General features: G+C 49.6%; 7 protein-coding genes and 1 pseudogene across 8 annotated transcripts; 3 read left to right on the top strand and 5 right to left on the bottom strand.

The window, feature by feature from the left end:
• Positions 1–28: 28 nt before the first annotated feature.
• On the bottom strand, positions 29–16,233 carry LOC113407714 (actin filament-associated protein 1-like 2). The gene is made up of 7 exons (XM_029912744.1): positions 16,111–16,233; positions 7,470–7,553; positions 5,318–5,446; positions 4,392–4,484; positions 3,489–3,565; positions 1,048–1,147; positions 29–555 (listed from the first exon to the last, which is right to left on the bottom strand). Exons 1-7 carry the CDS (start codon positions 16,124–16,126, stop codon positions 29–31), a joined length of 1,026 nt encoding a protein of 341 aa, XP_029768604.1. The 5' UTR covers positions 16,127–16,233.
• Positions 16,234–19,841: 3,608 nt separating this feature from the next.
• Positions 19,842–52,706, bottom strand: DMTN (dematin actin binding protein). The gene is made up of 17 exons (XM_024217701.3): positions 52,018–52,706; positions 32,116–32,179; positions 31,287–31,343; positions 29,322–29,396; positions 28,690–28,845; positions 28,410–28,454; positions 27,275–27,383; positions 26,778–26,834; positions 26,507–26,659; positions 26,029–26,138; positions 25,662–25,767; positions 25,222–25,286; positions 24,427–24,475; positions 23,092–23,099; positions 22,437–22,496; positions 22,074–22,154; positions 19,842–20,548 (listed from the first exon to the last, which is right to left on the bottom strand). Exons 3-17 carry the CDS (start codon positions 31,302–31,304, stop codon positions 20,435–20,437), a joined length of 1,206 nt encoding a protein of 401 aa, XP_024073469.1. The 5' UTR covers positions 31,305–31,343; positions 32,116–32,179; positions 52,018–52,706; the 3' UTR covers positions 19,842–20,434.
• A 15,613-nt stretch (positions 52,707–68,319) lies between these two features.
• On the bottom strand, positions 68,320–84,907 carry FGF17 (fibroblast growth factor 17). Its single transcript, XM_024217709.1, has 5 exons — positions 84,873–84,907; positions 84,689–84,725; positions 76,077–76,254; positions 70,469–70,575; positions 68,320–68,616 (listed from the first exon to the last, which is right to left on the bottom strand). Exons 1-5 carry the CDS (start codon positions 84,905–84,907, stop codon positions 68,320–68,322), a joined length of 654 nt encoding a protein of 217 aa, XP_024073477.1.
• A 19,043-nt stretch (positions 84,908–103,950) lies between these two features.
• NPM2 (nucleophosmin/nucleoplasmin 2) lies at positions 103,951–110,716 on the bottom strand. Its single transcript, XM_024217712.1, is given in 9 exon segments — positions 103,951–103,995; positions 104,640–104,676; positions 105,184–105,212; positions 106,182–106,315; positions 106,947–107,040; positions 107,836–107,955; positions 108,918–109,003; positions 110,477–110,581; positions 110,614–110,716. Coding segments are annotated over 9 exon segments (753 nt in total).
• Positions 110,717–115,036: 4,320 nt separating this feature from the next.
• Positions 115,037–120,161, top strand: PBDC1 (polysaccharide biosynthesis domain containing 1). The gene is made up of 6 exons (XM_024217717.2): positions 115,037–115,115; positions 116,049–116,114; positions 117,306–117,365; positions 118,594–118,734; positions 119,409–119,520; positions 119,881–120,161. The coding sequence occupies exons 1-6, from the start codon at positions 115,083–115,085 to the stop codon at positions 120,000–120,002; spliced, it is 534 nt and encodes a 177-aa protein (XP_024073485.1). The 5' UTR covers positions 115,037–115,082; the 3' UTR covers positions 120,003–120,161.
• Positions 120,162–120,867: 706 nt separating this feature from the next.
• XPO7 (exportin 7) lies at positions 120,868–210,496 on the bottom strand. Of its 2 annotated transcripts, none has more exons than XM_024217716.1 (28): positions 210,459–210,496; positions 163,537–163,683; positions 161,336–161,429; positions 158,197–158,363; positions 155,440–155,505; positions 151,708–151,812; positions 149,148–149,313; positions 148,143–148,216; positions 145,921–146,040; positions 144,577–144,723; positions 142,915–143,087; positions 142,081–142,274; positions 141,207–141,312; positions 139,622–139,757; positions 138,103–138,176; positions 136,920–137,000; positions 135,904–135,967; positions 134,469–134,577; positions 133,878–133,984; positions 133,299–133,387; positions 132,221–132,328; positions 130,821–130,903; positions 129,914–130,128; positions 127,954–128,092; positions 126,079–126,239; positions 124,048–124,146; positions 123,569–123,696; positions 120,868–122,446 (listed from the first exon to the last, which is right to left on the bottom strand). In XM_024217716.1, exons 1-28 carry the CDS (start codon positions 210,474–210,476, stop codon positions 122,353–122,355), a joined length of 3,264 nt encoding a protein of 1,087 aa, XP_024073484.1. In that variant the 5' UTR covers positions 210,477–210,496; the 3' UTR covers positions 120,868–122,352. The 2 variants fall into 2 exon arrangements, with proteins under 2 accessions (XP_024073484.1, XP_024073483.1); XM_024217715.1 differs by having other exon boundaries at positions 155,413–155,505.
• Positions 210,497–215,812: 5,316 nt separating this feature from the next.
• On the top strand, positions 215,813–219,483 carry LOC112119144 (annotated as a pseudogene).
• A 12,341-nt stretch (positions 219,484–231,824) lies between these two features.
• DOK2 (docking protein 2) lies at positions 231,825–247,471 on the top strand. Its single transcript, XM_024217710.3, has 5 exons — positions 231,825–231,887; positions 236,904–237,200; positions 237,707–237,803; positions 244,878–245,059; positions 246,175–247,471. Exons 1-5 carry the CDS (start codon positions 231,825–231,827, stop codon positions 247,117–247,119), a joined length of 1,584 nt encoding a protein of 527 aa, XP_024073478.1. The 3' UTR covers positions 247,120–247,471.
• Positions 247,472–253,729: the final 6,258 nt, after the last annotated feature.

Consider the following 253,729-nt stretch of genomic DNA (forward strand, 5'->3'; position numbering starts at 1 on the left):
GGGGTGCAGGGTCTGCAGGTCTGTGGGTTTAGGGGGTCAGGGTTGGGGGGATGGGGGTGCAGGGTCTGCAGGTTATGGGGCTGGCAGGTTCAGGGCACTGAATGCACTTCAGTTCACCTACCATTTTACCATGCAGCTCTTCCCTGCACCCACCTACACGTCCCTGCACTCTTCGCCCATCGGGCGCCTGTTGCCAAGGCCCTCCCCCCACCCTCCCGGCACTGTCCTGCACACATCCCAGCCCATGCGGCCTCCACAGCAGGGGCAAGGCCGTGCCCAGGGAAGCCGTCTCCACCTGCGAGTGCTCCCGCCCCTCTCCATCCCACCCAATGCTCACCAGCAGGGCGTGTTCCCGGACGATGAAGAGCTGCTTGGCCCACTGCCCGAGCCAGCGTTTCCTCCAGAGGAAGCCGCAGAGTTGGGCCTCGGGGCGAGCAGGAGCTTCGGCGGTGCCGGCGGCGGGTGGCCACTGGATGTAGTGCGCACGGTCCTTCACGCAGTCCTCGTCCTCGCCGTACGACTCGTAGTGGCTGCTGTCTGTGTCCCCGCCGCCCGCTGCCCAGAGCAGAAGGGTGGCACTGAGCAAGCGCCTGGCGAGAGTGGAGCTGCCTGTCGGCAAGGGGCTGCCCCAACAGTGCCAGGGGCCTCTGAGCTTGGAATGGGAAGCGCACCACGCTGCAGGAGCTGGGAGCCATGCAGGGAGCAGAGCGGGGCTTGGAGACCTTACAGTCCATGCCCATGCGGCCTAGATGGAAGAGGCAGCACAGCATGCAAGAGGCGTGCCACAAGAATGGAGGGTGCCACAAAAGGGAAGCAGCCGGAGGCATGCAAAGTGCGGCAGGGGTGCCCTGTGCAGATGTGCAGCAGGCATGGCACAGATGTTGGAGGAGGGGCCCCATGTGCATACATTGCAGCTGATGGGCCCTGGGCGACAGGCATGGCACAGACACATGAGGGGCAGCTTGTGTACACACGCTGCAGCTGATATGTCCTGCCAGCTGCTCCCACCTCGTTTTGGAGAGGAAGGGGTGTAATGGGGCTGGTTACCTGGGCTCATATGTCCCTTGGGGTTGATGGGCTCTGCCTCCTCGTAGGAGTCCTCAGCTGGCAGGCTAGGGAGGTGGGGCAGGATGCCCAACGGGTTTGTCTAGAAAGAGCAGGGAGAATTCAGCACGACAGAGCCAGGGGAGGCAGTATCAGGGCACGGGGTGTCAGTGGGACTCTGCCTGCCAGTCCCCTGGGGGCTCAGGAGAGGTCTCAGGAGCTGTGCCCTCCCTTTGCATACTGAAGGGCAGGCTCAAGATACCCCCTTTCCTGGGCAGTTGCTCAATCTCCACCTCGGGAGCTCCCTCTCTCCCTGTTCCAGGCTGATGTGGGCTTGGAGCAAGCACGGATCCCCCCAGCATGCAATCGCCCTGCTCCTTGGCAGCACGTCTGCCGACTTGGAGTCCTGCATCTGGACAGGACTGAGATGAAAGAGCCTTTGATGCCCGTGGCTCGGATTTCTGCTTCCTTCACAACTTAACTGCCCCTAAAGTGGCCTCTACGGTTAATCGGCCCCTGCTGCCTTCATGCTGTTTAGCTACCAAATTAACTGCTTCTGAAATCTGTCAGCGGCATCTCGTGCTCTGGCATAGGACGCCGCTCTTGTTCCTGCCAATCGCATCCCGGGGGGTGGTCCTCTCCCCCCTGCCACGGCTCCTGTTACCTCATCTGGAGCCCACATTTGCCTGCTTCCATCCACATCCGGAAGAGCAGTAGAACTCCGCTGGAGTTGCATGTCTGCTCAGAGCACGGGGAAATGCCATCTTGTCAACCAATCCCCCCGCCATGCAAGCAAGACAACATCCTGCTGCTTGCAACAGAGGTTGCACCACTCTATGGGAATGTACCATGTCTCTGCTACATGCAACGCATCTTCAGCTGCATGCAGCGGACAGCTTCCCCTGCTGCATCCAATGAAATGTGCCTCTCTTCATGCAAAGCAGTGCATCCCGGGCAGCATGTGATGGAACACGCCCCTGCTGCATGCCATGCAATGTACCATTCTCCACAAGAATTACACTTTGGCTTTGTTGCATGCAATGCAACACCTGCTGTTGGATGTAATGCAACGCATTCTCTTGCACATGCAACAGACGGTGCTGCACTTCATGTAATATGTGTCCCTCCCCTGCAATGCAGCACACCCGCTTCTGCTACTTCATACCACGTGTCTCTTGCTCTCTGCAGTACAACAGATCCAATACTGCAAGCACTGCAACACATCCCCATATGCAAGAAAATGTGCCCCCGAGGTCCTGCCACTGGACACCTGAGCAGGTGGGAGTGGCAGGGAGGGAGGGAGTGGAGCCCTCTGCACATCCCAGTCTGGAAACTCCCAGTTTGTGCTGCAGACGCTCCTGTTCCTTTCCGGTTTCCCAATGATCTCATGGCCAAACCATCTGCTCTTGTTTGTGGAGGGGCCTGACAGCCCAGCAGCCGGGAAGCCCGGCTCCCTCTGCCACAGGCTGGGAGCCAAGGCGGGCCCTTCCCTAGGCCTCAGGCCGGGGCTGTGGGATAGGGAGGCCTCACTATGACCCCTGTATCCTGAGCTGCCCAAGGGATGGCAAGGGGTAGCTGGGAGCAAAGGGCCAAGAGAGAAAAAAAGACAGACCCCTGCCCCATCTCCTTCATGCAGGCCCCTTCCCCTACCCTTGGACACAGCCCCCTGAGCCCTTTCCAACCTCAGCCCCTGACGCTGCCTCTAATTCCCCTCCTTCAGCCCGTTTCCCCCACACTCGGCCAGTCACCCCAATCCCCAGCCACTGCTCCACGTTCAGCCCCTAGAGACCCTGGGCTGGATTCTGAGCTCAGCTACACAGTCAGCCTGGAGTCCAAGAGGAGCAGGATCCGGTCACTCTCATCTGTATCAAGAGGGTGCAATCGCAATCCTCGCCCCTGCTTGTAGCCAGCACTGATGCAGTTATAGGGACAAATGGGGGGGTCACATGTGCCTCCCCACAGCCCCTGTTTCTGCCCGTTTGGATTCTCCACTAGGGCTGGGGACTCTGCTCAGCCCCGGGGAGGCTCAGAGGAATGACACACACAAGCATCCCAGGCCCTGCTGGACATGCAGAGCTGGCAGGCTGCATGGGAACATTCCTCCCCACGCTCCCTGCTCCGCTCTTTCTGCGCTGAGCGGGCAGCAGGGCCATAGCCCAGGGACGTGCAGTGTTGCTTGGAATATGTGCCGGGTCTCCCTCTCCCACGTCCTATCACAGCAACAGCCAGGGGCTGGGATGCTCCCGTGCCTGGGGCTGGCCTCCTAGGAGTGGGCACAGCAGGGCAGCCCCAGTGTGACAGGCTCTCCCGCTGCCCCACGCACTTAGCAGGTGCTGGGACCCTGCAAAGCGCTCACCCGCTGACTCCACCCTGGGCATCAGAGGTAACGGAGATCTCTGTCTCCCTCTCGTGTTGCTTCCTGACCTGGAGTGATTCAGACTTACCCCGCCTGAGGAGCACTGGCCATTGGCAGCGGGCAAGTCACACTCTCCCCTTCCCATCGGGTCTGGAGACGAGATTGCTGCTGAGAAAGGTAACGATTAAAATCATTTCAACTAGCCACTGGCGCCAGCTGCAGCCAGGAGCCCCCGGGTGCTGGAGCTGCTCTGCTCCAAACCTTCCAGGCCCAAGAGTGGGCCGAAGATCCTCGAGAGAGCATGCGAGACCCGGTGTCTGGAGCTAGAGAAGCCGGATCCAGCTCCGTGGGAGCCGATGCAAGCTGGATCCGGCCCCAAAGCATTTGGGATCGTTCAGTCTGCATCACTAATAGAGCCCAATTTGCAAACGTGGATTCCCTGAGCTGGGCACCCAAATCCCTCAGCCTGGCAGCTGAGTGGGCCTGGCCAGTAGCTGGGTACCCACAATGGCAGCTTGGGCCCACACTCAGTGCAGTTGCCGCCGTGGGGCACAGAGCTCCAGGCTCTCTGTAGCAATGGGTAGCACTGAGACTCCCCTCAGAGGGGGTGAGCGTCCTCGCAGGCTGGGGCACCGGGCTACAGTGTTAGCACCTTCGAAGCCAAAGCGGAGAGTCCCGGCCACCATCCCATAGGCCGATGTTTCAAACATGCCCAGTACCTCTGGGTGCCAAGTTTTGGGTACCTGCATGTGTCTCAAATGAGGGCAACTGAAATCACTGGCCACTTTTGCATATTTGGCAGAAAATCTGAACCCGTTACTGGCCTTGACTCACCCGGCCTGATTCTGATCTCACACGTAGGGTGCTCATGCCTGCACTGCAGCTGTGTCACCGGCAAGAGGAGCTGGCCCGACAGATATAATTAGGAACCCCCCGCCCCTCCGTGCGACTCCTCTCGCGTCCCCCACATGGTACCGACTCCACTGCTCACCTTGGCGTGGGCTCAGGTCAGCCGGCGTTTGGAAAGCGCTGCTCCCAGAGGAGGGCGAGATGCAGCGCATGATCATGTACTCTGCGTCCTCTGCTGTGGGGAAAGAGGCGGATCAGGATTACAGGAGGTGACGGGACTAATGCCACAAACAAGTGGTGGATAAAAGCTCTGAGATCAGGCTGCTGCCATGGGGTCGGGTGACTCGGCGGGCAGGTGCTGGGGGATTCCAGACAATCCCGAATGAACCTTAAATTCTAGGGACTTGGACGGGGATCGGTCTGGAGACTGAGTCCAGCCATGGCTTGTTCATATTCACTATGCACCATTCTCCTTTGCCGAAAGCCGCTCCAGTCTGGGAGCTGGAGTGAACAGTTTGCAGACGCCCCATCATTGGCTGATATAAAACGACTGGGCAAACCCATAGGAATAACAGGGATGCTGGAAGAAGATCGGGGTCAGGCATAGCTAAGAAAAAGGGCTAAATGGAACCAGCTCTGGGCAGGCCCAAGGGGACAATCTCATTGGTAAGCAAAGTTACAGAGAGTGACAAACTGGATAACCAAAGATCCAGAGAGCTGGACTATGGTGAGCACCAAAGAAGCCATTTGACTGGCTGGCCCAGTTTCCAGGGATCATGGAGAGCCTGTGGTAGGGTGACCAGACAGCAAGTGTGAAAAATCAGGACAGGGTGTGAGGGGTAATAGGAGCCCATATTTAAAAAAGCCCCAAATATTGGGACTGTCCCTATAAAATCGGGACATCTGGTCACCCTAGCCTGTGGAAATGGACAGGGCTGCAGGAACAAATCTGATCTGCTACAGAAAGGTTCCCTCTTGTGGAGTTATTAGGATACAGCCGCCCCCATGGGTCATTAGCACATCATCACCTGTCTCTGGATACCTATGCCCCAGCAGCAGGATACATACATGGAGGGCTCTGGAACCTGGAAAGTAGCTCAGCGATGGATTTCTTCTTGGCCTGAGCAATGTAGCTGAGGTTCTCCCGGTCCAGGATCAGCAGGAAGGACTCTAGGTCCAAAAGGAGCTTGTCTAGATCTGCAGGCAACACAGAAGGAACAGGGCAGTTACTAGGGGAACCCCATTCTGTCACATCGCCCCCCACTGGGGGATCCCAAGAGAGCAGGGTGCTGAGTCAGCCGACCCCCGGGAATGCCTTAGAGCCACCCAGCCGAGCGCATGGAGCTCTGGGTGTCCGGGACAGGTCAACGCACGATGGGCGAGGCCCAGGGCCGGAGTTTCCGAGACTGGGGCAAGAGTCTTTCAACCTCAACAAGGAGCAGAGAAAATATCCCTTTGCCCTCCCCTGCTCTCTATATCCGGGCTGGCCCAGAACCGGCTCCTTGCGCCCACGGGCCATCTGGGGACGAACAGACTCATTGCTCCCATCTCCTGCACCTGACCCCAGCTCGCAGCACAATCCTGCCATTCAGAGGAGGACACAAGAGGTACCCAGAGCTGCTAGGGAAGGGGGGAGGGTGACCGAAGGGGGCGACAAGGAGAGAATAAGCAGCAGTGGGAGACTGAAGGCCCTTTATGTCCGCACTAAAAGAGCAGGCTTGTTTGGGGGACTGGGCTTCCAGGTTCTTTGAGAGGAGAGATGAATATGGGGTTTGACTGGCAGAAGGGTGAGTTTAACTCAGTGTTTCCTGCCAGAGAGCGATTGACCCAGAGGCTCCCCAGTGCGTCGGGGAGGGGGGTGGCAGCGCTGGGGATGGAACCGAAGCGCCCCCTCGGGGAAGGCTGGCCAGGGCACATCAAAGATGCAGAGGCGGCTGGAAAGTTCTCCGGTGACATCTCTCCTTTCAGTCCACTACCCTGTTCTCCCTCGCCGGGCTAGCGATGCTGAGGAATGTCTCGGCATTGTCTCCCGGGCTGCTGCCTGAACTAGGCCTCTTCACCCCTCCCTCGCCTGTGACCCCCTCTGTCAGACAGCGGGGCAATTGTGCCCCCAACCAGCGCACAGAAGCCGCCGTGCCTTCACTGACATCCCACGCACCGAAAGGGGGGGAGGGAAAGGGAAGGAGGGGGCGATAATGTTGCACCAAACAGCACAGCTGATGAAGGCTGGTGTGTTCCCAGTGCAATGCAGAGCATTTGCCCGCCGCCCCCTCGCATGGCTTGGAAAGAGGAATAAAAGCCCCCAATCAGCCCAGAACAAAGGCAAAGCCCAGGGAGAGCCTGCCTGTCCTGAGCCACAGCTAAGTGCTGTGGGGCCAGCCAGCAGCATCCTGGGTCACAGGCCTGGATTCACTTCCCAACTCTGGCTCCTTCTCTGTCAGCCTCTGGGGATAATGATAATTGGTATTTCCAAGGCACCTGGCACCACAAGAGGGATTCTGAATGGATCATTACCCCCCTCCCGCTATGCTACGAGGGGGAAACTGAGGCACGGAGCATGGCAGTGACTTGCTCAGTGCTGGGCAGCAAGTAAGTGACAGTTGGAAATGCAGCCTATGCTCCCTGCCCTAGCCACTTGACAACACCCCCAAACTGAGCACAGAATGAACCTAGGAGTCCTGCCTCCCAGGCTCATGACCTCCAGACCATCTGTCCTCTCCAGAGGCCCTCCTTCCTCCCTCTACGGGCTTATCCCAAAATGTTCACACTTGGGGCCTTACAGATTGACACCGAAAGAAGCAGCCTGGTTTGCAGAGGGACTGAGCACCTGCAGCTACCACTGACGTCCGCAGAATTCATGAGCACTCAGCACTCCTGAAAATCTAGAACTTCGGGGATTCCGATCAAACAGAACCTAGACGCAAACCACCCCTTGCGTTGGGTTTGCTAATCCCTGCCTGGCTTTGCCCTGTGTCCAGAAGCAATCCCTTGTTCCAGACAGCCTGGCACTGGGATGGCAGACCCAGAAAGGAGCTGTGGGTTTGACCCAAACCCTTGGAATCTGCCCTTTGCCCGGTGATGGCTCCGTGGATTCCTACACCTCGGCAAAGCCATGTTCGAATCCCAGCTCGGGTCACAAGCACAGCGAGTTGGGCGAGCCTGGTCCCCAGCAGGGGTTCGGCATTCTCACCACAGCCATTTAAGAGATGCAAAGCGTTACCTGGGCCATAAACGGTGGAAGGGGCCCTCCAGATTCTAGCCCCAAACAGGAGCTGTGTCTGCTCTATGTCCCAGCAGCAGTTTCCTGCATTCAAGAAACATACGGTGGAGGAGGGGCTTCTTCCCCCTTCCCCAGTCAGTTTACAACCCCACCCCCACCATCCCCATCAGTTTTCCCAGGAATGACACCGAGCAGAGGGCACAGCATGGGTAGACATGCAGGAGACACCCAGGTCACAGCTTGCCCACCGCCTGAACTCTGCTGCAGAGGCCTGAAATCGCCAGCGGAACCCCAGAGCCTGGCCCTGCTCCACTTCTCGACCAGCCAAATTTCCTCCCAGGGTGGAGACCTGGACGGTGCTGCCAGCTTTCCTCACGCTCCCTTCCAGCCCCCAGCAGCTCCCCCGTCCTCATAGAGAGGGGGTAACACAGACTCCCCCCCTTCTGCTTCCCCACTGCCAGGCTGCTCCTCACCCGCCCTGCCAGGCTGCTCTTCCCTCCTCTCCGCCATGCATCTGGAAATGTTTTGCGTCTCCCTTCTCGGCACCACTCCGGACGGCTCCAGGCTCCACTCCCCGCTCCCAGCTGTGATAAAATGTTGCAGGCCCGCTGACGAAACCCACTGATTCTTGGCCTGGGGCCCGGGCGGCCTTTTCCTCGTCCCCCCAGCACCGATGTTCCCTCATTGGTTCCCCCGAACGCAAAGCTGCAATTTGCTGCCTGGAACAGTTACGATGTTGGGAATGCTCCACCGAGCCCATTCTGCCCAGCCATGGCAAGCCTGCCCTAAAGGCCCCACCCCAGGCCCCCTCAACCTCCCATCCTGACCCTACCCAAAGAGGGCATCCTCCACCCCCCAGGGAACCTCCCTGCCCCCCCGGGGGGGGGGGTGGGACAGTGCTGAGACCAGGCCCATTTTGACTTCATTCCTTGGAACCCCCTCACGGCGGTGACGAGCCACAAGGGAGCCCATGGGCCCTGCTCCCCATGGCAGAGATGGTGCCCGCTCTCTCTGGACACCTCACCACCGTAGGGAACTGCCACGTCATAGGGCCTGTTGGGAGGGCAGTGCAGGCAGAGCTGTTCTAACCTCAGCTCGGTGTCCCCAGGCCCGGGGGAGCGGGGGCAGGGTTTAAGATGGCTCCCCATGGCACTTCCCTGATGAGTCTCTGGACAGATCACGGTCAACAGCTCCCCCAGATTCTCCACCCCCCCAGCTGGCATTCTCACAACCATGAGAGGGGCCCCACCCCCTGGGGGAGCAACAAGACCCTGACAGGTCCCTGGGGGGAGGGAGGGAGGGCAGAGAGGCTCCACAAGGCTCCTGGTATGTGAGTATGCAGGGGGCAGCTCCATCCCTCTTCCCCAGATCCTTACGCAGATAGTCATTTATCTGATTAATGAGGAAACATATGTCCCAGGCACACAGCACAGCATCCCCAGCACATCATCCCCCCAGGGCACACCGTCCGCGCCCCCCCAGGTACACTACACCCCTGGACACACAGCACAGTGCCCCCAGACACACCATGCCCTCCCCGGGCACACAGCCCAATGCACCCCTTTCTGCACACACAAGTTCCCAAACACACGCACCTGTTCTCTCAGTGCATCTCCCAAAACACACAACCCAAGCCCTCCTCCCAGCACACACACACACAGCTCAAACACATCTCACTCCTACTCCTCAGCACCTCCGCCACACCAAAGCATGCAGCCCAGCCTTCCCCCAACAGCACCACGTTGCCCAGCCCAATGGGCCCACGTCCCCCTCTCCCGATCACAGTGCAGCTGGCAGGGGCTGCAATCCCAGCCCACCTGCGAGGGAAGGCCTGGAACCACCCACCCTGGGGAAGATGCTCAGCCCCTCAGTTTGCCCCTTGCTCCTCTACACGTTTGAACACACAGACAGGCTCCTAATGGCTCTATGTGCCCGGTCCTGGGAGGTCACGCCGTGGGAGCCGGTCACAAGGGCCAGTGAGGGGAGAGATTGCATCGCATTCCTCCTTTGCCCTGGCCTGGCACAATGGGAGGTGGGGGAGGAAGTTTCTCATCAGCTGCAAGTCTATCTGATATAAGCAGCCTGCCCCGCTGCCTGGGACCGGGCTACAGATGAAGCGCCACCCTTACCCTCCAGCTGGGGAGGGTCAGGTCGGCGGCTTCTCAAGTCATATTGACAGACCCATGTTGTTTTCCGATGACACTCCCCTTTCACCTCCGTTCTAGCATGCCAGCACCTTTCCATCCATGGACACGTGGCTCTCTCCTCCGTCCTCCTCACCTACTCGGCTAGGGAATCACTCACATCTCTTAGCCCCCAGTCTGGCCAGCCTCTCCTGCTACCACCCGCCCTGGTAGGAGAGCGCCGACTCACACCCAAGATCTCGCTCTTAGGCAACATTGCCTTTCACAACAATGGACGGAATCTACCGGGGCTCACAGTTCATCCAAGCAGGAAACAGGGAAGGGTTGTTCCCCATGGGCCGTTCTTCGGCCAGTCCCAATGGGGCTCCCACCACTTCCTTTGGGGACTATTCTACAGCCTTGCAGGGTACGGCTGCACTGCAGCTGGAGGTGTGATTCCCAGCGTGGGCAGACATACACGGCAGTAGCTGTGAGCTAGTGCACTACAAACAGCAGTGCGGCCATGGCAGCACGGGCAGTGGGATCGGCTAGACACCCTAATACCTACCTACAATCTTGAGTGGGACTGGACTCAGGCGGCTAGCTCGTGCCCCTGCAGCTGCACTGCTTCTTTTAGTGTGCTGGCTCAATCAACGCTAGCACATGCCCGGGTACGTGAGCTAGAAAATGACGACTCCGGCGGCAGTGTGGATGTACCCAGAGATCTCGCTCTTAGGCAACATCTCCTGCTCTTTCCTTTGCCCTTTTCCAATTTCCCTCAGCTTTAACATTCTCCAGCAGCAGATCGGGTTGCAGTGTTGGATGGGGAGTGGCCACTGTCCCCAAACATTTCCATGGGGGCAGCTAAACAAACATGAATGTGCCCAGCACTGATGCACTCACACATCGGCTAGCAGCTGGAGCTATATTGGTTAGGATCTAATGCATAATCCAGCCAGTGGGCACGCCAGACCCGGTGGTTTGAGAAGGGGGCCGTGATCAGTGAACACAGTGTGCACCATCAGACCCATGGCAAGCCATGTGGTCAGTAAGTGGCGCGAGGAAACGTCCTGGCTTCTTCACAGGATGGTCAAGCAGAGGAGAGGGCTGGGAAAGGGGCCCAAACTCCGTGTGTTGCAAGGATGTTGGAAAGACTGATACGGAGCTGCCAAGTGCGCAGAAGCGAGACAGCCCCCGCTCCTCTCCCACCTCCCCAGTCCTGGCTCATAAAACAGAAGGGTTTACTGTGCTTTATTCCCACACCCCGCACCCTGTAGTTCTGAAGGCTGCAGACCTGCTGTCTCACGTTCCCACGGGGCAAGAAAAGCCGAGGTCATATTTCATCATGGGATTCCAGTTTCAGATTCGGCCACGCCGGTCAAGAACACAGAACTGTGTCTGTCCCTCCCCCCATTCCCCCTTCCCACCACCCTGCTTCCTAATTCACAGATTGGACCACAAATCCGTTTGAGCTGGAATCCTTCCTTGCTGCTGAACCGGCCCCTCCATCCAGGATGATAGTCTCACCTCCCTGCCCTGCCCATCTAGCTCAGTATCCCCACCCCCCTGCTACTCCTGATCAGACCAGTTGGTCCAGCCTGGTCCCCACAGCTCTCTGCTGCGCTGGGTCAGACCAATAGGCCCACCAAGCCCCAGTCTCTACAGATCAGACCAATGGGCCCATCTAGTCCCACGACCTGCCTGTTGCAGAGGCCAATAGCTGATGATTCAGAAGAAGGTGTAATCCTCCCCACACACGGACCAGAGTCATGTCGTGCGACTCCTCGGGAAGGCCTGGCTGCATCCAGGGGAGAGAGCAAATGTTGAAGCGCCTTGTAAATGGCTGGGGATGCAGCAGAGCGGTAGATGGCCCAGGTCCTTGGAGCAGCATCAGGGCGGTTTGAGGGGGAGCAAGCACCTGGCTGAGGTGAGCCTGGTTCTCAGCACTGCAAGGAATCCTGTGCTGGCAGAGGTGGGGATTTCAGCTCCCTGCCCATCCTTCGCACAAACCCACTGGGTGGAGAACGACCAATGAGCGGCTCAGAGACTGGGTGAAGGGAAGAGGAGAGCGAAGCGGCTGGCGACATGGCAAGGGAGGGTGGGTGGGTGGATGTGGGAAACAGAACAGAGGAAGAGAGAGAGGTGGGCAGTCAGCCAGCACAGGGGCTGCTGGGCTCCCCCAGGGGGTGGCGGCTGAGTGATGCATGATTCCTCTTCTCCGGCCCACTCTCTATGCAGCTTGGGCTCACTTCTCTTTGTATACCATCCTCTCCTTTGGCACCACCCCCTTGCATTCCCAGAGCCCCAGCATCCTACCTGGGCCCCATCTGCAGCTCAAGGGAGCAAAACGCTCTGACATTGCTCAGCAATCCTGCAGCCTGGGTCAGTATGGGGTTCAACAGGAGCTTGGCCTCATCCATCCTGTCCCCAGCTGCTGCTCCCGTGCCTTCCTCCCAGCCTGCCTGACCCCTGGATCCTCCCCAGGCTTGGGCCTCTGCACCATCAGTGCATGCACCTGCCACAGGGGGTGCTGCAGAGCCATGCAGGGCCCTGGGACAAAGAGAGAGATGCTCAGAGGAGAGGGAGGGATTTGGGACAGGGGAGCAAGGGCAGGCAGGGAGCATGTGCAAACTGTCACTGCCTGCAGGAGAGAAAACATCTGGGAGGGAGATGGGTTTAGCAAAGCAGGAGGGGATCCAAACATCTGAACTTCCCTAGAAACAGGGCAAGGCGGGGGGGTGGGGAGAGGGTAATGACTAATTCCCTGCACCTTGTCCAGGGGCAGCAGGGCAGGGGGGCACTGGGAAGCGGGGGGGGGGGGGGGGGGGATTGTTTTCTGGAAATCAAGAAGGGAGAACTCGGGCGAGGGAGACATCCCTGTGCACAGCACAAGCAGAGCCAGCATGCTCCTCCAGCGCAGATCCAGGAAGCCCCGGGAAGGGAATCCAGCCCACCTCTGCCAGGCCAGGCAGGGGGCCCTGTGCACTGAGCACTCCCTGCTGCTCCCCTCTGGTCTCCCCCTCTCCTCATTTCCCTCTTTCCTCCCCGCACCCCAGCAGAGTCTGAATTCCTCTGTGATGACATCCCCTCCACTCCCAGCACCGCTCCTCTTCCCCCCCCACCCCTGCCCAGGGGCCACATCTCCCCTCAACTCTCGCCTTGTACCTGCTCGTGCCTTATCCCCCAGCTCCCCAGAACCCCGCACCCAGTCCACTGGCACCCACAGCTACAAGCAAGAAGCCCAGCTCTGACAGGACCTGCCCTGCCATTAACTCTCCTCCCCCCAGCCCCCCACACGTCAATGATGGTCTGTCACAAGCTCATTCAGGGGCTCACCTGGCACCCAGAGAGCAACGCGCTTCAGGAACACATGACATGAGGGCTGGGGGAGGAAGCCACCCAACGTGCAAGGGATGAGTCAGAGCATTTAGCGCCCACGGGCCTGTGGGAAGCAGCGCTCCTCCTCTGTAATGTCAACAACGGGAGAGCTCTGTGCACGCGCGCACTGCATTTCATGTGGGTTTAGTCCGATGGACTTGTGTGTGTGTGCACGAGATCATGTGCACCCCGTGCTTTGTCGCACATGTATGCGTGCACAAAGGTGTGTGCGCGCCCATGTGAGCTCACTCGCTTTGTCACACGTGCATGCAGGTTTGTGTGCTTGCGTGTGCACAGGTGGCTGTCTAAATGACAGGGTGTGCACGTGGCTGTGTCTACATGCCTATGAGCGTGTGTGCCTGCAGATGTGTGCTCACGCTTGTGTGTCAGCGTGCCTGTGCTTGTATGAGCGTCGTTCCCTGGCGCTGAAAGCCTGGCTGCTGCAATCCAAGGGGTCTCCGACTCGCCCCTGACAACGCGCCATCCACAAACATCCCAGGCCAAGTAAATGCTACAGAGATTGAAAACAGCTGCCTCGGTTTCCATGGAGAGAATGAGCAGTTGAAGGTAAACGCATCTGCCCCCATTCCCGTCTCCTCCCGCAATAGCTGCTGCTTGCAGCAACGTGCCCTGTCCGGGTCCCCATGCCCCGATCCCATGTCTAGCAGGCCCCTTACTGGGAACCGTAGGAGCAACTTTCACAGCGGCCCAAAGAACAGGAACTGCCGTGGAGCTGGGGAAGTCTAGACAGTGCAGGGAAAGGCACATGGAAAATCCAGCTCCTCCACCAACCCATTCCTAACACCTCGTTCCCCTGCTGCTGTCAGCGATGGCTGGGCCACTGTCCATTCAGAGGCTCTAGGTGATGTGCCCTGAAGGCGTGCGCCCGTGTTCGGGGGAGGTGGGTGCTGAGCTCCCCAGGGAAAGGGGTCATGCCATAGACCCCGGTGTGCTGCCTGAGGCTTCCATCACCCAGCTCCAGAGTGCCCATGGGACCAGCCCCAAGCGCCTCCTCTTTAAAGTAGTGCAAAAGCCAGAGTCACCGAACTCAGCCAGGTGTTGGCGGAGGGATACAGTCTTCCAGCAATGCTAGCAGGAGAAGGAACGAAGCCCACTCATTTATGCAAAGGCTTCACTGTCATCTTGTCGTCGTCCCTACTCCCCGCCCTGGACACACACACACACAGGTCTGTTCATCTGTGTGTCACCATCTCAGATTGGGAATTCCCTGGAGCAGACGCTGGTTTTATATAGCACATTTGTGCAGCACCTAGCACATTGGGGCCTGATCCTTGACTGAGACCTCTATTATTATTTACATGACAGTACCACCCGGAGCCCTCAAGTGAAATCAAGGCCCCACTCTGCTAAGCACATAGTAAGAGACAGCCCCTGCTTTAAAGAGCTCACAATCCAAGACGGACAATGGGTGGGAGGGGAAACAGAGGCACAGAGAGAGGAAGCGACTTGCCCAAGGTCATCCAGCAGATTACTGGCAGAGTCAGAGATAGAATCCAGGAGTCCTGGCTCCCAGTCTGACGCCCCATCCGCTCGACCGCACTGCCAAATAATAATAGCCTGAGTTTCAGAGGGAGACAAAACTTGGATAAGCGGGATGGGACAGGGGCTGGCTTTCAGGTGAGCCCCAAGGGCACATATAAAATCAGGATGCTAAACACTTGCTAAAAGTGTGCCCTGTTGCAAGGAAACACACAAACACCCTGCACGCTACAGATCTCAGCGTCCCAGGCACCAGCGCAGGTCTGTTGTCACCAACAGATTGGCCAGCTCCCTATGCAGGGCTCTCTTTTAGCCAGATCCCACCATGGGCACAGGGGTATATCGAGCCCCTTGGGACCGAGCCACCACGGTCATGGCAACCTTTGGACAGCCCAGAGATGTCGGAATGCAGCAATCCCCCATCTGCAGTGCATTCCCAGCAACAGCAGCGGGGTGGAGAAAAGGTGAAGGAAGACTGGGATGTGTCTGAGATGCCAATGTTTTAAGGCCATTCAGCAGCTAGCGCTTGATCTCGATACCTTTCCCCCAGGTCACCTTTAGGGACTGGGAAAGCTGCCAGGAATTCAGATGCAAGGCTCAGAGCTGGGTGCACAAAGCAGACAGAACCACCCCCATCAGGGGCCTCTGTCAGTCCTTTAAAGGGAGATCAACTGGGATCGGGATGTGACTCCCACCTCCCCCCGGATAAAGTCTCCTCCTGCACTATCACCCCCTATGAAGCAGAAGCCAGGGATGGGGAAACAACCACTTCTGCAGAGATCTCATCTCAGCCCCGACATCCCATTCTGACACCCAGCGCTGCTGTGGGGAGCTCAGGACCTGGATGTGAGACCGTGAGGCCCTCTGTATCCCATGCCAGAATGACCCCATTCCCAGGGAAGTCGCTTCCCTCCAATCCCAGGTTCTCCTAATTTGATCTCTGCTTCCTGAGCCATCTCAGCGGCTCAGGGCCTGGACTCCAGATTTCTGAGCTGTGGTGGCCAACTGCAAGATGACTCATACCACGAAGGGATAAGGGAGGAGGATTGCAGAGAAGACATGGCAGTTCTGGAATTCCCTCTCTGGGCAGCGTGTTCCCAAGCGGCAGAGAGAAGGGCTCTTCCAGGCATGGGTCACAGCCCTCACCCCTGGAGATCCCCGACCTCCCAACCAAATACCCCAGAGCAGAGAACTGCCTAAGAGTGCTATCGAATGAGCCCACTCTGCAAGAGAGAGGCGGCACCGATGGCACGTTGGCACCGCTACATGTATGTCAACGCCTTGCTCCCGGGCAACACGCGACGCACGCTCAACCACCTGGAAAAGGAACCCGCCAGCCGCTGTCTAACCACACCGGCGGCGGCAGGCACATGCCAGCCATGAGGCTGGCGCAATTTGTCGAGCGAGGGGCGCTGACAGCCATTGAACCAAACCCTGGATATGATGGGAACCGCTTCAAGCCAGGGAGTGTGGCAGCCCCCACCCCAGCACCCCTCGTTCCAGCACCTATGGGTGCCAGAGAGCACAGGCAGAGGTGCTGAGTTCAACTCTCACCCACTGGCACCCGCCCACCCCGGTTACCGCCAGCCCCGCTCCGCGGAGGGGTTCCCAGCCCCGGGGGCTGGCAAGGGGAGCGCTACCTTTCTGCTTCTCCATGGCGCCGGCTGCAGGGGGGGCGCTGGGGCAGGCTCCGGCGTGGGCCGCTCACATAGCGCCGGGCGCCCTCTCCTCCGCGGGCGCCGGAGCCGGTGAAGCCGGGCGCACAGGAGCGGCGCAGCCCCGGCCCCAGCGCAGCCCATGCCGGGAGGGGAGGGGGCCGAGCCCGGGATTCCAGGAGGAAGGGCCGGGGCCAGCCGCCGACTCCCCGGAGCAGCACCGCCACCTGCAGGGCGCAACGTCCGGCTGCAGGCGCGGGCTCAGGTTTGGGTCCGAGCTCGTAGAAAACATCAGCACTCAAGACCCGGGTCCTAGGAGCCGCTTGGCGGGTAGGTCCCACTGTGACTCGTGTGCCAGCCCTGTTATTCTGCAGTGTGGACGCAGCTCACGCCCCACTCCTGAGTCAGAAGGGCTGTGGCATGCAGAATGGGTTAGCGTGGGCCTAGGGTGACCAGATGTCCCAATTTTATAGAGGGTCTTTTTCTTATATAGGCTCCTATTACCCCCCCACCCCCTGTCCCGATTTTTCACATTTGCTGTCTGGTCACCCTACATGGGCCTGGGAAAACCAGGTCCAAAAGGAATGGGAGGTAGGACTCCTGGGTTCTTTTTCTGGCTCTGCCGTTGATTTGCTCTGTGATCTTGGGCAAGTCACTTCCCTGGGCTGTGCCTGTGACATGGAAATGGTGGTACTCACAGGGACCCCCGCTGGGTTTCACAGCTTGAGCAGGACCATCTACACGGCTGCTTTTAACCCCATAGTCACATAGTGCGTGAGCCCCACCAGCTTGAGTCAGTTCAGTTGACCCCGGGCTCTGAGAGTGTCTGCCACGGGTTTTGTGCAGTGCAGACGTACCCTGCATGTGTGGGGGGGGGGGGACAGACGACAGGTTCTGAGACTTAACTCGCTAACGGCTGGAAAGTGCATCCAGATGGGAAACACTGAGAAGGGCAAGGGATCAATATTAATAACTGGACACTTCTGGTGCGTGACTGCGTCTACACTGCAGCTGGGAGCCAGCTTTCCAACCCAGGTAGGCTAGTGGGGCTTGAGCTAGCATGCTAAAAATAGCAGTGTGGATTTTATGGCTTGGACTGCAGTTCTGGCTCTCAAGCCTAGGGGGTCAGTGGCCTAAGAGGGAGTGTTTCCTAGTGCTTAGAGCAGTAGATTAGGAATCAGGGACTCCTGGGTTTTTACTCCTAGCTCTTGGAGCTAAATAAAGTTTAGTGGCCAGAACAGAAAAAATGAGCAGCCCAGACTCCTGGGTGCAATTCCTGACTCTGACGCACTGCATTATCTTGGGCAAGTCCCTCCTCTTCGGACCTCGCTTTCCCAACCTGTAACATTGAATTACAAATATCCCCTCCTGCGAGGGTGAGGCTGAATTTCTTAAGGCCTGTGAACCGCTTTGCAGTCCTTGTCTGGAAGGTGCAAAATGCTATTTAACACCACTCTAAAGCGAATAGGAATAAAAATCAGCAGAGGTGGGTGTTGAATAAAGCCATTTCACCTTTAATTATAAACAAAAAATCACTCTCACGTGGAATCTCCGACATCAGCAAAAAATAAACAGAGAAAGGGGAATCACTGTATTCAAATCAGAAAAAAATCCATATTTATATATATATATTTATAGATATGTCATATAAGTAGCAGTGAAAGGCAAGTATGGGCCAGGGATTTCCCAATAAATTACATTCTTTACATCCCGACAGAGTGTAGTGGTGGGGCAGTGGTTGAAAAGGGAAAGCGCAGGGGGGTGGGTCTCAGGCCAGCGCTACGGAGCAGATGTGGTGCACAGTAGAAAAAGGACCCAGGAGGGGGACTGAAAGGAGCAACAGACCAGGAAATCGTTTGGCTAATGGGGGGCCAGTTCCCCTATTCGACCGCTGGTTATTTTGACTTTTAAAAATACCCCCAAAGCAAAGGAAATTGTTAGCTCCTTGGGTTTGTTCCTGGAGGCATGTAAGGTGCTATTAGCCCAGATGGGATGGCGATCAGACCACTAGACTGTCCTGCATGTGCCCCACATAGGGAGCTTCCACAGACGTCCATGTGCAGGATCGGGCTGCCAGGCCAATATCCTGCCAACAGCTGACATTTCAGAGAAAAGCGTGGCTCACCTCTCTACAATGCTCCTGCTCCGCTGGGTAAGGGTCTGCCCGAGACAGGCCAGCTGATCCAAACATAGGCTCATTGGATCCCCTTTGATCAATACCCTATCTGGAAGGGGGAGTCTCCCGGCTGTTTACTCTTTGCTTGGTTGAGAGATCTCAGAGGTGGCTCTGAGGTGGGGACCGCAGCTGGGCTGGAAGCCGAGCTTGCCCTCTGGCAAACAAGAAGCATAGCGTGGAACAACCCCCCAGGATACTGGTAAGTTTCCTGCCCTTTCCAGGACACACTGCTCCTTGCAGGCGGCTCTGAAGCGTACGGGGAACGGGGCTTGGGCGGGGTTGTGTGCAGGATGCAGAGCAATCTTGGGTGATTATTTCCAAACTCCAGGGCCTGGCAATGAGGCCGGGGTCCACAAGGGATCGGCACCACATCAGTCTCTGCTAGTCACTGCACAGGGCCTGGCTTCCTAGCTACTGAGGCAGCTGCACAGAGCCCCCTGCCTTGGCATCCTCTCTGCTCCTTCACCTAGCATTGACACAGGCATCCCCACACCCGCACCAGCTCTAAAATATTGTCACTGCCTGATGAAGTTCCATCCTTGGGCATAGCGAGAGCTGGCTTGTCTGAGCCCTGGTTGGTTACCCACTGCGTCTGGGAAGCCAGAGTCGGACCTCACCTGGCGTGTCAGCAGGGGACAGCCTGCAGTTTGTGGCAGTGTACTGATGGTGTGGTTTCCACAGCAGAGGGTTATTGCACCCCACGGGGTACACGGGGAGAGGGACATCGTAGCCGGGAGGCCTGAGGAGGACAGAGTGAGATGGCTGCCAGAGATCGCATGCCAGGCTGGAGAGAACGTGATGGGCTGCCTCTAGGCTCCCCTCCAGCCTCAAGCCCTGAGTCTCTCACTGCTCAGGCAAACTCCTCTGCCAAACCTGGGGAAAGGCCTTGGGCTTAGCGGGGCGGCCGCTGGGCTTTGACTGAGGCTTCACAAAGGGGCAGGAGCAAAATCATCAACTACTAAGGCCTGAAACAATCGAGCTAAGAGCATCCCTCCCCCAGAGGCAGCTGCAAGGGGTGGGGAGTGGGGGCTGTAGCCTTAATGGGGAGCTCTGTGGTTTGAGAGCCTGGGCCATTGGGTTGAGAACTTGGGAGGTGCTCGGTCATGTCCACCTAGGGATTGAATTTAGGGGGAGGGATGGTGGGAGTGGGGAGAGGAGGGGGAGGCCAGGAGCGAGCGAGAGTGAGACAGAGATGACCTCAGAAGGGTTGGTTCTGATTCTCCAGTTCTCTCCAGCGAGAGGTTCTTGTGCCCCCTCCCAGCTCCACCGAAGGGCATTTGATTACGAGGACGGGACCCCGCCTGCAGGTGGGTCCATGGGGAGTGGCTGCTAATGAAGATCATGGCTCTTTGGAGCCTACTCTAGGCAAATGGCAACCCCATTGGTGACCGGCCACTCAGAAACGCAGCCATGGCGACACCCGGCAGCCCCCGTGGCCCACGTCGGAGTTACAGCTATTCAGATATATACATGTGCCCTACCCAGTGTTGACAGGGCGGGAAGCTGGCCCTGAGAGGAGCAGTAAGGCTGGGAGCAGGGTCCTGAAGTGGGGGAGCCAGTCAGGGCCCAGCAGCAAGGTAGAAGCAGCCCTGACTTCCCTTACACCTAAACCAACATGTGTCCAGCAACCAAACAGTACGGTGTGTCCCTGTTCTGTCCAGCCAGGGCCCCTGCCAGAGTCCCCTCCAGTAGCTATGGCTCCCATCCTGGCTGAACCAGCCGCGACCCCAACAGGCAAAGAGGGACACTGATGCCCTGCCCCCGAGAAGCCCCTACACATCACCCAGCCCAGGGACCTTGGCTGACTAGGGTCTGCTTGCTCCTCCCTCCACTTGTTCAACTCTCCCTCCCCTGGCTCCATTAAAAGAGGTTTGACCCAGACTGAGCAGCCCACCAGCGTTGCCAGCGGTCCCCCCGAGCGTGTGAGGGGGAAGGTTTGGGCAGGGAGAGGCTCTCCGATATCCCCTAGGGAGAGGCAAAACTGGGAATGAGGGATCAACGTGCCTGAGGGGCTTCGGGGAAGGGAGGCAGGTGTTAAAACTGGCTCAGTAGCCCTAAAGCAGCTGTGATGCGAGATTGTGTTTGACACTAACTGAGATCACGGCTAGGGTTGGCTCAGGCCGGGCACGCGGCTCAGAACAGGAAAGCTTTCTTCTTCAGCTCGTTCCGCTTCCACAGGGCCAGCTTGCTGAACTCCTCCAGGGACATCTCGAAGACACGGTGGAAATCCTCTGGGGACAGGTGCCGCTGGAGGGAGAGAAACAGTGGGTGTTATTCACCAGTCACTCTGTGTGTGTGTGTGTGTGTGTGTGCGCATGTGCCAGATCAGAGTGTGTGTGTGTCTGTGTGTGTGTGCACCAGATCAGTGTGTGTGTGCACACAAAATCTGTGTGTGTGTATGTGCACCAGATCAGAGTGTGTGTGTGTCTGTGCATGTGTATGTGTGTGTGCCAGATCAGTGTGTGTGTATGATTGTGTGCACCAGATCAGTGTGTGTGTGCACACAAAATCTGTGTGTGTGTGTGCACCAGATCAGTGCCTGTGGGTAAATGCCAGATCAGTGTGTATGCAGGTGTATGAGGTCAGTTTGTGTGTATATGTCTCTGTGCCAGATCAGTGTGCACGTGTGAGCACACGTGTGCGTGTACCACTGCGTTTTTTTGGGGGGGGTTCAATTTTCCATTTTGAAAAAACTTTTCATTTCAAATATTGTTTATTTTATATTATTTTAAAAAATCAAAATCAGAATGAAACCATTTTATTGAAACAAAACATTTTGATCAACGCAAAACAAACAAACAAAAAACTGGAATTTCATTTCTCAAGAAATTTCTAATGTTTTGTTTTCGTTGTGTTTTGGTATAGAATTTTTTTTCTGAAATGGTGGAATTTCCCCCAAGATGGAAAATCGGTTTCCCATCCAGTCCTAATACAAACCCTCACACTAGACATGTCTACACACAGAAGTTGCATCAGTTTAACATAAATCAGTTTAAAAATGATTTAGTTAAACCAATGCAACCCCCAGTGTAGACTCTCTTATATTGCCTTTAAACTGGTTACAGCAGTTTAGCTTGCCCCACGTGGGCTTGTACAGCCCGTGCTGCCACAGATTCACTGCTGTTGGTACCCACCGTAGCTAGATCAAAGCTAGCTCAGGGATCTCTATCCCTGCTGCAGTCACGCCTCTGATTGCAGCGCAGACAGGCCCAGAGTCGCCTCGGTTTAACATCATGCCTTCAGCTAACCCACTGCCACATGGTGTGGAGAACAGGCCTGAATGCCAGAGCTTCCCTCTGGGCCCCAGCAGACACTGACCACTCCCTGCTGGCTGAGTCCCTGACCTCACACTGCATGTGCCCACTGTAGGTGAGGGCCATGGAGTCTGCTGTGCCTGGGCCCCTGTGGCAGGTGCCCAACCCATGTAGCCATGGGGCGAGAGCCTGGCTCCCTCCTTTTCTAATCGAATTAACTTCCACCTTTAGCATTGGTATAAGAGAACAAAATACCCAGGGCTGTGCAGGAGAAGGGCAGCAGGGGAGGGCAGCTCGGGGATGGGGTGGCAGCAGGCGGTGCTCCAAGTCCAGGGGCCATAAAACATTAACTCTCTCTTCCCTCTCCCCTTCTCCTTTATGTCTTTCTCCAGCTGTTTTACCCTGAACCACCCCCCACTCTGCCCCGGGATCTGTCAGCAGTTGTTTCCTTGGCCCCCTCCCTCCCCTGGGCCCAGACACTGCAGGGCCCAGTGAGATGCCCCATCCCCCATCCGTACCTCTAGCCTTGTTCTGTCCACTCCCAGAGGCAGTTTCACACGACCCCTGATCATCACCATCAGCACCTCATAGGGGTAAATCTGAGAGCCAGGGACAACACAGTTAAACAGCAGGGTTCATTAAAATGCCTGTCCCTGTCCCCATCGCATCCCATCCCCACCGCACACCCCCAGCTCAGCCTGCAATGGGGCATGTTCCACCACCCACAGAAAGCCTGCAGTAGGGCACGCCCGCTAGTCCACACCCCCCAGCCAGCCAGCCAGCAGCATGTAACAAGACGAATGTGTGAGCATCCCAGCCCATGGCTGGGACATGCTGCATCCTGGCCCCAGGCCTGCAGAGCCCCCAGCCACGGCTCTTACCTTCTGCTCCAGCATGCTGGGCAGGGAGTTCCCTCTGTCCATCCTCCCCCGCTGGCCATTCTGCAGACAGCAAAACCCCCAGTCAGTCTTGGGTGGGCATACAGGGCTTCCCACGCAGGAATCCCCACCACCTCCCACAAAGTAACTGAACAAACAGCAGGGTGATGGGCTTCAGCCTAGGCACTGGAGAGAATGGCACTCTGCCCCCACTCACGCTCCTAAACCCCCACATCTCCGCTGTCTCTCTCTTCCCCACCTGGAGCTCCTAAACCCCTATGTCTCTACTGTCTCTGCCCCCACCCAAGCTCCTAAATCCCTGTCTCTCTTTTCCCACACCTCTTTCCCACAATCCCTCCCCATCCTGCCTCTTTGGGTTTCTCTGTCTCCTCAGCCTGCCCTTCTCTCCTTCTCTGGTGCTACCACTCCACTCCCTTCCCTGCTGCCCTGCTCCAGTCCCTGTCCTTCCCAGTGGTCCTGTCTGAGTCTCGGCACCAGTCCTGCACCACTAAGCTCTATCTCTCTGGCAGCTGGCGCCAGCCATGCGAGGTTGGGAGAGGCTGAGCATGCAATGGAAGGAAGGGGCACTTCCCCCGCCTCCCCCAAGATACATCACCGCTCCCAGTGTCTCCCCTCCAGCGGCAGGGCGACCGCTTACCTGCAGGCCTGCAAAACACAAAGAAAAGGGGCTCAGAGAACCCCAGCTCCAGCTGTCTCTCTAGGATCCCGCCCCCCGACTCTCCAGCTGTGGGTGCAGGGGCTGCATGTCCCAACTCATTTAGAACAAGGGGCCGGATCCTCATCCGGTGGAAATCGGCAGGAGGTCAATGGAAGTATTGTGGGTTTTACACCAGCTGGGAATCTGGCCCACAGATGCAATGGAGCTTACGCCAGCCGAGGATTTTGTCTGCTTTCTCTGGCTACACGGAGCGGAGAGGTCTCAATTTCACCCTTCGTGGGCTGCACAAAGCTTTGGAATTCCCAATATCAAAAGATAATGGACAACGGCCACTCAGGGCCTGGCTGCAAAGCCCTCGCTGACATGGCTGAGCATTGACGCCCATTGGCGTGAGTAACGGCCCACCCCAGCAGCGCGGGGGTCACGTCTGGTCTGCAGCGCACCCTGCATGAAGCTAGCACGGGACAGGCAGGGGAGTGAAGCCCCCCAAACAGGCACAGCATGGCAGCGGCTGGGCAGGCTTCCCCCACACCCTGCCCAGCTCCTGCGTCGTGCCCCAATGTCTAGAGGTGAGGGGGGAAGGTGTACCCACCAGCCAGCCAGCCCTTGGCCTCTCTGCTGGGGCAGCCATGTGGACACTGCAGCTAGGAAGTGGACTGAGACCCAGCAGCTCACTAAGGGCCTCCCGACAGCTGTCAGATACTGGCTCCTGCACGCTACCATCCCGGGCCTAATTTAAACTGGTGCCCTGGAGGGGCAGGACTCTATCTCCAGCCCTCCCCGATGCCGTGAGGCCACCCAGACCAAATCCATCTGTCCCTCCCAAGGATAATCAGTGGGGGCAGCTATGGTCAGCATCCTGTGGGGCTGGGCGAGAGATGAAGAGAGGGCACTGGGCACAGAGCTCATCAGCAGTGGGATGGGGGCAGGGATGAGCTGGAATCCCTTAGCTGGTGTAAACCCGTGTGTCTCCGTCGATGCCGGGGTGATTCACACCAGCTGGGGGTCTGGCCCATGGGGCGTGTTACACAGTGCCCCCATCAGGCCGACAGGCCCAGCTAAGCTGAGCAAGAGTTTGATGCTGATGACTCTGAATGGCCTCTCTGGGTTGAGTGACCAGACCAGACCAAAAACAACAAGGAAGTGAGGTTTTTACCCACGAAAGCTTATGCCCAAATAAATCTGTTAGTCTTTAAGGTGCCACCAGACTCCTTGTTGTTTTTGTAGATACAGACTAACACGGCTACCCCCTGATACTTCAAACCAGACCAGACACACATCTCCCCTGCACCTTGTGCCGTGTGCTCCTCTTACCTGGGCTCCCCTTCTCGCTGCTGGCTGGGCTGAACTCTGCTGACTGCAGCTGCAAAAGGAAATCAGACAGCATCAGCCACCAGGGCAGCAATGCCTCTGAGAGGGGCAGGGAGCTTGGATAGAAACTGCCTGCTGGCCTGATGCAAGAAGCAGCTGGAAGCTGGTGAGAAGGACCAGACTGACAGCCCCAAGAACAAGGGGCCTTCTGTACCCACAGAGCAGCTGCATCCCAGGGGGCAACCCAGCAAGATTCTTCCTGCACTGCCCTCCACCTTGCCCTAGAGGACACCTCCAGGGAGAAGAGTGGAGTCTGAGTGGTTTTGGTGCCAAGGAGATCTGTCCCACTGGGGCTGGACTGAGACCCAACAAACTCATTTCACACAAGACTCCGAACAGCCACAAAGTGGTAATGACTCTCAAACATTGCGGACACGGGCCAGATTTGAATCAGTGGCCCAAAGGCATAAGGCCCTGGGTCCCCTCACCAGCAGGGCTGTGAGCCAGCTGCTCTCACTGGCTGATTTGCTTTGGCTCTCAATTCTGGGTAACCCCTCTTCCTGACTGTCCCAGCCCGTGACATTACCCCCAAGGGTACACAGCCCAGCCCGGTGCATTATCAGCAGCCACGGCTAGGCTCGGGCACCGTCAGCTGGATCCCAGCCCAGGTGGAGCGGTTCAGTTTGGCACCATTTGGACCTGAACACCATCTGAACGGATAAGAACAATATGTGGAAAACACCAAACTCCCAAGGACACAACAGGCAAGGGCAGGGTGAAGTGGGGAACTGCACTTACCCTGGTGAGGGTACTTGTCCCATAGGCAGGAAGGGTGGAGGATCTGGAATTCCCCAGGTGCAGAGCTGAAAAAGAGCAAGAGCCAGCGTCACCTCTGGGCTGAGTGTTCCTGCAGAAATCCTCGTACAAAGCAGGGCAGGGGATGGTCCGGGGGAGCGCCCCGTGACTCCTGCCCCGGCCTCTCCCAGCAGGGGGTGCTGCATGGAGCAGGCCAGGAGAGCTGGCTGGGGGGAGTTCTGGGCTACTCCAGTCCCAGCCACTAACAATAAATAAAACCAACACCTGGAACGATACCAAAACAATGTCACTTGTCAGGGTATCGACTTAAAATGGATGCTGCTCCCGTGGATGCCAGGAAAGGCCTGGGGGGAGGGTCTCAGCATCAGAGAGGGGGAAGAGGAGAGGAGGGCATGTCTGGGTCACTGCCTGGCCCCACGCACAGGTGTGGAAGGGCGTCCGGTCTGGGAGCGAGCGGGTTTTCCTCCGGATGGGGAGAGATTTCTCCATCTCCTCCTTCAGGATCAGCTTCCCGAGGTTTGAGGTGACCTAAGGAGAAGTAGCCCTCAGGGTCAGGTAGGACTCAGTGCTGGGACACAGCCCCCCTCCAGCGCCAGCATGCTCCAGAGCCCAGCCCCCGTCCCCCAGCCCCAGTATCCACCAGGGCACAGAACCCTCTCCAGCCCCAGCATCCTCCAGGGAGCAGCCCCCATCGAATCCCAGCATCCTCCAAGCTGGAGCCCCCTCCAGTCCCAGCCTGGTCCAGGACTCAGCCCTCCTGGAGCCCCCGCACCTCCAAGGTCATCCTACCTTACTCAGCTCCTGTTTCTGTCGTTCACGCACGTTAGTCATTTCCTCCGTGAGATCCTCTTCTTCTTCCATGCCTTTCTTGGAGGCCATCCGCTGCCTCCACTCCTTCTCTGGGGACCCAAAGAGGGCGTCAGGGTACAGGGCAAGAGCAAGACGCCAAATCAAGGGGGCAGAGAGATAGAGGGCGGCTGGATCCTTTCCTCGCTGGGGAAATTCAGGGAGGCAGAATGCATCACCCCAGCACCAGGGCTAGCAAAACGTGCCAGGGGATCTTTCATGACCACAAGCGGTCAGGGCCCTGGCTGTATGTCCCATCTGCCCAGCCCCCTCAGTCACCATAATGGGGTGTTGATGCTGACTCAGAGCAACACTTCAGCTTTCCTTGGTGGTTTCCCATCCCAGTACTGACCCCGCTCAGCTTGGCGGGGGGCTGATAGGAGTCGCCCAGCTGCAGGTAAAACACTCTGCCACCACTTACCTACGACTGCCAGGGAGGGAGGGCAGGGCCAATAATCTGTCTCGATCTTGGCTGGCTGGTTGGGGTCCGGGGCCTGGGCTGCTGGGAACTTGGAGCACTCAATGATCTGGTCTTCTATCATGTGCTTGCTCTGTGGGGCTCCCGTCGAGGGCTCTGTAATAGACAGAGGGACAGAAAATTGAGGTCTGGCTTTCCCGTCTCCTTGCGCCCGCTCCCCCAAATATCCCAACCCAGCACCCAAAGGCCGGGGTGGGGAAGCAGCCGCGCTCACCTCTCTGCTTGTAGATTGGCGGCTTCTTGTATATGTTCGGCTCCATGGTGTTGGTCTCTGGAGGAGGGGACGGGAACAGGAGGGTGAGAAATGCCACCACCACCACTGCCACTGGCACAGCTGAGCTTCCGTCTCACTCCTAGAGGAGGTGGGGACCCACAGGTGGGGGAGGCTCGCCCTCCTGCTGTCCCTGCTCTATGGGTATACGGAACAGCGCTCACCCTGCTCCATGCTGGTGGGGTCCAGGAGGAAGGACAAGTGGGTCCCATTCCCACAGTTGGGTTCAGGTGCTGGCTCCAAGCTCACCTGACTCAGGCTGGTGGAGGGGGGAAGGCACCCGAGTAGGAGCAGGGAGGGTGGGGGTGCAGGGAGCAGGGTCTGGTCTTGGGTCTCTGGTTAGGGTTTCAGTGTGGTGTGTGGCCCTGAAGTTGGGGTCCTGCTCCCCTCACACCCATGCGGGGAGCCCTGGAGAGCCCCAGGCAGGGTGTGGGCCGTACCAGGTCGGTGGAAGTGGTGCACTCCGCTCCGGGCTGTGCTGCTGGTCCGGCGACTAGCTGCCTGGGAGGCACTTCCTAGGGACTTGTTTTCCATCCAGTCCCGGATGACCTGTGAACAGAGCCAGTGTCAGAGCAGCTGCTGCCCTGGGACAGACAGACCAGCACACCATGCAGCCTGTCTCTGACAGTGGCACATGCTGCCTGCTCAGACAGAGACCTAACTGCCAAGCCCAGACTGCATCTAAAAGTTCAGTCCCACCCCTTGGGAGGGAAAACTCTCCCAGATCTCTCAGGAAAGGCTGACAGTGCTTGGAATGGTGAGACATGGCGAAGCTGGCCCCAAGGCATACTGGAAGTCCAGCTGTCCATCTCCCTCATCTTTCACAGGGCTCGTTAGTTTAATCCAGCCTCTAAAACTCTCTTGTTCAATCAGGGTCCAAGTGCAACCTAAGCCCCTGGATTCTGACTCCGCTGAGCTCCTGGGCTAGCTGATCTCACCTCAGCCAGTAGTGTGGATGCTCAAGACACAGCCACGGCGTGTGGACAGTGGAGGAGCCATTTGATGAGCCAGTGGGGAAGTAGCCTTTGGAAAAGATGGATCCACTCATCCATTGATCTGCCAGCCAGGCAGCATCAGGCACCAATCCTGACACCTGTCCCAGTAATGCCTTCCCCCTGCAGAGGCTCTCCCAGGGTATGTCTACACCAGCCACTAAGCCCAGGTTTGAGCCCAAGCCCCCTTCCGTCCGCACACAAATCTGTCTGCACTCCTAAGACCCTACTAGGGGGGTGGATCCCAGCCCGAGTCCAGTCCAAGCCCTGTCATTGAGCAGTGTGGACGCAGCTCAAGCAGCAGACCCAAGTCAGAAGGTCTGCACAGTGCAGTATGGACGTGTTAGCATGGCTGGGGTTGGTCACATAGCCTCAGGTTTCAATGCAGTGTAGACCCCCCAGAGTCCGCCCCCCACCCTCAGTCTTCCTAGTGCTCGTGATAGGAGCGAGAGCACAATGGTTAAAATACAGGGTACATTGTGGTGGAGGCTGGTTGGACCTCAAGCTCTGTGGGTTTCTGTTGCCTGTGAGCAAGAGACGCCTGTGGAGAACTAAGCAGGAGGCAAGGTGTGGCAGTACTCACTTCTGGAGAAGGAGGAGGAGAGATGGATTTGGGGGACAGGGACCGCTGTGGGAGGAAGCAGAGAGAGACAGATGCCATTTACTTGACCCATCCTGCAATGACTGGGATACGCAGTAAAGATTTCTGGTACATCCCTGTCCTGCAGTCCAGCGAGGTGCAAGCATCTCCCCTTAGCCGGATGGGAGCTGCCCGCAGAGCTTACATTGGCTCAGCCATTGATGGGGTTTTGGCAGAGAGGGAACGAACACAGAGGACCATGCCCCACCCAAGACACCCTCACCTCTCGGCTCCTCGGCAATTCCACGTGCTCCATGAGGGAGTAGGTGAAATGGGGCTCATAGATCATTAAGTCAGGGCGCTCGATGTCCAGGATCGCCTTGTCCTTGGGAATGGCCGCCAGGTCCTTGTAGCCCAGAACCTCATTGTCCATTCTGGCCTGTGAAGGAGGAAAAGCTCCTTCTCAACCAGAAAAGCCTCAAGCAGGTGTCTGAGCTTCTCCCAGTGCAGGGCAGAGCCCACGACTCTTTCCCGCATGGAGCTGAGGCCTCCCAGCCCATCTGGGAATTTGGAAGGGATTATTCTCATTTTAGAGAGGGAGAAACACAGGCCCAGAAAAGGGGAAGGGACTTGCCCAAGGTCACACAGCAGGTCAGAGCCTGGATTAGAATCCAGGACACCTGACTCCCATTCTCTTACTTTAAGCACTAGCCCAGACACCTCCCCAGAGTGAGGAAGAGAACCCAGAAGTCCTGAGTTCTCTTGCTCTAAACACTAAACCGTACACCTCTCCCAGAGCCAGGAACAGGACCCAGGAGTCCTGACTCCCATTACCTTGCTCTGATTGCTGCCCACACAGAGCTTGGGTGCTTTAGAGACCCTCCAAAAGGGAGATGTGACATGAACAGCACTCACCACAATACTGGAGGGTGATCCTGGGACGCTGGACCCGCGGGAGGAACAGACGCTCCCAGGGGAGGTCAAAGATTGCTGGAAAGGAGGGAGAGACCTCTGTGAGTTTCTTTCTCCGCTGCTGGCTTCGTCAATGCAGCCGACAGGGCAAGGCACGAGAAAACCCAGCTAAGCTCCCCCTGAGAGGCACACAGAGAGGCAGCAATGCCAAGGGAAGCAGTCATCTGATGAGCCTCACTCCCTTGCAGGTGGGAATTACAGTACCAAACCCAACAGCCCCTCCCTGCCTAGCTGGATATTATATGGGTGTGCCGTTTGGATATGTCAGTTTAGCACCATTTGGCTAGATATGGCTTTGGAGGGGGAAGACCATGATGCTGAGAATAGTGTCTGTGCGGGCGCACCTGCACCCGGATTTTGTGTGTATGTGTGTGTGTGTGCATGTGCAAGTGTGCTTGTGTACCTGTGTGTGTGTGTGTGTTCCCACCGCTGCACCTGTATGAAGGGCTGGAGATCAGTGGAACTGACTCCCAGAGAGGAGGGCCTTGATCCTCAGAGCAAGACCTAGGAAATCCAGAAGGACATCAGCCCTCTGATATCCCCATTCCTTGGCATTCTCTTGCCTACACATGCTCTCAGATTTGACTGAGGATATGGGGGGGGCTGTTAACCTCTGGAACTCACTGCCACCAGATACTGTCAAGGCCAAGAGCACAACAGCATTCAAAAAGGCTTGGAGCTGTATATGAGTCACAAGAACACCCACGGCTACATTAGACAGGAGAAAATAGGGGGGATACAAACACCCTCCTGCTTCAGGGCACAAACCAACCTCTAATTGTTGAGAGTCAGGGGGAATCTTCCCTTGTAGGGAGGTTATTCCATAATTGCCCCCTGGGGTGTCTTTCCCCTTCCTCTGAAGCAGCTGGTGCTGGCCACTGTCAGAGGCAGATACTGCGCTAAATGGAGCACAGGTTTGGATCCAATCTGGCAGTCCCTGTGTTCCTAAGACTCATGGGGTGTGTGGGGAAGGTTGGGATTCAGGGAACAATTCATCTTTAATGTGGAGAATGGCTACGAACTGCAGCTCCTCCGAAAACACAAATCACGGTCAACTAGAAATTAAAACTCAGCTGGTCCAGGTCAGGAGCTGCCGCGCAAGTTGAGGGAAATCTGCAGCTCCTGCCCCATACAGCACAGCTAAGTCTCCAACTCCCGCAGCCCAAATGGGGGTCATGTTGTTGGGGCAGGGGGCAGTGCTGTGCCCAAGTGGGCACTGCCAGCAGCTTCAGCAGATGTGTCCATGAGAGCTGCAGTAAGCACTAGGTGGTGCTGTCTGCCCAAACTCCAGTTAGCAAGGGGCGGAGCCCCTAGGACAGAGCACGGAGATGGGTGAAGAATAGACCCTGCTCCTTTGCTCTCCGGTAACATCAACTGCATGCCCCAGCTCCTCAGAAGCATCCAGTGATTGCAATTAACAGCATGCAATTGTGTGGCCCTTGCAGTGCTGAGTGCAGAAGGGCCCAGCACGGCCTTTGCCAGCTCACCCCTTGTTCTGCTCAGAAACTGACACCTGCCCCTTACTCGGCAGGGGATGCTCCCAGGTTCTCTCCTGCCACTGCACCCCCTCAGAGCAGGTATAGTGCTGGCTCCCTTGCCCTCTGCCAGTGCATCTGGGCATTCCCTGCAGCAGCAGGAGGGGCCCTTAATCTCTCTGCAGAGATTGCCAACTATGGGGCCTGCTGGTGCCAGCGGCTCTGTGCTGTGGACACCTGTCTGCTAGTGAGCAAACTGAGACCCACCAGTTAGTGGCACGAGGCCCCCAAACAGAGATGGGCCCCCTGGAGGCGAAAGCCTCCTGCATTCCAATACAGGGCCATCCAGCACACCGACCTCCCCACGCCTTGACCAGGGTGTCCGGGGTGGTTGCAAAGCGGGGGCCTGAAGAGTCTAACCCAGCTCATTTACCTTCTGTAACCTTTCCATTCCGTCACCTGCGGGAAGGGCTGGGTCATGCACAGAGTCCTGCAGGGGGGTGAAGGAGGAAGGTTCGTTAGCAGCAATCAGCCTGGGCAAAGGCATCCTGCTGCTAGGGTCCCAAAGGACGAGCTGCCTGCCCCCCCCCCCGGGTCCTGGCAACAGCTCGGGGGGGCCGCCCAGCCTGACGCCCCTCTGCCTAGTTGTGGCACAAAGCTGATGCCAGGGCTTGGCCTAGCAGATCTGTTTGAGTGAAGCTGCCGCTTAGACCTTTGCTCCCGTCTCAAGTCGGGACAGGAGTCTGCAATGATCCCCAAGGGCTGGTCCATCCGGCACACTGCCATAGTGGGTCGGAGATGGAGGAATAAAGGAGGGAGAGCCCGGAGGCTCTGAGAGATTCAGATCAAACCCATCAGGGACGGGGAGGGGGGCCTCTGTATGCAGCCACTGAGCAATGTCCGGTTCTCAGCTCCTTGGATCTGCAGCCCCCCCCGGCTCCCCTGGGCTTCTCGTCTCGCCCCATTACTGGGCCGAGCTGGCCGCCTTCAGGCGTCTGATGCTAATGCAAAGTGAGGTGCACACGGCAGGGCTCTGAAATATTCATCGGCAGGCTCAGCAGGGGGCTGCCCGGTGGAGAGGGGAAAAGCTGGGAAGGGGAATGGGGTGGGGGGATGAGGCTTGTGGAGACGGAACCAGGGCGGTTCTGATCTGGGCCCCACTGTCTCCTGAGCCTGAGGGCTTGGGAGAGCTGGATATACAACTCTGGATTTGGCCCATCTCTCCTGGCGGGCGGGGAGATGCTGACGAGGGGTTTACGTACCAGTGATTCTGTGTTTCCACATCCCTTTGGGCTCCTAGGCTGGGCTGTGGGTCAGATGCTCCCTCTGCAATGGGGGATAGAGATGGGAAGAGGTGAGATCCTTCCACACACCAGACACGGCATGCTGATCCCCCCTTCACACCCACCCACACACCGCCTCTCCCACGGTCCGGTCTCAGCAGCCAGGGCAGCTTGGACGCAGACACCTGGGGAGATGGACATGAACCACAGGTCAGATGAGGGGAAACTGAAACCTCTGCCACCCTCAGACCCCTGCTTCCCCCACCAGCTGAGCAGCACCCTCCCTGCATGGGGTTCCCTTGGGAGCTAGTGTAGCTTCTTAAATGGCCAGAGCAGGTGCTATTAAGCAGGGACAAGCTTCCCCTTCCCTAACACAGTGCAGCGCTCCCCACCCAGGGAGCAAGAGACCTGAACTGGGGAGCTAGCCAGCGTCCTGCGTGGCCCAGGGTGGGAACCCCTTCCTGCAGGAATTTCGCCCGAGTCTCCCACATGGCATGGCGGAGTGGCACACTGTTCCCAGATGTAGACAGTTCCATTTTTGAAACACGTATTGTTTGCTTGCGCCCAGCTTACAAGCGATCTAGATTGCCCCGTATCAGTGACCCATCCTCTTCATTATTTACCACTCTCCCAATCTTTGTGTCATATGCAAACTTTAACAGGGATGATTTTAGGTTTTCTTCCAGGCCATGGATAAAGATGTTAAATAGTGTAGGGCCAAGAACAGATCGATCCCTGCAGGACCCCACTGGAAACAAACCTGCTCAATAATGAGTCCCCATTTACAGTTACATTTTGTTAGTTAGCCCCAGTTTTGAGCTAATACGCGCAGCCTGCCCAGAACCAAGGGTCTGGGGAGATGGCATGGCTTGGAGCACATGCAGCCTGCTCAGAGCCCAGGACACCGAGCGATGGCTCTACCGCTTCAGGGCGTGGGCAGGGAGGACCTGGCAGTGCCGGTGAGCCTGCAGTGATCTCAGCAGTTGGGCTCCCAGCCAGGCAGGACCCTCCACTGCTGAGTCTTTCCATGCACTGAGCGGTGGGATCATTGCACTTGTTTTGAGCCATTGTTCTCGGGACAATGGGAAGTGACAGAGAGTGCATTTGGACGCCTCCCAAGCTCTCAGCAATGACACAGACATGCTCACTCTCCCTACCCGGCCCTGCCCAGCTCTCCCCACCTCCGACTATAAAGTCCGGTCAACAAGGGCTTTCCAGGAAGTCCCTGGGGCAGCGGACAGACAGCTGGGGAGCAGATCAGCCCATTCCGCAGCCGTGGGGCAGCCTGCGCTTCTGGAGGGCGGAGCCCTTCGGGGCAGTGTTTAATTTGTGCCAGAGCTTGCCAGGGCTGAGCCCCGGCACCTCTGGGCCTGGCAGTTCATCGCCCCGGCACCTCCGGGCCTGGCAGTTCAGAGCCCTGGCACCTCCGGGCCTGGCAGTTCATCGCCCCGGCACCTCTGGGCCTAGCAGTTCATTGCCCCGGCACCTCCGGGCCTGGCAGTTCATCGCCCCGGCACCTCTGGGCTTGGCAGTTCAGAGCCCTGGCACCTCTGGGCCTTGCTACGTCAGTTATGAAAGTAAAAAAATTGCTTGAGCCCTGGCACCTCTTTCATTACAAATTAATCACTGCTGCAGGGGGTACATGCAGGGATGGATCACTGACCCCACCCCTGCAAAAGGGGGTCCCTTCCTGCTGCCCCTCCTTTGGGAAATCCTCTCTGCTCTCTGTGAGTCAGTCCCTTCTCTCTCTGGACAAGCCCCCATCACACCGAGCACCTGGGCGAGGGAGATGGGGTGAGGCAGGTGTTAGGCTCTACTGTGCCACCCTGGTGCCTACTGATGTCTCCAGTCCTCAGTCTCTGGTAGTGCCCCCTAGCATGACTGCTTGGTGGGGCTCTGATACCCCCAGCCTCTGGATTCTGCTCCCCTTACACCATCACCCCCATCAGGGGCTACTGCCAACCCCTCAATACCGCCAGGTTAATAGCCAGGCAGAGATGGGCAAAACCAGGGCTGTTCAGGAGGGTGCAAAGCCTCATCCATCAGGTTTGGATCTTGCACAACCAAAGGTGCAGTTCTGACGTGGGTCCCATTTTACCTGAGCCGTGGAGTTTAGGAGTGGGTCAGACTACCAGCTCTGGCTCTGATCCATCTCTGAGTGCTGGTGCACCCTCCCCACCATTTGGGCACCTCTCACACGGGGAGGCAGTACATGACAGAGCTATGTGGCAGCCCCGCTCCCAGCCACAACCTTATCAGCTCCGCAAGTGGCATCTCCAAGTACCAGACCTCTGCAGCCCCACTCTCCCCGAGCTGCTCTCTGTCCTGAGAGCTGAAACCCAAGCCTCGCCCTCCAGATGCACTTGCCAGCCGGAGACAACTCTGATCAATATCCCTCCCCCCCGCCAACCCACTGCCTGGAAAACACATCCTTGCAGTCGCGGCCTGGTCTCACTGGGCCGGGCGAGCGGGGAACAGAGTAATCCAACTCCGGAGCAGTCTCTAGTCTCTCTGTGTTGCAGGCTGTGGCGGGGGGTGATTTGCCCAGTTATTACACACACCTCCAACTCCCCCGCTCCTCGCCCCCCAGGGTGCAAGAGGCTGCCAGTCTGTCAGTGCTCACAGCAGGGGAGAAGGGGCATGTGCCACCTCTAAGGGAGAGACTCGATATGCTCCATCTTTCCTGGGTTCCATCTGCTTTGGCCTTCAGAGCAGCCACCAGCCGCGGAGGCTCCGGGAGGGAGGGATCAGTGGGCCCTGCTAGGGACCAAAGTGAGGAGCCTTTATCCAGCACCGTCCTCCTCCAAACTCTGGGAACCAGCATCCAAACCAAGCTCAATTCTACGGCTGTCAGAGGACACATGAAAACAGTCCTGTGGCCTAAGCAAAGGGACCAGGATCCCCCGGGGGCCTTTGACACAGGCTTGTGGGGTGACCCGGAGCAGGTCAACCTTTTCGGCAGTAGCCCCGGAAGCTGTTTGGTGAAACCCTGAGGCACCCAATATCAGTGGCCTCTTTCCTTCCATGCCTCGATTTCCCCACGATACCACGGACCTAGCGCAGGGGCTTGTGAGGATTCATTCTGGTTACACGGAGCTCTGGACACCTGGGCCCAGATTATCCAAAATTGCGCAGGGCCCGATGCTGAGAGGTCATGAGAATGAAGCGCTTTCCATGCTCTGAGCCAATCAGCACAAGCATAGGCCTTGCCTCAGTTTCCCTGACAACAGGTCAGGGGACCTTCGCCTTTCCCTCACGCCGGGTGTTTATAACAGGCGTGGAGCAGTCCAAGACATTCCAAGACCCCTCAGGGGCCGGTCCTCCTCCCAGCCATGGCTTGGGACGGACTGGCGTTTGTCTGACAGTCTGGACGGGACTCCCCCAGCAATGCCACCTGAAGCATGCCGCCCAGGAGGCCTGTTCACCTGCCATCCCCAGCCACTGATGCTGTAGCTAAGCCCTGTAGCTAAGTCCTGCCCTCCAGCCAGGGGGACAATGGGTTTGTTGTTCAGAGGCCTCGGCCTCCCTCAGCCCAGCGGAGTCGAACAGGCTCCGCTCCGTCTGGCTTTTCCTCAGCAGGAGTTTGTCTCCCCCCCGCCCTGCCTTGGGCAGGGGGTCCTGTGCCGGGGCCCAGCTCCGAGGCCTGTTATCGCAGGCGATTGTTGACCTGGCGCTGACAATCAGAGCAGAGTTAATTAAACCTTTTGTCCCAGCCAGCACGCTGGGTTGAGAAGGCCCCGGTGGGAAGCAAGGGCAGCAGTCTGGCTGCACTTAGCGTATGGCCCCGGAGCGCTAACAAGCAGCCGCGCAGTTCTGGGAAGGAAAAGAACCCAGCACAGAAAGGGCTGGGGCGGGGTGGGGCTGGGGGAGGGATTGTATTCCCCTCTTTTCCTTTTTTTTACAGGTTTCTTGCTTTTCTCTGAAATTCTCCTTTAGGGCAGGAGTGGGGAGAGAGCAAACAATCCTCATACTCCGAAAGGGGAGTGTCTACACTGTCTTGCACTGAGTCCATCTCTTGTGTTTCCATAGCAGCTTTCACCCTGATGGGACTCTGAGACGCGGCCACCTCTGGGGTGGGGTGGGGTGGGCTGGAGGGGTGACATGCAGCTCACTGCACAGCAGTGCTATCTGGGACCAAGGTGCATTATACCCCTATATAATGAGAATCTTGAAAACCTGCACAGGAGCTCATTGTTCCAGGAGAGGCCCACATGCAACAAGTTCATGGAACTCTTCGGGTTTTTACCATGGAATACTGAAAAGCTGAAGTGGCTCTGCTGGGCTTTTAGCCTTTGATTCTGAGGAGCCCTGGGGTTTCAAACCTGAGGCTTATAATACTAAGCCATTGCCTCTAGAAATGGAAGAGGGGAGGGACTAAGGTCCCCCCAAAGGCTGCATCCTCCAGTCCCAGGAAATCAACCTAGTGTGATATTTCACCCTGATCTCTCTTCCAGGAGACACAGTCACCCTCAGGGCTCATCAATCTCACTGGGAATCTCTCCGCCTCTGGGCCAGAAACGCACTCCAAATAACTTTGGTTTGGTGCTGTGTTGCCAGAATCCAGGCCAGCAGAGGCCGAAATGCAGCTCTGGCTCTCCTCTGGCCAGGCAGCCACACCCAGAGCCCATTCCAGGTGGGCACAGAAATCCAGCCCCACTTCTTCTCCCCTTCCCAGGGGCTGCACCCAGACCCTCTCTGTGTCTGGGATTCCCGTCTATAAAATGGGGATGGATGTTTCCCAGGGATGGGGCTGTGAGCCTTAATTCATGAGAGCCTGCAAAGTGCATCGAAATCCTCAATGGACGGCGCCAGGAAGGGCAAAGGACTATTTCGTCTGCCTGTAAAAGCCTCTTTCTCTCTGTGCAGCAGCCCTACACAGCAGGGAGTAAGAGGGACGCTAGATAACGATGTATTGTAGGGACCAGGCTGGCTGAGTAGCTGACTAGCACAGGATACATGAGCTCAGACTTTCCACAGGCACCACTGCAGGCAAAGCCAGGGGTGGAGTCCCTGACTCCCTGGGAATGGCTTCAGCAGAGGCCCTGCTCCTCCTGACACTGGGATTTGGTGTTAGCAGATAAGGAGAGCCCTTGGAAATCGCAGGCTGCCCGCCGTAAATGGGATTAGGGCTCAGGTGGAAGCTGACGCCCGTCGCAAGGGGACACACCATGCACTGGAATCCCAGGAACCACAAATGTCCTGGCCAGATCCTTGTTGAGTGTCAATCTCACGGATTTCCCAGTCCGTTGTACCACTCCCTTGGATGAGCCCAAGTTCTCCTGGTGCCTGGCAGCAAGTAGTATATTTGGAAATCCACAGGACGGGAGCAGGTGACGTAAGCACATTTCACACCCTGTTTAGCTAAACCATACCCAACCTAACTATCAGCTTGGTCCTACGTAGCGTATGAAGCAGATTCACATCAAGCCACATTCACTGGGGATGATCCACGTGAAGCCACGTCCCATGTATTCAACGGGAATGATCTCCATGTGAAGTCACCTCCCATGTACCCACTGGGGACAATCCATACGAAGCAGCTCCCTATGTGTTCAATGAGAATAGTCCACTTGAAGCCACGTCCCACATATGCACTAAGGATAATCCACGTGAAACCACGTCTCATGTTTTTACTGGGGATGACCCACAGGAAACTATGTCCTGCGTATCCACTGGGGATGATCCGCGTAAAGCCACATCCCATGTATTCAATAAGAACAAACCATGTGAAGCCATGTCCCATGTAGCCACTCGGGACAATCCACATGAGACCATGTCCTGCATATCCACTTGGGACAATCCACATAAAGCCCCATCCTGCGTATTCACTGGTAAAGATCTACATGAAGCCACATCCCAGGTATCCACTGCGGAGAATCCCTGGGAAGCCACATATCAACTGAAGATGATCCACATTAAGCCATGTCCCACGCACACACTGGGGTGATCCGTGCAAGTCAGTGGTACGTCACACACTTCAGTGTAACACCGCATCTAATTCCATGTGAGGTGCAGAATGCTCTGCCCAGTGCTCCTCCATGGATCTTCCGAGTGCAGGGCACTGCCTTTGGAGTAACATGTCCCAGGTGGTCCGTGTCTGGCACAAAAATTGGGGATGAGTCACTATTCCAGTGTGTGATGACAGGTATTCTTATGGGCCAGGGAGCGTAGCAGGAGGGAAATCAGGGTGAGGAAGGGAGGCCAGGGAAGGAGGAGCAAGTCTTGGGCAGTTATATGGAGCCCAGGGAAGCATCAGCATGCTGGGAGCAGTGAGCGATGCTGGGGAGCATCGGAGGAGGCTGCATGCAGGCTGGGATCACCTCACCCCCACTCACTGCTCGGACAGGCAACGATCTGTGCTGGGTCATGGGAGTCACATCTGGCTGAGTTGGAACGTTTTGACAAAGCCGTCAAAAGCAGCTGATTGGCCCTCACCGACAGGCAGACCCGTGGGTATTTTTAGATGATAATCACATTATCCAAAATAATCACTGAGAACATTGCTCTCCATCCCCGGCTGCCCCCCATGTGCCTGCAGCTGCCAGCTCCCATCGGGCCCATTCCCTATGCCCTTGCCCAGGGGTTCACTCCCTCCCTGGGTCCCCTGGGACCCTTAACTAGGTCCTGGCTGGAAGCAGCCAACAGCCGCTTCCCATCGAGGGAAAGGTGAACTCCTTCGGAGACATGGCAACTGCTTAGGAACATTTCAGACTCTCCCTTGTGCAATAACAGCATCTGGGCCGCACGCCTTTCAAACCACCCACTTGCTGGCCTGCCAGCAACAGATCAATACAAGGCGCGACTGGGCTCTGCATGCACCCTGAGTCATCCGCCAATTCACTGTGCCCATGCCCCAAATGGACATGTATATACGGCCAGACAGATGGAGAGAGGAAGAACAGGACTACAGACATACAGAAGGGGAGATGCACCAAGGAAAGGACATGCAGCTAGATTAGAGACAGACGAAAAGAGAGAATGAACCAGAGGGATACCTGGAGAGAAGGATGTGCATGGTGATGATTAGACAGACAGGAGAGTCTGACACACTGTAGATGAAGAGAAGGAGGCAGGCAGACAGAAACGAGAGGCCCAGAGGAGAAGGCAGGCAGAGCTGTAGCTGTCCCGAGAATCTGTCCCTTTCACCTACTGCCTTCAGCTCCCGTGGCCTAGACCCCACCCTTTCAGGGCACTTCACCAGAACATGCTTATCTGGAGCAGACAGCAGTGCCAACGCCCAAATCAGCAGCCTTTCTCTCCATAGCAACCACCAATCTCCCTGGGCCAGTGATCCCAGCCACTTGGGCTCTCCTTGGCAGGCAGTCTGAGTACACACGTGCTGGCTGCTTGCGGGTGCCATCAGAGATAAGGCTGGATCCTACCCATGTTTGGGATTCTCACACAGGCCAGCTGTGAGCCACCAGGGGCTGAGATCCAGGTCTCTCTGCACCAGGGAGCAAACTGATTCCATCCATCCCCCAGCACCATAGGGACTGGGCACTGAGACTGGTTGCTGAAAAGGAACAGCTGAAAGCCAAGCAAAGCTGGGTAGAGCAGCACAGGGCTGTGAGCGTTGGGGCTGGCTGGCCCATGCACAGCTCTGAGTTATGGTGCTGATGGGTTTGACCAAGTGCCAGCCAAATCTGCGGGAGGTGGGAGTGTGAATTGAAAGCTAAGGCAATGCCCAGTTCTCTCCAGAGCCCATGTCTGCGTGAAGCCATCCGGAAAGCTGGTGAGCCAGCACGGGCTGCCGTGCCAGCATTACCCAGCCCTGTGGCTTCTTGCCTCCAAGGTACACAACCCCGTTGCCCGCTCTCCCAGCAGTGGGCTGAGATCAGCACTGGGCAGGACCCAGAGCGCTTGGCTAATGCTGAGCCCAGGCAAGACGGCGGTGATGCTGGTGGGAAGGGGGAAGCACCTGGAAGAACATGCCTTCTCCTCAAGCAACCCCCATTACTGAGCCTTCAATTCTCAGATTCAGCCAATCTGCAGCCTTGGGACCCCTTTGGGCTCCTCGGTGCTGTTGGTGCCCATTACCCTTCACAGCTGACCAGAGGCTTATGCCCTGTCCTCTGAGACAGAGACGATTGGTGACCTCCAGACTTTATTCTATGTAAGTATGAAGCCACATGCCCTGAGAAAACTACAGCAGCCTGTCTGCTTAGCCACATGGCCCAGGAGTGCCAGAAGCTGCACCAGCTGCCTAGCAAACATAGAGCCCAGCCCAAGAGCTCTCCCCTGACATTCAAAGCCTGCCACTGGCTACCTGAGAGATGCCTCTTCCTCCATGACCACAGCCTCCCACGAAGAGTAACACCCAGCTCTTTTCAGCAGGAGATCGCCAAGCACTCCCCACTCTGAAAGGTGTTTACCTTCACACACCCCTGGGAGGCAGGGTAGCACTAATATCCCCATTGTACAGGTGGGGAACTGAGGCACAGAAAGACTAAGCAATTTGTCCAAGGTCACGCAGGAAATCTGTGGCAGAGCAGGGAATTAAACCTATACCCCGCCCAAGTCCTAGACTAGTAACCAAACCACTGGAACATCCTTCCACAGCAGCCCCAGTCCACTGGAGCTGTGACACTCAACCAGTGGGGGAGACTCACGTGCAGGAAACAGAACCTTGACAGGTGCTGGATCCAGACTATGGAACTCACTGCCACAAGATACGAGAGCCCCCGGCTTTACCATGCTCAGAAATAAATGCAAAACTCTGTTAGCCTGCTTTTACTCAGATTGTGGGCTCTTTGGGGGCAGGGAGCATCTTTTTCCTCTGTGTTTGTGCAGCACCTAAAACAATTGGGATCCTGGATACAAATAATAATAATAACCAATCATCATCATCATCATCATAATTAATAATAGTAATAATAATCAAATAATAAAAATCCCTGAACGTTAGTTTTCCTTCAATAAGCTCTTCTCACTCACGCAGTCAACCCAGAATGCAAAAGGTGATAGAGAGCTAGATCACTGTGTTTGGCCACTTTAACCTACTGACGCTTAGAAAGGTTTTGGGGAGGTTGGGGAAAGTGCACCAGATTCCCAGCTCCTCTAGCAGAGCAGGGTGGTGCCCAGGCAGGGGCTGGCAAGTAGGATGTCCCAGGCTCTCCCCAGCCTGCGGGACAGACACAGAAGAGGATTAGAGAACAGAGCAGCGTTGAGCACTGCCAGCACAGTAACCTTTTAGAGCACAATGTTGGAGGGGGGGGAGGAGTGTTGGGGACAGGAGGTTCTCAGTGCACAAAGCTGGGCTGACATGGGTGATTTAGGAGGCCGGCTCCCCCCACTCCAGGAAATCCGGGGTTTGACTTTTCACAGCAGCCAAGCATGTTAGTTTGCAGCAGCCTGTGGGCAAGGGGCCAGGGCAGGAGCAGCCCCTCCTGCTCCTCCAGAGAGCTACGGCCTGAGAGAGATGGGGGAGGGGGGGCATAATGCATGGCTCATGCACTTCTCTTCCTTCCTTCTCCCACTCTCACCTTCTCGCTCTCTTCTCCTCCCTTCCTCATCCCCCCGTTCGCTCTCCCTCCCTCCCAGCATTTCATCCCCCCTTTCCCCCTCGCCCTTCCTCAGCACGACTCTTCCTCTATTTCTTTCTCTCCATCTCTCATTGTTTCTCTCCCCTGGCATTTCCCCCTCCCTCGCTCTGCGGCGTCATGTGAGGGTTGCTATGGAAAAGACTCACAGCCATAAATAAGCGAGGGATATGCTAGGTCACAAGTTCCTGAAACAGACGGGGAGTTGGGCCCGCGAGCCAAGAATGCATGTGGCCGCATGGGGAAGGGGGCTGGGGAAACACACCCAGCTCTGCTGGACGCCTCTTCGCGCTACCACTAGGACAGCAGAGAGAAGGGTGGGCAGGGCACCGGTGCCCCACCCAGCCCAGGGGAACATCCTGGACAGTGGCTTAGGACCTGCAGTTCTGCACCCCCTGACTCCTCGCGGATAGCCACCCCCCTCCTGCTAAAACACCAACAACCCCCCTCCCCAACAACCCTCAACCCATCCCAGTGCCTCCACCTGCTGCACAGGGATGCTGGGGGCCAGCCCTGTCGACCCCAAGGGCAATTGCTTCCTTCTCCATCCTGCTCTCTCCCTAGGACAAAGAAGAGACAGGGGCTTCCGAATAAAGTTTCTGCTATCTCAGCGTCTGGGCTGACCTGCCCTCCAGTCGCCATCCTTCAACAGGAGCTCCATCCACAGCCCAGACTCCCTGCCTCCTCCACTCCACCCCAGGGGGATCTAGAGCCAATATCCTGGAGAGCGGGAGGGAAATCTGATAATATCCACTGTGAGCCAGCGTCTGCAAGCTGGCTTCTATAGAGCCTTCCACCCAAGGAGCTCAAAGCCCTGCCCATGTCAGCGAATTAAGCCTCGTGTTCCCGCGGGAGGAGGTAAAGGAAGGAAACTGAGGCACAGAGTGAGCCAGTGGCAGAGCATCCAAGGGTCCAATTATCCCATCAGCCATTTGCATGCAACTCCTGCTGAAGACAGTAGGGCCGGAGCCCGTACAATTTACAGCATGATCAGAACCCAGGAGTCCTGACACACATTGAAATCCAGGCCTCTCCTTTGCCCAATAGGCCACACTCCCACCCTGTCCCCATCTGCCCTCCTCTCTCAAACAGGTACCTGGCCATTCAATAAATACATGGGAGTGCTCCACACAATGTGTCATCTCCACCCCATAGGTTCATCCTAATTCAAGTCTACCAAGGCACCTGCATGGCCCTCATCCAAGTACTTTCCCTCCCAGTACCTGAGATCCCACAAACACTAACAGGTTTATCCTCACAACCTGCCTATTTTACAGATGGGAAACTGAGGCACAGCGCGACTAACTGACTTGGCCCCAGATCACACAGGGAGTCTGTAACAGAACCAGGACCTGAACCCAGGTCTCTTGAACGTCAGTCTAGTGCCTTAATCACAAAGCATCCTGTTTCCTCCTGGCAAGAGAAGAACCTGGGCCGGATTTCTGTGCCCATATGGAACAGGCTCTGGGTGTGGTCCCACAGAGGAAGAGAACTGAAAGTGGACACTAGTGGGAGTAAAGGAACTCAAGTTTTTTCCTTCGCTCTGCAGTAGCCAGTCCCCACTCCATTCTCAGGCTAGGGGCCTCTCTCTTCTCTCCTGGTGTGTTACTCTCCTGGAGGGAGTTTGCACGTGCTGTTCACATCTTCCCTGACAAAAATGGGAGCCTTAAGTCACCTGGGTGGCTGCAGGTGCCACGGAGGAAGCTGCAGTAGAGACAGGGCACAGGAATTTTTCCCACCTTGTCTTCAGCTGAGCCAGTCTACACTACAGCTCCCACTCTAGTCCCTCAGCTTCCCGCTGAAAGGCTGTTTTGTGTGCACAGACCCACCCCAGCCCCCAACCAACACCAGCCGAGTCCATTAGAGACGCAGCCCCAGCAATGAAATCTTAATGCCGTGAGTGAGCGGTGATAATGGCACGTCAATTACCATCCCTGAGGCAGTCGGCTCTCAATTGCAGCAGGGGTAGCGGATGTACACAGGCTCTCTGCCTCAACAGCCATTTGTACAGCACCATCCATTACACCAGCCAGCCAGCTTCCGCTAGGAGAGGTCAGCCCGGCCTCATTAGGCCCTTTAGAATGAAAGACCTGGCTGTCAGAACACGGCTCCCCCAGCTCCAGGCTGCATGAGCACATGTCCTCCTAGGTACCTGTGTCTTTGGTTTCTGCACCTGCCCCCCTTGCCCCCCCATGCCCATGCATCCCAGGCAAGCAACTAGCCCCCAGAGGGAAAGAGCAGCTGCAGGCCCGGGACAGTTAAGCAAAGAGCAGCCGGCACCCCTGGAGCACCAAGGAACGGCTGCATAGGGCAGAGCGTGCTGGACCGTCACACACCTGGCTGCTGTCTGTTGGGTGAGGTTGGGCAAAGCTACATGGGAAGTCTCTGTCCAGCTGGAGGAGCAGCAGCTGCCATTCCATGCCCAGGACTGGGTGCCCCATGCAGGGACTTGGCACAGGGTCACCACAGAATGGCCCAGGTGCCCAGGCAGTGGTTTGGATGCCCTGTTTGATGGTTTGGGCTTGGCCTCCCTGTTCAGTGACAGCTTGAGTGGCTGGGCCACATGCATGACTTGGGTGACCTAGGGTCTAGCTTAGGTGCCCACCTTCCTGACAGTGATTTGGATGCCCTGTGGGACTGTGTGGACTTGGGTATCCCATTAAGAGGCTCCTGGGATCTATATGGCAGCTTGATCCAGGGTGCCTGGTGCAACTGCTTTGCTAGAAGAAGAGCAGCGAGGTGGCAGTAGCACCCGGGGAGACGTGGAAACAAGATCCACAACTCTGGCCGGGTTTATCGGCATCTATCTCCTCCTTTGTCCAGCTTCTCTTCCCTGGTCCCTCCCGAATGTGTTGGAATAACGCTTGGGGGAGGCTGGCAATGCTAACCCGGTGCTATTGACAATCTATTCCTTCCACGCTGTTTAGCATCACCCGGCAGAGGTGCCAGCTGGAAAAAGGATGACTCATTAACATTAAAATATGGGCTGCACAGGCAGAAAACTTGGCAGCTGGTGGGATATTTTTTCCCCTAGCAGAGTGGGTCAGAGGGGAGGCCTCTCGCTCACTGCGGGGCGAGCAGTGGAATGGAGCAGGGGAGAGCGGAGGCAGACAGCTCCCTTCAAGCTCGCTCAGCAAAGCCCTCAGTCATCAAACAGGCTCTGGCCCGCAACCTCCCGGGCAGAGGGAGTGGCTCCAGTCAACATGCCCACACCCCACAGGCTTCTTGGTACTAAATTAAGTTTGTGTCAATTGCTGCTCCCAGGTCAGGCTCTGCAGGATAAGAGCCTGTGTTTATTGCTCACTCTGGCTGCCTCCTTGTCTCTTCCCCTCTTTGCTAAAGCAGCAGAGAGGAGGAGAAGAGAGAGACGGGATGGGCGGGGGTGAAGGCTAGGGTGCATTGTGCTTTCTCAGCAGTTGACGCTTGTGTAACTGAGATCATGGGTGGCACTGTTCCGTGATCAGCCACCAGGCTAGAAGGGTGAGACCTGGGCTCTATTCCCAGCTCTCCCACTCACCTGGGGCAAATCAGTCCCCCCTTCTCTGTGCCTCAGTTTCTCCAATGGGGAACTTGATATTGCCCTTTCTTTGCACTGCACTGTGTTATCTGACCTCCATTGGCAATGCACTTTGAGATCTACAGCTGACTGGAGCTGAGCAGGGGGGATGGGAGGGGCCATTTTCACCATCAGTGTTCAGGAGACCTGAGACTCAGGTGAATATTTGTGACACTGCTATAATCCCCTGGTTTCTGAGCTCTAGCAGGAACTAGCAGCCATTGCTCCTGAAGCCAAGGAAGTGTTGTACTAGTTTGCAGCGGCTATGGGTGGCTCTTGCCCAGAAGAACCAGGGCCAGGTTTCTCAGGCAGCGCAGGAGGGGGATCTTTGCATTTAAACAGTGCCTTTCACCCCAGGATTTCAAAGTGCTGTGGCATGCACTGAGCATCGCTGTTGCATCTGAGGTTCCCTGTATGGGGAGATTAGCTCTCACCGATCCAGTGCTGTCATTCTCACCAGGGATGGGAAACAGAGCGTGTCAGCTGGACGCAGTGGGCCAAATTCTGCTCCACTCTGCTGTGACCCTGCTGACTCCAGTGCCATCGCTCTGCTGTGCCTGAGTGCACAGCTTGCCAATGGCCACCCGGCCTTGCAAGGGGAGATGATGCCCTTTTAGCAGCCCCTGGGTGCTGGAGAGACTGCGGCTGTGATGCAGCAGGGCGAGGAAAAGGCTCATGTGACGTATAATCTGGGATTAGAATGGGATTAGCCAGCTCATCCTGTATGCGAGGGGGGTGGGAGACCTCCCATGACAGCATCTCTTAGGGGCAGAAGGAAACAGACTAAGGGATGATGTAAAGGGGATGGGAGGGGACTTGATCAAGGCTGCACCCAGAGAGGCATAGACACGGGTGTGGGGGCGAATGCATCAGCGTGCATGTGTCCAGAACGGCCGTGACTGCAACCTGGCAGGGAGCAGCCAAACCCCAGCAGCCTCAGACTCCAGGACCCCCTTCACTTCCTGACAGCCTGTTCCCTGTGTCATCGCCCTCCCTGCGGGCAACTCCCTCCCTGGGCAATCCTGCAGGGAGCCCTCATGCCCTATGGGATCCCATCCTCCATGGGGGACCCTGACAGCCCATAAGGATGGTACACTCTGCGCATGTCCTCACTGGGGCCCTGCCCCATTCCCAGCTACACTCAGGGGACATCCCCAATCCAATTCCCAGCTCAGGAAAAGTGATCTCAAACCCCCTACACCTCCTGCCCTGCTTTCTGCCAGCGTCCCAGAGACCTGAGGGCACTGCAGGCATCCTCGTCCCCAGCTCAGCCAGGGATAACTGGGCCGTGACTCCCTGGCCACCCGCCTGCACACACCTCCTGGAGAGGCAGCCCCTTTGCAGGCTGCAGACTCAAAGAAGCTTAGAGCTCTCTCCACATCCCCAGCCATAGCAACGGCCCTGCCTGCTGCTGTGGAGACGCAAAGCCACGGCTGGAAACAGGCAGCCGCTCTAAAGGCACTCGTCCTGCTGGGCACACTGTGGAGGTGGATGGGGTGGAAGGAGACAGGCCAGCTGTTCTTTGAGGGGCTTCAAAGCAAACCTGGCTCCCTCTGCCCCTAGCTTCACAACCTATTGGCAAAGCTGCCCTATCAGCTGACCCCAACCTACCTTAGATTCAGGCAGTGCTTGGCTCCTTACCACAGGGCACCCTCAGGAGACACCCTGGGGCTGTGGAAAATGGGGCGGGGAATCATTCTTCAGGAGGGCGAGTTTCCTTGGCAGGCCCCTTCCTGCTCCGAGCAAAGAAGCAAACTACAAAGGAGAGCTCTGTCCCCTGGATCCTGTGTTATCCTTACAAAGCGTTTATACAGAGCTGGAAGCACACATGGGTAGCCAAGATCAGGTCTATGTCATCCTGGCTGGGCACTCTCAGCACGGCACTAAGCCAGGGGGTCTCTCTGGGATATCATGGTGAACACTAAATAGAATGATAGAATCATGGAACTGAAAGGGACCTCGAGAGGTCATCTAGTCCAGTCCCCTACACTCATGGCAGGACTAAGTATTATCTAGACCATTCCTGACAGGTGTTTGTCCAACCTGCTCTTAAAAATCCCCAATGATGGAGATTCAACAACATCCCTAGGCAATTTATTCCAGTGCTTAACCACCCTAACAGGAAGTTTTTCCTAATGTCCAACCTAAACCACCCTTGCTGCAATTTAAGCCCATTGCTTCTTGTCCTATTCTCAGAGGTTAAGAAAAACAATTTTTCTCCCTCCTTCTTGTAACAACCTTTTATATGCTTGAAAACTGCTATCATGTCCCCCTTCAGTCTTCTCTTCTCCAGACTAAACAAATCCAATTTTTAAAATCTTCCCTCAAAGGTAATGTTTTTTAGATCTTTAATCATTTTTGTTGCTCTTCATTGGACTTTCTCCAATTTGTCCACATCTTTCCTGAAGTGTGGTGCCCAGAACTGGACACACTACTTTTTGCAACAGCTACACTGTTGACTCATATTTAGCTTATGATCCACTATGACCCACAGATCCCTTTCTGCAGTACTCCTTCCTAGGCAGTCATAGCTAGATAGATGTACATGCACACACACACATACACACGAGGCCCTGCTCCCCTCTCCCTTCAGCTGGGGTGGGATACAGCTGCCCCCGCCCTCCCCGGGCCAGACAGGGTTAGCGGAGTTCAACACCCACCACAGCAAAGCACAGTTGAGCCTTGGCTCTCTCCTAGGCCAGTGGCTGTTTCTGAACTCAGCTGATCCTGCCCACACCCAGCGGGATGGTTTGATTTCTGCCCTGGCTGAGTGGGGCGGGAGGGTGTGGTGTTTGACACCCATCAACTGTCAAACCAGGCAGGCGTTCCCCTTAGAGACAAGTCAGAGCAAACCATGTGCAAGTCCCTTCGCCAGGAGGGAGTCATGGAGTCCCCTGCATTTCCCCAGGCCTCTCTCACTCTGTGTCAGCTTGGCAGCCGTAGCCAGTTCCACCTTCTCAGCTTCTATTGCTCTGGGTACAAATGGCTTCTCAAGCCAGCTCTGTGCATTAACAGCATGTGCTTCACCGAGAGCCCAAAGCCGGTCTCAGTAGCTGAGGATGTAGAAGGAGCATAGGGAGGCCGGGGGGACAAAAGAACTGAGCCTTCCTACCAGCTGAGAATGTCCAGCTCAACACACCCAGCTTGCGAGGAGCAACAGAAACAAACCCTCATTAAAGCCCCTAATAACAAAGATACTGATTCCTAACTGCACCATTGTAGGACGGTTCCATTGACCTCTTTCTGCACTGAATTGTCTGACATAGGGTCGGTCCTGCTCATACAGCACATCTGTTGGCTCTGATGGCAGCCCCCACGTGCTTCGGCCCCCAGACTCTGAGCTCCATGCGGCAGAGACTCAGGTTGTGCGCAGAGAGGGCCGAGCACACCGGTGGCACACAAAATAATGGCTGGAATTGCGATACAAGGGTGGGCGCTGGTCAATGAGCAGCTGTGGAGACTGGGGAGCTTGGATCCTCAGGAGAGAAATGGGGCTGTGGTTGCTGTGGGCCAAGTGTCGGCAGCACCAGGCTTTACACACGAGAGCAGCGAAAGGAGGCGAGACATAGACTGAGCAGAGAGGCCAAGCTCCTTGCAGACTTGAGTCCTGTCCACTCCAGCCTGATAAGCCCCTACATTCTCCTCCCAGAGCCTGGACATCAAGTGCCTCTGGAAACCTGCGCTACATATTGGCACACCCTGGGGAAATCACAGAGGGAAGGGCTCTTTCCTTGCTGTCCCAACAACCCAGCTGGGCGACAGTGCCCAGGCTCTGGGCGTGGCTAGACGCAGTACTTCCAACATTCCCTCTCAGTTTCCTGCCAATGGGACTGTACCAAACCCCTGGATCGGAGCCCCCAGCAGGAATGTGGAGGACTCTGAAACCCCAGCCCAGACCTGGGTCAGAAGTTTGCTAAAAGCCTTGATCATGAGTCAAAACAAAGCTCTGGAGCCAAGAGACTTTGCAGTGTCCAGATGAATCATAGAATCATAGAATATCAGGGTTGGAAGAGACCTCAGGAGGTCATCTAGTCCAACCCCCTGCTCAAAGCAGGACCAATCCCCATGAGGTTGTGGCTGGAGCTCAGATCTCTCAACCAGGGGACATGCATTTCTCTCTGCTGTCCCTAACCCGCCTGTCATGGGAGAATCTAAGAGCCATTCCGACAATGCTTGAAACCCTAAGGCAAGCGCATGAGTGGGCTGGCCCCGTGGCTGCTCTATAGCTCTGTCTTTCGATCCTGATGAGAATCACCTCATCTAGGCAGCGATCCCAGTACCCCTTTCCTCACTGTGCAAGCAGGTAGTTTCCCCACTCTTCTAGCCTAGGAGGCGCTGGCATCTGCCTGTGTGTCCCGGCCTCAGCTGCCATAGGATGGGTGATGGGAGGGGCAGATGGGCCTATGAGACCTTGATCCCATCCCATCCCCTCCAAAATCTGCAACACAATGTCCTCATGTCCCCAGTATATGGGCTGCAATCTCCCATGCCTCTCACCCCTGCCCCGGAGGGATCCCTCTCTAGTATGAGAGGCGAGTTCAGTCTCAGTGGCCCGTTAAGCTGTGACTGTTTGCTCCCTCTGACTGCCCATAAGGGTGGAGGCAAATTAAGGCTAACTGCAGTGGGGATTTGGGGGATATAGATGCTTGTCCTGCTAGAAACTGAACTAAGACCCTGTAAACTCACTGCCCATGGGGGCTATCAGATGGGAATGGCTTCTGGTCACGGCTGATCTGGGCTGCTTTCAAACCAGTGCCCTTGGGAGCAAATGTCTACTTTTCTTCGGAGATGTTTCCCTCTTGACCCCATACTATAGATCCTAGACCTGCCCGTTGCCTAGGTCCTCCTCCACAGCCATTCCCTGCTTTCAATCTAGCACGACGCCGGCCTTGGCTCTTCCCATCTACCTCATTCACTCTCTGTACAGAGAAGTTCTCGCTGAGTTGCAAACAGTGCAAACCCTTGTCTCATTCCTGTTTTGGCCTGGGAATCAGCTGGTCCCAGGTGAGGCTTCTGAACTCCCTTATGATATAAGGGCCTATGGGAGCATCCCCAGAAGCCCAAATCTGCATGGAATTTGCAACTGTAGGGAGCCGGTTGCTAAGAGAAAGTCTGCGGCTGTGCAGCTGTGGAGGCAGCCTGCCTGCCTGCCTTGTAGCTTTCCTGTTAGTCACAAAAATGTGTCTCTGTAGGAAATGGACATTAAAGGCCTGGATCTGCTGCATTTCTGTGCCCACCTGGAATGGGCTCAGGATGCAGCCCTGAGAGGAGGAGAAGAACTGGACTGGATTTCTGAGCCCATGGGGAATGGGCTCATGAGAGCTGGGGAACTCATTTGTCAAACACAGGCCCCCAGAACATCCAAATTCCTCAGGGCGGCGAGTTATATGGGCCCGTGCTGCCCATGCTACAGGAATATTCAGGACCCGGGGGCCCGGCTCCACCAATGTTTGGGGCTGGGTTTCTCCCCTGGCCCCGCCTGCTGCCCCCACGTGCCTCTCCCGGAGCATCTCCCACCCCCGCCTGCCGCCCCCAGGCGATTTAAAAGGGCCCGGGTGCCCCCGGCCGCCACTGCCACCACTGGCAATGTAGTGGGGCTAAGGCAGCTTCCTGCCTGCCCTCGCTCCGCACCACTCCCGGAAGCAGCCGACACATCCCTGTGGCCCTGGGGGGGATGTGTATGTCCGTGCACTGCCCCCGCCCTGAGCGCCAACTCCGCAGCTCCCATTGGCTGGGAACTGTGGCTAATGGGAGCTACGGGGGCGGTGCCTATGGGAAGCGGTGCACGGAGACCCCCTGACCTCCCCCACCTAGGAGCCGCTGCCAGAGGGGTGTGCGGGTTGCTTTCGGGAGCCACCCGAGGTAAGCACCGCACCCCTCACCCTCTCCCGCACCCCAACCCCTTGCCCCAGCCCAGAGCCCGCACCCCAACTTCTTCACAGAGCCGCACCCCCGCACACCCTCCTGCACCCCAATCCCCTGTACCAGCCCAGAGCCCCCTCCCGTACCCAAACTCCCGCACCCAAACTCCCTCCCAGAGCCTTAGGCAGGTGTGGGTGGGGCGGGGTTTGACCCGTTCTGGGCACCACCAAAAATTATACAAACCTGCTGCCCCTGTCACCTGGATGCTTGGTTCGGAACCTCAGAGCACAACTGCTCATTGTATGTCCTAAGGTCCAACCGCAGGGCCAAAGCTGAGGTGCTAATTCCTTGTTTAGTTGCCTATACATGAAAATTTGGCCCTGAGCATTAAAACACTAAACCCAAAACATTTTAAGCAGCCTCTCAAACCTGTAATAGGCCAACACAGCCCAGCAAGACCCTCTTAGCAGAGCCCAGCCAGATGGCTCTTATTAACCAGTGCCCGGCTGGCACCAGAATCCTGGTTCCTACTACCAGCACCAGCTCCTGCCAACCAAGTGCCAGCTTAGAATGCCTTAACTCCACACTAGCGGCACAATACCCCTGCCGCCCCACATCACCAGCAGCACCCCAGGGGCAGCACATGCCAAGGCTGTCTGTGGGGCCTGCATTTTGGAAGCCACTTATGAAAAATACACATTTGGTCGTAGCCGGCGGTGATGCTTCTGGCAGTGGAGGGTGAGCATCCTCACTTAGCAAGCCTGTCCCCTTTCCAGGTGCCTGGGAGGAGGAAGAGGCTGGACAGAAGAAAAGGAAGAGCAAAGAACAAACAGCCAGGGAGGGAAGGGAGGGAGAAAGCAAAGCAAGAAGAGGATGAGGAAGGGAAGGCAGGAGGAGGTAGAGTTGATGCTATTAACAACATACCAGCTGAACTCCAGTCCCTGCCGGTTCTGCACACTCGCTTGCTGCAGGTTGGGTTAGTCCTGGGCACTGGCACCAGAGTGGAACAGCATCTGCCTGGAATGTGCCCTCCCGCCCCTCACGCCTGCTGAGCCATGGCAGGGTCAAGTACGAGCTCAATGAGATCGCACGGCAGACCTCTCGACTCACCCAGCTGGGGCTATGGAAGCCTCTTCCAGGAATCCTGCATGGTTTCCCAGCCCGAAAAACAAGCCGAGAACGATAACAACAACAAGCCCCAGGAGCCCAGATAACTGCTCCCCTGCCCTCTCTCGCTGCAAAACGCCTCTCCTTCCCCTCCTTCTGCCTCTTGCTTGGAAGTAGCACAGCAAATCCTCAGCCGGCTGCCCTTGCTGGGTTCAGCTGCTGTGCTGTTGGCGTGTATCTGACAGCATGACAGTCCTCTGTGTGTGTGTGTGTGTGTGTGTGTATCTCCCAGCCCCAGAGGCAGTGCCTGCAAAGGATCCAGTGGTGATAGCAATGTGGATTTAGAAAGCCAGTCAGAGCATGTGTGTGTGTGTGTGTGTGTGTGTGTGTGTGTGTGTGTGTGCAGCTCCCCACCTCTGCTGCTGGCTCAGTCCATTTCTGAACAAGAGGAGAATTAACCAGCATCATGACGAAGCAGTATTTGTGAGAGGTGGCGGCTCTCCATCTTGCTCTCTCTCCCTCCCGCTGTTAAATTTTGTTGTTGCAAAATAAAATGAAATAAATCAATACATGTCACCATGCTCTGTGCCGGTGCCAAAAATAACGTGGCAGAATGGAAGGGAGAGGAGTGGGTGGGGGAGCAATGGGTAGAATTTCCCCCCAGAAAATCCAGGCGATGCAATGTAAAGGAACCAGGCTGACAAACAGGATGTCATCCTGCAGAAATGGCTTTGCTCCAACTGGCTATAGCTCATGGATAGTATATGTCTAGACCCACCTTTCCTCCCACATCACCCCACCTTGCCAACTGTTGGAGTGCAGCTGCCTCTGGGGTGGAACGTGGCAGCTGTCTGGGATGCAGCACTATAACGCTTTAGGATGATAATCATTTGAGACCAAGTTTCCGGCTTCGGACTTGGATCAGAACTCCCGCAAAATTCCAGGGGGGCGGGCGAGTCACAGCCCTCTCTAAGGAAGCAGAATGCAGAGCCCATGGTGGAATTTGGCATGGACACTGTGGCTGACACCCCATCTCATGGAAAATATGCTGCAGAAACTGTAATGGCCATAAACGAGCTGGGCTTTGGTATCACAGCTGATCCAAGAGGGAGCACCTCCAGCACCCCTTTGCACAAGGCTGGGGAACCCATTCACTGATGACCCTGAGGGAAGAGCATTCTCTACTGAATCATCAGCACCAACTTTGGCAGCGGCTTAGGTTTTCCTGGGAGGTCTCCCATCCATGTCCCATCCAAATCCACTGTGCTTAGCACAGTGATCTGGGTTCATCTCTGGCTTGAGATGCCAGAATGCAGGTTTCCTACGGATGCAGGACAGGGGCCTGCTATTTCAGATCACATGCAAAGGGGCGGGGATCCTGCAGGTAGGCCCTGATGGGGTGGAAACATGAATGGCCTCATTTTCAGAAGCGCTCATAGCTCCCATCCATTGCAGGTGGCGTTTATGGGTGGTCGTAGACTATGAAAACCAGGCCCTCAGCTCTCCAGAATACCCCTCGTGGCTTCACAGAGCCAGGAAACAGGGGCTGCTACGCCTAGCAAGGGGACCTGTCCTCTGACCTTCCTGAGCCTGTGACATCCCAACCTGGGCATTTTTGGCAGTGCCATGTTCCCAAATAAATCCAAGGGCTCCCCCTTCAGGAGTTCATTTGCAACAACTGCTTAATCATCATGGGTTGCAAGTGCACTGGAGAAACACAGCTGGGGGAGAGAGCACAGAGCAGTAGCCTCTCTCCCCACACAGCTAGAACAGCACAGCACAGAACTGGTGGGGGCAGGGAGGGAAGTGGCTCAGAGACTAAATAGCCACTGACAATTCTGCAGCTGGGGGTGGGCCCAGGTGTTCCTGATCTGACTCTAAGAAAACCAGCTGTCAGGGAGCAGGCCACCTCCAGAGAGCGCCATGTGAAATGGAGAGTATGGGAGATGGATCAGGGAGGGTACAGGCCTCTCTCTGTCTCCAGCAGCGTCCCAGCCCTCCACAGACACTCTGGATGTGCAGGGAAGCAGGTATAGCAAGAGGGGGCCAATTATGACGATACCACCACTTGGCATTTCTCTGACACCTTTTATCCAGAGCCTCTGCAAAGGGGAGAAATTATCAGCACCCCTGTTGAGGCACAGCTTTTCCCAGCTCTACCGTATGGGCATAGAACCCAGCCTGCCCAGAGACAGGGATAACACTGCTGTCCTGACACACACCTTGCTGCTCTAACCACAGACCCCATCCCCAGCCACAGCCAGGAGTAGAAGCCAGGCGCCCCATACAAGATCAATAGTCGTCTGTTGCATGGCCAATGTACTCATGCAAACCCCGTTTCCCATGCGTTAAGAATGGTGCAAAGTCCACTAATGTCTAACGCCTCAGAATATGATGGTCAATAAGAGGAGCTAATGAAATCAGCCCAGAACTCAGAGGCGGGAAACTTCAACCCAGCCCCTCCTGTTCCATTGATTAACAAACCAGACTCCCTGCAGGGGCTCTTAATCCATCGGGCCAGGATTGAGGCCAGGAACGGCCCTGTTTCAGAGCTGGCCTCCCCCGGGGTGTAGTTCTAGGGTTCCTTACCGTTCCTGGTGATGGGCAGTGCGATCTCACATGCAGTCCCCTCTGTGGGTGCAGGGTGCTGAATGCTCAGACTCTCCTTCTCTCAGAGAGCCCTGGGGGTTGCCAAGGAGGAGCCACAGGGCCTCAGAGGACTAAGCGATGAAACAAATGCAGCTTCGTCTACCAGCAGAAATCTTCCGGGTGATGTATCTGTTCAAACAGCCTCATCTCCACACCCGTCACCTGGGCTGGGCGGTCGGAGCTTCATGGGGCCCCCAGGGAACGGGTGTGGGTGCTGTGCAGTCGCCGAAACGGGGTGGAAGTCACCCAAGCCCTTCTGGGGACAGATGGATTCTTAGCAGTGGATTCACAGCCGAGGTCTGGGGCTGGGGGGCGTTATTAAATAGATATATACAGTAGAAGGACAGGCAGACACACTGTCGCCTGCCCTGACATACATTGTCACTCAGACCCACGCACACACAGTCCCAGCACCACATTTAGCCCATCAATGACACACCGTCAGTCTCACCTTCCCCTGTGACTGTGCCCCCCCTTATAACTGGATTAACCGACTCTGCATGTGTTCCCTACCACCTCCGGCGATGGGGGACCCCCCTCCCAGCTCAGCACAACGGAGCCCTCTGTATCCCTATGCTTGGGACCTCTGCCACCCACACCCAACTCTGGCCTCCCCTGTGCAAGCAGGAGCAGCCAGCCAGAAACGCAGCCTTCTTCACTTGACAACCGCAGTGGCCGTGGGCGTTGGATGGAGAGCGGGGGATGGCAACGGGAGAGGCAGAGGAGAGGGACAGCAGCAAATTGGACCTACCTTCAAGGGAGCCTGTCCCTAGCTTCAGGCAGGTTCGCCCTTCCATGGGGAGCCATCCCTGCTCTGAGCATCTCCTCCCCTCCACCGCACGTTGCTACGGCGACCGCCTCTCTCAGCAACCCAGGGCTTGAGTGAGCAGCAGCAGCAGAGCTGGAGATGAGGGATAATTTGCAGCAGCAGCTCCTTATTCCTCCCTCAGACTCCCCGGTTGGTTGGCATGCGAGTGGCCGTGGAAGGGCCAGGGAGAGAATTCAGTGAGGGCTCCTGGGTTCTTTGGAAGGGGGCAAGTTATTCCCTGTCCCTAGGAGCGGCTGGGAAATGAGACCTTTCCCCCTCCACGCTCCCTGCCCCACAGCCCCTTGCACCTGTCAGAGCTGCAAATCTAGCCTAGGGGCTCCCTGGATTGGCCTAAAAGGAGTCTCCCCAGCAGCACCTTCCGCACCACGCCCTGTAATCGGGATGAGCCCAACTCGGCACCAGGCCACGCGGTGTTGCCATGGGGATGATTGTGATAGGATGTGCTTCAGGGCCTACTTTGTACAGAAGTGTCCTATGTACACCCAGAGACAGAAAGACACAGGGAGGCCCAGGTACACCCATTCTCTCTCTCTCACCTATCCACTCACACAATTTCTCCATTGTGGGTGTCTGTCTATCTGCCATACTGCCGACACCCACCCTGCCATGCAGATATGACACACTCACAGGATGATTTGCCGGAGTTTTCCTCCCTGCCCCACCCCCAATTATTCACTGTGGCACAGGCCTTGGGTGTGTCTCTCTCACACCATCTACACAGGAGTGACGCTTAGGCACACACGCATGCGTACACACCGTGGCGTCGGTAGCAGTGGTGCTGCCTGGTCAGTATTTCATCTCCCTTTCTTTTCCCCCTTCCCCCAGTTGTGGCAAGAGCCTGTGTTGGGGGCCGGAGGGGACACAGCAGAACGAATGCTGGGTAAGTGTGGAACAAGCTTTTGAGACTGTTCCTGGCAAACTCAGCATGCCTTGCCAGCCCCATGCTACCTTCTGTGTGGTGGCATTCAGTGATCGCTCAGGGCTTAAGGTGCTTGCTGGCGCTTTGCTATTCTCTGTGTCCAGGGTTCCCAGTGCCCCCACTGTAGCGGGATGGTCACCCACTCCTGCCTTAAAAGGCTTAAAACAGCCCAGGGAGAGGGCTGTGGAAGGGAAGGAAAAGCAGGGCTGATTGGAGAAAGCAACCTCAGCTGGGGGCCATGCCCCAATCAGGCCAAGGCTGGCTTAATGAGGGCCCCGCTGGCCCTTATAAGAGGGCTGGGGCCAGAGACAGACTCTCTCTGGCTTTGAGAGGGAGAGACCTGGCTGCAGGGAGCTGAGAGAAGGTACCTGGAGTGGAGTGGAGTGGAGCGGAGCGGAGCAGGGCTGGGGGAAGGCCAAGGGAGCTGGGGAGCTCCAGCCTGGAAACCCCCCAGGCTGCGGCCTAGTGGAAGGCCAATTAGGTACTGGGGTTGCAGGGGGCAGCCCACGGGTAGGCAGAGGCAGCAGGTCCTAAACCCCCTTGCCTATGATGAGTGGCTTATACAGCAGTCTGCCCCAGTGAGCGGGGGCTAGATGGTGATTGGCATTAGCCCACGACTGAGGCAAGGTGGGAATAGAGGGTTGGGGTTCCCCTGGGTGGGGAGACCCTGAGACTGTGGGGGTATTGCCATGGGGCAGCACCCCAAAGACAAGGGTCCTGGGAGGGACACAGGGGCCAGTGGGAAGTGGGACACTGGCCTGCAGAGGGTGCTCTGGAGCTGGAAAAAGAGCTAATTCCCAAGACACCAGCAGGAGGTGCTGCAGGGGTGAGTCCTGCCCCGTTATACCCACCCAGACTCTCTGCGTGGGATGCTCAGCCTTTAAAGGCACAGTGCCCAATACCACAAGCGCATGGCCTGTGCTGGTTTCATACCCGAGTCCCCATCGGACTCTCAATGCCTAGCCCCTGTGCTGGTCTCACTCCCTGTGCCCACCAGCAGCTCCCTCTCCCTGTGCTGGTTTCACTGCCCCCTGCCCTGAATTTTGTTTTAATTGTCAATGCAAACATCTGTTTGGGTTCCCTGCAGCGTGTTTGCTGCCTTGTCATTGTACCATTAGGTTAGTTAGTGCATGGGAAACAAAAAGCAACAGTGACTGGAAACCCTAGGACCCCTCTGTGTCCACTGTCCAAACACTAAGCCTGGAATTCCCTGTCCCTGCCAAGGGCCCTGAGCTGGACAGACTGACACAGATGTTCTGGGAAGTTCCTGATCTGAGCACAAAGGGAAAAATCCCAGACACCTTCCCCTGACAACCAGCCAAACACATGATGGAATTAATCGCCTTTTCGACTCCAACCCAGGGAGATTGCAAAACGCTGGTGCCCCCTGTTGCCTGAGATGGGTGGGCCATGCAGTCCACCCTGCTGGTTGCTGCTGCAGTGGCCTGATGTAAGGGTGAGGTACTCCAGGTGCCTACGGGGGTGCAAACACGCGGCAGGCAATTGCCATGCAGTGTACAGGGGCAATTCACAGGGATGAATGGACCCATCAGAACCCCACAGAGGCTCCCAGGGAAGCCTGGGGTTTCTTGTCTGTATGATAGTTTCTGTCCAGCTCCCAGAACACATCTGATCTATGGTTCTTTGCATTCATCTTTGATCATTTTAAAGGTCTCTCCAAATCGGGTACAGTCCTAGGGCTTGCAGTGAGTGGGGGAGCCGGGGGCAGAGTCGGAAATGGGACCCAGGAGTCCTGCCAGCATCACTGGACTCTCAGGCCTGATCCTCCATTGCCCTGCACCTTGTGCAGTTGTTTACACCTGTGCAAAGCGAGCGTGAAACGCCGCCATTCGGATTTAGTAACGTGTCGCACTCACAGGGTGCTCGTTCTGCACAGGAGTAAGGTGTCTTTCAGCTCCCGGCATCAAGTTACCAATATGCATTAAAGAGCATTACAGCAGCACTTACGTCCTCCACCAGATTTCCTGGGTCTGTGGGACCTCGGTTAGGCAGCATGATGCCCCTGGGACTCCATCATGGACGAGCACCTACCTTCTTTGCTCTAGGATCTTCTCCCTGCCCAGGGAACCCTGGCAAATGGCTCAGCTTACCCTGGCTGCCCTGCCCGCTGGGAAACTCAGGCAGTGGGACTCTTTCCTGGGCCAGGGTGGAAGCAAGCTCGTACCTCCCTCTTCTCCGTCACAAACCTGTTTAGTTTGGATAGAGCCGGGCACTGCCGAGCCAGCCTAAACATTAACGTAGTTATTAGTGCGCAGGGAAGGCACTGAGAGGGCAAAAATGGGAGAAAGCAGCTGAGGCACAGAGCGCTGGTATAGTTACCCCAATGCAAATGTCCCTAGTGCAGACAGGCTCTCAGGTACGTGAGGCAGAGAAGGACTCAGAAGCCCAGAGTGATAACAGGATCCCAGCATATCACAGTCCCAGTGAAGCAGTGTTAATTGCACCAAATAATCATAGTGACAATTGGCCATGGGCCAAGGTACAACAATGAAGACACACATTCCAAGCTCCCAAAGTTCAGGGGTGCTTGGAACTAGCTTTTCCTATCCCCCACATTCATGCTCAGAGGCAAAGGGCTGGACAGGATAAACCCAGTTCCCAGAGAGTCGGGAGGACCCAGCCTGAGCCTCTCCGTCTCCCCACCCCTTGTCCTTCTCTCTAATCGAATCACTCACAGAACATCATCATTCCACTCTCAGGGGCAGGGCGCACAGCCCTGTCTGGAACCAGTCCCAGCTGGCATTTCATTGGGAGCAGAGTGGCGTTGCCGCTTGGATCCTTCTGGAAGCCAGTGTCTCTGTTGTGTCCAAAACTATTTCCATTCCTGCTCCACCTTTAGCATTAGCTCCCCACCCCTGGTGCTGCTGATGCCTCTGACGCAGAGTCTATGGTAGATAGCGACAGAAGCAGAGGAGACTGTACAATGTGCAGCCTTTACACCAGTGCAAACCAAATACAAAACATGCTGCTCGGGTGGTACTTTTCACTCCCTCCTCACGCACTTTTCACTGGTGGAAATGACCGCACAAGGTGCGGTGCAGTGGGGAATTGGGCCCTGGGAATCCAGCTTCCCTGGGACTGACTAAGCCAAACTGCCCTGATCTAATTGAACACCTCTTCTCTGCCCCACCAAATTCAGCTACTGAACAGACCAAAGTGCCCTGAAACTGGGACTCTCCAAGGTTCCTGGGACCAGTGCCTGAAGCTAGATTTCTCCTTGCTGGAATTGCCTTTCCTCTGACGCTGCAATTGCTTGGAGCAAGCGGGGCAAAACAAGAGGCAGGTTATGCTTTGCAAACTCTCATCAATCAGCCCTGGTTTTTGCGAACCCTGAACTGGGGCAGGTTCAGATCTGGGGTCCATTTGTTCCAGCCCCCTCTCCACCCCCAATGCTCGGGGTGGGTGGCCTCAAGGGAGACGCTCCCGGGGTTCGGGCTCATCTCTAATTTGCCTCGCCGGCATCTGCTCTTTCATTCCGACCGCGCCGGCCTCCCCGACTCGCATTCCCAGACTCCCTGCCCCACTAACTTTATTAATTGCATGAGAGGTGCCATTATTACTTCCCCTTCCAGCAAGTTAATCTCACCAGCATTGAGACCCTTCCATCCCCAGCTGGGTCCCAATGCACCTCCCACTCCACACACCCCTCCCTGCACACACACACACACACACACATACACACAAGATCTTTCATGCTACCAGCCAGAGTCGGCGAGGAACTAAGCGGCCCGATGAGAAAAGCCTTGGGAAAGACGTATTGCTTTTAACATGGGGGCCATCATGCTTTGCAGGATGCAGCCGGGGTGGGATATCCTTGACTGCACTTTTTGCACAGAAAGACATTCCAGTCCCCTCCCCTCCAGCCCCCGCCCCTCCCCTCTCCAAGTCTCACCTCAAAAAACAAGAAAGAAACAGTGTGAGTTTTTTCTTCCCCAGCCATAATTAAAAAGGACTCACCCTTCAGACTCCATTCTATACGGGGAGGTCAAGAAGAATGAGAAGGGAGGGGGGGGAATAAAATAAAAGGGGGGAAGGGGATGGAAAGAAGGAAAAAAAATTAAAGCAGAGATTACACAAAGGGAACTCCCCCACCTTTGAAGCTCTGGCTAAATAGAGGTGTGTGTGTGGGGAGGGGAGGGAATGGGGAGGCAAAACCAGCCCTTTTAAAGCCTTCTGAGTTTAAAGAATGTCTCGAATTCCTGTGGAAACAAGAACCAAACTCTATGAGGCCGAAGAGAAAAAAAAAACACAGCCCCTAAAACAGCCCCTGTGCTAATTCTCTGACTGTCACACCTGGGAGCGGGCTCCTGGCCTTATTGTTAGCCAGTAATTACTGGGTGTTGCATTTCCCTCCTGCTTTAAAGCTTCATTTAACTCAAACTGTTATAATTTTCCCTTTTTCCACCCTCTCTCCCTCCCCCGCACCCTACCTCAGCGGCATCCCTGCCGCATTATATTTGTGTAGCTTTGTAAACGGCTCTTTTTAGACCCAGTTAAAGGATTAAGATTCTTCATCCCCGTCCGCCCCGTCATTGTGAGAAGGAAAAGCAATTACAGGGAGCGGTCGGACGGCGTGGGTCGGGTGGTGGTGGAAGAGGCAATGTGGCTGCAGCGGTGGATTTGGGGTGTCCATGGAACTCACTGCAAGCAACCTCAAGGACCAGGCCCCTTAAGGGTCTGATGGCTGCCATTGACTTCAAAGGGAATCCTGGGGGCTTAGCAGCATTGAAAGAAGTCCTGAACTCATAGAAATTTAGGGCAGGAAGGGACCCCCAAGAGGTCACCCAGTCCATCTACTCGTGCTGAGGCAGGACCAAGTAAACCTAGACCATTGCTGACAGGTGTTTGTCCAACCTGTTCTTGAAAACCTCCAGTGACGGGGATTCCACCACCTCCGTGAGCAGCCTGTTCCAGAGTTTAACTTCCGTTATGGTTAGAAAGTTACAGAGGGTCCTGTGGCACCTTTAAGACTAACAGAAGTATTGGGAGCATAAGCTTTCGTGGGTAAGAACCTCACTTCTTCTAACCTAAATCTCCCTGGCTGCAGATTAAGCTGATAACTTCTTGTCCTACTTTCAGTAGACATGGAAAACAATTGGCCCTGGCTGGCAGTAGCAAGCATGTTATGTTAGGAGAATCAGATGTCTCTGAGCTCAGTTATGCTGGAGTAACCTCACTAAGTCAAAAACAACAAGGAGTCTGGTGGCACCTTAAAGACTAACAGATTTATTTGGGCATAAGCTTTCGTGGGTAAAAACAAAGAAGAAGTGAGGTTTTTACCCACGAAAGCTTATGCCCAAATAAATCTGTTAGTCTTTAAGGTGCCACCAGACTCCTTGTTGTTTTTGTAGATACAGACTAACACGGCTACCCCCTGATACCTCGCTAAGTCAGAGGAGCTGCTCTGGATTCATATTGGTGTCTCTAAGAGCAGATCCTGGCCCAAAGCCCTACACCTTTCTTCATGGCCATGTCACCGCACCAACTCAGCCTGTCAGGTGGACTCTGCTCTGCTGTATTGCCAACTCCAAGCATTCAGAAACCATGAATCAGGGTCCGCAAAATTCATTAGATTGGTTTAGAAATCATGAGATTTAAAATACCAATATATGATAGGATCTGTTTACTAGACTTCTGGCACCAGAACCCGCAGGGATCTCCTTTTCTATGTTTTCTCCCCAACCGGGAGTGCTAGAGACATGCTATTTTTGAAAATGAAAGCTGAGGTTCTCATGTAATCACATGACTCCTGGAATTGGGGCTTTAAGAAAAGCTCTAGAGCTGGCAACATTAACAGAACACTAGGAAAGCCACCACGAAATGCCAGGATATAATTCCCTTGGCGCGGAGCACTGGGGACATAGGCTGAATACAAGGGTAACGGGGTGAAGTTTAATGACCTGTGATATACAGGAGGTCAGACCTGAGCTAATGATCCCTTCTGGCCCTAAACTCTATGACTTTCTGACGCCAGAAACCAGAAGAAGCCAGAACCCCAGAAGATAATTTTGCTATTCACAGAAGGGCTAGATCGCCAGGTGGTAAAACCAACAGAAGCTTTTTCACTACAGCTTCCACCATTGCAAGGGCTGCAGCAGTGGTGACATGTGGCCTCATTTCCCTAGCATAGCCAATGCCGGTTGGTGGGAACTGCCATTTCACCAGTGCTTCCCAACAGCAGACCTGGTCTTGGTAATCTAGAGCTGTGCTCAGACCACCCAGCTCCCATCTGAAAGTATAGATAGTTGCCACAAGTACTCCTGTTATTTTCATCTGAAAGTAGGAGACTTCCAAGTTTGCTAGAAGTGGGCTCTGCTTGTGCTGCTTTCTTTGGTTAATTTAACAGGAAATTGACATTTAAAATAAAGAGTATTCATTATAATCATTATTATTACTGTAGTCCCTAGGAACTCCAATCAAGGATCAGGGCCCCATTGTGGTCGGCGCTGTACAGACACAGAACAAAAAGACAGTCCTTGTCTGCAAAGTACGTACAATCCACCCCTTTGAATACATTCTCTCTCCTTTGCTGTTAGAATCTCGGAGGGGACGCTGCTATTTGGCTTCTGGAAATAGGTTTGCTTCCAACAACCCCAGCCGGGCTTGCATTCCACCCTCCCTGGGTCACAGCAGGGAAGACAGCAGCGTGCATCTGGCAATCCCCGGGCAGCAAGGTGGGGGAAAGCGGACGGTATCTCTGCAGGGGAAGCTGGAGATAGGAGTGCTGCATCAGCCCCCAGAGCATGGCATCGAAGCCTCTTTCCCAAGAACAAATTAACCCCCCGTCTGATTGAATGATCCCCCTCCCTGTGAGTCTCATTTCAAATTGCCGGTCTCCAGTGCCCTGACCATGCACAGACACACATGGCATGCAAATCCCCTCTAATGGCATCCACCACGTGGGATTAAGGCCTGGCAGTGTCACCCTGATGGTGCACACCGGGCCCTTCATGCTTCGATGGGGGGTAGGGAGGAACGGATGGACAGGAGGCAGAGCAAAGCTCCCTTTTGTGTGTGCACGGAAGCCACCTTGCTTTGCTCCTAATTTGCCGTTGATTGATTGGAGTCTAATGTTTCCCTTTCAGGTGCTGTCTCCCCAGACATGGCCCCTCTCGCCTCATTCCCAGGGGCTGGAGCCAGTTTCCAGCCAAGGAACAAGAAGAGGCATTATCACCTTTGGGCGGGCTGGCTGGTCCTCTTCTGGCCCCAGCTCCCCTCCTCTCTGCTCCTTCCCCAAGGCCCCTGCTTTCAATCAGCCCCTGCGGCCCTTTGATCTCACAGAAATCCCTCTGTGTCTACAGAGTAGCCAGGTATTCAGCCTGACCCAGCTACAGCTCAGTGCCAGGAAGGGGCTTTTCCCGTTTTCTTGCCTTAAAGAGACACCATCGCATAGAACCTTGCTGAGGCTCCGGTTCAAACATTATGAGCCAGCTCTCTCCCACTCCAAAAAATAAAAAAAAATCACAGGATTGGCTTAAAAATCATGAGACTTTTTTAAAATAATTGTTTGTTTTTTAATTTGCTCAGGTTTTTTTTGAGCCTTTGGGGGGTTACATTTTTGTGCTTTTATCCACAGCTACAAAAGTTAGATATTTACTTAAAACCCCCAACATGGTGTGATCACATGAGTCTGGGAGCTGGGGCTTTACTGTCCATGCACAGCAAAGCACAAGTTTCACTTGCAGCACAGGCTGAAGTCTCGTCGACTTCAATGGCACTTTAGCACACGCTTAACTTGAGGCATGCGCTATAAGTGCTTTGCTATTGGGGCCTGATCCAGAGCCTGTTGAAACCATTTGGAGGTCTTTCCAGGGACTTCAGTGATCAGCCCCTTAGTCGTGCTAGGTCCATCAGGGGAAAACCTGATAAAAATAACCAAGGATGCAACAGTAGAAAAATCTCCGTGGTTCTTTCTGACAAGCGCGGCTTGCTAGAGTGTAATGCTCTTCTGCCAGGCTGGGACTAGCTTCTGATCACAGCTAAACCAGGGGGCTTTGTTCACTCCAATGGGAGCTGCAGGTGCTCAGCACCTCTGGAAACCAGGCAATGGTGACTCAAGATTATGGATTTTAAGGCCCTTTAAGGGACTGCTGTGATCCATCCAGTCTGGTCCCTGCATCAAGATGAGCCAGAAAATTCCACTCAGTCAAACTCAGTCAGTGCAGAGAAGCTAGTGGATCTTAGAAAGAGCCCTTTACAGCCTGACTCTGTGCTCACTTAGACAGGCATAAGACAGGAGCAACCCCCTGAAGTCAGCGGAGTTGCTCCGGTGTAAGAGACAGCAGAATCAGAGCCCTGGTTTTGATTTAAGGACTCCATACTATGGAAGATTTCCCCCACCCCTTTGGCATATCAAATCAATGACCTCTCCTGTAAATGCTCACCCAAGGTCACGGAGCAAGACCAGGAGAGAGCCAGGAATAGAAGCCAGGCCTCTCGACAGTTCGAATCACAAAGCCACTGTTCCTCTCTGGTAGTATAAGACCTCACCACGGTATTCTGCTCGGAACCGTGCTGAGAAATGGGGTGAGAGTGACTGGGGGAAGGGGTGTTGGAAAACTGATAGGATTCGTTGATTAACGAATAGAGTTAACCAGGTTCTAGCTTCTCAAGAGGCAGTGTGGGCTAGTGGCTATAGTGCCAGATGTGGGAATACAGAGATCTGTCTTCTATTGCCAGCTCTGCCGCTGACGTGCAGGGTGACCTTGGACAAGACTCTTCACTTTTCTGTGCCTCAGTTTCTCCCCCACCCAACCCTGCCCTTCTTATGATTTGGCTATTTGGGCTGTAGTGGTAAAATTTTCAAAAGCACCTAAGTGACTTAGCAGTGTCAATGGCTATTAGCCAAGATGGTCAGGGATGCAACCCCATGCTTGGGGTGTCCCTAGCCTCTGACTGCCAGAAGCTGGGAGTGGACGACAGGGGACGGATCATTCGATAATTGCCTGTTCTGTTCATTCCCTCTGAAGCCCTTGCCATTGGCTACTGTCAGAAGACAGGATACTGGGCTAGTTGGACCATTGGTCTGACCCAGTTCAGCCGTTCTTATGTTCAGTCCCATTAATTTTCAAACAACACAGGCTCCTAAAGGCCTAAGTTACTTTTGAAAATGGGACTGAGGCTCCCAAGTCACTCAGGCACTTTTGAAAATGGTACCCTAAGCTCTTTGGCACAAGGATTGTCTCCTACTATCCCTCTGTGCAGCCTCCAGCACAATGGACTCTGGGGGTGGCACTGGAATACCCATCAAGATAACAATTCTAAGGCATTAAACAAATTCAAACATCTGTGCCTGTGTTAGGGCCTGTCTACACAGCAAAAGTGATGCAGGGGCCAGACTATTGAGCCAGCTTGAATCCAGTTAGTGTGTGTAACAGTAGCAGTGAAGACAGCACAGTGTGGGCATCAGCTCTGATAGTACGAGGCGAGCCTGGCATAGATGTTGGGTACATACTTGACTTGCCAGCCCGCTCTGCTGACTTCATATTGTTACCAATACTAGCTAGATTAAAGCTAGCTTAGATAGGCTAGCCTGTATACAGCTTCTGTTGTGTGGACAGCCCTTTAGAAATAGAGCCAAAGATTACTCTGCCTGAAATCACTGGGGAGGGAAAATCATTTGCTTTTTGCCACATGAGCAGTTTATTTAACTCTTTGTACTTTGCTCAACTTGGGAAGTGCAGCTAGACCGGCCCTCTGCTGCTGCGGCTGCATTTGGGTCTCCAGTACAGCAGAGCAACACTTACATCTCAAAAGAAACATACAGACAAGCCCCCAAAACGTGCTGTGCTTGAAATAAAAAAAACACCCAAGACTTTAATTTTTATTCATTTCAGGTTTAAAAAAAAAAAAAATCCCAAAGTCTAAATGTTTAGGCCTAAAGCGACAACAGTCGACTCTTTAAGGAAATATTGGAATGTATTAAAAAAAACCCTAAAAGTGGTTTCTCTTTACCTGATAGGGAATCATAGACACTAGGCCAGGTTGCTCTCTGGCTAGTCAAACGGGGGGTCCTCATTTTATTTCTCTTCCAAAGTGGGCGTGTGGTTGGGAATTTGGTCTCTCGAAGCAAAAGGAAAGCCCCTGACTGAGGGAAGAAGGGAAGTCAAAACCCTACAATAAAATAAATAAAATAAAGAGGCTTGTGACAAGCTGAAAACAAGTGCTGGGATCTTGCCTCTGCAACTGTGGTGCTCAACCTTTTCCATGCTGGAACGCCCACCACTCAGTCCCAGAACCCTCTTCCCTCTGGCTAATAACCAACCAGGAGGGGAAAGATGGCCCAGTGGTTAGAGTGCTAAGTCAATACTCTAAAGACCTAGGCTCAATTCCCTGGTCTTTCTCCACCTTTCCTGTGTGACCTTAGGCAAGTCATTGTGAGTATGCCTATACAGCAGTCACTGGGTGCTTTTTCCCCCTCCATCTAGATAATCCACCTCCTAGGATGATGGAAGAATTCTTCCACCAACTTAGCCACATCTACACTGGGGGCTAGATCGGCTTAACTACAGTGCTCAGGGGTGCAAATATTTTCATCCCCCTGAGTGACGTAGATGGGTCGATCTAAATTTTACTTATAGACCAGGCCTTAGTCTCTCTGTGTCTCCGTTCCCCCTCTGTACAAAGGGGATAATAGCACTTGCCTTGCTTTCCAGGAGTGTTGCAAGGATAAATATATTACAGATTGTGAGGGGCTACAGTAATGGGGCCAGCTAAGTACCATAGACAGACATCTACCTCCCCTCTGGGAAGGCAGAATGATCTCAACCCTTCTGCTGCTCTACAGGCTTCCAAGTCACTTGGATTTGTTGGCCCTGGGACCCTTGCAGACAGTCTCCTGCATATCAGCTGTCTGTTCGCTAGATACATCCATGCACACTGGAGAAAAAAGTCCTGCTAGTTCATCCCTATCCCAAGGCAGGATTCTTCCCTACAGTCCAGTCGACAGTCTTGTTCCACTGCGTCCACATGGGGAGACTGTCCCACAGTCTAAAAGATCGCACCAGTCAGAAGTTTTGAGCTTAGCCCATGTAGCGGAATAAAAAAACCCAACCAGCTGCCAGGATTGGTCCCACAGGAACTTGGCTGTCAGGGTGGAGTTAGCACATTTGATGCTGAGAACAGGGTCAGAAGGAGAAGTCTCCAAAACCAATTGTTGTCTGCTTCCCTCCCAGCAGGGGTCGCTGTACAGAAGGGCAGGCAAAGCAATGGGTGTTTGAATCTTGGGGGTCATTACAGGGGTGCTCTAGAACAAAGGGAAATCCTGCCTGGGGTTACATCTATATACAAAAAATCACCCCCACACCTGATCCTTGCTCCTTGAGTCAATATTTCTTTGTGCCTAAGAGAATCGAAGTATAAAAATAGAGCATCTTTGTAAAAAAAAATATGGGGAGTGGCAGGGTGCTGGGGGGCACAGTCCTATGTACAGCTGGGGCAATGGGTGTGCGTGGGTATGGGTGTGTTGGGAGGGCAGGACGCACAGCAACGTGCAGCATGGCGTAGTGGTGGGCACCGGGTGTGCAAGTGACACACAGACCTAGGTACGGAATGGGGGAGCAAAGTGGATCTGTGTGCGGGAGGCAGATGGCCCGGCCCTACATACAGCATGGGGCAGCAGCCTGGGTCTGTGTGCGGGGCAGGCAGACGGCCCGGCCCTCCGCACAGCAGGGGTGAGTGGCACTATCCAAAACGCAGGGCCCTACGTGCGGGGCCGCGGGGTGCGGGTGCGCTTCGTCCGGCGCGTCGGGGAGGAGGACCCCACAAACTCAAACTGCTTCTGCCGCTCGGCGTTGTTGGGGAAGGGCAGCTGGCCGCGGTAGAGGCGCTTGATGAAGTGTGCCTCCCGCTGGTTCTGGCGGCTCTTGGTGGCTTTCCGAGGGCGGCCCTTGCGCGTGAAGGCCATGTACCAGCCCTCATGGCGGGCATTCTGGAAGGCTGTGTAGTTGTTCTCCAGAACGATCTCAGTGAAGATGCAGTCTTTGCTCTTGCCATTGGGCTGGATGGAAGGAAGGGAGAGAGAGTGGGTTAATCCAGCAGGGAAAGGGTTAAGTGTTGTTAGGCGGGGTCTGATCCTGGGCCACTGGTTTTGCCATTGGACTTCGTGGGAGCAGAATCAAGGCCTGGGAGGATCTAGTGCCAATAGAAGGTGCCGGGTTGCCAGACCTCATGGAAGCTGGGCAGGCTTCCCAGGACCCTGCCAGGCAGGGAACCCCACTGCTCAGGGGTAAGAGGGGAGTCCAGTCTCTCTCTCCCATTCAGTCCTTGGCTGCTGTTCTGGGGCTCCCAACAAGGGGGCTGTATAATGCTAATCGGGGGGGATGGGTGCTTTCTGGGATCCAGTGGGATCTGGACCAAGACTCACCAGATTCATAGAATCATTGGGCTGGAAGGGACCTTGAGAGGTCATCCAGTCCAGCCCCCACTCTGAGGCAGGACCAAGCAAACCTAGACCATTCCTCTGACCTGCTGTTAAAAGCCTCCAGTGACAGGGATTCCACAACCTCCCTTGGTAACCTGTTCCAGAGTTTAACTACCCTTACGTTAGAAAGTTTTTCCTAATATCTAATCTACATCTCCCCGGCTGCAGATTAAGCCCACCTTCAGTAGACATGTAGAACAATTCATTCAGGGCACCCAGGCCACCAACCAGGGACGGCTTATAACCCCTGCCAGCCAGAGCTGGACTGGAACTGATGTCTCCGAGGTGTCAAATCCTCTGCTCCCTTTTCAATCCCATCAGTCATTCAGTCCCCCTTTGACTTGCAGTTTTGCTCAGACAGCTACTTGAGGTAGATCTCCCACTCCACATATCATCCCAGGGCAGAGCTTTGAGAGTTTACTCAGGGCTCTCTGGAAATAGCACGAACATCAATAAAGCTCCCTCCTGTAGCTCGCTATCGAATCCCAGGGCCTTCATTTAAGGAGCTTCCAATTAACGGGGAGACAATATGATGCAGTGGGAGAGCACCCTATGGTCTTTCTATCTCACTGTAATGCTTATCTGGGCTAACCAGGACTCCAGCAGCATGAACTTCCCCACAGCAGGGCCCTGTCCATGCCAGCCAGGTCTCCAGCAGAATGAGAATGACCCTTGGTAGTACCTGGGCCTCTGATGCCTAAAGTTTCCAATCACCTGTTCCAAAGTGGAAAGAAAAGTGTCTGAGGAAGCATCCAGATGGGGCAGCAATGGAGCAGTGTGCATCTACGGATCAGTGCAGAGGCGCTACTGTGTGTGCAGGGAAGGGCTGATTTCCTGCAGCACTGATGAGACCTGCAGGACCAAGCATGACTTGCCTGTTAGTGCACTTCCTTGGCACAGCCTGCAGGGCGACTGCAAGAGCACAGCTGGAGTGAACCGGCTCCACAGCTGGAGTGAGCCAGCTTAGCTGCATTGACTTCAATGGAGCTATTCTGACTGACACCTGCTGAAGTTCCAGCCCATTGTTTTTATACAGCTCCTACAAAAACAGCAGCGGTGGCTTGCCAGGTTCTGTCTTCTCGGAGATGGAGCCCGATAAAGAAGAGAGATGTTATAGATTCAGGCATTGGAGGCCAGAAGGGACCCTTAGATCATCTAGTCTGACCCCTTGTAGATCACATTTATTTCACCCCGTTACCCAGGTACTGGGCTCAGTCACTTGTGTTTGGCTAAAGCATCTCATCCAGAAAGGCATCCAATCTTGATCTGAAGACATCAAGAAATGGAGACACCACCACTTCCCCTGGCAGCGTCCCAACACTTTATAAAGTTTGAAGGCCACGTTCCTTGACCGGGGGGGGGGGGGGGGGGGGGAGGCACAGAGGGGTGGGGGGGGGGGGCGTGGGGGATGTCCCTGGCTGTGACTCACTTTTCCAATGAGCTTCCCCCTCTTGCTCATGCAGATGTATTTCTCGCTCTCGGCTCCTTTGATGCGCACACGGCTCCCAAAGGTGTCCGTCTCCACGATCAGCTTTGCTGCAAGGATGAGAGAAAGAGAGAGAGGGAGAAAACAAAACAAAACAAAACTCCTTCCACCAACGCTAGAGTGAGTGATGACCAGTCTGTGTGCCGGGGGGTCAGTGTGTGCGCTCAGGCCCATGCAGAGATCCAGAGGAGCATAGGCAGTGCGTTAAAAACAAATGCCACCAAACGGCACACACAGACTGCGCTACCAGCAGTTACATGATCTCGGCTCTAGAGGACAGATAACCCAGTGGTTAGGGCACCTGGCTAGTACTTCTCTGCCCTACCTCAAACTCCCCAGGTGACCTTGGGCAAGATACACAGGGCACATCTACACTTGGGGCTGCAGTAGGATTCCCAGCTCAAGGAGATGGACCCGAGCGTGCATGCTAACAATAAAGTTTAGCTGCTGCAGTGGAGGGGCTAACAGCTCTGCGTTTGAACACCTCTCAAACAACAGGCATGCGGCAAGGGCACGTAGGTCTCCTTGAGCTGGAGATTAGTGTCGAAGTGTAGGCACACCCTCACTCGCTGTGTGCCTCAGGTCCCCATTGTACCAGGGGGATAACAGCAGTGCCCAGCCTCAGAGGGGGGCTGTGGGGACAAATCTCATTGAATTGTCACAGCACATGGTGCTTTCCACTCCCCAGCTAACGGGGCCATGATACAGAAATAGGAATTAGAGAGTAACCCAGCAGGAAAGCTGCCAGAGGGGATGGCTGGAGTGTCTAAGCCTTTGGTTTGCAGTTCTGTCCTTACGTCTCCAGCAATCCACCACCCCTTTCATCTGAGAAGCAAATGGAAGCACATACCCAGCACAGATAACTTGCCCACTTACCTCAAGGATCTATGACAGGGGTTCTCAAACTGGGGGTCGGGACCCCTCAGGGGGTCACAAGGTTATTATGGAGGGGTCGCGAGCTGTCAACCTCCATCCCAAAACCTGCTTTGCCTCCAGCACTTATAATGGTGTTAAATATGTAAAAAAGTGTTTTTAATTTATAAGGGGGGGTCGCACACAGAGGATTGCTGTGTGAAAGGGGTCCCAGTACAAAAGTTTGAGAATCACTGATCTATGAGGACAGGGTGAAAGCCAAGTCTGCAGCCAGGGCTGCTGCTTTGATCAAATCAGGAAATAAAGGAGGCACCTATTTACAAGAAGCAGCACAGTCTAGTGGCTAAGGTATTGGCTTAGGAGTTGGGGACCCAGGGTCACCTCCTGGCCCAAGTGTATGTCTTTGGGCAAGTAACTTCTTTCTCTATTTCCCCTCCCACCCATTGTGTGTTATAGTGTAAGCTATTAGGGGCAAGGACAGAAGTAATAGTAATTATAATATTACAATTAAGCAATTCTGCCTTTGGCCCAGGTAAAAATGAACAAACCCTTCACATGGGCATGTGATGAAAAATGGCCACTGCCAGTATTCAATATCATCAAAACACACAGTAAAGAAAAGGTTAAAGTTGCACAAAGCATGGGACTATGCACAGTATTATTACCATTGCATACTGTATGTGATTTGCTGTGTTAGTCTCTTGACCAGTCAGTCAAGGGTTAATTGTCTGCGAGTCCATTCCACATTCTTTAATTAGAACACCTGGGGTCTGATGTGTTCCTATGGCCTAGAACCCTCTGTGAACAGACAAAAATACCTATATCTTGCAACCAAGGATCTAGCCTGCACCTGTGTTTAATTAACTATAGCCTGCATCTGTGTTTGTTTAATTAATCTGGAGAAAGATCTGGAACATGCAAGGCAGTAGTACCTGGAGCTGGTGAGTTGAGCTATTTTAACTTCCAGGCTGCTTAGAACAGCCTTTCTTTTTTTAATAGAAATTAAGTATTTTTATTAAGGAAATTCAGGGGCATCTGTGGGATTGTTTAACACATGACAATTTCTAAAGCCTAATGCCAGAGCAATGGGGAATAGCAGATTTCAGTAGCAAAATAGCCTGTGAGCAAGTATAATTTACTGCAGGAGAGCTTCAGCAAAATATAATGCTGAAATTCAGCCCTGTACAGAGGGCCAGAATAATGCCTATGTACCACTTAGTAGTAGTATTACTGTAGTGTTTAGGAGCTCCAGTCATGGAGCAGGGCCCTTTGTGCCAGGTGCTGTATAAGGATTAACTCGCAAGATGAGACTCAGCTTTCATTTAAAAAAAAAAAGGTTCTAGCCCTCCTGGCTATAAGGAAAAGCTTGAAACATGACCTGTGTGCATCCTAAAGCCTCAGAAATATATATATTTTTTAAAACATGATTTTTAAGCCAATCTCATGATTTTTGGAGGGCCCGAGAAGCACCACCCTCCAAAATTTGTGATGCTTTTTAATTTTTGAACCCTTTGGGGGTGGGAATTATTTATAAATGCTTGAGGGGTGGGCACACTGCACTTAGACCCTCAAAAAGGGTCTTAAGTGGGACTCAAGCGGTGCATAGTTTCTGGGTTAGGCCCTCTGCAGAGGGGTGAATTTTAGCCTAAGAAACCCCCAGACTATTGTCCCTAGCCATAAAAACTCAGTTGTGCTGCTTGCCTTTGCAGGTGCCTTTCCCTCCAGGTATGGGTTACAGTGATGGGAACTGTACCGTTAGAGATGTGCAGGACAGTGAACATGGCCCAGTTAAGTGATAAAACAACTAGATCTCTTAGGTTCTGGGACCCACCAGTTTTGTATTCAGGCATCTTGGCTTTCATCCCCCTTCCTATGTAAAATCCACATGGGCAGAACAGCCATGGGGATCAACTGGCCATGAATAAATTCAGGCTGGAAATTAGCAGGTTTCTAATCAGAGGAGTGAGGTTCTGGACCAGCCTCCCAACAGGAGTAGTCAGGGTCAGGAACCTAACTGGGATGGAACTTGATACATTTATGAATAGGATTATACGATGGAATGGCATGTGATGACCCATGAGGTCCCTTCCCGTCCTATGTCCTTATGACGAATACTCTATTTGTTCCAATTACTGATGGGCCCCTAGCCAAAATCCCCCCTCCGAACACCCCTGCCCTTAAGAGGGGTCAAAATCCTAATCTAAATTTTTGCGCCGTTAGCCCGTCTCTGGTTACAACCTCTAAGGAAAAGCCTCTATCCACACTTGGATGAGTAACAGAATCTAATTCTAATGCAGCAAAACATTATGCCTGCCTCCTAGCACTAGCCTGTCTGTTACAGCTGCTCAATCAAGCAAATTAGGGGAGCCATAGTTTTGCTTGGACGATGGGGAGTTATGGACCGAATCCTGCTCTCAGTTACATGGATGAAACTCCCTTGACTTAAGTGGTGTTGGCTCCAGGTATAAAGACCACAATCCAGCTCCCAGAGGAGCTAATGGGCCACTGACTTTAACGGGAGTTGGACTGATTCCTAAGCAAGTGCAGAAATTGGCACATGGTGCATAAGATCCATCGGAAGCTCACACCAAGGTTTCTTTGCAAATTCTCTTATCCGCTGCACTCCAGGGGGAAAACATTCACCTTTTTGTTTATAATGAGACCGTTTCAATCAAATGGAACAATTGTTTTTAGCACCTCTCCTTGATTTGGCTACAGCTGTCCTGCCCCCAGCTTTTTGATCAAGCCTTATTGTCATGTTTAACTGATCTTGAACAATTCCTCAATAAACAGAAGAATTCCCCCTTCTGGAATAAGTTTTAATCATTATGCTTTGGAGTGTTCTTTTTATCTGCTGGCTTTTGAAAAAACATCCTTTGAAAACCATTAATACCTCTGTCAATCCTTAAAATAATTTAAAAAACCCAAAACAAATGGACCTGCTAGGTACTTTTTGTAACCCTGAATCTTTAAATCTTCATTTGATGTTCAGAACAAACTGTAACCATCCTATTTTGTATTCAAACAGACTATCAATATGGTCTGATTCCTGCTCCCACTGAAGTGGAAGGGAGCAGGACCTAGGTGTATTTTTAAATCCAGTTAAAGCTTTTCTCTTTGATTTAACCTGGTAGTTGAAGACAATGTATTAATCTTCCAGTTGCCAGCATGTGCATAACTGAAGTCCAAACAAGATCTCAGAGCCATGACTTTCAGATCAGATCTAGGTTTAACCCCCAAATAAACTGATCAGAATATAAATTGAACAAGAGTTGCATGTAACTTCACCCTAGGAGAATCTGGGACTATTGTCCCTAAAGTAGTGCTGGATTGTTACCATAACAAGCCATTGTACGTTTGAAGCATCACAGTCTCTGATGATAGTCAGGACTTTGCCTTTACGAGAGAGATTTCCACAAAGGGAAATGTAAACAACAATCCATACATTTTGCTGGATTCTCACATGAAAGATGAAATCCTCACGTCAAAGGGACATTTGAATACAATGGGGTCAAGATTTCACCCAGTGATTCACTCCCAAACATGCTAGGGATGGACTGGAGTGGCTTTAGCAAGCCTGTTTTGTATATTAGACCAGAATACCTTTTAAAATGCTAGCCATAGCTTCCTGGATATTCTCAATTGCCAGGAAGTCGTCTTTCGGTTTCTAATACATACCAGTCTTCAGCTGGTTGCATTGTCAGTGAAGCTGTGGCTATGAAACTGGAAGGTCTCCTGGTCTCTGTCTCTTCCTTGGGGATATATATGAAAGCAACCCTTGTGACCCTTCTTACCCCGTACCAGGGATGCTAGCAGGGCCGGCACCAGGCACCCAAGCTGGTGCTTGGGGCGGCACCTGGAGGGGGGCGGCGCGGCGCTCTGGCCGCCGGGGGGAGAGCCGAGCCCCCCCCGGGGCCCCAGCCGCCCCCCCCCCCCCCCGGCTCCGGCCGGCCGCCCCCCCCGCGGCCGGAGGCTTTTTTGCCTGGGGCAGCAAAAAAGCCAGAGCCGGCCCTGGATGCTAGTTATCTGTCTCAGTCAAGTGTCTCAAAGCGCTCCCAGGGACGGGGGCAAGTACCACTATCCCCGCTTTACAGACAGAGAAACTGAGGCATGGAGCAGGGATGTGGCACAGTGATTCACAGGCAATGGTGGGACTAAAACCTGGGAGTCACGACTCCGGGCATCCCTGTTTTAGACACTAGGTCTCATTCCCTTCCTGAACTGGGAACAGTCCTAATACCCAGCCCAGCCCAGCCCAGCCCAGCCCAGCCCTGCTCTTAAACACTAAATCCCACTCCCTTCCCTGAGCTGGTAATAGAACCCAGCAGGTGTATAGTCCTGTATTGTGATAGCACCTAGGAGCCCCAGATATGGATCAAAGCCCCGGCGTCCTAGGTGCCGCACAGACATAGAACAAAGAGGCGGTCCGTGCCCCAAGGAGTTCACAATCTAACCCAAGCAGTGTGACTCATCCCTGTGCTGGCACTGGCCTCTCTGACCAGGTTCCAGATGTGAAATCTCTGCAGGGCCGACAACCATTTCCAGATGTGGCTGATATAGCCACATGGTAATCGCTCAGAATTAAAGTGCATTCCCCACCAGCCGGTCTCTTTCCATCACAGATGGCTGAGATCTGGCCATGTGCTCTGGCGGGATGGGGGCATCTCTAGCTCCTTACCGAATTTGTTGCCATCCTCTGCCGTGGCGGTGATCCTTTTGCCGTTCACCTGGACATGCTTGCCACTGGTCCGGCTGTAGAGCTGGTACTCCCTGATCTGCCTTCGGCTCAGCTGGTCTGTCATGGCGCCCTGGTCCCTCACGTACTGGTTAAAATTAGGAGACGGTTGATTCTCCCCCTTTGTTTACAAAGGGAAAAATAAAATCAATTTGTTTTGGACAGCCCCACAGACATGGCGAGGATATGGAGTCGGGAGCCATCACTGGGTCATCCTGGGCAGGAGAGCTCACGCAGGGTGGTGGGATGGGGTCTGGGACCCTGAGGAGCATGCCAAGGAGGTGGCTGGGATATAGTCAGGAACCAACAAAGGGACGTCCTGGTCAGGAGACCTAGAGGACAGGGGATGGAGCTTGGTACTCTGGAGAGGAGGTCACATACATGATGGAACCTAGCTTGAAATTAGAGGCACCCCAGGCCGGAGGCCTCATGCAGTTTCATTGCATTCCATGCAAACTTGTGTATACATTTTAGATTCCAGGACATCCTGGGGGGCACAGATGAGATACGGAGCTTTTCATCTCCATTCCAAATAGACAGTGACCAAAGCCATTGCTGCCTGATGGCCGTTAGCTGGCCTAGGTGAGATGAGTCTCAGTCCAATGCCCATAACACCTGCCACCACAGATGCAACTAGCTGGCAGGCTCAACAGAGGACTGAATGGGGCTTGGAGACCCAGCTCCCCTCAGACTAGTAGAGGTGCTGGATCAAGGGGTGAGAGGCTGCGTGGGTGGGTGGGTGGATCAAGGGGTGAGAGGCTGCGTGGGTGGGTGGGTGGATCAAGGGGTGAGAGGCTGCGTGTGTGTAAAAACTTGCACTGCTGCTCCCCATCCTGCTCCTTTTCTGGGGATACGCAGATGGCTACCTTCTAAGAAGGGATAATCTGGTGCCTTTCTCTAGTAACATACCTACCTAACCAAGACCCCCCCACGTCTCCTGGAAACTCAGAGACCCGTCCTGTTTCTCTTATTTCTTTGTTACTTGGGATTGTTATGAGTCATAGGCTCCTATTACCCACAAAGTCCTAGTTCTCTGGGACAGCAAAATTGATTGCTAAAGGGAAGACGATTCTCTCTCTGTGTCTATAGAAATATATCCATCCATCCATCCATCCATCCACTATAACCCTCTCTCTACTGGTTCGGCAGTCTCTCCATATGTTATATGTAATATTACTCTCTGTCAGATGTAAATATCTGCTTATCTAATATAACCTTCTCTCTTCCATATATAACCATCATCCATTCATTCAGTATAATGCTCTATCTAATATAAACCTTCCATCTACCATAAATAACCATCATCCATATGTCCTCTATAACTCTATTATTATTATTTATTTATTTATTTATTTACTTGTATTATTGTAGCACATAGGAACCACAGTCCTGGAGCAGGACCCCATTGTGCTAGGTGCTGTACCAACATTGAACAAAAAGACAATCCCTGCCCTAAAGAGCTTCCAATCTAAATCTCTATCTATTCCATCGTCCTGGCATCTGGCCACCTTGTGAATGTGATTCTTCAAACCCAGGACTTGTTAGCGGAGCTGGGAAGAAAGTAGAACAGATGAAGTAGTAAAGGTGTCCCCCTTCCCCTTTCCCCCCCCCCCCCATTGTCGTTAGTAACAACAGAACAAGAGCAAAATACGGACCGTGGGAAAGAAGCTGAATTCTTCCCAAAGAATGAGTCTTCCACGGCCCTATGAAGTTATCATGACTGTGATCATAGAATAAAGGATTGGGTTGTCCTGTCCCTGCTGTATTGCCGGGGGCCCTGACAGCAAAGACCCGGGAGTAATGTGTATTCGAGGGTCTTCCTGGAAGATCATGCCCATGCAAACTGCAGGCATGTGTCACAGAGAACGCTACTTCCACAACCTCACTGTGCCATCAGCACACAAAGCCTGTTGCTGCATGTCTCACACATTTCTCTGCGTGCCTCAGGACCCTTGCTGGGAGCCAGGCTCATCCTCAATAGTGACAAATACTAGAAAAGAGGGGCTGGAAATCAGCGAATGGCAAGTCAGCTGTAGCACTCAAAGTCTATGGCCAACACTCCGGATCCACGTTAGCCAAACCTGAATTAGAGGGGCCTGCTGATGCGCTGGCACTACCACTGTTGCTGATGGGTGCCAACACTCATGCCAGAAGCGAAGGGCAAACCACTGCTGGCTCTAGGCTCCAGAACCCCAGTGCAACCAGAGCCTCCCTGCTGCCCCCTGGATCCTACTGCAACGTAGAACCTCCCAGCTGCCCCCAGAACCCCAGTGCAACCCAGAGCCTCCCAGGTGCCTCCAGGATCCCGAAGCATATGTTATATCAGAGTCTCAGAGAGCGAAGGACCAATAGTATTACTGCCCGTTGTTTGAGCCACTGATGACCTAGGGTCACAGAGTTTAAGGCCAGAAGAGACGACAAGACTATCTAGTTTGACATCCTGTATATCACAGGCCACCAGCACCACCCAGCACCTGCACACTAAACCCAACAACTGAAACTCGACCAAAGTATGACAGCCCGCCGGAGACTAGACTGTGATGTGCCACAGGCAGAGAACAGGAGGGATCGAGGTGCACCAGTGTCCGATGGAGGGAAATGGTTAAGTGAGAGAGACCCAGATAACCCTGGCAAGGGACCTGCACCCGCATGCTGAAGAGGAAGGCAAACGCCCCTGCCCGAGGTCACTGCCAATCTTCCTTCCGGACCCCACATCTGGCAATCAGTGAGCATGTGAGTAAGAACCAGCCAGCCAAGCACCTGGGAGAGAGAATGTTCGGTGCCATCTCAGAGCCCTGGTCCTCCCTGTCCAGTGTCCCATCTCTAGCTGTGGCCATCCCTGATGCTACAGAGGAAGGAGATTAACAAAAAAAAAAAAAAAACAGAAAGAATTGGGGCGGGGGGGAATCCCTTCCTGACCCCTGCAGGCAGCTGGCTGAAACCCTGAAGCATGAACTTTTAGGAACATAAGACATAAACCGGAAGTGAGCCCCAGGTCCCTGAGTCCTGCCCCTATCATAAGCAATCATGTCATACAATCGTTCACAAGAACCACCGGCTGGGAGGGACAGAAATGCTAAAGAACATCAAGGCTTCAAAACCCAGGCTAAAAACAAAACATACACTACCCTGAGTGAGCCAGGCTCTCTCTCGTGTATAGGGGAAGGGGGCTCTTTCTTAGCCAGCCCCTACAAATCACAGTATGGTAAAACAGCAAACACCCCCGGTTCAGCGTCCGCCCTTCACTGCCAGCCATGAGACAGGCTGAGCGGAACTGAGAACTGAATGTGGTTCCTAATGCACAGTGACTAACCAGTAGCAAATGGTAGGTTACTCTTGGGAAGGTCATTCTACTCTTTGACTCAGCTAACGATGGACAGAATCCCACTCTGGTACATGTACATGAACTCAAGTGTTGAACCCACAGTGGGGGCTCAGAGCTGGAAGCTCCATGTATGTGTGAGGAGCAACTAGTAGGGTGACCAGATGCCCTGACTTTCAGCATCAGGACCACAAAGCTCAACATGAAACTTTGGTCGAAACCATTGGTCTCCTGTTCAAACAACAGGAGGCTGCTGCGTGTTTCAAACAGTATCAGCTCAATGCCATACACCGGCCTGAGTTTGCTCCAAACCAGGCCTGAATTGCCTTGAAAGTTTCCTAAACTTTAGCAAACATGACAACAAACCAAATCTTTCTACCAATGCAGGAAACCAGAGAAGACTGATGTGTTTGTGGATCTATGTGCAACCATTATGTGCTGTAACCCTCCCAACATGCATGTGTGTCAAAGCATATTGACCGAATTCCCCCTCTCCTCCTCAAAGATACACTAAAAGAAGAGGGCCAAATTCTGCTCCCCAGTGGGGAGTCCCCACTGGCCAGGAGCTACTATAGATTCTGATGATGTAAGAGCAGAATCTAGAGCTCAGCCTTTCAGATTTACACTGGCATAACTCCAGTAACTTCAATGGCATTACTCCTGATTTACACCAGTGTAACTGACAGCAGAATCAGCCTGGAGTGGTTCAGCGCACTCCGAAAGGCTACTAAATAAAGTGTGTATTGTACCCAAACAGGCTTTGTGACTTATGCTAATGCCCTAGCAGAAACACATGCTCCCCAACAGAAGAGTTATTGTATGGTAAATACCAGCTAATTACTACAGACATGCTGGTTGACTACAATGCTGATAATCCTCAATCTCTATGAGGATACAGAGCTATCACGGAGCAGTTAAACTTCAATCAATGTCTTTAACTATGCATTTTATTGGTATGAGAAGGCTTCATTTAATCTCTATGCAAGTGGAGTAGGAAGCCCTGATTTTAAGAGCTAAGACTGAGATTTTCAAAGCTCCTTAAGAGATTTGGCCATGCAATTCGGGTGGTCGAATTTTTTAAATTTAAACTTTTTTTTTGGGGGGGGGAGTAAGAAATAGCTTTTTGACCAAAATACAAATGTTTGTGGAAACATTTTAGTTTGGTCAAAATAACTGAATTTTTCATTTTAAAACACAGAAACTGAAAAATACTTTTTTGTAAAAATATTCAGTTTTTGATTAAAAAATGTTTAGAATATTTTTTTTTGTTTTGATTGCAGCAAAAATTTTCAGAATAGAGTTTTCAAAACCTGAACTTTTTACCAACAGCAGAAAAAATTACCAACACTGGTCATCGAAAGCTGGACAAAATCTTTTGTTGTTACTTGAAAACCAAAATATTTCTGTGAGGAAAATTAGGAAAAAAATGTTGAAATACTTGGATTTTTGAAACTGCTGTAGTCCACATCGCTTAGCCATCTTTAAAAATCTCAGCTAGAATGTAGCTCTTTAGCTTGTGCATGACACATAGGCAAATCCATCCTCAGCTGTGTAAAGTTGCTCCATTGCCTTCAATGGAACACCAGTGATTTACCCCAGCTGACTTCAGTGGGGCCAGGATTTCACCCAGCTATTACCATAGCAGAACTGAGATCTTAAAGACCTATTGCTAAATAGTGTGCAACCCTGCTCCCATTCCGATCACTGAGCATTTTGCCATTGACTTCAGGTGAAGCAGGATCAGGTCCTGTCTATGGGCCATTTTAATCTGCCCCAAATTTCTCTGGGAATCTGAGTGCTGGTCAGAGATTATCTACAGCACCAACTTCAGCTCATCAGAAACATTCACAGAGCAGTGACATGGGCCACTGGGCTGGCTCAGAACTTCTTGCTGTAAAAGGAAAGGCAACAATGGGGTTCTGGTTTGTGACCAGGTCTCCCACAGTACTACACTAATAAATAAATAATAATAAAAACTGGTAACTTAAACACAGATTGGCTCTCCCTGTATTAATAGCTTCTCTACAGTAAATCCACACGCTAGGGTATGTTTCATAGACCTACTTGTGACATTATTACCAGATTTTTCAGACAGGCTCAGAACGCACCATCAGGCCCAGATTTTCCAAAAAGCTCAGATTCCATTACGTGCTGAGCAGTTTTGCAAATCTGGCCATAAGTGGGAGCTATCCTCTATTATTTTATATTATGCTCACACTTTCTATCAAGGTTCTAGTTATAAATAGTTAATAGATGGTTAATAGATGCTTTAATAAATGGTTTTTCAGAGTCCAACAGGATGACAGGTTGCTTATAACCATGGCTTACAACCATCTATAACACCTTCTACTGATGTGCTTATAAACATCAATGCTGTAGGCTGCTCATACCTGTACATGCTTGTAACAGCTGTTAATCCTGTATTAATCCTTTATAAACAATTTCTGAATGGACCCTTAAAGTGTGACTATTATATTTATGGTGAGGCACGAAAGGCAGGACATTCACAACGGACTCGATTGTGCAACGCTAACTCATACTTGTGCACCTTTAGACGAGCAGCCTCACTGACGTCCATGAGTGCTTGTGCGAGTGCTCGCCAGCATGAATGAGGGTGGCCCAACGAGCCCTATGTAGGATGAGACCAACAGAGTCTAAGAAGAGACTAGTGATTTTGGATGCCTCCATTTTTCGGTGCGCAACGTGAGACACTTTAAAGGGCGCTGATTTTCAGACGGTGGGTGCTCAGCACGGTCTGGAAATCAGGAGCCTTTAAGGTTTCCCAAGCAGGGCACCCAGAGTCACTTCTGAAGAGTTTGATGTTGCACAGCCGTGATCAGGTGAATGGTTTAGTCCTGCCCAGGTGCCGAGCACTCACAGATCCTGTAAACTTCTATGGGGGTCCCAGGCACTCAGCACCTCCCAGGACCAGACCCTTTGGCAAAGAGGGCAATTGTCTCCTTTTGACTCAGGCTGGCTTCTGGAGCAGGGCTCTCCTGCGCCCTCTCCCCCCCTCCCCCCCGCCTCAATTCAGCTGGGTCTCAACTCAACTGAGCTCAATGGGGACTCTTTCTAGACCGGCTGCTGCCTGTCCCCATCCATCAGGACTCATAGCATCATGTTGGACCTGTGAACCCTGACAACGGGGGACTTGTGCGCCCCTCTGGGGGAGGAATGAATGCAGGGATGAAGCCAGGTAGAAATCCCCTCTCCGTGAGTTCCTGGAGCTGCTTCCTTTTAATTCATCCAAAATCCTCTTGCTTTTATTTATTTATTTATTTTTTTGGCTCTGCTTCTTTCTCCCCTTGAGTGATCTTTCCCATCTTTTCCTTCAGCATTCAGCAGCCTCCGCTCATTTCAGATCACAGGGCAAAACCTCTCTCTCTCTCTCTCTCTCTTTCTCCCCCCTCCCCACCTCTTCCCACCTCCCTCACAAAGGAGGACAGAGAGGGTCTAGCAAAGATCACAGCAAACATTATCTATGTGGAATCTTCACAGGTCTTTAGTGTGGCCGCTGGGGGGGATCGACCCCTTGCTGCTGCCAAAGGAACTGGTGATCAGCCGTCCCAGAGACAGCTGCTCATCACACAGGAGCTCAAGCATGGCTCTGGCCTTTGCCAGCTTGCCCCCCCTCCTGCCCCGCCTGCCGTATACCCTCAGTGGGGGAAAGGCAAGCAGTTCAAGGGAAAGCCCCACACCACCTTTCACAGCGCCATCAAATGATCCCCCCGCCCCCAAGGGGGCAATAAAACCAGGCCCAACACCATTGTGCTAATTTCTGCTCCACAATACGCTGCATCCCTGAGCCTTTTTGTGTGTGCGTGTGTGTGTTAGGTGGGGTGGGGTGGGGAAGGGTCTAGGGTCTCGCTTCCGGCAAGGATTCGCTTTAGAGGCTTTGGGGGTGTTTCTGTCCCCATCAAAGGCACCTCCATTCCCCTCTTGTTTTCAAAGGCATTTACCTTAAAAAGGTTCGGAGTGCATGTTAAGGAATCCAGGGCTGGCCTGTTAAAACGGTTTGGAGTCTAGCTGAGAGGGTGCTGGTATGGAACAGTGCCTTTTAATAGCCCTGGCTTTTATTGAGATCACAAAAAGGGACACTGCATCTTTAAAAGGAATGGGGGGTGGGAGGGTTAAACCCCAAGCCACGGCAAGCTGCTCTGACTTTGGATTTAAAACCAACGGGCCTGATTCTGCTCTCACATATCATGCTGGTGTAAATCAGAAGTAACTCCACTGAAGTGATTGGGACAGATCCCCAGCTGGTGTAAATTGGGATAGCGCCACTGAAATCAATGCTGATTTACACCAGCTGCAGATCTGGCCTGATGGAGTCACACTGGTATGAAACTGGTGTGAGAGGAGACTCAGGTCCCAAAAATCTCAACTTTGTATATTTCTGGAATGGAGCATTTCCCCTCAATGAGCAGTATTCTAATGAAATATACCGGCTTCCTATACAGCACAATGTACCCGTTATCTAGGGGTTAAGGCCCAATCCTGTGAGCGGTTACACACAGGAGCAATCCCATTAACCTTAATTGTCTATTACATCTACTCCTAGATAGACACAATTTCATTTCTGAAACAGTTAAAATAATTAGTCTTACCTTCATGATTATCCAGTCCTACAATTGGTCCTGAACCTTCAAACATGCACATACGTAAGTTTACTCACCTGAGTAGTGCCATTTGAGTTCCTTGGGCAAGATTCTGCTCTCAGGCCAGTGCAACTGCACTGTCAGTACAGTTACTCCTGAGCGATGCTGGTCTGCGATTAGAATCTACCCCTTAGGTTTACTCGTGTGAGTAAAGTTACCCATGTGCATAGGTATTTGCAGGAGAGAGCTCCTTAACTTTTAAAACTGTGCTATGTTTAATAACTTTAATAATAAATCAGTATTGTCAGCATTAGCAAAACAGAATGCACAGGTAACATTTTGATTTTGATTGAGAGTACATTAGCCAATTTATTTTCAAGCACCACACAAACTGATACATGCCACCTTTAGGATTAAAGCAGTGCACCACAGGGGAAAAAAAGCAATTACTCTGGTTTCCAAAAGAGCTTTGGGCACTTTGGGTTTGAATGCTATTGCAGCCCGGTGTCTTTAAACAATTTGGTTTTGTTGCAAAGAAAGAACTCCACAAGTAAATCGAAAAAAACGTAACCTGACTTTTTGCATGGGGGGGGGGGGGGTTGGTTAGTAAAACAGACAGTCTGTTGCAAACGTACCTGGGTTTGACAGGAGAGCATTAAGAGCTGGAAACATCTGTATTTGGAAACAAAAGAGAGAGAGAGAAAAATACACAGGGTTTTGTTTGGGGGTTATTCTGTCTACTACTAATACACTATTGATTAAACCTTGTTGCAAATAATTGGAACAAAGCTAGCTGTGAGGAAAGAAGAAAGCGCTTACATGGAAAGGTTTTGGAGGCTGACGTACTGCTGCATGTCGCTTGCCAAAAGAAGAAAAAAAAAAGAGATAAATACATAAAATGAACTAAATCAGCTCTGAGTCAAGTGCTCTCAAACTCTCCCAAAGCTGCAAATATCTCTTAAAGCTGGCACATTCCTGGGGGTGAAGCTAAGGAGCGGTGTCCCCTCCTTTTTAGTCTGAAACCCCCAGTAACAGCAGGAAAGGAGGTGTCAGAAAAAAACAACCCCACTTCTTGCACCTTTAAGACCACATGTGATCATAAAGTGCCTGGAACAAAAATTGATATAGTGCATGGAGATGGCTGGAGCAGCGCATCCGTCTTCTTCCTTCCTTTCTTTTTTAATCTTTACCAGGGTCCTTGCCGTGCTTGAAGAACCTTCATAGCATCCAAGTTTGTTTCATCCATTTCCCCTTTTCTCCCCACCCCACCCTTCCCCAAAATAGAAACTTGCTGCTTTCCTCAGTTTATTCACTGGGTTGCATCCCTCCTGCAGCCTGGTAGCTGCGTCCTCCTACATGGGAAGGTGGCTCAAGGCAAGGTGCTCCCATCTGAGGAGGAGAAGACACTTCAGAGGCTCAGGCTCCAGTAAGTTCCAAGCTTGGATCCAACAGAGAGATTACACGAGGGAGCAGGGGCTTGCTTGCAGGCTATTGCTAGCACTTCCCATGTGTCAGCCCTGAAAGCTTGGAAGAGTCTCTGCAGACAGGGGCAGAACCTTCCCTTCTGGCTTCCCTGCAAGTCATTCAGCAGCTGGAGAAGGAAGGAGGAACCTTACCTAGCAGGAGCCTGTGAGGGAGGAGAAAGGGGGTGGGGGAGGCAGCTTGGCAGAGCGTCTTGTTGTGTCCCCAAGTTGGAGAAACCAACCTGAATTAACAGAAGTGGGGAGAGGGTGACTGACTTATCCGATCCCCCACTCCCAGCAGCACACACCTGGCATAGGAGGGGTATGCGCCTGTGGTAGTGGCTACCTGCTTCTTTTAACTTACAGCGTTGGGGCATCTGTGCAGGAAAGCCACAAGCGTTGGAGTTCAGCAGCTCAGCCGGGGCGCAGAGTGTGAGAGCTGGGGACAAGGGGGGCTTTTTGGCCAGCATCATACAATAGCATCAGGTGGCTGGTGACTTATGTTTTGTGGGGGAAAGAACACAGTTACTCCCCTCCCAGCCTGCATGCAGTGATGCCCCAGGAGGTTTGTGCCTCCCCTTGCTCAGCTGAATGGCTAGCAACCCACTGCAGAGGGGGTCGCAGGTTCCCTGGTTCCTTGCAGTGGGAGGTGATGGGCTAGCTTGCAGCTCTAGCTAGTGGCCCAACATGCGCCCAACCACAGGTGACCTTGGGCACTCTCCCACCCTGGCCCTGGGGTTGTGCCAAAGAAGAGCCCTGGCACCTCTCAGTAGAAGTCAGGCTAAAACCTACATGGGGAGGAGGCTGACAGCAGACGGATGTGGGCCAATAGCCAATACTTTGTTTATCTGTGTCCAGAGCAGCGTTCTCCAGAGGCGATGGGGTTTGATACAGTGTGTCCATTTGGTATCACTGCCCCAGGCCAACTCAGGGGCCGCCTGCCATTTATTGTGAGAATCAAGCCACTGTGTTCGCCTGGCAAGGGAAAGGTGAACTCCCTTCTCTCCACAGTCCCTCCCTGGGAGTCCTTGCTGCCCCCACTCAACGCCCGGCCACGGACACTTTCCGCTCCCCTGGAATGTGGAGGCGGGGGGTGGAGGCACTGAGCTGCCAATGCGTGGCTGGCGTAAGTGGCGTGTTCTGGAAGCAGAGATCATAGCAGAAGGGGGGACAATCTGGGAAACCAAGCCAGCGCCTGCCCAGGCCCTCTGCCACTGGAATTCGGTTGTCTTCCTCTGAATGCTCTCTGCCCACGTTACTGAGCCCAGGCGCTGGCCTGGGGTTTTGCCACACTCAGGCAGTGCTGAAAGGGACTTAGGAGGGAGCGCAGCGCTACAAAAGCTCCCATAAAAGGAGCTCAAATCCAGGACTGAGACTGGAACTGAAACACCCCTTTAGACCAGGCCATCTCCTGCTCTGAAAGTCTCAGGAGGAGTAGCTGCACCCCCATTCAACTCAGAAACTCTACAGCGTACCCCCAATCACACTCAGTGCCCCCCAGTTCAGCTACACATCAACCACATGCACCGGCCTGCAGGGTTATTTCCAGTGGTTGGCACTCGTTTCTGGGAGTCATGGCTCATTGTTTCTATGGACATCTCCGGAAGGGAGTGTCTCTAACAGCAGATCGCGAGACGGGGACCCAGGGCTCCTGGGTTCATACCTAGCTCCAGGAGGGAGTGTGTGTAGTGGTAAGAGCAGGGGGCTGCAAGTCAGAACTCTTTTAAGTGCCATGCCTAGCTGCTCTGCAACTGACTCACTGCGACACCTCAGGCAAGTTCTTTCATCTCCCTGTGCTTTGGTACTCTTAAATGGGGATACGATACGGACCTACCACACAGGAGGATTATGAGACTTCATTGGGCAATATGTGGTGACTGCTTTTGTATCCTTGGTCAGAAGCCACTGTATTCATTGTAGCCACTGCGTGAGAAATGTATCTCTAAGTCTAAGGGAAACCTGGGCCTTTCTAACCAAGGGTTGCTTTAAAGCTAGATATCTCAGTCACTCTTTCTAATAAGGTTATTACAATTACAGGAGAGTTACACGGCAGCTTTGCCTCTCAGTGTGCAATTATCATGAAGTCACATAACTGGAAGGTTATCTTCATGGCTGAGTTACTTATTATTACCCCTCTAATTCATATATACTAGTAGAATCCATGTATATTAATTATGCACTGTAGTCATTCCCAGTCATGTAATGAACTTTCTAGCTATATGAATTACGTATCAAAAAACATAACCACCCTGAGACTGCACTATAATTATATTGCCATTGGAGTGTCCTGATGATAAAGTGTGATTGGCTCCCCTAGCACCGTCACCTTTGTCCTTTATGATCAAATATACCCCTTCTGGAGCACCGGTAATGACACGCCACCCCTGACCAGAGCAATGGTCCTTCTAGGTTTGGTAAGCACTCCACACAGAGTCAGCCTTGTCAGGAAAGAAACCGTAACACTTTTTAATCAATTGCATGAGCGCTCAGCTCATTTGGAGTCTGCTTGGGTCTCTGGAAACATCAGATGCTTAACGCAATGCATTAGCATAGTCACTTCCATGCTGGCATGACACCCACTCACGGGCACAGTCAGTCCCATACTAACAGCTCCACACCTTCCCTTTCAGTTTCCTGCAGTGACCAACAACAGATACTTCAGAGGAAGGCATAAAATACCCCCCAGCATGCTGTGTGACCATGTGGCCTAATGGATCGGGTATCTGACTTCACATCAGAAGACTAAGGGCTTGCATCTCTTCATGGTCCATTTGCTTCAGCGCTTGGATACTAAGGTGATAAGTGCCTTATAAATACCTTTGACAGTTATCTAGATAATGCCCCTTATTACGTCCCAAAGTGCTGCCTAGTGTTGCTGTGCACTATTAAACTACTGTTGCCTTTTGCCCCAGAGGTGGCTCCATTTCACTGGTGGACCTGCCCTCGGTTTACTAAGCACTTTGGCATGAAAGGTGCTACAGAAACGAATGTATTACTGTGTACTTCAAAGGTGACCTACCATATCCCAGACATAGGTGCTAATGCAAAGCAGTCAACTGCTGAAGCGGGGACCTGGTGGCCAAAGAAGGAGATTGGGTTCTGTGCGACTTGGGTGACTCTCACTATTCCCTATGCTCCCCTTCTGGCCTCCTACAGCTTGTCCGTTCTGCTGATCAGATCACGGCTGAACAGGACTGTGAAGAGCTGACAGTGCAGTGCGCAGCCCAGGACAAATCACATTCAGTCTTACATCACCTAACTCCATTCTTCCCAAGCACCAGGACATTTTGTGTGTAGACAAGCCTGCATTGCTCATTACACTTATTGCCTTCTAATGGATTCTCAGGTCTTTGGAAAAAGAACGAGGGGTACTTGGGGCACCTTAGAGACTAACAAATTTATTTGGACATAAGCTTTTGTGGGCTAAAACCCACTTCATCAGCTGCATGCAGTGGAAAATACAGTAGGAAGATATATATATATATATACAGAGAACATGAAAAAATGGGGGTTGCCATACCAACTCTAACAAGACTAATCAATTAAGGTGGGCTATTATCAGCAGGAGAAAAAAAACTTTTGTAGTGATAATCAGGATGGCCCATTTCAAACAGTTGACAAGAAGGTGTGAGTAACAGTAGGGGAAAAATTAGCATGGGGAAATAGTTTTTACTTTGTGTAATGACCCATCCACTCCCAGTCTTTATTCAAGCCTAATTTAATGGTGTCCAGTTTGCAAATTAATTCCAGTTCTGCAGTTTCTCATTGGAGTCTGTTTTTGAAGTTTTTTTGTTGGAGAATTGCGACTTTTAGGTCTGTAATTGAGTGACCAGGGAGGTTGAAGTGTTCTCCAACTGGTTTTTTAATGTTATAATTCTTGACGTCTGATTTGTGTCCATTTATTCTTTATCCAGGTCTTTGGGGCAGGGACCTTTCCTTCATATATGTTGATACAGTGCTGAGCACAATGGGCCCTGATCAGGGCTTCTAGGCATTGCTGTAATATAGATAATAATAAGTCACTTTCACACTCTGTACCTCAGTTTCCCCATGTGCAAAATGGAGATGATGATACTCTGCTCCGTATAAGAACCCCTATAGAAGAGACTAACATAGGCCTTGTTGACAGTGGGGCTGTGACCCATTTGCAGTAGCTGCCCCACTCCCTAACCCCTAGTGTAGATAGACAAAGCTGCTCTAAGCCCTGATCTGAACCATGCAGCTTCTCCTGGTTTCAAGCAGGGATAAACAGTGCAGTTGCAAATAATAATCCCTAGTTCTTTTCATCAGTAGATCTCAAGCACTTTACAAAGGACGTCAGTATCATTAGCCTCATTTTGCAGGTGGGGAAACTGAGGCATGGAGGGGGAAGGTGACTTGCTCGAGGTCATTCACTAGGCTAGTGACTGAGCTGGGTATAGAACCCAGGTCTCCTGAGTGCGAATGCCGTGCGCTATCCACTAGGTAATACTGCCTCCCCAGGTTTCCCTGACTCCACTAGGGGTTTGCACTAGGGCAGTCATGGGGGTACCTGAACATCAGTGTCTGAAACCTGCAGTGCAGAGCAGGCCATACAATGGTTCCCTGGGTGGAAAGGGCTAGTGAGGGGCATAGGATTTTCTTGGGTTTTTTCCCCCCCACCCCATGATGGAGGAGCCCAGCGGAGGGTGCTGAGCAGGGCTGGGAGCATGCAGACCCCCCTCCCCCTTTTGAAGTTTTAGTATTGGGGGGAAGATGTGATTTGGTGCTAACGACCCAAATTAAGTCTCACCTGGTGCTTTCTCACCTCCCCCATTCAGGAAGTTCCCCCAAACCACAAAATGCAGCTTCAAATAAACAAAAGTGTTGATCTTCCCTCTGGCTTGTGTGTGTAATGGGGGAGCACCAGCTCCCATGGCTTCCTCTTTCCCTAGGCTTCTCCTATGGGAATGCTTTGTCTCATGTGATGATTACACTGGGAAGAGGTGCTAATATCACCTAGGGAACTGGCTGGCAGCAGCTTATGGGGATCAGCTTCTCCACCCCACCCCGCAACCTTTCCTGATGTGCACATCAGCTGCATGGGATGGACTCGGACAAGGAAGGGAACAAATGGCCCATATAGGGATCCTGGGGAAAGGGCAAAGTGGTAGACATGGCTGTGTCTCTCCCTCGCTCCCAGGGGAAAAGCTTCATCTGGAAATCCAGGGAAGGGGGAATGGATGCTGAGGTAAGAGCAGGGGACTGGGAGACAGAACACCTGGATTCTGTTCATGTCTTTAGGAGGGAGTATTGTCTAGTGGTTACAGCAGGCTTCCTGGCTCTGCCACTGACTCTCTATGGACCCTTGGGCAAGTCCCTTCCATGCTCTGTGTCTCAGTTTTCGCATCTGTAAAATGGGGATGCTGATCCTGACCTACCACCTGAGGGGTTATTTCAATAGTGTGTGCAAAGTGCGTTGAGATGCTCAGATGGAGGGAACCATAGAGGCACAAAGGGTTTTATCATCACTTTTATCACTGGAGCGTGCTTCGGGGTTTGAGAACCTTAAACCTCCAGCTGGACAGTGCTGGGGCACAAGTAACAGCCACAAAGCAGTTTGGATCCTGGTTTGAACGGTGGATGCGATACATGATCTCCTGTTGCACGCACATTTGCATACATGACTGGGTGTATGCAATACAGTTGTACACACACCGGTGCCTTTCCCTGCAAGAGCATGGAATGCACTTGATTTCCTGCTGCCTCTTCCTTCAAACGGCTCACCCTTTGTGGACAGTTTCCCCTCTAGTAACCCCAGAGCCAGTGACCATTCTGGGCAGAAGGGGGCAGTAACTCTAGACATCCCCACTGGCTAAGCCATGCATGTGGGAGCATGGCAGAGCCCAGAGGCAAACCGGGGGGCCCACTTGACCCCCAATATACTCTCTATGCAGCATTGATTTAAAGGGGCTGCTAGCAAGGCCCAGGGCTAAACGTCCCTGTTGGATCACGCCCACAGCTTTCCCCGTCTCTGAGCTCCTGGCTTGAGCAGTTGCACTGCAGAGAGGGCAATGGGTCTCTCCGGAGGAAAACGAGCGGTGCGAGGCTGTAGTGGGATGATCAGAAGCCCAGGGCGCCTGGCCCAGGTGCATTTGGTTCTGCCGAAGAGCCTTTAAGGACAGGAGCTCCGGAGACTCTGAAGGTTAAGCAGGAAATGGCTCTGAGCCTGCCTCCATGCAGACATCCGCCGCATGCCCAGCTTGGCACCTAACCATAATTATATTGCTATATACTGTCATGACCATACTAATGGGCTCTCCCACCTGAGAATCTCAGCATCAATCGGGGAGGGGGACCCAAGGCATCAAAGCCCACGTAGGTTCTTACACTAAGCCCATCACCATGGTATCTGGGCACTTAAGGTCATACAGCTGATAGGTGGCACCAGCTGAGGTCAGTAAGAAATGACTGCCCAAGGTGTCATGCATGGAGCACTGTTTGGTGTAGGATGGGGGTATTACACTCTGCTATGTAGTATCCAGCAGTGGTCGCTGTCAGAGAAGGGATGGTGGAGTAGAGGGACCCTTGGGCAGTGGAGATTTTGGGCTCGATGGGCCAGGAATCTGATTTGACATGACAGGAAGGGGGCTACACTGGCCTAGATGGGCCCATTGTTCTGATCCCACATACCCGTGTCCCCTGCCTGCTCCTGCAGCGTTGCCGTTCAGTCAGCAAGCCCATCTGGGTACTTGGGTCTTTCCAACACAGCACAAATAGCTGTCTGTAGGAGCTGGAGCCCCCTGGAAGGCCCAGAATGAAGCTGAGGCCCCTCGGACCATTATTGATGGCTGTGCCGAGACGCCACCGGAGCCCCTGAGGGTTGGAAACCTGTCCTCACTCGCCTCCAGGGCTCTGTTTGCCTTCAATCAAGAACAGCCGGCATCAAAGCATCCCCAATGAAAACAGATGTCAACAGCTCCTGGCTGATGAGCAGGGAGGGGGCAGGGGCTCTCCCCAGTCCACTATTCCCCCCCCCCCACACCTTAGCCTGGCAGCTTCTCGCACAGAACGATGTGTTTGTATAGCTGATGATTGTAAACAAAGTCCTTGGCACTCTCAAGTGGTCCTTCCATCATCACTACTGGCTTCCAGGGGTCCTCCAGAGAAGACCTGGGGCAGAGGGGAAAAGCAGCCAGCTGGGGAACCAGCCCTGCAGCAAGGAGGGGAGCAGAGGTGATGGCAGGATTGTGAGAAGGGCCTTGGCACACCGGTGAATGGAGCTTTCAAGCCAAGGAGCAAGGATGGATAGCAGGAGGGCTCAGTCCGGAAGAGGGGTGGCAGGAGTCCCTGTCTATCCTCTCTCCCCCTCTCAGACAACTGCTGATGCACGAGATCCGGAGAGAGCGAGAAACCAGGGAAAAATAGGAAATGAGTGAGAAAGAAAGAAGGGAAGATATAGTCACAGAGCAGGAGGGACAGATGGACACAGCACAGGGATGGAGGAAGGGCCAGCGTACTAGTACTATCAGTTTCTGTCCTCACCATTTGTTTCCACGTCCAGTGTTTGCTGATGTGTCCTTGAGGCTCGTGTGTCCATCTGTCGATGCACGATGCTCAGACACGCCGGCCTCCACAGGGACGTTGTCCCCCAGCCATGTTGCTGCTGCCCTGAGCTCGCTGCTTGCCCTGTCCCCACTCTCAGTGGGACTCCCCACCATGCCAGAAAGAGATGCTAGGGATGGCCAAGCCCTTTAGCATGACAGCCAGAGTCCTCACAGGCAGTAAAATGTGCCCTCCTTTGCACTTCCTGCCAGCTCCCCTCCCCTGCCTCGCCCGGCCCCTCGTTCCTCCCCTTGTCTGTCTGCATCCGTGGCAAATGGGCCGTGAATGGGACCTACCCAGAGGAGCAGAGGGGCTGCTCTGAAGTTGAGGTGGGCTGGGATGCTGGAACGCCAAGGTCAATAAGATATGGCGGCAGCTCTGTTTACTGTGTCGGACATGGGAGGCAGGGGACCCCTGCCCTTCACCTGGGAGGGAGGGCCCTTTCCCAGAAGCAGTTGGCATTCTCTCCAGGGGCTGAGTGCATCTCAGCAAAGGCGAGGATGAATTTATTCACACCCAGTCAGGAGCAGCCATCAAAGGGGTGCTGTGTCCCTGCCCATTATAACCAGCGGCCATGTAACCCAGCACGACTGCTGGGGACATGCTTGTGGGGGCCTAACGTTGCCATGTAGCCACAGCTGGCAGGGGAGCATCAGCGTGGTCTGGAGGAGAGAACCCCCAGCTGGGGGAACTACCTGGAATGACTTCCTAAAGGAGAGGGGGTTTCAGAGAGGTCACGTGTCCTTGGTTGGCAGAGTACACAGTATCGGGGTAGCCGTGTTAGTCTGTATCCACAAAAACAACAAGGAGTCCGGTGGCACCTTAAAGACTAACATTTATTTGGGCATAAGCTTTCGTGGGTAAAGAAACCTCACTTCTTCAGAGTACACAGTGATCATATGACCTCCTATGTGCAATCGCATGTCACGGGTCCGGTGCATGACAGAGTGAGTGGTACGGTGCTATGTGATCACGAGGGCCCATATGCAGTCCCATGTCCAGTTGGCTGCATAGGTGAATGGTTCAGTGTGGCATGGTCCCATGATGTCCCGTGCTCAGTCCTTGGCTGAGAGGACACGTGGTCCTCTGGACTAGTAGTGCATGTGGTCGCTCAGTGCCTGTGCAATCGTATCTCACATGGCTCAGTGGCTGACAGGGCATGCTGATCACGCTGCCTACGTCTGCCTACACATCCGGTTACTTGATGCTCCATGGTCCCACAATGCTCTAGTGGTCCAGTCACATGCCCTGTTATGTGATCACATGATGCTATATGTGGGCGTGTGATGCCCTCTCGGTTCATACGACACTGATGCAGTATTAGATGACCACCTCGTTGTCTGTGCCATCACCTCTGCTGTTAGGCCAGAAGTGACACGAAGCCCTGTGCTCCGTGGCATGTATGTAGAGGCATGTATGTTTCTGCCTCTGCGGTTTGCCTTCTAGCCTGCTCACTGCACAGGGTCTCCATCTGAGCTGATGGTAGCTCAGAGAGGTCTCTCTGGGGCCCCCATAGCAGAGTCCCTCCAGAGTAGCCGGGGGCCCCTTTCCATGAAGCAGGGCTCAGGGAGCTGGGATCTGGTGCTGCACATGCAGGTGGCACTATCCCTGTCAGTCTCTGGAGACGCTGGCTCAGAGCCATCCTCCAGAGCTGTACAGCCAAGGAGCGAATTGGAGGCGGGCGATAAAGAGCTGGGTGAGATTGTGCCTGCAGGCTGACGCTCGTCTTGCTGATGAGACCTCGGAGCGATAGGCAGGGCTGGGGGAGTTGCTGCTCAAGGCTGCCGTTCGCGTGGATCCTCTGGGCACGTGGGGGCCCTTATCGGCGGCTGGCATGCTTGCCGGGCAGTGCAGGGGGAGGCCAGCATGCACAAGTCGGCTGGGCTGATAACAGCGGCCAGAGGGAGTTAAAGGGCAGAGCACTGACCCTCTCAACGCAACCAGAGGAGAGAGTCAAGCGCTGTATTGTTCAGTGTGACCAATCAAAGGGGAAAGCCCAGGGCCAAAATTCTCAATGCGACCAATCAAAGGAGCGAACCAAGGACCGAATTGCTCAATATGACCAATAATGGAATCATAGCCTTCAAGGCCAGAAGAGACCATCATAATCATCTACACTGACCTCATGCACAGCACAGGCCACAGAACCTCGCCCACTCATAATCTCTGGCTGCATTACTGAAGTCCTCAAATTTTGATTTAAAGACATCAAGTTACAGAGAATTCACAATTTACCCTAGTTTAAACCTGCAAGTGATTCATGCCTCATGCTGCAGAGGAAGGCAAAAAAACCCAGGGTCTCTGCCAACCTGACCTGGGGAAAAATTCCTTCCTGGCCATAAACATCAGTTAGACCCTGAGCTTGTGGGCAAGACACACCAGCCAGACACCTGGGCAAGAATTTCTCTGTAGTAACTCAGAGCCCTCCCCATCCAGAGTCCCATCTCTGGCCGTTGGAGATATTTGCAAATAGCCATCATGGATGGGCCATGTGCCATTGTAGGCCATCTCATTATACCCCCCCCCCCCCCCCCCCCCGAAATGTATCAAGTTCAATCTTGAAACAAGTTAGACTGTTTCCCCCCATTATTCCCCTGGGAAGGCTGTTCCAGAACTTCACTCCTATTGAATTTCAAGCCTAAATGTATTGATGCCCAGTTATATCCATTTGTTCTTGTGCCAACATTGGCCTTTACCTCTCCCATCCTGGTGTTTATCCCTCTGATGTATTTATAGAGAGCAATCATATCTCCATTCAGCCTTCATTTCATTAGGCTAAAGAAGCCAAGCTCCTGAAGTCTCCTCTCCTAAGGTAGGTTCTCCATCCCTCTGATCACCCTAGTAGCCCTTCTCTGCACCTGTTCCAGTCTAAATTTATTTTTCTTAAACACAGAAGACCAGAATTGCACACAGTATTCCATATGAGGTCTCACCAGTGCTTGTATAATGGTAATAACACTTCCCTGTCTCTACTGGAACTACCTCGCCTCATGCATCCCAGGACTGCATTAGACTTTTCCTCGGCCACATCACATTGGCATCTCATAGTCATCCTGTGATTGACCAGTACACCCAGGTCTTTCTCCTCCTCTGTTGTTTCCAACTGATAAGTTCCCATCTTATAGCAAAATTCTTCTTGTTAGTCCTGAAGTGCATGACCTTGTACTTTGCACTATTAAATTTAATCCCATTTCTGTTACTCCAGTTCTCAAGCTCATCTAAATCTTCCTGTATGATATTCTGGTCCTCCTCCATATTGGCAATACCTCCCAATTTTGTGTCATCCTCAAATTTTATTAGCACACTCCCATGTTTTGTACCAAGGTCATTAATGAAAATGTCAAATAAGACTGGTTCCAAGACCGATCCCTGAGTAACTCCACTAGTAACCTTCCTCCAGCCTGATAGTTCACCTTTCAGTATGACCTGTTATAGTCTCCCCTTTAACCAGTTCCTTATCCACCTTTCAATTCTCATCTTAATCCCCATCTTCTCCAATGTAACTAATAATTTCCCATGTGGAACTGTGTCACATACCTTACTGAAATCGAGGTAGATTTGATCTACTTCACTTCCTTTGCCTATCTTCTCAAAGAAAGGGATCAGGTTGGTCTGGCATGATCTACCTTTTGTAAAACCATGTTATATTTTATCCCAATTACCATTTACCTCTATGTCCTTAACTGCTCTCTCTTTCAAAAGTTTGTTCTCAGAGCTTGCGTACAATTGAGGTCAAACAGATCAAAAGAGAGATCCCTCACCATCTCCTCCTGTGGTCTCCAGGCCAGCACTAAGCTCAATAGAATTGGGCAGCCTTTCTAATAAAGGCTCTGTTCCCTACAGGCCAGCCTCTGGGATTATTCCTCGGCTCTAGCACCCCCAGCGCCGGGCCTTTGGGGAGCCCCGGGGCTCTCTGCACAGATCTCTGGCACCGGGGCACAGTCTGCAGGGCTCCCCCCACCCTGATGGACAGGTCCTGTGTCTCCCTTCTTCATCCCATGGGCTTCTCAGTTCTCATTGCGCAGGGAGGGAGGGGCGGTCCCTCCCTGTGGTGGGGACATCTCCAAGGTGCTGTGGGCTCAACACATGGCCAGCAGCCATCGAGGTGCTGGAGAGCAAAGCGAGGAGGGGCCTGTTTGTGGAAGCGGGCTGTGCGGGGAGAGGCTATGTGGGGCCGTGCCTCCTATCAAAACCTTCTGCAGTGATGGCGTGCGGGGAGCCGCCGCGCCCGCCCGGCCGCGAGAGGGAGGGGATCTCTTGGCACATCACAGCCCCACCTGGGCCTGCAGCTGCCACAAGGAACTGGATCACAGGCAGCCCAGCAGGAATGAGGGGCTCAGTTTCCTCCAGCTGCTCTGCCTGCCCGGAGAGGCGGCCTGCTACAGGAAGGGACCTGGAGGCTGTCAGGCAGAGTTAGCTTCCCTACAGCAATACCCTGCCCACGCCAGCCATCCAGCAGCATCCCACAGTGACGCCTGGTTACCGCTCCTGGGCTCCTCTCATGACCTACTGGAGACAGAGCTGCTGCTGTAACCCTCATTTCTCCCTGCTGGCTTCCTCCAGCCGCCTCTCCTCTCGCAAAGTCTCCAGGCTCTGTGCTGTGAGGAGCGTTTTCAGGGGAGGGGCCTGAGTAGCCAGGAGGCCCCCCCTGGGATGAAGCTGGGAACTGGACCTGTGTGGGCAGCTGCTGTGACTCACCCTGCACTGCGGCCTGGCCGGCAGCTACCCGGCGGTGGCTTCACGCTTCCAGAGTTTATGGCGTCCCCATTTGTCTGCTGCTGGATGTGTGACTCCAGCCCCCGACAGGTGGGCGCCATCTTCACAGGGGCCGAGCCCTTCACACAGCCCCGCCACTTCTAGCCTTTGATCTCCCGTCGCATGCTGGGGCCAAAATAGATCATTAACGGCAGGGCAATGCCAGCGGGGCGCTGGGTCCCTAGAACGTGCCACCCAGGGCTCATGCCTGGATGGGCCATGCTGGGACATCCCCTGGCTGAACAGGGACCTGCTGACACATCAGCTCCCCTGTTGAGAGGCGGTGCCAGTGCAGGGTAGGAGGTACCCATGCAGGGGGCTGCCACTGCGTAGGCTTTGTCCCCCGGGACCATGCGGTAACAGCCCTAATGTGGCATCCCCATGCTGCGCCAGTCCCCCAGATACTTTGGGGCTGCTGCCAGTGGCCAGCAGGGAGCAGGAGGGCCACATCAATTCATGATTGTCCCTGCAGTCCAGGGGGGAGGGCCATCCCAAGAGACGACCACCCTGCCCTGCAGCTCTGTTTAGCTCCCCATCTTCTGGCTCACAGACCATTGCCCAAGGCCTTGGCACTTCAGCGGAGGTGGGAAGAATATGCTTTAGTTCAAACTGTCCCCTCTCCCCGGCCCATGCTGGGACCTGGCTTCTATTGCCCAGTCTAAACAACACTGCCTCGAAGGAGCGTCCTGGATAGGGGATGCAGGTGTCCTCTGTCTTAGTGATTTAAGTAGCTACCCAGCTCAGGCCAGGGAGAGCAATGAGACGAGGGATGAGTATTAAACAGCAAGATCTGCCGGGATCAGACTGTAGAGAGGGAAGAGCCCCATTAAGCCCCATCTCATCTCTCGCCCAGAAGCCAGGGCAGGCGCATCCCCCCCCAGTGCATTCTCCACCCGGATAGCATTATGGGTTCCAAGGGATGGGAATCCCAGCCTTTCCCAGGAGGCTGGATCTGCAGCCTGGGAGATCTTGCTGCTGGAATGCTTTTCTCTGGGACTCCATCTTTAATCAGTTTCATCTCCCCAGGGAGAATGACGGGCTGAGTCTCATGGCAATACCTGGGGCTGGAGGGGGGTACATTGCGTGTGTGTGTGTGTAGTAAACAGCTGATTAGATATTCCCTTCTGCACCCCTAACCCTCTCATTCATTATCTCTCTCTCCCTCCCTCCCCCACTCACCCCCTCCTCTCCCCTCCCCAGGGATAGCAGCAATCCCTTTTGGTTCATCCCCCTCCCCCCCGGTCCAGTCTCCCTGCCACACACCTGGAAGAAAATTAAAGCTGGCCATTGTGGAAGGTTTTGCTCCCCTCTTGGAGCCAATCTCACAGCACAGCAGTCTCCCAATATGCTCGGAGGGGTGGCAGACCTGCCACAAATACCTGCTAACTCCAGACCAAGGCCAGGTCAATGGGTTATAATTGTCTCTCCTGCTGCTTGGTAATCCACTATTGTCTCCTATTCACAGCCACACTTGTTACTCTGGGGACAGACTGTGTGTGTGTGTGTGTGTGTGTGTGTGTTTGGGGGGGGGGCAAAGGGGGTTCTCCTAGAGGGACTTTTGAGCTGTCTGCTAGGGTATGAGCTTTTAAGAGAGGGGCATCTACTGCTTCAGAGAGAAACTCCAGAGCATTGTGGGGGTGATCTGTGCAGGCCCCACTGCTAATGGCAATGAAGATGAATGTTTTACAGAGTAAGGGGTGCCAGCTATCCTAAAGCACTTCACAAACTGCACCAATAAAAGGCTCCTTCACTGAAATGCAACTGCATCTGGGGTGCAGCATCACAACCAAGCCACACACAGGAAGGGGGCAGCAAGGGACATTTTGGCCAAGGATGGTAGGGTAAACATCTACAGTTTGGAAAAGCTTGGGAGGGGAGCTTAATGTCTGGGTTGGATGGTCTTGTAGCCGAAGCAGAAGGCAGGACTCCTGGGTTCTGGATACCCTGCATGAGACCCTCACTGTGCTATGTTTCAGAGTGGTAGCTGGGTTAGTCTGTATCAGCAAAAACAACAAGGAGACCCTGTGGAGCCTTAGAGTCTAACAAATTTATTTGGGCATAAGCTTTTGTGGGCTAGAACCCACTTCATCAGATGCATGGAGTGGAAAATACAGGAGCAGGTATGCGTCAGTTTCTGCCTCTGTAGAGTGAAAGTTTGTCCTAGCACGACTTTGGGGTCAATAGAAGGGGCTGTCAGATCTGTTTAGCATGGAAGGCAGATGCTGCGGCCATGCTGGGTGACCAGCCCAGCACTCCTAGAGCCAGCAACCCACTTTACTGCTTCCCTTAAATGAAACAGCTGGGTTTGCCTCTGTGGGTGACCTGGTAATTAGGGGAGCATGTGATGCCCCAGCTGGCATAAGAGGCCTGGTGCTGCTGGGGTTATCAAAACAAGACCCTGGCCAATCTTGCTTATTAAAGGTCGCACGGCACCTTGGCCGAGAGTTGAACGTTACCCCGCTGTTCTAGCCAAAGTCACCAGTGATTCCAGGCAGGGCCGGTGGGTTCTTCAATGGTCAGATAGCTCCAGTCCCCTTCTGGGAGGGGCAGAGGTGGAACTGAGAGTGAGGGTCAGGCTTAGGGCCATAGGAGCCAGCAGTGGTGGCTGTAAGTCAGGTCTGAGGGGACATCATGGGTCCGTCTGCACTACGCTAAGAGACGCCCAGCTCAGTCTTGGGGTGCGGCGCTAGAACATGGGAGTGCAGATGTTCCGGCTTGGCCTGGAGGCCCTGTGAGGGGTCGGGTGTCAGAGCCCAGACTCTAGGCTGTGCCCCGCTCAGCTGACCCGGCCTCTGGGAGTGGGCACCATGGGGCCTTTTAGTGGAGCGTAGCCATCCCCAAGAAAGGTCTCTGTGAATGAGGGGCAGTGGAGAGCTCAGGGATCTCTGCCCCTTACTCTCACCCTGACACAGCAGCACTCCCAGACCCTTGTATTCCAAGCAGAGATGGGGTGGCCCAGCACTGCAAGCTGAAGACCACCCAGCGTCCGTGGCCATCCGTCTCTGGGACTGCAGAGTTTTTATAGCCCTGGACAAATTGGGATCCTGGCCAGCAGAGCAGCAGTTGGATTCAGTAGCAGAAGCCTCTGTTCCTGCTTCCCACCCCCCAGCACTAAACCTGTCACCACCTCCATCAGGCTCTCTGCAGTCAGGTCCCAGCTCACATGTTAAGTGGCCCCTATTTAGCTCCCCTCCTGCAGATGCATTGCAGGGGGAGGGGGGGGAGATGGGGACACCAGCTACTGCAGGAGCAGCTGGGCAAAGACCACCCTTTAGACCAGGGGTCGGCAACCTTTCAGAAGTGGTGTGCTGAGTCTTCATTTATTCACTCTAATTTAAGGTTTCGCGTGCCGGTAATACATTTTAACGTTTTTAGAAGGTCTCTTTCTAGAAGTCTATATAACTAAACTATTGTTGTATGTAAAGTAAATAAGATTTTTAAAATGTTTAAGACACTTCATTTAAAATTAAATTAAAATGCAGAGCCCGCCCGGACCGGTGGCCAGGACCCGGGCAGCGTGAGTGCCACTGAAAATCAGCTTGTGTGCCGCCTTTGGCATGTGTGCCATAGGTTGCCTACCCCTGCTTTAGGCAGCCCCCTCCTCACAGAGCTTCTGCTGCACATTCCATGCAGGACAGCAAAGGGTCTCAGTCAGGCTGAGCGGGGAGGTTTGTGCACGGACAATGGGGTCAGAAGTAGGCCAGGTATGGCAGAGGGGCAGGCTGCCCTCTCGTGGGGGTCCCCATCCCTGGGAGGAGAAGCCCTTGCATTAGGCGGATGGCACCCAGCCAGTGCTGCGCCGCTCCAGCCAGCATAGCCCAGTGAGCACATTGCTCACTCCGCAGTCCCTTCCCTTTGTACCGCTCCCAGTTAGGTCATGTCTGCTGGCTGCCAGTGCAGCCCAACGGCCCTGTGCACAGACTGGCCTCTGGCACATGCCAAGCAGCAGAGGCTGCCCTGTCTCCTCACTGCCATGTTCCCAGTTCTAGGTGGTGTACTTCCTAGCTGCACAGCTACAGGCCAGACAGCCCATGGGAAAGGCTAGCATACCCCATACGGACCTCAGTCTACGGCTGTAGCAGATGCTGCCCCAGGTCCTGACAGATATACAGGGTTATTAATAGTCTGAGCTGGCTCAAGGGGGTAGAAGGAAGCTGGCAGACTAGGAGAGATAGGAGAGTCTGCCCTAGCAGCCTCCAGTCACCGTCTGAGCAGAGACCAGTGCCATTTCTGGGGCTTTAGCCTGGCAGTGTGGGGTGACATTTCTGAACAAGCATAGGTGCTGGAACGAGGGGTGCTGGGGAGTACTGCTGCACCCCTGACTTGAAGCGGTTTCCATCATATACGGGGTTTACAGTTTGGTTCAATGGCTCTCAGCCCCCCTGTGAACAAGGCTGGCTCCCTGCCACGAGCTGGTTCAGGATCAGAACCAGACTGAGTTTGAGGCTACGCATTGTTACCAAAGCAGATGAGATCTCTCTATGGAAAACGAGAGATCTATACAGCGGCTTACTTAGACAGCATCCCTGCTCAGCCAGAGATGCCGTTCCAGTCTCACTGGGCTCAGAAAGAGCTGGCAGACATCCGCCCATGAAACTGCATTCCATACTCCCCAAGGAGCTGGGAGCCCGGCCTCCAGCAAACCAGAAGGTTGCTGAGCTCTTTCCTTTTGCAGTGCTGTCCTCTACAGCACCAGAGCAGTACTACACTGCTAGAGATAGCAGGGCCTTCACTCCAGCAGAGCAGCCTTTTGGCACAGCTGATCAAGCTGCTCAGAAGGTCAGGACTCCAGCCCAGGAGGCTGGAAGCTATTTCTCATCCTGAAGAGGAAGGGTCTAGAAGATTTAGCTAGGGCTTGGAGCATGCAGCAGGAGAGCAGTCAATGGCTAATCGGAGGTTTCTACTAGGGGTTCAAGGTGTCTTACACCATGACCTGCCGTTGTTCATGCAGATCATGCCCCCTCCACATGATTTGAAGGGGAAAGTCTTCGGTATTCTCATCATGTGACCCTACACAAGCTGGGCAATTGTCCCTACAGCGTAACACCCACTGCTGTTGCCTGTTTGGTAGACAACCTGCAGCTGAAGCATTAAGGCCTCACCCTGGTGCTGTTGTATCTGAAAGCCTCTTACCAACAATGCCTGCAAATCCCAGGCTATGGGAAGATAGTGGAACATGGACTGGTCTAAGGTGTGCCGCCAAAACTAGACTATGGCTAGAATTTGAAGCTGCTGAAGGAAAAAATCTGACCCTAGTTGTGGGGCCTGAGTCCATCCTGAAATTCTGGCTTTGGCTCCTTGGAGTCTCTTGCTCTGTCCAGAGGTGCCCCACCCTCTTCCAGGCTTAAGAAGAAAGTGAAACCCAGGGTGCAAAATAAAAGGCCCTTTATTTTTTCTAAAGACATTTACAGAAAACAGCACAAAAATCTCTCTGGTCTCTTCTGTACCAGGCCCTAGAAGGCAAGGGGAAACAGAAGTCAGATCTTCGCATGGCATAAGGGCAAAGTCCTGGAGCACTTCTGTGCCAGATGAGTTCTCCAGAGACAAGTCACTAGTTTGTACCTCCCACAAAGTTACCTTGCCCCACAGATGGATTCCAGTTGGTTCAGAGCCAGTGCACAATATGAGCATTTGTATAGCTTCAGAGCATTACAGAGCAGTGAACAACACAGTAAGTCAGAACCTGGGAGTCCTACCTCCAAGCTCCAGGCATAGGCTGCTAGACCATTTTGCTGGCAGCTAGATACTATGCCAGTAGCTTCCTGCCCGAAGGATTCTACTTTGTGGATTATCCCGTTGTGTTGTAATCCTTAGTCCTCTCCTTAAATACCCATCCCCAATTAGGTGGCATTTGATTAGCCATTTCCCCCACACAGCACCACTAAATATAGCATAGTGCATCCAGCATTTACCCCGAGGGAGGACAATAGAGTGGCCAGACGGTTATGGTTCCCCTAGCCGCTGCATGCATGGGGAACCTGGGACACAATATTGGTCTCTCCATGACAGTACAGCTCATCTCCTTGGCAAGGCCTCATCTTGGTGGCTTGCTCTACTCAGCCAGCCTGCAGTTTGCAGAACAGCCTTACCTTGTAGATACCTCGCTGCAGATCAGTCTATTTCTTCGCTGCTGGCTTTCTCCCTCTGCCAGCTCCTCTTCCCTGCAAAGGGAACAAAGCGAGGCTATGGCTTTAGAGTAGCACAGGCCAGTGGCTAGGCACCCCCAGATTCAATGGCCCCACTCACTAGGCTAAGATGTTAATGCAGAGCGACTCTGCATTGCTCCCACAGCAGCACATGGAAAGTGATTAGGCATTAGAACTAGACAGCAAGAGCTCAATTCAAGAGCGTGCAGATCTAAGCCCAGGTTTAGTTATCCATATGCCTGTTGGTTATTTTTCCTGCCAGGGTGGTGTTTTCATGTTTGACTGTCTGCCCTATTTCAGGGGTTGTCAGCTAATTAGAAGCAGATAGTGGCATGTGGCAGACACCCACCAGCTGCTAGAATATCTGGTACTCATTTTTTCAGCAAGTGATTTAGATAGACTGAGTCATTTGCAGAGTGACTTTTTACCTTTGACTAATACTAGTCATTCAGCTCTAGAGACAGCGAAGCAGAGATAAAGCAGCCACAGATGAAATGGAAACAGGAGCCCCATGCAGAACAGAGGGACAGCTTTAAAAACCACATTTGCTTCAGAAGAGACTGCCACAGCGAAATGTTTCTCAAGCCAGCATTAATGCTATTCATGTTTCTCCCTCAGTCTGTCCCAAGGGGCACAGAGATCAGTGCTTGGCTTCTTACCTTGCTGGGAAGGACATCATCATCAGAAGGAACGCTGCTACTCAGAAGAGAAGGGAAGAGAAGTGTTGAGATTAGATTCACTCCTGAAAACTCATGCCATACGTTCACAGATCTAACGACAGATACTGAGCTTCTGCCTCTCCCTGGGACAATCCAGCTGTTAGTGTTTAGGTTTTTAGCATGAAGTTACTTAGACCTAACTGGTGGCTTTGGGCACATGTGATGGGGATAAGGGCATGCCAGCGTTCCTCTAGAATTTCCCATAGCAATTCACAGGACAGTTATCCCTTTGCTCTTTACCAGAGTTAGGCACCAGCGCAGCACTGCCAGGACTAGCCAAAAGGCTGTTATCTCCCATAGACCTGGAGGTTAGTCAATGTCACTGTGTGTTTCCTGGCCTATGGAATTCTAGTCCCCTCTTGCCATGAGATCCTTAGCTTCCACCTGTGCCAGAGATCGGTCAGGCAGTATTCCCACCATCTCATCTAGAGGGTGCTATCCAGACTGTTTGACTCCCCTGCACCGCACCATTGATTATACTCACTTCTCTTCCTCTTTCTCCATCTTCTTCTTCTGGGAAGAAGAAAGATTGAGTTAAATTTGACAAGGCTAGCACAAGTTCTAAGTCACGGGTGGGGAGAGGACATTTTGAACTGCCCGAGCATAATTCTCCAAAGTAGGAAGAATTGTGTAGCTTATCCCTATAGCAGGAAAATGGGTTATTGCACAGGCATAGATCAGCTGTAGCAGCAAGAAAACAGTCTGTCCATGTGGGACTTTCCCAGGTGAAGGGAGGGGTCCAAGCACCATAGAATACATTCCAGAGATAGTAGTGACTTGGAAGCTATATGCCCACCACTGAAATGCAGCCACCTCTGGGCTAGAGCATAGCTGTTAATCCCTTAGCAATACTATGCAACAGGTTAGGGCAGCAGCATTGGAGGATGCAGTGTTCATTTGACAGGGGGCGGGGAAGAAGAGGTTAGGGAGCAGAACATTACATATAGTTAGCTACACTGGAATTTAGCCAAGACACTCATTACCCGGCCTGCTAAGCCCAGGGTTGTGAGTTCAATCCTTGAGGGGGCCATTTAGGGATCTGGGCCCAAAACAAAACAAAACAAAACAAAACAAAACAGATAGTACTTGGTCCTGCTGTGAAGGCAGGGGACTGGACTTGATTACCTTTCAAGGTCCCTTCCAGTTCTATGAGATAGATATCTCCATATTAATACCCCCAGGACTCTTGGGGACAGCAATGCAGTCTTCAGTGGTCACAAGCACTCGGGAGTCTCATGCTGGAGAGATCACCTCCAGCAGAACATCAGCCGCTTCTCAGGGTTCATTGGGTGAGCCAGCAAGATTCTGCAAGGCCCAGGAGACTAGATAGGCTAGTTCACTCTACTCTCTCACTAGTCACCTCCACACCCAGGGACAGATTCAGAACCAGCAGGTCCACCAGGGAATTAGTGGTGCTGCCAGGGAGGAATTGGGCCATGCGACTGACAGTGGGTGCTCCTTGCTTGACAGTTCTTGCAGTACCTTGGCAATGCTACCCCGCTTGTTGGAAGCTGGATGCTTGATGGCTTTGGGGGGAGAATCCTCCTGAGATTCTTCTTCCTCAGCCACCTCCTCCTCTTCCTCCTCCTCCTCATCCCAGGAGAGATCTGGTACCACTGCAAAGCAGAGCAGCCTTAGCTCAGAGCTGTTCACGCACCCGTAAAGCGGCTAGACACGCTGGTGCCTCTCAGTGACCTGCTGCTCATATTGGGGGACTTACACACTTGGTTTTATTCTGGGCCCTGATTAGAGCAAGCCCAACAAGCCGCAGTTAGTTATGGCAGAGATGCTCCTCATTCCAAAGAGACGCTAACTTGAGCTGATTTTGGCCCCATTGAGAATGTAGGTTGCAGCACAGCTCAAGTTACCTAGATGTGTCGCTGAGGTTAGCGGCTCCTTGGTAGGAGTGGGAGTCTTTAGAACTAGCCACTATCCCCAGAGCACACCTGCCAGCCATCCTGCCTGGAGGAAAGGGTAGGGAAGAGAGCCTGTGGTTAGAGGCATGCAGCGCCCCTGCTCTGACAGTGGGACGTTATGCCGAGGTTGTGGCCTTCCTGTGCCTGGAGATGGCGGAAAGTCACTGAATTCCCAAGGTGCTGGCACTTGGGTAGGCCTTGGACATCGCTAGGGGACAGAGTAGATCCAGCAAGTGCAGCTCCCATTGGAGCCAATGGGCATTGCATTACATTTACACCAGGGTTGACTTGGGCTCAGATCCCCTCTTCCTCCCTCGCTCCGTTCGCTTACATGTAACGTGTTGTCCAGTGATGTAGACTGGGCCAGAGCCAGCTCTCAACCTGAAGGTGACAGGAGGAGTCAGCTCAACCCCCACCATGGTGGCCTGGAAGAGATTAATGTCACAGGTTATATGGGCCTTCAGCTTTCCCCCTCATCCTCCTGCACTGCCTACAGACACAAGTGCCAGAGCCTGGCAGGAGGTTCCCCCATGCATTTCCCTCGTAGGAGAGACTAGGGCTAGTTAATTTAGAGACAACACAGGAGTTGGTTTATGCACAGCTGAGCATTATCAGTACTGGATTTTCAGTGTCCTGGCCTGTTGGGAAAGCTACCCATCTCCCCAGTGATGGTCTTCATAAGCTCTTCAGGGCAAGGACTGAACTGCCTAGAAGGGCTGTTAGCTGGGAGAGCCATGCATGCATTGCTGCCCCCCTGGGCAGCGGTGAAGCAGCAGTGTCTGGTTGATAACAGGTTATGCTGAGTACTCAATTAGAAGCTATATCTGGAAAGCAGGTGTGCTCTGAGGCCTGACAGGATCCTAGAGCAAGTCTTCAGGAGGAAAGGGAAAATGAAGGCACACTTATTTTGCCAGGAGCTGAAGGCTGGGTGGATGCACTCAGCCTTCAGCTCATGCATTTTCCCCTCCCTATAGGGCTGTTGCCACATCAAGCTTCCCTTTGCTATTTCAACCTGTCCACTGCCCAGGGCAGCATTCAGGTTTGCTCCAAGTCTGGCCTTTTCTAGTGAGCTGAGCCAAACTACAGGGTTCTGTCCACCAGCCATTCAGATCTTGTGTTTTTGTTCAGGCCCATCTCTGGTTGGACTTTATGCTTGATCTGAGTTCAGTGTCATTGTCCCCCACCAGAGTCCTTTAAGAGACTGATGAGCAGGCACTCACCATTGGCAGTACTGAAGGTTTCAGAGTTGCTAGGGGCACAGGCGTGGTATCCTGGCTGTCCTCGGAGGGTACAATCTCCACAACATTGAACTCATCTTTGGCTTTTTCTCCTAGGCAGATCTTTGGGTGAAAGCATGAGTCATCAGTACCCCTTTAGTGGCAGAACTCCAGCAACATCTGTGAAGGCTCCAACTCTAGACTTCTCCCCCCTGCCAAACTCCAACCCTGGGAAGGAGAGTTCCAGACAAGTCTATAGGGCCCTAGCCTAGGGTTGGTCCCATCCAGGTTCTCAGGACCATCCCTTTGGGGTCCCTGTCCCAGGAAATCTGGGAGGGTGCTCCATACACACTGCCAGCTGTCCAGTTTTATGGGTTCAGGAAAGGTCTTGGTATTTTGTGCCTCAGAGGTGGCAACCCTACTAAAGCCTATAAGCCAATAAGGAAGACCCTGCCGCTGCTCATTAGAGCTCCACCACACTTTCTGCAAGTCCCAAGGGAGAGTGGCTTCCTTGACTGACTGATCAGGGCAGCCATTTACCCTGGCAGAGATCAGGGGTGGGAGAATTAGGGCCTATCACCCCGCACAGGTTGTTCTTCCACAGCAGCCCTTGTGGACATGAACACAGGAGCAGACAGTGGGACACAGAGCATAGATACTCCTCTGCAAAACATGCCCCTCCCTTCTATGGCTGGACCAGGCCAGCCTTGCAGGAAATGGTTGCACTGAAGGGACTTGGGCAGGCTGGTCTGGTGGCAGTGCCCTTTGAACTGCCATGCAGAGACCCATGTTACAGGTGCTCTAGGGCCAGTAGTGTCAACAAGCCTGAATGGGTGAACGGCCCCAGGCAAGGGAGTAATGAGGCCATTCTCTTCTCTCCCTGCAGGGTTTGCATGCCAGATGGTTCCAGAAGTGGGATTGGTCATATCTGAACATCATGGTACCTAGATTAGGGGTCTTCTCTTCCTCTCCATGTCCTTATATTAGCTTCCAAGGCCAGCCTGTGCTCAGCTACCCACTTCAAAAACCAGCGCCCACACCCTGCCCGATAACCCTCTACGGGCAAGGACAGGCCAGGTACTCACTGTCCGCAGGGCCAGCTGCTGCTCATACTTCCATTCATCTGGGATCTTGAATGTATAGGTTTGCTTCTCATGGTTTAGTTCACATCCTGTGGATGAGGCAGAGGCCCCATCAGGTCAGCTCAGCCCACCGCCCACCCCATTCTCGGCTGAGTCACATCTAGGCTGAATTCAGAGTAGCAGCCGTGTTAGTCTGTATCCGCAAAAAGAACAGGAGTACTTGTGGCACCTTAGAGACTAACAAATTTATTAGAGCATAAGCTTTCGTGGGCTACAACCCACTTCTTCGGATGCATCTAGGCTGAAGTGTCAGAGATGGTGCTTTCACCACACCTCGTTTTTGGTAAGGGGCGGGTAGGAGAAGAGACATGAGAGAAGCCGCCAATACATAAGTGCCCCCAAACTAGAGGCAGCAGTTTGGCTCCCCAAAGCTCCTCTCTGCTTCCTGCACCTGTCAGGCAGGTTGATATTAGAGCCGAAACATTGTCCCGTGGAGCCGCCACAGGTGTTGACCAACGGGAGCTAAAAGATGCTTAAGACACAGGGGAAGAGTTCACTTCCTAAGAGATTAGGGAGAGAAGAAGAATCGGGTGGCAGTTTAAGGGGGTACAAAGTAATTGGACTGCTCAACTCAGAGATAGACTAAAGAGGAGACTGTACTGAGATGATTTTCAGGCAGATGGCTGTCCTGAGGCCCACAACAACCTAAGCACATCCTCATCTCTAGATGAGAGCGCTCTCCAGATGCCTACCACTGGAGCCTGCCTCCCTCCAGAGGGGCAGGTTTTCAAGGGTTCCAGTTATTTGGTTGGTCACCGAGAGGCAGAGCCTATCTGCCCCTTGGAAGAATGGTTTCATTTCAGCTAAGGGCTGTGATTGTCAGGGGAGCCTTGGAATACACTTCCTGAAGTAGCCCGAAGCCACCTAGTTATTACAGCTTATATTGCAGTAGTACAGAGGTTGGGGCCCCGTTGTGCTAGGCACTGGACAGGAAGACATGGTCCTCCCTGCCCTCCTGTGTTTGTACGGTTCTCAACCTTTCCAGTCTACTGTATCCCTTTCAGGCATTTGATTTGTCTTGCCTACCCTAAGTTTCACCTCACTTAAAAACTACTTGCTTACAAAATCAAACATAATAAAATAAAAGTGTCACAGCACATGAGTACTGAGAAATTGCTTACGTTCTCATTTTTACCATAGAATTAAACAAATTGATTGGAATATAACTATTGTACTTACATTTCAGTGTCTAGTATATAGAGCAGTATAAAGTCATTGTATGATATTTTAGTTTGTACGGACTTTGCTAGTGCTTTCCTACATAGCCTGCTGCAAAACCAGGCAAATATCTAGATGAGTTGATGTACCCCCTGGAAGACCTCCGCGTACCCCTGGTTGAGAACCACTGGTCTAGACAACAAGATGCAACAGGTGGACAGAAACAAGCAAATGGGAGGGAGGACAAGTCAATGGAAACTTGTTTCAGCTGCATTCATGGCTCTTAGTCACAGTATACACAGAAATTATATCCCCAGAAGCAGTCATGAGAGACAGGTTCTTACCCCAGATTAGAGAGACTGGCTTCTCAGATTTACTGCTGCTGTTGGCACTACTGTTAAGAGCCATGGTTCCTAGGATTTACTTTCCTGGGAAGTAAGAAGATGTTACTTAGAGTGGAGTCTTTACTAAGCTAAAAAACTTTGCAACAGCCCCACTGATATAGGATTTAAGTTTTCCACAGAATTCAGGCCAGAAAGAAGCATTAGATCTTTTAGTCTGACCTCCTGTATCTTACAGGCCATTAAGTTTTCACCCAATTACCCCAGTATTGAACCCATAATTTGGGTTTGACTAAACTCTCTTTGGATCTGAAGAATCCACCATTCCCATCACAGTTTTTTCCAATAGTTAACACCCTCACTGTTCATTTGGGCCTTGTTTCCAACTGGAATTTTTCTGGCTTCAGCTTCCAGCCATTGGCTCCTGTTATACCTTTCTCCACGGGATTATAGACTCTGAGGACCTAGTATTTTCTCCCCATGAAGCTACTTAAACACTAATTAAGTTACCTCTCAATCTTCTTTTTGGTAAACTAAAGAGATTGAGAGACTCAGAGCACAAGGAGAGACATTTTCCAGCCCTCAAATCTGTATGGCGCTTCTCTGCACCATTTCTAGTTTTTCCAACAACCCCTCCCCCCCCCATTTATTTTGGAAGTTTAAAAAAAGTTTACAAATCCCTGCCAGGTAACTATCAGAAACAAAACCAATCCTTGTAAAAGTGAACTTTTGTTTAGCGAGATAGAATACATGGACAGTCATCAGATCTCTCTATAACAGGGTGTTACCATATTCTAGAACGGGGGTCATTACACCCAGGTCATTTCTAGTGATTTTATTAAACTGAGCAAAATCTCTATATGCACCTTTTTAACACCAGAACTGGACACTTAAACACATTGGAGGTTAGCGAGGGCACCAGCAATTCTTTGCAGCAGGATCACTACAAACTGTAGTAGCCATTGTTTATTAGCTGAGTAAAACAAGAGCAACAAAGGGCCCAATCCCAAACACTTAGGGTCGGATTGTAAGTGGTGCCAAACAACTCTAGAGCCAATGGCTTTCCAGCAGAGTGGAGAGTGCTTAGCAGCCTTAGATCCTGACCATCCAGAGCATTGCTATTGACTTCAACAAGACTGCTCCCCCTCGCCAGCATTGATCACAGCCACTGTGATATGGCAAGATACTTGGCTCTTTCATTGCTTGCTAAGAGGGAGTTGCTCTGCTGGTCCAATGAAATCAGAGCCCTGCTTGTCCCCAGCACTGGCAAGATAGGGCAAGTTACAGTTTCATAGCATCACTGTTGTGTCCCTAGTTATTCCTAGGGGGATACCCTCTCCAAACAGCACAGCTGCAATTTTCAAGTCCAAATCCCCCGACCATCAATGGTGTTGTGAGCCTAATCCCTTTGAACTCCTACAGCAATCCTACCACTACATCCGTAGCACTAGCCACACATAAGAGGACAGCAAATCTCTGCCTTCCAGGAGACATTTAGGACACACAATACAGTACCCTCAGGTTACATCTCTCCCCAGGACACAGACCTTGCTAACTGCAAGAGGAAGCTTTAAAGGAAAAATAAGTGTTTGCTAACATTTGTATTTGATAACTCACCTCACTCACACAACTTAAAATAGTCTGCTAAAGGGACTAGCACTAGCACCCCCTGCAAACAGAGACCTACCCCCCCTCAAGCCATTTATAAAGTCAGATTAGGTGAGTGGGGTCAATACTTCACCCAATCAGCCTCAGGCTTGTTGCTAGAAGCTGAAATGTGGCCTTAAGGAGGAACAGCCCTCTCCAAAGAGAGACAGTTCCACAAGCTCACCCTGGCCGAATGCAACCGTGGAAATAAAATCTTGATCATTAGCATCTAGCACATCTACAGCACTTTTCATGTTGCAAATAGTTACAGATACTAATGAGTGAAAGAAACCCACTGATCAAAATCCCAGGTTTCCCACAAGAAGGGAATTTATAAAAATCAATCAAGGCCTCAGCCCTGTAAACTGATCTTCATGTGAGCAAGAGTTTGAGTGGAGAAGTTTGCAAGATCCAGACCAGTAGAAAATGAGCCCAGAATCAGATATGCAGAAGTCAGAGGGACTCTAGGCTGTTTGTACTGTTGTGACCTTGTAGTTTAGTAGTTATGATGTTGGACTAGAAGACTTGACTTCTAATCCTGACTCTGGTGCTGTGTGAGCTTAGGTGAGTCACTTTTTGTCTCTCCTACCAGTTGCCTGTCTTGTTTATTTAGATTTTGAGCTCTTCAGGGCAGGAACTGTTTCATACAAAGCATTTATACAGCTGTGAGCATAATGATCTGGGTTGGAGCCCCTAAGCCCCACTGTAAAAACTAATAGGTGACAATGAGATTGTAAACTCACTGAGTCAGGGGCTGTTTTTATTTTTATTGAATGGCACCAAACAACACATAGGAATAATAATAATTGTTTATAAAAGGATCCTGTTGTGTGACTGTTTTTCCTGTTAGTTTCTACTATTTGCCAACTTCCTTGGAAGCTGGAAAATAACAGTTCACTCCCTTGTTGGCTTTGCTCTGCACATGGACCTGTCACCGATTTTTATTTCCTTAAGCATGTGGCTGACTGTATTTAGGGCAATTTTATTTAATTCAAAAACCTCACCGGATGCTGTGTCCAAGAGTTTGGTCAAAACAGCGCCTTATGGGAGCCACACTGTTGATCTGAGCAAAGCCCTAGGAATAGGGTGACCATATTTCCCCAAGTGAAATGTGACTGGCTGGCCTGAGGGACTCCCCACCCCCTTCTTCCTCCACCCCCTGCACAGGGCTGGCCCCAGGGGACCCCACCATGGTGCCACTCACCCAAGACCCCCCTGAATGTTCTTCCATGCCCCTCTATGGAGGATGCTCGGAACAGGGCTTAAAAAGGGGACTGTCCCAGCCAAAACAGGACATATGGTCATCACCCTGCCTAGGAATAGGGCTTGGCATGGGGATTGCTTGGACAGAACCATATAGCTTTGTATAGTGTGGTTACAGAGATTGCATGGGAATTATGTATCAGAGGGGTCAGAGGCGTAGCGAGCGCCCTCCGTACCCTCCGACCGGAGGGGGCCCCGCAAGGAAGGGGGCCCCTAAAAGTGGCAAAATAAATACCGCATTCCAGTTTCTGCATTGTAAGGGGCCCCGCGCAAGGAAGGGGGCCCCTAAAAGTAGCAAAATAAATACCGCATTCCAGTTTCTGCATTGTAAGGAGCCCCGCCCGGACATATGTTCGGAGGGGGCCACCATTCGGAGGGGGCCACGTTCTTTGTTGCTACGGCCCTGGGAGTGGTAGCCGTGTTAGTCTGGATCTGTAAAAGCAGCAAAGAGTCCTGTGGCACCTTATAGACTAACAGACGTATTGGAGCATGAGCTTTCGTGGGTGAATACCCACTTCCCATGCATCCGACGAAGTGGATATTCATCCACGAAAGCTCATGCGCCAATACGTCTGTTAGTCTATATGGTGCCACAGGACTCATGGGAATTATGACATACTTGATTTTTGTAGGTCCTACCAAAACGATGGCTGTTGGGCAGTGCTTAATTTGTAATGAAAGAAATGCTGGGGCTCAAGCAAGTTTTTTGATGTTCATAACTGACACGGCAAGCCGAGGTGCTGGGGCTACAAGCTGCCAAGCTCAGCGTTGGCATGTCTTGGCACAAATTAAGCACTGCTGTTGGGAGCCTTTGCTATGCTTCCTTTTGGTTAGTTCTCAGCAGCAGAGTGGAACGCAAGGGAATATTCTCCGCCCATAAAAATCGAGAAGATTGTGGAATTTGGGCCTGAATTTTGACAGCATATGGCTCTGTAATTTGCAAAAGGCCCAGCCACATTCGGGAATAAATACTGGCTTTTAATTTACCAGTATGTGTGTATGAGAGAGCCCTGCTCGCGGGTGCGTGATCTCCTTCTGCAATTCAAAGGACGTCATTGCAATTAATACAACTGCAGGTACTGAGAGTCAGGTGTAGCCCACCTGGTACAGGCCAGTGTTTAGGGATCAGAAGTATTGGGATAGAAAGCAAGCTAGGTTTGAAGAGGGGCTGTGGCTAGTGCACTGGCTCAGGATTTAAGAGAGCCAAGTTCTCGACCAGCCTCTGCGGCTGGATAACTGGCAAGTCAATTCTCAGCCCTTTGTCTCAGTTTCCCCATCTGTAAAATGGGGATAATGGGACAGCCCTCCTTTGTAAAGTGCTCTGAGTGTGACTGCTGAAAAATGCTACCCACCAGCTGGGTGCTATTATTCTTATTAAGGTGGGAGAGGGACCCTAGTGTCCTGCGGGGAGCTTCCTGGGATGTGGGCGGCACTGGGACCTTGGTGCCTAGGGACAGGGTGGAGAGGGACAGGTTGTGATGTGCTGGAGCTGCCGCCAGAGGGAGCCAGGGGGCACCGCAATACCACGCAGCATCTGCCCAGTAAGAAGCGAATCAGGCACCCCCCTGCGCATGCGCCATTCCCTGCACGCTTCGACTCCTCCGAGCGCGGCTGCGCGCATGCTCAGTGACCACACTGGCTGGGCAGCTTCCGGTGTGGGCGGAAGGGGGACGATGGAGGGTCAGAGGTCACAGGCAGCATGGCCGCTGCTGGAGGCGGCCTGGGAGCCCTGGTAAGGAAAAGTGGGTCCTAGAGCCCCGGTGGGGGGACTCATGGGGGGGTCGAGCCCCGGGCGGGGAGTTTGGGGGGAAGGTTTGATGGGGGGGGGGGTCGAGCTTTGGGCGGGTATTGGGGGAAGTTTAAAGTTTGGGGGGGGGCGGGGTTAGCAGATGCCAAGTCGGGGAGAAGCCCTGGGGATGGATTTAGAGTCCTGGTGATTATGAAGCCCTTGAAAGGAGTGGGACACAGTCCTGGTTTTGGAGGTGCATGGGGCCGATCTGCAGGGGCTGCAGAGCCCTTGTAAGTAGGGATCATGGTGAAACAAAGTCTTTTTGGGGGGCTAGAACCTTTGGAAGGGCAGAACGGAGGGTGTGATGCCTCACAGGGCACCTAGAGGGGAGTTGTGTCCTAGGACGCTGTCCTTCTGTCACATCCCTGTTTTCTGCCTTCCAAAGGCAGAAATTTGCTCTGTAGGTGAATTTTCATTGTGTCTAACTGGGGCTGAGCCCCACAGTGTCCTGTAACCGCTCAGATATAGAAGGGAGAGCATAATGTGTACCTCCATCTGCCCCCCTCCCTCCGTGATGTCACCCAGCCATAGACTAGCCTTGCATGTATGTGTGGGTCTCGGGGAGCTGCTCTTTGTAGTGAGGAGTAAAAGGGTCTCTGCACATTTAGGGCTGCATACCCAGTACAACTGCTCTTTGCTTTTATGTTACAACCCTTTCCCCCTCCTTTGTGAATTATAAACTCTTCAGAGCAAGGATTCTGTACAGTCTTCTGCACCCTGACAGTGCTCATTTGACTCCTTCGATTTATATATTTGCCATTTGGTTGTGCTGATTTGTTTCAATACAACTCAGACCCGCCCCACGTTCTCTTTATTTCTCTGTGTGGTTCCAGTTGTGGCTCTAATAGCAGCCATCTCTCTTTGTTTCATGTGCAGGGGGCTGGTGAAGCCGTGGCAGCAGCCCATGCGTTGTCCCTGCCAGCTGAAGCCTATGGCAATGATGTGAGTATTCCCAGAAAGGCCGGAGAGAGCACTGGTGAGGGACTAATACGGTCGTCTTTCTGCGGGTCCAAGAAAGGTGTTGAATAGGAGCAGCACTTAGTTTTACATTCGTTGATGTATAGTTGTTACCCCTGAGGTCTCAGTTTCATGATGTATTTGACCTCAGAGTTGTTCCAAGCTGTTGCCTGAAAGTGTGTACTCCAGGTTTTTTAAACTTCCCAGTCCTTGTTTGATGTTATCTCAAATGAATACAAAGAATCACTTGTGATTGCTAAAAATCCCATAGCTTGGCAGTGTTTGGTGGATAGACAGGGGAACGCTTGCACTGTCAATGCCCATTTGGATATACACAGTATTTCAGTCTCCAAAGCTGTCAAATGGGCACTTCGCATCAGTGCTGCATTCACACCAGACCCCATCCCCTGTCCTATTTGTTAGTTCAGTGTCCCATCTAAATTCCAACATGAATAACTACAGTCTGCCTCTACTACAAATTTAACCATGTTGAAATATGGTTGTGAAACACGGAGGTGGCTAAAACCTGGTATAAATAGCTTATTCTTGCCTGGGTGGACAAGAAAAAACTGCTACCCACGTTAGGGAAATATGTTCTTGCCTAGATGTGTCTGCTTATAACATTGTTCTCTAACCCAGTTATAATGTAGGCCCTGTAGGCAAGGGGGAGGGGTGGGAAACACATTCAGACATGATTTGGGCTGAAACATGTAAACTTTCCATTTTTGTAATGTAGATGGGGCTTAGGTTTCCCCTATAGTTTCATTTGTCTGTGTTCTTTTCCACTTCCTGTCTGTTTGACAATACTGTACAACTACCGTACTTCCATGTTCCAACCAGAGGTGGTTGCATTTCAGTGGTGAGAAAGTGTAATTGATGTATAGTTTGAATTGCATCTTAAATTGATAAGGCACTTTAGCATGAAAGCAGCCCTAGAATGTCAATGAATTGTATCTCCTCAGACTGATGCTACTCTTGCAGCTTTCTTCATATGCTCACAAACCTTCCACTGTTTTAGACAGGAAGTTGAGAAGAATATCAACATGAAACTAGTGGAAACCTAAGCCCTATCTATGTTACAAAAACGTCTGCAAATGCTTAGGTAATGGAAGGTGCTGGACACAGAGCCAGGTCAGCATTTAAGGTGATGTTACAGCTTTTTCTCTTTCTCTGCAGCCCAACATTGAAATGATCTGGGCCATGAAAGCATATCAGCACGCTGAAGTCTATTTTAATGTAAGTCCATGAAGAATTGCTTCTCAAGCTTTTTATTTTATTTTAATAAAAATAACCCACTGATATTATCCTTGTAATAAGCCACTACCCGACTGGCGTATTTCACAGTCTCTCCGGAGAGAGGCGTCAGGATTGAGGGGCTTTAGCACAGCAGTGTGTGGGGAGCCCAGGGCTGGAATAGCAAGGAGTGCTGTAGACACTGGAAGCAAGTTTGTTTCTAGCCAATGAGTTCTCATTTCCATGGGCACTGGAAATGAAGACTGAGATGTGGTAATTTTGGGAATGTGACTTGGTCAGTGAGGGGAAGGGATTGTGTATTGGCTTGTAAGATTTTTCCCTTATGAATGTATTGATCTAATAAGGGGGCTGTGGGGAAAGCAACACAATATGTATAGATAAGCAGCCTCCTAACAAACACTGGGTCAGGGAATTACAGGACACACTCCAAACTGAAGTTGGGTAGTGCTGTAAATGGTTGGAGTGATCAAAGGACTGGGTAAGATTACAGTGACAGTGCCTAAAGCAGGGGAGAGTGGTCAGTCGCTCTAACATGGGCAGGTCCAGGTCAGATGAAGCTTTCGCCTTCCCCAGCTCTGGGGAATGGTAAGTTTCAGTATCAGGCTGAACATGCATATAGACAGCTGATTGTTTTAAAATCACTTGAACCATTTGCAGCCCTTCCCATTTTAGCTCCCAGCAGTTTGCTCTGAAATGCTTCTGTGCTAAATAAATACTTTGCTTGAAGAAAGCTGCTTGGTTACTGGACATCACTGTTACTGCTCCTGGAGGGAACAGAATTGCTGGGTTTGGACCTAAGTCAGGCTTGCTGAGGTAATCACGGTTGACATGTGGGGGACTGCAGCCCAGGGCCCAGTCTGAGAAAGTGAACCACCAAGAGAGGTGACAGCGAGCTGAGGGGATGCAGTTAGCTGTAACTGATAGACACTCTGGGCCAAACTTTGGAAAAGTGCCCAGAACTGAGGCCAGATTGTCAGAGGAGTTCAGGTTGTTGGGTGAAGGGCTTTTGTTAAGAGCTGGTATCACCTGCTTTGAGAGAGGTGTCACTGTCTGGCTGTGGTTCATGATGGCGAGGGAGTGGTAACTCGGTTACCACTGTGTTTGAAAGCCCTATGTATTTTTCCTCTCATTCAGCATGAATGCTGTGGTGACCCACCCCTCTGCTGCCTGCCTTGTCTCATTTAATCTGATTCTTATGTTTCCTTCATAGCTTATTTCCTCTGTTGACCCCAAGTTCCTGAAACTTACAAAAGTCGATGACCAGATCTATGCTGAGTTCAGGAAAAGCTTTGGTGACCTCAAGATCGATGTGCTTGACCCAGAGGAGCTCAAATCAGAACCAGCCAAAGCGGTCAGTGCTTTATATGTATGTGTATCATCACCCTTTGGGACTCAAACTGCCCATGAGATACTGGTGAGCTTCTGGATCTGAGTGGTTGTGAGGGGGAAGGTCCCCTCTCTGTGGAGAGTGTTTGTCTGGCCAGAGGGGGACTGGATAGTGGTATTCTGGTATTTAGCTCAAGAGTAAAACAAAAGCTAAGGTGCTTTCCATAGCTTCCAAATATTTCAAGTCCAGTCTCCTGTTGGGTGTTGCTTTCTGACTGCTGTGTAGAGCAAGCAACATGCTTGCTCTTCTCTTGCACAAGTGCTCCCTGCTACCCATCCTTTTGAGGCTCCTTGGTTAGCCTGCCTGTACCCTACTGTGTCCTAGATTTGTACATATAGATCTCTTGCTCCCAACCAGAATTGCACCATTCAGAGAGACTTTCCCAAACTGAAGCCCCCTGCACTCCAGCCCTAGTCATTGAGGAAGCATGGAGCTCATCCCTGAGCGCCAGCTCTTTAGAGAAACCTTGGGCAGGATGTCTAGGAAACCCTGCAGTGATTCTGGCCTCTGCTCACTCTAGCTGAGTCCAGTGGCCGTGGAGCTCCCCAGGCCATTGTAGGAAGGTGGCAGGGAGACTAGAGGACACAGTTTATCTGCCTCCCAGAAAGAAGGCTGAAAGCTCTCTTTGCTCTCTCCAGAAATGGCGCCCCTTCTGTATGCAGTTTGATGGAGTAGTTGAAGACTTCAACTATGGCACCCTGCTCCGTCTGGACTGCACTAAGGACTACACGGAAGAGAACACAATATTTGGTGAGTAAGCACCTGCGTACACCCTCTTCTCAGACCTAGGCAGTGTAGACATTGAGGCTTGCTTGGTGCTGAAACTGCTCTGTGCCAGGGAGCATGCCAGCCCCCAGAGCATTTGGCTGGATCAGGATCTTCGGGTGCATCCACAGTCCCTGCTGTAGTGCTGGAAAATCCTAGCTCCCAGGGTTGATGATTCTGAGGCAGCCTTAGGATGCCAGACTTTGCCAGACTTCTGGGTCAGAAGTCTGGAAGTCCTGGTGTCTCTTGTGCAGGGTGGCTTGAATAAAGCTTATATTCGAGTAAGTCTGTTTCTTTGTGTATGCTGGGGGCTGTTAGGTAAACAGATTTTTTTTTTCCTTTCAGTCACCAGGATCCAGTTCTTTGCTATTGAAACAGCTCGTAACAGAGAGGGGTATAACAATGTTCTTTATAGCCAGGCCATGGAAACAAAGTCTGCTGCTGCAGAGAGGGGAATATCTGCATGAGGACTGGGATGGAAATACTTTGTCACTTTACTAGCCACGCATGGAGATGGACAGGAAAGGTGAGGAGGAAGATTCCCTGGTGCCAGGAGCATTCCTATAAATTGTTTAAAGTGGACTCTTACCCAGGAGAGGGAGAGGTACAGAGAACAAAGCAAGACTTGGGCCTGGACAACTTGGCTTCAATGTGAGAATTTGTTTGTGGTGCTCTTAGGGCAGCATTTCTGCCATGTTAACTACCAAGCACCCTGTAAATAAATGTGTGTGTGCTGTCATGGCTTAATTTGACGTGAGTTCATGAAAGCAGTGTGGGAATCTAGCAGAGCAACTGATCCTGGACTCTCTCCTCACAGGAAGAGTCTAAGTTCTAGATGGAACTGCAAGCTATTTTACAGGATAAAATACTGACAAGTTTTTATCCAGCTATAATGGCAAAACCCAATGAATGAGCTCTTACTTTCATCTGTTAGATGGCTGTCATTAGCTTTAACAAGTAGTGCCTGAATGAGTTTAGGGCACAAAGGGCAGGTTTCACAGACTGAAGACCAGATACTAGCCCGTGGTTGACTTGATGTGGAACACTCCCCTCCTGGGAGTGGCAGCATGAAGCACAACAGAAGATTGTGTATTGTATAATGGCTACTAGTCTCCCCTTGGCTGTGGCAGTCCTGCTCCATCTAACAGCCTAAAAATCTTAATATTTTATTTAAAAAGTGAAACCAAACCAATGGATGCAAAGCTGTTAAAATACCTCCATCCCTAGCAGGCAGATCAGATTGAGGGACAGTCATTCTCTAATAGCAGCTCCCTTCAGGGGAGAGTAGAGGTGATGATCAGTACACAGCAGTCAAGATCCAAAAAGACAAGCTCAGTAGAAACCATTGAAGTTTATTTGCAGTCACAATGCTTACACTGTATGCAGCAAACACCCTTACAAGTCAACCAGCAATCTGCTCACACAAAAAAGGACCCAACACACAATCGCCAGAGGAAAGAACAAAAAAAATTTTAAAAAAAATTGAGTGGGTGGTGTCAGGGAAGAGAAATTGAAATAAAACCTAAGGACAGTGTCTGTGGGCTAGAGCTGAGCTAGAGATGCACACAACTAGCAGCAACAATAGTGGAAAAGTACAAGGCAAACAGGTTGTCCCCTCCCCCCCTTAACTTTCTTCTGTAAGTAAATTTTATATCCAAAACATTTAATATGGTGGTTTAGAAAAATGGATTTGTTTTAAGGGGGATGTTAGGTACTTCATGCTATGCAGACCTTGTTATTAAGAACCCTCCATGGTGGTAGATTCAACACAAAAATCCTATGTTCTTGGCTGTGCCATACATTCAGGAGTGCACTATATATAAATATACACATGCACTACCTCAAGGGAAGACGCTGCAGTTCTTTTGCTCAGTGGGAGCGCCACTTGTGTCCTTTAACAAAGGGCTGTGATTTTTTTTACAAGTACTATGGACAAGCTCAACCTTTAGAGGGCTCTTATTCCACCTGCACTTCCAGCTTTACAGAAGGGGAAGCAAAGGGACAATTTACAATTAAAAGGAAAACGTGTTGTAGGGCTTCTGGGGACAGGCAGGGGGAGAAGCATCCCAACCCACATGTTGAGTGGCAAGGGCCCTAAGCTGAATGACAACCGGACAGCATCTACTGTTACAGAGAGGAGGCACCCATGGGCTAGCACAGCTGGATGATCGTACAGCATGGCTTAGAGTTCCTAATAACAAGGGGGAAACAGTAACAGGAAGCTGTGATTTAAAGGGCCTTATAAGAAAAAATATACATTTGGAATTTTACATTTTTTTTTGCTTCTCTCTACACTTGTCACTAAATATATCTCTGCACTTTCACACCCCCTTGCCCAGGAAAGCTTCAGGCCAGCATGAGACACACCTTCCTCACTCACATACACAACCCTCACGTCAGCATTGGTGCACTAGACTCTGTAAAAATTTCAATCATACTTTTTTTTTTTTTTAAACTGAGTCAATATAAACCTTGTTCAAAATGTTATGAAAAAATGTACATGTTTATACAAGGCAGGCTGCAGCAGAGTGCTAGGGTTCCACCCAGACATTCTGGTAGGGAGATGTTGGATTCTCACCCCTGGGCTATGCCCCTCCACCCCCTCCCAAGGAAACAGAAGCACCCTGCCCTGGTGAGTTAACACTGCTCCTGTTCCCTCCTCCCTTGGACATGGAGTACGGCCAAACAGCACCGCAGTCCAACCCTAGGGAAGAGCAGGGATCAGAAACGCCCTCTTATCTTTCCATCGGAAACGTTAACCCCTCTGGTCCAGGCCAAAGAGATGCTGCTCTGTACAGGTGGAGTCAGGGGAAGGTGTCAGCTCATCATGTCGTTGCTGTTCACGCCGTAGGTGGAGTTCTTCATAGAATCGTTTACCTCTCGTCGGAACGCGGACAGGTTCTGAGTGAACCTACAGAGAACACAGACCAGCATGTTAGAGCAGGGGGCAGCCAAACAAGGGGCCTTGCGGGCAGCTTGCCAGCACTTACAAGGGCTAGATGACACTTGCTCTCTCCCCTTTAAAACTTTGCTATAGCCAGGAGGCTCCAACTCCCAGCCTATAATGCTAATTCTGGGACAAAGATGGAGCAGTGCATGCCGGGATCTGTAGTGTCTGATCACGCATGAAGCAGGAGAGTAGCTACAGGACTGCATTTTGGCCACTCAGATGTGACAGGCTCCGCATTTCCACTGAAGGATATCTGGTCAGGGACCTTTCAGGTCAGGTAGTGTTGGCCCTGCAGGTTTCAGTGAATAGTGAGAAGGCAGCAGAGGAGCAGTGAACATATCAGTCAGTGTGATAATGTAACCTGCAACTACCCAGCCATTCCCTCTGCAACAGGGTATGATGCACGAGTATCTAATCAGCAGTGCATACACAGAGGGGCCTGCCAGTTGGAACCACGTACAAGAGAAGATGCTATAGAGGCGGTTTTCGGTGAGGGAAAGGGAAGGGCCAGCAGCCCTTTGCCCCTGCTCCCATTCCACTGAGCAGATGCACAGGTTTAGATCCTGCACCCCTGCTTTCTGCATGTGAGATGCACAGGGAACACAGCAGCTTGTAGGAGGCTGTCATGCTTGAGTGCAAGAGTGAAAGGGGAGCCAGTGACAGTTCCATTATTCCTGCACATCAGCACTAGGAAGCCAGTTTGCCTTTGAGCTGCTGCTTTTGGAACAATTCTAACAGGTACACAATGTGTCGGACCCACCTTAGCTCCATATAGCTCCTGGGCAGGTGCTCAGGCTTTTAGGCCCTGGAAGCTGGTGTTACACCAAGGAATTTAAGAGTTTACTCCCATGAGATGCAGCACTTGGCCCCCAGGAGGCAAGAACTGCCCAAGGCATGACCACCACCTTGGGCACAAATGCCTGATGTGTCCACGGAGCCTAGCCCTTTCCCATGGTGTTCTGGGGGCCTTGCCACATGGAGCAGGTTCACTAACCATGCAGTGCCACCCCTTGAGGGGAGCTGTCAGCCGCACTGCCTGGTCATGAACCAGGTTCTTTGGCCAAGGGATTTTTCCATACTGACCTGTCCCTATTCTTGGTTAGCAGGTTGCGTTCAATGCCTTCCATGAGGTTCTCGAAGCAGAGGTGCATCGCCTGTTGCTTCTCAGGGGGCTGGCTGTTCACTATACTGTTCCGTAAGTCAGAGAAATACTGGGAGGAGACAAGAGAAGGAAGATCAGCCTTCAGAGGAGAGTGCTGAATGGCACCAGCTCATCTCGTCTGGGCAGGGCAGAGAGCGCATTGATTATTTTGGATAGATTCTAGGACTTGGGAAAATGAGCAGCCCACAGGACTTAGAATTAATCATGGTGCAGGCAAGTGCCATGCAAGCTTCTCTGCTCAATCCGCAGCGCACACAGCCATGCCAAGCCTGGCTGCCCACACCCCAGCTCTGCCTGAGTACCCCTTGTTCATTTGTAGAATACGAGACTGGGCCCAAGTCCTTGGGTCACTCCTGATTAAAGTCAGCTTAACCCAGCCAGAGGGGTTGGGCCTGCCTACCTTTTCATTGAGCAATATCAAGCCCAGCAGAGGTCGAGACATGGACCACTGATTCCTGCAGTCCTCAAAGATTATGATATTCAACACGGTTGACAGCATCTGGAAAAAGAGTCCGCAGAGTTAGGCTGTTCCCTCAAATCCACCTCTTGCCCTGAGAGCATGTGTCAGTATTTACCATCCCATCCCCCTCCTGGGCCATTAGAGCTGACTGTGGGTTACCGATAGCATACTCTCTTCTCAGGTGACCCTTATTTGAAACCCAGGTTTGCCGCTGTCTCCCACTAGTCCTGGGTGGTCTCACTTTCGTTACTTTAATTGGAGGTCAGAAGCTGACCCCAGATGTTGAGGCTATAGAGATTAACCCCAGTCTGCGCAGAGCTTCCTGGACTATTCACGTGTCCCCTATTTGAGCCTCAGCAGGTTGCCTCTTAATCCTGCAATGCTATCATGCTGTGGTAGGCAGTAGTACCAGGAGAGACCATGGATGCTCCTAATAGATTACAATGAACTCCTATGTAGGAATGTGTGCAGCAGCTGAAAGCCATTTAGGGCTCCATGGCGGAAACTCCTTCTATTGTCCCAAAGGGATCCCTGTCTAAGAACCACCTCAAACTAGATGCATGCAAGACCCGAAATGGAGTGCATGCAAGTGAGCATGCCCTTCAATCCATTGGAAAGCCTCTTCTCCACACTCTGTCTTCCCCACCCATGGTCTGCCAGGCCAAGTCGGAACTAGACTCAAAGGTAAGCCCAAGATCTTAACACTGTTGGTTCACACAAGCAGTTTCCAGTCTCTTCCTGTATCAGACTAAGGCTCCAGTTTGTGCTGTAGCAACTTCCTCTAACCAAACACAAAGCCTGCTGCTTTTTTCAACCAGATCTGCCAGGAGGGGGCAGCATGAGAGCAGCACAATGGTCTCTGATCCTCCTCGAAGTCGGGGAGAAGTGCTGGATGCCCCCATGGGAATTCAGTGTGCCACCACGGAAGCGAGCATGTGTTGGGGGGGCACACGGGGGACAAGTGTTTCACCAAAAGGGGTGAATGAACAGATTCCTGTAATTGAACCTCTGGTGAAAAAGGGGCAGACCCACCATCCCAGCAGCAATTCACCTGGCAGATTAACTGAATGACAGAGAGAGGAAGTCAGTCTACAAGCGAGCTGGGATTGATTCACGCAAGGAAAAGGACTATTGGACTGGTTTTACAAGTCGTATTACAGATCTTACACTCTATATTCACAACCAGCAAAGGAAACTGGCCAGTTCTGTGTTCATGGAACAGCAGTAAGAGGAAGATGACAGAAGTGCTAACATGACTGCAGGAACAAAACCAGATTAAATTTATCCTGCAGAGGTGATTATGAACTCCAGCATAATGGCACCAAGGTAGTGTTTGCTGTACAAGGTAATAAACACAGCTTGAGTAGATAAAGCAAAAGGCTCAAGGCAGAGTGTTGATCCCCACAGGGAGAACCTGGTCATTGCCTCATTAAGCAGCAGGATTGTGCTGTTTCTGTTCTGTTGTGAACACTTATATAGCCTCCTGAAGCTTTCTAGCCTCTTTTGAATTGGCTCGTGTGTTAAAATAGTGTAAGGAGATGACATGACATGCTCGCTGCTGGCAGATATTTTTCTGGTTTCAGCTTTACTAGCTACCAGTAAGTCCCACAACATAGGCTATACCTATTGGGGTATTTTTAAAATTATATTTAAAAAGTTCAGAAGGTTTTGGCTATTTTTTTTTCAAATTTAAGTTTAAAAACAGTGCATCCAATGCGTGGAGGGAAGGCACAACCTGCTGATTCCTAAGATTACCCCAACCCCATCTGGCTTCAGGTAAGTCCTTTAGCCCCACTGGACTTCAGCTATAGAATTGGGGAGAGCAGTGCTGGGGACTGAGGATTAGCAACTGCGAGAGAAGATGAAAAGCACAGATAAGAGTTCAGCATAATCACATCTTTGACCACCAGATGGGGACAGCACACTGCAACAAGCAGCATATCCCCCTTACTGGTCCCCTTCCCTCTTTACCTGTTGAATCATCTCTGGGTGCTGCTGCATGATGTGCAGGAACCGATCACTCTCCTGGGTCAGGGGAGTGGTCCTCTTCTTGGTGCTGCGGGACAGCTGCTTGAAGAGATACGTGACAATGTGGTCCAAACAGGAACAGCAGCCCGTGCAAACCATGGTGTCTATGAGGATAAGAAAAAGGGAATAGAGTGGGACAACACGCGCATTTCCCTCCATGAGACACAGCTGGGAAAGACCCCCCCTAACAAGCCCATCACCACTTGACCAGCTCTTCTCCCCTCTGAGGCCTACCCAAGTAGCACAAATTTATCCTAAGCCAGCCAGCAGCAGCCAAGTTGACACGCTAATGATTCTCCAGTGTGCAAGCCCACAGTAACTGGAGATGAAGCAACATGGTACCCTGCATTAGCTCACTGTGCCCTGTTCATGTGTGCAGGACATGGAAAGACATAAAAAAGTGTTCACTTGTGTTTGCACGTAGCTAGGGTAACTCAGCACAGCTTCCCATGTAACTAGCAGATGTCTGGCATGTGATGTTCTCAGCTGCCTGCTGTCACAGTTTGGGTTGTGGGAACTGCAGTGCCTTTTTAGGAAGACTAAGCAGCACATTAAAACTACCTCTGTTGTATATAAGCAGCTCTTTCCCTTTAACAGACTCATTTGGAGGGAGCAGACACCATTGGTACAGGGGTCATTTTTGTTGGGCCCACAACATAGTAGTTTAAAACGATGTTATGAAGATAAATCTTGGTACCACACATATCCATGTGGGTACAGTCACCATTAGCAATATAAAACTAGACACATCAAGACATGCATCTAACTTCCCAAAGTAACCACATGATCTTACTGATGTCCTCCCTGCACCCCTCCCTGTCGGTCACCACCCCGTGTGATGTTAGGTGTGACTATAGGGCCGGTAATGGGAAACTCGTTGCAGTAAGTGCTATTCCTGCCCATGTGCATTGGCTGGGAAGGGTTCTGAGGTCACAAGTTATTTGGGACTATCTTGTGTGTAGAGCACCAGGAATACTCACTGAGCTAGATTAACACTCAGCCTGTTCATCTACAGAGCTCCATTTTTCACAGCTAGATTTTTCCATTACGTTACCCACTGCTCTATTGCAAATTTAAGGGATTAAACAGAATTCCCCTTCCATATGGGGCATTAATTTAGGGAGGATTGCCATGCACAGTAGAGTTCAAAGTTGTCCTCCTCGTTTGCTCCTCCATGGACTCATTTCAGCCATCTTTAGAGACCACGTGTCTTTCTTTTCTTCCCTGGTTACGGCACTGGTCTGGGACACTGGGTGCAATTCCTGGCTCTACCTTCTTAGGTAAGTCACTTAACCTCTCTGTGCCTCAGTTCCCCAGTTCTAAAATGGGGTCAAAACAAGCTCTCTAATCTCTTGTCTATTTAAATTGTTAGTTCCTTGGGGGGGTGTGTACGTGTGTGTACGTGTGTGTGTACACGTACAGTGCCAGGCTGGGGGCAGCCGTCTCTGGTGGCCTCTAGGTACACCTCTACTCCGATATAACGCTGTCCTCGGGAGCTAAAATTTTTTACCACGTTATAGGTGAAACCGCGTTATATCGAACTTGCTTTGATCCGCTGGAGCGCTGCTTTACCGCGTTATATCTGAATTAGTGTTATATCGGGTCACGTTATATCGGGGTACAGGTGTACTACCATAGACAAAAAAAGGTGTGCCATGAAAATTAAACAAACTCCCTCCCAATCTATATCATAAATAGTTCTGAACTCTAGTTCGTTAATGGTTTAAATTTATACTAATTTAAACTAAAATCCTTAATCTTCCCCTCATTCCCAAAAGAGCCCGTTGCATGTACCCCCAAAAGAATATAGATGGTTACCTAGTGCAGTCAGACCTTCTGAAATGGAAGAAAGAATATACATGATTACATGGGGCTCTAGACTGGCTATAAAGTTCATGTGGTCCTGGGTAAGAACTTCCAGTAAGGAATAGTATGACTGGCTGAGTTTGGGGTAATCCTGCAGAGAGAGAGAAAGAGAGAGAGAGAGAGAAAGAGGGAAGAGATTTTAGGGTCTAATGGTTAATTTAGAATCAAGCACAGGACTTCCTGCAGAGCAGAGCAAGTCTAATCACATCCCTTTCAACCCACTTTTCAACCAATTGGAAGTTGCTCATTGAGAGAGTCTACTTGACTAACACTTATGAAAACATTCCCCATGGACAACTTATGTGCGCTACATTTACATTTTTTAGCTCATCACTTTTATGTGCTCAGTGTCACACAACAGTATCCAGCCACCTTTCCTTCATTAGTGTAATACTGGAATATCTTTTCCATCCAGTTTTTGGCTTGGTGACTTAGTCAGCTAACTCCAGTGCTGGACGTGCAGCCTTCTACTTTGATGGGTCAGGGGCAACCTATCAGACAAAGAACCCCCTGTGTGAGCCCTTGGGGCACTAGGGTCAGGTTCTGCCGTGGTAGGAAGTCTAGTGAGCACACAGGCCTGGATAATGATGCAAACTCTCACCAACCCTGCAGAGATTCTGGCCAAGCATGTCAGCACAGGCAGGCAGTGGGCAGAGAATACTGTACTCCAGGCTTGTATATAAAGACAGATGTCAGGCTGGCCTCTAACAAGACTGTGTTGATTGCTGATGTGCTGAGAGCTCTGCCCACAGCCTCAAAAGGTAAGGAAAAGTCTCCATTTGCATAAAGTGTTTTTCCGAGAAGAAAGGGATTATTTGGGTTGCTGCTCTACAGAGACTTGCCAATGCCCCCGATGAGAGAAGGGAAGAGAGAAGCTGCAGCATAACGCACAAGCCCTAGGGAAATGGGGTGGGTGAGGAGGAATGGGGCTGTTTTCAGACAGGACTCTGGGCATGCAGCAGACTGTGCTGATTATGAAGTAGTTCTGTCTCGCCCAGAATCCCAGGACCCTGTGGGAAAGGCACAAGCTCACTCATCTGTACAGTTCCACTATTTCTTCAAAAGCCACTGTTTAATTTCCCATCCTGCACTCTTCACCCTTTTAATAGTGCTTCCCTTCAAGGCAGATCTTACTGCAACTTGGAGTCCGAGCGGCTCTGCTGTAGAACAGAGACAGATGATATGCAATGGATACCAGCCCGTCAGAATCCCCTGCACCTGTCCCAGCTCATACAAGGATGCACTGCCTGCTTTTCAGGAGCAGAGGGAGATCATGGTGTGTACTGGGACCTGGCAGGATTGGCTGGAGCTGGGGCAGATGGGAGGGAAACTAGACACATTTGGAAAAGGGGAAGACTGCCTAGAAGGCTGTAGCTGCCCTGTTGTCAAATTAACTTTTTAAAGCTCAGCAACTCGGGCTCAGTATTACTGCTAATGGCACTTGGCATTAGGAAATCCCTTCAATGAACACCAAAGGTCCAACATTTCCCTTACTACAGTCCAGCTAGGTTTGTAACTCTGGTCTCCAAATACGTTACTGCAAGCAGCAGCATACGGGGAGGGGACAGGACAAGTACAACTCCTGTTTGTCAGAGTGAGGAGTAGCCTTCTGAGCAGCAAGACACTGAAGAATTACTTCATGGGAACACACACACTGGCACTATATCGTTTTCATTGCTGAGTTTGGCATATCTAATTGTGTGGGCCTTTGGGCATGAAGCACCGAACATGACCTACAATTGCCCTTTAGAGAGGGAAAAGCAGATGTACGTATATCAACATCCTAGCTAAGTCTGCAACACAGGTATGGGTGTCAGCCGGAATCAGCACACAGGGAATGGGTGCTCTGCAGTTGGCACATAGCTCGTGATTACATGAGATCTAGTGGTTAATCACAGGTGTGTTGGCTTACCAGAAGATCGCTGTGCGGGATGGAGAGCAAGAGCTTAATAAAGGTTTGCAAGGCATTGTCGAGTGCATCGTCCCCGTACAGACGGAAGACACCGAAGTTGACGTAGCTGCCGCTTAGCGCAGCCTTCAGCATAGAGAAGCAGATGGAAATCCCCTTGAGCTTCAAGGCATAGACTTGATCCTTTGGGACCTCCCCTAGCGTTAGGATACGATTTCCTGCACAAGCACAGAAGGAGACTCAGTATCACAGCACTGCTTCCAGATCCCATCTCAGTGTATTGCTCAGTATGGGGAAAAAGCAGTAAAGCTGTCTGAGTGACCAGAAAATGGACACTTGGTGCTGAAACTCTGGGCCGGTTTCATGAGCAAAGCTTACAGCAACCACTTGTCCTGTTCTAGGATGTGGTAAGTCCCAACAGGAACTGGTTAGTAGCAGGGCTCTTTACCTACACACCACGGTGTTAGAAACAGTGAGAGAATTGGTCTGCCTGGCTGAACGCAAGCGTGTGGCTTTGCTGATGGGAACAGGGCAGTGTTAATGGCTTTCCTTAGCGGTAGGATCCAGTCCCCAAGTAACCCCCAACTCCATACAGAAAGGCATTTGGTCATGTGAAGCTCAGCACAGCTGCTGCTTGGCCTCCACCAGAAGAGCCATGAGCTACCCTCTCCTTCTCTCAATCCCATGCAAAATCCCTAAGCTCTCACCCGTCTGTCTGGCATCAGGTCGCGGAGAGACTCCTCCCCCTTTATACAAGCAAGGCCAGTAAGAACGTGGCAAGTTACTTCACCCTGCCTCTCACCCCAGTCTCCTCCTCAAAACCCCAGACAGCATTGACCAGGGCACCAGCCCCTGCTCACCAAGAGCCCAGCAGTCAGGAGCTAAGTCAGGGCAGACGCTGGGGACTCACCATATGTAGTTATCATTTTACTAGTTTCCCGGAAGAGCAAGATGCCGTTTGGTGAGGACACATCAAACTGCAGCCTTTGGGACCTAGAAGGGAGAACAGAACAAAGTAAATACACAGCTGCTCACACAGGTGTGCGAAGGAGAAAGGAGTGACCATCGGCCCTGCTGATCTATATTGTGGTATCCTTGAGCTTAGAGCCATTTGTGGGAGGTCAGAAGCAGTTGCCCCAGTCTGGTAATAATAATGGCACTATCTAAGCCAGACAGCTCAGAGATGGAGATAAGAGAGCTGCTGTCTCCAAAGAAAAGGCCTGTGCTTCACATGGTTTAACAATATTAAGTTTCGCACATGCCAGAAATCCCACCTCAGCAATAACTGCTATGTTACTGTCACCGAAACCCAAGGAACATCTTGGTAGGCAGCCTTCCAGCAAGGTCTGGCAGTGCTGGGACTAACCCCTAGCCATACTGCGCTGTAGGCACTTGGCAATTAGATAGTTTGCTTCCCTACAGATGAATACATTTTCAACTACATTTAAGTGTAGTAAGGGAATCTTTTTTCCAGCTTACACCTCAACAAATAAGGGGGAGATTCAATAGCTTTGAGGACTTCAGTAACTCAGCCAGAGGTTATGGGCCTACTACACGAGTGGGTGGGCAGGATTCTGTAGCCTGCAGTGTGCAGATGATCATGATGGTTCCTTCTGGCCTTAGTCTACGAGGGTTTGTCCTTTCACAAATCTCTCTTTTGTCTTTGGTCAACAGCACAACAATATGGATCCTCAAGAGCAATAAAGCCCCGTGTCTGTTCAAGTCTAGTTTCCTTCTTGCATGGCTATAACAACGCTTAGCAGTGCTCTCGCGTACAGAGTTCTGTTCACCTGGCAGTACTCCAGAGCTAAACGTTGGGCAATCTTTCACTCACATGTTAGGCAGCTTCCCAATTATCTGAACAGTGGCAGAGATTTATCTATCTGCTAGCAAAAAGAACCACTGGTCATCTGACCACCAGATGGAGCAGCACTCATTTTAACTGCATGTTTTTAAATTAATGTAAATTTCTCAGATGTTATGGCGATGGGCCCAGAAACAGGTACTCCAATAAACAAACACTGGTTTCTGATCTAGTCTCTCCACACATTCTCTTCCATTAAGAGCTTACAGAAGGACAGCTCTTTGCTTTAACTGGGTCATGATGCAGGATTAATATGTGAACTATTATATTTGCTTCCCTACTGAGAGAGTGGCTGCTTTTTTTGCTGGCAACTTGCAAAGCATAAACAGAGGGAAATGGAAGAGACATGGCTTGGCAGCAGAGAACATTATCAAGCCCCAAACTAATGGGTGACAGAGTGAAGAGACAGGAATTCCCATTTGCTTTTGGATGTTGGAGTCTCATACCTGTTATGCACCAACTCTGCCATCAGTTTGAGCACAGGTGTAGTGCAGGCTGGGTCGTGGTACCACAATTCAATCGCCCGCTGTAGAATTGGCATATAGGATGGATAGCTGCAACTCAGAAGCTAAGGAACTTTGTTGTTTCAATTATGAAGAAAAGCTCAGCAGTTTAAACTCAAGTCAAAGGTCTTGCCCTGCTCCAGCCCTCTCTCTGGGCACTAAACACAGCCAATGGTGCTGGCCGGGGCTTACTCTCCCGGAGAACAGAGTCATTTGTTTCCATTTAAATATTACCAGCCAAATGATGGTTTATCTACACAGTATAATAACTGCAATCCATGGCTGAAAAATCTCGGGGCAAAGGGAGATAATGGGGTATCTCTATGCCTGCATCCACTGCTGCCAAAGCCAGCCATGATCGTTTTACGTTCACCTTTTCCAAGCAGCCTGCCTCATGTTATGGCCATGTGGCCTCCACCAGGCAGAAGACTACAAACACCACCTGGAGTCCACAGGTGTTGCTCCTTAATCAGCCTTATTTGGGGGTCACCAAGGTGAACAGACTACTTCCCAACTACTGCCAGCCCTAGGGAGCAAGAGATGTAAGGTGGCATTTTCAGAGGAGCCTAAAGGAGTTGGGTGTCTAACTCCCATTAAAAGCCAGAGGAATTTTGGTGCCTAAAGCCTTTAGGCCCATTTGGAATTCAACCCGAAACCTTAGAACTGATTTCTAGTCTCCTTTGTGGCAGAATGTAATACGAAACCACAGGCAGGGCTCCCGAAAGGAGTTTTTTCTTAAAGCTTGAGAGAGATGCACCAGGAGCTGTAAATTCTCTTGACTGTAAAGAGGAGAACTAAAAACGAAGAGTTAACTGAATACAAAATTAACTGGGTGCTCAAGGGGTTCAAATCCTGCATCTTGGCAGGGGACTAGACTAGATGACCCTTATGGTCCCTTCTTGCCCTATTGTTCTGGGAGCAACAGCCCTGAACCACAGATCCCTCGATTCTAATGTATGGGCGGCTAATACCTTTAGTCTTCAGTTCTGTTGTGGCCAGTGGGATTTTAGGGTGAGGATACATCCACTCAAAGAGCATCATAAAGCTGGTCTTGGCATTGAAGGCAAAGGCTATTCCCCTCAGGTCTCTCACAAGGCCGACCAAGGTCCTCTGAATTGGGAAGGGAGAGACACATTACATGTTGAGTGACATACTTCCTGACATTTCCCTCTCCTGGCCTGCACTAGCCCGCTGCCCTTCCAACCAAGAGCAATGGGGTGTTTCTTTGGTGGCCTCCAGTCTCAAAAATTGGACACTCCTTCTCCTTAAGCAACAGGAATGCACCCAAGTTAAGCCAAGGCAGAGAGGATACTGAGAGGTGTCACTGGTTAAAGCCGCGCACTGTGTCTGAGCTACCTTGGGTGAATGAGACACCTCCCTTCCCCAAGTGCCTGGACCCCTTCTAGCAATCATTTGCCGTCTCTAAGAGATCAGGGTCTCCCCGACCTTGGCTACCACCTCCCAAACATTGGGAGTAAAGCACTAAAAAGGAAGTTTTGATTAAGACATGGATGACAAGGCCCCTGTTGGAAAAAGAATGGATGCAAAATCCCCAGGCACCGATTAACTAGAAAGTTTGTCTTGCGCAATTCGGACTTACTTTTGCCTCTTGTTCATTGAAAGTGTTTGTGCTGAACATCTGTGCCACAGCCTCGAATGCAGCGGTGAGGGGCAGCATGAACTGTTCATACTGATCCTCATCTTCCCCTGAAAGAGAATCAAGAGAGAATTGACACCTTCCAGCCAGACTCCACTTCCCACAGCAGTGTGTGCGCAGGTGAGGGACAGGCACTGAGGGCGCTAATTTTAGGGAGCCTGTGTTCCTCTGAATAAAGATGGTGCCTTTATCAATCCCTAACATGGAGAAAAGACTAGGGATGCAGAAAGAACTTTGCGGAATCAAGACTGCATATGGGTTTGTCTGTAAGAGTCAGCTTGTGAAGGAAAACTTAGCCCTAAATATTAGTGGCATGCATCTCTCTCCTGCTAGTACAGAGTATCACAGCAATCCCTTCCCCCTCAAGACTTCTCTCCCTTCCTGGTGGGGCTTCTGCTGTTTCCAATAGCTTTTACTGGCTAAGGCATCACCTTCCACAGTCAAGGGGACTAGAACATTTAAGAGCCCTGTGTACAAAAGTTAGCAACCCAATTTCCCCATTCCTCTCAGGTCTGTAAGAATGGGTTGCAGTACCTAAGTCCACCATGAGGAGACGCCCAAGTGCAGTGTAGAAAGTAGTCCGACATCTCATGTCAGTCAGGTTGGACTGATTGTTAATACCCAGGAATGAAAAGTGCTCACTCTGTCAATGAAAAAGCAAAGTTAACAGTGAGTGGCAGGTTTACAACAAGGCTTATATATCAGAGGTTCATGGGCATTTAGGGGCCCCTGATTGTTTTGACTCATACTCTGTTCTTTCAAGGGCCTTGGCAGGACTGAACCACTCTGTTTACTTTGCTAACCACTTTACTTCTGCGGCTAACCTCAAAGAATAAATCATTAGAGGGCCACTCTCCCCAGTGCTGCGTGTATTACAGAGATAACATTAACACATGTTCTTTGGCAAGGATACTTGGCCCTTTACCTTTAATCTGAGGATTCTGAAGTGCTATATAAACAATTAAGTCTTGCTACACCTCCAATGGGGGAAATGAATTTCCTCATGTGTAAGATAGGGATGGTAAGAGGTTAGGAGAATTGCCCAAGGTCACACAGCAAGTAGGTGACAGACCCAGGAGTCCTGATTTCCAGGCCATTGATCCCATCATTAGATCTATCATATAGGTATTTCTAGGAGTCATCACCATATCCAAGCACCTGTGGTTGATATTTCCTCCCAATGAAAGCCAGGAAAACAATTTAATGCAATGTTATTTATTAATTTCCAGTAGCTCTGCAAACAGTAGAGGACCAGATCCAGGGCCTGCACAAGTACAGGAAACCTCCAAGGAAAACCCTTGAGTGCTGTTGTAACTGGTGTTGATTCTGAAAATGATCTTTGAGTCAACACCCCAGAACAGTATGAGAACATACTGCATTGCTGGAGGACCACCTATTGGCAGACCTGTAAGTCCGAGGTCCTGGCCTCTGTGGCAGCTAAACATCCTTTGGCCCTTTCCCCCCCAAAGGTAGGAGTGTCTATTAGATAGGAATGTAACCAGGATGCTAGAATGCTATTACATTTCATCTCCCTGAATTCCCAAAGTAGTTCCATCTGGATACAGTGTTCTTCACCTTCTGCCTTTAGGCTGTAGCAGTGCATCACAATGCCATACATTCCTCCCCAGAGTTGGCTGCATTTCAGTGACGGGAATGACTGAGTGAGTGAGAGTGAGAGTCCTGTATTATGTTTGTAAAGAAGCAGGAATCATTTGGATGAGAGGGACTATATAAATCCAGGATGTCAGAATTAAAGTGCAGGCTTTGGAAAGAGGCAAAGAGAATAGAGATCATCATCATAAAACAGTCTCTCTTATGAAGCAAGTATTCGGGAGACTTATAGTTACACTGCAGAAGTGTGTCTGCGTGTGAAAACACACAGGACAGGTTCTTGCTTTAGTCTGCATGCAGGCACCTGCATGTGAGGGTTTGTTACATGAGAGAGGCTGGAAGGGAATGAAAGACTTACCGTGTGATTGTTCAGCATGAACTGTACTGCGCTCAGTTTCACCAATTTCCTAACACTACTGTATGTAGAAAGGGTGTTAAGGAAACAGCAAGCAGAACCAGTCAGTCACTGGACGGTTCCAAGTGCCTGCAAAGCACATACAAGGGAATACTTTCCAGAGTACGTACAAGTTTTACACAATACTTTCTGGCCTTCTGAATTCTCTCTCTTCTCAACCACTTTTTTTTGGACCAAATCCTGTTACCAAGGACTCGTCTATACGAACAGTTGGTGCGCAGCAAGCCGGAGTGTAAATCTACAGCGCACAAGCCTTCCATGCAGTAAGTGTCTGTGTGGACCCTGCTATCGTGCATTACAAGTTCTGGAATGCGCTGGGAGCTATTCTGCTTTGAAAGAGAAAGCTGCACATTTTACCCTATTCCAGGCTCCATTTTCATCTTATTTTGGAAGGAAGACGTAACCCCAACCTGTACTATGCTCTTCGACACCTCAGCAGCACACAAATGAAGGCTGTGGGCAATAAGCTATGAAGTAGCCATGACCCATGGTTACAAAGCCTACAATACTACAGCCATCTACTGGGATTCTTTGCAACCAGGTGAAAAGGGTACCGAGTGTCTATGCTCTCTTGGCTACTCAGATGTTTGGGGGATATGGGAAATTGCAGATCGGTGAGTGAGGGGTGGGAGAGGTTTTTTTTCTTTTAGATAAGCCAAGTTCACATGGAGAGTCAGCCAAGAACTGGGAGAGTGGATGATGGATGATAAAGTCAGGCCCAATATTACGTGGTTGGAATTTGTGGTTGGAGATGCCTCTCTCCAGCTCTAGGAAGTTCCTGGTGAACTGACAGACCTACCGAAGCATCCGTTAAAGATGCATTAGCTCAGTGGATGGCAATAACTAATGGACTTATGCAAAATGCTCCCATTTCATCTGAACACACTGGTGTAGTGCTCCCCAAATTCCACCGTAGAAGTGTGTTCTACACACCCAGGGCTCTCTACAGAAAAGGATATCCAATGGAGAGGTCATTGAGAAGCTGCAGCGTCTTGGAGGTGATAGGTTCGCATCGACCCCAGTACTTCAAGTTGGTGATGCTAGAGGAGAGGAGAATAAGAACAGGTCAGAGGGACGGCTTGGATTTCTTTTGTTGCAAGGTGAAATCTTCCATCAAACGTCACCCAATACCATCTCCACCCTCCAAGAAGTCACAGACATCACAAGCCACAAAATATTGGTATAAAATTACTGTACTTACATTTGGTTGACTAGAAAATTATCCTTCAGATAATCTTCACTACTTGGGTCCCAAGCTACACTGGCCCATACCCAGGCCCTTGGAATTCTGTGGCACTCCAGGGCTGATTTCTGCAGCAAGGGTAAGAGAATTCTGCGGCAGTGACAACATGCAGACGTATGCAATTCTGCACCTGCACCATCCACTGTCAGCTGCAGAATTCTAGTAGCCCTTGCTTCTTCCAGGAGAGCCATTAACCCCTTGTAGATGTGCAGCTCAGGTGCGCAAGAGTGGACAGGCACCATGCACACCAAGGCAAAAAATGAAGTGCGGAAAGCCGGTGGCCATGTGCATCCAGGCGCACGGCACTGGGCTTCAGCCTTGGAGCTACTGAAGTGGTTAAAATTCTAATGGTGACTGCCAAAAAGACACGACAAAACCCAATTGATGTGTTCAATCTGGAGGCAGCTGCCAAGCAACTGGCCAAGCAGGGAGTAACCTACTAAAGTGGAAGAGTTTTAAGAATGGTATTGGCACTACTTTTGTACTGAGTTCTGCTATTTGAAAAGAAAACCTTTGAGAGAGCAGTCCCCTCCCCACAGTGCTTTCTTGGCTTGTGATTGGCAATAATGGTGTGGCAGTGAACGATAGCGGAGACTGCTCCTTGTAACAATAATGTCAGACAGCGGATTAAGTGGGCACTGGAATAAGAATCCATCATCCTGGTGTAGCTGGCAGGGGATTACATTTGTGTGTCTCCATGGCCCAAACTAGATTCCATGGTGGATAAATAATCCTGGATGCTGCACAGGACCTAAACCCCTGGCCACAGCCTATAATTCTCTCAAATAGCCAGAGGTTACTTTCTCAGTCTGAACAACACTGTCTTATATTGAGGTTGTCCCAGTTACACTTGAAAGTGTACCCTGGGATCCCTGATGACTGCAAGCAGAAATACTTACATTTTCCCTATGAAGACGCTCAGGACCATGGTCTCGTCATTCAATCCCAGGACCTCAGAGAGACGGCGGTACAGCTGGAAGGAAAAGAGAGCAACACAAGTTAAAAAGAAGCCAATGGAATTAGTGATACTTTTGTGGTAAGAGGGTGGGACTCTACTGGGGATGCAGCCTGAGCTTAAAAATAGCTATTTCGTTTCCCTGAGCACCAGGGCCTCCGAGCCGTCAAGCATGGAGAGCGTTTGATCCATGACCCACATTTATGAAGTGGCACGATAGCTCTTTCATTTTCTTCCCCGCTCCATGCAGCACTGATCCAGGGATCTATCTAGTCCATGTTTTTCAAGACCACCAAGAGAAGGTTCCTGCCCTGAGGCACTCCCATTCTAACTCAGACTGATACGCTACATGGGGTAACAGGTCAAACGAGAAGAAAATGTTGTTGACCTGTACGATTTTTCCATCCTCCTTTTCATTCTAGCGAAGTTCATCCCCAGCCAGGCTCACAGCAGCTTCAGATGCTGTATACCAAGTGTGTGCATTCACTTTCTTTCTGAGAAGGGGGATTCCCATAGCTCCAATACTAACGCAGTTCCTCTACTGACAGCTATGAGTACAAAGAAGCAATGAACTCTGCACTCATATCCCTGTGATCTAGCCCCACTCTCAAACACTCTTAAGCCCTCTGCACCTTCAGAAGCAAGAGTGTCACCCTGGTGCTTTAATCCGTGTCCCTGGGTGATAGTGAATTATGGGTTATCAGTATGGCTGAGAGTCAATTTTTGGAATAAAGATGGCATAGTTTCTCTCAATTCCCTTTTCCTGGGCTACTTTAAGCTCCAAGTACACCGATGTTAACTTCCAGTGTATCTTGCGAGAGAGAACATAGCAGGAAAAGTGAGAAAGGCCCACTTCCACAAACCCTTCCTTGTCTGCAAAAGCTGCCCTTTTAGGCAGCCAACGTGTCATGTTTCACCTCAGCGCAAAGGCTAGGGGGTTTTCAGAATGTCTGGAAAAAATTCCAGTAGGTTTAACCAAGTATCCGAACTCCACCCCAGCCCTAACACCTCTCTTAGGAACGTATATGGCTCCCCATTACCCTAAACACTGAGAGGCACTCAGACCCCAATGCATTTCCCCTCTCATGTCATCCCTGTGAAGTAGGGCAGGGCTATTAACTCCCATTGTACAGATGGGGAACTGAGGCACAGAGAAGCTAAGTGACTTGCCAAAGGTCACACAGGAAGCCTGCGGTGGAGCAGGGATATGAACCCAGGTCTCCTAAGTCCTAGGTTAGTGCCCTAATCAGACATTATCTTACTGAAAAGCAGTGCCAAAGCTGCACTGCTGAAGCTATAATTGTAAGACTGGGTATGCAGAAAGCAGGAAGGATGGGGGCTTCTAATAAGCTTTTTCTTAAAAAGGCAAGAGCAGATTAAGATCTAGCAGCTCATATGCCAAAAGATGTGAAGACATTATAGTAGCCAGCAATGCCTCAAGGCTGCATGGTAGAGGGAATTACCTTGGAGGATTTCTGCACCTGGTCTCCAATGTAGATCTTTCGGAACTGCTCAAAGAAGCTCAGCATGGCAAGCTCCAGTTTCTCGTTCCCAGCCTGTGCCAGGCGAGAGTCCGTCAGGTTCATCAACTGCAATACCCTGAAGGGAGGGAAAGAAGAAGCAACAGATCTACCAACCACTCCAGGAGGACAAGAAATACCAGCCTGCCTGAACACTGACAAGGGTGAGCAGAAAAGCAATTTCAGGCAGCTGGTATCATTTCGAAGCTGCGTATGGCTGAGAACCCTTTTTGCTCTCTAGGAGGTGGCGTGGTGGGCCAAGAGCGATCGAAACACAGGAATGACATTATGTTAAACTAAAGAAGATGACCCCACCCTCCCATGAAAAGGAGCCAGCAGAAGGCTATGCACCACTTAAATCCCACTTAAGATATGGGCAAGGGGTGGGGAGGGGAAAGGGAGAGGCCTTGGTGCCTGCCCTCCACACAGAGGGGAATTTTCACCCCCTATAGAGCTTATCAAATGCCAAGGTTCAGTACATTCTCTGAGCTATCCCCTGAGCAGAAGCCTCCAGCTCTCATTACAAGACTGAAGAGGCATTTAAGGGGTCACCTCCACCCCCACACTGATTTTTGTTATGGCCACGTGGGGCTTGTGGATAATGCCCATGAATGATCTATTGGGGTAAGAAAGGGTTTCACTGATTGAGGTTATAAACACGTGGTGGGGGGCAAAGCAAAGGTCAACTCTTTTTTGCAAGGTGGCCCAAAACGAATAGGGAGAGAAAAGGTTAAAGTAAATAGACTAATATGAGCAAGTCTCTCGTGTATAATATAAACGGAGGGCCACTCAAAATGTTTGAGGTCTCGTATCTTCCCTCTAGTAATGCACTAACTGCAGGAGGAGCTAGTGCCTGATTTACAGTTCCTCATTAACAACACTTATCACATGGCCACCTTCCATAAATTCTCAGATTCAGTCCTCTTGATCCCAGAGAAGCAGAATTAGCTTATGTTCTACATGGAATTTTGCTCAGCTTAGGTTTGTTTAAGAGCCATAAACTGCATATTAATTACCTATACCAAATAAATCAGTAACTGTGCTAATAGAAGGCTTAAACGGTTCTGAAACAAGCTACAAAAATGTACCGGTGCCACCCTGTATAAGAATTCCATCCGCTGTAGGGTACTGCGATATTCACAAGATATTTACTGTCAAAGCCACTTTGGTTGATATCAGAAAAAACATCTTTTCCCTAAAAAGAACCAGCATGCACTGGGTTCTACTCTGCCATGGGCATTAAAAAAAAATAGAAAAAATTCCACCCTTACATACTGTCCCCCATGCTTATTTAGATCCCTTTCCAAACACCTATGCAGACATCCAGGTTTAGACAAATCCCACAGAAGTTTGCTCAGTGGGTCTAGCCACTGTTATCAATGTCTTTGTTCGAGGGCCAATTCCATCCAGTTATTTTTAGCGAGAAGAGAAGAGGGAAGGGAGAACACTTAAAGCCCCAAAGAGAATTACTACCATGCAGCCACAAGAACGGAACATAGCGCAGCTAGAAAGCATTCAACGTTCCTACCGACAAACCAACTCGCCGTCCATTGCATCCTGCTCATCTGTGCTGGCGAACGAAACCCTGCCACCAATCACTGCCCCGATGATATAAACGAGCCATGTCAGGCGCCCTGAAGCCAACAGATGACATCAGAAACAAACACTTCACAGGCCACGTGGTAGAGAGAAAGGGATTCTTCGGGTTTTTCCTCTGGCAAAGCCAGGGTTCACGAAGAAAAAGATTTCTTAAGAGCATATTTTATTCCTCTGATCAAGAAGCTAAAGTTATGCCAGTGTTACTTGTTTTTCCACTTAGTGGAAATTATGTACAATTTCCAGGATCAGAACTGTAGTCTGTTTGCTTCAGAGCATCATTTCACGCTACAGTGTGCTCACAACTTAAGATCACCCTCACCCCAGGAAATTCCTTTATTACAAGACCAGATTCTGTAGACTTTGCACATACAATAATGTTTCCAAAAGGGGAGCACTCATTCTCTGAAAGCACACGAGGCTGATATGACAGATAACTCAAGCCCTAACCATCTGAAGTTGTACTGATTTAATTACAGCAGTATAGTAAAGCAGCATAGTAAAGCAGCCCAAGGCCCACCCAGTGTGGATACATTTATACTGGTGTAACTTATTCCCAAATGGGACGAGGGTTATACCTGTGTAACTACAATAGGTAAAAAACCCACCCCTCTAACTGAAATAGTTATACCTGTACAAAAGCTGTGCACAGACCAGGCTGAATGCCCATTTTCTCAAGGGAATACTTGTAGGACTGGATCTCTCCGGATATGATTCTATCAGGAAAATGGGCTTCTGGAGCTGTAGTTTTTGGAAGGGGCAAACTGGTCAGGGCTCCCTGGCCACTGTTCTTGGAGTGCACTCACCTTCCTGCACTGCGATGTCCATGGGGCTGGCGGTGGCACTCTGTAGCAGCTCCTGGTAAGTCTGGGCTGACTGGTCAAAGAGCTGTACGAGGAGAGCACAGGTCTTTTCATACTCACACCGGCCAATGGTGGACAGCTGATCTAACTGCTGTTGCACAAGGCCAGTGTCGTCTAGTGGATCTTCCAACCCGTCTCTGCATGGGGAGGAAGCAGCATTATAAAGGAGCTTTAATACCAGTGCTAGCCTAACCCACAACACAAGCTTATTTCCAGCATGGAAGACACCTCTCCTAGGCACATGGCTATTCTTTAAATCTGATCATCTGATACTTTGCCTCTAGTAGCAGTCATGGTGGAGCATTGCACAGACTGATGTAATACAACCAAGCGATCATCACTAGTGTCCTCTTGTTTTATGGGCACAGAAATAACTAACAGAATTGGCAGGGCCATTACAACCTGCAATGAGTAAGTTCTTATTGCAGGCTTAAGACAATATTTGTCCAGGGCTTTAGAACACAGCACTTTACGTGTTTAAGAAGTGCCAAGTATTAAGGCATCTGGTTGTCGTTGTGCTTTAGTGTTTTCCATCTTTCATATTTTGGTTTTCTTCCATCTAATAAATTAACTTTAATTAAAATATACAAGGATGGCACATCTGATTCTGACATCCCTACCAAGACACTCCATTGACAACCAAAGCAAAACAGCCCGGGGCCAGAGTCAACACTCTATTTGCCTATACATCTAATGCCAAAGACCCTTGCGAGATTTTCCCTTATGTGCTGCAGGCACTGTGGTAGAAGTGTTCATGCGTCTCTAGGCTTCCCTTACCTCAGTATGATGTGCACAGACTCCAGCCTGGACGTGATGTAAGCTTTCGTGACCTCTGGAGTGTATGTTTCTAGCATATGAGGCTCTGTGGCTTTAACATATGGCACTGATGCTGCCAGCCGCTGCCATAGGCTTAGCAGATAATGTACGCTGTTCGGTGCAAACTCCCAGTGCTACAGGTACCAAGATAGAGAAAGGAAAGGAAGCCAGTGAATTTAGGATCTTGCAGAATGTCACATTTGTCTTGAACGGTTTGCCGTAGGAGAGCAGATATTCAGAGGCTTTACACAGGATGCTTTGATGCTTCATTTTCCTATATAGCACTGAATTTAAGTCAGCATCCAAATTCCAGGAGTGCCTAAGGAAGAGAACTGTTCAGCAAAAGAGCCAGGGATACTCCAAAATAACTCTCATGAGATGTAGCTGAGCTGAAGCCTTCAGCTCCCAGTGCAGGTCTGAAAATACAAGCTTGCAGGATTAGATAGAGAACCTTGGTGCCCTCCCTCAATCCTAACAGTCTTGCTGCTTTCTCTCCTCATTCATCTTAGCATTGTAGCGTAGTGAGGAAAACATGCACTGGTATTGCAAGGACACAGGCAGTGCAGGAATCATCATTTGCTGAGCTCCATCTCTATCATGACTCACTGTGCACAGCTTCTCTAATGCAGCCCCTTCAGTGGCATACACCTTCCACAGCTCAGGGAAAGCCACAAGAGAAGGACTGTCAAACTCTGCTGCACTAGACTTTCAATTCTGGAGACCTGGGTTAAAACAGGTTTTTCTTGAAGTCATTTGGGTGGCCTGGTCCAGCCACTGCTGCTGGACTCCTACATAAGAAAAACAATTCTGTCCTAAAGGGAAGTTACACAGCTGCACAGTAATATCCATAATTACTGACATTTACATTACATAAAGGCAATACAGCAACACACAGTTCTGGTTTGATGAAGCGCCAGTAGTACAATTTAGTCCCTCACCTGGGGCCATGCACACACAGCTTTCCTGCTTTTTAATATCCTAAACTGTTTTATTCAGAGCTCTTAGAAATCTCTATTGTTCTATCAAACACGCCCAATCCTAACTCAAGCTGTAAAATTCCAATGCTCCTGTTTGCCTCCCACAAAACCACTGAATTCACAAGTCATCTTAATAACACTTGATATTTCTAAAAGCTACATACACCCCAATTGTCTACAGATCAAGCCTGCCAGTTTGCAGTAGCTATCATGGAAGAATTTTTAAAATACCATTTTATTTTGTACAGAGATGTAGTTGTATGCTGCACAGCAACAGAACACACAGAGACAACCTCTGCATGATATTGATGGTATTTGCAGTAGAACCACCCTCTAAACTACATTTTAATAATGGGTTGATGCATTACACAAAAATAACCTTGAATCAGCAGTTGCTACTGATGGGACATGGGAAAAACTTCAGAGCTGTAACTACAACCCTCCCCTCATGTGTTTTTCAGCCAGAGTTCATAGTACGATCAATATTGCACTGCCAAACTCTCCTGTTACAAAGCCTGTGTGGATGCTTCAGTCTTCTTGCCATTGGGCCTGACAAATTGGCATAGCTACTACAAAGTAAATGCAAGGGGGGGGAACTGCTCCATTTTGAGAGGCACCAACAAGGCCAAATGCAATGAGTTCCCACCTGTAGGCTGGTCACGGTGAAGTTGGCAATGAGTCGGATGACCTCAGGGTAGTTTTCCACCTTCACCAGCTCTCCCAGTTGATAGTTGCTTTTTAATCGAGCCAGCAACCTGCAGAACTCATGGTAATTGTTTGGATCTGACAAACTCTGGGGAGGAAGAGAACAAACAGTATGTCAAATCATGAGACAGGTAGCACTGGCTAGTGTTTTAGAGCATAGGAATGGGAGTTAGGAGACCTGGTTTTTATTCCCAGCTCTGCCACGGACTCATTACGTGATTTGGCAAGTTATTTTATCACTCTGTGCCTCAGCTCCCCCATTTCTAAAAAAGGGGTAGTGCTTGCCCACCTCTAAATTGCTTGGAGCTCCTTACATGCAAGTGCAAAGTATGATCTCTCAAAGCCACATAGTACAGATCACCAGCTAAAACGAAACCCTACCATTTATGGCAGACCTTGGAACACGTCTAATGTCTGGCATCCAAAACACCAGCCTGCAACACACTTAATTCCCAGTAGCAAATTACACAAAGTTTAAACCACAAGACTCAAGTATCATTCTTGAGAAAAGGAAAGGTAATCTTCTTCCAACACAGATAAGTGATATTTAAGTGATTGGGAGCAGGAAACTAGAGGAAAGAAGTTAAAGAAGACAGACATCTTTCTTCCTTGGCCAGTGCAAGATTGTTCCCCTAAGCATATTTTCAGCAGTTTCGTCCAGTGAAAGTCTCACCTCTCTGTTCTATAGTGGGGTAAACCCCACCATTAGTCTCCCAAGCCTTACTGATCTCAGTGCTGTGAAGTTTACCATATATTTAGCCTAAATTTCATCCCACTTTGTCTGGTTCTAGCCCTACATACCATACCAAACAATTCGCTTCCATCACTGGGGTTTACACTTTTTAAACCTTCACCTCTGACCGTTATTCTCTCCTCTACCTTTTAGTCTCCCACTTAAATGAACTATACATATTTAGTTCATTAAACATTTTAGTTGCTCTTCTCTGATCTCCCGTCATCTTCCTCTACATTTTTCTTGTATCGAGGGTGTGACAGGTTCCCCCCGGGGTGCCACCTGGAACTGGGGTACATACAATCCAACAAGATATTAATGTCTAGCAGATCAAGACATTTAGAATGATACCTCACAAGGCATATTTTGCACAAAACATATCCTAATTACATGACACTGGTGAATATTGGAGTGCCAGGGTGTGTCAGAAGGTTTAATTTTTATTTTTAAACAGAAAAACAGGTTCCCTAACAGAAAAGTAGTTTATGGAAGCAAACGCAGTAAATTGGACAAGGAGTACTCTAAGAAATACCTGGCTTCCGATATGCTCACCTGGGGGTTTTCCAGTATTCGTTTAACGCCATCAACGAGATGAGACAGGAACTTTGCTCTCTCTGCATTGTTAAAAAGGGATCTGCGGACAGAAGCTATCTGGACTAAGCAGGACAAGACCTAAAGGAAGCAAAAGGAATAAAGTGGAAAGACTTTATTCAAACTGAAGGGAATGGTTTGAGTTGTTTCCCTTTCCAGAGAGAGTAGTTCATTCAAGTGTTCACCATACTCCTTAGCAATCAAATTCAGTTGTTATAGTTCAAAGGATGGTTTTAAAATGAAGCAACCGCCTCCAAACGTTCTCTCTATGAAAAGAGAAAAATAGGAGAAATCCAAGCAGCAGGGATTAAGAGACTACATTATACAAGGATCATCTCTCCAGCTTCAGGGCTCAATGAACACCCAGCTTTAGGAAGGCCCTTCAAGCCTTAAACTCCATCACTATGTTACTGTCTCCACTGTGTTGTCATGTGGTGACCGAGAAAAAAGATTTCCCCAAATGGTGAAAGCAAAAACGCAGGTTGTGCCCTCTCATCTGACTCGTGTCATCTGTCATTGTGTGTAAACAAAGGCTGACTTGAAAAATACTGGCAGTGGGAGGAAAGCCTGCCAGCCTCTCCATACAAGAGTTTACCATGGTCTAGGGAAAATATGAGAGAAGGAAGAATGGCAAGATGCACATTTGTTTAAGTTAAAGCGCTCCCATCTCAGCCTCTATTAAGCTGAAGGTAGATTCCAAGGAGGCAGTTATGCAAGTGAATCTATTACCACACTGCTGAATGGGATTATGAACTTCATGAACATTAGAAGCAAATTAATTATAGACTCTTCGCACTGAGGCGAGCCGCGGTTCCCCCAACCAGCCTAAGAGCTACCTGCTCTGCTGTTAAAGCCCCTCTGATTCCTGCTAGCTCACACTTTTAATGATCAAAGCTCAGAGCAATTACTGGCTTAATTGTTTTAAATTTCTGCTTAACAGTGTGTTTCTTTTTAAACTCTCTTGAATAACTGAGGCTTAAATCTCAGACTTGGCTAGCACTATATAATGAAGTGACCAGCTCTGTCCTACCTCTCCTAGAAACATCCTTTTGAAGAAAGATCCTCCTTTCTCCAGCCAGAGTTAAGAAGTGTTTCCATTGCAGCATGCGTCTACGTAAACTGGGAAAAATATTTAGCCCACAGTATTTAAGTGCCTATACAAGCAACTGGTCCAGTTCTACCCCATGCTGAAATATTTAGTGCTTTTAAGGGAAACAATCTACCAACAGGGAAACTATGTAAGTTTCTCCCCTCCCTTCCTTTCTTTGCCTGTAATGACCAGCCTTGTTGATAACTAATTTTTAAGGTTTCTGGAGCAAAGATGTTTAATGCTTTGCTGGGCTTCTTCCTGAACAGCACCTGAAGGGCATTTGCAGATTCTGCTTCCCACCAGACCACAGACGCACACAGATCAGAGCAACTTCCAACTGAGAAACATCTTAGCGTGGGACTCTTGCTGACTGAGCCAGCGTGAGAGAAGTTTCCTGGATTTGAATGCTTTATGCACACAGAGTCCAGCCAGAGTGAGCAACTCCATGCACTGACACAGTTATTGGATCACCTGGTTGCTGGTAGGCAGACAGTATTTTAAAAGAAAACATCCAATCACGTGAATCCTTTACTTGGGCTGATGCTATTGGCCCTTTCACCATGTGGGAACAGTCTTGTCTAGTCGATAGAGAATGGGACTAGGGGTCAGGCTCTTGGGTTGTACTCCCAGATTTGCCCCGGACTTGCTATGCGATTTTGGGCAAGTCATTTCAACACTCTGCTTAGCTTTCCCAGACTACAAAATGGGCATACCATCACCTAGCTCCCTCACGGGCAGTTGGGAGACTTCATTCACTTAGAGTACTTTGAGATTCTCAAACGGAAGGGGCAAAAGAAGGGCAGAGTAGCAATATTTCAAACAAATGGGGACTGCTCCTTAATCCACTCCAAAAACACTGGAGGTACCAAAACTATCAACACTAAGGAGGCTTGGCACAGCCTCCCTTTGGTCTTTACGGGATAATACTATATTATCAAAATAAGCAACTGTTCTGAACATATTCTACATCATTTTTATCGAAAGGCCAGTATCTCAGGCCCATATACCAATGAAGTCCTTAGATATGGCTCTCCTGGTGCTGTAAATGCTTTCTGATATTAGGCGTCATAAGAATCATGAACTCCGAACTCACCAGAGGTGAAAACGATGGAGGGATGGAATGATACAGGTCAAAAAACAACTGTAGGGTCGAGGAATCCAAGAATGCTGAAACAGACAGAAAGGAGCAACTTACTGTGAACATCTGCATTATTGCACTCTGTGGAGTAGTTTGTTTACAAAGACACTTTTATGCTTGTCTGTCCAAAACTACAAGGGCATCCACACTGTTTGCACTAGAAAAGATTACATGATGCAAATGTTTTCAAAGAATTATAGTGCTATACTCCTGAGCCTCCTCTTCCAGAATACACATATTAAGCTAGAGAAATATAGCAGGGCATTTAAATGAAGCAATCTGTGACTGCAGAATGACTGCTAAGGGCCATGAGGATGTCAAGGATGGACGCTGTGCTCCAGGTGTCCCTAACCACCCCCGCCAGAAGCTGGGATTGGATGACAGGGCACGTATCACTCAAAGTGGCCCTGTTCTTTTAATTCCTTCTGAAGCATCTGGCACTGGCCACAGGATACTAGGCTAGATAAACCATCAGTCTTACACAGTACAACCGTTACATCCTTAAGTGACAAGTGCAGAAGTACTGCCAAATAGTGCAACATTGTCTTAACAATTGCCTAGTTAGGGAATCCCATTTTGAAGGTGAGTGGCATGAGAGAAGCTCTGTATTTCAGAACTGACAAGGCTCCTTTCTGGCTTATTTTCTTCCCTTCTACGAGAAGTGTACTGAAAAAAAAAATTGAGCTGTCCACATAAGCCAAATTTGTGATTTCTGAAGTTCACATAATGTAGGATTGAAGGGCCAGGAGGAAGGGTGCTTGTGTGGTTTCGGGCCAGCGATACTAACAACATGAATCACATCTGTAATCAGGTTAGGGGACAATGGGGCTGTACACCTGGTTCCCCGACACAAAGATCTATTTATATACTGTGGACAGAGCCTTGGCCAGCCAGCGTATTTTCATTTGGCACACTGAAGAAGATAAGCAAGCCCGCTTCCCCCGTCCCCCGGAGCATTACCTGATCTCCAACTGGTTGGAATCTGCACTGTGCAGAGATCATCTGAGGACTCATCTGTTGATGTGCCAATGAAATCAAAGTTCAGGCAGTTGTGTGTGAGCTTGAGTAGCTGCATGAGCAGGCCATGCTGGCTTTCATCATTCAAGTTCAGGTTCTTCCCTGAAGCCTACAGAACACAGTGGATAAAAAGAACAATGCAGTGGCTGAGGCAGGAGCAGAATTCCATTTCAACAGGAGGTGACATTTGTAGGTATCACATGCCACCTTCATGTCAAGGCTGAGACAACACCCTAAATATCCCTGGTGCCCCACACTTTTACAACAAAGAATCTGTATTTGGCTTTTTAGTCCTTACATGAAGAGGGTGGACAGTGCTTCCTTTTCACTCAGTTCTCCTTGTGCAATAGAAGAGCAGCAATGCTTGCCAGCCAGTAATTATTCTGGAAGATCCATCAGATTAGGAAATTCTCAGTTGGGTCGAACACAGGAAAACACTATCTGCTTGACATGCAGCAGGGTCTCCTGTTACTCCACCACCCCCTCCGGTAGGGAAACAAGTGCATTCACTTTGTTGCACAAACGATCTGGATAAATCCTACTCCAGAGTCAAAGCTCTGGGACTAGACAGAAGGATTCTGAAGCAACACATGGTGATTAGTGGGTTTGTGATGCTAGATCAGCTCATTGCTGTTTTATAGCAGCACATGGGTCTGGAGACAAACCAGATGGCCTGTGCTTTGCACAGTTGCTCTATGCTTTTCATAGAGAAACTAAACTTCTTCTACCCTAAATCTGCCACAAACTGATCTGGGCAGTTGCAATGGGACCCAGTATACTGTTTCACTGATTGTTGGAATTGTCTGCCACAACCACTCCAGAATGTCTACCAGACGGCATTGTTCTTAAATGACTGCCTAATTGCACTGTTTTATGACAGTGATATAGACATAATCATTAGTTCCTAGCAGCCAATCCCTTGCTCCTTCCAAGGGAAAACAACTAGAGTCATTGGAGGATCACCTTGGAAACATCTGGTTTTATACACAGAAGCTTGTGCAAGCTGCCAAACAGATAAAGGAATAACTGGGGTAGTGGGCGTTAGTGACAGGAAAATAAGGACATTAAATGGGACAACAGAAAACATCACAATTTGTCCTTAAAATTGGAGCATCCTGGGAAACAAAAGCAGGATGATTGAGAGATAAAGACATATAAAACTGGAGGCTATCCCCCCAATGAGTCATGTCATTCAAGCCTCCAAGTTTCATTTCACCTTGAGGGACAAATCACAAATAAATCACGCAGGCATATGGCACATGCAAGAGTTCTAGGAAACATTTTAGTTTTAGTTATGAATCCATAGTAACATTAAAAAGGACAAAGGCAAGAGATACAAATCTTGTCAAACCCAAACTCTTTACCTATATGACTAGCACAACCAGAGATTATTCAGACTGAATGGTTTTTCCAAGTGAAACTTGCTTTTCACCCTTTATGCAATTTGTTTACTTTAATACTTCACTCAGTTTGAAGAGTAAAACTAAACTGGTGAATTTCACGCTGTTTCTATTCAGTGTCATTTCCCGATTTTCACACACTGGCACAACACTAGTTGTGATGACGGTCCAACGTGATGTTGCCACTTTGAGTGGATCTGGGGACCCTGTAGATCCATTTCTTGTTTGGAACAGAAACCAGGTGTGAAGTCAGGATTTTATCAGCGTAATTTCTTTTCTTACAAAAACATACACAATTGCTGTGTTCTTGAATAGAGATGGTGAACTGCATAAGGCAACTTTCTCTTGCAGAACAACCTTTGTGAAGGCACTGGTGCCCTATTGCAAAAAGCACGCGCCTTGGGCCTCTGCCTCTAGAATTCACACCAAACTGCACACACCTGTGCACCTTTTCCTTCTTCACTTTATACCTGGGAAACCACTAATTCAAGGCTCCCTTCAAACTGCATGGACTGGGAAAGGTGGCAGGGCCATTAACCTTCCTTTTGTGCAGCTGCTCAGCAGCACCAAGGAATTTTGGCAATACCTAACAACCCAGACAAAGGCCTTGTCTACATTAGAATGTTGTACCTGCTTTAATTATACCAGTATAGTAAAAGTGGTACAATTCCCCTAGTGGGAATGCAATTAGATCACTATAACAGTGCTTTATACAGGAATAGCTATCCTGGTATGGAATGGGGGAAAATAAGCTATCCGAGGTGCTTTCATTTGAAAATTTTCAAAAAGGTCATGACATTTCTATCTTAGGTTTGTATTAAACAAAGTGAATACACAAAACCTAAATCAGGGCCTGACTTACCTAATAGGAAAATCAGGCTGTTCTATAACCTTGCCTGTAAATGAACAGCTAAGCACTTTTGCAGTACAAAGCTGTTATGAAGTGAAAGGTAGGAATCTAATCTGAAAATCTCCTTAAAGGCAGATGTGCGGAAAAACTGCCAAATCTAGAAAGAAAGGACTAGTTCCAAGGGAGTTACAGCAGGAAGGAGTTTACACCTAAGTTTGATACAGGCATTTGACAAGAACTGCAGTCTCCCTACCTGTTTCAGTAAGTTACACGAAAGCGTGAAGATATCAAATAAAGATGAGTCTCGGAACGAAGAGGCTATTTTCCTGTGCTTGGTCAGGGGATGGGTGGTGTCCGCCTGGATAGAGAGACAAGCAACTTTTAGAACTAGTTTATAGGAAGGAAACAAGGCAAGTAGAATTCACAGGAATGTTGCTAATAAAACATTAGTGGCACACCAAGGCATTCCTCCCCCATAACTGCATTGCATCAGTTGATTAAACTGAAGGGATGTTCTCCAATTGTATTACATTCTATTAACATAAAATAATGGTTCCTATACTGCCATTAACTTTTTACTGAGCTGCTGATAAAACTATATTACCTGTCTTGGGTATTAAGTGAGAACAATGTTCCTAAACTGCTTAAACACACAGTTTCATCTCAAGAAAAAAAAAATCAAGTTTACTTGAGCTGGTTTTAAAGAAGGATTAAGGGTAACATTTTCAACAGCACTTAAGTGATTTAGGAGGCTAAAGCCCATTTTCAAAAACAATTTAAGTTGTTAATGTCTAAATCATTTTTGAAAATGGAATGTAGGTAAAATTTTCAGAAGTCCCCAGTATCTAGTTTGGGTAATAATTCTTGACCTACTTAAACTAGATCCACTAAATCATTCCTGATAGCTCATTACTCTTTCCACTCCCATATATGAAAGTGCTGGCCAGATGCAGAGTCCTCTACCAGCAGCGAATCACAGTCACAGTGAGAGCCAAGTGACAAGATACCTGGACGAACAGAAAATTACAAGAAGCCCTTAGCATTGGTGTGCATCACTTTGGATCTGGCCACGTTGGTTTTTAAACTCATGTACGTGACTTGTAGCTGCATGACAATTAAGTATGCCAAGTGTGTTAGGAGAAGTAAGTGGATGTTGCTTGATATAGGATACCACAACCACATACTAATTTGAGAAATGTGCTCTAAACTCTGAATACAGGTGATGTTGACAGCTTCCTATGTATCATCTTGTAAACTACAGTATTATCACTAGAAGCTTCCTATGTATCATCTTGTAAACTACAGTATTATCACTAGAAGCTTCCTATGTATCATCTTGTAAACTACAGTATTATCACTAGAGATTTTTTAAAATTCTGAATATTGCAAGGCTGGATTGAAATAAAAGATCTATTCCTTCAGTGGCCTACGGTGAATTACTTTTTGGTGTGCAAGTAAAACGTTCTTCCCCCCACCCTCACAATCACTCATGATACACAGGGAAAGAAGGCTTAAATGCATACCATAGACACATACTTAACCTGAAACCGCCTCTCCATTCAGAGTTTCATTACTAGACTACTGCTTGTTACCCTCGTTTATACACACCACTTATCACCTTCCATCTTATACGGCCCCCGTTACTGTAGGATCCAAGCATCTTACAACCTTTACTGTATTTATCCTCACAGCACCCTCCTGAGGCAGGGCAGTGCCATTATCCCCATTGTGCAGATGGGGAACAGAGGCAGAGAGAGACAGTCACCCGCCCAAGGGCACACAGAGTTTGTGGAGAAGGAGAGAATTGAACCTAGCTCTCCCCTGTCGCAGGGTAGTGCCCTAACCACTAAACGGATACTTCTCTCATCTCTCCCCTATCAATTATCTATTAGATGAGGTCTAGAAAACAGGCATCCTGTATTCTCTACATGCCCATTGCTGATCTCATGCACTTTTTGCAAGAGTCAGGATTTGCTTCACTGTTGCTGGTAAGTTTCCCAGCTCTCCTGCGTTGTGCCACACGCTACAAGCCAGTTGGCTGCTACTCTCCCCATACTAGAGAAGGCAGTATTTCAGTACGTGTATTGTTTGTACAGCTCTTTGAGACAAAAAATGCTATATTAGTGTAGATATTTTTATATACAAAAGCTACCAAAAATTCACTTTAAGAAAAAAGACCCATACAAATTACATGGTAATGAATCTGAAATTCACAGTTATGAAATCCCCAAGTAAATCACCATCCACTGTATTTGCCACATACCAACACAGTGACTGCTAGCAAGTGAGCGTGCTTTTAGCAATACAAGTGGTGGCAATTTTAGGAGGGTGTCTTTAACCCAAAATGTATTTAGATAATATTTTGTGGTAGAATTATTCCTCACATATTTAAACAAGAGATTCATGAATCATGGCCAAAATTTTCCAACTTTGTTGCCTACAGCTAGGCACTTAAATACGGATTTAGGAAACAACTGGTGAGAGAACTTTTCTGTTTATCCCGTCTCCTGTTAGGTATTCGAACCATGCAGGGAGATGCTGATCAATATATACTGATTCACTGCATCTTGCTGGCTTGTTAGTTTTGCCCTTGATATTAGGGAGGTGGGAGTGGTTCTCTGAGCACAGGGAACTAAGATCTGAGACAGAGAGGTCTCCTGCAGGGAAACTACAGAAGCATCCAAGGCTGAGGAGAAAGTCCAGCCACAGGTTTACAATTACTTTGTTGTCTGAGTAACCAGTGAAGCTTGCAGGCTCCTAAACAAAAAGTGTCCCAATTTTTAGAGAAGCTGAACTTCACTTACTTCAGTGTGAGCTGTGGATGCTTTGCACAGCTTTAGACACCAAAATGGGAAAGTTCTGGCCTATATTCCCTGTACCTAACAGACTGCAGACAATCATTTTTAATTAAGTTATTCAGCGCCATGGTAGAGTTTCAAAGCCTGGGTTATTTTCAAGTGTTTGCACATGTATTAGCAAAAGCAAAGTTAGTTTCCATATTAATGAGAACTTAAAAGGCTAAAACAAAACTAATTAGGATTGGTCCTTTCAGCAAAAAAGTCTAGAAAATCGATCATCTAAACTAGAAGGGTCCCCAAGGAAAATTGCTCCTTGGGGTGACTGGTAGCAGTCTGAAATGCACTATTAAAATCTGTCTGAAGGAGTCATAGCTAGAAAATAAATTGGGCTTTAGGAGTGTATGATTATTTCCTTCATGCTTAGATGTGACCAATTAATGTCTCTAGTCCCAGCTTTTCAAATAAATACCAGAGAGGAAGCAAGATCTAGCAGAAATCGGACCATGGGACTGAAAGACAAGAACTCCTGAGTCCTAGTCCTGTTTATGCCACTGATTCAAATGTAGGCTTGGTCAAGTTACTTAACCTCTGTGTCCCTTCTTGCCCTGTCAGTACTCCCCACAAAACCCAAAACAAAACCAAAAGTGCAAGAAATAGGGTCAGTATTTGTAAGGAGCACTGAACATGTAACGTTATGTATTTGGAACAGAAACTCAAAATATTTACCAGATTTGCTATGATTATATCCTATATTTATATCCCCATGAAGAAGTTATTGTAATGATTGACAATGCAAAAAGTTAAGAAATTTTTTAAAAATGAAACTGCATAAAGTTAAAAGAATGTATAGGAATGGAGGACAAAAGATGCTAATGATGCTTTGCTAATTCATGCTGTGGGGCTTTATCCTCACAGGCAAGGTAGTACTGGGCATGAACCCATTTGCTATTTTAGTGTTGCTTCATTTTTATCATGGAGCATTACATCCAGATACTGGAGAAGATGAGAGATGCTAAAAGAGCAGGAGATGGCAAAGAAATCCTTAGATCAGAGGAAATATCAATATCTTACCGCAAAAGCACATGATAGCATAAAAAAATAAAAATCAGCGCACACACACACACAACAGAACAATACAAATGAGAAAATTGGACACTTACTTCACTGAAGAAGGCTGTAGCACTTACTTGATTAATTTCATTTGTTAGCTGAGACAGGATTGTCACTCCTATGATGCAGTGTTCTACGCTATCCTGATGAGAGATTGGAGGGGAAAAGAGGAGGAATTAGCAGTGTCAAGTTGTTCTCGTCAGTTTTCACTGTAATTCCGAAATCCTTCTGCCATGCAGAAGGAAGTACTTGCACACCGTAAATCAGATATATTTGGCTAGATATGCCATGTCCTCGTAGAACAGTGATTGGAAAAAATGTTTAAGCACCATGTTTTTAAAAAACCCAGGAGTTCTAATTTTAGTATATGTGCTGCTATTTAGATGCATTAAAAAAAACTATTCATATTATTTACAATTTGATACGTTTGCCAGACTTCTCAGCAGCTAACAATTTCTATGGAATGCTCAAACAAAAACACATGTTATTTAATGGCTCATCTATCTATTCTAAATCACATTTTTGGTGCCTACTTACCCCTGATTCTTCAAAGATTTACATGTGTGCTTAATTTTAAGTACATAGTTCCATTGAAATCAATGGTAAACTTAAGTGCATAAATCTTTGCAGGACTGGGACCTTAATGATCATGAAAGCTGCCAATTGACAGCTCTGAAAATTGAAGTCTTAGAGCCACAGAACTCCTGCAGCATGAGAAGTGGCAGTTAAATTTTCCCCAATCACCACCCAATCAATATCTCACTCCTGACAATTAGGCCCCACCTCTAGCAGTCAAGAGAGTTCATTCTCCATGGCCCTTACAGTCTTTGGCTTCTCTTTTATAGACTAACACATTGTTGGCAGACTTGATACAAAACACCTGCTCACTGGGAATGAGACTTTACATACCAACTAACTTCACATAAGAGCTACCTTGGTCTCTTCTTTTGCCACAAGGAGTTCCCTTCCTGTAACTAGATAGGGTTCCCTTCTCCGGCTCCACTTTGGTTAGCACCCGCCTGCACTAATTGTCCCAATTTCTTCTCTGATCCGAGTCTAAGTTCATCCCCTTTGCAGGAGTCGAAACACACTGCAGTCTTGGTGGGGAAGAGGCTACAATCACAGGCCTCTGTTTTGAACAATGATCTCAAGCATTAACATGATACTATGTGGCTGTAGCCAGGAATCTTTGCTGAACCCATGACCTAAAACCAAATACAGCCTTCAACATGTCTCAGGAGGCTGAGTTGAGAATTGAGTGAAAAGCAAAAGAATTGTCTCAAAAAGCTAGAAGTCATTTGAGCTGTTTATGGAAAGGTGTAATCCTCCGGCATTGTAATATTTTCTAGATATCACTTCTTGAATTTTACTTTTCTGCAGCAGTTTTTAAGTGCAGAAATCCCCACACTCATACTATTCAACTGCCTATCCAAATAAATAAATCCCACCATCACAATATAAAAGTCCCACTCTAGTTCCTTTCCTCTTCTCCCACTGCAGCCATGTACTCTGGGATTATTTACTACTACTCTTCCATCTTCCTCTAATTTGTGGAAGTTAAGTTGTAAAAACATTAAATTAAAAAAAAAAGAAATGAAGTTGAGAGTGTTGTGAGAAGAGTGCGATTTTATGCCATGCTAGCCTCCTCGGGAAGAGAGTCCCACAGTTTGGGGCCATCTGCTGAAAAAGTTCAATCTTCTGTCTGTAAAGCTACACTCTTGTGGGCAGGGACTGACTTTTGACTGTTTATACAGCTTCTAGCCGAATGGGTCTCTGATTCTGATTGCAATAGCACCCTGAGACCCCAGTGTCTCATAATAATAATCATGTTATGGGATGGGATGTTTCTACAGATATATCTAGCCACGATGTTCCACATAAGATCTGTGAAGATCTTCTATAACCAACCCCCCCACGTCTCACACACACACTTTTAAAACCTTCCTCTGTCACACCCCCAACTCATATCTTGCACTCTGCAGCCAATGAGTTGTAGCCAGTCTTTTTCCACTTCTTCACTGAAGCTATGTTGGCCAGCCAGAGCAATGAGAGGTTCCCCCATGCTTAGTCTCTTTTCTTAGCAGTACTACTCTGATGGCTGCCCAGGGAACCCCCTCTTCTCCCTGGCATGGCACGTTAGAATTTTAAAGGATCTCGAGGTCGGTACAGCCAAAATTAATGACCCAAAAAAACAGATACACCCAAACTGATTGACTGATCGTTTTCCCATACTAAAGGGTCCAAATTCAAAATTGAAGGCCCTGATGGTTCTGGCTTAATACTAAAAGATTGGTATTTAAACAAACCAAGCAATTTGTCACACTCGAAGTAACAGCTGCAAATGAGGTGAGGTGAGGTGCACAGATCAGTTTAATGGGAAGTCATCCTGCTTTTCATTTTGGATGGATCATTTGGATTTGGGGCTTTGAGAGAGGAATTACATACTTGGAATCCTAAAGTTCTGCCATATTATTAAATACTTATAGCACACCATGAGTGCCAGGCACTTTACAGACATCAAAATGACAGTCCCTACCCTGAAGGGCTTACAATCTCATATGGGACAGTTATCAGCAATAGCTATTAGCTATATTAACTAATTATTATATTATAATATATTATATAATATATTAACTAATTATTAACTAATAAATAGTTATTAGCAATAGCTAATGCAGTGGAAGTGGAAAAATAACTGCACACTTACCCTCAGAGCATTATATGGCAATTATGCACAACAACAACACTCCAATCACACCAGGTTTTGGTCCCCGTCCTCCCCTCCCCCCTCCGCCCCCGCCCCTACCCCTTTCTTTTTTAAAGGTGTCCCTGACCTGTAAAAATCTTGTGACATCTGTGATCACATTTCGGAAGACATATTCATCCTTCTGACAGTCAAACCAGCCCAACTTTGTGATCCTGGCATATAACTGAATTAGTGCTTGCGTTACAAAAGTTGCCAACTTTGGCCTGGTGGCAAGGTAGTTGAGCACATAGTTCCCTGCAAGACAAAAAATAAAAATAAAAATCAGGAAATTCCTAGACAAAAAGACCGTTAAGCTGGACATAAGGTTGTGAATCTGCATTAGGAAAAATATCTTTATAAAGCTTACACCAAAACACAGGGAACAATCACCATGTTGGAAAGTATGGAAATGCAGCTATGGTATCCAGACAACCATAACTGATCTTTTATTCATGTCTTTTTTGAGAGACTAGTCATAATATAATACAATACACCAAGGGTTTGGAGGTTCTAGAGATATGAAATTGTGGGTGGGTATTCATGTAGAACAGTTTCTTCCCACACACACGTGTGTTATTTTGTATTACAAGAGGAGTTCAGTCCTTTGAAAGAACACGTCTGGCAAGAACTGCTGAAAGGTTTAAGGACCATTCCTCAGAAAAGGCCCCCCCAACATCAGGGCATTCCGTTGTCCAGTGAGAAAGGAGAAGCTGATTAACTCTGGCTTGTTAAAGCACCTATGACATGCTTTCTCAGGGACCCCAGATTGCAAGTCACCTTGCTATCCCCCTCCTACATCCAGTGTGACAGTCTTGTGCATGGTAGCTGGATGTCAGTCCTTCACTCACACAAACACTCCTCAGGGCTCTGGCAAGCCCTTACTCAGCCTTGCAGGTTAACAACAGGTGCACCCCAGCCCACGAACCACCCTGAAAGCATCCCTCTTTAATGTCCAGCTCCTGTCACCGGACACTCTCAGTAATTACTACTCCCAAGGGAATAGTATATACACAACAGCTTGTTTGAGTCAGCTGAGTATCAGCTCTAATATAACAATACAACACTGTAATCTATGTATAGTAAAAACAAAAGTAAGTTTAGTAACAAAGGGAAAGATTTAAGGTGCAGTAAGCACAGATAAGAACAATGGGTTACAAGTAAAACAAAAGTATGAAATGCTTGTACTAGACTAAGACTGAAATTTAACAGACTAAACTTGTCTAAAGCAATTTCTCACCTACGCCCTTTCTTGCAGCATTTCAACCAAGGCTGGTTGAGATCCTGTTTTCATTGATATAACTGCACTGCAGGGTCACCTGCTCAAGTGCAGGATAAAAGAGTGATCCTTGTGCCTCTCTCTTATACCCTAGAGTCAGAAAGACTGCCTGGGATTTCCTTCCTGGTGTGCTGGCACCAAAGTGTCTCCCCACACAAGTTTATTTCGCATCCCCTCTTGACCTGTTTTTCCTGTTATTCTCACATGTAAATGGGGCCTCCTTTGTGCTAGGCTTTACAATGTTTGATTTACATATAAATAAATGAGGTAGGTGATTCCACATCCCTTGTCTGGCAAAACCCACTTGCCAACCCTGCCTGGGACACAGATTCTAAAACATTTTCAGTATGTATATACAACTTCTTAAATATCACCTGTACATACATCACACAACTATTATGAGGATCCGTCTGACACAAGCTTCCATCTGACACCTCACACATACTATGAAAGCAGTGTGTTAGGACAGAGAGTTTGTCAGGCCTGATAAGAGTTGCTGTTATAGAACAGTAAATGCTTTGCCAGTTGGCACCGAAGGGTTCCTAGGGTCACAGCCACACTAAGAAAAGGAGGTATCATAGTTACTCTCCCAACAAGACACCGGTCAGAGATAGGCTTCTACCCCATCCCATCAGAATGACTTTCCCACAGGAACTACTGCAAATGACAAGTGGAGTCCCACAAAGCATTCTCAATTCTGAAACCATATCTGCCATTCTCTGCCTGGTGGGTCTTGCGCACATGCTCAGGGTCTGATTGCTATATTTGGCGTTGGGAAGGAATTTTCCCCCAGAACAGATTGGCAGAGACCCTTTGTGTCTTTTGCCTTCCTCTCCAGCATGGGGCACAGGTCACTTGCAGGTTTAAACTAGGGCAAATGGTGAATTCTCTCTAATTGGAAGTCTTTAAACCATGATCTGAGGACTTCAATAACTCAGCCAGAGGTTATGGGTCTATTACAGGAGTGGATGGGTAATGTTCTGTGGCCTGCAATGTGCAGGTGGTCAGACTACATCATCACTATAGTCCCTTCTGACGTTAAATGTTTATGAGTCTATATCCTTGGAAGAGACTGCCCAAGTGTCCTATCCATTCTCCCTTCCTTCCCTAAAAAGTGCATCAGTGCAATCAGACCTGCTCTTACTCTATCACCCCTTAGCGTGCAGATCACTGTCTGACAGACAGAACATACAGTAATCTGCAGTCACAATCACGGTTTAGTTTTAGTCTTGGATTACCAGAATCCTAGTTTTCCAAGTGGCTTTCCACCTTGGCCCACTCTTTAGAGCTGGCTTAGATCAGAGCTGTGGCTGAGATCTTTTGTCCCTTTGATAGTAGCAGAACTGTGAAACTCACCAGTCTCAGTTCAATGCAATTTCGTATAGACAATAAAACATGAAAGTTATCCCTGTAGTGGGTCACAGGCAAAAAGCAGATTTTAGCCAGTATCTGTCTTCAATGACTTGGGAGACAATGAACAGAAAGAAACCCCTCCCTTCTCTCCCCCACCTGGCAAAGTAGAAGAACAAAGAAGGGCAAATACAAAATAATCACCTTTCCTAATGACTGGATTCATTAAGATACCCCTTGCTATTAAGGAACAAGTAGGGAAGAGAAAGGAATTAGGAGATGAATAGCCTAATTCATAAAGAATTGAGTTACTATCTTAAAATTTGTTCATTCATAAGGCCACAAATTTGTGATTACTTTGGACCTGGATAACTCCTATCTATCTGGCATTCAAAGCCAGTAGTCTCTGGGCTAGGAAAAGATATTGTCCGACAGCAAAGTTGCCTTTTCACTATACGTTTTAGGCTACCAATGTCCATACATCTTAATAGCTTGCAGAAAGACTTCCTGTCACAATGTAGTACTGTTAATTAGTCATTATCCATAGTATTTGCTGGCTATGCCAGTGGCTTGGCTAGAGAAAAGAAAGCTTTCTACTTACGAATGTCTATTCGCTGTTCCAATGGCAGAGGGTTGTTTGTGCGTGACACAAGTTTTGTAAGGCATGTAGCTGCCAATAATTGGGAGTAGGATGACTGTAAAGAAAAAACACAACAAGCAGTGGTTTAATGCAAGTTTCAGTACAAAAGAGGCCACAGCTGAAGACAAGGTAGTTGTGCACTACGTTAACCCAGTAACTTTCAGGTCTCTGGAAACTTGGGCTTCAATATTAGCTTAGTTCACAAGTCTAAATGCTCTGGACTGTCTTAGTTCCTTGTTTCTGTATACACCAAGTTTATCCAAAATATTTTAAAAAGAGCATCTATAAGGAAAAGGTAACAGGGTGACAGCAGCAGAAGGATAACATACCCTCCACCTGTGTGCCCCCACGTAGGGGTGGAGAGAATTATGACAAGCAGGAAGGAACAAGTGCCAATAGCAATATGTTGCAGGCAAGTGTTACTGCACGCTCAGTCCTAGATTTTATACAAACACTTCAAACTCTTCCACTTGACTACAAAACAGGTTAGTTTTCCCTTCCCCTTCATATTTTATTTATATATCATACAGAATAGCACTCGGACCAATGGATATTACTAACTAATTTAATCCAGGGAATAGGATACAAATAATGTGAGTGAACCATCAGAAATCCTAGGCGGTATGAGATTCTATGAATTACAGGCAGTGTAATTGCAAATGTTTCGTGTGTTAAATAATACCCAGTACTATAAAAAGGATTTGCCTCTATAACCTATTCCAAGAATCCAAGAGACCAGAAACCCATTTATAGTAATATGCCCAAAGAGAGTTTAATGTAAGTGAGTCAGATCATCCAATTTGTGCATCAGCTTTACAAAATGGCAATCTGACAGACTACACATACATAATGGGTTATATTCAAAGTAATAAAACTGTGCATTAGAGACTTTCCATTAAAATTGACCCCTCCCTTTCCCCCTGTGCTAGTTGCTGGTTCGTCCATGGTAGACACAAATGCAATTTGAAACCCAGAGGCTAATTTATTTTTTATTCCAAAGAAATTAAGGAGTCCACACACAAAAAAACTTACAACACGAAGAGATAAATAATTCAGCTCTTGTGTTCAGCTGGAACTGCACTGCACAGTGCCCAGTCTCATTCTGGTTCCTTGATATAGGGTGGCTAATGTTTCCTGATTTTTGTGAGCAAGCCACTGATCTAATAGACTCAAAGGGCTGAATGCACATTGGGCCATAAGTCAAACCTCAAAAGGTCCTGTGACCAAGCAATTTTAAGCATGATTTATCCTGCCACAAAGTGAATCAAGTGACCACTTGGGGGAAAAAAAAAAAAAGTACTGTAAAGATAAAAATTGTTCTTATTTCCCATGGTTGAAAGCTTTGAGGACATTATTGGAGAGGCTAACCTTTGCTTTAAGAGATTCTTAGTAGTAAGCTAAAATGGCCCAAAGCAAACTCTGTTTTAATCTCATCTGAGTCTCAGATCTCATGCTGGGATTTTAATCTTTGATCACATCTTCCAAGCTATTTTAGAACTCCTAAAGCAGCGGAAATCAGAGAATTTGCTTTTAAGAATTAACGTTGTATTCTTAGATCAGGCTGCATAATGGATTGGCCCATAAGATTAATCAAGAACCAATCCATCAAAAGACAGGTTCTTTTCATGTGATTCACACTGTTGGTATAAACAGACACATGGACAAAACTGGAATGATTGTGCAACAATAGCTCTCCTGTTAGAAGTGTTAGTGACACTTTAGCCCAAATTCACACAGTTTCCTAGCATGGTTATAGAGCCATAATTTGCTTTCCCAATCACAATAACCCCTTCCACAGCTCATCTCCCCCCAACCCTCCCAAAAAACAAACAACTATGCTATATCAAGTCTGGACCACATTTCATAACTGTGTTTAAGCATACTTATCTTTGTAGATTAGATGTGCTTTAGGATCTAAGCAGGATTCCTCAAAAGGGAAACCTCTTAGTGGGTACACTCCAATTTTTTTTCTAAACCAACAGAAAATGCAGGACCAACTGAAGGTTTAATTCTGGTATGCAGAAGACGTTCATGAATATGACACGTTCCAGCTTACTGGGGATGCATTACCTAATGTGCTTCCCTGTTTCATTCAGAGCATTCACCCAAAATGCCAAATTTGAATGCCAGTTCGTTTGAATCTATTATTATTTTCTACGTACACTTCCTCTTTCAAGGAGGAGCTGGCACTTGCTCAGACAGTCTGGGCTGTTGGTGAACTCGACCAAGGCTTTTTCTGCCTGGAGCCGTGTCGCGGTGTCTGTAGTTTCATACAGCTGCTTGCACAGGTTCTCTAGCTGGGCTAGGCTCTGTAATGGAATGACCACAGGAAAAAAATCAGTTAAAACAATTTCTTTTTACAGTTTTGTCAGATAGTGACTCAGCCGTGCAACCCATCTCATCTTTTTTAGGGAATGAGTATGTTGAAATTATACCTGGCTTTTCAGCCTATGCTACTTTTTTAGATGTTTCATGGCCATCTTCACCTGAATTAGGCACAAAACAATTGCTGCTTGATGGGCACATGAGAAATCCCCTCGCACCACCATCCTGTCCAAGAGCAACAGATAGCCTGCCAGACACCCTACATAAGAATGTGTCTTGCACCATCTCCTTACCCCTCCCTAGTATATTGCAAGAGAGCAAATTCCAGAGCTCTGCCACTCACTCCCATGAGTTCAACTTTTATCCAGAGTGTGGCCTTTTTCTTAATGTATTGAGGATGGTCAGGAGCCTGGGTTCAATTCCCAACTCTACCACATGCTTCTTGAGTGAACTTTAATAAGTCACACCTTTGTATCTCTGGCCCCAATCCCACAATAAGCTCCATGAAGATGGAGTCATATGCCTGCATGGAACCCCACTGACTTCGATGGGGTCTGCCCACCTAGCAATGACAGGATCAGAGTCCTAGTTTCCTCACCTGTAAAATGGGGATATAACACTTACCTACGATGCAGGGTTACCAAGAGGCTAAAGCCATTAGCTTGTAAGTCATAGATCTTTTTATAGAAGAAGTTATGCAATCACTATGCACACCTATGGTTCTCTATTATAATAATAAAAGTAGGATACGGATTTGGGGGTGGGGGCAGAAAGAGGGGCAAGCTGAACCAATTCTGCGATATTCAATCTTGAAAAGTAAAGAAGCCTGTACCACAATGGGATGCTAATTGCTTTTCTGTGGCCAACATTCCTTTTCCTTTCCACTCCAAAAACCCCACTAATTCCTTCAGTTACTGATGCTCCCATCACATCAGCCCTTCAAGATATAACAAGTTACAGAGCTTCCTCCAGAAGAATCACTAACGTAGTTCCAAATACCAGCTATCCCAGGGGCATTTTCACAATCATTTTTGCTGCTTCTTTTGCTTTCAGACTACACACAACAAGCTTTCCATTATACCCAAACCACTACTGACCAGGGAGCAGGAGTAACTAGGTGTCTTCTTGAACAGGTGGCTACTGTGTAATAGCATCATGTATTGCTGCCAAGACAGCTTGCCAGCCTGAACATAGCCATGAATGTACCTTTTGAGCTGGTGCCCTTCCTATCCCCCTACTCTTTACTGTCATTCTTGCCTCTAAACTTCGGTCTTTGCACACACTAAAACCTCTCTACTAAGAAGGTCCTTAGAATTACGCTGAAGTTATTTAAAAGTACAGATTATTAGCACAGCTTCCCCTCCACCATACATGTCGCCCTCCTCCTCCAGAGTAGGACTGGAAGCATTCTGTGCTTTGTAAACATTTTTAATTTATTTGCTACCAAAGGATTTCTAATATTAAAATTTCAACTTGTTTTCCTCCCTTAAGTTCCAAGCGTTTGTGCCTGGGACTGAAGGATCAGGAACACGGAACACTGCATTACAGAGATGTTTTATCAGGGGAGGAACTCAGTAGGATAGGGGAAAGAGAGAGAAAACTTCTTGAGGGGTAAGAGATGAGATGGGATCAGTAAAAAAGGCTGAATGCTTGAGAATGAAAACCCAGTGTGTTATTCCAAGTATATTTATATAGCCTTTGGCAGTGTGTCTCCTAACACCTCCCCCTCTCACCCCAGATGGCTACTGGTAAGCAATGAATCTCTGAGCTGCATGATTAGTTTAAGGTCTTGGTTTTGACCTATGACAGCCCTGTCTGGCTTGAGACCTGCTTGCTGGAGAGACCCTCTCTTCCCATTCAATACTGACTGACTGAGGTCAGCAGAGGCACTCCATCTGGAGTACCCCCTCCTCTGTTTAAGAAAGTTGCCAGCAAGATATTCTCTATGAAAGGCCTTCAAATACTCAAATTTCAGAATTTATTCCTCCTACCTCCATCCCATAATCCAAAATGGATTATATCTGTGTAAATCCCATCCATTTACTCAGGTTCCTGTGGAACAAAAGAAGGCTGACATTTGTGGGTGAAATGTGGTGTTTTGAGTTTGATTTTCTCTCTGGTTCTAGAGGAGTTTATTTTTATCAATTCTTAGACTATTTTAATTGAAGTAAGCGCTATCTAGAGCTCATATGGGATTATATATTTCAATACAGTTTCCTTGTGAAGGTGGCCTCTGACTATTCATATTATTATTTCAAATTTTTGGAGAATCTAATTTCTCTTCCACCCCAACTATGTTTATCGCTGTTACCCTCCAATGTTATGCAAAGGTGGGGACACACTTGTTTGTTGGAGGATTTTGTCTCAGATCGGCTACATTCTTGAGAATGTAAGTCTATGATCTGGTCTACTTTAGAAAAGTTGCACTGGTGTGACTAAATCAATTTAAAAAATTTATCAATGCATACCCCTAACATTCAAGTACTTAAACGGGTTTAAACCTCACTTGAATTGATTTAGCTTAATTCACTAAATTTATGAATTTATACTGATTTATCTTAAGGAAGGTTTAAACTGGTTTAAGTGCATCTATAGAGGTTTGCATAGGTGGAATTACATTAATTTAAAATCTATTTAATTCTCCTGGTGCAACTTGTCTAATATACATCTACACTGACTTCAGTTTGTATTTGTAAGTGGTGACCTTTTGTTTTTAAAATAAATCTGTGATTTTATTACCTGTAGTTGAGCAAGAGATTGTTGTTTCATTTAACAGTCTAAATTAAGGCTACGTCTAAACTAGAAACTTCAAAGCGCTGCCGTGGGAGCGCTTTGAAGTGTGACTGTGGTCACGCTTGAGTGCTGGGAGAAAGCTCTCCCAGCGCTCCTGGTAATCCACCTCCATGAGAGGAACGGCTCCCAGTGCTTGGAGCCTGTCCACACTAGCACTTTAAAGTGCTCAAACTTGCTGCGCTCAGGGGGGTGATTTTTCACCCCCCTGAACGCAGCAAGCTTGAGCACTATAAAATGTAAGTGTAGATAAGTCCTTAGTTTCCTTGAAACAAAAGCTGCCACTGTGCTCTCAAACACATGGACATGTGCAATGCTATGTCTGCTGTAAAATCGCTTACCTCACTCCCGTGTCTCAGATCAAGATTAAGATTCAAGGCTGCTCTGATCTGGTAGGAGACCGCTGGCTCCCTTCACAGGCACACTCTCATGCGGCCTCAGAGATCAGTTTCACATCTTCTCAAATAATCAAGAGGAAAATTTCCACTAATCAAATCCCAGAAAGTATTTTGAATCTTGTGAAATCTACTTTGTTTTCAAGTTTTAAGTGGCTCTTTTTAACTCATACCCAAAGGTATCAGTTCAAGACGTTTAACTCCAGAGACACAGTTCTGCCCAAGGGCCTTCTCTTGTTCAGTATCTCACAAATCCCAGCATCTCCCCAAATGAGAAGCCAAGGATATATTGGCATAGAGTTTAAAATGAGCACTGCTGTGCTCAGTGAGAATATATTGCAATAAAAGATAAGGTAAGTAGCAATGAAGACAGTTTTATTACAGTACAATCCAACTGGTATATCCCAATGGAAAAAAGAATGTACCAATTAAGCAATCGAAGGCTCATTGGGAATATGTCATTCTGGAAGATGTTCACTTATTTCCATGAATTGCTTAATAAATAATTAATGTCCACAGCACTGAAGTATTAATACAAAACTAGCTTACTGCAGGACTTTAGGCAGGACACTCATACTACTGATGTTCAAACCAAAGTAGGCCAGTAACAACCTCTCCTTTCTGGGGGTGAACATTACTGGATTAACACACGTCCTTCTTCCCACTTTGGAAACCTGGATTCAGGTAGTGGCGAAAGTCACAAGTGTAATGAGTTAGGTCATTTTAGTCTCACATCGCTAAATCTACAGGGCACACTGGAACAATGCAGAAGGATCAGTAATCTTGGCTCAAGAGAAATCTAGCAATGGAGTAGAAGCGGGTGCTGCAGGATAACATTACAGTGCCTCAGTAGAGCTGTATGGGGAGAGCTTGCAAAGCTCCTGTTCATACTATGCCTTGCCTTTGAGAGCACTCAATAGGCCACTTTCACAAGCACTAAGTTAGTCAGAGTTCAAGACTAGAAGAGTCTGTGACGGGTTGGATCACAGAAACCCCCTTGGGAGCTGCCACCTAATGTACCAAGACTACTTCTATTCCTGTTTTCCCTGCCAGCTCAGGACTCCAGCACCCTGTCTTGCTGAGCCAGACACTCCCATCTGCTCCAACAAAGACCCAGGGTCTGAATTACTTGCCCCAAAGCTGCAGGTTTACCTGAAAACAGCTCACAGAAGTGTGCTTGTCTTTAGCACTCAGATACCCCAACTCCCAATGGGGTCTAAACCCAAATAAATCCGTTTTACCCTGTATAAAGCTTATACAGGGTAAACTCAAATTGTTCGCCCTCTATAACACTGATAGAGAGATATGCACAGCTGTTTGCTCCCCCAGGTATTAATACATACTCTGAGTTAATTAATAAGGAAAAAAGTGATTTTATTAAATACAGGAAGCAGGATTTAAGTGGTTCCAAGTAGTAACAGACAGAACAAAGTAAGTCACCAAGCAAAATAAAATAAAATGCGCAAATCTATGTCTAATCAAAACACTGAATACAGATAGGATCCTCACCAGTTCCAGAATGCTCCCTTTTACAGGCTAATCTCCTTTTAGACTGGGTCAAGCAATCACTCACACCCCCTGTAGTCACTGTCCTTTGTTCCAGTTTCCTTCCAGTATTCTGGGGGGTGGAGAGGCTGCTGAAGACAAAATGGAGGGTCTCCCACGGGTTTAAATAGACTCTCTCTTGTGGGTGGAGACCCCCCTCCTCAGTCCTATGCAAAGTCCAGCTCCAAGATGGAGTTCTGGAGTCACCTGGGCAAGTCACATGTCCCTGCATGACTCAGTCTTTACAGGCCAAAGCCATTGCCCACATGGTATCTTGTATGTCTCCAGGAAGACTTCTTATGTGGATTGGAGCATTCCAAGATGCATTGTTCCCCAAGTGCTTCCTGATTAGGTACTTAACCTTGCGAATTCTTTCCTAAAGAAACTGACCAAATGCCTCACAAAGCTTACTTAGAAACCAAGCAAGTATACAGCCCATATTCTTAACCTCAAGTAGAAAATGATATATGTGTACAAATAGGATGAATAGATATAGTAGACCATAACCTTTACTGAGATATGTTACATGGCACAAGCAGCACAAAACATATTCCAGTTATGTCATACATACATTTAGGGTATGTCTACACTACGAGAGTAGTTCGATTTTAGTTAAATCGAATATGTGCAATCGATATTAGAAAGTCGAACGTGTGTGTCTACACTAAGGACAGTAATTCGACTTTGTCAGTCCACAGTACCAGGGAAAGCGTCGACATTGGAAGCAGTGCACTGTGGGCAGCTATCCCACAGTTCCCGCAGTCCCCGCTGCCCATTGGAATTCTGGGTCGAGCCCCCAATGCCTTCTGGGTAAAAAAATGTGGCGAGGGTGCTTTTGGGTAACTGTCGTCATCCGTCAGTCACTACCGCCCTGCCTCCCTCCCTGAAAGCGCCGGCGGGAAATCAGTTCGCGCACTTTTTGATCAGTGACAGCGCGGACGCCACAGCACTGCGATCATGGATCCCGCTGCGACCATCGCTGCAGTTGTGGCCGTTCTCAACGCCTCGCACCTTATCATACACCTTACCCTGAGGCAGATGCAGAGTAATCAGGCGAGGAGGCTACGGCACCGCCGTGAGGGCCTGAAGTCGGAGAGTAGCACAGAGCTGTCAGAAACCACGAGCCCCAGCGCACAGGACATCACGGTGGCAATGGGGCATGTGGATTTTGTTGAACGGCGATTCTGGGCCCGGGAAACAAGCACGGACTGGTGGGACCGCATAGTGCTTCAGGTCTGGGATGAATCCCAGTGGCTGCGAAACTTTCGCATGCGGAAGGGCACTTTCCTGGAACTTTGTGACTTGCTGTCCCCTGCCCTGAAGCGCAAGGACACCCGCATGCGAGCAGCCCTGACTGTCCAGAAGCGAGTGGCCATAGCCCTCTGGAAGCTTGCAACGCCGGACAGCTACCGGTCAGTCGCGAACCACTTTGGCGTGGGCAAATCTACCGTGGGGGTTGTTGTCATGCAAGTAGCCAAGGCAATCGTCAAGGTACTGCTGTCAAAGGTAGTGACCCTGGGAAACGCGCAGGCCATCATAGATGGCTTCGCTGCGATGGGATTCCCAAACTGCGGTGGGGCTATAGATGGGACTCACATCCCTATCCTGGGACCGGGCCACCAGGCCAGCCAGTACATCAATAGAAAGGGCTACTTTTCAATGGTGCTGCAAGCACTGGTGGACCATCGGGGACGGTTTACAAACATCTATGTCGGATGGCCGGGCAAGGTTCATGACGCTCGCGTGTTCAGGAACTCTGGTCTGTTTAGACGGCTGCAGGAAGGTATTTACTTCCCGGACCACAAGATAACTGTGGGGGATGTGGAGATGCCTACAGTGATCCTCGGGGACCCAGCCTACCCACTAATGCCCTGGCTCATGAAGCCCTATACTGGCGCCCTGGACACAGAAAAAGAACTGTTTAACTACCGGCTGAGCAAGTGCAGAATGGTGGTGGAGTGTGCTTTTGGCCGTCTCAAGGGGAGATGGAGAAGCTTACTCACTCGCTGTGATCTCAGCGAAACCAATATCCCCATCGTTATTGCAGCTTGCTGTGTGCTCCACAATCTCTGTGAGAGCAAGGGGGAGACCTTTATGGCGGGGTGGGAGGTTGAGGCAAATAGCCTGGCTGCTGATTACGCCCAACCAGACAGCCGGGCGATTAGAAGAGCCCAGCGGGATGCGCTGTGCATCCGGGAGGCTTTGAAAGCCAGTTTCAAGGCTGAGCAGGGTACCCAGTGACTTTTAAGTTTGTGGACACAGAAGCAGAACTTGCCCCCGTTTCTTTACCCAGTTGCCGTCGACTATCCTCTCCAATCACATACCCCCTTCACCCCCTTCCCAAAAAATAAAATCTGTTCTGTTTTGTTAATGGACACCATTGTCTTTATTACTGTTTTCGCGGGAATGTTTTAAACCTGGGACGCAGACTGTGGCGGGGGGCGGGTTTAGTGTTGTGATGCAAATGATGCTTCTAAACTCCAGGAATGACAGGCTCCGCGGTGGTGGACTGGTTGTTTCAACGGAGCCTGCCAGCCCTCCTGGCCGGAACTGCGTGTATGTGTCGGCTATGTGACTGTCTTGCAGGGGGAGGAGGGTTACAGATCCCCTGCTGCGCGGCTCTGTGATCCAGGGTAAGGACCGCTGCATAAGATCTGTAACTGCCCTCCCCCGCCACCAAGTCACAGAGCAACACCACCCCCCCCCACCACACAGAACATGAAAACCACCTCCCAGACTGACCAGGATAACTAGTCACTGCACTGTATATGTGCCCTGCTGCTGCACCTGCCCCCTGCTAAAGGTGACTGTCCTGTCCAATGACCAAGCCCCTTCCCCCCCCCTTCAGACAGACTCCCCTCCAAAAGAAGAGGATGGAAACAGAAATGAACAGAAACGTATTCTTTATTAACAACCGCACATGGAACGGGGGGGTGAAACTTGGACGGGGTCTTGTGTGAGGCGGGTAGGAAAGGACTTTTCAAATTTTGGGGAATGAGAGCCTTCTAGTGGTAGAGCAGTCCGCAGGGGTGGAGTGAAATTTTTCACGGCCCCTTCCACCCCTCCGTGTTTGGACTTTGGGTGAGGGGGGTATGGGACTTGGTGGCGGGGCAGGGCAGTTACAGAGAGACTGCAGCGGGGCTCTCTCCTCCTGCCTCCGGTCCTGCAGAACATCCACAAGGCGGCGGAGCGTGTCCGTTTGCTCCCTCATTAGTCCAAGCAGCGTTTGAGTAGCCTGCCTGTCCTCCTGTCGCCACCTCTCCTCCCGTTCCATGTTTGCCCGGTGCATTTGGGACAAGTTCTCCCTCCACTGTGTCTGCTGGGCTGCCTGTGCTCGGGAGCATCCCATTAGTTCAGCAAACATGTCTTCCCGTGTCCTCTTCTTCCTCCTCCTAATGTGCGCTAGCCTCTGGGCAGATGTGGCTGTGGGAATTGGAAAAAGGGAGTGAATTCCTGAGACAGAGCAATGTATCTGTGAACAGAGAACATAGTCTTTCTCTGTGAACAAGACCATGCAGAGCACCTATCACACGCGCACTGAGGACAAGGTCGAATTTTCTGCCCTCGCCTACAGTGCCTGCGGTCTTGCTGTGGCGAGCTGAGGAGCAGGGCAGGACACCGGACTTTGTCTAGATGGCAAACATGGTAAGCCGTAGACTTGTGGCCGCTTAAAACTTTAAGAGTGGCACTGGCCTCCTTTCACATAGAAAGCAATGCGAGTCTCTGCTGGCAGCAATCCTGCAAGCATGAACTCTGCCCCTGTCCCACCCCCTCGCGGCTGTAAACCGCGTGGCTGTAAACCGGCGGTTGCAGTTCTATAAAGGGACGGGCAAGCAGTCCCAATACTAACTTTCCCCTACCTAATTCACAGCAGGGAGTCATGCCAGACATCACCCTCCTGAAGGTCTCCGAGAGCCAGAAGGAGAAGATGCTCCGGGACAGCCTGCAGAAACCGGGGCCATTTGCTGCACTGCTGTGCAAGGCCATGATCCCGGAGTACCTGCTGGCGTTGTGGCAGGGAAACGTGTCCTACCACGGGGGGCCTAATAAGCTCTCCCTGCCCAGGAACCTGCTGATGAGGCTGGAAAAACACCTGCAGGAGGTGTATGAGGAGTTCTCCCCGGAGGATCTCGCCTCTATCCCCGGTTACATTGACCAGTTCCTGGCTTAGGTGCCCTTGGAGGGACAAATGACTGCAGGGTTTTGGGCACTATAATCATGAAGCGGACATTGTGCAATTTTTTGAAAATGGTTCGGACTATATATTGAGGCGCCCAAAAAAAGACAAATCATGATACACTTTGCACTGATTCCCCTTTTGTTTGACTTTACTGTTTACATGTTTTGAAGCACTTTACCCACTGTTCATATTTTCAATCTTCCTGTTTTGTTGCAAATAAATGTTTACATGTTTTAAAGCACTTTAGCTAATGTTAATATTTTAAATACGCCAGTTATGTTGTAAATAAATGTTTAGATATTTAAAACACTTACTGCTTGATCCGTCCCCTGAATCTGTGTCTGGGGTAACGGCTGGGGAGGGTTGGTAGGGGATCTCTGTCAGGGTGATGAAGAGCTCCTGGCTGTCGGGCAAATCAGCGTTGTAAGCGCTGTCTACTGCCTCGTCCTCCTCATCTCCTTCCTCCTCTTCCCCGTCCGCTGAGGAACCGGCCGCGGACAATATCCCATCCTCAGAGTCCACGGTCAGGGGTGGGGTGGTGGTGGCGGCCGCACCTAGGATGGAATGCAGTGCCTCGTAGAAACGGGATGTGTGGGGCTGGGATCCAGAGCGTCCGTTTGCCTCTTTGGTCTTCTGGTAGCCTTGTCTCAGCTCCTTGATTTTCACGCGGCACTGCGTTGCATCCCGGCTGTAGCCTCTCTCTGCCATGGCTTTAGAGATCTTCTCATAGATCTTTGCATTCCGTCTTTTGGAGCGCAGCTCCGAAAGCACGGACTCATCGCCCCACACTGCGATGAGATCCAAGACTTCCCGATCCGTCCATGCTGGGGCCCTCTTTCTATTGGATTGCACGGCCATCTCTGCTGGAGAGCTCTGCATCGTTGCCACTGCTGCTGAGCTCACCACGGTGTCCAAACAGAAACTGCGATTCAAACTGCCCAGACAGGAAAAGGAATTCAAATTTTCCCGGGGGAGTGGCTGGTCAGAGCATCCGAGCTCGGACTGCTGTCCAGAGCGTCAACAGAGTGGTGCACTGTGGGATAGCTCCCGGAGCTATTAGCGTCGATTTCCATCCACACCTAGCCTAATTCGACATGGCCATGTCGAATTTAGCGCTACTCCTCTCGTTGGGGAGGATTACAGAAATCGATTTAAAGAGAGCTCTATGTCGAACTAAATGGCTTCCTGGTGTGGACGGGTGCAGGGTTAATTCGATATAACGGCGCTAAATTCGACATAAAAGCCTAGTGTAGACCAGGCCTTATAAGCACCCCCCCCCAATAAAGCCTTATGGGGTACACTGTCACAGAATCCACTATACCTAGTCTGACCTCTTACAGAGGATAGGCCTCCTCCATCTCCCATCCCACTAAACCCAACCACTGAAATTAGATCAAAGTATTGCAGCCTTCAGAAGATTAGACTATCATGTGCCATAGGCAGAGAGATGGAGCTGCACCAATTATTGAGGTCCCTGCAATGGCAAATTTCAAATGTGGTTTTATTTACTTATAAGTCATAGTAACATTGTTTAGGGGTCTATCACCACAGACATTAGAAAACATTACTGTTAAGTGAAAGGTCTCCTTTAAATGAAATGAAAGTCATTAGGCTGCCACTTACCCTTAAATGGGACTCTTGCAAAGGATGTAAAAATCCGGGGTGAAATTCTAGCCCCATTAAAATCAATAAGAGTTTTGCCAGCGACTTCCATGGAGACAGAATTACACTCTTGGTGAGTGCTTTTGTTTGTTTGTTTTTATGATGAATGAGGCAGATCTGAAAGTTACGTGTTCTTTCAAATTTAGAAGCATCAGGAATACAGAGTCTGGTCTTCCCTAGTTTTGTTGGAGGCCCAGTGGGAGTAAGAAAAGAGGTTTATTTTTGTGTTAATATCTTAATTTTAGGGGAACAGATGATGTTCAGTCTTTAAACACAGGCTTCCCTTATTCAATGTGTTAATAAGTCAATGAAGTTAAAATAGGTGTTACCATATACAATCCAAAGAGTTTTAATCTCCTCATTAAAAATCATTTCCCTCTTAACAGTTCAATTTTCACTCTTGCCTTTTGTGATATCATTTGCACCGGCTCTGCAAACATCATAGTCTTCCAGCCTAGACCAGGACAAGAGTTTTTAAAACACTAAACAAAAACACTCTGTGTGGAATGAGGGAGATGGCTTGGTTATTTGTTAAGAAACCGCTATGTACTTCAGTTAACCTCTGATATTTGCCTGTCTCTCTGCATGCATCTAAGTAAAAAAAAAAATATTTTAAACACTGACATAGAATATCAGGGTTGGAAGGAACCTCAGGAGGTCATCTTGTCCAACCCCCTGCTCAAAACAGGACTAATCCCCAGACAGATTTTTGCCCCAGATCCCTAAATGGTGCCCTCAAGAATTGAACTCACAACCCAGGGTTTAGCAGGCCAATGCTCAAACCACTGAGCTATCCAAAGGAGGCAGTTAGGTGGAACCAAGCAGGAACCTAAACAATGAGATAAGACACGAATGGTAAACAACTAGGAGGGAGTTAAGACAACAATGGCTGGGCCAGTAAGTGGGAAGATGCTATTTTCCAGATGACAGGCACAGTTGTGGGATACCAATGCTGAAAGTGTAGAGATGGAAAAAAAGACTACAGTAAAAAACGACAACTTGAAACAAGGATGGGGATACTGATTGTCTGTAGCTGCCTAGGTGTGGGGTGCTGACAGAGAAACTGCAGCAAACTGACGATCCTCATCTAGAGATGGAAGTAACAGGGGTGAGTAGAGCTTACCAAAGCTTGCAAGAAAAGATTAAGGCTTAGGTCAGGGGAAATACATGCACAAGTCTTTGTTTTAACCCCCTCTCGGCTGTGTATCCTTGAGTAAATAAATACTTGGCTTTGAAGAAGCCGTGAGAGTCACTTTAATCGGTTGCTAGTCCCAGTCTCCCAGAGGGAAAGGGCTTACTGGTGCCCAACAGGTGTTGGACCTGATGTAAAGTTGGTAAACAGATCAGAGACCCAGTCTAGGAGTGGGAGAACTGCATGGTTCTACCCAGAGAGGTGAAGGTAGCGAAATATGTCAACGGGGTGCACTGGAGAGGATCTAAAAGGGATCTAAAGTGCAGCTTGCCTCGTATCTAGACAGCCCCAAAACCTTGCTTTCCCCCAGATTTTGAAGAGATAGCCTTCTGGCCTATTGTATATACACATCAAAGCAACCAATTTTTTCCTGCTTTGTAGATCACCTGTAACATATTCAGGTATTGGATTAGATATTATACATTAATGTGCACCAAAATAACCAATGCAGAACAGGGCAAGTGAAGGATGAAGGAGATGCTTTTATTTGGCATTTCCTTGCATTTGTCGGTTGGAAGTAATGCCTGAATAGTAGTTTTACTGTTAATACGCTCAAACACCCAGAAAACATCCACAGAAGGCAGTACTCCAATCAGATCATTCTCTTTGATGAAAATCTTATTGATTCTAATTTTAGAAGAGTTTCACTGATGGATATTTATGCCCTCACGCTGGTAAAGTAATTACATGAATAAATGGACTCTCTCAACAGCCCTTGTGCTGCATTCTAGGTTTGCAGTGGTGAATTGTAAGTGAACCTCAATCTTTGTACCTTAGTGTCCTCATTTGGAAAATGAGCACCGTATTACTCACCTAACTTGTTTTGAAGAGAATAGATTGCAAGGCAAAATTAACCCTGTTAGCTAGTTCAGCCATCACAATAGAGTACAGGTGGACATGTTCTCTTCCACAAATAGAGCACTGACATACAACAGTCACAACAGAAATTTTTGATGCTCTGTTGTTGAAACGGTTGACTAAGAAGCCATTAGGATGTCACTCAAGGCTGCTTCCCCACTCTGAACTTTAGGGTACAGACGTGGGGGCCTGCATGAAAACTTCTAAGCTTAACTACCAGCTTAGAAGGTCCGCTGCCACCACTCCCAAAGTGCTAATTCCCTTCCCTGGGTATCTGTCCCACCATCCCCACAAACACGATACAGTTCTGCGGTAATCTGGAAGCCTACTTTCGTCGTCTCCGACTCAAGGAATATTTTCAACGCACCACTGAACACTGCACTGACCCACAGGAACCCTCCTACCAACACTACAAGAAGAAGAACTCTGCATGGACTCCTCCTGACGGTCGAAATGACAGACTGGACCTCTACATAAAGTGCTTCCGCAGACGTGCACAGGCTGAGATTGTGGACAAACAACATCACTTGTCCCATAACCTCAGCCGTACAGAACGCAATGCCGTCCACAGCCTCAGAAACAACTCTGACATTATCATCAAAGGGGCTGACAAAGGAGGTGCTGTAGTCATAATGAACAGGTCGGATTATGAACAGGAGGCTGCCAGGCAACTCTCCAAGACCACATTCTACAGGCCATTATCCTCTGATCCCACTGAGGAATACCAAAAGAAACTACACCATCTGCTCAAGAAATTCCCAGCTACAGTACGGGAACAAATCTACATGGACACACCCCCAGAACCCCGACCAGGGGTATTCTATCTGCTACCCAAGATCCATAAACCCGGAAACCCTGGACACCCCATCATCTCAGGCATTGGTACTCTTACAGCAGGATTATCTGGCTATTTGGACTCTCTCCTCAGACCCTACGCTACCAGCACTCCCAGCTATCTTCGCGACACCACCGACTTCCTGAGGAAACTACAATGCATTGGTGTTCTTCCTGAAAACACCATCCTGGCCACCATGGATGTAGAAGCACTTTACACCAATATTCCACATGAGGATGGACTACAAGCTGTCAGGAACAGTATCCCTGATGAGGCCACAGCAAGCCTGGTGGCTGAGCTTTGTGACTTTGTCCTCACCCACAACCACTTCAGATTTGGGGACAACTTATACCTTCAAGTCAGTGGCACTGCTATGGGTACCCGCATGGCCCCACAGTATGCCAACATTTTTATGGCTGACTTAGAACAACGCTTCCTCAGCTCTCGTCCCCTAGTACCCCTCCTCTACTTGCGCTACATTGATGACATCTTCATCATATGGACCCACGGAAAGGAGGCCCTTGAAGAATTCCACCTGGACTTCAACAATTTCCACCCCACCATCAACCTCAGCCTGGACCAGTCCACACAAGAGATCTGCTTCCTGGACACTACAGTGCAAATAAGTGATGGCCACATAACCACCACCCTATACCGGAAACCTACTGACCGCTATACGTACCTACATGCCTCCAGCTTCCATCCAAGACACATCACACGATCCATTGTCTACAGCCAAGCCCTAAGATACAACCGAATTTGCTCCAACCCCTCAGACAGAGACAAACACCCACAAGATCTTTATCAAGCATTCGTAAAACTACAATACCCACCTGGGGAAGTGAGGAAACAGATTGACAGAGCAAGATGGGTACCCAGAAAGTGATGTTGTTTGTCCACAATCTCAGCCTGTGCACGTCTGCGGAAGCATTCTATGTAGAGGTCCAGTCTGTCATTTCGACCGTCAGGAGGAGTCCATGCAGAGTTCTTCTTCTTGTAGTGTTGGTAGGAGGGTTCCTGTGGGTCAGTGCACTGTTCAGTGGTGCGTTGAAAATATTCCTTGAGTCGGAGACGACGAAAGTAGGCTTCCAGATCACCGCAGAACTGTATCGTGTTTGTGGGGATGGTGGGACAGAAAGAGAGTCCCCGAGATAGGACAGACTCTTCTGCTGGGCTAAGTGTGTGGTTGGAAAGATTCACAATGTTGTTAGATGAGTTGAGGGTACCACTGTTGTAGCCCCCTGTGGCAGGTAGGAGTTTAGAAGTAAACTTCAGAAACAGACTTCAAAGAGAAACAGCAGAACTAAAATTCATTTGAAATTCAACACCATTAATCTGGGCTTGAATAGGGACTGGCTCATTACAGAAGCAGCTTTTCCTCTCCTGGAATTGACACCTCCTCATCTATTATTGGGAGTGGACTACATCCACCCTGATTGAATTGGCCCCGTCAACACTGGTTCTCCACTTGCGAAGTAACTCCCTGCTCTCCATGTGTCAGTATATAATGCCTGCATCTCTAACTTTCACTCTATGCATCCGAAGAAGTGAGATTTTTACTCACGAAAGCTTATGCCCAAATAAATCTGTTAGTCTTTAAGGTGCCACCAGACTCCTTGTTGTTTTTGTAGATACAGACTAACACGGCTACCCCGATACTTGAAACAGCGAGGAACTTTATGCAAGTTGTTCTTCCCTGTCCCACATTATGTTTATTGGAACTTTTTGCTGCACTGCAGATTTTGTCTCCTCAATTCAGCTTCTTGAGAAACTGACAAAATAATCACAGCACAAAGAAACTTTAGACAAAAACAGGAAGATTTCAAAACAAAGCCCTGTGATTCCATCTTTGCACTAATTCCAAAGGAGTGGGAATGTGGAAGTGGCTGAAAGGGCCTGAGCTGGTGTACACCGAATCTCCTTGCTCTCATCATAACAAGGTGCACCTTGCTATATGGAATGCAAAACGAATCAGTTAAGGGCAGCATACAGCTGCTACATTCAGTTATCGAATGCCCTCATGCCAGCAGATAGAGTGCTCGCTAACAGGAGCTTGCCCTCTGATTTCTAAGCCTGTATTACACGTGTTCTCTGCAGTGGAAGGACTCACCTTTCGAACCAGGCCTCATACCTTGTTTTGGGAAGCTACAATCCAGCAGATAAGTTTCCATCATAAATTCCACTAGCTCACCTATAATCCTCTGTAATTCAGGCAAAGTGCCTGGAGAGTAGGAAAAGCAGCACACATGTGGTTGGTTGTGAAGTTCTAGCGAGAGACCTGAATCCAGAGATCTCTTAGGCCTTGGCTACACTTGCGAGTTACAGCACAATAAAGCCTCCCCCAGCGCTATAACTCACTCCTCGTCCACACTGGCAAGGCACTTACAGCGCTGTATCTCCGTGGCTACAGCTCTGAATGTACTCCACCTTCCCGAGAGGAAAACCGTGTATTGCGCCGCCACTGCAGCAGTGCGGCGCCAGTGTGGCCGCCCAATGCACTGTGACTGGCCTCCAGAAGTATTCAGCAGTATCCCACAATGCCTGTTCTAGCCACTCTGGTCATCAGTTCAAATTCTACTGCCCTGGCCTCAGGTAACCAACCAACCATGTGACCCGCCCTTGACATTTCCTGGGAATTTTAAAAATCCCCTTCCTGTTTGCTCAGCCAGGCGTGGTGTGGAGTGCTATCAGCGAATCTTTCCAGGTGACCATGCCTCCACGCGCCAAGTGAGCCCCAGCATGGAGCAATGGTGAGTTGCTGGACCTCATCAGTGTTTGGGGGGAGGAAGCTGTCCAGTCCCAGCTGCGCTCCAGCCGTAGGAATTACGATACCTTCGGGAAGGTATCAAAGGACATGATGGAAAGGGGCCATGACTGGGACGCCCTGCAGTGCAGGATTAAAGTGAAGGAGCTGCGGAGTGCCTACAGCAAAGCCCGCGACGCAAACGGCCGCTCGGGTGCTCCCCCCCCGCAACCTGCTGATTCTACAAAGAGCTGGATGCGATACTTGGGGTTAACCCCACCTCCACTCCGAGCACCACCATGGACACTTCAGAGCCGGGGTGGGAGGGGGAGGAGGAGGAGGAAAACGGGAGTGAGGGTGGTGGGGCGGATGGAGACACCCTGGAATCCCTGGAGGCATGCAGCCAGGAGCTCTTCTCGAGCCAGGAGGAAGGTAGCCAGTCGCAGCGGTTGGTACTTGGTGGAGGACAAACAGAAGAGCAGGTTCCCGGTAAGCCGTTTTTTTTTCGGGAAGGAATTTTTTCAGTGCAGGCTCTTTGGGAGAGGAGGGTTAGGTATGCATGCCTAGATGTGGAATAGTGCATTGATGTGGTTTATCACATCGCGGTAATCGGCCTCGGTAATCTCTTCGAATGTCTCATCCAGAACGTGTGCAATGTGCTTCCGCAGGTTTATCAGGAGAGCCACCGTGGTCCTTGTCCCAGCCAGGCTAACGTGTCCATGCCACTGTGCCGCGAGGGGACCATTGCTGCACACAGGCAAGCTGCATATGGGCCAGGGCGGAAGCCGCATTGCAGTAGAAGACCCTCCCTTGCTTCCCAGGTCACCCTCAGCAGCGAGATATCGTCCAGGACATACGCCTGTGGAAAATGTTGGGACAGTGTTCAGTGTAGGTGCCCCCTGCAGCTGTTGGCTCTCCCCAAGGCACAGAAACCCAGAGGACAGTACAGCCCTGAAACAATCAGTCCCCCTTACTCACCATTTTGAGGCTCCCGTGGGTTATGTGCGCTGTTTGGGACAGGAAAATTATGCTATTGTGTAGACTCTGTGTGTGCCCTCCTTAAGTGCGGGGGAAATCATTACTCTGTCTGGTATAAACAATGCTGCCTCTGTTAAATGTTGCATTTTGCCTATACAGCAGCAACAACCTTGAGACCTCAGCTGTCCCTCTTATCGCCTGCTCAGAGACTGCAAAGACTCAGGAAGAGACCACGAAAAACCAAAGAAGACATGCTGCAAGAAGTGATGCGGCAATCTATTAAAGAGAATGAAAAAGCACAGAACTGGAGGGAGAGAGAAAGCAGGATCCGCCAGGAAAACGCAGCGCACTGGCGGCAAAGCACGGAGCACCGGCAGCAAAGCACGGATCAGCTCATAAGCATCCTGGAGCGCCAAGCAGACGCTATCCAGGAGCTCGTAGCCATGCAGAAGGAGCAATACTGCAAACGTACGCCTCCCCCCGCCCCCCCCCACAGCCCTTGTCCCAAAACTCTTTCCCTTGTGCCCCACCGTTACCTCCAACCCACTTTCCCCAACTTCCGGGTTCTTCACGTCAACAGCTGCCTCCAACACCAGTATCTTCACCACCCAGCCCTGAAAACCACAACCCTTACCCTCTGCACTCAACCTCCATCACCATGCAGTATAGCTATCCTGAAGTGCAGCACTCACTGCACAGCACACCAGACAGGACATACGCGAATCTGTGATTGTACCGTTCCCCACTCCACCCCCTTGCCCTTTCTGATTCCCAAGCAGTTGTGTTTCTTTTCAATAAATAAATTCTTTTCAATAAATGGATGTTTTGGCTTTGAAAACATTCTTTATTATTGCATAAAAGAAAAAGATTCCTTAGCCCACGAAAGCAACAGGCACTGCAAGTCTGCTTAGCAAACACTGATTCCTATGATTGGAACCACTGCACTTCACTCCCGTGCAGGGCACCAGATATCACTGCTGGTTTTCAGTCTCAAATTGCTCCCTCAAGGTATCCCTAATCCTTGCAGCCCCGCGCTGGGCCCCTGTAATAGCCCTGCTCTCTGGCTGTGCAAATTCAGCCTTCAGGTGTTCAACCTCGGAGGTCCATGCCTGAGTGAAGCTTTCACCCTTCCCTTCACAAATATTATGGAGGGTACAGCACACGGATATAACCGCGGGGATGCTGTGTTCGCCCAAGTCCAGCTTCCCATACAGAGATCGCCAGCGGCCCTTTAAATGGCCAAAGGCACACTCCACATTCATTCGGCACCGGCTCAGCCTGTAGTTTAACCGTTCCTTGCTGCTGTCAAGGCTCCCTGTGTAGGGTTTCATGAGCCACGGCATTAACGGGTAAGCGGGATCTCCGAGGATCACAATGAGCATTTCAATTTCCCCTACTGTGATCTTCCGCTCTGGGAAAAAAGTCCCGGCCTGCAGCTTCCTGAACAGCCAAGCGTTCTGAAAGATGCGTGCGTCATGCACCTTTCCTGGCCAGCCTGTGTTAATGTCAATGAAACACCCGCAGTGATCCACAAGCGCCTGGAGAACCATAGAGAAATACCCCTTCCGATTAACGTACTCGGATGCTAGGTGGGGTGGTGCCAGAATAGGAATGTGCGTCCCATCTATCGCCCCTCCACAGTTAGGGAAACCCATTTGTGCAAAGCCATCCACTATGTCCTGCACGTTACCCAGAGTCACGGTTCTTCTGAATAGGATGCGATTAATGGCCTTGCAAACTTGCATCAACACGATTCCAACAGTCGACTTTCCCACTCCAAACTGGTTTGCGACCGACCGGTAGCTGTCTGGAGTTGCCAGCTTCCAGATTGCAATAGCCACCCGCTTCTCCACTGGCAGGGCAGCTCTCAATCTCGTGTGCTTGCGCCGCAGGGTGGGGGCGAGCTCCTCACAGTCCCATGAAAGTGGCTTTTCTCATCCGAAAGTTCTGCAGCCACTACTCGTCATCCCAGACTTCCATGACCATGTGATCCCACCATTCAGTGCTTGTTTCCCGAGCCCAAAAGTGGCGTTCCACGGTGCTGAGCATGTCCGTGAATGCCACAAGCAATTTCGTGTTGTATGCATTACGCGGCTCGATAGCATCGTCGGACTCCTCACTTTCACTGTCACTTTGGATCTTAAGGAATAGTTCGACAGCCAAACGTGACGTGCGGGCGAGACTCGTCAGCATACGCCTCAGCAGTTCAGGCTCCATTTCCCGCAGACAGATCGCGCTGCACAGAAACCGTTGAAAGATGGTGCCAAGGTGGACGTAAACAAAGGGATTTTTGGGATGCGAAGTGATGCATCACGGGGCGTTGGGACAGGACCCAGAATGCCCCGCACCCACGCCCCCTTCCCACAACCCACGGCGCCAGAATGGGAAGAGGTGCTCTGTGGGATAGCTGCCCATAATGCACCGCTCCCAATGGCGTTGCAATTGCCGCAAATCTGGCCACGACAATGCGCTGGCAGCTGTCAATGTGGACAGACTGTAGCGCTTTCCCTACTCAGCTGTACGAAGACAGGTTTAACTCACAGCGCTGTACAGCTGCAAGTGTAGCCAAGACCTTACTCTAGGTCCAGTAGCATATTAGATCACTAGTGAGTTTTAGTTAGACAACTACCTGTAAACTTTTTGCCAACTAATAGGTTACACAGAAGACTGCTTTATCAGTCCGGGATACATTGATAAAAATAAAACAATCTGAAAACCCCAAGGCTTGAGCTCCTCAAACAAGGCTCAAGTTAGAATTTAAAGTTTGCATTTACACTTCGGCTCTATAAACAAATAATTTTAATCCCTCAGATTTGAGACATTTCTGTGCTGATATCACATTTTCCTCTCTTACTGACTAAGTCTGAAAGCGGAACAGATTAAAGATGTAACTAAATTAAAAACAGGGAAGTCAGAGGACATTTAACCATGGATTCCTCTTTGGCCTAAAATGCAAGACTTCCTTCTCTGAATCCACAGTGTCAGAAAGTGGCATCAACAAGACATTCTAAAGGGACAAATTCCTGAAACAACCATGCTACTTAAGGTGCAGCAAGTTATCCGTACAGCTTTCCTTAACACCTGATCCATCGGTTCCACTACTTTTTCAAATGAGCTTCTCTGATGTTTAAGACTACGTTTTAGTCATAGGTAATTTTAGTAAAAGTCACGGACAGTAAACAAAAATTCATGGCCCGTGACCTGTCCATGACTTTTACGATATACTATATTCCAGTAACACTGTTCACACGACCATGGTGTTAAGGATCTGTATCTGTCATTTTTCACGACAAGCCTATTTTCAACTGGCCTGGCAAAACTGACTTTGTAGAGAAGTCTGGCCATGTAAGTTCAGTCCAGAAGCAAATATACTGTTTATAAATGATCACGTTGCTTGTAAAATAGCAAGAGGTACTATGAAGTGGTAGTTCTGTTCTGCTGCATTACTCTGTTCCTGAGGAGCCAGTCTTCTGTGCATATCTGTTCAAGCAGGCTGCTGAGGCAAGCAAATCCACAATAATTCTGCTTTGCCCTCCCCAGAACACCATATAGCCCATTAGAAATGCCAATACCAGCAACATGGAGCTGAGGGCACACAGGGATAAAAGTCTAAGCAACGGACACACTTCTAGGACAATTTAGAACAGTCATTCTTCTGAACATCCTTAGTCATGAGGCATCTTTTTCAGTCTCCTAAGCAATAGCATGGTGCTATTCAATATTCATATTCTTTATTTGCTATGTTTTTCTGTTCTTATTGAATGAATAAGCAAGATAAGCACCTACAAAGACTGGAGAAATCACACAAGCAATTCCATTACCCATTAAGCAAGATCTTAATAATGTAGTTGCCTGTTAAAATCTACCACCTGTACACAGAATCATAGAAATGTAGACCTGGAAAGGACCTTGAGAAGTCATCCAGTCCAGTCCCCTGTGCTGTGGCAGGACCAAGTAAACCTAGACTATCCCTGACAGGTGTTTGTCCAACCTGTGTTCTAAAAACCTCAGCTGATGGGGATTCTACAACCTCCCTTGAAAGCCCATTCCAGAGCTTAAGCTATCCTTATAATTAAGAAAGTTTATTAATATCTAACCTCAAATCTCCCTTGCTGCAGATTAAGCCCATTACTTCTTGTCCTACCTTCAGAAGAAACAGAACAATTGATCTCAGTGCTCTTTATAATAGTCCTTAACATATTTGTAGACTGTTACCAGTCCCTCCTGAGTCTTAGTTTCTCAAGACTAAACATGCCCACCCCCCCCCCCCCCCCCCCCCCTCACGCTTTTTTAACCTTCTATCATTTTTCTTTTTCTCCTCTAGTCTCTCTCCATTTTGTCGACATCTTTCCTGAAATGTGGTGCCCAGAATTGGATACATTAGTCCAGCTGAGGCCTCTCCAGTGCCAAGTAGAGAGGGACAATTACTTGCTGTGTCCTACATACAGCTCTCCTGTTAATACATCCCAGAATTATATTTGCGTTTTTTGCAGCTGCATCACGTTGACGACTCCTATTCAATCTGTGATTCACTATAAACCTTAGATCTTTTTCAGTAGTACTACCATGTAAGCCCATTATTCCCCATTTTGTAGTTGTGTATTTGATTTTTCCTTCCTAAGTTAAGTACTTTGCCCTTGTTTATTGAATTTCATCTTTGTGATTTCAGATTAATTCTCCAGTTTCTCAAGGTTGTTTTGAATTTGAATCCTACCCTCCAAAGTGCTTGCAACCTCTTCCATCTTGGTGTCATCTGCAAATTTTATAAGCATATTCTATGCTCCATTACCCAAGTCATTAATGAAAATATTGACTAGTACTGGATCCAGGATTGACCCCTGTAGGTCCCACTAGATACATCCTCCCTGTTTGACAGTGAACCATTGATAACTACTCTGAGTATAATCTTTCAACCAGTTCTGAACCCATCTTATAATAATTTAATCTAGACCACATTTCCTTAACTTGCTTATGACACCGTCATGTGGGACTGTGTCAAAAGCCTCACTAAAAATCAAGATGTGATATATCTACTACTTCCCTGTCAAGGAAGAAAATTAGGTTGGTTTGGCATGATTTGTTCTTCACAAAGCCATGCTAACTATTCCTTTTAGCCCTAGTATCCGCCAGGTGCTTACAAATTGATTGTTTAGTAATTTGTTCCAATATTTTTCCAGGTATCCAAGTTAGGCTGACTGGTCTAGAATTCCCAGGTCCTCTTTGTTCCCCTTTTTAAAGTTAGGTAGTATGTTTGCCCTTCTTCAGTCTCTGGGACCTCAGCCAACCTCCAGGAGTTCTCAAAGATAATTGCTAACGGTTCTGAGTTAGATTCAGCTAGCTCTCAAGTACCCGAGGATGAATTTCATCAGGCCCGGCTCCTCTGAATACATCTAACTTATGTAAGTATTCTTTAACTGGTTCTTTCCCTATTTTGGTTTGTGTTCCTTCCCCGAGTTGTTAATATTAACTGTGTTGAGCATCTAATCACCATTTATCTTTTTAGCGAAAACTGAAGCAAAATAGACATTAAACACCTCAGTGTTCTTGATATCACCAGTTATTAGCTCTTCTTTGCCGCTAAGTAGAGGGCCTACACTTTACTTCATCTTTCTCTTTGCTTCTAATGTATTTAAAGAACATCGTCTTATTGCCTTTTATGTCCCTAGCTAGGTTTAACTCATTTTTGTGCCTTAGCTTTTCTGCAAGATCTTAATAAAATACCAGTTATTTTCACAATGAAAATGGACCAGATTCTCAGCTGCTGTAAGTCAGCATAGCTCCATTGGCTTCAATAGAGCGATGACAATGTACACAATCTGAAGGACAGGCCCTATATATGAACTATTAAACATTTATCTAATATTGTACTTCCAAAGTTAAAAACAAAAGGATACACTTAAAAAAAAAAAAAGATTGACAACCAATTGTATATAGTTTCACACTACTGTCCATTCTTTAATATTTTGTTAGAGGCCTGGATATAACATTTTCCTCCTAATGAATGGCCTCTCTGCCCTCTGGCAAACATTGATTCTTCTCCTCCAGTGTTCTGAACTTTGTTGAAATAAACACGGCTCCTTTTGTTTAACGCCATTTTCCACTTGTCATGACAAATCATCCTTGTTTGTACACAAAACATGATCAGTGTCAGCCTAGCACTCAGAATAAGGTTTGTTAGTTAGGCTAACTAACTAAACTAAGTTTGTTAGTAAACATACATAAGTAGTTAGGAAAAATTATAGTTATTCCATCTGCTTTCATTCTTTAAAAAGTTTCTCAATGAAATAGAAGAAAAAAAAAGATATGGAATCAGGACCTCCACGATCTTGAACTTTTGAGGAAAGTTTCACGGACAGCCGATGTCCCTTTATTTAAAAAGATAGGCTAAACCACAACAACAGCCTGACGAGCTATTACTAGCTCCAATGTTGCAGGCAGCAGTACTGAAATTCCTTTTTTAGTGATTGTTCACTGCTTAGCAGGTAGAAATTCAGGCCAGCTGGAGCTGAAAGGGAAAAGATTTTGGGTAGATCTACAATGGAGATGGAAGGTGAGAGTTCCAGCTCAAGCAGACACACCTGCCTTTGCTCTGATCCAGCTAGTGCACTAAAAACAGAACGGTTGCTGTATGGTGCAAGAGGCTAGCTGCCTGAGTAGGATCCCGTCTGAGACCCTAAGACTGCATTCAGGGTAGCTACACTTCACAGCTAGCACACTAACCATTGATCGAGCTCATGTGAGTATGTCTACTTGAGCTGGAAATTACACCTTCCAGCTTTAGTGGAGACATACCCATAATCACTCCACAATTCCTGAGCATATGCTGTGATGTATAACAAATGTTCAAGCAGAGGTGAACAAAGCAAAGAAAGATGAAGATTTGATTAATTTAAAACTCGATCAACAGGCAGAAACATTACCGCTATCCAACCCCAGAAGAGTCTGCAAAAAACTGTCCTTGTTGGGGATGAAAGTTAACACACTGTCATGCCATTTAACACACAAGCCTTCCTTTCCACTTTGGAAGCCTAGGTTCCAACTGTAGCATAAGCCACAAGGTGAAGTCGTTTTAGCCTCTGAAGGGCAATAGGTCCATATCTATAAATTCACAGTGCAGTTGGGAACAATGCAGAGGAATTAGCAATCTACTCAGGAGAAACAGGAGGTGCACGAGAAAGCGTGCAGAGCCCTGGTAAAGTTGTGGAGAGGACAGGGAGCTTGCACAGCCCCTATTCCCAATGGCCCCCATTCAGAAAAGCATGTAAGCATGTGCTTGAAGTTCCTATGCCTATGATCTTAGAAGCATCATCAGTTTACTACTTTCACAAGCACCAAATTCAAACACTGAAACTATTCCTGCCCATTCCTCTGGAGAGCTTTATTTTAATTTTGTGTGACAATAATGTTGCTGTCAAGGTTCATCATTATATACAGTATACAACATTAGAAGACACTACCATTAAGTCTCAGGGCTTGTCTAACTTTCCTGAGTGTGTCTGTGCAAAGTGATAACACTGTCAATTTAATGCACATTGGATTAAATCTGGACTAAACCAGTCTAAGGCCACTTTACTTCCAAACGACAAGCTCCACATGGGGGTTTAGTGCACATTAGCGTCACATCTTTAGTTAATTCATCTTAACTTTGAGTGTCCCCATGTAGACATGCCTCATGTTAAAATTAGCCTGACATTCCCTTAGCTTGCCCAAAGTATCCAAGTGCAGAAGGGACATCATGTAAAGGAATCTTTTATGGCACATATACAGGAATACCAAAGCACAATAGGGCAACTGAAGGATGGAGTGGATGGCTGAACTTGGAATTTCCTTGTATTTGTCAGATTCAGTCCATGAATGGCAATACTATGTTTTAATTGAATGTGCTCAACAGCCAGAAAACATTTGCACTGCACACTGTAATCCAATCAGATGACATTCTCTGATGAAAATCTTTTAGGTGCTATTTTAGGGAGATCCTCACTGATGGATATTTCTCTCCTCGCATACCTTAACTAGATCACCTATTCCATTAATAAGCAGAACACTTCAACTGTTCCAATGCTATATTCCAAGATTGCAATGCTAAGCCTTCAGCATACTCTACCAAAGTTGCAGTGACAGAATACAGGAGTTTCTTCTCCCTCCTCCAGCAGAGACCAAGAGAAAAATCAGACTAGCTTTCCTCTAGCAGTAACTAATTTTCTGAATGTCGCATGATCTGCTGTTAGGAGTAACAAATAGGTGGGGATTATTTAACTTCAGAGACTAGGCAATATCTGGTGTTTTTAACCAACATTAAAATACCATGTAGTATAGTGATTATGTAGAGCAGGAACCCTGTATATATTAGATAAGGGCTAAAGCGTGAGACAGCAAAGTATTCAAAAGTTAATATGCTAGTTCTACAATTTAAACACAAACAGTACTAAAATGAGTGGAAGACACCTAAGTAGAAGGGGACCCAAAGGAGAGAGGATGTCAGAAAGTTACAAAACCACACTTATGTCCATCACAGCTTTCATTCAAGAAATGCTCTTTATAAACACTAAACCTCACAACACACTTGAGATTGGAAACGATCCATTTAACATGTGTGGAAACAGAGGCAGAGCAGTTAACTGACAGTGTCAAATGAACGAGCATCCAGCAATCCTGGCTGCCGATGTTCTGTTCTTGTCACTAGACGATACTTCTACTTAGTAAAACACTACTTTGCAACAGTGTCACAGCAACTTAGGTTGCCAATTTGGACACACAGAAGAGAAAAACTGAGTCACTCAAAGTAGTGAGGAGGTCATCAACTCTCTCCCCTGCCAATGCAGGATTGTTCCCAAAGTTATTTTGCACTCCTAGCAGATTAATATTGAAATCCTAATACAGTATTGTAAAATACTCTGTTGTAAATGCTCTACTTAGAGGCCTAAAGTATCCTATGTAGAAGTGGTAAAATGTCAAATTTCTCTTATATTTCACACTGTGTTAAGTAAGGCCATAAGATAGCCTGAAACTTCAGTCATTTCTTAGATGGAGTATATGTTATAACCTCATGTTTAAACGTCTCTGATCTAGGAGTGAATTTTTCATATAACCACACCTCGTGACACCATAGGACACTAGATGAAAAAGCAAACCACTATCACATCCACACTTGCTAACAGTTCTGCACACTCACCGTTTCTCTGATTAAATACTTAACTCATTTAGCATTTCCATTTTCTAGTAAATTATGTTTAAGTTTTCCTCCCCTAGTCTTCCTGTTATCTTCGCTGCACACAAGTGATCAGGATTACAATTTATTTGTAAACAAGCATTTTATTGCACACACCGGATGCATGCTGAAGACTTTCCATGTTACATGGATAGTATTTTCTAAATGTGGGGTGAAACTGATTATTCTAAGACTCATAAGTAAAATGTAACAATAGTGTACTGAGTCAGTAGCTATTCACACTCCTCAGACCTGACCTACATCTAAAGAAGAATAGACTCAGAGCAGAAACAGCTGTAGAGAAAGTTGACTATAGCTCCTTCCCCCATTGACGGTATCTATTCCTTACTAGCTCATCACCCTGTACGAGTCATACAATTTTAACAAGTTTGTTTGTACACCTAAAAACCTTAAAAATATGCAGAGATAAAAGAACAAACATTTTTTTCTCTACCCTCCTGTGCTCCCATTAAGCTAAATAAAATTTAAGTGTTGAATTTTAACTGACAGGGTCCCCCATCACGGCTGCAAAGTGCTTTGAGACCCTCTGACGAAAGGTATTACACAAGTGCAACACACCATGGCACTGTTTGAAATAGCAAACTTCTTGATTCAAAGACATCATTCCATCTGTTGTATAAATCATCTCACTGAGGAAGAACACATGAAACCAACAAACCTGAGAAACAAATGAGCAGGCACATTTCCCTCCCCAAAAATGGGTACAGAAGTTCTCTCTTGGGCCAAGACCACTGTAACGTGTTTTGAAACACCCCATCCTGTTAGCAGGCGGGGATCTTGTTGGGAAATAGCTAAGGGGATACCGTTGACTGACTGAGGCAGGTAGCTCATTATCTTAGCAAGATTAAGGGAGGAGTTCTACAGGTGATCTAGAGTGTGGGCTGAGCATTCCTCAGATAGGAAACACCAAACCTTTGAAGGCCTGGGATGAACTGTGTGTGCATCTGAAGAAGGGGGTTTTTTACCCACGAAAACTTCTACCCAAATAAATCTGTTAGTCTTTAAGGTGCCACCGGACTCCTCGTTGTTTTTGTGTTATTTGTTTCTTTCTTTGTTAATAGGCCAAACTCCAAGAAGGGAATGAGCTTTTTATCCTACAGTGTGTGAACTTTGCTTGAGAACGGTTAGGGAAAGGCATCTGCTTACAACTGCATACAGTTTTAGCCCTAAGCAAATTTTAGATAGGTATAGTTTCCAGGTTTTTCCCCACCCAGGTCATCCATTTCTGAAGAGTATGATGGTATTTTTTTCCGTCTTTTTGTTTTTAAATGGAGTTGCTGACATAGGTCCAGTGAGAATTGCCTCAGTACTGATGAAAAGCCAAAAGTTTTAGGCCAAAAAAACCCCCACCACACTATTCAGGGGTCTCAAGTTAGGTGCCCAACCAAGTCTGATCTTCAAAAATTCTGAGTATCCAGCAGCCTCTGTTGACTTCAGTGGGAGCTGCTGGTTCTCAGCATTTTCAAAATATCAGCCACTGACTTGGAGGCCTTACTCTGGTGCCCATTCTTTAAAGTCTCGGCCTCAGTGCTTTCCCAGTGAGAATGAATATCTGTGGAGCTAACAGAGTGATAAAGCATAAACAGGAGACTGAAAAAAGTTAAGGCAGAAAGCATAAAAATAAAATTGTCACCAGTGTTTGCCACACATCAAATATAAACAGTGTGTGATCATCTTCAAATGATAAATACCCCCAAGAAAACAGCTACTGAAAAAGGAGGCTTCAGGAAATGGCTGTGAAATTGATCCTATATTACATGGTGGCTTAAGAAACACTCTTTGCATACAAGGGCTGCAATAAGCTTTAAGCAGGTTTAGTTCAATGGATTCTGACTTAGTCGTGCTGACAGTTCCCGTTTCAGATAATTGAGGAAATGTATGCTGCATTTGGCACCTCTGGAATGGTGGTTGAAGCATGAAGGGACATATGAATCTTCAGCGCATCTGGCATGTAAATATCTTGTGATGCCGGCTACAACAGTGCCATGCAAATTCCTGTTCTCACTGTCAGGTGACATTGTAAACAACAAGCGGGCAACATTATCGCCTGCAAATTGTAACCAAACTTGTTTGTCTGAGTGATGGCTGAAGTAGGACTGAGTGGACTTGTAGGCTCTAAAGTTTTACATTGTTTTATTTTTGAATGTAGTTTTTTTGGTATATAATTCTACATTCGTAAGCTCAACTTTCATGATAAAGAGATTGCACTACAGTATATTTTTATTAGATGAATTGAAAAATACTATTTCTTTTGGTTTTTACTATGAAAATATTTGTAATCAACAATATAAAGTGAGCACTGTACACTTTGTATTGTGTTGTCATTTAAATCAATATATTTGAAAATGCAGAAAACATCCAAAAATATTTAAATAAATGGTATTCTATTAGTGTTTCAGAGCGAGATTAATCACGATTAATTTTTTTAATCGCTTGACAGCCCTACTATTTATGCACTTCCAGCACATCACAATTATTTGTTGCAGTAGTATCCATAGGGATCTCCTTGCATCTTTCAGGGAATCAATAAAAATTCCCCATTTTCTCCCCTAAAGCAAACATTCTTCTAACCAAGATGGGCTGGATGGGATTTCTTTGAGAGAGTCTAGCAATGCCACTCCTACTCAGGTACTGTAGAACAACTCGAGGCACCTGTTACAAGGTGATGAACATATTGCCTATGCAAAATTCCCAGCACTTGCTGACCCAGAGAGGTAAATACCAGACTTGGGAATCCAACAATGATTTGTGGCATCATTTCTGATTCAGCACGGGATTGTGCTGTGCACAGATTTTCCTGAGACGCAAGCTCAGGGGATGAGTTTCCTTACGAGTGGTAAAATGTGTAGTGTTTCCAGGGCAGATCACTCATAAAAACCTACAAAAAGGTACATATACAGTTTTAGACATGCTGCAAGACCTGTCCTTCCTCACCCACACCTACCATAAATGAGCTACCACAGTTTATCACTTCTTTAGGACCAAAAAGGCACTCAACACTACATTGCTCATAAACAGAGGCAATCCCTGCACCAGGGAGCTTATAATCTAAAGAACAAGAATGAGAGAGTATAAGTAGGAGGTGAAACTGCTGACATACAAAGTAGAAACTATTCAATAAACTACTCAAATGCAAACAAATATCACAGCATAATTTCACTGAGGCTCAGCTCTGGTTTTCCAACAAGGACGACAGTTTGTTACAGGGTATTAAAAGGAGGAATGATAATCATGTGCCTAGTTTAGTAATATAAAAGCGTGCCTTCAGTGAGTATGTGATGCTTATGCTAGTGGCACTTTGCCACTAGCATAAGCATAATATGTAGCAAATTGCATCCCAATTTGCAAGTGCAAACAATAATGAATTAGAAAAAAAAAAAAGGCATGGCAAAGGCCCATTTAGTCCCACAAAATGAAATGGATAAAGATAAACCCTCCTATGAAGGAGCATATCAACTGACTTCCAGTTCTGTCTGATCAGCTGGAAACAACAACATGTATTTCAACCAGTTGTGTTCTGGGTTTGCAGTTTTGTGACACACTTAGAAATAGGAAGATCCAAATAAACACAGTAGAGACTCCACAAGCTCAACTCAAATCCTAGTGCTTAAATGGAGCAGTAACCTGACCCATTGCGTAAGTGGAGCCCTGCAAATCTGTGGATATCTGCTTTATATCCACATCTGCGGATATCTGCGGACCATGTTTGCAGATCGCGGACCGTATGAGGATACAAATTTTTATCCATGCAAGGCTCTATGCATAAGTACCCCAAGAACTTGTAAGAGGAAAAGAAGCCCTTGCAACTTACCCTCTGTTTTAGAAACTTATGAAGCAAGAAATATGTATAATGTGAACAATTCTTAGTTGCACTTACATAGACTAGGAGCTTAATCTGGCTAGAAGTTTTACATGAAGCAAGTCTGAAAGTCCCGGCTCTTGCAGGTAGTTAACTAAGATTTAGATTATCAATCCAAATAATTCATATTAACAATATACCTTATTGCAAGGCATTTAGATCAGGGGTTCTCAAACTGGGGGTCAGGACCCCGGAGGGGATTGCAAGGTTATTACATGGGGGGGTCACGAGCTGTCAGCCTCCACCTTGAACCCCGCTTTCCCTCCAGCATTTATAATGGTGTTAAATATATAAAAAAGTGTTTTTAATTTATACGGGGGGGGGAGGGAGGGGAGAGGTCGCACTCAGAGGCTTGCTGTGTGAAAGGGGTCACCAGTACAAAAGTTTGAGAACCACGGACTTAGATGTTCAGACAGTAGTAAGCTACTTCACAAGAATGATGTTTGTCCAGGGTCTCTTGTTATTTTCCCCACTTTAAGAAACCTTTTGGTGCTGCTCATTACATGAAAGTGAGACACTTCCTTATTCAATAAAATTGATTTTAACCAATTAATTCCTGTAGAAGTTAGCACTTCCTCCGTATTCCTGCCCACTACATTTGATGAAGGTCAACCACCATTTCCAACTGAACTGGAACAAGGCAAGTAGTGCAGCCATTGTGAGCATCACTTTTTCATGCAGGAGTGAAACCACTTTGCTGGATATACAGTATAGGGTGATCAGATGAAAGATGCCATCATCTGGCCAAGTCAAGGTCCTTTTTTCAAGTCTCTGGTGTCTGTTTAACCACAAGTTAATAACCCCATAGTGTTTTATGAAAACAGGGAATATAATCCTATGTAATCCAAGTAAACATTCCCCATTTCAGTAAATCAGGTGCTAAGATCCAGGCTACTCATGAGTAGGGCCCTATCAAATTCACAGTCCATTTTGGTCAATTTCACAGTCATAGGATTTTATAAATAGTAAATTTCATTATTTCAGCTATTTAAATCTGAAATTTCAAGGTGTTGTAATTGTAGGGGTCCTGACCCAAAAGGGAGTTGTGTCGAGGGGTGCTGCAAGGTTATTGTAGGGGGGCTGCAGTACTGCTACCCTTACTTCTGCGCTGCTACTGGCAGTGGCGCTGCCTTCAGAGCTGGGCGGCTGGAGTGTGGCAGCTGCTGGCCAGGAGCCCAGCTCTGAAGATAGAGCCACCGCCAGCAGCAGTGCGGAAGTAAGGATGGCATGATATGGTATTGCCACCCTTACTTCTGCGCTGCTGCCTGCTGAGTTGGGCCCTTGGTCAGCAGCTGCCACTATCCGGCCGCCCGGCTCTGAAGGCAGCAGTGCAGAAGTAAGGGTGTCATGGCATGGTATTGCCACTCTTACTTCGGTGCTGCTGCTGGCGGGCTGCTGCCTTCAGAGCTGGGCGCCCGACCAACAGCAGCCACTCTCCAGCCGCCCAGCTCTGAAGGCAGTGCAGAAGTAAGGGTGGCAATATCGCAACTCCCCTAAAATAACCTGGTGACCCCCCTGCAACTCCCTTTTAGGTCAGGACCCCCAATTTGAGAAATGCTGGTCTCCCCTGTGAAATCTGTATAGTATAGGGTAAAAGCACACAAAAGACCAGATTTCATGGTCTGTGACGTGTTTTTCATGGCCGTGAATTTGGTAGGGCCCTACTCATGAGACATTCCTAAGCACAGAGGCTACTTCCACACAGTTACTACCAATATTTAACTACACACATTTGTAAAAGGCTTGGAAACACTTTTTAGATTTTCCTATTAAAAAGAAATCTATTCCTGAGACATCTAGCTGTTAAAAGCATTTTAGAAAAGAAGTTTGTTTTTTAGAAAAATCCAAATACATATTGCTTTTTAGACACCTTGAGTGGCAGGGTTGGAAGATGATGTGCAACCTTTGTTTTCAGATCTCAAAATTGGACAAATACGGCAAATGCTCACTGTGGTTCTTCGCTTCTTGAGGTCTCTTAACCATAGATTCATTAACACATCAGAGGCTTGGACAGAATCGTCACCATTCATTTGCAAGCACAAGGAGCAACTGTGAAACAATGGGTTATCTTGGTTGACATGGATTAAAACTACACACACACACACACACACACGCAGTGTGCCCCAAACACATCAAGAGTTAGGGAAGGTAATTTTCTGATTGGTAAATTGGCAAAATAATCCCTGGAGTGCACCATTTGAGAATACCGCAGTTCCAAAATCCTACTTTTCAGTTAGTTTTTAACTAAATAAGATTTCTTTTGTAAATCCAGCATGAAGTCTTATAGGAGTGAACTGCTTCTAAAGACACAGATCAATTTTCCCATACAGACTTGCATTTTGTTATAAAGAGGGGAAAAAGGTTTTGTAATCTCTCCCACTCTGTTTGGGACACAGGAGTGGGAGATAAGGAATTTCATTGGGCTTTGGTATTTGCAATGGGAAAATAAGAGGAGTCAACTACAGTACTAATAACGTTTGCTGCCATGAAGAAACAAGCTGGCTTTCAAATTCCTGGATCATATTTCCCCCCTCAACTAACAAGAGCTACAGACAACATTTGGGGCTTTAGCTGTGCAAACAAAAGTCAGCCTTCAGGTGCAACAATCAAAAGTGCACAGAGTCTTCCCCTGCTATACATTTCACAGCCACATTGGTGATTGACAGTATGTTCCAGACCTTCAAGACACTACAGAAGTAATATTTGACCTAAATGGGAACACGTTACAAAGAAACCAACATTTAAATCAAGCACTCTGCATTGACAAGCCCGAGCCATGCCTATGCAGATTCCTTAGGGGTGCAGAGCTGTTCTCTCATCCAGATTTAAAAAAACCCCAAAAACAAAAAAGCCACCCCTGAGATGTGTGCTGAGTTCCATAACCAGTGAACACCCTGGAGGTGTAAAGACTCTATGGTACTGGTGTATCTCTTCATCCATAAAACTGCAGAAGCTCAAAGCTTACAAACTTATCTTTAACTTACTGATTTAACTAGAGGCACTTTAGAACATTATCCTCTACTGATATTTCTTCTTTAGCAGTGTTCTCAAGTACAACGTCCAAGGACTATAACTCCTGCAATCACCAAGTTCACAAACACACCCAGTTAATGATACAAAACCACAGAGCCTTCAAATAGAAAATTAAGCCAAAACACTTGAATGATACAGAAATAACACTTCACTTCTACCTAATGTGAACATAGAAAACAAAACTATTAGTTCAAAGTGACAGGTTACTGGATAGACCAGTAAAGAGGTATATTTGAGAACCATGCATTAAGTACAGAAAATGCCACTGCAGGAAAAAAATAAATCCTTCACAGATCTGAAAGCACAGTGTAGAAGGTATACCAATGAAGAGCTCATTTTACTGGCACTAGATGAAAACGATGGAGGGATTAAGAGATGGCTCTGAAGTGGCAGCATTTCACTAATAGGAAAATGGTGTCTGCTGTTTTTATAGTGATCTTACTAACAAGTGAAAGTGTGTGGTCTACTGATAACTACAATAAGTTGTTAAAAGGATACATTTATCTTCTTGAATAAGATATTTTTATGAATTTATCCACTTATAGGATGGATTTGCTGGGCACCGGTGTACAGTAACTTCTCACTTAAAGTCGTCCCGGTTAATGTTGTTTTGTTGCTGATCAATTAGAGAATATGCTCATTTAAAGTTGCACAATGCTCCCTTATAACGTCATTTGGCAGCCACCTGCTTTGTCCACTGCTTGCAGAAAGAGCAGCCTGTTGCAGCTAGCTGGTGGGGGCTTGGAACCAGGGTGGACTGGCAGCCCCACTATCAGCTCCCCGTTCCCCTAAGTTTCCTGTGCCGCAGCCGCCCAGCAGGCTATTAATTGCCAGCAGTTCAGCTGTCCCTCCCCCCACTGCCATGTGCTGCTCCTGCCCTCTGCCTTGGAGCTGCTCTCCATAGCCTCCTGCTTGCTGTGCAAGGGGGGACTAATGTCAGGGTGACCCCCTCCCCCTGTTCCTGCACCCCGCTTACCCCATTTCCATAGAGCGGGGGGGGGGAGAGAGAGACACGACAGGGCTCAGGACGGAGGGACCTTGCTGGCAGGAGCTGCTGTCTCAACTTGCTGATCTATTTAAAAAGGCAGTGTACTTAGAGTAGGGTCAGCGTACTTAAAGGGGCAATGCGCATCTCTCTCTCTCATACACGGTGTGTGTCTCTGTCTGCCATGCTGTCTCCCCTCCCTCCATTCCTGCTGCCTTGTAGAGCATGAGGCTACATTAACAACGTGTTAACCCTTGAGGGCTCGGCAGATTGCTAGTTCATCATTTAGCAGTAAGGCATTCCCTGGGAAATATCCCACCCTCTGACTTCACCACCTCAACCAAGCTTCACAATCATCATCGCTGTGTACCAGTATTAAATTGTTTGTTTAAAACACAGAGAGAGAGAGAGAGAGAGAGAGAGTGTGTGTGAGTGTGAGTATATATATATATATATATTCTTTTGTCTGGTGAAAAAAAATTCCCTGGAACCTAATCCCCCCTATTTACATTAATCCGTATGGGGAAACTGGATTTGCTTAAAGTCGCATTTTTCAGGAACATAACTACAACGTTAAGCAAGGAGTTACTGTAGTTACGACCCCATACATGGGTGGCTTTGGTAGGTTTGGCAATTTCCCAGGAAAAACTAGTTTAGAACAGGGCACTGGTAAATACCTGTTTAAACAGGAAAACTGGGAAAATAATCACATCAGTGTCTAGCAAGTTCAGCAAGCATAGAATGAATCTTTTCAAACTTCAGATACTTCCATTCAAAACTGAGGAATAGGCTTGGTCTATCCGCTACATCAAAGTTGGTCTTCCTATACAGAATGCTGCATGGCCAAACGGACCTGGACTGGAAGTCTGCAACTCTGCATAATCCTGATTGCTTAGTGCTTCAAAGCCTATAACTCCGTATTATGTCGTTTTCATCTAATCAAAAAAAGTTTTGGACATTTGTTTATATCAGAGGTTCTCAAACTGGGGGTCGGGAACCCTCAGGGGGGTTGCGAGGTTATTAGGGGGGGGGGGGGGGATCACGAGCTGTCAGCCTACATCCCAAACCCCACTTTGCATCCAGCATTTATAATGGTGTCATAAATTAAAAACACTTTATATATTTAAGGGGGAGGAGGGGGGTGGTCACACTCAGAAGCTTGTTATATGAAAGGGTCACCAGTACAAAAGTTTGAGAACCACTGGTTTATATAATATTGAAAAATGAAATGAGTCATGACATGTATAACTTCCTTGAGAAAATACTGAACTAAAACAGACGTTCTGATGCTCAGTATTGTAGTTACATATATTAGTAGAACAGCCATTGCAATTTTACTTTTTATCTGTACATTAAATTAATCTACACATCTACAGCCTTATGTAACCACAATTTGAATACGGTAACTAAAGTTAAACGTAATGTGGAGTGCATTAACAAAGTTTTTAAAACATGGAACTAACTAGTTTTTCCTGGGGCAGTAAAAAAGCCCCATGATTTTACCTGGTAAAAATCACCTCTGGTAAATCCCATCCCATCCCTGGGCTTTGGAAAAGGGTTAAAAAAGTTATGGAAAACAATATGGGTCACTTCCTGCTTAAAGAAGAGAGGCTGACCTAGAGAATTCCAGCCCTCCCTTCCATCCAATGATCTACTCAATAGCAGATATTACAGCATTACAATTTATGCTGACAAGTCATTTTACAAATGGAAAATCAGAGGCAATATCGTATTTTAAAGAAATCTGAAGAATGTACTTTATCTGTTACCTTACTCCCCCAAGGTTTTCCTCCACCTGGGAAAAATTATTTTGATAAGACTCAAAAATATATAGGAATACGGTCTGAATATAGCAGATTAAAGTTCGTTCCTCTAATAAGTGTTGAGAGTTACAAGGTCAATATAAATTTTCTGACATTTGTGAATTAAAAGAGATTTCACATTAGTGAGCACCATAGAAATGCTCATAAAATATTTCAAGAGCTTTACATTTTTACATCAATTTTCAAGTATTTAACACAGAAGTGCAGAGAAAGCTTTGAGTGCAAATGCCTTCCAGTCCAGTCACTATGGATTATTCAGATTTCATTTTTTTTTTTTTTTTAAAAGCAAAGAGGATACCTGGCTGACAACTGGACCTTAATAGTTTCAATTTATAAAGCAACCTTGCAGCTTTATAAAGCATGCCACAGGCCAGACAGTGGCTGCCTGAATGATCAGCCAATTAAACCCAAGACTGTACAAGTGATTAATTAAAGATGTTAATAAGTACATTCTCAACATGCTTATACCTGACTTCATAAGGAGGCACAAAAGGAAATGTGGCTCAAAGGACTCAGGAGAGGGGTTGGAGCTCCTTGTTTTCACCCCAGGTTTTACATCTGTACTTGGGCAGTTGAAGCATGAAATGGAGTAGGGAATAGTGTAATTGTTACTGACCACGTTGTCATCTTCCTGCTTGTCTAGCTAAACACATGTACATTGTCTTACTGACACCTCGGACTTGACAAGGTGGGATTTTCAAAGGCACCCAACTCCCATTTGAAAAGTCTCCCCTTACATAGATGTGCTATTAGTGACCGGTTCTCCATCACTAGAAATCAAATGAAGATCAGCTTGCATTCAGACAACTTCAATCTACTTGATTTAGACAGCCAGCTAATTACACATTCTGCCTGTCCTGTTGCTGCATACAACTTTTTGTTTGATTTATGTTGTTCCTGTGTTTTTAATAAAATATATATTTTTAAAAACTTCTTTAGCAATGTAGGGCAGGGAGAGAAGAGAGGCTAGATGCTAATTTTAAGAGGTCTTGGTTTGGAGTAACACAATTAATCTTTAAATAAAAAAAGTTAAAAGAGAGACAGGGTAAAATGCTCTACACATGAGCAGCCCAAGTCACCTTAGAAACAAGAGCATGGGAGGAAGGGAGTTCAGAGCCACACTTCTCATCCACTGAAATTACAGCACTGAAATGCAATTTTATGGCTTATATTACTACAAACTGGCTGTGGATTTAGGTGTATGCCACACACAGGGTAAGTTTTCAGTTCTCTGGAACTCTGCAGCCAGAGTATTATGCGGACACACAATATAACACTCATTAGAATGGCACAGTGTCAACAGAAAGCTGTGATGTAAAACAAGTGTTGCATTTCGGATACAAAAAGTGATTTGAAGCAGTGCACTTCATTCCATGCCCAGCTGTAATTAGCCAGGTTTGCAGCTGATGTGATGCAACCCAGACCAGTGACAGGTAACAAGATACTCTGTTAGACACAGTGGGTATGCCTAAACTGCAATGAAAAACCGGCAGCTGGCCCGGATCAGCTGACCCAGGCTCACAGGGCTTAGGCTGCATGGCATAAAACTGCAGCGTAGATGCTCTGGCTCTCGAGGGTTAGAGCTCTGGGGCCTTCCCTCCTTGCGAATGTCTCAGTGCCTGGGCTCCAGCCTGAGCATCTATGCTGCCACTTTATAGCCCCCAGCCCAAGTCAGCTGACCTGGGCCAGCCATGGGTGTTTTATTGCACTGCAGACATACCTACCCCCAGTCTTGTCACTGGCAAGTGCACCCCAAAATGCTGAAACTGTCAATTAGCTGCTAACGCATATTTTCTGTTTTGCGGTGCCTGGCTAATCAATTGGAATCTGTTAGCTCTTACGTGAATGGCCCTCAAGCCCACTTTTTACACTGTGACATCAACTCATTTTTCTAGAATGTAGTAACTGACTGGAAAAAAAGATAAGTAACTGAGCAGGTACATTCACTATCCCCATTCTATACATGCCATCACAGCACAGTGAAGGGGCTGAGTGCCTTAAAGAGCAGATGCAGAACCCTACCTTTACTTCCCAAAATGCTTTTGGCTTTCAAAATCTACCATAGGGGAAAAAAAAAAGATTTTCTTGGGCCCAATCCTGAAACCTACTGAATGCCTCCAGCAAGGTGCTGAGCAGCTTCAGTTCCCACTGGGGACAATGGGACTTGAGGATGCTCAACTTCACTGTCAATTCATGTGAAACATTCATGTTTTGAAACAGACTATTTAAATGGGAGGCTGATGCTCTGGTTCTGATAACGAAAGGGCGAACACAGCCCCACAATGTGTCACAAAATTACCACATTAGTTATAGGGAGCATGGAACAGACTTCAGATATTAGGTTTGCTTCCATATCAAGCTGCAGTCTTGACATTAGCAGAGATGTTTTCTAAGTGGGTGGTTACTACTTACCTTTCACCAAAAGTTCTAGGAACTAGTGTGCACTTGGGGCGGGGCAGAGAAAAGCAACAACAACCAGAATTCTTATCTATCACCTACCTTCCTGCAAATCTGAGGATCTCTCACCACATTACTCCTGGGGGAATTCTGCGCCAAAAAATTAAAAATTCTGCAAAATTCTGCTTTATTTTGACAAATAAAATATGAAATATAATCACACTGGTTTCAATTATTTTGGTAATATATTTAAACTACAATACAATGGATGGAGAATGGGAGTTTGGAGCATTGGGGGAAAACCCCAACCTCCCCTGTCTAATAGTAGTGTAATGTAGCTACTCTGAAACCTGTAGCTAGTATTGACCATTTACTTCTAGTTATTAGTCAACAAATATATGCAGCCATACGCTCCATGTTACATCATATGCAACCGAAGAGCAAGTGAGGGCTGGGGACTCAAACTCACAATTTATATTAGCTACTGACCATCTCCAGAAAGGTCAGTAGCAAACAGTTCATGGAGCACATTTTGATAGGAAATTTTTTCAGTTCAAAAATTTAGACCAATTCTAATCACTAAAGCACCGTAAGCATTTATAAGGCCACACTGTCCTTTACAACTGACCACTCTGGCAATGTAAAGGAGCCTTAAAATTTTTACACCTGTTTTATACTCCTGGGGGGAATTCACAGAGAACAATGGGAACAATTCACTAAGCGGGCAGACTACTACATACTGCTCTGCCTGAGGAAGCCTGCCCCGTGCCCTCCTCAGAAACACCCCAAAGCCCTGCCCCTCCATGCCAAACGTGCCGCAATAGTGAGCAAGAGGGACGGTGTCTCTCTCTCACACACACAACTGCCCAGACCAACCTCCATACCCCCTGAAGTCATTTTTCTGCAGGGAAGCAAAGAAATCTGCAGGGGCCATGAATTCTGCGCATGTGCAGTGATGCAGAATTCCCCCAGGAGTACCACATGCATTCAGAATAATGCAAGCCAACAGACACAGCAGGTGGAGTTATCCTTGTACTATATTCCAACTCCTAATGTCAAAATATTATGAGTAATATTTTCTCCATAACAAGCTTGCTTAACCCCAGTAGGCAATCAAGAACCTGGTGAGCATTAGCAAATAAAAACATAGCCAGCAAGCACCTGTAATTGCATACTAAATGTCCATTCAACAGAACCAAACCTCAGAATGTAGTAGGTACTACCGATAACCATTTATGTGGCATCACTATAGTATATGGGTTCACTTTGCATGTTTCAGTGAAGGCCAGTACAGGGAGCACATATTTATGGTTGCACTGTACAGCCACATTTGCTGGATTCACTTAGTACTTTATGCAATGGCCCTGCTAGGCTGCAGCTCCTCTAAAGATCTTATTCAAGTCTGATTGGTGTCACAATTATGCAATTCTTCAGGAATTATTTCCCTCAAAACACAAAACCACCATTTAATTTAGACCAAAAAAAAAAAAAAAAAATCTAACAGTGCCACAGTTAGATGACATAGGGAAACGCAGAGAGCCTGTTGGAGGTCAAGCATGAGGTACAGTGAGAACTGTATAGATCCTCTAGACTTGTACTAGCGAAGCTGTGTTTGGAGGATTGGACAGCCCCTGCCCACACTGTACATGGCTAAATTCAAAGCTCTAAGGTTAAGTATTCCCTTCTATTGACTTGAAAAAGGAAACGCAGGCAACTAAGATTCACAAACTATTTAGTCTCAAAGAGCATCACAAATGATTTACAAGTGTCTCCTTGAATCACACAGCTCAAAACAGCAAACTACATTTTACCTCTTAAATCTGCCAGCAAAAACAGGACTTTTTTGTACTTTGCTATAATTGGACTGAGCATTAGACCAACTGCAGTTCATAGCAAGACACTGCCCAAAACCAAGGGCAACAGGACAATATGAACAGTAAAGGAAGTGATTTGCTGTATTACAGAGGATTCAGTGTTCTCTTAATACTTCCCTAATGGTGTTAGTGTTGGTACTGGAGGGAACACAGTCTGTTAGAACGGGGGCTAGGAGTCCAGACTCCTGAGTTCTAGGGTATGTTTATACTGCCCACGTTACAACACGGCCACGCTGTGACGTGGGCGGTGTAGACACGCTTTATTGCCGAGGGAGAGCTCCCCTGGCAATAAAAACCCCCCACCCCTAAACAAGCAGTGGTAGCTTTATCACCGGGAGTCATCGTTGTCTATACTGGCACTCAGGGGGGTGTTTTTTCACACCCCTGAACCACTAAAGTTTTAGCACTGAAAGTGTCAGTGTAGACACGGGATTGGCCTTATTAGCCACCTGAGGACCCATAACTCTCATGGAAGATGCTCATACTCGGTAACGAGTGATTGCCCATCACATCACAGACACAGCATAGTCTCAGCTCTGACACTCACTCATTGCAGGACTTTGTCATTTCACTACATTATGCCTTTTTTCTCTCTGTAATATGGGTCTCGCTGTCACAGGTGAAGGCAAGACTTAATTCTGTAAAGTGCTTTGAAATCTTTAGATGAATTATAGAAGGTATTCCTACCTAGAAACTGAGGGCAAGATTCTGAACTCATTGAAATCAATGGTAAAACCTCCCACTGATTTTGACAGGATAGGATTTCACTGAAATCCTTTTCTTCTCAACAGGTTACTGATGAGTGTGAAAAACTTTGAAGAAGCCAACACATTTTCCTCCACTCTCCTCTCAGAGATAACGGTTTCATGACAATCATCTGAACAGAGGGTAGAGGGAGTACATGCCTTTACATATGGTGCCTCTGAAATCAGCTGTCTCTTACAAAAGGTGTTTTACCTGCTTCCTAGGAGAGTAGCACATTCTATAAGACAAGCCACCCGAGCAGGCTAAGAGGAAGAATGAAAACAGCTAGCCAATTGCTAGTGATTTGGTCCCCCAAGCTGAAAAGGAGCTGGAGCTTGAGCTTCCCCTTGTTTTACTTTCAGACTTTTGACACTGAAATGATGATAATCACAGCACCAAAAATTTATGTATCTAAATCCATGAATCCCTTTAAAATGCCATTCTGATCCACTTGCCACAAAGTTATCCAGTAATTCTGTTGCTCAGTGGCTGGACAGTAAAATCAAAATCTAATTTGCGAAAGAAAAGCTGGTAACACTATTTTAAGGTGCACTGTGTATTTTACCCCTAGGTTCCTGAGCAGATCTGACACTATTCTGGGGAAAAGTCCTTCACAAGAGCTGTCAGACAGCCCAATGACACGCCGAAGGTAAAAGCATGGACTAAAAAACAAAACAAAACAAAAAACCCAAACCAGTATTCTAAGCAAAATTATAGTTGGGCAGTGGGCTAAATCATGATTCTTTTACCAAGCAAACACGAGATTACAGAGATAGCAAAGAGGAAATACACATCTAGTCTCCAGGGTTTCCCTTGGGGCAAAATGTGTTACATGTTCCCAGAGCCAAATGATTTTTGTGTTTGATCCAAGACAATGTCCTTTTGGAATACAGAAATACACCAACAAAATTCAGGAGCTATTAGGGCTTGGGAGTGGCAGGGGATTGGCCCTGCAAGACATTCATTAACAAACAAACAACAAACAGTACTTTAAGAATCACACATAAGAGGCTATTAACATGCATGCACACAGGTGTGGGGTTTTTGTTTTTTTTAAAAAACACTCACTCCAATTTCATGCTTCAGGTTATATGCACTACATGCCATATTTTTATAGGAAACAGTCATTTTTCTTGATTTCAGTCTCAAGTTTTCCCTTCTTAACTCTGCTCCTCCATTCATCCAAACGACAGATGTTATCAGAATGCCTCCAACCACATTTTTCCACTGTTTCCAATACAACAGCTCTGAGGTGAGAGGGCTTTAATTTACAATGAAAGAAAACATTTCATCTTGCCTCTTCATTTGCTTCCCACCAATGCACTTCAAGGACCTGGTTCCACATCTGAATCCATCTTATGGCACAAATATAGGCTTCTTCTGAGTCTGATTTGAATTAACTGCTGCCAGTTTAATTAGAAGTTACAATCAGATGACTAACATCCCTTGAACCTAGGTTTTTCATATGCAAGCAGTCAGTTAAGTTCTCTGTTCTATCAAGAGACAGACCACCTACTACTGTACCTATGAAGGTACCTCTACAGCACCTGACCTGCTACATTTCAAGAGCAAAAGATCTTGCACTATAAACCTACAAGTCGGGTTACCCAGAGCAGGTAAAGATAATATGATCACCGATAAAAGTGAGGCAACAATTGTTAATTGATGTAATTAGTCCTTATATTCAGGTCCAGGGGAATCTTTAGGTACAACTCAGTACACAAAGCCACAGAAGCAAGTTGTTACCCTTGCCCTACATCAATATTTTCCCTAAAGGCATATTCTAACTCATCAGATATCTCCTAATAAGTTTACCCATTTTAGGTTACAATATGACATCAAATCCCAGATCTAAGAAAGAAATACTGTACAGAAAATCTGTTTCCAAGGAAAAAGAAAAAAAAAAAAAAAAGACTTATCACTACTTTCCCCACAACGTTATTTCTAATGATCTCTCTTCATCTCCTGTTTCCATCGCATATATTGGAGTTGGAATGACATTCACAAACTGAAAAGAGCAGGTAGAAACATTAACTCAATCAATCAAAGGCAGGAAGGGAAGAGCATCTATACCAGTCCTCTAAGACCACATAGCTTTCCACAGCCACACACAACGATACAGAATTATCTGCTACTGTATTATTACAGTCCTTTTCATTCCTAGACCCTGCACAGTAATTCTGAAGAGCTGTCCAGCAGAAAACTATCCCAACTGGCTTTGACTATATGGACTGCACTCAGAAAAGAAGTGGAATTTTCTACATTCACCGAGTTCCATTTTTAAAAAGCTACAGACCATGATGCTACAGTCCTTCAGCTGTGGTCTCAAAGAATTCAACTCTGCTTCCACTTTCATCAACTTGCATCACACTGTAAACTCCATAACTCATAATAATTATAAATAAATCTACACTTTTGCACTTTGTTAAGTATTAACATGCAAGCTCTAATGACAGTAACTCTGGGGAGTCAATATTTAATAACTGGACTGGAAGTTTGACAAAATATGGCCACTCTGCTGCTAGTCTTATATACTATATCATCCAGATAACAGTTATCTGAAACACCTTATTATCCAAAACAGAATCAAGTCTCAAGTTATATGTCACAAAGAAAATGCTCACTCATCCAAACTTATATTCGATGTCTCCCTGTATCAAGGGTGTTCCAGTTTTTTAAACAAGCATAGTTTATAACAGAGCCCCATACAGCCTACTCACAAAATATCCAAACAACTGGATCAGCATTAGAAATAGTGTGTTGGTTGGTTGGTTTTTAAAAAACACTGTAACAAACAGGAATTGAATCCACTCATCCAATCAGTGATTTCCCCCTAGCCATAAAAATCCAGAAATCCTGAGGCAGCTTTGAAGGAAGCTAGAAGAGCCTCTTCAGAGGTAGTGCTATACTTTTTTGCCCCAAAGCAAAATAAAAAGACAAAAATAAAATCAAATCATCCCATTACAGATAAGTAACTTGTCCATTAGCCATAGTTGTAAAGAGTTGCACTGATGCCTTCTGATAAGTCTCCTGTAGCTTAGTGACAGGTTAACAGTACTTGCAAATAAATCTCCATTGGAGTGGAACATCTTCAAGCTTCTTATGTTAAAGTTTAACTAGTGCACCTGAAGCTAGCAATATTAATTATGTTCTTATGGCCCTAAATTCCATTTGCTTGACCCAATATTTAAAGAAGAAAAAGCCTGTTTTAAAATGACGAGAACAGCAAGAGACACTGTGTCACCGGATTCTGTGGGTCTATCCGTAAAGTCACAGGTTAGGTTGCGAAGCTGATGTGTCGCTAATGACAAACCAAAGAATACAGCCGTTCTCCAGTGTCTTTATGGCTCGTAAAGTGTTTAGTAACACAGCAATCCCCAGCAGATTATCTAGGCTGCATTTGATAAGATTATTTCAACCCCACAAGACAACCTGAGAATTACACGGGCTATATTCTGAGTTAATAAACTACTCACCCTTGTGGTTCACAGAGGTACCAGATGCAGAATATATTTAACAGTTACATGAATAAGTAACTATCAAAACATTTTTTTTACTCTGATATCATGCATATAATCACAAATTAAATCATCACTATTATGGGAAAACATTATTTCCTCTATACTACCATTCTGCTGCAATATTTCTAATTCCAGGACGAGTCCTTTACAATGTTCTTCATGAAAGTGTGGCTGTGTAAATTGTTAACAGGGGCACTATCAGCTTAGATTTGGCTCAAAGTTTAAATTTTGTAAGATCTCTAAATGTATCTCCACAAGCTTTTATTTTGAATCCAGCTGAAACAGTTGTTTTTAAATAAACAGTTCCCATTCAGTGTTTCAAATGTAAACACTGCAAAAGTAAGACCCTGAAAAAGAAACTGACTTACACAAAAGTGAAATTGACTACATTGATTTTAGATGCCCAAGCAAAGAGAAATAAAAAAACTGAAGCACACACATATCATGTGAAATGGAATTTTGAAGCTTTCATTTTTAATACCTTATGGTGTTATTAGTGATAGACAATAGCTTGTTTACATATGATTTTTAATTTGACAAGGTCTCTTAATAAAATGTTTAACAATAGTCACTTTAAAGCTTGCTTTGAAAGCCTTCAAAAAAGATCACCAATACCATCTAGTTAAAAAAACCTTGATCTGTTAGTTAACACTACCACTACCAACCACTGCTATGCTCTTCAATAAAGTATCACTGAAGTTCAAGATGGAAAGTTAACTATCAGGTCAGCTCCTCCAACCCCTGGCCATTGTTCTCCACTGCTGACACAGAGACTCATCCAATCTGTACAACATACAAATAAAGGTACTTCCACTGCTTCCCTTGCGAGACTATGCCACCCTATGGCATATATCAAAGGCAGAAAGAAACTTTCTGATATTCAAGCTACATTTTCCCTTTCTTAATTTCACCCCATGGTTCCTGGCAATAGGGCCCAGAATCCGACTGTAGCATGTATTTATCACCTCATTCTCAAACCATCTGAACTTCATATCAGCAGACATTTTATTTACCTGGTTATGGGAGACAAATAATCCAGGCCATGGTGTCAGACCCAAAGCTAAGATTTCTGCCATGTCAATTTTGAAGCTCCCTCAGTTCTTCTCACTTTGGGGTTGGCAGCCCCTTACTACTTTTAACAGGAAAGGGGGTGAACACCAGAAGGGTTTAGCAGAATACAGGCAAAAGTTTCCAGTCATCTCTGCCTATAAAATAACCCAGGAAGACCTTCAAAGCCCTCTGACACTAAGAGTGACCAGCTACTCTAGGTAACGCTGACTCTACAGTGCTTTCAGGCATTATTTCCTGGAGAAAAGTGCTCAGTTGCAGTAGCTGATGGCAGATTGAGGGCTCCAATCCTGGGCAACTGTGCCCCGAATTCCCCTTCTCACCACCAGCTTTGCAGTGATAGGCTCCCTCTGATGCTGCTGCCCACCCTGGCCTGTTACCCACCACTCTTGGGCTGTTGCTAATTGCTGGTACCTGGGAAACTAAAGTGAGTGGAGGCTATATGCAGGTAACATAATGCAGCCCATACCACCCTCCCCCCCAGTTGCTGCCTTGGGTGCAGTCTGTGCTCAGGCACCCCTTGTTCCTGGAGGGCCCAGCACCCAGCTGCCCCTTGGTCTGCAAGGCCTCTCCCCTGGCTCCCACCAGTCTGCACAGGGCACGTGTGTGTGTGTGTCGGAGGTATCAATGCTCAAGCACCACTCAGTCTGGGGGGTCCATGCGCCCCTTGACTTCCAAATGCCCCAGCACTGGGGGGGGGTAAGCCCCCCTCCCTTTATCAGAGGGGAGCTGCCCCAGCAGGAGGCGGCCCGGGCCTAGGGGGAGGTGCTCAGTCTCCTGGGCAGTCCGTAACACCCCTCCCCCCCCCGAGCGCTGGCACCGCCGCCTCATGCTGGGGCGCCGCGCCTCGGGGGGGGCCCAGCTCGCAGCGGGGCCCGGCGCCCCCAGATCCGAGCCACACCCCGGGAGGTGCCCGCTGCCGTGCAGCCTCCCCCGGGGGGAGCCGGGCCCCGCAGCCCCAGCAGCTCCCGCGGGCCAGTCTCCCCCACGCCCGGCCCGGAGCCCCGCGGCCCGGCTGTCCCCTCCCCCCCGCGCGCTCCCTCCTCACCTGCACATGATCCGCCATTTTGCTCCATTCATGCTCCTCTCTCCTCCCCCCGGCCGGGCCGCCGCGCCTGCGCGCTGCACCTTCTAGCTCCCGCACTTTGCGTAAAGGACCCCGCCGCGCTGGCGGCGGGGTTTAGAGAATGGCGCAGCCCGCTGCGGCGGCGTAAGCGACGCAGTAACGTCGGCGGCTAAGAGAGGAGCGGGGGGAGGGACGGGGACTAGGCTTTGTTTACATGGCTCTTAAAGGGGCCGCGCACTGCAAAGGCAGCGCCGGAGCAACAGGCCGGGACCGGGCTGTGAGCCAAAGGGGCAGCCTGCCCTGCACCCTCCGCTTGCCCCGTGCCGGGGGCACTGTCCTGGCTCTGCATCTGACCGTGCACTACACCCCCAGCTAGCCCTGTGCTGGGGGCAATGCCCTGCCACTGCACCTGGCATTGTCCTGCCCCCTCCCCTGCCTGCCTCGTGCCAGGGTCACTGCCCTCCCACTGCATCTGGCCTTGTCCTGCCCTCCCTCCCACAGCAGTGTGCCAGGGTCACTGCTTTGCCACTGCATCTGGTCCTGCACTGCGCTGCTCACCTGCCTCATGCCAGGGGCACTGCCCTCCCACTGCATCTGGACCTGCCTTGCACCCTCCCCCTGCCCCTGGCCAGGGGCATTGCCCTCCTACTGCATCTGGCTTTGTCCTGCACTCTCCCCCACAGCCGTGTGCCAGGGTCACTGCTCTGCCACTGCATTTGACTGTGCACTGCACCCTCATCTGCATCTGACCATGCACTGCATCTCCAACTAGCCCCGTGCTGGGGTCACTGCCCTGCCACTGCATCTGGACCTGCCCTGCACCCTCCCCCTGCCCCGTGCCAGGGGCACTGCCCTGCTACTACATCTGGCTCTGTCCTGCACTCCCCACCGGGTGTGTGCCTGGGGCACTGCTGTACCACTGTATCTTACCATGCACTGCACTGCCTACCCCAGCCCAGAGCTGAGACACCCTCCTCACATACGCAGCTCTTGTAATGTACCTTAGTCCTCACCTATGCACTCTCATATTCCCTTGGCTCTTCACTCAGCAACACTGAGGTATTTGCACCCTGATCTGTACCCTCCCCACCACACACACACACTATTCCAGCCCTTCCTACCCCAGTTTGTTTAATGCACTTTACCAAGCCCTACAGTACAACTCCTCTCCCCCTTGCTATCCAGCCCTACATTGCTCCTCTATCCTGACTTACAGGACCCAGCTGCTTTTTCTGTCCTGAGGCCATACACAGCTCTGATGAGACATCTTAATTGTGACTGGCAATTTCCAATCCAAACTGCATATTGGTTCATATGGAAACATCTCTATTATCATTGTTGTTTTGTTGGTTGCTGTTTATTTATAAAGTACCATACATCTACACCCCTTAGAACCGCTCCTCTACCTAAAATCAGATGTGACCAGCTGGCTGTTTTGTTTCTGAAGTCATTATAAATCCAAGAGACATTACCTCTGCCATGCTGGTTGTGAGCCTAGCCTGGCTGATACCATCTCTCTGTCTATTAATTTAAGCACATGGCATTACCAAGCATTTCAGGATCTTTATCAGCACCAGAGACGGCATGCATGGAAAGAAAGGGGATTTTTACTTTTTAATTTGCCCTATTCTCCTTCCCATTTCCCCCTTGCCCAACACACACACATTCGCTAGTTTCAACCAAATCATGACTCCACAGACAGGGATGATGCAAACTTTGGTGCCCCCTCATGGTTCCAGATTGAATATCGGCTATGATGCAAGATGTTTGTATTATTTAGACAACATTCTCACCTGGGGAAGGAATAGATGACAGTGGTGGATGGAAATACTTCCCTGATGGATTGTATTTTCTAACGGACAACCTATCCTAAATTCTCAATTACTGCAGGACAATCTTCACTCATTCATATATTTGCTTTCCACAACCAACTCCCTGTATAACTTTCCATGAGTGATGTACCCGAATGCTTGGCTGCTAATATCTAAATTGTATCGTTAAATGTATTAATCGTATTTGGGTTATTGCTGATTGTGTACTACATATATTGCATTACTTTCAAACCAACCGTTGTACTTTTGAATAGAGGCACTGTCTCATGCAGTGACCAAGATGCAACAATAGGTAGAGAACTATATGATTCCTGATAAATGAATTAACATCGGGAACTTCCGGGTGACAATGTTCAAGAGTGCAGAAGCTCATGGTGCCAGCACAGAACTCACTGGGAAAAGGAGCTCAGGGAAGATGTTGGGGAGTGGCTGCTTGCAGCCAAATTTTCACACACAGCCTCTAAGTTTAGGTGACTAATTTTGGGTGCCTAATCTGAGACATCTTGGGTCTGAGCTGTAGAGGGGCTGAGCCTTTACAACCCACAGTCATTTGAGTCGGAGCTGTGGGTACTCATCAAAACTGGAGTCCAGGAGGTATCTCACATTGGGCATTCCAAATCAGAGGCCATTACTGAAAATGTTGGCTTTACCCTGTACTATGTATGGCCCTGTAGCCCCCAACTCTGAGCTGCATGCAGCTTTAGCTAAGTCTCAAATTTTTAAAGCAAAAGGCAAACAAAACAAATCCTAGCCTCATGTCCTAGGAACAGATTATTCAGCCATCTATCTATCTATCTATCTATCTATCTATCTATCTATCTATCTATCTATCTATCTATCCCATCAACACAGTATCCAGATGCCATATACACAACTCAGAGGTACAGCAAAGGATCAGACTTTCACCCCTTCCTTGTTTTATGCCACTTTCACAAGTGCATCTCCTCCCTTTTCTATTTCCCCCTCCCTCTAATGAGTTGAGAGTCCTTTTGTTGCTGGGTTGTGGCATGATTTTGCTATGTAGCCATGTGCTTTATTTGTCTGGCTGTTTTTTTAGGTTTGAAATGCTTTGTATTTGCTCTTCATTGCACGGCATTTATAGACCCATCACGGCAGGCACCCTGCGAATAGACAGCAGTAGTTGCAACTCCATTTTAACTTCCTTCTTGGTATCTCTTTTCTGTCTCATGTCAGGTTTACAGGGCATGCGTGGGCAGAATAGGAGCTTGGAAGCAGTGAGCACAGGTATATGATGTATGTGGGCGAAGGTGAGATGAAGACTTTGATCATCAGAGTTTGTAGATCTGACATACGGGCTGTGGTACCCCCAACAATAAGCTCTGACCTTTTGCATTCTTGCCAGCCCCAGAAATCTTCCTAGCTCTGAACATAGCCCACCAACCATGAAAGATCTCAGCACTTTTAACTTCTGTACCACCCAGACTGCCTGTGCCTACAATCCTTGCCTCAACTGACACAGAGAGTAGTTCCCTTCCACCAATTTATCTCCTTTCCCTACACTTTCTTCCTGGAAAATTCTCCAAAGAACAGAGCAGCCCCACATCCAGCTGTCTTTCCTTCTTGAAAGAGCTCTATGATCACTCAAACTGCCCAAATGACCTTGATCTGGGGCCAGCAGGAACTTGAAAAGGAATCTGGGAAAGTCAAAGCAAAGTGAAGGGCAAGTAAATTTCCCCTCTGATCTGAGCAGCTCAGCAGGAAGGAGTCTGGCCTCAATTATCAAGTCTCATTCCAAACAAAAGCTAGAATGGAGGCCAGGGGCTGAACACACAGTGCTGCCTCCGGGAAAGGAAGAACAGCTGCTTGCTAGACTCCGTCAGGCAAGCTGTCACAGTCACACCTGCTGTCTCTGAGGGTGCCACCTGCACAACTGATCAGCAGAGATAAATACAAGCGGAGGGAGGATTTTTCTCCCTTCCCCGCAGGGATTGTGCTGGGCTGTGTTTGGAGGTGGAAGGTCCAGGATCGCTCTGTGGCTGCATACAGCAGTCGATCAACCTTGGGCTTAGCATCTGCGAAGACAAGATGGGCAATGGAGACTCCTGGGGCTGGGGGAGATCTCAGCAAAGTAGGGACAGCTGAGAAAGGAAGAATCAATGAGGAAGGGAGGTTGGAGAAAAGAAAGGAAACAGGTTGCCCTTATGCACAGGGAATAATACTTTGTGCCAGGAATAGCCCCTATGGAGCCAGTGACACTGCTTGTGGAGTAAGGTACTAATCAGTGTGGTAGTGAATCAGAATCAGGCCATAAGGAGTGTGAGGGAGAGGGAAGGGATCCAAAGGAAAGAGAGGAGGGTGAGAGGAGGAAAGATAAAGGGAAGAGACAGAAAGAGAAAACCCCACTGCTTCTTTAAAATACTCCAGTGTTTCACCAACCGCACTCTGTCACTAATGCAAGAGCTGAGGCCTAGTTCTGATCTCCCTTACACCAGTGTAACTCCCTTGATCCCAATGGTACTGCTCCTGATTTATACCAGAATGAGACAGGTTGGAGACTTGTAGGGTTTGGGAGCTTACAGGAGAATGCGGCAATACTTTTAGGGTTTGGCTACACTTGGAGCTGGGGGTGTGATTCCCAGCTCAAGGAGACACACTTGTGTGAGCTCTCATCCGGCTAGAACACTAAAAACAGAGGGTAGCCATGGCAGCATGGGCGGCAGGATGGATTAGCTGCCCCGAGTACATCCCCAGCCCCATGGCACGTACTTAGGGCAGCTAGCCCGTCCCGCCACTCATGCCACGTTGGCTACACTCTCTTTTCAGCGTGCTAGCTCAATCAGAGCTAGCATGAGCATGTCTCCTTAGGCTGGGAATTGCGCCCTCAGCTCCAAGGGTAGGCGTACCCTTACAGAGAACCCTTAGGGGAAAGTCCCATAGAACTGGATAGATCACCTTTCTATAGGTGTTGTGAATCCCTCCGCTAGGACTGAATAGCGAATTCTGTCCCTGCTATAGAAGTCTATAGGATGGCTGAAAAACCTGGACAAAATCTACAAGGAGCTTTATCTCTATATAGCTCTTATTGCCATATATAGATAAAGAGGACGACAGGATAAGAGTGAGGGTGAAAGAGCAAAAAGATAAATGCAGAGTACTGGAGAGGAGGAGAGACTGAGGAGAAAGCAGGCCTTTCCATGTGCTTCCTCCTCACAAACCCACCCAGCTGACTATGAAGACAAGGCAAGATCCTTTTGCATTTATCTCCCTTTGCAATGCAACTCTCAATGGGAAGCATCTGTGGGACACAGATGGTCTCCGGAGGAGCCCAGCCAGGGCTGGATTGGATCCCTCCAAAGACATCCTCTTTCCTCTTGCTCTGTCCTGTCTGTTGATTGAAACCAGAGCCTGCCTGCCATGGGGGTGTGAGAAGAGGGCGGGGAGAGGAGGGCAGCTCATGCTGCTGGAGTTATTAGTGTTCGGCTCTGAGTGGAAACAAGAGGATCGGGATGTGGGGCTCCATCTGCACCCAGCTCACGCTTCCCAATGGATCAGAGGAGACGTGGTGCCCTGTTCCTTGCAGGGGAGAAGAGGATCCCGGAGATAGTCTGCAGGATGTTGCTACTGCTGGTGATGGGTCTGGCTTGGTCCTTCCATGGAGCCTCCTGCTTGCTGCATCCCACCAGACTCAAGTGGGCAGAAGAGGGTGCGGAAGGGCAGTGCCAGTGTGTGCCACAGCTGTGCCCTAGAGCCACAGCCTGCCCAGCAGGCTTGGTGCGTGACCACTGCGGCTGCTGCCTGGAATGCGGGAATGCCGAGGGGCAGCCCTGCGACCTGGATGGCAGTGGCACCTTCTATGGGAGGTGCGGAGAGAACCTGGAGTGCCAGCTGGACATCTAGGAGCTAGGCTATGGGGGGATCCCCAAGCCGCAATGTGTGTGCAGGTCCCAGGGGGCCGTGTGTGGCTCCGATCACATCACCCACCAGAACATCTGCAAGTTCCAGGAGGCCGTGCGTAAGAGAGAGAAGTGGAACCTCAGCATCACCAGTGAGGGGCCCTGCCAAGCAGGTAATGGCCCACCTCCTTGTTTGCCCTCTGCTGCTTGGGGAGAGACTGGGAGGGGGAAGGTGTCCCAGGGATAGATGAGGAATCCAGCCACTTTTCCAGCATACCTGGGGTGAGGTGAAGAATCCTCCAAGCCATGGCCAGATTCAATTGGCCAGGCATCTATCATTGGACAGCTTGGCTGGCTGGGAGGGCCCTTCAGGGATGTCTTTAGCATTCTGGGCCTCTCAGCAAGGCTGTTATTGGGCAGGTGGAGCCTCTCAATCTCTCCTTCTGCCAGCAAACCCTTTCACCTCCTTCCTTGATCAATCCACACAAGAGATCAGGGGACTTGAGTGTCTTAAAGGGCTTTCAGAGCTGTCCTGCAAATCTGATTTCCTTGTGCGCTGGGCTCCCCTGCAAGCTAGCTCCCCAACCCCCTCCCAGGCGTGCCTTAAAAGCCAGAGCCGGATTCCTTCAGGTGCTGATGTATAATGAAAGGAGGTTGGGCAGAGAGAATATTCAGGTGCATGTGTACATGAAAATCGAACACATCCATTCACCATCCCATGTACAGGCAGCTGCACTCCAGTTATGATTTATGTATATACCGTGTGTGTGTACCATATATATGGTCCATATGTATTGTTTGTATATATATATATATATATAGTATGCAAGTACCATATGGATATATGTACACAGTGTCTTATGTGCCATGTTATTGTATATGTGCATGTACCATAGGTTTATTGTATTAGTACTATATGTATGTACCATATGTGAATGTATGTACTGTGTATATCTGTATGTACCATAAGTAGATAACATACATATGTACTGTACATAAGTATATGGGGTCAGATCATCAGCTGAGATAAGTGATTGGAGAGGTGCTGATTTACCCCAGCTGGGGATATGGCACTTTAAAATGTGGTTATGTATACGCCACGTGTATTTGCTCATATGTATTGTATGTATCATATGTGGGGGTTAGGGACAGAAGGCCCATTTCTCCAACCCTTACTCACACCAACAGTAGCCCTTACTCATGCAAGTTTTCCCACTGACTTCCCTGGGGCTACTTCTGTGTGTAAGAGTTGCCTGTAGCACAGGGATCCTTTGGGATGAAAGGCTCTAGAGAAATGCAAGCTAATGGTAGTGATTATTATTAATGGCTAGAGATGGGCCAAAAGCCAAATTGCAGATCTGATCGCTCCCAGATTTCAGGGAAATTACAACCTGGATCCGAATCCGAACTCTGTGGCTCAGACCCATCAATGACACCTAAAATCAACAATGAATTCAGTGTATTTCTCACATTGTCTGTTTCCTCTGATACGGTGGGCTGGGATCAGGCAGAGGGCGTGGTTCATTGCCGCACTCATTACAATATAAGGTGACTTGTGTTATCTCCTAGCCATGTAGACTGACCAGGCAGAGTGAGTGGCTAGATAGGATAGGAGTAGCTGCTGCTTAATAAGATGCTTTGATTGTTTAAATCTCTGCCATGCTTCCTGCAGCAGCCTGTATGATTCTGGTTAGGGGAGGTTCATTTCTGTCTGGTGATGGAGGCGGGTTAGGTTCTGACCTCCTGAGCTTCTACAATCCTCGGCCTTTTGTCTGGATTCTGTGCAGTTCCCCAGATCAAGCACCATCCCCAAGACCAGGTAAACGTGTCGGGCCATGATGTGATCTTCATGTGTGAGGTCTTTGCCTACCCCATGGCCCTTGTGGAATGGAGGAAGGATGAAGAAGAATTTGATCTACCTGGAGATGATCCTCACATCTCCATCCAGGTGAGTGACACAGTCACAGCCCCACCTAGGCAAAGGGTCCCCCAGCTCCGCTCCACCCAGGTGAGGGTCCTTGAGGCAGCTCCATGCAGGTGAATGACCCTGACTCAGCTCCGCTCAGGTGAATGATCCCAACTCAGCTCAGCCCTCGTGAATGAGCCTGACATGCACCTCTGCCCATGTGCATCACACACTTATCTCCATCTCGGTGAGTCTCCTCCACGCTCAGTGAGAGCTGGAGGCCCTCTGGGTGTGTGCATTTTCCTGAACGGCCCAGCTTGGCGATCGACTGTGGGACTCATTTGCCCTATCTCTCTTCCTGCTCTCAGTCCAGGGGTGGCCCTTTGAAATATGAGCTGTCCAGCTGGCTGCAGATTGAAGGGGTGAGGATGGCGGATGGAGGCACCTACTTCTGCATTGCACACAACAAGCTGGGCAATGCCACTGCCAAAGCTACTCTTCTTGTCGCCAGTGCAGGTACCCTGTGTCCCTGCCCACTTTGTGTGCATGCAAGGAAACAGTCTCACGCTCTCAGTATGAGGCCTCCGGAAGGGCCCAAGCTCCATCCTTGACCCAAAGAATCAAAGGCAAGCCTGGTTGCAATGAAATGTTGGTTGTCATGGCTTCGTATGTCAGGGCAGGTTTATGCTGCCCTCAGTTACACCCGGGCAGCTCAGCTGACTTCAACTGAGTTGCATCTGTGTAACCATCGGGCAGGAGATCTGATATATTCCCTGGAAAACACCATGTTACACCGGCAGAGTTGCTGGAGAGGGGAGGGGTAGACACAGGGAGAAAGGAGGAGGGGGAAGGGAGAGAAGGCAATCGGGGATGAAGGGAAGGGGGACAGAAAGAGGGAGAAAGGGAGGTTGGGAGGGAGGGAAGGAGGCCTTTTGCAATGAAATCCTTGGCTCTGTCCCCATTTTTAGGGGAAACTGGAGGTGAAATGATAAGATCTGAGGCTGGGCCCCTGTCCCGCTCATTCCAGAGGAAGAGAGGTGGAGGGGGAGAGAGATTCGGGATGTGCCAGCCCATGTGCAGACAGTCTGCAGAGCTCCCCTGTGAGCCAGAGGCAGGGGCTAGTCTCATGTCCGCTGCATGGCATTCAGTGGGGAAAGGCCCGGGTCAGAAACACCCTCCCAAGATGTTACGCTATGGGCAGAGGCAGAAACTGGAACAATTGCTACAGAGCCCACCTGGGCTTCTCTTATCCCTTTCACTGATCCTGCCTCTCCCTTTCCTTTATCCCTCTTTCCTGCCCTGTGTGTCCTGCTGCAGAAGCTGCTCCCCCTTCCCTGTTTAGCTCCCCAGTGAACCCAGGAGAAGAGGCTCCCACAGCCAGTGAGGAAGAGGAGGATTACTCTGATTATTACTAAAGTGGTGCCATCCCTGCCCCCGGCTGACTGACCCTGCTGCAGAAATCAGAATGGGCCGCGTCAGGACAGGGGACGCAGATGAGCCCGGAGGGCAGGGCTTTTCCAGCTTCCTCTGACTGGTGCTGAGATGTCCTGGATCCTGTGATGCCAACAGCCATGGGCCAGGTCTCTCATGAAGGACATTAGGATATGGGCAAGAAGCTCCGAAGCTGACTCTCCTGCCACTGGCTTGCCTGGGGAATGGGTAAACGGACTCCTGAGGGTTAGGAAGTGCCCCTACCTAGCATGCCCTAACCCCGTACCCTTCATTCAGGCAGTGGTGTTCAAAGAGATCAAAGGGGCCATTCGACTGAAGGAGCCAAATGGACATTGACTAGATGCACTTACTGCTACTGAAAGCTGCAGTAACACAGCTGTCCTCTGGAGAGCTACTGCGCAATGTGGTGAGGAGTGAAATTCCACTCTGTGTAGCGGGGTCAACACAGAGTGGCATCACTGGGCATCACTGGGCATCACTTCAGTCCCACTTAGTCCCTGCTGTGCAAAGGGCCAGCACGAGGGCTGTGCTTAAGAGAAGCACAGGCTTTCTCTCGCCTTTTGTACACAGGTAAATGTCACTCAGGGCCTTCATTTTAATGCTCCACATTCTGCTGGGGAGCAGTGGAGTGCTGCTGAGGTTACAGTTGTAAAGATGCTCCAGTGCTCCAGGGATGGTAAGGGCTGGGTTGTAGGGGAACAAAAAATGATGTGCGTGCAGTGCTGGGGAGCACAGTTGGCAAGATTTCCCTCTAAGCTAGCCAGGGGGAGAAGATCAGAGCTGGATGCATTTCAGGGGAACCTTAGGCAGGTGCACAGGTTCTCTGCACCTCCTTGCAGTGCATCGGAAGCAGGACTGTACCCAAGCCTGTCCCAGCAGCTGCAGGATCCTAATGCAGCCTGGGCTCTCCTCTTGCCAGAGGATGCAGAGGGTGGAAGGGATAGGGGTGGGAGCAAGGGAACACAACAGACTGGAGAGTGGAGCACCTAGTTGAAAGGAGGCTGTATCTGGTTTGCAAGCACTCAAGGAAAGAAAATGATTAGCTGTGAAAGATGCTTCCTATGAGACCTGTAACGGTTTATATCCTATCTGCAGCGAGGGTATAAATAACAGCCTGTTTCCGGGTAGAGAAGAGCCTGGGTCTCATGTATATTTTAAATGATTCCAAAGAATTTCATTACTAGTTATGTCCAGCTGGTGAGGGAATGTGATCTCCTGTGGTTTCTTGCAATGATAACACTTTGCCTGGCTCTGGTGCCTTCCATCAGGGCCCATTGCAAACATTAGCTGATTAGCCTTCAGCCTCATATCATTATCTTCATTTTACAGATGGGGAAACTGAGTTACAGGGAGGGCAAGTAAGTGACTTGCCCAAGGTCACGCAGTCATGAGCAGAGAGGCATTAGTCCCTCTCTGTGGGCCAGGTTTCATTGTCAGAAAAGCTTGCCCTTTAATTAGGTGCTTAAGCAGGAGCTGAAGCTCTTCTGAAAACCTGGACCCAGCTGTGGATGCTGAGGCTTACTGCAAGTTCTGGCGTCTGATGTCTCTGGGGTAACCACATCTGGAATATCATGTTCAGTCCTGGGCACAACATTCCCAGATGCACATCGACAGACTGGAAGGAGTTAAGAGAAGAATGACAAGGATGATCAAGGAGGTGAGGAAAGATTAAAAGAGCTAAATCTGTCTGGTTTAGCAAAGCAATGACTGAAAGGGGACGTGGTAACCACCTGTCAATATTGGAAGGCTGTGAACTCCAAGAAAGGAGAAGGGTTATTTATGTTATTCGGGATTAACTAGGAGGAATGGGATAACAGTTATTATTTGTTTTGCAGTAGCCTGAGAGCCCGCAGTCCCATTGTATATAGCAAAGAGACAGTCCCTGCCTCAAAGAGCTTGGAATGCAAGTAATGGTACTAGGAAAGGGACTATCAGGACAGCCTTCCTGATGGTGAGATCCGTAAGGTGGTCTGGGAGCTCCATCACTTGGGATATTTAGGACTAAACTCTAGAAAACAGGCAATAGGGAAGAATCCTGCATAGGTCTCTTCTATGAACCCAGGAGTCCTGGGTCCCAGTTCCCTGCTCTAACTGCGAGAGCATGTGAATGCTCACTTGCCAAAGGTCTTTGCAGTAAATCCCCTGTATAATATTAGGACGGGCACAAGGTGCTCCCACACTGGTACTTCTTGGGCAATCACGGCCCCTTCCAAGTTCTTGGGGAAGAGGGTGTGTTGGAGTGAGTTACAGCCTGGTACCCCCCCTGAAAAGCCCCAGATCTGAAATGTCCATTGCAAAGACCCTTGCATTGGTCTAAACTCATTGGAATCTCTGGATAACACTTCCCCATCCCAGGCGCCATCTCCTCTTTCCCCAGCCCTTCATCCCAACTCAGGACCCCCCAGGCAGGACAGGAGCAGGTGTGCTGCCTGCTGCTGTGCCTCATGGAGGAAGCTCTGGAAGGATGGCAGCAAATCGAGATTATGGCCCTTGTGTGACCCACAGCTGGGCTTAAAGGGACAGTGGTCTGGGATGGCCACTTACTTTCCCTCTCCCACCCGTGATTGCTCCCCAAGACCGTTTCCCTCTTGCCCAATGGCTAGTTCTGTTATTCCAAACACCTGGAACAGAGTAACTGGCCTTTCACACAACTTTCAAGTGCCAGTGCCCCATTTCAGCAGGGATTATATTTTTCTGTAGACCGAGCACATCATGCAAAAATTATTATAATTATTATTAGAAATAAAGTGATTGAAATAATAAAATACGATCGGTTTAATTTCATTTAGCTTAACTACAAATGGGTCCAAACAGCTACCCTCGAGCCAAACTTGCCGAAATGTTAGAGACGATCTGGATCTGAAGGCTGCAATGGACCCAACGGGGACACTGGATTCACATGTCCCCAAATTTTGGGAAAGCTCAGATTTGGATCTGTAACTGAGCTTGGGGATTCAGGCCTGATGGTGATGGTCTCTCATCCCGCGGCCCGATCTGTGTTTCAAGTTAAAATGAAATATGCCAAAGAAGCATCAGGTCTGCAGTGCAAGTCCTTCCCTCCACCCCAGCAGATAGTTCAGTATTCAGGCTGCCCTGTGTCCCAGTGAAGGGAGTATAGATCAGATATTCTTGGGATTTAGCAATATACTGATGAAACAGTTCCAGTCTGATAGTCCCTGGGTAGCCATCCGGATGTTGAGGGAATGTGGATCACATACTTCCCAGCTTCCCATGCTCCCAGAGAATCAGTGTGGCTCAGAAATATTACAGATGCCCCCAGTGTGGTTGAAACAACATGGAACCAGATATATTCACCAGATGCCTAATGTGCCAATGCAATGGCATGGGATGAGTATACCTCGGCTGCCCAATCTGCCAGCAAAAGCATACAGCTCAGATAGCATCTGGCTGTGTAATCTGCTAACAAGATGGTACAAATCTTCGGTCCCCCAGGTGCCCAGCATGGGGAAGAGATTCCGCTCGGATATTCCTAGGATGCTCAATATGCCAGGGAAGGGATGCAGGTTGGATAGTCCACAGACACCTGGAATGTCATGGCTCTGATATCTCTGGATGAGCCATCTGGTGAAGTATGGATCCTATTCATAGGGTGCTCGGTATACCACTGAAATGATGGAAAGAGAAACAGCATCTCTGAGCATATCTCTAAATAAACCAAAGTGCCTTCAGCGTGCTTTCTCCAAGCGGAGTTATTTCAGTGTCAGTTTTCTTGTCCCTGTAAAATACAGTGCCTCTGGAATTTGTTTGCAGAAACAAAGCTGTGTGTATGGGGGCTGCATGGAATAATCATTGGGACATCTTCAGATGGAAGTCCTGAGCAGTCAGTTATGGCTGTTAAAGATCCCATGGCACTTTCCCTCAGAGTCACGGAGCCAGACTTTGATCTCAGGGTATGTCTACACTACGAAATTAGATCGAATTAATAGAAGCCGGTTTTATAGAAATCGGTTGTATACAGCCGATTGTGTGTGTCCCCACATAAAATGCTCTAAGTGCATTAGTTCGGCGGACCGCGTCCACAGTACCGAGGCTAGCGTCGACTTCCGGCGCATTGCACTATGGGTAGCTATCCCACAGTTCCCGCAGTCTCCGCCGCCCATTGGAATTCTGGGTTGAGATCCCAATGCCCGGATGATGCAAAACAGTGCCGCGGGGGGTTCTGGGTACATGTCGTCAGGCCCCTCCCCCTCCGTCACAGCAACGGCAGACAATAGATTCGCGCCTTTTTACCTGGGTTACCTGTGCAGACAACATACCACGGCAAGCATGGAGCCCACTCAGCTCAGCTCACCGTCACCATATGTCATCTAGGTGCCGGCAGACGTGGGACTGCATTGCTACACAGCAGCAGCAGCTAACTGCCTTTTGGCAGTAGATGGTGCAGCATGACTGGTAGCCTTCATCAGCAATCTGGGTGCGGGCAGCTGTGGGGCTGGCAGCCGTAGGGCTGCATTGCACCAGCCCCTTGCCTTTTGGTAGAAGATGGTATATTACGATTGGTATCCATCATCATCGTACTGCAGTGGCTGTCGATCATGGGCACCTGGGCAGACAATGATGGTTATCAGTCGTAGTATGCCATTTTCTGCCACGCGCCCTGTTGGATCATCGCACGTTAGCAGAGTCGTAGTATGCTATTTTCTGCCAAGTACCCAGTATTGTCTGCTAAGCACCCAGAAGAGGCCGAGGGCGATCTGGGTGCTGGCAGACATGGGGCTGGCAGACGTGGGGCTAGATTGCTACACAGCAGCAACCCCTTGCCTTTTGGGCAGTAGATAGTATATTATGACTGGTATCCATCGTTGTCATACTGCAGTGGGTATCAGATTGTGCAATAGACCTGAAGGCTAACTGCCAAGCGCCCAGTATTTGCTGCCAAGCACCCAGAAAATGCCGAGGGCTATCAGTCATGCTGCACCGTCGTCTTAAGATGTAAAAAATAGATTTATTCTGTATTCATTTGCTTCCCCCCTCCCTCCTGCTAAACCCAGGCTTTTGAGTTCAATCTTTGGGGGGGGGGGCATTCTGTGTGACAGTTGTTTGTGTTTCTCCCTGATGCAAAGCCACCTTTCTTGATTTTAATTCCCTGTACCTGTACGCCATGTCGTCACTCGCCCCTCCCTCCCTCCCTCCCTTCTTCCCCTGGTCCATCAGATACTACTTTCGCGCCTTTTTTCAGACCAGATGCCATAGCTAGCACTGGGATCATGGAGCCCGCTCAGATCACCGCGGCAATTATGAGCACTATGAACACCACGCGCATTGTCCTGGAGTATATGCAGAGCCAGGACATGCCAAAGCAAAACCGGAACCAGCCGAGGAGGTGGCGATTAGAGCGCGGCGACGAGAGTGATGAGGAAATGGACATGGACCTAGACCTCTCACAAGGCACAGGCCCCAGCAATGTGGAAATCATGGTGTTCCTGGGGCAGGTTGATGCTGTGGAACGCCGATTCTGGGCCCGGGAAACAAGCACAGACTGGTGGGACCGCATCGTGCTGCAGGTGTGGGACGATTCCCAGTGGCTGCGAAACTTTCGCATGCGTAAGGGCACGTTCATGGAACTTTGTGACTTGCTTTCCCCTGCCCTGAAGCGCCAGAATACCAGGATGAGAGCAGCCCTCACAGTTGAGAAGCGAGTGGCGATAGCCCTGTGGAAGCTTGCAACGCCAGACAGCTACCTGTCAGTCGGGAATCAATTTGGAGTGGGCAAATCTACTGTGGGGGCTGCTGTGATCCAAGTTGCCAGGGCAATGAGAGACCTGGTGATATCAAGGGTAGTGACTCTGGGAAACGTGCAGACCATAGTGGATGGCTTTGCTGCAGTGGGATTCCCAAACTGTGGTGGGGCGATAGACGGAACCCATATCCCTATCTTGGCACCGGAGCACCAAGCCACCGAGTACATAAACCGCAAGGGGTACTTTTCAATGCTGCTGCAAGCCCTGGTGGATCACAAGGGACGTTTCACCGACATCAACGTGGGCTGGCCGGGAAGGGTACATGATGCTCGCGTCTTCAGGCACTCTGCTCTGTTTAGAAAGCTGGAGGAAGGGACTTTCTTCCCGGACCAGAAAATAACCGTTGGGGATGTTGAAATGCCTATCGTGATCCTTGGGGACCCAGCCTACCCCTTAATGCCATGGCTCATGAAGCCGTACACAGGCAGCCTGGACAGGAGTCAGGACCTGTTCAACTACAGGCTGAGCAAGTGCCGAATGGTGGTGGAATGTGCATTTGGGCGTTTAAAAGCGCGCTGGCGCAGCTTACTGACTCGCTCAGACCTTAGCGAAAAGAATATCCCCATTGTTATTGCTGCTTGCTGTGCGCTCCACAATCTCTGTGAGAGTAAGGGGGAGACATTTATGGCTGGGTGGGAGGTAGAGGCAAATCGCCTGGCCGCTGATTACACGCAGCCAGACACCAGGGCGGTTAGAGGAGCACAGCATGGCGCGGTGCGCATCAGAGAAGCTTTGAAAACCAGTTTTGTGACTGGCCAGGCTACGGTTTGAAACTTCTGTTTGTTTCTCCTTGATGAAATCTCCGCCCCCCCCAACCCGGTTAACTCTACTTCCCTGTAAACCAACAACCCCACCCTCCCCTACTACCCTCCCCCCTTCAAGCACCACTTGCAGAGGCAATAAAGTCATTGTTACTTCACATTCATGCATTCTTTATTACTTCATCACACAACTAGGGGGATAATTGCAAAGGTAGCCCGGGATGGGTGGGGGAGGAGGGAAGGAAAAGGACACACTGCAGTTTAAAACTTTAAAACTGTAACACTTATTGCTCGGGAAATCATCTGGGCTGGAGTGACTGTGTGGCCGGAGGCCCCCCCACCGTGTTCTTGGGTGTCTGGGTGAGGAGGGCTGTTGGTTACACAGGGGCTGTAGTGGAGGTCTGTGCTCCTGCTGCCTTTCCTGCAGCTCAACCATACGCTGTAGCATTGGGGAGGAGGGCTGTTAGTTACACAGGGGCTGTAGCGGCGGTCTGTGCTCCTGCTGCCTTTCCTGCAACTCAACCATACGCTGTAGCATATCAGTTTGATGCTCCAGCAGCCGGAGCATGGACTCTTGCTTTCTGTGTGCAAGCTGACGCCACCTCTCATCTTCAGCCCGCAACTTCCTCTGTTCCTCCCGCGATTCAGCCCGCCACCTCTCCTCCTCAGCCCGCGATTCAGCCCGCCACCTCTCCTCTCGCTCATATTGGGCTTTTCGATAATCAGTCATTGACTGCCTCCACGCATTCTGCTGTGCTCTGTCAGCGTGGGAGGCAGTCTGTAGTTCTGTAAACATTTCATCACGCGTCCTTCGCTTCCTTTTTTGAATATTCACGAGCCTCTGTGAAGGAGAACGATTTGCAGCTGGTGGATGAGAAGGGAGAGGTGGTTAAAAAAGATACATTTTAGAGAACAATGTGTACACTCTTTCACGTTACATTTTGCTGTTCACATTACACAGCAGATGTGCTTTCGTTACAAGGTCGCATTTTTCCTCTTATATTGAGGGCCTGCCTGTTTGGTGTGAGAGATCACTCACGCAGTGCCAGGTCACAGATTTCAGCTTGCAGGCAGCCATGGTAAGACACAGTCTTTTGGCTTTTTTAACCTTCTTAACATGTGGGGATGGTTTCAAAGAGTACTGCTATCATTAACCATACCAAGCACCCGTTGGGTTGGCCATTTAAAATGGGTTTGCAATGTAAAAGGAGGGGCTGCGGTTTCAGGGTTAACGTGCAGCACAAACCCAACTAATAACCCTCCCCCACACACCCAATTCTCTGGGATGATCACTTCACCCCTCCCCCCACCGCGTGGCTAACAGCGGGGAATATTTCTGTTCAGCAGACCAGGAAGGGGCACCTCTGAATGTCCCCTTAATAAAATTGCCCCATTTTAACCAGGTGACGGTGAATGATATCACTCTCCTGAGGATAACAAAGAGAGATAAGGAATGGATGTTGTCTGCATGCCAGCAAACACCCGGACCATACGCTGCCCTGCTTTGTTATGCAATGATTCCAGACTACGTGCTACTGGCCTGGCGTGGTAAAGTGTCCTACCATGGCGGACGGGATAAGGCAGCCCTCCCCAGAAACCTTTTGCAAAGGCTTTGGGAGTACATGAAGGAGAGCTTTCTGGAGATGTCCCTGGAGGATTTCCGCTCCATCCCCATACACGTTAACAGACTTTTCCAGTAGCTGTACTGGCCGCGATTGCCAGGGCAAATTAATCATTAATCATTAAACATGCTTGCTTTTAAACCATGTGTAATATTTACAAAGGTACACTCACCAGAGGTCCCCTGTGTGCCCACAGGGTCTTGGGTGAGTTCGGGGGTTACTGGTTCCAGGTCCAGGGTGATAAACATATCCTGGCTGTTGGGGAAACTGGTTTCTCCGCTTCCTTGCTGCTGTGAGCTATTTACATTATCTTCAGGCTCATCTTCCTCGTCCCCAGAACCCGCTTCCCTGTGTGTTTCTCCAGTGAGGGACTCATAGCACACGGTTCGGGTAGTGGTGGCTGCACCCCCTAGAATGGCATGCAGCTCTGCGTAGAAGCGGCATGTTTGCGGCTCAGCCCCGGACCTTCCGTTTGCCTCTCTGGCTTTGTGGTAGGCTTGCCTTAGCTCCTTAATTTTCACGCGGCACTGCTGTGCGTCCCTGTTATGGCCTCTGTCCTTCATGGCCCTGGAGACCTTTTCTAATATTTTGCCATTTCGTTTACTGCTTCGGAGTTCGGCCAGCACTGATTCATCTCCCCATATGGCGATCAGATCCCGAACCTCCCGTTCTGTCCATGCTGGAGCTCTTTTGCGATCCTGGGACTCCATCATGGCTACCTGTGCTGATGAGCGACCTGTGCTCTCCACGCTCAGCAAACAGGAAATGAAATTCAAACGTTCGCGGGGCTTTTCCTGTCTACCTGGCCAGTGCATCTGAGTTGAGAGTGCTGTCCAGAGCGGTCACAATGAAGCACTGTGGGATAGCTCTCGGAGGCCAATAACGTCGAATTCCGTCCACACTAACCCAATTCCAACCCCCTAAGGCCGATTTTATCGCTAATCCCCTCGTCGGAGGTGGTGTAAAGAAACCGGTTTAAAGGGCCCTTTAAGTCGAAAGAAAGGGCTTCGTCGTGTGAACGTGTCCAGGCTTAATTCGATTTAATGTGGCTAAAGTCGACCTAAACTCGTAGTGTAGACCAGGCCTCAGTTATACCAGGGCAAATACAGAATAGCTCCACTGAAGTTGATGGAGCCATTCCAGATTTACACTGATGTAACTGAAATCAGAATCTGGCCTTTTGCATGAACCCTGGTGTCCTGACCAAATCTGTTGTTCTATTCTGCCTCCTTAAATCCCCCTGGCGGTTTCAACTGGGTTTGGGATTCTTCTTCACTTGCTGTCCTAAATTTCTGTGCAATGATGCCATATTACATAGCTGCTGCCTCCTGCCCCAGAGGTGGCTGTGTTTTAGTGGGAGGGGAGTGGGGGGTGGGTGAAGTGATTCTTGGAGATCTTGTTTGCAATGTATTATAGGTTACTTATGGGTGAAAGATGCTATATAACATTATGCAGCATTATTGTCAGTCTCGTTAGAGACCTGTCCCCTTGATTGGCACCATATCCAAAAACGTAACTGCCTGCCACAACACCACCTATGCAGCATAATAGGAATCAAATGACCCGACAAAATCACCAACAATGAAGTACTACGGCTGGCAGCCATGCCAGCGCTGCGGCAAATGACTTGGGTCGGAACAATCGACTGCCTAAGAGAGTTCTGTACAGTGCATTTGAAAAAGGTAGTAAGAAGATTGGCCACCCCAAACTCTGCTACAAGGGTTGCATCAAGCAGCACATCCAGTCTGCCAGGCTGGACTTAGTGACCTGGGAGGATACAGGCCATGACAGGCGAGCTTGGTACTCTGCTATGAAGGGAGCAGAACATGCAACAGAATGTCATCGCTCCATCTTGCCTGACAGTCGGAGGGAACGTAGACACCAACTTGCCTTGACGCGTTTCCTGAACCCTACATGTGGAAACTGATTGCCAGTCACAGTCGTATTCAAATACAAGTGACAGTCATTATTATTATTATTATTTATTATTTATTATTATTGTCAGACACATAGAGAACATGGGAGGGGTGAATTGGCCACTAGAGGGTGCTCTGACAGATGTAAACCTACATTTGCAGGTAGAAAGGGTGCTTAGTTCATGCAAAGCGCATGCCACCTGCTTCTGCTCAGACCCTCCCTTACTTGTCCAGAGGGGCCAAGCCAGCCCCATTTGCCAGCAGGGTGCAGGGAAGCCCATGCAGTTAGCTAATGTGTGCACTTTCTCTCCTAGGGTCTCTGTTGTAACTAGTGTGTCCCAGCCCCATTGTCTGAGGGTGTAGGAGCCCCTCACACACACCATGTGACCCCGGGATTCCCAAAGCAGCAGCACACAGCACCAAGTTAAATCAAGTTCCATTGCATCAAACGTAAGCGACCTGTTTCCACTGTCCCTCAGTTTCAAAGACAGGCTACATTGCTTGCCTGGCCCTGCTCTGTGGTTAAAGATAGGCATCCAGCCTCCAGGAAGTGAAGCCAGTGTCTCTCAGCACCAGGACACTTGCTTTCTCCTGCTTTGCATGACCGCCTGTTGCCTCATTTCCCTGGAACCACCTCATTTACCTGCTCTGAGGAGCGGGCATCAAGGATGAGGTGGCTGTTTCTTTAAAGCTCATAAGTAAAGCATGAGGCAGGTGCAGAGAACCAATGCAAGCAACAGAGAGAGAGAGAGAGCACAGACCCCCACCAAACGAATCCCCCAAGAGCCCCACATCCCTGTGATTTGGGGCTCTTCACAATCTGAATGTACTTGGGACAGCTGGACCCTGACTTCATAATGGATTAAACAAACCTTCTGGCTCCAAATGAGCCCCTCTCTAATCCAGATGGGCCTGCAGATCCCAGGGCACGTTGGGGTATTGTGCAGTATGAAAAGAGCCCAGAGTCTGTCCAAGAATAGTGGAGTTGGGTGGGAGAAGTGGGTTCTGACCCAACCTGTTGCCTGTGCCTTTTCTGAATAGAAGGAGGGTGATAATAAAGTAAAAACAAAAATGTATAATCGGTGCATATGTGGAGTGTGTAGGAATTGGGTAGGATTCCTTTAAATAGTTTGTGAGCCCTCTAGCAATGCTCACTGAGCTCCGTGTTTCAGAAGCTGCCAGAAATCAGCCAATGCAGTGGTGCTATTGTAACCCATACCTTGTTGCTAGGCCTGGCATGTTTGTGTATAGTTAGTAAATACAGCTATCTGTGATCCAGTATGCCCCCTGTGGGGTCTTCAGATTGTTGTTGTGGTATAAAGAGCGAAAGACTCAAGAGTGTCTGTGTGTACAATGTGCAGCCTGTGGATCAGGGATTACAATTGGTGTGTGTGTGTATCTCTCTGTGTTTGTGCGTACAGCCTCAGTGTGACAATGTGTGTGTACCTGTCACTGTGTGTCAGTGTATACAGTGTCTGGGTGTCAGTGTGTGTATCTCTGTGTGTCAGTGCGTACAGCCTTGGTGTGTGAGTGTGTGTGTCTCTGTGTGTGAGTGTGTACAGTCTCAGTGTGTCAGTGTCTATGTGTCTCTGTGTGTCAGTGTATACAGCCTCAGTGTGTCGGTGTCTGTGTGTCTCTGTGTGTCAGTGCGTACAGCCTTGGTGTGTGAGTGTGTGTGTCTCTGTGTGTGACTGCGTACAGCCTCAGTGTGTCAGTGTCTGTGTGTCTCTGGCTGTCAGTGCGGACAGTCTCAGTGTGTCAGTGTCTGTGTGTCTCTGTCAGTGCATACAGCTTCTGTGTGTCAGTGTGTGTATCTCTGTGTTTGCATGTACAGTCTGAATGTATGTCAGTGTGTTAGTATGCAGTCTGTCTGTGGACATAGCAGCACTCAACAACAGCGTCTGTAGCTGCCCTTTTTGGTAAGATCGCAAATACAGGAAGCTGAAGTGTGAAACGTATATGTTTAGGGAAAAAAAAAAAAAAACCCGGCCACACGTCACATGCTCATGAAGTGAGATCGGGAGCAAACCCAGCCCTGAAGGCAGAAGCAGGAAGGTGTCTGGGGAGGGAATGAGTTAAACTGAAGGGTAGGGAGCCGGAGCTAGAAGTGGCGTGGGCCAGGTGACCAAGAGGTGCTAAGCATGGGTCAGAGGTGGGAGGTGTGAAAGATCGAGAGAGATAGAGGGGAGGGCTGGGACAGGAAAGTGCGTGTGACAGAGTGAGAGGATGCTCCTTGCTAGAAGATGGACGAGATGGTTGTAAAACAGGGATTATTGTACCTCCAGCAGCAGCAAACCTTCGGGAAGGTAAGGACCGACTTGGGCATCTCCGCCGGGGCTGGAGGCTAGTTCCGGAAGCCTCTAGCTGCTCTTGACTGGGGACTCCCATGCCCTGCCTGGGGCCTGGGCTTCCTCCATCCTGGACTCAGACAGTGCCTGCCTCTGTGCCCCTAGTTCGCCATCTTGCCTTATTGCAAAGCGGGACAGTTTGCAGGGCTGGCCCCTCATCCCTGGCAGGGCCCTGTCGCTGTGCTCTACCCGGGCTGCGAACGGCAGTAGGGTCACAGAGCCACACGGGTTTCCTAGGGGTTTAAATGCCCCATGTATGGGCCTCTCTGGGGAGACAAGTCCCCGCTTCACACTCTCCGCCCCATTAAGAACCCCCTGGATGTTCTGCCTAAACAGTCCCTTGCCCAGTTTCACCCCATTGATCCTACTGCGACGTGCCCTGTCCAGCACCCCCCCTCCTGCTACCCGTCTTCTGCCTTGGTGACTCAACTGGGCACAAGCTGCAGCTCACCAGATCTTCCTCCCTCTTGTAGGAAGCCCTCATCATGCCCGGTGACTCCCAGGAATGAGTCACATCCCTTCAAACGAGAGCCCTGGCGTAGGCAGAAGCTGAGGTCTCTGGCTTTCGTTGTCCCTCGGCTCAAGACATATAGGGCCTGAGACTCACAGTACAGAGACGGGGACAATCTACGCTGGGGAAGGGGAAGAGGAGAGCAGCAGGGATTTGTCTTCATGGCACTGACACAGGCAACTTGCCAGGGGCCTGACAGTGATTGGCATAAACATGGGCTGGGCTTTAAAAAAACAACACCACTGTTTTGCAACTGCAGCAGGAGCTCCCCCGCTCCCCGCTTGCTCCTGCGTTGCAGGAGACCCCTGTTTCCTCAGCTCAGTTCTGATCTACGGTGTCACAGGACCTCCCCTGTGCTCAGCATCCGTGCTCACACCCGCCTGCTGTGCTGCAGGGGCGCCCCCAGCTCTCCCCCACCCTGGCTCTGTTCCCCTGCTTCTTTGCAGCATTTTAGGAGCTTTCGTACTTCCTGCCCAGTTTCTGGGCAGGTCTCAAGATGATCCGGTTGCAAGGATCCGGGCCGGGCTCAGGTTGCAAAGAGCTCCCCTGAAAGTAGAAGTCTGCACAGCTAGCTTTCACCTGCTTGCAGCGCATACTAGTTCGTGGAAAGGTTCCTCTGGAAATGCTGCAGCCAGACCAAAATGGGAGTTCAAACCCCAGAGCACTGCCTGCCATATCCTGTGGGAGCTGAGCGGTCAGGGGAAACTCACAATGAGACCCCCAAAGATATCTCCACACTGCCGTAAAACCCCGCACTGCACTGAGTCTCAGAGCTGGGGTCAGCTGACTTGGACTTGTGGGGCTAAAAGCAGTGTACACGCTTGGGCTGGAGCCCAAGGTCTGAGACCCTACCCCCCATGGGGTCTCACAGGAACCTCTATACTGCAATTTTGTAGCTCTGAAGTCTGAGCCCTGCAGCCTGAGTCTGCTGACCCGGGCCAGCTGCAGCCGTGCCACAGTCTTTTATTGCAGGGTAGATGTACCCTTAGATACCTGGGCATGAGCCCTGGGATGCAGGAGGTGCACTGTTAATAGAGATGGACCCTAACTGGACTCCTGGGTCCAACAGCCCCCTAGACTCTGGGAAGTTCAGAACCGGGTGCAGGCGTTGGCTCCTGGACCCAGGTCTAGCTTTCAAAGAAAGACATAGGGCCAGACAGGGTCGGCTCCAGCGTTTTTGCCGCCCCAAGCAGCAAAAAAAAAAAAAAAAAGCTGTGATTGGCAGCACTTCGGCAGCAGCTGTACCACCGCTGCTTCATTCTTCGGCGGCAAGTCGGCGGCAGGTCCGATCTTCCGAGAGGGACTGAGGGACCCACCGCCGAATTGCCGCCGAAGAGCCGGACGTGCCGCCCCCCTCCGTTGGCCGCCCCAGGCACCTGTTTGCTGCGCTGCTGCCTGGAACCGGCCCTGGGCTCAGATCATCAATGGGTGTCAGTTGGCCTAAGCTCCCTGGGCTTCACTGACTAACACCAGCTGAGTGTCTAGCCCACAATGAACAGTGAGAGGTGATTGTTTCCCCCAGACCTTTTCTTTGGAAAAGCTCCTTTGCAGCACAGTTAGAAACCTCAGATTCCCCTTTCTCTTGCACTGGTGTAACTACGGAGTGACTCCTGATTTACCCCAGCATGAAGGAGAAGGGAGTTAGGCCCCTGCACCACATTTAGAGACGGGAGGACACAGAAACAGGCTCTTTCTCCTGTTGGTCAGCTGATCAACGTAGCCAGTGCTGGTGGTAACCAAAAGGCATTTCTGTGTGCGGCCTGTGGGCACCAGAGAGGGAGGATATCAGTCCAGATCCCTGCCCTCAAGAGTCTGCATTGCACAAACCAAGCATGGTACTGACTAGCCCTCTGGGGGTGGACAGCCTAAAGGGGGGCTGGAGTTCCTCTGCTATTTCCAAGTGGCTCCCTAGGGTTGCCAGCCCTCCAGGACTGTCTCCAGAAATTAAAGATGAATCTTTAATTAAAGATTATGTCATGTGATGAAACCTCCAGGAATACGTCCAGCCAAAATTGGCAACAGCTCTAGGCCAGGGTGGGGAAGGTTGCCTGGCTGTGGCTTCAGTTTCGTGGCTAAGCAGCAGATTCCAATCACCAGCACTAGTCGTACACGTGAAATTGAATAGTAACCCCCACCCCCCGTCTGCAAATGTCAGTGCCGCGTGTGTGATCTGTGTGCGAGAGCCTGGCTAACAGGCCACGAGCATAGATGGAGCATATCTTCTTAGCAGATAACCAAATGAATGTTTGCAACCCTTGCTATTTCTGTCACTGTCAATAGCTCTCCGCCCACCCAGTGAAACACCCCCCACCGCCAAGGCTGGGCTAGACAGAGCATCCTGGACTCCCCTCCCCTCCCCTGCCCTCCCCTCCCAAGGAAGATGGGTGCGGTGTTGTAACACATTAGAGCAGAGCAGGCAGGATACCAGATAACCATCATCCTTGACCTGTGGCAGCTGTTCCCTCATGAAAGTTTAACCCAAGCAAACAGCCTGTGGCGACACTGTGGAGATCAACGCAGGCAGATGGGGAAGCTGTTTGGTGCACCGCATATGCACGTTGCAGATTGTCCTTCGCACCACTCTAGACTGAGCCATGCACACAGAAAGGTCAGGTTCTCCTCAGTTAAAGTGAGGGCTTTGATTCAGCTGGTGCACAGTGGGGAGGTAAACTGGACCCTATTTCCTTCGGCCTACTTATTCTCCAGAATCTAAACGTTCATTTTGTAACACAAAGGAAGTCTCCAGCTGTTCTGGTTGTTGAGCTAGCTTCAAAAACGTGACGCAAATGTCCCTGATGCAGTGACATCTTCCTGTTTTTACAGAATCGGAAACAATCTAGGGCCTGATCCAAAGCCCATGGTAGTCAATGGCAAGAGTCCATTTCACTTCAGGATCCTTTAGATCATGCACTTAGGCATCAACTGGGCCCTAAGTGAGAAAACTGCCACAAAGACGTCATTTGCAGGGCGAAATTGCTGTCTTGGCAGCAGTTCAGCTGGTCAACTTGGCAACAGTATTTCTGACAGAGCCATTTCAGGGCATGTACACATAGATAGCCATTCTGAGTCCAGGTTAAGAGTATCTATCTATCTATCTATCTATCTATCTATCTATCTATGTATGTATCTATCTATCCCCATACATCCCCCCCTCTATCTATCTAATCTCCACACACCCCATCTATCTATCTATCTATCTATCTATCTATCTATCTATCTATCTAAGGATTTTATCCTGCTGCCCATCACTGCAGTATCTGAGCTCCTTCCACATAAAATCAAGAGCACTAGTGAAGTCTCTAGCAGACTTTGTGGAGTCTCTGGCCCTTCAAGCTAACGTAACCTGTACCAACATAATGAAAGATCTGAATGAAAACCAATGTTGGTGTTTCTTGTCCAGCGTGTATGTGCTTAGACCAGCCCTTTGAGGTTACCTCTACACAGCCAGCAGCCACCCACAGAAGCAAGCCCCCAAGCCTGGGTCAACAGACTCAGGCGCGCAGGGCTTGTGCTTCAGTGCTAAAATTAGCTGTGAAGACAGGAGACAGCGGTTTGAAGTTGCAGCTGGGGCTGGAGCTTGGGCTCTGCTGCCAACCCTCCTCTCTAGGTTTCAGACCTCTGCAGCCTCGACCTAGGTATTTTTAATGTGATAGTGTGAGCCGCGCAAGCCCAAATCTGTCAACCGGGGCTGAGAGGCTCGCTGCCACGAGCAGTGTAGATGCACCCAGAGTCTCAGTGTCTTTGTGGGTTGTCGGGGATGTTTACAGGAGCCAATTAAAAGTGAACACTTAAGGGAAAATTTTCAGATGCCTCTAAGGCACAGAATGGGAGTTAAGTATCTAAATGCCTTTGAGGATCTGCATCTAAGTGACTTAGGAGCCCAAATCCTGTTGACTTGCAATGGAACTTGGACTCCTAAGGCACAGGTGCTTTTGAAATTGTTACCCTCATGGCCCTTTTTAAAACAGCACTCCAGGGTGGAGACAAGGACCGTGTCATCCCTGCAATAAGAGGTGTGTTTGCTTTGATAAACCCTAGTGGAGAGAAGGCACTGCAGTTTTTACTGCGATGGAGCTAGGTGAGCTTAAACCCAGGTATGTTGATATATGGTTAAACTCCACCAGTTACACCAAGGTAAAAACTGCGGGTGGCTTGTTTCCCCTAGGGTTTGCATCGAGCTAGCTAGCAATGCAAACACACCTCTTATTGCAGTGAAAATAGTCCATGGCTCTAGGTCTGTCTTGATGTAAAAACACAACTGTTTTTTGCCATGAAGACGTGGGAATAGCTTTAGTTTTCCATGTAAAACAAACCAGCTGTCCCCGGGAGGCCATTTACAGCCCAGACATTGCAGCCTTGGGCTAGTGCATGAGAGTCAGAAGCAAAACTTCCTAGGAACCCAAAGGCAGAGCTGACTAATACCCGCATGTTTCTGTTCCTTTTGCTTCCTTCCCCCGGGTCAGAAATGGAGGAAGTTCTGGGCAGTGCTGTACCGGGAGAGTGCCTGCTCCTGCGCCCACCTGGAGCTCTTCGAGGGCTCCGGGCCTCCCACTTCCGAGAAGCCCAAGAAGGCTGAAAGTGGCAAGAAGCTCATCAAGTTGAGTAACTGTGTGCATGTGGCTCAGGCTAATGGGGACACCAGCAGCCCCAAGGAGACTGTCCCCTTCATCCTGGAGACCACGGACAAGCGCTACTTGCTGGCAGCTGAAAGCACCGAGGTGGCCAACTGGGTCCTCACCCTCTGCGATCTGGCCTTCGCGGTAAGAGTGGCGGCGTGCTCCCTGTGGTGGTGGGGAGTGATGCGGGCGTATGGAGGGGTCCTTAGGAGTGGGGGGGATGCCAAGGATCTGGAGGGGGGTGTTCAGGGGGTGGGGGACTCCAAGAGCTGGGGTTTCCATGGAGGTGGGTGTTGGAGGGTGCCAGGGAGAATGGATGGCCCAGCTTTGCTCATTAGTACTGAGCTTTGGCCTACACTGAAGTGTTGCTCAGAGTCCTCAGGGTGCTCTCTCAGGCCAGCTCTGGTGTCGCCTGTGTCCTTCACAGGGTCTCCAAGCCCCTGTTGGTCTGGGGAGCGGGAGGAGCCTTGGCAGTTCAACAAAGAGCCCCAGGCACTGGGAGATGAGGTTGCAGGAAGGGGGACGCCCTCTCTATCAGCTCTGGCATCTGGATCTCAGTGCTGGGGAGGAGACACCACATGGGCCCAAATCAGCGTGGCTGGACTTGGGCTGCCCCACACTCACCCATTTCTCTTCCCTGCGGGTTCCAGAGGAGCAGGGATGAACGGAAGGCAGCAGTGGGCAAGGACAGCCACCCGGTCTCGCTATCCATGGAGGAGAACTCCCTGTACAGCTCCAGGGCCAAAGGTAGGGTGGGAATGAGAGAGCCTGGCTCTGCATGTGCGTGCGTGCATGTGCGTTTGAAGTGCATCTAGTTCTGGTGGAAGGTGTTGGGTCAGCAGGCACTGGAGACTGGACTTGTGTGTTCACCTCCATAGAACTCACAGGCTAGGAGATGAGATATCTAGAGCCATGGATGGAGCCACTGTGAACATGCAGGTAAATAGATGCAGTTTTGGGCATGTGTGTGTGTGTGTGTGAGAGAGAAAGAAATCGAATAGACTGATAGTTGGATGTGCATGGTGTGGGGTGGGTATTAGGATGAATATGTATGTCCGTAGAGAGACAGGCGATGTGTGGCGAAAGCCAGCCAGCCAGCCGGATGAGCGGAGTGGACACAGCAGGGGCAGAGGCAGGGCACAGCAGAGAAGAAGCCCCCAGCAGAGCGATTCAAGTGGTTTTGCTTTCTTCTTTCTGAGAGGAAGCGAGGAGGGGGGGGGGGCAGCGGGAGGGTGATGGAGTAATAACACCTTGCCCTGGCGGAACCAGAAACCACAGTCAAGTATGACTCAGCCGCGATCCCTGAGCCCTGCTGGGCGCTTACAGAGGAGCAGACCTCTCCCTAGCTCTTGCGGGGGCTGCTGGGAAATGTAGGCTCTTGCTCTCTGCAAACAGAGATATGCCCTCTCCTTTGCCTGCCAGCCCTGTACTTACTTTGGGGGACACTCACACGCACAGGCGGGAGCTTAATATCCCAGAGCCCTGGGGACTTGAGCCAAAGCCCATTGAAGTCAATAGAAAGAGTCTCATTGATTTCTGTGAGCTTTGGATCAGCCCCTTATCTCTTGCCACCAGCCCCAGCTTGGCTGCCGCATGCCCCTTTGTTCCTTGCTCTCCCCCGCATACTGCCAGACTCAATTGCATTGCTCCACATTAACCCCTCAGTTCCCAGGCTATCGGCATCCAGACCTGCCCCCCAGTGCACACGTTGGAGCATTTTGCCTTTCAAACCCACCAGGTCCCATTTCTAAGTAGACTCCACTACTGACCAGCAATCAGGGAGTAACAACTTCCTGCTACTTGGGTAGCTGACCTAATGGGGGCTAGAACCAGCAGCCTAGAGATCCAGGGACCATCAGCAATCACCTCATTCACGTTACCACCAACATGCCACTGACTCGTAACAAAGCGGCAAATCGACATAATGATGAGGCTGAATATAACAATGCTTCCCAAGTCTCACTCCCTGTGACATGTTTGGTCTCTTGGGGGACCCTTGTTCTCTGGGGTCTCCTAACCTGTTTCTGCCTCCTACTTCACCCCCTTCCCTTGGGCATCAAGCTTTTGCTTGTGACACTCTTCACGTGGGGGAACGTGACTTCATTAGAAACCAGAAGCCTGCAGCCAGCCTCTGGGTCCAAGTGCCCTTCAGCAAACTGGGAACGCACCTGAAACTGTTGCAGACCTAGTTGCAGCGCATCAGGGTTGTGTCCACATTCGAAGCCACATTACAACCATGTTCAGAGAATCTGTAGCATGGTTCTCAGAGCACAGTCCCGGGATTTACCCAGGCCAGGGAGACTGCGTCTGAATTGTTTTAGCAGCAATGGTGCTGGAGACCCATTAGCACACGTCGTTTTTCCTGATCACTGTTTCTGAACACAGTTCTTGCTAGCGCGTCTCAGGCCATGGCGACAGAACCTCATCTAGTTTAAGTCAGCACAGTCCCATTGACTTCATCTTCTCTGCCAGCTGGAGGTCTGGTCGTACCCAGTCAGAGTAGCAGATGCTCACACCCACTTTGCCCTCGTGTACCAGATTGCATGCAGGGTGGTGGGTCCCAGCCACTCTGAGCCACGAGCCGCCAGGAGTCGGAGAGCAAAAGGAGTTTTCCCAGGCCACAAAATTGCACTGGTTTAACTAAAGGGATGATGCTGAACTTGTGTGCAAAGCCGAGCCCTGACAGATAGAGGAAAGGCAGCTACAGACATCGGGAAGGAGGAATCCCACCATCTGGCCCACCATCCCAGTCTCACTGGCGCGCTGCACTGTACCCAAGTAGGAAGGAAGGGAATATAATGGTGTGCTCAGAGGAGGCCCTTGTCGGTATAACTTGGCTATTATTATTTGCGTTGCCTTAGTGCCTAGGAGCCCTAGTCACAGACCAGGAGCCCATTGTGTTAAAGATTAAACCTGGAGCCTTAGCCCATACGCCACTTAAGCGACGCTGCTAATTTTGAATCGGAACATGGCTGCAACAACAGCTCAGCCCTGCTCTTTGCAAGAAGTGTAATGGAAAATCAGCTTCATAAATAGCCCTCCTGCACTTCCTGCTTTGTGGTTTGGTAGAACTGTGCCTCGCGCTGATAACCGGCCGCTCGCAACTGTCCAGAGTGCTTAGAACCCTTGTCGGTCTTGCACCATTTCCCATGAGAGCCCCTCAACCCTGCACTCCTGGGTTGAGGAGTGACTGAAGGCACAGAGCCCATGCGCCCACTCCCACGATGCCACGGGAACAGGCTATCAACCCTGCATGCCAAGTAGCGCAGCTGGGCTGGGTGATTTGAGTGAAGGGAGAGGAGCGTGGGATGGGGGAGTGAGGCAGCCGGCACCGGCAGCCACGTGGAAAGGGAAATTGAGGCTCTGGCTATGCCGCTGACTTGCAGGGTGACCTTGGATCAGTCACTTCTCTGTGCCTCACTTTCCCCATTTGTGCAATGAGGGTAACGTGACTGAGTCAGCACTGCACACAGCTCGCGGATCCTCAGAGGAAAGGGCCTGTCTGAGGGCCAAGTGTTCTGAATGTTTATATAGGGAAAGGGTTGAAATGCAGGGGCCAGAAGGGGCACTTTCTCCCTCTGCCTCCATCTCTGTGTCTTGCCGCCTCCTGAGTGCTGCTAGGAAGGCATGTGGGGAGCCGACACAGCTGGTGTCCACAAACACAGTAAGAGTGTCACACACACTTGGCTCGGGCTCAGTTTACCAACCGACCCGCAGACGTTGGCCTGTTGCAAACATCCTGCTCGATCATCAACGTAGCAACCTCTTCAGGTCAAAGGCAGCCTGAGCAATGGACCTGGGACCCTTTCAGGGAAGTGGAAGGGCCCACGGGCTGCTGGGAAAGAAGCAGAGATTAATCCTCCCAGAGCATGGTCCCTGCCTTACAGGAACCCGTAGGATGGGCTGGCAAAGGAAAATCACCCCCACTCCAGGGCATTGCTCCTGTCTTGAGAACAGGCATGCCAAGCACACTTGCTAACTCACATGCTCGTGTGTATGCACACATTTGCACATTTGCACACCTTCCCACCTGGAAATATATACCTGGGGGCTCTCACATGCAAACGCACACACAAACTCACTTGCATGGGCACACTCACATGCATGCACACACGTGTGAGCAGGCGCAGTCACTCTCTCTCTCTTTTTCTCACTCACACACACACACACACACGCCTTTTGTCTGCAGGATTAAACAGCAGCATTGGCAGAGAATTGAGAGCAAAGGGCCAAATCCATGATAGATGTAAATCCAGGGGTGAGTCTGGCCCAATGTCTTGATCCAGCCTGCACCTCTCCCTTGGTCTCATCTCCAGCCTGTGTTTGTCTCAGGCTTCTTCAGATGGTGAGTCACTTTTTTTTATCCACCCTCTAAAGGAGAATGGGGTAGCCTGTCCCTGCAGTTGGAGGGTGCTGATCTGCTATGCTATCAGCTGGTGAGAAGGCAGCACACTCACCTCCCTTTCTCAGAGAGGGCCAAGGGGCACGTTGCAGGGAGCAGATAAGCCACAGGGAGATTGTGCTGGGCTACATAGCACTTGGCAGACTACTGCAGGAGACAGGCCTGCCTTGAGCTGAAATCCAGTGAGGTGCTAGGGAAGTGGGAATGGTCTTGCTGGTTTGGCAGGGCGGCGGGGGAGATCTGCTGCCTGCCGGGCTGCTTTTGCATGCAGCTGTCAGGACCGTGCCCTGGCTACAGAGGGCTGTTTAACATGGAGTGGGGGTGCAAGTCGTGTCCCAAGGCTGCCGGCATCCGGCATGGCTCTGGGGAGAGGCTGACCTGCATTCTCAGCGGGGAGCTGGCCTCGTAATAAGAATAAATACCATGCCTATGGTTTTCCCTCACAAGCTCTTTGCAAACCGACCACCTAAGAACCGCTTGACTCTCCTCTGTAATGCTGCTGCCTCCAGGGTGCAACCTGGCAGCTGGTAAATAGAGGCCCAGGAACCCTACCAGGCAGCTTAGGACAGGAAGGGGAGAAGAAGCAGGATCCAGTTGAAACTGCAGGGAGCACGCAGGTGAAGATTGCCACGGGCACGCAGGGGCGAAAGAAAATGCAGGCCTGTTATTTACCAGGCTGCACGTGGCAATAGACTATATTGGTAAGGGATGCAAGGAGAGTATGGGTCACGCTGCAAACTGCAGACACACACACACACACACACAACTAAAATTAATCAATTTAAAGTTTTATTGGGGATAATTACAAGGGGTAAGGGAGCAGCGTTTGATTAGCTAATAGAGTTAATGAAACTTAAAACACACAATGACTAAAATATCTACTAACAATATTTATAAACAAAGATGCAGCAATTAGTAATAACTGATACTTACAAATACAAACCAACGCATAACGACCGGCAAACGTAGAAACTCTGTTTGAAACACGTGAGCTGAGAGAGAGGCTTCGAGGTGATCAGGCTCGGTTACGGGTGTACACAGGATACACAGGATTCGTTTTTCTTTCTCCTCTCCCTGCCTGCACATGGCAGGCAGCCCATAAAGTACCAACTATGACATCATAGAAGTGTCATAGGGGACGGGGCCCAAAACCTGTTTGAGTTCGTTTCTGATTGGCACAAGCAAAGTTTACACCAAGTAGGGGAGCAGGTGCCTCAAAGTCTGGCTTCGCCCCCAAAAGGTGAGGAAATGCATATTGCTTTAGAATGCGTGCAACACTGAATGACAAAAGAAGAGGCCAGGGCAATACCGGTATGGGCAAGTTTTACAGGATGCAGACAGGAACTCATCTCAACAGCAGGGAGACCGAGGATGTAATTGGCCAAGCTGGAATTTGGACAGGACACTGGGTTAGAACATCCCTGTTCTTGGGGGAAGTGCCCTGGGCTCAGGACCTGGGGTTTGTGTACCTCTGGAAGATGGGGGATGGGTTTGCCTCTCCTCTGCCTTTCACCTGGTGGAGTCATTTACACTTGGGCAAAGTGAGTGCCAAACGTGAGCTCTGGCGTGAGTGGAGTATTCCAGATTGGCAACACTGTGCCCAGCTGTGAACAAAGGCACAAAGCGCCAGGGGGAGGCGAGAATCAGCCCCCTCCTCTCTAACAGATCCCATGCTCAGGTGATGAGTGCAGTCCAGACAGCTCGGACAGCTCCTCCTCTCCCCCCCCCCACATCCTCCTGGGGTAATGGTGTCAGCACTGACTCCAAGGGAAGAGCCCCCATCATCACACGAGGGCATAGGGCACTGACTCAGAGAGAGCGTCCTTTCCTGAGTCACCCGCACCCCTTATCACAGCACCGCGGGCTTTTTGGAAGTCTGCCATCCATGTGCCTGCGTCGCGTGGCTGAAAGCACAGTGTGAATCTGAGGTGCGTTTGGATCAGAGTTTGGCTCCCACGGTGGCTGCCGGAAGCTCTCGGTGAGCGCAGGGCTGGGCACAGCCCTTGCAGATCCCAGCTCCATGGCCCTTTCAGGCGGCTGACGTGACATGCTCCATGTTCCGCTTCCGGCAGAGCTGGGGGACACGAGGGCCCCGGTGAGGCCTCGTGGTCGTTACAGCACCTGCGCTGAGCAGGAGGGGGATGTGGCGTGGCAGCGGGAGCATTTGCATCTCTTGGCCCCACTCACTGAGCTGAGGGAGTCCTGGCAGGAACAGGAAGGATGTGGTGGGCTCATCTCGAGGAAAGTTCACCTTGCATTGTGCCAGCTGTGTCACACTGCGGGGGCCGGGGGAGGAGGGTGCAGCAGGGGGCAGAGAGGGGAATTTACGTCCGTGGGCGTGCTGCATGGAGGAGTTCAGAGATAGCAGGCCTGCTTCTCCGACTGGGGGCACATCCCCTCACTGATGCACTGTGAATCTCTTAACAAAGGGCTCTTGGAAAGCCCTTTACCAACATCCCAGGGTCCTGGGTGCTACAGGAGATCAGGAATCGAGTCAGGTGATCTCCCACTGAAATGCCAGTGCTGTCTCCAATCCACAGCCACGGGGCAGAACTGTGCTGCTAGGAAAGCAAACTGCGGGGAGATGATAGGCGAGCATACTGTAGCGTTCAGCTTGGGCGGCTTGAAATGGAGGAAGTGGGTTTGTGTGCGAGAGAGGCTGTCTGCATATGTGTGTCTGTCTGTGTGCGACCATGAGTCTGTGTCTGGGACGGGGAGCGCACATGTGACTCTGTGTGTGAAGCTCTTGCAGGGGAATCCAGGGGCTTTGGGGGTTCTCTGCTCCCTCTCCTGGGGAGGGGGGATGTTTCTGGGACATTTCTGCTGTGCATCCCAAGGGAAAAGCATTTGCCTTTTAGGAGTGTTTTGAGGAGTGCCAGGGATGAGTCAGAGGAAGAGGAATTGGCCCCAAAGCCTCCCTGAGTCTGAGGGCAACTCCTGGCAGCACCTCGCTAATACCCATCAGCTCTCAAGAAGGCTGGAGATTCCCTGATCTTTAGCCTTTTGCCTGCCCCCCACCCCGTGTGGGGTAAGCCACCTACTGTGCCACATGCCATCATCCCCAGTCTAACCATGGTATGATGGTGCCACTGGCCCATATGGACTTGGGCCGTACTAGTTCCCTCTCAGGCTGAGCGCCCAGCTGCACTGTCTGTGGCATGTCCTACTCCACACTGGTTATGTAGGACACAGCCAGGCCTGGTGGTAACTGCACTCCCCCCATCTCTGCGTTGCTACATTAGCAGACGACAGGCCGGGGTACGTGCTGTTGAGCCGCAGGCTCCCAGCAGCAGGGCTGACAGCGTGAGGGAGACCTGGGGAGCTCATGTATTCATGCAAAATTCACGAGGTGCCGCGCGGAAGGGCTGTGAGCTGCAGCGTGGCCGGCAGGATCACCTCTAGCACGTGTTCCTTTGCAGCTGCGGCCACTAAGGAGTTCCAAGTGACCGCGAGGGCCACGGAAGCCACTGAGCGCTGCCGCCTCTGGGGCAGCTTCATCCTCCGAGCTGAGAATGAGGCCCTGGAGCTTCAGGACCTGCAGACGGGGGACGTGCTTTATACCTGGCCTTATAAGTTCCTGCGGAGATTTGGACGGGATAAGGTAACCGCAGACCCAGAGGGAGGGAACAGCTCCTCTGAGGTGCAGGGTGGGGATGGGGGCTATCAGATCAGGAAGCTAAGCAGGAAGTCTGTTAAAAGTCAAGCCTCCTCCTGTCAGAAAGGCTGGGCCTGGAGTCAGGGCCAGCTTTAGGAAGTGCGGGGCCCGATTCGAACAGTTTCGACGGGGCCCCGACAGGGATGACTAAAAAAAAAAAAACGTAAAAAAACACGTGGGGCTTGTACTCACCGGGCCGTGCTCCTAGTCTTTGGCGGCGGGTCCTTCACTCACTCTGGGTCTTTGGCGGCACTGAAGGACCCGCCGCCAAAGTGCCGCCAAAGACCCGGAGCGCCGCCGGGTGAGTAAAAATTAAAAAGGCGCCTCTAGCCAGGGAAGGGATTCTCTGCCACTTGCCCCCCACTCTGGGCGGCCCTGCCACTGGGCGCGGGGCCCTCTTAGGCGCGGGGCCCGATTCGGGGGAATTGGTGGAATTGGCCTAAAGCCGGCCCTGCCTGGAGTAGCTGTCAGCTGGCACTCGCATGCCATTTGCTGCAGCCCCATCTGCCAGTAGCTGGGAGGTGAGCACTTCCCACAGCCAGTGCTACTGCCCTGCTCACTAGAGCCTCACCTCCTGGGAGCTGGAAGCTCCCCCCACAGCCAGCACCCTGCAAAAACTAGGGTAGTTTGTGAGCTTCTCCAAGATATGCACATGTGCACTATCCTGCTGGGGGAGGCAGGGACTGGAGTAGCTGTGACATCCCCCTTGCACAAGCCAGAGCTCCTGCAGGGAGACTGAGCCCCCTTTTGGGTCAGGACATCCTTGTCCCTCTTGCATAGGTCACATCAAGGCAGGCAAGGAGAGTTTTCTTGGGAACAAACACATCAGATAGCTAGGTGAGAAAATTATCCATGGGGGGAGTAGGTATAACAGCTCTCAGTCTGAGTCATCAGCTGGGTTTGATCCTAGAGCCTTCGATCCCTAGCACAGGCCTTTCGCACTTGAGAGCAAGGAGAGTTAGTTAGCAGCTGTAGTATGTTGTTATCCTCAATGTGGCAGGGGCTGCTGTACCCACACAGTGCTGGGGATATGACCCTGCTTGGCTTTGCACCCCTGCCAGGTGACCTTCTCCTTCGAAGCTGGTCGAAGATGCGCCTCTGGAGAAGGCAACTTTGAGTTTGAGACCACACAGGGCAATGAGATCTTCCAGGTCATTGAGTCAGCCATCAACGTGCAGAGGGGCCTTGGGGCAGATGAGCCGCGGTGGGTTGGCCCTGCTGACGATGCCCTCAGGGTTCCTGTTCCTGTGAGGACCGTGAGCCGAGCCAGGGATGGTGAGGAGAGGGTCTCAACTGGGGGGTCCCTGCTGCACCACATGGCCAGCACCAAATGCCTCTCCCTGGAGTCTAGCTTGGAGGGGAAGCCAGCCAAAGGCAAATCAGTGAAGCCCACCAACAGCTTCCCCCTGTCCGGGGAGCCCACAAGCAGCTTCATCTCCCCTGCTGACTCTGAGTTGCCCTACGCGGAGCCACGTGACTCCCTACGGCTGCCCCCGCAGGGCAGAGCCAAGACCCTGCAGCAGGCGAGGAAGGTGGTGGCTCAGGCAAAAGAGGTACCTGAGTCCGAATATGCCGTGCCCTTCGACACCATCGCCAAGTCCCTGATGGCCACAGAGTTTGGCAGCTTTCTCTGCGGCTTTGAGGAGCCAGATGTCCCGTACCCGCTGTATGACAGCATAGATGAAGCGGGCGTGAGGAAGCGGAGCCAGCCACCCACTCAGACCAAGCCAGAGCACATTTATGATGAGCCTGAGGGCCTGTCTGCCCACACTGTGTACGATGAGCCCGAGGAGGTCAAAGGGGAGGCCTGGAAGCTGCAGGCCACTGCAGAGGACCCAGTGGGTCACGAGTACCCCTACAACCCCCAGCGGGATGACTACTCTGTGCCCAAGATGGCCGTGCCCACCCTGCACCCGCTCGCCGGGAAAGGGGGAGACTGGATTGGGGAAACCGAATACGACAATGTGGCCCTAAGGTTCATGAACAAAAAGAAGAATGTGCAGTAAAAAGGGAGGAGAGGGAAGAGGAGAGAGAATAAGAGAAAGGACTTTCTGTGCGGCCATTCCACTTGACCCCGGGTTGTGCCATCTCTCTAGCCCTGGAGATGGCCGGAGTGGACATTTCCAAGAGCCTTTGCTCTTCAGCCGTCCCTTACAGTGAAAGCTGAGTCTGTCAAACTCATCTCACTAGTGACTGAAAGCCTGTTCGGGCCTGGCTGTCCAGCAGGGGGGAACGATAGAATCCAAGTGCCCTCTCCCTTAGCCTAGACTGTATAGATTTAGGGCAGGGTCATGCATTGCTGTATAGTGTGTACGGCACTCAGCATGGTGATGGCAGTTAATATACAGAGTACTAATAATGCTGTCCCAAAGGGTCTGGGTTACTCTCCCCTCCCTAGAAGATATTCCTGGGCATCTCTATTAAAAACGGCATTTAAACCGGCTGCTGGAGTGGCCTGCGGCTTCTTTCCCCATTACATCTGTTTCTCTGGTCCAGCATTACCGGTGGTGGATCCTTTGTTTCTTCATGTCGTCAAATCCAGACTGGATGCCGTTCTGGAAGTTATGCTCTAGTCCAACACGAGTTACGGGGATCAATGCAGGGATAACTGGGGGAAATGTAACCGCCTGTGGTATTACAGAGTTCAAGGATGATCTAAGGGGCCCTTGCGAATCTATGAACCTTCCTTCCCCAGCACACCTCATCCCATCTTCCTGTGACCTGTGCTGCGTCCTAGTGAGCTCACGGGAGGAGATGAAAGCTTAGGGCCGAGCAGGAGATTCAGGTGGCCGAAGAAGTGGGACATCAAGCTGAGACACTGGTTCGGGCAGGATAGCCCACAGGTGACACTGGCCATGCTGGAGAGGGGCAGGTGTGATATTGGTCTCTGTGGAGCAATTTCAATAGCACATCTCACGTGTGCCATGGACACAGGCAGGCAGCTTGGTTGGGACCCTGACTCAGGTGAAGCGGGCCAGCCAGGCCAACTCTACCTGTTCACTGACAGCTGGGGAGGGGGCAGATGCGTTGGCAGCAATAGGGCCACTCTGGCGAGTCATTGGCCCAGGTGGTGCCAGGCATAATTCATCTGTGACATTACAACTGTGCACCGGATAGCCAGCTGCCCCAGGGGGTGCATTCCCACTGCCCCTCTCCCTGGAGGGTGCATCCCCAAATCAGACTGTATCACTGCCTCTGAAAGGGGAGAGCCAGGCAAAGCAAACCTGCCCGGGCTTTGGCGCTAATCCCGCCGTCTTCAACCCACCTCGGCCCAGGAGCATCTAAACTGTAGGTTTATTTCTGAGCTGGCAGCATATGGGCAGCCAGCCTGCCTCTCTCCCACTGGAGGGCAGTGTTGGCCCATGGTACGATGCTCAGCCCAGGTCTCTAGCGCCATTGGGAAGGGGAACCGGGCTGAAACTGCCTCTGCAGCAGGGTTTCAGATAACATGATTAAACATGAGGTTCTGAAAAAGCACATACAGGAGAAAAGAAAGGAGGAAGGGGGGAAAATCCGTGAAACCTGATTGGAATGGATATTTCTGTTCCCTTTAAAAGGGCAGCATCGGTCAATGGTGCTGGGTCCGTGGGTGAGAAGAGCATTAGTGGTCAGCAGCCAATGCAGCTCAGTGCAGGTGCGACCCAAGGCCCTGGATGTGGGCCGGTGGGGATGGCCTACTGCAGGCTGGAGCTCCGGGTCTGACCCCGTCTCCATAACGGGCTGATCAGTATGGGAAAACGGTGATAGAGACAAAGGTAGGATTGAGGAGTGAAAACCTCGTCTAGTTTAAGGCCCTGTGGGAGGGGGACCAGAAGAGAGCAAGAGAATGGGAGCGTGCCGGGAAACAAACAGAAAGGGAGCAGGAATGTGCCCAGACACTGCTGTTTTTTCCTCAAAAGCTCCACCTGAGAAGCAGCATCTCGACCCCAACTCCCTTGCCAACGCCAAGCAGCCAGACAGAGACCTCACACCCTGGCTAAGGTCAGACATGCCCACTCCCAGGGTTTGGCTTTCTGGCGATCTCAAATTGCAACCCAACATAAACCTTGCACACAGATGTCCCCTCAAGCCCAGCTAGTCCTATGGGTCCCTGCATCTACCCCTGGTTTGCTCTGAGCAGAAGGTCCCACCCACCCTCCTATACACTGGTGGAGGTAACAAGGTGTGCCTGGCACCATGACCCAGCAGGATTGTGCAGGTTTCTAACACCTGTGAACAGGGGGCGTCAACAGAAAAGCTCCCCAGCCTTATTGGAGCCTTCCACCCACAGCTCCCTCACACTGGAGCATGTGGTCTGTCTGTAGAGCACTCACATGCCCATTTTTATTGGGAGCTGGGTGTGTACCAGCAATCACAGAGTTAAAGAAACATTGCTGATGAGTGATGTTTCATAACTGACTTGGAAGCTCTGACCCCATGATAACACTTTGCTCTCGGAGCTGGAAATGGAACCTAGGAGTTCTACCTCCCAGACTCTCCCTGCTCTAACCACTAGACCTCAATCTCTCCTCCCCAAAGTGGAAATAGAACCCTGGAGTCCTGACCCCCAGACCCCTCTCCAGCCCACTACTTTAAGCTCCCATCTGCACCCCTTCTGAGCTAAGCACAGTTGCTGCCTCCACCTCCCCCCAATAAATTAATGACAAAACAATGGTTTTGAAGTCAACAGCACTCAGAGCTGATTGAATTGTGTGTTCCCAGGGGACATCTGCCTTCCTATTTACACTCCATTGTTTGTGTTTTTAACTCAGCTTTCCCCCCCAGTTTGTTCTCTGATCCTCTGCAATTTTCTTTTTGTTTTTTTCCTAGTAAAGTTTTGGTTTGTTTGTCTGTTATGATCCATTATTCAGCCAAACCTTCTCTTTCCAAGGATCTGTGATGTGCTTCAGCCTGGCTGGCTGCAGGCCAGAGGGGACAGGCATCTGGGGAGCCCAGCTCTTGTGCAGTTTACAGATCCTGTTAGAAAAATGCACAAATGGTATTCAGCATGTGTGTAACACTTTACATTGCATACACCTTAACTAATTCATCCTCAACCATCTGGGACCTAGGTCAGTTTTATTATCTCCATTCTGCTGATGGGGGAAACTGAGGCACAGAGATGCGCCGTGGCTTGCCCATGGTCAGACACTGACTCGGGGCAGAGCCTTCAAAGGCAGGAGTTCCCACCTCTCAGTCCACAGGGTCACTCTCTCTCTTGGGTTAAAGTGGGGCTCCAGTGTTCTATGGGAACAAATCCAACCATTACATTAGTGAGGCCAGATCCTCAGCTGGTGTAAACCAGTTCAGAGCCATTGACATCAAGAGTGCTCATCATTTCACTGTCAGGTCAGCAAAGGGAGAGACCATTAAGACCTGCCTATCCAAGTGGCATTTAGAGGCCTTTAGAAATACCTAGTATAGGTTAGATAGAATGATCACCCAATCCATCTCCCTGTGACCACTACAGTATGTTCTAGCTTTAAGTGCCTTCCCTGTGAAGAAGACCCCACAGCCTGAGAGATCTGTTGTCTTAATTTAGGTGGAATATATGGGCTCAAAGAGCCAAAGGTGTTAACATAACCCAGTCACTGCCCAACATTAACCAGTTTTAAACAAGGTTTAGAGTTCAGTATAGAGAGACCTCAGCCTGCTTAGCACCCTGGCAAACATACCATTAAGCATCACATCAATCTTTTATTAAAGATGTAGAAAAGAAGGAAAAAGAGTGAAAGCATTTGAAATGAATCAGGCTTTCATTTTAACAATCTAAACAATCTTGTCATTTGACAATCTTTTAGTTGGTATCGAAGGCGATAATAAGTGTCCAGTCCTCCCAAGTGGTGCTCAGGTTTTAGCTGGAGCTAGTGGAGGTGGAGATGTCATCTGGCTCCCTCTCTCTAGCCTGGTTAGGACATCTCTCAGGATGAGGATGAAGAAGGTGCAGGGTCCCAGGAGACAGTGAGGGTAGCAGCCATGATGGTGAAGCTCGCTCCTTCCCCTTCACCCAGTGTAGCAGTAGCCTCCATCTGCTGTTCTGAATCCCCCCCAAAGTTTAAGAACCCCAGAAGGGAATGGTGGGTGGAACAGCCCATCCGCTCATTATTTTGTCCACCACCAATAGGTCTCATTTCCAACACACTGATTTTGGTTAACTGATTTTCGGTCTCCCGCAGTTCTCGTTTACCAGGGATGATCTGAGCAACCCTGTCCTTGAATTATATATAGGAGGCCTTTTTGTTTGGACTAATTCACTCTGTCTCGCTTTGCAACTTTCCCCACCAACATTTGTCACTCGAGGTTGTTGTGACATTTCATGAACTTTCATTCACTTCTCACCCACTGAGTTCACAATTAGTGCACATTTGTAGGCTCAATTATCACAACTGATCTCACGGGCAAGAGGTTTTCCTGGATAGTCAGTCTAACTTTTCCCTCTCCCATGGCCCCTAATAACATTCTCCTTCCTCCCCACCCCAGCCCTAAATAACTCCTCTCCCTCTGGGGTATTTCTACCCTACAGCTCTTTCTCATCTCCTTACCTTAGTCAATGCTTAGCCCAGCCCAGAAAGACTTAGAACATAAGAGCGGCCATACTGGGTCAGACCAAATGTCCATCCAGCCCAGTATCCTGTCTGCTGACAGTGGCCAATGCCAGGTGCCCCAGAGGGAATGAACAGAACAGGTAATCATCAAGTGATCCATCCCCTGTCGCCCATTCCCAGCTTCTGGCAAACAGAGGCTACGGACAACAAAAGCTTGTATGAAAGAGACAAGGTGGGGGAGGTAATATCTTTTATTGGACCAACTTCTGCCGGTGGAAGGGACAAACTTTTGAGCTTACCCAGAGCTCTTCTGCAGGTCTGGAGAAGATATTACCTCACCTACCTTGTCTCTCTCATTTCCTGGGACCAACATGGCTACAACACCACTGCAAACAACATTAGCTTTTTATATCATTTGACTAAGGGCCTGTTTGAGCCAAAGTCTATTGAAAGACTCCCACTGTTATTCTTTCTATTCCAGTCGCGCCCAGAGGCCCCAGCTGGGATCAGGGCTCCATTGTGCTAGATGCTGTACATACACATAGCAAGAACCAGTCCATGAAGAGCTTGCAATCTAAACAGACAAAAGGATAATAAAGGAGGAGGAAATAAAAGCAGAGAGACAGGATGGCCCAGACCCACAGAGGTAGTTAGGCAGCTAACTCCCACTGAAATCAGCAGGAGTTAAGTGCCTAAATACCTTTGAGGATCTTGGTTCAAGTGACTGGCCCAAGGTCATGCAGCAGGTCAGTGGCAAAGTGAGGGATATGAGCCAGGCTTTCTGAATTACCAGTCCTAGCCATTGAGCCACACTACCTCTGCATTAGAGGCCCCATCCTCAGTTGGTGTAAATCAGCATTGCTTCATTGACTTTGTCTTTTTTTCCCCTTTGGCTTCAAGGGCTTTTTGGGTCAGGCCCCGAGAGATCACAGCAGAGTATTTTTAACATGCTGGTTGGAAATGGGTCTGTTCTCATGAGCAGAGGCCTCCAGTGGGGCCCGGGATGGCGGCTGGGGATAGCTCGTTCTGCTGAAGGTCACGCTCGTTACATGGAGACCTCTTGTTGCAAGCGCATTCGCATAAAGAGACACAATTTTTACTGTCTCAGCCAGTTTTTTTTAAACCACTTTCCAGCTGCCTCTGAATTATAAATGAAACCCTCTGCTTTATTGTCATGGTTATTTTAGTGGCTTGCTTCACAGGTGTATGAGCAGCGCAGCAGGAGACCCTGCTTCCGTCCAAGTGCCACAACTTCAAGAGGCTTTAGGGAAAACAATTTTTTTTCTTTAAATTCAAATTGAAAAAAAATTTTTTTTGGGGTGGCTTTTGTTTTTAACCAATTAAAGGAGCAGTAACGTGCTTGGGTTTGCTTCACGGTCTGTCTCTAATCTCATCTCCGACTAGAGCCGTAGCCAGAAGCCATTCATGTCAGGGAAAATAATCTGAACTGGGATTGCCCTGGAGCTGGCAAAGGGGATTCAGCCTTCGTCACTGGTTGTGTGGCAGCAGCACATGGAAGCCTCAGCTGAGATTCGGGTCCCATTCTGCCGGGGCTGAACACGAAGATTGTAAGAGACAGTCCCTTCCCGGGGAGCTGGGGCCCAGATCCTCAGAGGTATTTAGGTGCCTCGTTCCCATTGAAATCAGTGGGAGCTAGACATCTAAATACCTTTGAGGATCTGGCCCTTAGAGTTTAAGTAGACAAGACAGACAAAGGGAGGGACAAAGGAAAGATTATTATCTCCATTGACAGACGTGGAAGCAAGGCACAGAAAGATTAAGACCTGGTCTACACTTTAAAATTATACCAGTATAACTATGTTAGGTAGGGGTGTGATATATATATTTTTTACCAATATAATTATATTGGTACTAGCCCTAATGTGGGATAGTTATCCCCCTCCCCATACAGGAACAACTATATCGCTAGAAACCCCCTTTCGACTGATACAACTCTCTTCACATGTCCCATTTTAGCTCTACTGGTATAGTTAACACAATATAAACAATGAGGAGTCCCTGTGGCACCTTAGAGACTACCAAATTTATTTGGGCATAAGCCTTCGTGGGCTAGAACCCACTTCATCAGATG

The sequence above is a fragment of the Terrapene carolina genome, unplaced genomic scaffold, assembly GCF_002925995.2.
Source record: "Terrapene carolina triunguis isolate 2854851 unplaced genomic scaffold, T_m_triunguis-2.0 Scaffold53, whole genome shotgun sequence".
In the NCBI taxonomy this organism is placed as follows: Eukaryota; Metazoa; Chordata; order Testudines; family Emydidae; genus Terrapene; species Terrapene triunguis.

Bases quoted from the DNA above. Each gene is read 5' to 3' on its own strand.
- LOC113407714 (XM_029912744.1), bottom strand. The intron at 3,566-4,391 runs GTGAGCAGTGGA...CTTTCTCAGCAG, and splicing joins TGACCTGAGCCCACGCCAAG to CAATCTCGTCTCCAGACCCG. The intron at 1,148-3,488 runs GTAAGTCTGAAT...TGCTCTTTCTAG, and splicing joins GCCAGTGCTCCTCAGGCGGG to ACAAACCCGTTGGGCATCCT.
- DMTN (XM_024217701.3), bottom strand. The intron at 26,835-27,274 runs GTACGGCCCACA...CCCCTCCTCCAG, and splicing joins GCACCACTTCCACCGACCTG to AGACCAACACCATGGAGCCG. The intron at 26,139-26,506 runs GTAAGTGGTGGC...TTGGGTCCCCAG, and splicing joins TCCCTCCCTGGCAGTCGTAG to AGAAGGAGTGGAGGCAGCGG.
- FGF17 (XM_024217709.1), bottom strand. From the start codon at position 84,907: ATGCAGCAGTACGTCAGCCTCCAAAACCTTTCCAT. The intron at 76,255-84,688 runs GTACGTTTGCAA...TTGTAAACAAAG, and splicing joins TGCTCTCCTGTCAAACCCAG to GGGGAGAATCAACCGTCTCC. The intron at 70,576-76,076 runs GTAAGGAGCTAG...TCATCCTTGCAG, and splicing joins AGAGGATGGCAACAAATTCG to CAAAGCTGATCGTGGAGACG.
- PBDC1 (XM_024217717.2), top strand. From the start codon at position 115,083: ATGGCCGCTGCTGGAGGCGGCCTGGGAGCCCTG. The intron at 117,366-118,593 runs GTAAGTCCATGA...TTTCCTTCATAG, and splicing joins ACGCTGAAGTCTATTTTAAT to CTTATTTCCTCTGTTGACCC. The intron at 119,521-119,880 runs GTGAGTAAGCAC...TTTTCCTTTCAG, and splicing joins GGAAGAGAACACAATATTTG to TCACCAGGATCCAGTTCTTT.
- XPO7 (XM_024217715.1), bottom strand. The intron at 155,506-158,196 runs GTCAGGGACACC...ATCTCTCATCAG, and splicing joins ATGTCACAAGATTTTTACAG to GATAGCGTAGAACACTGCAT. The intron at 138,177-139,621 runs GTAATTCCCTCT...TTTTCCTTCCAG, and splicing joins AGGTGCAGAAATCCTCCAAG to CTGTACCGCCGTCTCTCTGA.
- DOK2 (XM_024217710.3), top strand. From the start codon at position 231,825: ATGGACGAGATGGTTGTAAAACAGGGATTATTGTACCTCCAGCAGCAG. The intron at 231,888-236,903 runs GTAAGGACCGAC...CCCCCGGGTCAG, and splicing joins AGCAGCAAACCTTCGGGAAG to AAATGGAGGAAGTTCTGGGC. The intron at 237,804-244,877 runs GTAGGGTGGGAA...GTTCCTTTGCAG, and splicing joins GTACAGCTCCAGGGCCAAAG to CTGCGGCCACTAAGGAGTTC.